General features: G+C 42.9%; 2 protein-coding genes across 3 annotated transcripts; one reads left to right on the forward strand and one right to left on the reverse strand.

The window, feature by feature from the left end:
* The first annotated feature begins 9,250 nt into the window (after positions 1 to 9,250).
* Positions 9,251 to 115,526, forward strand: DPYSL3 (dihydropyrimidinase like 3). 2 transcript variants are annotated; one of them, XM_004586534.3, is made up of 14 exons: positions 9,251 to 9,984; positions 89,597 to 89,685; positions 91,940 to 92,124; positions 95,282 to 95,446; positions 97,686 to 97,747; positions 98,593 to 98,673; positions 103,039 to 103,107; positions 106,230 to 106,350; positions 109,430 to 109,586; positions 110,254 to 110,395; positions 111,745 to 111,915; positions 113,322 to 113,501; positions 114,296 to 114,458; positions 115,408 to 115,526. In XM_004586534.3, exons 1-14 carry the CDS (start codon positions 9,598 to 9,600, stop codon positions 115,494 to 115,496), a joined length of 2,061 nt encoding a protein of 686 aa, XP_004586591.2. In that variant the 5' UTR covers positions 9,251 to 9,597; the 3' UTR covers positions 115,497 to 115,526. The 2 variants fall into 2 exon arrangements, with proteins under 2 accessions (XP_004586591.2, XP_004586592.1); XM_004586535.3 differs by lacking the exon at positions 9,251 to 9,984 and adding an exon at positions 60,893 to 61,307.
* Positions 115,527 to 123,723: 8,197 nt separating this feature from the next.
* STK32A (serine/threonine kinase 32A) lies at positions 123,724 to 223,650 on the reverse strand. Its single transcript, XM_004586533.2, has 13 exons — positions 223,574 to 223,650; positions 219,096 to 219,243; positions 194,742 to 194,797; positions 191,482 to 191,633; positions 174,250 to 174,423; positions 155,035 to 155,072; positions 148,561 to 148,650; positions 141,802 to 141,899; positions 135,660 to 135,776; positions 135,106 to 135,231; positions 133,684 to 133,812; positions 125,326 to 125,390; positions 123,724 to 124,691 (listed from the first exon to the last, which is right to left on the reverse strand). The coding sequence occupies exons 2-13, from the start codon at positions 219,145 to 219,147 to the stop codon at positions 124,598 to 124,600; spliced, it is 1,191 nt and encodes a 396-aa protein (XP_004586590.1). The 5' UTR covers positions 219,148 to 219,243; positions 223,574 to 223,650; the 3' UTR covers positions 123,724 to 124,597.
* Positions 223,651 to 288,358: the final 64,708 nt, after the last annotated feature.

The raw sequence follows: 288,358 nt of genomic DNA on the forward strand, positions 1-288,358 counted from the left end.
TTACATTTATGTCTTTTCCTCAGTTAAAGAATTCTCAGGATCCAGATGTAAAAATTACTGTTTGTAAGAAGCCAAATGGTGAAATTAATCATCATTATATGATTTATGATTATATTTTAAGAGCTGATTATTGAATTTCTACATAAATAAAAATGAACTTGCAAGCAATGTCAAGAATTATATCCATAACAATGAATAACTCAGATAACAATATTATATCTTTATTTCATTTGTAAAATGGTAATTGCCAAGATCTACCTTCACCAGCCTTACCATATTATTCACATTTTAGAAATTCTATCCATCTCTTAAGTCACTCTTTTTTTTCAGTATGAGAATTTGTTTTTAGTAAAAGGTAAAATGAAGAAATTATCTTATTTAAAATAAAAAAACTACCCCAGATAAACCAGTACAACTTTTTATGTGGTATTTGACATCATATTTTGTATTGGAAATTTTCTTAACCTCCATCAAGTACATGTGTAATATTAAACATTTTAGATTAGTCGATCCATCTTAATATGCTCCATTAGGTCCTAAAAACAACCTATCTTATGGAAAAAGACTGCAATATGCATGTTTGTGAATGAAAATTTAAAAAAAAATGGCAATACAATAAGCTGTATTGTTTGCATAGAAGATAATCTGATCTGATTTCACAAAATTTTCTTTTTATTTTGGCGATGCCTAAGACTAATTAGTAGTTATCAGATACATATGACAAATAGTTCTACTATTAAAAAACAAAAAATTCCAATATCCTTGGTACAACATGGGTTTTTATTTCTCTACTACACAACAGAAGTTGAGGCCACTTACTGAAGAAAATAAAACAATAACATTTGTAGGAAGCAATTGCATCTCTGCATAAAACCTCTAATTTTTTTCAGCCCCAAACATTTTTATTGCTAGTTTATGGATGAAAGGACATAGCTTTTGTAATTTCTCCAAATTTACTCAGCCAGTGGTAAACCCAGAATTGTGGTCTAGAGTGTATAACTTCGAATCTTATGCTTTCTTTTTCAGTCATATCTGCATAAATATTCTGATCTTACTTAAACAGACATGGATGTTAGGGTAATGTGATTGGACTAATTGTCAGCAGATATTTTTCCTCATGTTCCAATATAAATTATTCTGAAATCTTGGCAACATGGGATCCTGATTCCTACCCATTCATCTTAATTATAAAAGATATAGAGGAATACAGGATTCCAGGGAGCTGCAGACACGTGCATTTGCTTACTAATAGATACAAGAAATGACAAAAGCACTGGGTAGGAAGGCAATAGCCAGGCATTTATGTATCCTAATCTCTATACAACCATAACATTCTCAGTGAAAAAAATCACCATTTTCCCTCCATTTTTTCTGCTCTGTATTTTAATATCTGTCATTCGTATTTCTGCCTGCTGGCTGTTTCTGTTGGATCCAGGATGTCCTCTTGTCGTCTTGTTGTTGTTATCATTTTAAGAGTTTTACTTTATTTGAAAGGCAGAATGGCAGAGAGAAAGGACAAGAGAGAGGGAGAGAGGCGGGGGATTGGAGAGAGAGAGAGAGAGAGATAGAGAGAGAGAGAGAGAGAGAGCGAGCTTTTATCTCTGGTTCCTACCCACATGGCTGCAACAGCTGGGGCTGGGCAAAATCAAAGCCGTTAGTCAACTCCATCAAATCTCCCATGTAAATGGCAAGGTCCAACAAGATGGGCCAACCTCTGCTGTCTCCCAGCCGGTCATCAGTGAGCTTGACAGGAAACAGAGCTGTCAAAACTGGAGCCGGCAGGCACTAACTCTATAGCCACAACCCTGGCCCTGCGCTCTAGGCTCATAGAGACAGTACAGCCCTTTCTGGACTGAAAGAATCTTTTTTTTTTTCACACTGTTATCTCCTATCTTCTTTGTGCATTACTTAGTTTAGGCTTAAATGAATACTAAAATAAACGTTACCTTTGAGACATTAAGTATAATGTTCATGTCAGGTTTCTTTTTTTTTTTTTTTAAGGTTTATTTATTTTTATTGGAAAGGCAGATATACAGAGAAGAGGATAGACAGGGAGGAAGATCTTCCATCCAATGGTTTACTCCCCAAGTGGCCGCAACGGTTGGAGCTGAGCCAATATGAAGCCATGAGCCAAGAGCTCTTCTGGGTCTCCCACATGCTGCAGGGTCCCAAGGCCGTCCTCAACTGCTTTCTCAGGCCACAAGCAGGGAGCTGGATGGGAAGCGGTGCTGCCTGGGTTAGAACCAGCGCCTATATTGCATCGTGGTGCGTGCAAGACGAGGACTTTAACCACTATGCTACTGCGCCAGGCCCCATGTCAGGTTTCTTAAACACTGTAGCTGTCGTAAAAATAAAAATATTCACATTAAGAGGAAAATAGATGCTTTTTGAGTTTGATTCAGTCAATGTGAGTTGATTCTGAAATGTGAACAGCTTTTCCTTAAAGTTTTGGTGGGAAAATTTTTGTTCTCTTTATTTTAGCATAAGAAAAAATCTGACTATTTCAAGTCTTAGCTTTAGAGGTATGAAGGACTTCTCTAAATCATCCCAGGACAAGGGTAATTTTTAAAAAGAAAATAATTTAAAAAATAATAATTTAACAGTAAGATAGTAATTTATTTAATAAGGAAAACAGGTTTAAAATTCCAATGGAAGGGCCAGCTTCCAATAGATGGCAGACTGTAGAAGAATACAAGTGATTAATGAAGATGAGTGATTTTAAAGATTTATTTATTTTACACAGAGTTACACAGAGGGAGAGACAGATCTTCCATCCACCGGTTCACTCCCCAAGTGGCCTCAATGGTCAGAACCAGGCCAGTCCAATGGTGGGAGCCAGGAACTTCTTCTGAGGATCTCACCTAGCTTCAGGAGCCCAAGATTTGAGCCATCTGCTGCTTTCCCAACAGCATAAGCAGGGAGGTGGATCAAAAGTGGAGTAGTAGGAACCAGAACTAGAGCCCATATGAGATACCAGAGTAGCAGGTGGAGGATTAGTGTGCTAAGGCAAAGAACTGGTACCGATTGGTGGTTCTTTTTAAGAGTTTAAAAAAAAAAAGGTAGAGGGCCTGGCATGGTAGCCTAGCGGCTAAAGTCCTCGCCTTGCATATGCCAGGATCTCATATGGATGCTGGCTTTAATCCTGGCGGCCCTGCTTCCCATCTAACCCCCTGCTTGTGGCCTGGGAAAGCAGTCAAGGACAGCCCAAACCTTGGAACCCTGAACCCGCGTGGGAGACCTGGAAGAGGCTCCTGGCTCATGGCTTCAGATTGGCTCAGCTCTGGCCATTGCAACTAGTTGGGGAATGAATCAGCACAGAGAAGATCTTCCTCTCTGTCTCTCCTCTCCTTCTATCTGACTTTCCAATAAAAATAAAGAAAAATCTGTAAAACAATAAAAATAAAAATTTTTAAAAAGGCAGCACAGGGACTTTAATTCCATGTTTTATGACTAAAAAGCATGAAAAATTATGGTGGAAGGTTAAAATTTATAAATTTCAAAGTGAGTATGTGCATGCTTGCTTGCTAAATTACCCTCTGCTTTTCTGTGCTTTGAGATTTTCATGTACCAGGAAGGACGGAAGGGAGGGAGAGAGGATGAGAGGGAGAGATAAACAAGGAATCCATCATTGCTATTTTTATCCTGGATAGTGAAAGCTGGTGAGAATCATTGTGTTTTACATAATCAGCAATATGAAGTTACAGCAGTAATGTAAAAGCAAGGAGATTCTTAAATGGGTAGAAGTCATAGCATGAAAAGTACCTGGAAAAATAACAAAATAAGTATATTTTAAAAATAAACTTGTGAACCTTTGTGTCTGGCAAAGATATTTGTGAAGTCAGAGGTTTGTTGTTGCTTTTTTTGTTGCAGTCTATAACTTGCGTTATCGTCTGGCCTTTACTTAGACGTTTCCATTTAGGAGAATTGCACCAGCGAGTCTGTATCTGGGACACTAGAGCAACACAGCATGGGAATTGAGCATTTTATCATGTTGGTCAGCAACTACTTTAAACTTTTTCTGCTTTACGTTTAGGGGTCATGGATATTCTGTGTTTGGCTCTGGCTTTTGAATATTTGAGCATGATAAACATAAAGAGACTCAGTGTGTCCAATTAGGAAGGAAACACCAATAGCTCCTCATCAGGAAGGGGATTATGTCATGTCCTATTAACTAATCCCATGGTGGGAAGGCTGTAACTGGAGGGCATATGTAAGCCTTCATTTCTCACTGTCACCTTAACAGTCCTTTTCCCACTCAACCTTCCAAAGCCTGAGATGCTGTGTGTGAGGGGATGATTTGACTCTGAGGGAAGTCTAATTTTATTTTACTTTGAACTTCCATGTTAGATTATTCTAATAGAGCAGGGAGATAGCAGCTTGGTTCAGTAATTTTCCATGAACGATTTTTTTCCCATGTTCAACGCACATATTTTTATCTAAAATAATGTCCTGGGAGCCAGCACTGTGGTGTGTCAGGGGAAGCTTCCACTTGCAACACCAGGATCCCATGTGGGCACTAGTTGGAGTGCCGGCTGCTTCACTTATGATCCAGTTCCCTGCTGATGCACCTGGGAACGCAGTGGCAGTTGACTCCTGCCAAGCTCCTGGCAAACTCAGGAGAGGCTTCAGGCCCCAGAGTTAGACTTCGCTCAGCCCTGGCTAGAGCAGGCATTTTGCAAATGAGTCAGCAGATATAGGCTCTCTTTCTAACTTTGCCTTTCAAATAAGCAAATTAAATTTTTAAATAAATAAATAAATCGTGCACACACATATATGAAAATAATGTTCATTTAATAACAAAAGGGATTCATACTTATAGCAGTTTTGGAAACTATAGACATTCAAGAAATAAGTATTTCCTATAGGTCTTTCCACTTACCTACGCCTATTCACGTAAGAGTGGGAAGTTTATTTACCTAAGAGAGAGACATGCAGAAAGAAAGCTCGCTTGTGCTGATTTATTCTCCAGAGCCTGTGGTGGGTGGTGCTGCGGCAGGGTTGGAACCACAAGTAGAGAACAGTTTGGGTCTTCCACCACGGGTTGCCAGGACCCACCCACTTGAGCCTTCACGTCATCCCCAGGCTTCGTATTGGCAGGAAGTTGAAGTCAGAAGCTGGAGCCCAGAGACAAATGTGGGCACTCTGCCGTGGCACTAGAGTGTTCCAACTGGCATCTTCACCACTGGGGCTTTCCCCCATGCATGCAGTTAGGATTATTGAAAAATATTTATCCTAACACATGTTTTAAAAATCTATTTGCTTTCAGATTTCTGACACTTTTGTCATCACATATTGAGCTGAGACTCAATAGTCGCTTGTCAGGAAAATACATGGGGTGATAAGGAAAGTATTATTAATGGGCTCCATAAAACACCACAATGTTAAGTCAGAGGACTTAGTCAAACTCGAGTGATATTACTAATGTGGCTGTACTGCATTGCTTTCTGTGTGTTAGGCAGAGTGGTGCGCCTTTTACAAATATGGCCTTATTCATATGAGGCATCTGTGGGTGAACAATGAGATTTTATATTTAGTGTCAATAACATGGGAAAAAATAGAGATGATGTAGGCTCTCAGACTTGCAGCTCAAGCAAGGAAAAGCCAGTCAGAGAGCAGGTTTTGATTAACTATTTAAATTCACATTTTGAGTCTAGATAAAGTGTATAATTCCTTATAAATAAACAAAATATAAACAAAGTATTATAATGTTATTTCTGTTGAGATTTTTGATGTAGAAGAATTCAGCGCAACCTCTTTTTGCGTAAAATGCAATCTACGTGTTCCCGTACCCCGAGTGCTCCGTGTGTGCCTCTGTTTGCTGTCAGGAGTCCCTGCCTTCTGCTAAGGGACACATTTTCCTACTGGCATAATCAGATACGCTCTGGGATCACATCACAAATCACCTCAATGCAAAGTGACCTGTGATTGACTGCAGAGTCTCAGGAAATGGAAATGTGATCTAGCATGTGACAAGTAGGTCCAACGTCATATCTCGTTGCTCTTGTTGTAGAGATAACTTGTTGTTCTGGATAAACCCTCCTCGCGGTAGCCTAATTTATTAAAGCATCTATAGATGTGGCAACACATAATATGTCTTCTACCTTAATACAAAGAGGGAAAAGTCACCTGCCTTTGTTAGGAGAAGAGTGATAGGACATACCTTATACTTCTCTTAGTTAACATTAATGTTTGCCCCAAACAACTTAGCACTTTGAATCATTTTGTTCACTAACAGATTGCTCTCTGTCTTCCATTTTATGATTTCCATAGACCCTAAAGCTTGTCATGCAGGTGTCTGAGTCAGAGCATGGAAGGTTGAATTCCAGCTTGAATCCTGCCAGTGAGGAGCCTGCGTTGGGCTGCAGTGGGTTAAACAGCCTATTGTTTGTGAGGTCAGTATCCCCCATAGGAATGCTGGTTGGAATCTCAGTTATTCCACTTCAGGTCCAGCTTACTACTGATGTGCCTGGGCAGGCAGCAGATGATGATCTAAGTACTTAAGTCCCTGCATGGGACTCTGATGGGAGTTTCATTTTGATCGAGTTCCTGGCTCCTGCTTCAGCCTGACTCAGTCCTGGCTGTTGTAGCTGTTTGGGGAGTGAACCAGTGGATCGAAGATCTCTTTCACCCTGTCCCTCTCTCTCCCTTCTCTCTGTGCTGTGCTGCCTTTCAAACAAGTAAGTCTTTCTTTTAAAAGTGGAGTCCTAGCTGTGATCCCTTAGGTAAGGAACCTAACTTCTCTAGGCCTCATATTCTCTATTGCTGAAAATGAGAATAATAATCATATGAGATTTATGGGGCCTTAAGTTTAAGGCTTTACAAATAAGATTCTTAACACAATGTCTCGCTTAAGGAATGGAGTCCTTAATAATCCCGTTAGGTGAGAGAGGGAAACCTTAAAGGAAACAAAGTCTGACACGTGCCCCAGACCACACAGCTGCGGTTCTGGAGTCTGATTAGCTAGCCTAATTTTTAGTCATTTGTTACATGGGTTGCTGTGCTTTCTTAATTAAACACATATGTATATATGCAGCTGTCAACTATTAAAAGTGATGTGTGTGAACAAATGTAATTATTGGGCATATCAACCAACATAATGTAACAATGAAATTTACTTATGACTAGAAAATCACCCATGTGCCCACACATGTGAGCTCATACAAGCATACATCCACACCCACGTTGTGTCCTTTCTCAAAGCGAACTTTAGACTGTTGGCATGTATCTTGCTTCAAGTTTTGTCAGAAGTTGGGCACATTCTCAGAGCCCCAGTGTCTTCATTAGCAAAAATGAAAATAATAACAGTACCTGACTTGCAGGTTTATCAAGATACATTAAGATTTTTCCACGAATGGTCCTTTTCACAGACCCTAGCCTTAATAAATCCTTACTAAACATTAGATAATCATCTTAATTTCTTACTAACTTCATATCCCCACGATTCTCTACTTTGATGTTTCTTACTTAGTGTTTGCTTCCCACTACTCTAACTGTGTTCTACAGACTGGGGGAACCTGGGCTGGTGCTGGATACACAGCACACGTTCCCTAGGTGGCTGTGAATAACAGTGAATGGAGATGAGATGCAGAGCCTTGGGAAAGATGAAAGAAACAATCTGAAGTGTGGGATGGATTACTGATTTCTTACTCAAAAGCTCAGGCTCAGTACCACTCAGCATATGTTAATAAGGAGTTAAAATGGAGCACAGTTTGGCATATATGTTGTTCCTCACCAGGGGCAGGTATGACTTATGTTAACAAGCATTAGTGTCTTTGCCCTGAATGGTTTAGGTCAATTTCCATTCCCAGACTAGGGTGGCCATCACAGGCCTGCCCCCATGAACTCAGCGTCCAGTACCATTGTTCCACTCTAAAACTGGGGCAGAGTTTGTTTGTCAAATGTTGCACCAATGCCTTCAGAGTGTGTCTGCATGCACCAAGACACAGCCACATGCTTATGGACACTGAAGACATGAGACTCCACTAGACAATGCCAGTAATGCCTGGCATGGGGCAACAGCTCCATAAATGCTTGCTGCCACCAGAATTTCTGTCATCCGTTTATTGGAAAAGGACTTCTTGAGTATCTACTACGTGCTTGTAGATGTTTTGGGCACAAGCCATAAAAGATGACCTGGGTAGACCAGATCTCTGTCTCCCTGGAGCTTACCAGCGGAGGGAGACTCAGCAAACTAATCAAATTCCATTTGTAAAGAACAGTGAATGGCTGTGCTACTTAGGTGGGTAGCTAGAAAAAAACCTCTTAGTGAGGACAAGCCCTTGGGCATTGTTTAACACCATTGCCTGGCAGCTGTTTGATTTGCATTGGTTGAATTCCCAAGAGAAAGTTGGGGGTCATTCTGGGTTTAAGCTCCATGTTAGGATGCAGTGTCACTCCTGTATTGTGTGGACTCTGTTTATAAGGTAAAGTCTGGGTCAGGGTTCATGAAGGTGGGTGAGAGGTGTGAAGAGGATGAAGCAAGGAGTACATGTGTACACACAAGAAAAGTGTGTGCCCGAGTGAGCTCTCTGGGCTTGTGTGTTACCCTTCAGTAGGATTGGACTGGAGTAAATCTGGGTGTGAGTGAGGGTGTGAGGCCTGTGCCTGAAAAAACAGGGCCTGAAGCACACGTCTCAAGGCAGAGTCTAGAGGTGTGTGCGCATCTGTGATCCGTAGTCTGTGCCTGAGGCAAATTAAGGGCTGGTTAACAGCAACGTTTAGAACACTGTATATGAAGTGAGTCCATGCGAGTCAGTTCGAGGCTATTGGGAAAAGCTTTTGTGATGGCTAACGAAGTGGTTACCTCTGTGCGTGTATGAAAGCTAATTCTGGAATCTGTTTTATGAGGATGCGGGATTCTGAGGCAAATGGTAGTGGTGTAGATTCATTCTGAGACCACAAAGTCCAGCACGAGCCAGCCTGGGTCTATGACTGGGCTTGCGAGGATGTGTTAAGTCTGAATTTGTATGTTAGTTGTAAATCAGGACTTGGGTTTGAGATGGACATGCCTGGGTCAATTGTGTGTGCGTATGTGTCTGTGTGTGCGCGCGCACTTCTGAGTGAGGTCAAAGAGATGGGTGTTTGTGAGAACTTGGGAGTTACAGTGGGTAGCGCAGGGCTCGCGTCCGTGTGAGAGTCAAGTTCTCCACCGTGACGGTTTCTAAGACACGTGAATCGCATCTAAGTGTGCGAAACAAGGCAAAGCGGTGGCAGGAGCCGGACGCGTGCGTGAGTGTGCGCGCGCGCCAAGTTTGGATTTGGCCCTGTGGTGGCCGCGGACACCCCCGCCGCGTCAGCCTGGGACTGTGGGTGCGTGAGGAGGTGCGGCCAGCGCTTTCTTACCGGCAGGAGTGCCACGCGAGGTCCCGAGAACGAACGGAGCGCTCCGCTACCCCCGGGAACCCGTGAGCCACGCACACTGGCTGGCTGGCTGGCTGGCTACGGACAGGCAGCAATCGGAGCAGCACTGCCGCCTCTGGCGCGAAGGCTCAGGCGCCTCCTCCCGCCCTAGTCACTGTAGCTCGGCGCACGCTGCCGGCGGCTGCCCTTTCTGCCTCCGGAGAAGAAAACCCTCCTGCTGCCCCTTGCGCTAGAACCATGGCCTCGGGTAGAAGGGGCTGGGATAGTTCCCACGAGGATGACCTGCCCGTGTACTTGGCCCGGCCGGGCACTACCGACCAGGTCCCGCGGCAGAAGTACGGCGGCATGTTCTGCAATGTGGAGGGTGCCTTCGAGAGCAAGACGCTGGATTTTGATGCTTTGAGCGTGGGGCAGAGGGGCGCCAAGACGCCCCGGAGCGGCCAGGGCAGCAGCCGCGGCTCGGGGAACCGGCCCGCAGTGGAGGTGGACACCCCGCGCAGGGGCCAAGGCCGGGAGGAGAACCGGGAGTCCGCCCCCGCGCCTGCCTCACCCGCGCCCACTGGGGTGGAGATCCGGAGCGCCACCGGCAAGGAGGTGTTGCAGAACCTTGGTTCCAAGGACAAGGTAAGGGGACCCGGGTCTCTTCTTTGCCTGCCCTAGTTTCCTCCTTCAGTCCTGACCGCCATGGCCGGGCGCAACTTTTCTCCTGCTCACTTTGCAAGGGGGTGGGGGAGTAGAAGGAGGAAAAAGGCATCCGCAGCTAGGACAGCTTGACCTCCTAGCGGGGACCTCAGACTCGCACTTGTCCCAGTTGCAGCATCTTGGGCACAGCGCAAGGGTGCATGCTCCCCACCCCCACCCCCCTCAGCCTCGGGCCCCCACGTCCCTACCCCTGCCTCTCTGTCTCACGCCTGGGCCATCTCTCTGAGTGGGTGTGTCAGCCCAGCCCGGGAAGGCTGAGGTGATTTCCAGGCTTGCTCTGTCTTGGCCCTGCTTTGGCCCTAGATGAAAACCCTGTCACCAGGGCAGAGGGCAGGCACATGCCAGGAAAATGGGGTCATCTGCATAGCGTTGGGATGAAAAGAACAGGATGGGTGGTCTCTCTTCTCACTCCTCAAACTTTTGGGTGTGGAGCCATTGGACTGAACGCTCAAATCTCCGTTCCTCGCTTGGGTACTAGCTCGGCGTTTCACATCTGTGTTTGCAAAGAGTGTATTTGTGTGCATGGCTTGGCACGAGACTGGGTATCACAGGAATCCAGCTGTTCCACAAGAATATTGTTCGTTGTTTTTTTTTTTTTTTTTAAATAGACGAGGGTATTAAGGGTGCACATTAAACTAGCAGGAGCTGCCAGTTCCCTGCTGTTTTTACCGTGTGCCAAAGCCAGTGTTTTGTGAATATGTATTTTTAAGGCAGTCATGTCACACTGCAGTTACTACAGGGATGGCACTGAAATCCGGCTTGCCCTGAGTTATGTGCTTATTTTGTAGAAAATCAGACCCACAGTTCAAAAGACCCAGGGCCTGGGCAGGGCTGGATGATTCAAAATTCCCACTGGGCTGTTGGGTTGAGGAACAATAGTCATTAGCTGCCCTCACCCTTGCCTAGGTCATGGCTGCCGAATCCATTGGCATGTATTATTCTGTCCTTAATACCATCATGAGTAATAACCTGAAGTGGAAATGTCTGCCTCGGAACAATTACAATTGATGCTTATCCAGGGTTTGGTTGTTTTTCCATGAACACGCAGTGAGCCGGTGAAAGGACAGCCCTTCTCTCCTCTTCTGGTTTGATTTCTTAAAGTTTGAAATGAACTTTGAACAAACTACCCACGCCAGCAGGAACCGCGGGTCCTGAAGTGAGCGCTGTTTAAGGCTTTATTCACAAAGGCACACCAGTGACCCTGGCAATCATTCATCTCATTGAGATTATCACACCATCCTGGTCCCATACGGTCCCTCCCGGTCTTTGGATCTGAGCTGATTAGTATGGAAATGTTCCCTTCCTGAGAGCAGTGATGGAAAAGGTCAGTAACCATTGCTATGAGTCAGTGCTGTTCCCTGTAGTGAAACACCCCTGATGTAAGCCAGATAATATGCCTGGTTTGCAAAATCGAAGGATGGTAACTGAAGAAACGGAGAATGTTCCTCTTTAAAACCCAGCAATTCTTCTATTTTCTTCCCTTTTGCAAACCCTATACTTTCGGGTCCTAATTGAAAAATAATAATACAGCTTAAGCATCAGCAAGATTCCTAGGGCTACATGATTGTAAGTTGGAGCTTGCTGTCAGCCTCATCTGTGCTATGGTATTATCTCTAATTGGGTTGAATCACATTGCTAGAGGAGTTCACAGGGGTTATCTAGAGCCATATTTGATGGCCAGTTCCTTGAGACTAAGATTGTGTGGACTTTGTGGCTGGCGTGCTGGGCCCATGGGAGGTGGTCAGTAAGAGTTTGAGGCCTTAAGCCCCCTTAATTAAGCCATCTGTCTTGCTGTAGAGGTTCAGCCAGATCATTTGGCCTTTCGCTAATATACTGCCATTGTCAGTGAGTTCACTACCTCATGAAGCAAGTTTGGGACAACTTCAAACCATATCTTGTAGCTTCCCCAAATTACTCTTGGGTCTAAGCTCCAAAGAGAGAAGAGTAAATATGTTTATTTTGTTTTTAGATATTCGAATGCTTTTAAATATATGGCTCCTATATCTGCCAGGAAATGCTGATTTCTGCCATAGTAACAAACAGCTCCCACATCTCAGTGGCTAATTCAAACAACAGTTTATTTCTTGTTCCTGTAACTTGCCCAACATGTGTCGGGAAGGGCACCCTGGTTCTCATTGCCCCTCAGAGGCCTAACCTGATGAAGGCTCCTTCAGTCCATAAGAGTATTGGGAAAAGTTATGTGGCAAGTTGTATGCAGATTCTTCAGCTCGGTCGCTGACATGATGAGTGTGGTGTGTGCTTGTGTCTCATTGGCCAAAGCGAGTCACAAGCCTGTGCTTCATTTCATTGGGGAGGTACAGTCCTGCCATGATCTTGTCAGGCAACATATATTTGAGTAATACCTCTAACATCTCTTTCAGAGCTGCTGGGGAGAAACTAGGCCCCATCCTTACTTCTCTGTTAGCCTATAACTCAGCCTCTTTGTGCCTCAGTTTCCTTTTCTGCCAAGTGAGATTAGTGGTGAGTATTTTGCATATAATAAGTACTAAGAACACAATAATAACTCTTCAATTTTTGCTGCCTTTTACATGTTTGAGAGTAATTGTCACATTCTCCCCAACTCCTTTATTCTTGCCGTTCTGACTGACTTTTCAGAGTATTACTGTTTTGTAAATATTCTTCTAGAAATGGTGCTCCAGATGGGATATGGCTGCAAAGTGCATTAGGCTACTTAATTTTCTGGATTTATGCACAACATATGCTTATGTAGTGCGAGATTATACCTGCTATCATGGCCTTCTGTTATCCTTATAGTAAATGCCCTGTCGCTCAAGCTTTAAGGAACTTTTCCATATAAGCTGTTCAGGTCTGGGTGTCCTCATTCTATGTTGGTACAATGTTGGTACAATGTTGAATGTAACGTGCAATTAAAGATAATAAAACTTCACTGCAACATTTAATTTCTCTTCTCTTTACAATATCCATCAGTCTGTTAGCTCATCTTTCTATTGTATCATATAAGAGCTTTAAAGCTTAATTCTGAGGTACAGCACTCCCACCTCCAGTTTTAAACCATCTATATCTGCATAGTTTATTGTAAATACTAGTCTTTTCCTTTGTGTCTCTAAGAAACATTCTTTTCCTACACAGAGAAGGATTCTACAGACAGTGTTTAGCCACAAGACACATGGATAATAGAAGGGAGAAGCCAGAACCCTGACTGATTTTTCTGATCCAGAATCTACAACTTTCCAGATTGGGAGGTTGCTTCCTTATGTTAGTTAAGCCAACCTGACCATTGTTTCGCCTCCGATGTTAATAGAAGGTGGGGACGGACCAATCTTCTCTGCCTTACATGCAAACTCCCTCCTTTGTCTGGCCATCCCATTTTCTAGGGAAACTTTGAGTTCTGCTGTTCAACCTTTGAGAACATTTGCTCTAAAAATAGGACCCTTCCAAGTTGAATGTGACACCATCGAAAGAGATTTTCTTGTGAAAAATGTCTTGAAAAGATCAAAAGGTGCATTGTCTCCAGGACACCTGATTTGTTTAACCTCTTGTCTTAAGGAAATGGATTTAATGAAGAGGTTACGTAAGTGGATGGCAGAACACATGTGGGAAAATGTCTTGGGTTGTATGCTAAATGCCAAGTTCCAGGTTTGAGGTATTACTGGGACTAATATTGTGGTTTTGGACAAATTGTTAAATGAAGTGTTTAGTCTTCTTATGATAGGGATTCATACTTCCAGAACTTTCCACGGTGGACTCACACAATGTTTTGTTTATAATTTTTGACCCAAAGTGCCCAGAGGAGCCATAATAACTGAAAAGTAAATATTTGTTCACCATTTCCTAAGATGCTTTTCCATGCACACCAAATTTTGCTAGCGGTGGAGAGCTCTGTAGGAGGAGGGTACTGATAACATTTGGTTGGCCAAGAGCAAAGAACATTGTAAGGACTTCATCCAAAGAAAACTTAAAAACTGACATGCAATTGATGTGGGTTTATGGACATCTCACTAGGAGCATTTCTTGTGGAATATATTTTGTTTGTAAAATGGACAGGGTATCTGGGTGGAGAGGGAGAGAATTCAAAAGCAATAAGATGTGACTTGTAACTTCTTACTTTTTTTTTTCTTGGTCCTAGGCTAAAATTTCCTAAGTTACTACAAGAAGTCAGCATGGTTTTTCTTACACTTACAATGAAACACAGCTGGGAATAAAAGTCTGGGGTTAGAAAGGCCTCTCTGAGTTATGAGAACCCAAAACCTGAAGTGTAAATACGTTTTATAAGACCTCGCTGACAAATGTTTGTACATAGACTAGGAAAAAAAGACCTCTGCTTACCTGGCTTGCAGACCACACTTGAATCAGAGCGTGTATTTCCTTACCCAAACTTGGAAGTGTTTGAAATCACAGAGCTTTGGTTTAATTTGACAGTCATCATGCAAGGAACATAAAAATGTGCCTTGTAAGTAATGGTGGGATTGGCAGAGTTCCCTCAAAGTAATGGTCCCCAGAGACTGGGTGGTGCTGACAGTTCTTGGAAGTAATGTTTGAAGCAGCCAGAGCCCTGCCCGGGATGACTTCTGTCGGGCCTCCTGTAGCCGGTGCTCTGGGTGATTAATTTCCACTGGGCATGATTCCTCCAAGCGTGTTCCGGTGAGACTAGGGATGAAGCTCCCTAAGAATAGGAAATTGCACTACGTCACTGCAGACTCAGCCCTCCGTTGCTCTGGAGAAAGCAGAAGGTCCTTTTAGGTGTGTAAGCACTTTTTAAATTAAGCTTCTAAGAAAAAGTAATGTTTAAATATATCTGAACTCTTACTGTGCCATCGAAGTACAATGAGAAGAGTCAGAAAAAGCTGAACAGTTGGATAAAGTATGAGCCATCTCAGTTACCCGACCCAACTCTTTCACCTGCTGTGTAGCCTGGGAAAGTCACTGACTTCTCTTTGAGTTTCCTCCTTTTTGGTCACTGTGGTCATGGTCTATAAACGCTCTTGGTTGTGCGTCTCTATTCCAACTTTTTTAAAGATTTATTTATTTATTATTTGAAAGTTAGACATACAGAGAGGAGGAGAGGCAGAGAAGAAGATCTTCTGTCTGCTGATTCACTCCCCAAGTGGCCACATCAGCCAGAGCTGCGCCAATATGAAGCCAGGAGCCTGGAGCCTCTTCCGGGTCTCCCATGAAAGTGCAGGGTCCTAAGGCTCTGGGCCATCCTGAACTGCTTTCCCAGGCCACAAGCAGGGAGCTGGATGGGAAGTGGGGCTGCTGGGACATGAACAGGCACCCATATAGGATACTGGTGTGTGCAAGGCGAGGACTTTCGCCACTAGGCTACCGTGCTGGGCCACCCAAATTTTTGAACGTCTCATATTCCATATGTGTGTGTTTATCTGTGCATACATTATATATATATAAAACACACTAACAAGCACTGTTACTGTGTACTTCTAAGTAAAAAAAAAAGTCAAGTATAAATATGTGTGTCCTAAAAATTGTACTATAAATGCTACTCTTCCCTCTCTTGATCCCAGTGGCTTGTCTTGCTTAGCAACTGGATGAGTGTTTGGACTTTTGTGGGTTTCTGTGTAACCAAAGAGAGAAGAGTATGTTGTTCTGATAATATACTGATTGATAAGATCAGCATCAGTTTGAGTTCTTCAGGGATATATGCTCTTTATTGTCAGCACTTTCTAGGAGAAAGGTTCAGAATTGTTGGAGGTTTGAGATGCTGCTTTAGGCTTGGTCATGCTTGATGCCCCAACTGCTCATTTTATAAGCAAATGTTTTGGGTAAAGTCACTGGAGCATGCTGAAAGAATATCGTAAAATAATAATGAGTCTTTAAATCTCCCTTCACACCTAATTTTTCTTTATTCATTTATTATAAGTTTTTTATTGAACTTCAGGTATGTAGGTGCACAATCAAAAGCAAGTGTCAGGAAAAAAAAAGACAAACCATGCAGATAAACAACAGAAAAACAAACTCCAGCTCCTCATAATCTCTCAGGAAGAATCACCACTAACCTGATAATGTGTTTATTTCTTCTCTTTGTGCGTCTGTGTGGTATGTTGTGTGTATGTATTTGTTACACAATGCACTTAAAAAAACAGTCAACAGAAAGATGCAGTAATCCTGTCTTTGAGCTTTTTTCTCACTTCAGTGGTCTGAATGTTTATGACCTTCCCAATGATGGGGTCAGGAGGTGGGACTTTCTGGGCTGAGTAGGTAGAGACCTCAGAAATGGAACTTCACAAAAAGTAGTTTGCTACTCTCCCATGTGAGAAACACACCAGTGGTGCTCTCCAGCCAGCAAGTGGGCCTTCACCCACGCTCAACCCACCCTAGTATCAGACTTCTCAGCTTTCAGAACGGTAAGACACAAATTCCTATTGTTGATAAGTCAGCTAATGTGGGATATTTTGTTATAAGCCCCCCAAACAGTAAGATAGCATTTGAAAAAGAGTGATAAATGTTATTGTTTAGGGCAGTTTTAAGCTTATAGCAAAGTTAAATAAGAAATTCGGAGCATCCCCATACATCCTGTGCCCCATATGTGTCCAACATCCCTCACTACCATCATCTCGTATCAGTGTGGTACATACACTACATTGATTCAAGTGTCGCTGACATGTAACCATCACCCAGAATGTTAGGGGTCATTCTTTGGGCTAATGCCGATGCTATGTGTCACTGTTGAAGTGTCCTGCAGCAGAGTTCACTGTCCTAGGGAATGGTCTGGCTGCTCCTATTCAGCCCTCCCTCCCCACCCATGCCCTGTCAAACCGCAGAGTTTTATTGCCTTTTCTGGGTCACTATATAACTGGAGTCGTACGGTGTTATGCTTTTTCACATTTGCTTCTTTCACTTACAAATATACATTTCAGATTTTACAGAGAGGTGAGCCATTATATCTCATTGTCACTTTTATTTGTGTTTCCATTGACATAAGAAAGAAAAGATTTTTGCATGCTTACATCACACCTGAATGCATTCTTTGGTAAATTGTGTTTTTCTGGGCCTGGTGCGATACCCTAGTAGCTAAACTAAATGATAAATGATAAATTAGAGTATCAAAGCTAAAAATTCATGCTCTGTGAAGACAATATATATAAGCCAAGATGAAAGGGGAAAAATATACAAATATACAAATTTGATGAAGGGCAATTATCTAAAATGCATAAAAAATTTTAAAATTCAGCAATATAGAAAAACACGTTTAAAAAATTACTTATTTATTATTGGAAAGGCAGATATACAAAGAGAAGGCGATACAGAGAGAAAGATCTTCCATCTGTTGGTTCACTCCCCAAGTGGCCACAGCAGCCAGAGCTGAGCTGTGGCTAATTTATCATTTAGTTTTTCAAGAATTGTGTCTTTTTTTTGAAAGACTTATTTTATTTTTGTTTGAAAGGCATATTTTTACAGAGAAGGAGAGACAAAGAGAGGTCTTCCATCCATTAGTTTACTGCCCAAATGGCCACAATTACAGAGCTGAGCTGATCCAAAACTGGGAGCCAGGAGTTTCTTCCCAGCCTCCCAAGGGGATGCAGGGGCCTGTCCGCTGCCTTGCCAGGCTGTAAGCAGGGAGCTGGATCAGAAGTGGTGTAGCTAGGACAGGAACGGGTGCCTGTATGGGATGCTGGTGCTTGCGGGGGGAGGATCAGAGTGCTGTGCCACTGTGCCAGCCCTGGATTGTGCTTTGGATGTTGTATTTTAAAAATTTATCATCATGGGGCCCGGCGGCGTGGCCTAGCGGCTAAAGTCCTCGCCTTGAACGCCCTGGGATCCCATATGGGCGCCGGTTCTAATCCCGGCAGCTCCACTTCCCATCCAGCTCCCTGCTTGTGGCCTGGGAAAGCAGTCGAGGACGGCCCAATGCATTGGGACCCTGCACCCGCGTGGGAGACCCGGAAGAGGTTCCAGGTTCCCGGCATTGGATCGGCCCATTGCGGCTCACTTGGGGAGTGAATCATTGGACGGAAGATCTTCCTCTCTGTCTCTCCTCCTCTGTGTATATCTGGCTGTAATAAAATGAATACATCTTTAAAAAAAAAATTTATCATCATGCAATTTTACCAACATTATCTCTTAGATGACCTCTTACGAGTTTTGTGATTTCACATTTTGTCTACATAACCTATTTCAAGATAATTTTTGAGGCGGGTGTGTTTTCTGAATTAGGTTTATTTTTTGTGTGTAACCGTTTGGCATGGAAAATATTTTGGAAAGACTCTCTTTGCTCCATTATATTGCCTTTGCAGCAGTCAGCTGAATATCTTCTGTGAGTCCGTCTCTGTTCCCTGGTCTGTCCCGCTCACAGAGTTGCCTTTTCTTCTTTTCAGTACCACACTGTCTTGGCTACTATAGCTTTATAGCAAGTCCTGAGGTTGGATAGTGTCAGTTCTTGAACTCAGTTCTTTTCCTTCAATATTGAGTTAGCTGTTCTTGCTCTTTTGCCTTTCATATAAACTTTAGAATCAGTTTGTTAATATCCACAAAGTAGCTTTGTGAGATTTTGATTGGAATTTTGTTGGTTTTCTTTCCTTCTTTCCTTATTTTCAATTTCACTGATGTTTGCTTTCATTTTTTTAAAGATACATTTTTCTCAGAAAGTCAGATTTACAGAGAGAAGAGGTAGAGAAAGATCTTCCATCTGCTGGTTCACTCCCCAAGTGGCCACAGCAACCAGAGCTGAGCTGGCCTGAAGCCAGGAGCCAGGAGCTTTTTCCAGGTCTCCCATGTGGGTACTGGGTCCCAAGGTTCTGGGCCATCCTTGACTGCTTTGGCAAGCCACAAGCAGGGAGCTGGATGGGAAGTGGGGCAGCTGGGATTAGAACCGGCGCCCATACGGGATCCTGGCGCATGCTACCAAGCTAGTCCTGCTCTCATTTTTTTATTGTTACAAATAATTGTATTTATTAATAATACAATTAACAATTGTATTATTAAGATCAGAAAACTTTCCTTCTGTTCTCTTTGGATTTAATTTACTGTTTTCATTCTAAGCTACCTGAAGTAGAAGTTTAGATTACTGATTTTAGGTCTTCCTTTCAATCTATAGATTATATTTGGAGAAAATGTTATCTTGACAATATTTAATTTTCCTAGCCACAAAGTTAGACTTTGTCTCTCTAGATTTGGTTCTTCTTAGCTGTCAGAGATTTTACTTTGCTATAATTTAGATATCATATGTACTTTGTTGGGTTTATTGAATTAAATACCTAAGGTTTTAATTTTTAGAGTGCCAGGGAAAATGTTAATGTACTTTAATGTCAAATTCAAGTTGTTTAATTCTGGTAAAATGAGAAATAATAGACTTTTGCATATTAATCCTGTATTCTGCAACCTAGCTGTTATCTATTACTAGTTTCAGAAGGAGTTTTTTCCTTTCAGATTTTTCTACAAAGATGATCATTTCATTTGCTAAAACAAACAAGCAAATGCTCATTTCTCCCTTCACAATCTGTGTACCTTTTAGTTCCTTTTCTTGTGTAATTGTGCTAAGGTTTCCAGTATGACACTTAGAAGCATGTTACAAGGGTATATCTTTAGCAGGAAAAGCCTCCATATTTTCACCTGTAAGTATAATGGGCTTTAACTGTAGTTTTATTGGTTTCGTCCCTTATCGGGTTGAGGGTGTTTCCATCCAACCCTAGACTGCCGAGTTTTTGTTATGAAGGTGAGTTTGACTTCTCTCCGTATTGTTGCTGCTCATGTGGTGGTCTGACTTTTCTTTTTGTTGATGTGATGGAGTAGATTAATTGAACCACCCTTGCACCCTCGGGATCAGTCCCAGTTAGTTGTGATATCTAATACTTCATATGCATTGTTGGATTTGATATGCTAATACTTTAATGAGGATTTCCGTATCCATGCTCTTGAGAAATATTGTTGGGTGATTTGCTTTTCTGGTAATACTTTGTAATAGGTATAAATGTTTGGTAGAGTTCACGGTAAACCCATTTAGGCCTGGTGTTTTCTATTTTGGAAGAAATTATGAATTACTGACTAAATTTCTTTAATAGATAAAGACCTATCTATTTTTATTTTCTGTTTCTGCTTGGGTGAGTTCTGGCAATGTTTGCATTTCCAAGCATTGTTACATTTCTTGTATAATATCAAATGTGTAGGTATAGAGTGGATTATAATACTCCTTTATTATTTTTAATAACCATGGGGGTGTGTAATTAAGCTTTTCTTCTATTTCTGATACTAGTAATTTGCATTTTTCTTTTTTTCTATTAGCCTGGTTATATATTGGCTTATCAATTTTATTGATCTTTTGAAAGAACTGAATTTTTGCTTTGTTGATTTTTTTCTATTTCTTGTTTTCAGTGTCATTTATTTCTACTCTAATTTTATTGTTAAAAATATATTATTTTTTAAAAAGATTTATTTATTTCTATTGAAAGGTGGATATACAGAGAGGAGGAGAGACAGAGAGGAAGATCTTCTGTCCGATGGTTCACTCCGCAAGTGACCGCAAGGGCTGGAGCTGAGCCAATCCAAAGCCAGGAGCCAGGAGCTCTTCAGGGTCTCCCACACAGGTGCAGGGTCCCAAGGCTTTGTACCATCCTGAACTGCTTTCCTAGGCCACAAGCAGGGAGCTGGATGGGAAGTGGTGCTGTTGGGATTAGAACCGGCGCCCATATGGGATCCCGGGCATGCAAGGCAAGGACTTTAGCCACTACACTATCGCACCAGGCCCAAATATGTTTATTATTAACATAAGAAATTATTGCTTCTACTCAGTTCGGTTTTAATTTGCTGATTTTATCTGAAGCAGTTTAGGCTACTGATTTTTAGATCTTTGTTTTTTCCAAATATATACTATGAGCGATCATATCCTCTTAAAACACTGCTTTAACTTGATTACAAAGATTCTGTTAAGTTTTATTTTCATTTCAATTATGTTAAAAAGATTTTTTCAAAAACATTTTTGGAATTTATTCCCTGGTTCATACGCTCTTGAAAATTGTTTATTGGAACAGATTTGAACTACTAAGAGCCAGTTGGGATGCGTGACTCCTGTATTGGGAGCCTGAGTTTGCCTGCTGGCTTCACTCTAGATTCCGTTTTCCTGCCAGTGCACACCTTCAGGGGCAGTTGTTTTCTCATGACGCTGGGCCTCTGCCCTCATACCGAAGGTCTAAATTGCTTCCTGCCTCCTGACCTTCACCCAGCCCAGCCACAGCTCTTGCAAGCATCTTGGAAGTGAACCAGTGGCTGTCTCTCGGTCCGTCTCTTGGTCTCTCAAATCAGAAACAAATTGCATTGCTTAATCTCCAAGAATTTGGGGATTTCCTAGGTTTTATTCTATGATTGATTTCTGGTATAATTCCTTTCTTCTGACAGTAGGCACTGCATGATTTCTGTTTTGTTAAATCTTGTAGGATGTGTTTGATGGTCCAGCACATGGCCTCTCTTGGTGAGTCTTCCTTATGAGCCTCAGAGGAATATGTAACCGGATGTTGCTGGATGGTGTTATCTGTACAGGCCCATTGTATCTCATTGATTTATAGTGCCGTTCAGTTCAGTTATGTCCTTACTGCTTTTCTGTCTGCTGAATATGCCCATTTCTAATAGAAAGATGTTAAAGTCTCCGTCTGTGATGGTGGTTTGATTTCTCGGTGGAGTTCTAGCGGTTTTCACTTCATGTTTTTTGATGCTTCTGTTAGGCACATGAACAGCAAAGATAATTACGACTTCTTGGAATATTGACCTTTTTGTCATTATGTGATTCCCTACTTATCTCCCAATAACTTCCCTTGCTTAGACATCTGTTCTGCATGGAATTAACATAGCCACTTGTAATTTTTTTTGGTTCTGATTGCAGACTGTATCTTCCTTCATCCCTTTACTTTGACCTTTACATGTCTTTATATTTAAAGTGGATTCCTGTTGTCGACATACATTTGGATCTTGCTTTTTGATCCCACTCTAATACATACTATGTTGATATTTTTTACAACAGCAACATTTAATTTTATTGTAGTTGCATTAATTTTCTTGTTTTCTTTATTTGTTATCTTTGCATTTGTTCCTGTTTTGTCTTCCATATGTTTTTTGTCTTTTGATATTTTTGAATTTAGCATTTTACATGATTTCACTTGCTCTTCTTTCTTGGCATATCGATCACACTTGAGTTTTTACTTTTTCAGTGGTTGTCCTAATATTTACAATATATGTTTAAAGCTGATTAAAGCTCACATTCAAAGAACAGTTAACCACTTCATGGTTAGTACAATACCACGTAACAACAGAATATTCTTAATTCCTTCCTTCCATTCTTTGTATCATTGTTTTCATCATTTCAATTACACCGCCCGCCCACACATACATAATCAAATACATGGCTACCATTATAATTTGTGCAAATTCTTTCTTTCTTTTTTTTTAAGATATATATTTTTTGCAAAGACAGATATACAGACAGAAGGAGAAACATAGAGAAATTTCTTCCATCCGTTGGTTCACTGCTCAAATGACTGCAATGGCCAGAGCTTAGCCCGTCCGGAGCCAGGAGCCAGGAGTCAGGAGCTTTTCTAGGTCTCCCATGCAGGTGCAGGGTCCCAAGGCCATTCTCTACTGCTTTCCTAGGCCACAAGCAGGGAGCTGGCAGGGAAATGGAGTGACTGGGATGCAAACTGGCACCCATGCGGGGTCCTGGAAGATGCAAGGCAAGGATTAAGCCACTAAGCTACGCGCCAAACCCAAGTTACTATTTCTTAGATATACTATGAAGACAAATAATTTTGAAAATTTCATCCTTGCTTGCTCGTTTTCTAATATCTCTTGTTTCTTCATTTCGATGTGAATTGGTGATCCATGTAATTTTCCATCTTTTCAGAGAACTTTTTTCTTGTAAAGCTGTTTTACTGGGAATAAGTCCTGTCAGTTTTGCTTGAGCAAGTAATTATGTCTCCTTCACCTTTGAAAGATACTTTTTAAGATATATCACTCCTCTCTTCTGGTTTCAGAGAGGAAGTCTGCCGCAGTTCTGACGATGTTTTCCTTTAGGTGAGGTATGTCTTTCCTCTGGATTCTGTCAAGGTGGTTTTCTTTATTTTTGATGTTCAGAAGCTTGCATGTGATATGCCTAAGTATTTTGGCCTGTATCCTGCTTGCAGTTCTCTGGGCAGCTGTTCTTCTGGATCTGTGGTTTGATGTCTGACACTGATTTGAGGAAATTCTCACTTATTATTCCTCCAAATGTAGTGTTTGTTCCTTTCCTTGCTCTCTCCTTGGTATTTCCATTATGTACAGATTATACCTTTAGTAGCCGTCCCACCATTCTGGGGGCATTCTGAAACTTTATTCTTTTAATTTTTAGCTTTCCAAGGTTTTACAGTATGTTTATTTTTAAGACAGAGAGACATCTTTCACCCTTTGGTTCACTTCTCAAATGCTCGCAGCAGATGGGGCTGGGCCTGCCTGACATTGGGAGCCAGGACTCAGCCTCATGTGGGGAGAGCAGGGATCAAGTGCTTGGGCATTACCTGCTGCCTGCTGGGATGTGCATTTGGAGGAAGCTGGAACTGGAAGCAGAGATGGGTCATGAACTTGTGGCATGGAATTACGGCATCCCAGATGTTGTGATAGCTTTTGTGCTGAATACCTACCCTCTCTGTGTTTTTGGTTTCCTCCTTGCTTTTCAGTATTGGGATTTTTTAAATTGATATATTTGGGATCAGACACTTTCCTCAACCATGTCTAGTCTACTGATGAGCTCACCAAAAGCTTTCTGCAAGTTTTCGTGCAGGACTTTTGATCTCCAGTATTCCTCGTGGGTTCGTAGAATTTCTGTCGGATTACTTTAGCGGCAAAGCCTAGAAAAGAAACTGAGTCTTGGATATCTGATTCAGGTGCCTGTAAGTGATACAAAACAAGACATGAACAAAATTCAGATTTTGGCTGAGGGACTCTCTTGCTTTCTGTCACTACCCTAGTTTCTGATGAAGTGGCGGTTAATCCATGATGCTGGAGGGGAACCAGAATCTGGAATTGATTCGATAAAGAAAATTACCCAAAGTGAAATTTCTCATAGCAGAAATTTTTGCAAAGTGAGAACATAAAACTCACGGACGAAAAATAGGAAAGCAGAATGGGACTCGAGGAGCTGAAATAGAAAGCATGAGAAATTAGGAGACCCAGAAAGAGACTGGAGATGAAAGAGGGGAAGACAGGGGTGTGGAGGGACCCAGACAGTTGTCACAGTGTGCCCTGCCTGCCTTACGAATATTTTGTTTTGACTACTATGTCCGGCTGGTAAGTCAGGCTGGTTCAAAGGCGTCTGCTAAGAGCAGATAGTATTCGAAGGATAGTGGTAGGATAGGGATCAGATCCACGTGACACTGGAGCGCACATCACTATGCTGCATGATCTCCATCAAAGGCAGAACCGCTTGGTTTGTTTCCAAGACTAAATGATGTCTAAAGAGAAAAGATGCAATACTTAGGGGAGTTGGAAGAGGGTTTAGAGAGGGGCTTTATTGCTCTATTATTTCCACATCCTGCCATTTAGAAATAAATAAAACAGTTAAATGGAAAATTACGTGAGAAACGGATATTAGCGGGAAGGAAAAAATACATTGTTGATGAATGATAATACTTCACAGAATTGGTAGGCAGGAAAGACTATGAAGAGATATGTTTTTCTCCTATACATCACCTGGGGAAGTCAGGAGCAATATAGTTTTTTTGTGGTCAGGCAAAATAGGAAATTCAAAATAGGTGTGAGGTGTTTGAAACGAAGGTGATTTATCTAGAGACGAGTTTCAGTGATCTAGAATGGAAACCAAGTTTTCCATAGTGAGCTAGATAGTATTTTAGGCTTTGTAACTTATGGGTGTCTATTCTAACTACTCAACTCTGCACAGCAAAAGCAGATGCAGACAACAGGTCAATGGATGGGTGCTGCTGTGTGGTAATGCAGCTATATTTAGAAAAATGAGCGGCGTGCCGGATTTGGTTTGTGACATTGTTTGTCAGTCACTGGTCATGCAAACAACAAATGGGGAAAGGGGCAGGTGTTTGGTGCCATGGTTAAGATGTTACTTGGGATGCCCGTGTCCCAGAGGACCTCAGTTTGGGTCGCAGTGTTGACTCTGGCCAACTTCCTGCTGATGTGCATGTGGGGATACAGCAGAGAAAGGCCTGAGTCCCTGCGCCCCTGCCACCCATGTAGGAGACCTGACTAGAGTTTCAGGCTGCTGCCTGTGGCCTGGCTCAGTCCTGTCTGATGCAGGCATTTGGTGCACTGAATCAGCCCATGAAAGATCTCTGTTAGTCTCTCTTCCTTAAAGAAAACAAAACCAAAAACCAAAAAAGAACGCAATGCTTAAAGAAAAGAAAAGAAAAAAGAAAAGAGGCACAAGTTTGTGTGGAGAGTGTGTTCCAGAAGTCCGAGGTAGATAATAATGCTGGATAATCTGAAAAGCAGAGAGACACATTTTTCCCTTTCGGGATGACTGAGGTTGGAGGAGGAAATTAAAAATAAACACAAAGGCAACATTGAAAAGGAGAACAATGCAAGATATTTAGGGAATGTAAATTTATAAAGTGGAAGCAAGACTTATTGAAGAACAAAGATGGGGGTAGGGGAGAGGTTGAAGGGGATAACCTGGAAGTGACAGGGAGAAAGAAACAAATTAAGGAAGTCTGATTAGGAAGAAGGTCCGGCTGGAAATAAAAACTGGCTTGCTAGCCAAAGGAGAGACCGCATGCTGTATACAGACTGAGGCTGCCAAGAGGATCCCTAGCAGTGGCACGAGATCCTCCTGAAGCAGTGCACTGTGTGACTTTTTTAAGTGAAGCCATCTAAAGACTTGTTCACAGAGTAAACATGTGGAGTTCGGGGGTCTGAAAAACTGAGGATTTGTCCCGCATGAGAGGGTGACGAAGAATCGCGTGGAATGCCATGCGTTCACCTCGAGGGATGCTGATGTCAGGCCTTAGCCATGAGCATTCACTGAGAACCGGTGCCTCTCCATTCACACGTTCAGTCATTTCTTCTTCCACCTGACCCTGGATCCAACAGAGATGCCCTGAGTGCCCACCTGGGCCTCTTCATGGTCATCAGCACAGAGATCTGTCTGGGACTTGACGGTACCATGCTGGAAAAGGGATGGCAGCTTCAGAATTGAACAATCAGAAGAATCCTGGCCCCCTTCCAGCCAAGGAGAAGGCAGAAAATGGATATTCATGAATAGATCTTTCCATCACAGGGAAAATACAGCTTCCTAAGACTTGAGCTAGAAGCAGCATCACTCAATACGTAAGGAAGCAGAGGCCTTGAGAGGGGCAGAAAGAGGAACACTAAAAATTACCAAGTGCCTTCTTTGTGCCAGGAGCTTTGCTTTTTAATTGTGGTGATGGATACATAGACAGATATTATCACTCATAAAGTTACTCATAAAATTTACCTTTTAAATCACTTCAGAGCATAGTTTATTGGTATTAAATCTGTTAACAATACTGTTCTCCTACCACAACTCCTGAGTCCTAGAACTTTCTTTCCACTCCAAAAAACAATCCTGTACTCACTAACAGCCACTGCCTATTCTCCCTCTAGCCTCTGATGACCACTCATCTGTTTTGCGTCTCTGGAGTTACCCATTCTGAGTATGTTATATGAACTTCATCATGCGATATGGGGCGTCTGTGTTGTTTCTCTCAAACAACAGCCTGTTTCCAGGACTCATCCATGCTGTTCAATTGCCTTTCGTTTCTGAGTTCCATTGTATGGCTGTATCAGATGTTGATTCTCTTTGATGGTTTTCAGTTCTTGGTTTTTATAACCATGGGGTGCCAGGCATTTACGAAAACTCTTTACACTTAGTAAGTTGATGATCTCCACAGAAATCTTTGGGTTGAGGAGCTGTCATTTTACCCTTTTTACAGCTGGCAGGAGAAAGTTAGATGGCCTATGTAACTTATAGAGTTAGTTGAAGGGAAGTGTATGTGGGGGGTGTGGGGCCAAGACCCAATTTCCTGTTTCCCTTTGCGACGCTCTTTTCACTCTGATCAAGAACTGTTTTGTTAGGAAAGGACCAGCGACTCATTCCTCAGTGTTCCTCACTGCCCATGTCTAGGTGCCCTGGAAAGTTGGCGTAAATTTGTCAGATGAAGCTCCTCTGCCGAGTAATACCTCAGACACAACAGGAGGGATAGGAGACTAAGAATAAATCATCCCTCCTCATTTTAATAGTAAATATATCAGGTCTGAAAAAAAAAATCCATGAGAAATGCTAAGTAAACCACATAGATTTCAACAATGTTTGCACACAAATAAATTTACCTTTTATTATTATTGTTATTGTTATTGGAAGGACAGAGAGAGAGAAGGAGAGACGGGGAGGAAGATCCTTCATCCATTGATTCACTCCCCAAGTGGCCTCAACCGCCAGAGCTGTGCCGATTCGAAGCCAGAAACCTGGAGCCTCTTCTGGGTCTCCCACGCAGGTATAGGGTCCCAAGGCTTTGGACCATCCTGAACTGCTTTCCCAGGCCACAAGCAGGGAGCTGGATGGGAAGCGGGGCTGCTGGGATTAGAACCGGCGCCCATTTGGGATCCCGGCGCGAGCAAAGTGAGGACTTTAGCTGCTAGGCTACCATACTGGTCCCTAAACTTATCTTTTATTTTCATTTTTTTCCATGAAATTTTGCCAGGTACCCTCCTCTGTAAAATAACTGACACATTCAGGAGCAGAATGTTATAAATAAATTGGGGCATATTCATCTGTAGGCACACTACAGAGCTGTGAAAGAGGGTGCTGCACTGTTGGAACCAAGTATTCTTGGCTTATTTGGCTCCTCTTCAGTGGGGCATGGACAGCAAACTTGAGGATGGGGGTGGCGTGTGTCACATGACGGAATAACCTGCCTGAGCTGAAATATTTCCCATTGGCAGATTTCTATCTGCGACCCCAAACCCATACCCTCAGCCACAATAAAAAAAAAATTCAATGGAGATTTGACAAATTTAGCCAGTGGTGTAATTCTGAGCAAAGGGATGATGGGTACCTTGCTCTCTCCTGTTCCTTCAGCTGCACTTCCCACATCTCCCCCAATGTCTTGGTGTTGCTTTTGTAATTGAATAAAGACAATACCATTTCTCTTACAAACACGATTTTCTGCTCAAATTAACATCAAAACAGACTTGACCAAAAATGGGGATGAAACCTCTCTGGAGGCACAACAAACATGACAAATGTTAAGAAATATGGGCTATAGCATAAGCAGGGACCATTGCCAGTGAGAGACTCCACAGAGCCCATTGTGTGATTTTGTTCTTTAGCATCCCAACATGTGGGAACTATTAATGCGTAGGGACCACTTCTTTTCCCTAAATAAGCATTTCTCTCTCCCAGATTCCTTGCAAAATCCTCCTGATGTTTTGGGAGACCAGTTAACAAACCACGCCAAACCATATGCAGTGGAAGTCTGATCATGTGTGACACACAGTGGGGATTTGAAGAATTCAGATATTTGGTGATCCCCACCCGAAATGTTACTTCGCTTTTCTTGCTGAACATTGTCAGTAAGCAGTTGTTTTGGATCTGATTCTGTCTGCACAGTGTGAGCTTCAGAAAGGATTTGGGAAATAATCCTTCTTGGTATTGTTAATACAAAGCAATACTCTCTTGTTATTGTTTGTGAATTGCTAATAGCAAAATGACTCCGTGTAAATTAGTCATTGTCTCTAAGGACATAGGTTGTTGATGTTTGATTCCAAATTTCCCCTTTCAAGTCCTGTCTGCTCATTCAGTCACAATAGCTGTAATATTGTTCATATTTCCATAGAAACCATCTGTAAAGTCACAAACACAGGATTACACCCTCCCTGCAGGCTGAGGCAGGAAGGCCAGATGGGTTAGGAAGGGGAAGAGGCCCTTGTTGAGACATAAATCACTTGGTAAAGGGGGGAGACTGTGAGGGAGGAAACCACTTTAGGAGAGGAATTGTGTTCTGTGCAGTCTCTGCTTCAGGGTGAAATTCCCCAATGACGTGGTCAGCAGTGCAGGCTTATTTCCAAGGCTGGTGTCTGAGACCCTGATACCAGTGAGATTGGAGTCTATGATTTCTTGCTCTACAGACAGCTGATTTCTCAAAGCTTCGGCCCCAGACAGACGGATTTAAGGTTATGTGTGTTTGAAGATGGGTCAGAAAGTAAGGTCTAGCAGTCACCCTGGCGTGCCAGGCTGGACCTTTCACTCCCTCTTGCTAGTACCCTGGGGTTTCCTGTTTTACAGACTGGGTACCTAGCTGCTCTCACTCCTGTTCTTCAGGGCTCAGCTTCATCTGAAGTGTTCCTGGGGCCTTTCTTAGGCCCATACAGCTGGTTAACAGTGGAAATGTTCCCGAGGCTGTCTTTGGTTGTTAGTTAACCTTCTGTGTCATCAGTGCTTGCTAGCCCATCTCCCGCTAGCCTGAAAGCTCCTGGTAGCACTCCTACATGTTTTCAAAGATTTGTTTTATTTATTTGAAAGGGAGATTTACAGAGAGGGAAGGAAAGGGAAGGAGGCAGAGGGAAATGGAAAGAGAAAGAGGCGAGATCTACTATCCCTGAATAGCTACAACAGTCAGGATCAGGCCAGGCTGAGACCTGAGCCAGGAGATTGAGCCAGGTCCCTCACTTGGATGCAGGAACCCAAGGGCTTGGGCCGTTTTCCATGTCTTTCACGGTAGCATTAACAGGGAGCTGAATCAGAAGTGGAGCAGCTAGGACTCAATCCGGTGCCGATGTGGGATACCAGCATTGCAGGCAGTAGTTTAGCCCACAACCCTGGCCCCCATACATATATTTTTGAGTTAATGAATAAGAACTTAATTACTTCCTCAGAATCCACCTTTTTTGAGACGGGCTTTGTGTGACTTCCTGATGTGTTGGTTTGAACTGACTGATGTTCATGAATTTTCAGTTTTAATTCTGGTATTTGTTGAGGATCTGCATTTGTCAAACACTGTGCTAACTTCTAGGGAAACAACTATTTTTTTTTAAGATTTATTTATTTTTATTATAAAGTTGGATATATAGAGAGGAGGAGAGACAGAGAAGAAGATCTTCCATCCGATGATTCACTCCCCAAGTGAGCGCAATGGCCGGTACTGCGCGCCGATCCGGAGCCAGGAACCAGGAACCTCTTCCAGATCTCCCACGCGGGTGCAGGGAGATTGGGCTGTCCTTGACTGCTTTCCCAGGCCACAAGCAGGGAGCTGGATGGAAAGTGGAGCAGCCGGGATTAGAACCGGCGCCCATATGGGATCCCAGGGCATTCAAGGCGAGACCTTAGCCGCTAGGCCACGCCACCGGGCCCCAGAAACAACTATTTTTAAAAGATAGGTGTATGTGTATATATATATATATATATATATATATATTTTAAATGATTTATTTGTGCCAGACCATCCCAAAGGCACACCTTCCTGCTTGTGGCTTGGTACTATCACTTTTAGAAGTACATCTAAGAAGTAGATCACTCATACTTTTAGAAATACATCTCACTATAAAGCAGCTTGGAGATGTTCCTGAGACCATGCGCTGCCTGTTGGAAAGAAATTGGGTCTGAAAATCAGAAGAGCAGGAGGGAAATGTGCTTCTCTTACTGTGTAAATGTGGCCCAATGCCCTCACGTTTCTGAATCTTAGGCTTCTCAGTTTTTAAAATAAAATTTTAGTTGAGTTAAATATGAGATTTTCTAGCAACACCTCAGTTTTAAATACCATCCGAGATAATCCTATGTATAATTCTAGGAAACAGACAAACTGCTTGAATGCAGGTTTCCCAAGCTCTCTCTTCCAGTTCTCCTCGTAGCCTCTGTGGAAGATGAGTGGGAAGCACAGTTGGGAAGCCACTGGAATGGATTATTCGTGGTCCATCTTGCTCTGAAGTTCAAGAGTTCTAGAAATATAGGCACTCAGCCCCACACTAGATGTCCCATCACTTGCCAGGAGACATCATGGACATGTGTGGGACTCAGAGGCCTGATTTTGAACCCACAACCATCATTTCCCTTCTCAGCCGCTTTCCACATCTGTTATGTTGGAGAAAATATTCTTTCAGGATTGAGTTTATGAGATTCATCATAAAAGCTGCTATTCATCCTGCAATTACTGAGTTCTAAGGAAGTTGTGATGGGAAAGGCTGCACTGTGGGATTCGAGTATCCTCACAGGCTACTGCTACGTCAAAAGCACGAGGCCCCGACACTCTTCATCTAGGTCGTTTTTCCACTGAGCAGTCTTGAGGGGTGAGGTAATGTTTCTGAGCAGTCTTGAGGGGTGAGGCAGCATCGTCTTACTTCAGCTTAGCACAGTAGTGGGGAGCTCGCTGTCCTAACATACACTGTAACACAGCTCACATCCATGATGTGTGTACAACCATCCACAAAGGGATCTTTGTACATCCCTGTAAAGGTTGGGATGCACCAGTAAAAACTAACATCAATCTCTGGCTGAAGCTTTTGTGGGGATAAAGTGGTTTGTGTCTGACTCAGGAGTCTCTAGTCTTCTGTCAGCATGCATGAAAAAATAACAGGGTGACTTGTTAGATTGCAAAGGGGAAAAAAGAAAAAAATCGGGGTTCCATACTTTGGAAAAATTGTTTATCCTATTCATATAGAAGGTAGAGAGATAGAAAGGGAAATACAGAGAGAAGATGATGCATTGTGGCATAAGGGCTAAGCTGCTGCCTGAGACTCTAGCAAACCATTGGAGCACTGGTTTGAATCGCAGCTGTTTCACTTCTGATGCAGCTCCCTTGCAAATGTACCTGGGAAAGCAGCAACAGATGGCCCAAGTCCTTGGTTCCCTGCCATTCACATAACAGACCTGGCTCCTGGCTTTGCCTGGCTATTGCTACTTCTCTGGCTTTTTCTCTGTGTAATTCTGCCTTTCAAATAAATAAATCCTTTGAAAGAGAGGGAGGGAGGAAAGGAAAGAGAGGAGAGAGACAGAGAAAGAAGGGGAGAGAGAAAATGAGTACATCAATACATCTTCGGTTCACTAGTTCGCTCCCCAAATGGTTACATCAGCCAGTACTCGGCCAGCGCTGAAACCAGGAGTTTGGAACTCTGTTTGATTCTGCCGTATGGGTGGCAGGAACAAAGTACTTGGCCAGTTTCCACTGACTTCCCAGGTTCAATAGTAGGAAATTAGATCAGAAGCAGTCAGGACTGAAACTTGTCTCTGATATAGGGTGCTTGCATCGCAGGTGGCAGGAATACCTGTAGTTGCACAACCCCTGCCGTCTTGCACACTTCTTGATGTGTTCTGTGTAGCTGATATTATCCCTGTGAGGCAGGATCTGCACCAGGTCGTGACTGATACTCCTGAGAGGATGTGGCAATCCAGGAATGGGCGTGTCCATAAAAGTTGCAGGTCTCTACCTGAATTCTGGTTGCAGGAGTGATGTGAACAGGAAGGGGTTCTATTCCCTTTCTTTGGCTTTCTGTGCTGCATTTTCTGCTTCCTGTCTGTAACAACTAACATGAAGCTGTCAGATTAAAATCCCTGAATCATGTTGTTTGCAAAAGTTAGGGAGGTAAGAAGGATGGGCATAGAGGCAAATGACAGGCACAGCCAGTGTCCCCTTGTTGCATGCCCATAAAATGGGTCTCTGTCCAGTTTACCAGATTCGTCTGGGGAATTAAAGAAAAGTGTCCCTCAGTCGCTGGAGACCTACTGTGAGTGCCCAACAAATGTAAGCTTTTTATTCTTGTTGTGCTAAGCTTGCTTTGTGGATAAGCTGCTGTCTTTGTTTTCCAGTGGGGCTTGGGTGTCAGGCTTGCTTCAGGAATTATCAGGCCATCTGGGAAGCTGGCCTGGCAAAGCTGCATGTGGAAAACAGGCTTCAGGCCTCAGCATTTGCCCTTGTGAATAAGAAGGGAGCTCTCTCCCCAGAGAGAGCTAATGAGCTGATTGTCAGAACAGTGCTGATTGATGAAATGCTGGCCCTACATTGGATCTGTGGTTGCTCTGATGTGGGATTCTCAGTTTATTTCATTTGTCATACTGCTTCCTCTCTTGCTCAAAATAAAGCCCCCTCGTCTTTCCCTTCTCCCTTTTCATCCTCCTTTCTGTCTGAGGTCTGGAGTTTGATGCGGTGACACTCTCAAAATCTACAGCCAGACCCTGAAACCCGGGTTTCAGCAGCATAGCCGGGACCTTGGAGATGATCGTGAAGTAGACTCAGCCATAACCAGGGTTCAGGTCCCTTCCCAATATCTTATTAGCCCTCTTATGCTGGGCAAAGAAACTCTCTGACCCTCACTTTCATCATTTAAATTATGACTGTGATAATTGTATGTAAACTCTTAGGTGTCAGAAAAATGAAAGATTCCCTGTAACCTTGTCAACCAGCTTGTCTCACATTTTGTAACTTCCCCAGCAAATGATAGGTATCGTTCCTGTCTATCTAGACTATTGCTTTCCTTTCACTAACCTCTGATAGGCTGAGTAGAGTTTATTAACTCTGCATTGCATGAATGCCTGTTTCTCACCTATAGATGTCAGATACTGTGCAAGTAATTGGTGAAGAAGAATGAGTGAAATGCAAACCTGACCTGCTGAAGAAGACTGAAAGTCCTTGCACTTGATATGCTGAACTGTGTAGGGGTGAAGGGGGAAGGAAGACAATAATGCTCTTGGGGGTAACTGGTAACTTGGGGTGTGTGCAACAGCCTCTGGGACAGCTAACTTGGAGAATAGGGAAGGCTCCTCATGGCCTCAGTGCATATATGGGATATTCTGGAAATGTGATGTTATATGCGCTTGTGTAGCTGTGCGTGTCTGTGTTAATTGGGGCAGTTAAGTTAGAGGGTCTTTAAGATAAATCCTGCAAGACTCAGGATCTTTAAATTCTGAAGAGAGTGAGGCCATAACTCAGGGGCAAGAATCTAAGACAGATTGATCTCACAGGGCGTTTCATAGCAGTGCAGGGTCACAAATCTTGGGTGACTTCTTGGATTCTCTTGGCTGCCTTCTTTCTAAAGGTTCCATCTGCTTCTCAGAACACCTCCCTCAGATGTCATGCCATTTGTCTAACCAGTAATCAGTTGTCACCTTTCTTAAAAGGCCAACTCTGATTTTGCTGAGCGAGACAATGTGCCCACATTGAAAAATGGCATTTCTCAGTCTTCCTTACAGATATGGGTATGAACAAGGGATTGCAAGTCTCATGTGACGTTGATGAACATTGTCTGAAAATGAAGTAAAATGTGGAAAATCAGCGTGTCAGGGGCAGACGTTTGGCACAGTGGTTAATTAATATTGCCATTTGAGACAACCATATACCGTATTGTAGTGCCTGGTTCAAGCCCTAGCTCTTCCACTTTGATCCAGCTTCCTGCTACTGTGCATTCTGGGAGGCAGCAAGTGATGGTTTGGTAGTTAGGTTCCTACAGCCCTTGTGGAAAACTCAGAGTGAGTCCTGCACTTCTGGCTTTGGTCTAGCCAATCCTGGCTGGGGGAGCCTTTGTGAAAATGAACCATCAAATTTAAGATCTTTCCATATGTCTGTTTGGTGCTTTCTTTCTCTTCCAAATAAAATAAAAACAAATTAAAATATCAGACTATTAAGATACATGAACTACTTCTAACAAACCTATGAATACAAAGGAGATGCTTAGTACTCTGAGAAACTGAGAGCAAGGATTATATTATTCTTAGGTGGTGCTTAGCTGGGATAAATTGTTCAGTGAAAAATGTTTTTATAAGAGCAGTAACTAAAAATAGCTAAAAACGGCAGGATACAAGCCAGATGAATTGTGGACTTAGTTCTAAAAAGTTTAATTGTGATGCTATATGAGCTGTTCACTGTGGAATAAAAAAATTCATTTGTAAGGTGGAAACAAATAAAGCCTCTATTACAATGCCAATTTGAAGATCAGTTGAACTATAGGAATAATAGGAAAAAATTGATATTTTTGCGAAGCATTTCCAGTATTTCAGACTTTGTTTTGGGCATTGTACACATATTATTTTAACATTATGGTAATTTGTAATAGTTCTGTTACTTACGCATAAAGAGAAATGTGATAGAGAGATCAGTTATTTGCCCAAGGTTATGAAGCCTCTAACAATGTTAGTATACCTACTATTTGACACCAGAACCGAAGACCAAATTCTTTAGACTAAATTCATTGCAGAAAAGAAACTTGGAAAAACTGTAAACTATATGGAAAAGGAAGATAATTATTCATTTCATATGCTTGCATTAGTTACTTAGAATTAAAAGAAATAAGATATGCTACTACTGGCCTTGTTCTGGATGATGTTTGAAGTTCCCTAAAGATGCCAGTGATCTTTTAAAATCAGATACAGTTTCAGAATCATTATTCTTTTCTAGATTTCTTCCTTTTGTCGGCTTACTTTTATTTCTTATCTCTGTCTTTACAGTTATACAGGGATCTGATCAATTTAAACATACTGAATTTAATTTTATGTATTATATTGTTTCATGAAGTTTTATGTGAATTTTGTGTAATTATTGTGTCTGCTAAATTTTGCTCAAGATAGAATTTTGCTATGTGCCTTATAGTTTTTGTTCATTTTTGAATTGTTTAGTTGAGAAAGAGAGAGACAAGGACAGAGAGATGAGCAAGAGAGAGGCATCCTTTGTCCATTAATTTGCTCTGCAAATGACTACAACAGCCTGGGCTGGGCCAGGCTGAAGCTAGAAGTCAGAAACTCCATACAGGTCTAGCATATGGGTCGCAAGAACTCAAATGCTTGAGACACTGGCCTCTCAAGTCCTTAGGGAGCTGGGCTGGAGGCAGAGGCAGAGGCAGGGCTTGAGACCAGACAATCCTATATGTGATGCAGGCATTGCCAGTGGTGGCTTACTGTGCCAAATGATGATGCCCACACCCTCACTTTACAATTTTTAATTGTGAGCTTATGTTAGATTGTATGTTTGCTGAAAAAGATCTAGTGAACCCAGATCCACACTTTGTGTGTATGTGTGTGTGTGTGTGTGTGTGATTTTGCCTTTTGCCAGATAACTTTGTGATAACTTTGCCAGGACCATTGCTAATGTTAATATTTCACTTTTGGAAGTCCTAGGGGTTTAAAGCAATGGTCCTACCCTGTGTCAATATCTTCTCATTGTTACAGATTTTAAGGAAACTGCCCCTAGAATACTTCATCAGAAACATGGGCCATAGGACTCATATTGTGGCTCAGGAGTTAAGTCATTGCTTGTGACACCAGTATCTCATATCGGAACGTTAGTTCAAGTTCTGGGCTGTCTGCTTCAGATCCAGTTCCTGTTAATGTGGCTGGAAAGCATCAGAAGATGGCCCAAGTACAGAACCCCTGCCACCCATATGGGAGGAGATGTGGATGGATATCCAGGCCCGTGGCTTAGAACTGGCCTATCCTGGCCATTGCAGCCATTTGGGGTAATGAATCAGCAGATGGACGTTTTCTCTCTCTCTGCTCTTCTCCTTTCTGTCACTCTGCCTTTCAAAGAGGTAAAATACATTTTTTCTAAAAAATAAAAACTCACTTATTTTTAACAAATTCATTTATTTATACATTTATTTGCTACTGAAAATTGAAACAGCACATCAAAATATTCTTTTAATGCAACTCAAACATTTGAAAATCAAAACAAATTACTGGTGCTAATTCTTATTCTATAGCCCAAATATCCTGTTTTCTCTACATTCCTTCCCCAAAAGGTATGTTACACATCATTGCTTGGTGCTGGATTTCACTGGCTTTAGGCTTCTGAAGCACATGGGAATAGCTCAAACTTATTGGTGCCTCCTCTTTGGGTCAAATTGAAAAGAATTATACTGGAAGTCATTCAAATACAGATTTCATGTAAATTACTGGTAACAGCATAGTAAGGGAAAGATGTGACAGAACCTGTATAATAGAATATCGAAATTGCTAGACAAGTCTATCATAGTATCAAATAGCTTTCTGTAACTGCTACATAAGATTACCACCAAGAACCAAGTGCACGAATAGGCTTATGCCTAAGCTGACTCTTTGCCATGATCAGTTCCTACCCTAACATTTTCAGGAAGATCCCATCCACAATGCAGGCAGTAACTATAGCAACATTTGAATGGCTCGCTTCTTGAATCATTGTGTAGGTTCCTTTTTTCTTTTCCCTGAAGATTTATTTATTTTACTTGAAAGTCAGTTACAAAGAGAGAAAGAGGAAGAGACAGAAAGATCTTCCATCTGCTGGTTCACTTCCCGGATGATGGCAACGGCCAGAGTTGAGTTGATCCGAAGCCAGGATACAGAAGCTTCTTCCGGGTCTCCCACACAGGTGTGGGGTCCCAAGGCTTTGGACCATCCTCTGCTGCTTTCCCAGGCAATAGGCAGGGAGCTGGATGGGGAATGGAACAGCGAGGACTCAAACCATGCCGATGTAGGATGCTGGCGACACAGATGGACTGGTCTGCCCTACCATTGCGCCAGCCCCGATCCTGTGCTCTCTTAAGACCAGTGCTTCTTTGTTCTTTTTTTAAGCCGAGAGTATCTGTTCACTCAAAGTTACCTCAGTTTGAGCAGCCATTCTTTCTTCTCAGAGAGCCATGTTCTTATGCCTCGCCTCCTGCTGGGCTTCTGGAACATGGTCTGATTTCTGCCAGGCTGTTGAGGTAGACCTTTTGCTTGGCTCATTTCTTCACCTCTCTGCATTGGAGACTAGGTTTTCAGGATCTTTCTGGATTAATTAGTTCTTTTCAGACTGCACTGGAGTTACTTGAGAGTTCACCACACCTGTGTAGGTTCCCTGCGATCCAAACACCTAAGTGATAAGACTCAACTGCTATGGACCCACCAGTCAAGTTTAGCACAAGCTTGAATTCTGAGTCATTTTGGATGCACCTTGAAGGAAATCCTCAAGATTCAGTCTCTCATTCTGTCTGCCCCCAAGTGCTAGCAAATGATCTCTGTGACTTGACTCTCAACCTTATGACCGAATTTCCTTCCCTTGTAAAAACTCTTCAAAAAAGGGAAAAAAAGAACATGAGCCAAGGTAAATACACTACAAGCCATCACCTCATATTCTTGAGATTTTCCTTTTCCACTTATTTCACTGAGAGACCAAAGTTTTTATTAAGTCTTTGTTCCAATTCCATGTCCTTTAATATGAGTCAAAGAACTTCATCTTGAGTTCTCTCTGGAATATTTAATCCCAAGCCTTTTGTTACCAAGGTGAGCAAATCTCCTGAAATGTCAGCTGTCCTGTTTCCATTTAACTTCTGTTCCCCAGTCTTGCGCTTAATTGGGCATGTACATATTTTGACTTGAAAGGGCTGGACTATCTAACTCATGCCGTTGTTTCATACATCATTATGAACATCAATTATTTTCTAGTCATAAAAACAGTCTTGGACTCTGTGTAACTGAAACTTTATGTTAAGTCAAGTAAAATCAGTTTGTTGCTTCTTTAACTAGGTGGTTGAAGAGATACTTAGCATAAAGTCTCAGTTTTTCAAGGTGAAACTACAGATCAATTCACATCCTTTATTTAGCTTTAAATTTTAAAACATGTGTGCCTGGATCAGTTTAGTGCCTCAACTGGCTTGCGATAGGAGCTTTGTTAAATCATGAAATCATGCTACCCCAGCTTCCTCATTTGTAAAAATGACTGTAGTAATAGTGAAAACCTTAGTGTATTATCATGAGATTCAAATAATGTAATACATGCGAAATATTTTTAAAAGTTTCTGGGCACATAGTACCTTATTTTACTTCTTGTCCTTAATACTGCTGGCTGCTAACAATAGAAGCAATGTAATAGGCATACAGTCATTTTGAATATGTGTTCATTAATGCTGTTTTACGATTATGCTCTTAGATAAATTAATTCTGTTTTTTTTTTTTTAAGTTTTAATTTTCCCCTTTATGGATGTTTTCAAGAGTTCCACTCACCTTCCTCCTTGTGATGACATGTTCAGCCAGTCTTTCACATGAGATTATTTCCACAGTTTCTCATTTCAATATTTTTAAAAGGTGTAAATATATATTTATTTGTTTATTTGAAAGAGTTACAGAGAGAAGGAGAGAAACAGAGATGGAGGTAGAGCAAGTGAGAGATCTTCCATCTGCTGGTTTACTCCTGAAATGACCTCAAAGAACAGGAATGAGCCAGAAGCTTCTTCTAGGTCTCCCCTGTGGGTAGCAGGGGCCCAGACACTTAGGCCATCTCCCCCCACTTTCCCCAGGTCATTAGCAAGGAGTGTTTTGAACATGGAGCTGCTGGGACAGCAACTGGATGCTGGCACCACAGACTTTGGCTTTATCTGCTACTTTGCAATGCCAGCCCACATTTCTATTTTTTTATCTTGTTATTAAAAAAAAGCAAAACTCATGTTCTTTGAAAGTCAGAGAGAAACACACACACACACACACACACACACACACACACATTCCATTCATTGGTTCACTCTCCAGATTCTCACGATAGCCAGAGAGGCACGTGTGCCAACCCAGGAGCCCAGGTCTCCTGAGTGAGTGAGAAGAGCACATGTACTTGAGTCATCACGTACTGCGTCCCAGATTTGCTGGATTGGCAACAGAGTAATTGACACTACAACATGGGATGTTGACTTCCCAAGCTCTGGCCACTGTTCAAATGACAACCCTTAATTTTTCTGTTTTAAAATGGTAGTGTATTGGGCCCGACGGCGTAGCCTAGCGGCTAAAGTCCTCGCCTTGAAAGCCCCGGGATCCTATATGGGCGCCGGTTCTAATCCCGGCAGCTCCACTTCCCATCCAGCTCCCTGCTTGTGGCCGGGGAAAGCAGTCGAGGATGGCCCAAAGCTTTGGGACACTGCACCCGCGTGGGAGACCCGGAAGAGGTTCCTGGTCCTGACATCGGATTGGCGCGTACCGGCCCATTGCGGCTCACTTGGGGAGTGAAACATCGGATGGAAGATCTTCTCTGTCTCTCCTCCTCTCTGTATATCCGGCTTTCCAATGATAATAAAAAAATCTTTAAAAAAATGGTAGTATATTCATGGCAAGTTGTAAAAACAACAAATGCAAGCCTGTAAAGACTTCATCCAGATTTTCCCAATGGTTACCTCTTATATGCATTTTAATATCAAAATCAGGAAACTAACATTGGTATGGTACAATTAGCTATGTGGCAGGACCTTCTTTCTTTCTTTTTTTCTTTCAATTTTTTATGATGTTTACATAGTTGATCAGGGTGGGAAGGATTGAGGGTTAGGGGAAAATGGGTGAGACCATTGTTTCCACATTTTCTTTTTCTTCCTGTGTCTGGGGAAAGAGATAAGGAGAGAAGCCACACCCAGCCTCCCGATCACGTCAGGACCCAGGGATGGGCAACGGCCCCCTGGTGGAGCATTTTCCTAGGGCTTGCTTAAGTGGCTTCAGTGGTTCTGAAATGCTGTCGATCTCGCCAATTCAAGGATGAGGAAATCCTTCCAAGGTCCATGGGCTGACGTAGTCCACTTTAAATTTCCATTCACCAAGATATTTGTTGTCAACACTTGGCTGGGGAAGTTGTCCAATTTGTTCTGCCCTCCTTCCTCTGCTGTGGTACCAGATGTCCTCTGCAGGTTGTAGCGAGCTGCCTTATCTTCCCTGTGCATCTGAGCATGCCAGTTACTGCTCTGTCTTTTCCACTGAGGGGGCCCAGTTCTGACACATACACTGTATGGTCAGCCCACTGATTCTGCAATTCTCCCCATAGTTGGAGTTGTGAGTTTAGTGGTTCTATTGGGGGATCTTCAAAGAGACCTCATCTGAGGTGATCCCAGACCTGACTCTTGTGTGTGCTTGTCAGTATAGGATCTGGCTCTGTCCATCTCCCACACTGGCCTGTACACTGATAGTTTCAATTGCTGGGTCAGTTCTGTTTTCAGTCCCATCTCTTACACAAACCAATGGATGCTGTGGCCCATACCAACTTAGCCCATTACACACTTGGCGCTCACAGACAGCAGTGGGAGCTGCAGTCTAGTTGGAGCAACCCCCAGTAACCCCTACCGGGCGTACCCCCAGCCCTGGTTCCTGTGCTTGCCAGTATGTGCACAACATACTACATGGGATCCAACGCATACAAGGCGAGGATTTAACCACTAGCTATCGCACTAGGGCCCTTCATGTTGCCTTAATCGACACACATCATCTGTCTCTTGTTTCCTGGCAACCACAATTCATTTTCCATAGTTGTAATGATAGCACCTTAAAGATGTTATATAACTGAAATCATGCAGTACAGAAGGTTTTCAACAAGTTTATACATCATCAAAAGTTTAAGAAAACTATACATGGATTTTCCCAAAATTTTTGCACCAAATTAAGCTTATCTCTTAATTAAATTTTGGTAGCTTTCCGAAGTGCCATGATGTATAATTTTTTGAAGTTGCCTTTGTTCATTAAGGAAAATGTTCTTGAGATTCATCCAGTTGTTCATGCAGCACTTGTATTTTTCATTTTGTTGCTGAGTAGCATTATATTATGCAGATATATCAGGCTCTATTTGTCATTTCACCTTTTGAAGGTTTTAGTTATTTCTGGTGTTTGCTGTTATGAATAGAGCTGCCATAAGGGTTCTTGTAGGAAACTGAAATTTCATTTATTTGGGATAAATGACCCAAATTGCAACTGCCAGATTGTTAGTACTTATTTAGTCTATGAGAAATTTTCAAATAATCTTTGACATGGTTATATCATTTCATGTTTCCACCAGAAATATATAAAAAAAGAAATGTCAGTTTTCGGTATACACACGTACACACACACATACATACACACACACACCTTCTTTTTAAAAAATCTAATCTGTGAAAATCCAGGTGTTTAAAAAAGAATGGTTTGAGAAATGAAATGTGCTATACTTAGATTGTGGTAAAGGCTGTAGTATCATATTCTTAAATTCCTGGCTATGGAATAATGAAATCTGTTCTGTGTATATTGATACATTTAGAAGTATAAAATATACACTGCTAGACCCTTTAAATGAGTTAATTTTATGGTGTGTGAGTTTACTAAAGCTGTTTTTTTTTTTTTTTTTACTGATTACATTGCATTATGTGACACAGTTTTATAGGCACTGGGATTCCCCGCCCCCAATCCCTCCCCCCACGGTGGATTGCTCCACCTTGTTGCATTACCACAGTTCAAATTCAGTTGAGATTCTTTCATTGCCAACATTTACCAAGCATAAAGTCCAGCATCTTATTGTCCAGATAGGTTCAACGGTTTCTTGGGGAGACCATCTCTGGTCTGAAGGTAGAGCCAGAAGAGTATCATTGCGATCAATTAAAAGCCCCGACATAACATCAGTAACAATTTATAACTTTATGGAATTAATTGACATGGTATTGAGTAACCAATATGTTAAAAAAATGCAAGTTCTTAACCACATCCTGTGACGGCTTCTTCATTGACATTTCAATTTTAGTTTATATACAACCGGGTTCTATACACATTAAAATGGCTATAGATTACTATTCCGCTGTTTCGTGTCTATTTTAATTTTAGTATTTAGCAGTTTATAGCGTTAAAGCTGTTTTTGAAAGCAGATTTCCAAAGAGGATCTAATCATATTACCAAAAAAAAACCCTCACTGCTTCACTAAATTTTAATTCATTAGTAATTCGCCATGTGGCAGGCATTATTCTTTGTAATCCCCATATAATCATTATCTCCCATTCATAATAAACACAATTCTAACAGAAAATAGCACAAAGAAATGACTGAGGGTAAAGTTCTGGCATTGCCTTGCTAGAGTTCAAGTCCTGACCCATTCACTATGGAGCTCGTTATTTAACCATTGTCAATTTCCAAGTCCCTCTCTATAAAAGGGGAGAGTAAAGATACCTCCCTGAATGAGGAGTCCATAAAGTCATGCATATAAAAGCACTTAGAATGCAGCCTGCATAGCATCATCATCATCATCATTAAATTAATGCAGAGACATTTTGTACTGCATGATAATAGTGTTTTGAGAAAATTAACCATATGTATGAATAAAAGATGACAGAGTTTGTCGTTGTGTGCATACGAGAGCAAGAGAAGCAACTGATGTTTAGTGGTCCCTGACTATGCCCCAGAAACCACCTCACCATCATTTTGCCCATTTCATCCCAACAGTGCTGCCGAAGGAGAATATTATTTATCCTCATTTGATCGAAGAGGAAGCAAACTCTGAAAGGTGCAGAGTGTTTTCCAGTTTTGCAAAGCAAGTGTAGGGTATATGTGTAGTCAGAATGGAATATCTGGTTTTCCTGTGTCCATAATTAAGATTTTTTTCTCTTGAAAGGAGTTGATAAGTCAGACTTTTCTTCCAACCCTGTAATTAACTCAGGATATTAAGAGACTTGCAGCTTTTCTCTTTATCAAGGAACTGAAAATTAGCATACGTAATGTTGTTATATTTTAAATGTTTTTACAAAAAGTGTTTGGAGATCTGCATAATAGTTCACAAAGGGCCCCGCACCTTTTATTTAATCTGAATTTCCACTTGTTTAGACATTGATCACACTGTAACTGAAAAAAGCAAATCTTGGGGGAAATTCAATTGCCAGAAATGCTGAGAAAAAAATGAAAAATATATTTTAGAGATTAAAAGACGAAATACCCATAGTAAGCTCACTTTAAGAACAAAAGCTAAAGCAAATTCCAAACTCAGAAAAAAAGACAGTTGTTTGCAATAAATCATCCAATCCATTTTTTCAAGGTTATTTGGCCAGGGATTAGCCTTTTTGTTCTTTTCTTTCTTCTTCAAACTCCTTTCTCTTTAGAAACAGCCAAGCGTGTTGGAAGTAAAGAAGAAACTCTCTGGTCAGCCAGTTTATTGAGTAAAACAACAAAGAAATTTGTGTTTTTTGTAGTGAGCCTCAAAGATGATGCATCCCATTTCCCAGGTTTATTTAGAAAATTGTCTGCAGGTCCCTGCTGGAAAGAAACACAAAGCTTTGGAATTCCACTTGGAAAACTTGAGTCTTCCCGATTTCTGGTTCAACATCAGAGTCATGATCACGCTCGTGTTGAAAGGGGAGGACATCTTGTCTTGCAGTGTCCTGTTTCATGTGCTGGTATGCTGTAACTCGCTCTGTTTGACTTTATTTGCTTTATCGTGAGCAGGAGAAACAAGGTCTGGTTTCCATATGATTTTTTAAAACGCCAAAAAAAAAAAAAAAAAAAAAAGACATTGTTGGGTTGGGTTAGGAGATTCTCTGAACCTTGAGAAATGACTTCAACATTGGCTGAAAGGCCTAACAATAATGAAAAGAGACTGCAGGTTCCATGAGATGCTACAGAGAGCAGCCACCGATCTGTTTCCTTCTGCATTGCTATCCATGGCCTGGAAGGAAGCCATAAGCCTATTACGGTAATTATATCTGTAGATGAGGGTAAATAGGATGGTGTTCTAGGCACTAGCAAGGGAGCGACATAGTGCAGAGCAACCCAGAGATCAAAAAGATGGACAGGAAATGAACAAATGAGATCAGCCGGGAAAAGTGGAAACATGCATCTGGAGAAACACATAATTGGAAAAACAGAGAAGTGCTTAAAGACAGGATCATACTTGGAACGCCACAATGGCAAATAGGCCTTTGGATGGGTCTTACTCCTGGATATGCTTACAACATGAGAGATAAATAAGAGTGGCTGTTCATATTGCCTTTGAAATCGTTTTATTCAAACAGAGGCTTTTCCATCTCATGCAATCATCAGCTAAAAGAGATTAGAAGAAAGAACTTTTTCCTCATTTAAGAAATAAGGGGATGTTGAATGAATTGCTTAAGGCCAAACCATTTGTTAAGAAAATAGATACAGCTAAAATGTGGTTCTCTTGACTTATTCTTTTTTCTCTTTTCACTGTGGCACCTGTCACTTTGTTTTGGATGTCAGGGCAGTAACTGTTTCAGACACAGCATTTACTCATCTCTCTCTCTCTCTCTGATATTGTGTGTAACAGGTTTTCATTTGAAACGGGATTTAACTATTATTGAACTTTTGAACAGGGGTGTAAGTGCTTTCCCTTCACCCCCCACTCCATCTTTCTAGGATGAACGAGGCAGTGTGTAGTATGTTACCAGTCAGAACCCTGTGCTAATGTCATCAACCGTGGGTTGGGAGTGGGCAGATCATATGCTTTTACTTGTCTTACACATACTTCAGCCATAGGGTTGAGGGGGTTGCTCTCAGTCTATGAGGGATCTTACAAAGCTAATCTTTTCGAAGATTTGAAAGAACAGAGGAGCTTGTGCAAACACAATCAGAGCCAGATCATGAGGTCTGAGAGAGGTGAGGGAAGAGGAGATACAGACAGACATGAGTCCTTGTGCTGAAAACATTTGTTAGCGTATGGTCAGTTTTAAGTTTTCAGAGATAACATTTGCAAAATTTATCTCAGTGTTTTCTCATGCTCTTGTTACAGAATTTGGATCTAAGGTTGACTCTGTCCATTTTCTGCCTTTCCTTGGTGATGATAGATGAACTCCTGTCCACCCTTATCTTTTCCTTTTGTGTGGATAGCAGATAAGAACTGGAGCACTGGATGTATTTTTGGGATTCTGACAATGTGAGAATGGTTCCCTTTCCTCCGAGGAATGTGTATCCAAAGGGGTGGGAACCTCACAGCCATGCTCACGGCTTGGGAGTCCTCCAGTGCTTCCCCATAGGCGATTAGTTGAAGCATGGTAACTGACCAAAAACGGAGCCAATTAGATTCTTTCCGAATGGAAATTAGAACCAAGAGATACTCACTCACTGCAATCTCTCCTTCTGATTAAAATGTAGAAACGTGGGGGGACCAGATGTGTGCAGCAAAACCTATCACTAATATAAATAGAGAAGCCGAGACATTGATGTGTGTGTGGCCTCAGAAGGGCTTACAAATACTTACACTTGAATCCTAATCACAGACTCCATTTTTAAAAAAATTATTACATTACTGAGACTATTATTACTAACTTTTTAACCAAGTGTTTTCATTAAACCGATAGAAAATCTAAGTAAAATGCTTAGGTTTTTACCAAGTGGGACCATCTGAAGTTTTCCCCCACCAGAACCCAGTACTGCTTCAGGATTCCGCCCTCCTTGTATGGCTAATGTTTGGTTTGAGTTTGTGTATGTGTGCCTTCATGTCGTATTTGTCTTTTCTGTATATATTCATCCAGGCAATTGCTCAATGTGTGCCAGGAGTGCCTTCCTCTGTGCTCCGGGCACTTTGCCGGGGACTGGGAATACAATGGTGAAAAAACAGGGCCCTGCTCTTAAGGAATCCAAGGGAATGGTGAACAAACTAAAGGATTAGACTTTTTACGGACAGTCCTGAAAGTCGGCAGAGGCCCTGAGGATACCAGGGGACTCTGAATAGATGTGAAAGTAACTGTCCTAAAAGGCTGTTTGGAATTTCCCAGGTCAGGGAGAGTTCTGATCATTGCAGACAAAGGTTATTCCCTGGGCAAGCACTCGGAAGCAAGACCACGGTGTGGAAAAGGATCTTCTAGCCTCTAGGATTACCGGAACATCAAGTGCAAGGATGAAGATACAAGCCAGGATCAAGTATGTAGAGCTTCCTATATCATGTGAAGAATCCAGGACTTCAGTCTGAGAGTACTGCGGGATGATTGGCAAATCGTATACAGATAAAGTATGAGGAAGTAGCATTTTAAGATCAATTCCAGGGCCAGCATTGTGGTGTAGTGGGTAAGCACCAGCATTCCATATGGACTCTTCTTTGAGCCCCGGCTTCTCCCTTTCTGATCCATGTCATTCTTAATGACCTGGAAAAAGCAGCAAAATGTAGCTCAAGTGTTTAGGCCCCTGTCACTCATGCAGGAAGGCTGGAAGAAGCTCGGTGTGGGCTTTACCCTGCCCCAGCCCCTGGAGTTGGCTGGAGTTTTATGTCAGTTGGGAGTTTCATGTTACTGGGAGGATTGCATGAATTTTTTGACATCACACCAATCGAAAAATCTAAAAAGAAAACTAAAGACCCTAGTCACAAGAAAAGGTGTGGGAGAAAAAAAATCCCTAGAATTTCTAGAAGTTCACCCTTGGATGCTTTTGATTGGATTCACTCAATAACACTCTGTACTATGGGTGTCATCATTTCATATTTTAATTGATTAGGCATTTCTGCTAGTTTCTTGGAGCATTCATAGAATGTCAGGAACTCTTTATCTTTTTACTATTTTTTGTACCATATTACTCCCATAGTACAGATGAGAAAACTGTATAAAGCCATCTCCCCACATATACGCACCACACACACACACACACACACACACACACACACACACAGAGGGATGCCACAGCCATTACACTGAAGAGCTAGAATTTAATACCTGTCTAGTCTTTGGGACCAAAAAGACGAAATTCCATTTCTGAGCTCCAATGTGGACCCTCTCAAGGCAGCACGTGGCTTCTTGCCAAGTAGGGAGGAAAGCAAAGGGTCTGGGCCCAGCACGAGGGTTATGACCACTCACCTTCTAGCAACCAGCAGTGGAGGCCGAGTGTTACGGAGGAAGAGGGCTGGCATGGGCATCAGGCAGACAGCCCCAGAGCTGGAGAGTAGCCAAGGCCACTAGGGTGTGACGTTAGCTTGAAGGTACCCAGGTTGCTGGAGTCCATGACTCTGTCCCTGGTTGTGACCAGCTGACTTGGGCGTTTTTGTCTTGTTGGTGTTATCATGAAAGAGAATCTCCATTGTATTCTCTGTGGAGAAGATAGTTTGAAAATAGTTCATTTGAAAAGAGCTATTTTCTATTGTATTTGAAAAATTGAATATAAATAGCATTAGTTCTGTTTACCAGCTCTTGCCATTTTTATGCCATAAAGAGAACTCAGCTAGTAAGGCTGTAGCAAAGCAATTGTAACTGAGTGGATCAGTGTTCTGTGGCATACAGACTTTATATCTTTATCGGACAAACGTCGTGGTAGTCTAGTTTCTTGTGCGTTGAACTTTTAGAGTTGCAAAGTATTAGGGCAGAAGAACTTAGACATATTAAAATATCAATATTACAAATAGTTCTGTGTGACTATGTATATATACCATTTATATGAAGTAGACAAATTTCACTTATACTGCAATATGGATTTAGAAGCTTGGTGGTATTTCCCCCTACCTCTCTCTTGCTTGCATTCCGTACCTGGCCTCCTTCTTTATTTCCTGGTTTTTTTTTTCTAGTTTTATAAACAGAATATGCTTTCATTTCACTTCTGACGGGTTTCACATCCCAGTAGGAAAATATATCAACACATGGCAAATTGTTTGTGGACTTTTTTTTTCTGGTGTGATTTTTAATTAAGGGAAATAGCTAGAAGACCCATTTGGTCGGGACAAAGTAGAGAATAAGAATAAATTCGACTTTGGTTGGGTAGTAAATATACGACTATTTGTTCATCTTTTTTCCCTTCAAAACGAGGCAAGTTGCTAGATCAGCGCTTGGCATTCTTGGAATTACTTGAAAAAATACTTTGTACAAACTGTCCTAGGACGGGCATTGTGGTGCAGTCATTCAGGGAATGACTTTGCCCTCTTCTGCACATCCTCTCTCTTCCTTGTAAATCTTTACAAGTTACGTCTCCAACTAATTGACTGCCTAGAAAAAGAATGTAGCCCTTAATTTTAATAGTAATTTTATTTAAGGCTGAATAAAAATAAGGGTGTTATTTTCCACAAGAAAAAGAATGTGGCCCTCAATTTTAATAGTAGTTTTAACTGAGGCTGAATTAAAATAAGTGGGTGTTATTTTCCACAGAAGCATCAGCTTAGCACCCTCGTTACCAAAGAATCATGCCAGCGGCATGTTTTGTGCACTGCCTGTGCAGTGGCATGTCCCTGCTGTGGCCTGAATATCAGTGTCCCTTCAAAGGGCACCTGTGGGAACCTGTTCCTGCGTGAGGCTTTCTTCGGAGCTCGTGCCTTTGATTGGATCCTGAGGGTTTCTCCTTCATGAATGGGATCAGTATTCTTCTCGGGGCGGAGATGAGCTGTTTGGTTTATTCCTCCGCGCAGGGTCACAGCAGGTGCTGTCTGTGAGCAAAGGGCTGTCACTGGACCCTGACTCAGTGGGTGTCTTGACATTGGACGTCTCTACCTCCAGAATTGTGAGAAACAAATTCCTGTTGTTTTAAAACTACACCATTTCTGATGTGTATACTAAGACAATTCCCATGAAAAATGTAAGGTTACCAAGTGTTGGTGACATAAGGTGGTTCATCTAGACTGCCGACAATGCCTGTTGGCTTTAGAAGGCCACGTAAATAATGTGTGGCTGGGAGGTTATGGAGATAGGACCTGATAACTTGCTAAAATATGCATTAATTAATTAATTGTAAATATCATGTCTTTCGGGAAGTTGTGTTGTAAGTCCAGGAAGTCTATTTGCATGTGATAATACTACTGAGAAAAGATTAGGACTTCAACAGGGCCTAGGCTGATCAATGGTCCCTCTTTTTCCAACTACTGTGCTGCAGGGACTCCAAAATCTATTCTTTTAATCATCTTATTCTATAATGATATGTGAGGGGGTCTTCAAAAAAATTCATGAAAAACACATATTCTAAAAAACTGCATGGATTTCAAAAGTTTTTACAAAAATTCAACGTACTTTTCATTCCATTTTTTCAACACACATTTTGAAATACCCTCATAGGCCAACTCCTTTTAAATGAGTCAACGTCTCTTTCTGTTTCTTCAAATGTTTCTGTTTCTTTCTCATGTTTGTGTCAGCATGCCCACTGAGATATTATTCTGACAGAGTTTGCAGATAAAGCCATAAGGCTTAGAAGATTTTTCAGATCATTGTCAAATAATCAGCAATGAATCATGAAAATCTATTTCAGTCTATGCTTTCTGCTTTTTAGGTTTAGGTCTTTAATGAAGACTCAGTGCCTGGACCTTCCAAACTATCTAAGAACTCTTTTAGCCAGGTAGATAACTATTTGATCCTGATCCTCCAGAGGTCAGAAGTGCATGGGGTCAGTGTATGGGGGTGACCGGTCGGACAAAGAACACTCTTTTGTTGACACATGAGTTAACATCCTGGAGGTTCCTGTTTTTCAGTTCATAGCTCCTTTGAGAATTTGCACAGTGAAGTTTGTGTCTGCACCCTCAGGCAAATGATTCTGCCATTCCTAATTCTCTGAAAAGTTGGGGACACAAAGGCTGATGTGGCCCGAAGACTCTGGCTGAGAACACAGAACCACAGAGAAAACACACACACAGAGCCAAAGTCACCTCCTGGAGACGGATGGGAAACCTGGAAAATACAAACTCGTGTTACAGCCTTGCATTTGGGGGTTGGCTGGCTATTCTGGCCTCCTGGAGTGTCTCAAAGCCTTCATCTGGGCGGAGTTGTTGCACAGTACTGGCAAACAGCTAATCCACCCACATGTGTTTCCATTCAACCAAGGTGAAATGGATTGCACTTCAGTAAAGTTGGATCCAGGGGCTCCCCAGTGCATGTTCTCAGACAGGCTTTTTACAGAGGGCCTGGTCATTCAGAGATTCCCTCTTGTGGTTCAAGGCTCAGGGTGAGTGAGGTGGGAGTGGGCTTGGAAAGAGGGAATGTGCTGGAAATAACTCACTATTCTCTCAGTACTGAGCAGGCACCAACACCTGCTTTGGAATAGGACACTTCTGTTTGAGATAGAGTCCCTACTCTCTAAATATCTAATAAGTCAGTCTCCAAACAGGATGAAACTTAAGTGTCCTTAAGCCAGACAGATGTAATAAATGAATGGGGCAAATCCAATATCAAGAAAGGAGACATGGCAAACTTTACAGCCCATTGATGAATATGTGTTCTGTCAGAAGGCAGCTGATATTTGATTCCAGCTCAATATGAGTGTGTGTCTTATAAGCCTAGATTCTCTAACTGGTAAATAAACCAAATTTCTACAAGTTTTAAAATATGAACTAAATAAAATACCTCCCCAAGTGAATATTTAGCATCAGTTGCTGGTTGGATTGGCTGGGAAGCAGATTCTGAGAAGAACTGGATGCAGGAAGTGTATTAGTGAGTGTGTATGTGCTCAGTGTCTGTTGAAGGGAAAGGAAAGGGAAACCTTGGTACTGGGACAGGCTCTACTGTGATATGGTCTTCACACATGGGGATGGCCCCTTAGACTTGTTAAGCTTAGAAGCTTTTACATGCTCACCTGAACCAGTAATAGGATCAGGCTTTCCGACGTCATGTTGCTGGGGATGCCTGAGATCAGGGGGCTATTCAGGAAGGGAAGATGATGAAGGCCTGGGACCACCTTGGAGAATAGGCCCTTCAGTCTTGAAGAGGGGCCTAGCTACAAACTGTTCTTCACACTGCTCAGGGTCACTTATGATGCAAGGTCAGAGAGCAACATGTCCACAGCGTGGAGTGCCTCTTCTCTTAGGAGCCTCAGCCCTGCAGTTGGCTTTCAGACTATGATAATACTCATCACTGTCCTCCTCTAATCATTCTGTAGTCCCCTCACTTTCATCACCTCTGGCAGTCTAAGTGGTTGACCTGTATTACCCGTTTTAATGGAAGGAGTTTGGAGCCCCTGGTCACCATTCCCTTTCCAGACTCAAGTACACGATGACTGATGTCCTTGTCCATGTTTCTAAGTTGGGCAAGATAGTACCTGAAGGAACCTATGTAGACCACAAGGTGGTCTCCTCCTTTACCTCCTGCATGTCTGTTTGGATTGTGAACACTAATCACCAAGAGTACCCAAATAGCCTCTAAAACTTATGGTTTGATCAGACTCTTCTCTGCCCTCTGGTGGAAGCACTAAATAATCTAGAATTTCAGGGAGCAAAAGCATGTATTACCCACTTGGGACCATGAAGACAGTGAAGGTTAAAGGAGTCACTTATTCCTATGTTTTCCCCTTATTTCCTTAGTTCTTATTTCCATGTATTCTTCCTCTAGGAGCCAGAACCATGTAAAGGGATTGATTTAAAATGTACACAGTATCCTGGAGGTTGGTGCCCCATGTCACACAGAAGCAACTTTGAGTTCGTGCTTCTGTTATGCCCTCATGGGGCCATTCCCCCCTTCTTAGCTTCTGGGCAGTATGATCTTTGATGTAACTTGTGGATCCCATGGTCACATGGTCTTCTTTGTGTAGTACTTATTATTAAGTGGGCCTCTTGGTCTAATGTGGTGCTCTGTGAGATTCCAAGCCAGTGCACTGAACACTCTTCCAGTCCCCAGACACTGGGTTTGCTGATACTAGCTGCGAAACAGGAAAAGTGAATGCCTAGAATATATTCATTTCTGACAATGGGATCCCCTTGCCTGTGGGGGCAGAGAAGGGGTTCAGGATGTTGAACTTGTTGCCAAGTGGCTGTATCTTTGTTGGGTGTGTCATATGGGGGAAACAGGCTTGCTCTCTGTTGCTGGCATAATGGACACTTATTGGCACTAGCTGCAGGACTGGCATTGGTGGGTGAACTTTGGTTTTTCCTCGTTATTCTCTAGCATTTCACTCTTCTCCGCTCATGGGCCCATTGCGATAGCAGTAGTGTGACCCATAAACAGAGTCTGCCCGTAGTCAGTTCTGTCTTTTGATACCATAATTGGATTAAGTTTCAGGCTTAATGCATGAACCATTATTCCATTAACTGCTAACATAAGACTTTGAGGTTAACCATGTATGTGAATTTGGAGATCCAAATGCTGCTTAAACTACAGCAAACGTACTAGTCATTCTTTGGTCATCTAGTCTCATTTGCATGATGTCATCAATAGAATATGCCACTGGGATAGAAGGCAAGGTATCCAGAAATTCTGGATTTTTTCAGACTACATTATGATGCAGGGAAGGATAATTAGCATAGTCTGTGACTAAGGCTGTTCGTGTGGACTGTTTATTCCAGGTGCGTACACATTGCTTTTAACTCCCTCTTTGGATGTAAAAGCTCTTATTTGCTAGGTCAATGGCTTTATACAATGTACTTGAAGCCTTGACAGCCTGCTTTAGAAAATTCTTATATAGGCTGAGGTTTCAGCTGTTTAATTCAAGTCATGCTCTGGGATTTGTCTAGTTTTTCTAGTATCCAGACAAGTGAATTCAGGGGACGACGAGCCCTGGATCCTTCGGCTGAGGCTTGTCTCTGCCATTCTCTTGGGATAAAGCTTTTTTTTTTTTGTCCTAAGGTGGGTGAGTTGTGGGTCAGGTTTAGAGCATTCTATTTGTTCTTCTCTACTTGGTCACATTTATTTGCAAGCTAAGAACTGTGCTAAAGGCCATATTTGTCTGTTCCAGCTTCCAGAAGCTGTCCATAGCCCTTCGCTAACAAACTGCATCTTGACATCCTTGGGTGTGACTCTGATATCCTTTATTACAAATTTCCCCTTCTTGGTCAGTTGGTCTCTTTCCCCTTCTCTCTCTTTTTCTAACTCTCCTATCTCCTGCTAATGAGTAATCTTGTGATTACATTGGGCTTCAGGGATTCTGAGAATTAAGACATGGACAATTGGTGGTGGGAGAGGAAGCATTATTCTGTCTACCATGACACATTTCTGGGTGACTTCCATTTATTTGGCTCCCAGGAACATTAGCCATCTACTAAGCACCTCAGAAACTCTGAGGTCGTGTCTTCTTGGCTGCCATCATGAGGCTGGCACTTACCACGATATTGTACACCCTGGCTTTTGACAGTTAAGTGTTGCCACCTGCCTCTGTTCAGGGGACAGTTTGTGAATCATTTCCTAATGTTATCCCTGCCCGAAAGAGGAATGAAACAATTTCTGCTGAATTTTTGCATACATCAATAAATATATGAAATACAAGTGTGAATTCTAGTCATGTTCCAAATTCAAGTCTTTTTGCAAGAATAATGAATACTTTTAGCCTCGTGTGTTTTTTAAAGTAGGATTTCAGCTGAATGGCATGGTACAAAACTGATTTCAGTAGGAAGGAAATTGCTTTTATGGGGGACTGAATATATACAAGCCTATACTCATAGCTGTGCCTAGATATTAAAAATCAAAGTGAAATTGACTGAGTTGCTTTCTTTCCCAGCCCCATGTGTATCCATTACTGAGAAATCTCTGATTTGTTGATGAAAAGGAACTCACAGAGGCAAATTCGGGAAAAGAGCCTGTAGACATTTTCTGAAGTTCAAACAAATCACTCAGACCATAATCTCTCTCACGGCTCCAAAAGCTGGTAGGACTTTTTCTAATAGTGTGAATATGACCCCACCTATAAATGAGGCACCTGTGCTGAGGCAGAAATGCAGATCAACATGCACTTCGAGAGGCGAATGGAGAGTCCAAATGGTCACAACAGTGGGGACTGGGCCAGGGCTAAAGTCAAAAGCAAGGAACTCCAGGTCTGCCATGTAGGTGGGATGAACCCAACCACTTGAGCCATCCCCGCTGCCTCTGATGGGAGGCTAGTACTCCTGGGTGTTAGCAGGCCTCTGGCAGGGCCATGAGCCTCATAATCATTATTCTAAACACTAGATGAAACACCTGCCTCAACATGACATGATGGATCCAGTGATGCCAAACTCAGCCAGTAATTCTAGCCTATATATCTAATAAATATCTAACTCATATATTATTAAATAATGCATTATTTAATAAATAATTATTATTTAATAAGTGTTCAATAATATATTATTAATAATATATATATAGTTTAATGAGCTGCCATCAAGCAAGTCAGAAACTTTTATAAATATCTGAAGAAAGGAAATAGAAATTCCATCTAGGGAGGAATAAAACGTTTGCACACTTTTGTTCAAGTAGTTACAAATTTCATTTTGAAATCAACCCATGGGACTATTTTGCTGTATCTATATTTTTTCATGACATGCATATCAAGGATTTGGTTGTTTGCCAGTTTTTTTAATATGTAAACATTTAAGAATAAATAATGGGTGAATCGCCACTTTGATTTTCATTCTGACCACTGGGATTATGAAACTAAGATTTCCTTTGTTTAAACTGTGGGTAATTAAAATTAATAAACGCAAATGACCATTTTAAGGTTAAATATTTATTATTTAGCTAATATGCATTTATTAATCATTTAACAATGCATATTTCACAAAGTTCCAGAATATAAATCTTTCTTCCATACCTTTGACACTCCCCTTCCATCATCTTTCAAAACAGAAAAATATATGTATGTGGTTTTAAAAAGTAGGAAATAATGGTCAAAGCTGTATAAATGAGTAAGCAATTATTTCAGATATTTTGGAAATTAAAAGGAAAACAGCAATATTCTGGACTTTCCTTGATCTATTCAGTTAGCCGCTGTTTCCCCATTTATTCTACTCTATTCTAAGCACTAGAAAATAGCTGGGGAATATAAAGATAAATAAGACATTGTTCCTGACATAAACAAGTTTAGAAAATAATCATCAAAGCATTAAACATAATGGTAGAAGTTATTACCATCTAATTAACTTACTTTGTGCTAAGAGCTTTACATGAATAATCTCATTTATTCTTCAGTATGTTCACTGTTCTTTATGCCCCTACTCACTTGTGCGCTCGCTTCGCTCTTAATCAGTTTAGATTCCTGCTCCATGCCCAGCTCCCTTGGGTTTCTCTTGCTCTCTCTTCTCAGAACTCATCTGGAAAATCCTTGTGAAACTGCATACCCTTGATCCTACATGCCTGTCCAGTGTGATAGTATTTGGTCTGGGGAATATCCACACCATGCTTACTTCTTTTTCCTTAAATTCATGGCCACTCTGAGTGACATTCCCGGAGTCCCTCTAATCTCCTGGAAAATGATTTCATACCAACTCCTGTCCCCTCTAATTTCCAGTATCTTAGCAGAGTGAAGAAAAAGTAGATGTTGTTAGAAGACAACACCCTCCATGACATTAGCCCAGCTACCTGGCTCTGCTACTATCCTGTTGTCATCTTTATTCTAGCCCAGGGCCAGCCCTACTGGACACCAGATATCCCCTAAGTTCTCTGTCCAAGGACTTCCATGTAGCAGTTGTTTCATTTTTCTCCTACTCATTAAGTTTTCTCTGTTGAGTCAGCACTGTTGGCATATAACCAAGCTGTTATTTCTCTTGACTTAAATTCTGCTGTCTTTGCTAGCTACTGCTTTATTTCTTTGTCCTGTTGACAACAGAATCCTTTGTAAGAGTTGTGCATTTTTGTTTTAATTTTTAAAAAGATTTTTTATGGGATCACTGCTGGCATAGCAGGTTATGCACCTAGAGTGAAGACATTCCATATGGTTTCCAGTTCGCGTCCGGGCTAGTCCACTTCTTGTGCATCTTAAAAAAAAAAAAAAAAAAAAAAGACAAAAGGTCTGTTTGTTTGCAAAGGGGGAAAGACAGGAAAAATGAAAGAGAAAGAGATAGGAGAAAATAATTTTCTGTTTTTTTGGCTCACTTCCCAACTAGTCACAACAGCAAGATCTAGGACAGAATGGAGCCAGGAGCTTGATATTGGTTTCTCACATGGGAGGCAGAGCCCCAAGGACTTGGCCTAACTCCTCTGCCTTATCAGGTACATTTACAGGAGTCTGGATTAGAAGAGAAACAGCACAGGTGGAAAGTGCTTGGAAACGATTGCTTGAATAAATAACACACAAAATCACGCATACACCAAACCCCAGAAAACACTGTGAGATGGGAATTAGGATTACATTTTGTAGCTGCTCGGGTCAAGATCCTCATGATCTCAGCTGCACTTCCATCTGTTGGTAAATTCTTGCTTCTTATTTCCCTTGACTCTGCAAAGGGAACACATTCTACACAAAGTCCATTTGTTTCCTGACCTGCAGAACCCCGTATACCATGTCACGGTGCTCTCTCTTACCTGTCTGCTCTTGAGTCCTCAGCTCTCCCAGCTTCTGTCCATGCACTTCCTGATCGTCTTGTCTAAGGTTGTTGCTTTGAAGTGCACGTCATGGTGGACAACTTCCAGATTTGGATCATGCATTCCTTTAGGTAGAGGAACCTTGCAGCAAGCCTCTCCCTGGGATGGGGTGGAGGCAGAAGCCGGGGAAGGCTGGCGGGACCTTCATTCTCAGCATGTCAAAGCACCAGTCTTTGGAATATCATTTTCTGAACCCCAGCAACACCTTTTCTTTCACTGAGTTGTTGAAGAAAAAAAAAAAATAGTGTGATCCTTGATCCTTCTTCTTATATCCTGGGAATATCTGTCAGCAAATATTATTGATTTTGCCTTGCAGTACGCCTAAAAATCTGGTTGTTGTTTACTACTCGCAGTGTTAACTTTTGGTTCAAGGTGCTCTCAGCTCAGCTGACCTTCTGCAACCACTGTATTTGAAATACTGAATACATATAAGTGAGGTTGAGAGGCTGTATGACCAGTGTACTTCCCAAAATTTCAGTACTATGGATTTTAACTCTTTTTTGTGTGTTATTGACTTCCTTGAGTTTCTGCAGTTTGTTCAGATATTCATATCCCTAATGTCTGGGTGTTCATAGCAGAATCTTAACAACTATTAGTTGAATGGATTAATGATTCATCACAAAATGCTATGAGGCAGGTAAGCATGCACCCATTTTCGACATGAAGAAACCAAGGTTCAGAAAGTTGAAGCCGAAATCAAAGCAGACAGTGAGTGTGTGTTAGAACACAGACAAGGTCCCTTTCACTTCCAAGTCCGGTGCCTTAAAGCAGTACACCATTTGGGTTTGGAGCCTAGCCCATGCTTCTCCTTTGCCACTCAGCCTCAATGATCATAATTTAAAGAATTTCTTTAACCAAAGCCTTCAATGTTCCCCACATGCTTTGAGGACAGTGCCCTGTCTAATCATGGCTTGGCTGTTCCACCAAGTCACTCCTGGGCCCACATAGTGCTGTGGAATCTCCAGGTTCGCAAAGTGTTTCTTCATCATCTTAAATTCACCTGTTCTGAAATATAGACTTGGTAAACTCTAAAAAGTCACAGAGATGCCAAAGTAGACACTTTAATATTCAGATTCTGATGTGTGTTCTTTAGTTACAGGAAAGCTCTTACTCCGCCTATTTAGTATTTCTTTAGACATAATTTTTTAATCTTGTCCCATTCACTCAGCTAATAATTATGAAACAATTTCTGTGGCTGAAGTTCTATTTCAGGCTCTAAGTGAATAAAGCAGACATATTCTTTGCCCTCAGAGGGCTTACATGCTAGTTAGGGGAAAAAAAACATAGCATCCAATAATAAATCAATGTATCGTATGACAAAAAGTACTGTGGAAATAAAGTTGGGAAGGTGACTGCCAAGTAATGAGTAGGGTTCTTGATTAAAGGTATAGAGTAAATTCCTGAGAATGGGCATTCACGATTACTATTGGCCTCTGTTACACTGGCACTTAGACATGTGGTGAGCCGAGGGTAAGCAATGTGTGACTACTGTGGGAATAAAGGAAGGAGTCAAGGTGAAGAAAAAAAGCCCAGTTTGGAGCTGACTGCTGTAATCAGGTGACAGCTGACCGTGGCTTGACAGGGAGATCTTGGCAGATGAGAGAAGAGATCCTAGTCTGGGTCCGTGTAAAGCATAGAGTAGCTGTGTGCAGAGCCTGGATGTGGTGTATGGGTGTGTGACTGAAGGGCAGCAGTCAGGATGGGGCCAAGTCTTTGGCTTGATCACCACGATTCGGAAGCTAGAGTGGCAGATTTGGGGGCCAAAGTTAAGTTTCCTTAGGACCTCAGTCAAGTCTGTGTGTCTCCTGCTGCCCGTCTCTGGTTTCCCAGAGCCCTGCAGGGCTGAGTTTCCAAGGAAAACCATGCAGAGTCAATGGACTGTGGCAAAAAGCGGCGCTGCTTCCCCTCCCTCCTGCTTCCTGGCCAGACAGAGGCCTGCAGTGTCCACCGGGGCCCCTCTTAGTCCTGGAATAATAGGAAGCATGACATGGCCTGGGAAAGCTTTTTGCATCAATTTCATGTGAGACACTTGAATTTAAGAAAGTGAAAGATGATTGAAGGCGGTAAAGCCAAATAATTGTTGTATATTTCTGATGATGACAACAGCTTGAAATGATTAACTGTCCAGGACGCATTTCTGTGCATGGTTTGTCACAGCAGTCAGATCCGGAGAGACGCATCCGTTGCTATTCTGCATGATCTCTTGCATGCAAACTTGACCACAGAAAAGCTTCACCAAGTCTTGTAATTTGAAACAGCACACAATCACCAAGTGATCAAAAATACGGAATAAACCTACTTAGAAAAGACTGTTGTGGGTTATAGTAGCAGTTAGAGGAGATAACTTAATGTAAGATAGAAAAAAAAATCCCTGGCATTAAAAAAAAAAGGCAGTGGCATTTCTTTAGCATTGTAAATGTTACACATTTCTGCTTTCTAAATCTGCAAGATTCTCTCAGCAAGTTTGGAAAAGCAATATCCATGGAAATGTTACATTTTTTAGGGTTTACAGTGTGTAGTTCATTCTCCTTTTACTCTTCTAAATATAATCCTGCTCATTTGCATGCTAATCCCCAGAATGCTTTGTAATTTCACAATGCCTGGCTAGAGGTTTCAGTTCTGTACTTCAAGAAGAAAAAAAAAGATGTTTAAGGTGTGCCTTTGGCACAGTCTTTCTTTTCCCCATGCTTTGCAGAAGGACAACAGGGAGGTGACCTTTTCTTGGCATTCCTGCTCCTTGCCTTACTTAGCATCACAGAAACGGAGACCGCTGTGGACCTAGACAGTGATGGCTGCATTCCCCCCATCCAGGGGAGTGTTGGAGTGTTGGGGTGTGTGTGTGGGGGGGATGACTCGTCAGTGTGCCCTTCGTGTGCCCAGGCAGCTTATGGAAAGACCACGCCAGAGTACAACGTACCCTCCTTCCACGCATGCCTTATATAGCTTTTCTACTGCAAGTGAGCCTCCAAGTTAATAATTAGATGTCCACAAGTGTGGTCAGAGCACTGCCTTATAGAATCCTAACAGACTCAGGCATTCCTAGTGGTAGATACAGAATTCTATTTTCTGGGGCATTAGGATTGACAATTGAGGAGTGCAGATGGCAGGGAATTAAAGGGAACTTACGAATTTTGCACAGCAAGGCATTTCTTTGTTATTTAAATGGTGCGTTTGGGATTGTTTTTCAGAAATCCTACCACCAACACCACCACCACCACCACCTTGACTCCACCCACATTGGGCTCTCCAAGTTGGTCTCTTGTCTGTTTGCTTTGCACATGTGCCTTGAAAGACTGTGTATTTCAGGGTTGAAAAGCCACGTGTTCGTTCTTGCAAATGTCTATTAGACATTTGTCTATAGACCTTTGTCTGTCAGTCTAGTGGAAACCCAGGATTCTGAGTAGCACAGGCGGTCGAAGCAGGCAGGAAGCTACTGCAGTGCCACCAAAAAAAGCCACGGCTGCACACTAACGCGCCCTTCCACCACAGATACTCTCTGTTTTACTCAGTGCAAATGCGCGTTCTCCGATTCTGACTGGTGGAGTTTCTTTGCACAATACTACTTGGAGAATATTGTAAAAATACAATCATGTTCGCTGATACCATGCCCTTGGCAGCCCTTGAAAAGCCAATGACGGCTTGACAGTTTCTAACACATCTTTTCACGATGGGGGACGCCGAGGAGGCGGGTCGGGATGCCGGTGGTCCCAGTAGCAAGGCGTACGCCACCCACAGCGCCTTCCTCCTTAACAAAGGCGGAGACCTCGGCTTTCGGCCCGCGCCATGGCGGAAGACAGCGGGCTCCCGGAGACAAGTCCCGAGTCCTCTCCTTGCTAAATCTTGGGTGCTGTGGGTGGGACAGCAGGTGGGGAACAGTCGGAGGCGCCGGCGGGTGGACTGTGGTCCTGGGGGTCGGGAGCGCGACGCGGGTCCGCGCCCAGCCCCGGCGCCGCAGCGTCCCCGCCCCGAGGAGCCTCCTCGCGCCCTCTGGTGGTCCTGGAGCAGGCTGGCCGCGCGGGCCTCGCCCGTCAGCCTTGAAAAAGGCAAGAAAAAGGCAAAGTGGGTGAGGCCGATGCAAAGAGGAAAATCAATAGGAATAAGAAGGGGAGGAGCCGCCGATCAGCCATTCTTGTCTGACGGGGTCCCAGCTGGCACAGCAAGAGAAAAACCACCCCGCGGCCCGGAGCGGGGCGTGAAGGCTGGCGGGCGGGGGCGAGGGCACGGCGGAGATTTACTATTGTCTGGCAGCCGCGGCGCGGGCCGCCACGGGGGCGGAGGCGCGGGGAGGCGGCGGCCGCGGCCAGCGCACCACTCGCTCCACCTGATCTCCGGCTCCGTGCGCTGAGGACGCAGCGCGCGAGCGGGCGGGCCCACGAGAAGCAGGCAGGGAGGCCGCCGCTGCAGCTGCCGCCGCCGCCGCCACCATGTCCTACCAAGGCAAGAAGAACATCCCGCGGATCACGGTGAGTCCCGGCGCCGCCGCTGCCCTCCCTTGCTGCCCGCCACGCCGCGCCGCGGACGCGGACCGCATGGATCCCTCCGGGCTTCCCTGGCTGAGTCGCCCGGAAAGGCTAGGGACCCGCCTTCTCAGCAAAAATAAGGGGAACAGTGGTTATTCTCGCCGGCGCGCCGGGCGCCACCCAAACCGAATGACCCTGGGGCTTGGGCGAAAGAAAACAAAGAAGAAACCCAGACCGTGGCGCCGAGAATTTGGGATGATTTGTCCTTTCCCACCGCCGGCAGCTCCACTAGCGCGCCCCGCTTGAATTCCCCTGCCCTGTCCGGGTGTCGGCGGGCGCTGCCTAGGCGGAGGTGTGCCCCTCTTTTTTTTTTTTCCAAGGATCCTTTCGGCCACACATGGTGTGACTAGGTGACACCTTTTTCCAGGGGTGCTTGTCTGCCCGACCGCGCCCCTCTCCTTGCCGGGCCCCGTGGCTGTGTCCCCAACACCGGGACGGGGTGATGGAGTGCATGGATCTCCCGTCCTCACCCTAAGTCCCCACCGCGTCCCAGCCTTGCCTGCATTCACTGGGTTCAGCCTTGGGACTGGACAGCTAATTTGGTTGCAACGGGAACTGGAACGATCAAGTCCCCCTACACCCCTACCCCGACATTTTCCGTGTCATTTCTCTGCCTCATTCCAAGACAAGACTGAGTTTTTTAATCCAGAATTTTGTTTGCCGTCAGAGGCACAAGCTGTGTGTAGTCCGCGCCCCCTGGTATTGTGTTGGAGACCCATCCCTGTACGGCTGGTAGTGTCAGGGGGACAGGGCGTGCTCCAGTGGCCGGGCAGAGACCCTGCCTTTATCGGCTCCAGAAGCTTCCTCTGCCCCGGGTCCAGCAAGGCGTTCACCCAGGCAAAGTATCCCGCCTCGATCTGGCGTCCCTCGGTGATGTACTGAAGGGATGCTCCTCAAATTGTAGCGATTCGGTACAGGCTGGAGTGAATATTAAAAAAAAAAAAAAAAAAGAAAGTCCAAATTGTTAGTCTAGCTGCACAGTCATGACAGTTGTGCTTTGTCTATGGAGAGTAGGGTGTGTGTGTGTGTGTAGTGTGTAGTGTGGGAATGGGTGGCTACTCCATCTTTGCAAGGCAAACAAAGGAAAGGATCAGCTGGCTCTGGGAGGCTCTGCAGTTGCCCTAGGGCAGAGCGATACCTGCCACCTTACCAGGACCCGCAGGTTTTACTGTGGGCATCGGTCTATTTGCACTTGTTCCTTATGCCTGGCACACCCTAGGCATTTGCAGTTGCCCAGAGGACCTTCTGCTGGCTCTTGCCGCCTGTGCACTTCATTGTCAAGTGTTTTCTTGTTGCAGAATCACACCTTTTTCATGTACCTGAGCATTCCATGCGAATGCGCCCAACCCCTACCAGCTGTCCAGCTGCTCCAGGATAACAAATGCTCCGTAAGAGACAGAGACAGAGTTGAGATTGTTAGGAATGCTTTGGAGGGAGAACTGTGAGGGCAGGTATAAAAGCTTTGAGAATTTAAACTGGTCCTTGCCTATCACTAGCTGATACCACTCGTTTCACATTATCAGAGATTTGCTGGTCTTTTACAATGTATGGTGTATTTCTGGTGCAAATTTTTCATGCAAAAAGCTGTGGAAGGTATCATTAAATAAATAGAAAAAGAAGAAGAAAGAAAGAAAGAAAGAAAAGGGCAAGTGGGACAAAAGCTCAGTTTGACACTTATTGCCCTGACCCGGGAGAATGAAGCCCAGCTCCTGGGCTATTACATGCCTATACAAGCCACTAGCTCCTGACTCCAGAATGTATCTGCTCAATGCTGCTGTTGGGGATAAACAGCACTGACATCACCCCCCACTCATGCTTAGGCTGCAAGGATGCTTCTTGCGGTTTCAGCCTGTGCCATGCATTGAGGGCCACACCCATTCTTCTAGATTTCATTGAACCCAACTTTAAGGATACATAGGGAAATCTAGCCTTGGCAACATGCTTTGGGAGCCCAGTTAGGGTGCTTGTGCTGTGGTCTCAGGCTTCACGGGAAGCCCCCTTTTGTTCAGGTGATCCCTCCTGGGGCACAGCCTTCATTTTCAGCGTGGCTTCCATCCTTTCTCTCAGTGCATGGGGCGTGGTGCTGCAGTGCCGCCTCAGCCACCAAGAGGGAGGCCGGGGTTCCAGCAGATGTCACGGGAGTGGGTAGTGATTGCAGATTTCTTCCAACCAGGCTGTCTCGCATTTAATGTCAAAAGCCAGGAGGTATGGCAGGAGGGAATGTTGGTCTTTGGGGATAAGGAATCCATGTGCAGATTTTTCTCATGGTTTGTGAATTTTTATGAATGAAGATTCCACTTTAGAATACAGTATTTTGGGGCATCTGCATCCTTACAGGTTGTTGAACTATCCCTAAATACAGTTGGGAATGTGAAAGGACACAGGAAGATGGGTACAGAAAATACTGCTGACAATCTAAATATAATGTATATCCCCTACTGTCAAAATTCTGGTGCATGTTTAAATGGTATTGTTAGGGAGCTTGAATTTAAATCCTTCTGCCTTCTCTAGGTTTCTTTCTGTGAAGGCTGCCCCACCCAGTAGCTGAAGTGTCACTATAGTCTGGTGACTGATGGGGGCAGTCTTTCATGGCCTTGTACCCTTTTCCTCCCTAGGCACCAGCCTCTGCCACTGTTTTGGGGCCAGAGTAGGCTTTTGACGACACCTTCCCCATGCCCACCCTGGCACCCACCCGTTTTGGCTTCTCTGCTGATTCTGAGACTGTGCCTGTCATTGTTCCTACTCAGGTCATCTTGTGAATCCACCTGTGTTGCCTTAACACTACAGCCCGCTTTAAACTTCAGAAGCTGGCTGCTCCGGATGGGTCAGCCAATGAGCAGAGGCCGCGGCATCTGCTCCTGGCACACACATACCCAGTAATATCAGTTAATGAATGAATTCCTGGTCATAACAGCTCATACCTGTTGAATGTTGATTGTGCATCGTGCTCTTATGCTACATGTTTCACATGCCTTGTCTTATTGAATCCTTGAGTCCTTGCCAGACAGATGCAAGGATGATCCCTGTTTATAGATTAAGTCCGTTGTGCTTGTGTCTGACGTCTGAGATGCAGTGTTAGAGGCAGAGCTCACAACTACACCCCTGACAGGAGTCACAGCGCATGCTCCGTGTCCCCCAGCCTCTGCTCTTGTTGTCACTGTTGGCCTTGGCAGACCCATGCCTTAGAGATGGCCTCCACTCTTTGTAGGACCTGTGAGGCAAGATTTTTTTCCCCCCTGTCCCTGTCAACAAATCCCATAAAGTGATTCCTCTTCCCTTTTAGATAAGCAGATGTAAGCATGGTTTTTGGAATGGTTGTGACCATGATTGGTGTTGAAGATAGAAAGCTTTGATAGTTATAACCCTTGCTTTCTTGTTGATATTAGCTACAACTTGAAGGTGGCCACAGGAGTGGGCAGCAGCCTGACATTCGGATTCTGGTGTGTGGCCTGTCTTTTCCTATTATAGTCCTGACACACGGGATTTCACAGTTCATTAAATTCAAACACTGGCGGGCAATGTCAGACTCACAGCGAGAATCTTGGAGCAGAGCTGTAGGTTAAACCCAGATCTTACCCAACTCCAAGCCTAGCTGCCCTGGCATAGCTGCTGCCTCCCTGAGGCACGTGCAAGCTGTGAAAGTTGTGGCGAAAGAGTTCCAGAATTCTCTTTAGGAGACACATTGCAGAGAACCACCAGTTGGGTTTCTGTGAATAGCGTCTTGCAGAGGATGCATTTCTGATGCATTGGAGGTTGGGAATTGCTGAAGATGCATCTTTAGGAATACAGCTTAGACAGCTCAGTCCCGGGCATGTTAGTCAGAGCTCTGGGATCTCAGGTGAAAGGATGGGATGCGAACATTATGGGTATCATGAGAAGCTGTTGTTGCTATCTGGGAAAGTGAAGGGACCTTGTGAATGGAAGACACAATGGCTTTGGGAACAGATCAGGTGGTCTAGAAGTATGCTAGGATCTGGGGAGGAGACCAGGGCAGCCCCTGCAGGGCTGTGCATACCACTTATAAGAGTCACTTCAGAGGGGAAATGTTAGGAGATGGAAGGTTGGAATTTGAGAGACCATAAGAAGGGGAGTCATCCCAAACCAGCCCTGTTGATAGAAGGCATCTCGGAAGGGAAATTCCAAAGTCAAAGACATCAGAAAAAAAATCAAACATTTAGGCATGGGCTTTTAGGTGAATCTCACTTGTTTCCTTCCAGTAAGCCAATGGGAAACAAATAAGAAAAACGCTAGACTGAGAACAGACTCCCCTGATTTTTTTTGACTCTCTCTCTCTCTCTCTCTCTCTCTCTCTCTCTCTCTCTCTCTCTCCCTCTCTCCCTCTCCTTCTCCCTCTTCCTCTCCCTCTCTCTCCCTCTCTTCCCCTCTCTCCCTCTCTCTCCCCCTCTCTCTCCCTCTCTTCCCATCTCTACCTCTCTCTCCCCTTCTCTCTCCCTCTCTCTTAACTCAAATTCTGATTTCATGTATGGAAATAGACTCCTCTACCAGAAAACAGATTAGTTAGAATACAGTCAGTCCCTCAGTGGGATTCTTTTGGGTCCCAGTCCCCATGTGAATATGTAAACTGTTTCTCTGGAGGAAAAGTTCTTTTGTTAATTGGTCTATAGGGATGCCAGAGTTAAGAAAGATGAGAACAGGTGGAGTGGAGCAGTCATGAATAATAGCTCAATGTTTTCAGTACTTCAACACAAGCTACACAAATTATCTTAACAACTCTTAAGGCTATGGTTATTGAAATGGAAGAGAGAGAGACAGAATCAATCTGCCATCCTCTTGTTCATCCCCAAATGCCCACAGCACCCAGGACTAAATCAGGATGAAATCAGGAACCCAGAACTCAGTGTGAGTCTCCCATTTGGATGGGTGAAGCCTAAGTCCTTGGGCTGTCACCTGCCACCTCCCTGGGTATACATTTTAGCAGGAATATCTATGGAAAGTGAGTGGATGGAACTCCAGTAGGGGTTATGGGCATCCCAAGCAGTGCCGTAATACCCACCCCCTTGCCGTAATGAATCACCATTTTGCCTTAGGGAGAGAGGTTCAGGGGGGCGTAAGAGACTTGACTGAAGAACTAAAGGCTCAGAAAGAATAAAGTTCTTGACAGCTAATCAAGTCAGATTCTGGGATGCACAGTAGATTCATGTGTGCAGGTGTCTGTCCCCTTCAGCTGTCCACACTTCTTAGTTCACTCATGTGGGTCATTGCTCCCAAGGAGTGGAGGTGGTCTGGCCAAACCTCCCATATCCCTGCTGGACAACTGAGTGCATGTCCTGCTAACAGTTAGTCATGCATTGCTCCTGCCAGCCATTTGAGTTAATTTTTCTGGCTTCTGCCCAGAATGTGTGAATGCAGGGCAGAAAACTAGAAGCTGTTCTGCCTTAAGTTTAGATCTGGATCCACAACCATTTCTGACTCTGTCCTCACCCTTTTCCCAGAAACTAGGTGTCAGGCCCCCTCTTAACAGTCAGCCAAGCAGAGAAGCATTTACAGGACATACCCAGTACCCTAAGCCAGTTGGGAAAATTGTTTGCACAGCTGAAATTTGAGGACACATTGCTCCCTTGCCCGTGGAAGTGTTGGACAGGAGATCTGAGGGATCAATCGATGCACGATTCTTAAAGAAAGGAGTTCTTCTGATGAATACGCCAAAGGAACTTGCATGTGTTTTATCATGCAGTGTGAGAGAGAACCCTGGAGGGAGCACCAACACGTTGTGGTCCAGGCCTATCCTTACCTCTCATTTATTTACTCGAGATCCTGGGCAAGCTGTTATGATCCCTCTCATACTCACATCAGTAAAATAAAGATGTTGTACTAGATGATTCCCAAAGTGGCTGCAAGTGCCTGGAAGCCCGTTCTGAGCTGTTCTTCCAAGGCAGAGAGAGCTGGAAGAAAGGGGTGCAGCAGCACATGCTGCGTACAGCGCAGCAGGAACGACCAACATCTGTGTTGGGAAGAAGAGATTTACATTGCTTGTTACCCTAAAACCTCCAGCCTTGTTCTCATTCTCAGAATGGGTTTTGTGAATAGGGTTTTGTGCAGAAGAGAAATGAAATACTGTTGATTGATAAGTCTTTTCCTTAGCAAAGCTTTAGTGCTAATTAAAGTGGATATTAGTTAAAGTGATACCATGATTCACTTGCTGTCATATACAGTCGCTGTTTTGGATGGGGCTAACTTTGACAAGGGCCCAGAAACAGCAATTGTCCTAAACCTAGACCGCTCGGACAACCAAACAAAGACACAGGAAACAACTCCATGTCTCTGTGTGCTCACCAAGTTCTCGTCAACTCTTCCTGCCAGTGTTACATGTGATGGCTGACATCCAACGGAAATAACGATGTACCCCCTGAGGCCCAACAATGCTATGGCTATTCCATGAGGATAAAACTGGTCTTTGTTTTGTTACCACTGAATCTCCAGCACTTGGGCTAGCACATATTAGGCCCTCTGTAAATATTTGTTGAATGGTTGGGCATATTTAACAATTATTTACAGGCTGTTTTCAAGAGAGATGATCTAAAAGTATGCAAATTTATTTTGTTTATCTTCTTCTCATCCACTTGCAACTTTTTAGAACATTAATTTCTAGGACTTAAAAGCCTGTCTCTAAGACACTGGCATAGGATCCCTGGGCCAAGAGAAGCATGGCAGTACATTAGCAAAACAAGGAAGTTACTGTTTTCCGGGACTTGACCTAGGCAAATGTGCCAGCGTGCTCATCTATCATTTCTACTGCTTTCTTCTCTGGCCACCCTGCATCTGGGGCTCGTTCTAAGCCTATTTCAGAGGCCTTCGTGTTTGCCTGCAAGCAGACACATCAGTTCTTTTACTGCAAATGGTTTAAGAGGATGAATGCAGGATTATGTCTTCTTCCAAACAGAGGAAATTACCATTCTCACTGTTTGAACCAGGATGCAACATAGATCTTCACAGAAGCTTCTTTCTGCCTTTGCACAGAAACCACAGAGTCATTAAAGTTATTAGCAGCAATTAGATAGGACAGTCTTCATTTGTGCAGCAAATTCAGCGTTCTAGGAATGGGGGTTAGGGAGCAGCTCATAACTCTGTTTCCCGTTGAGGACTGGCCATTTAGATGGAATGTTTTTATACTGATGTGTGTATTCTCTCAGAAGATGTTCAGTGTGTCACTCTGCCGTACTCGTCAACTTTCGCAGGATTTGTATTTTGTTCTATTCTCTTTTTAAAAATAATTATAAATTTACTTAAGAGGCAAAGAGACAGGAAAAAAAAACCTCCTACTTTCCAATTTTCACTTCAAACACCCATAATGACTGAGGCAGAACTATGGTCAAATGGGAGCCAGTCAATCCATTCAGGTCTGCCCTGTGGGTGCCAGGGTCCCGTTGTCTGAGCCATCATTGCTGCCTGTAGGATCGGCATTGGCAGGAAGCAGGAGCCAAGAGCCTGACCCACGACTTGAATCCGGGTACTCTGATGTAGTGTGCATCTTCAACCACTAGGCTGGATGCCTGCTCCTGCAGCTGTTGTTTTTATTAGATCTTATTCTAATATTCTAATATTCTAGTATTCTTATTCTTATTCTAATATTCATTCTTTGGTCAGTTAGAGCAGATTGCATCAAGCTCTTCTCTGGGTAGAAATGGTACAGGTTGTGGCCTTGGTGGGTCTGCATGGAAAAGTTTTTAGTTTCTTTTAAATGGAGCCACTCTAAGAGAAAGCAAAAGGAGAGAATTAAAGTACATTGCTAGAACCTAAAACCTTTGTTTCGACAGCATTTGAAATACTATGTGTATGCTAATGGTGTTTTACACACACACACACACACAATTGGGCTTAATCAAAGCATTTTACTGTTTTTTTCAATGGCTAAGAAGTATTTATTTACCATCAGCTGTGGACCTGACAATGTGAAGACAGCGTCTAATCTTGCTTATGTGTAGGAGACATTGTAACCCGTATTAAATATTAGAATTCATTATCTGAAGCTTCAAAACAACTCAGTTAGTTAGATGAGTCTCCAATGAGGTCTTCGCATTTTATTGATAAGGAAATTTAGAGACATTAAGTAATTTGCCTGACTGAGCAGTGTCTTAAATTGGTGAAATTAAAACTCATACTAAAGTTTATCTTAAAGTCTCCTTTCTTAGCCCATCACACAGTATTTTCTTAAATTCTGTCACTTCCAGAGTCACAGCAAGACAGTTGCTCAATGCTCAGGGTTAATTCCCCTGTACCTGCTTGCACAAGGCCTGAATGGTACAGGCTATGCTCTGGAGATGGACAGCCAGCCACATGGTGCCTTTTGCAGAGGGATTGGGCTCATCAGCTCCGCTTGGCGTTAGAAAGTTCTTTGGCCTTCCCCCCACAGGAATGGCTCTGCCTCCTAGCATGCCACGCAATGGGGTACACAGCTTGCCAGGATGGTGCCCACCACACTCAACACCAAACCTACTTTGTATCAAATTGGGAAGAATTTTTGACATAAATGTCATTTTCTCTTTCCATTTCCAACAGTGCTCACTCATACTCTGAACTAAATCCCAAGCATAATTCGGTAAGGGTTGGCTGGGTGTGGTTCTGCAGAGTTTAAGCTCATTATCCTGAGAGAGCTCTGTGTTGAAGGCACACCTCCCCCTTCAGATGAGAAAAACGAGACCCACCCATCACCAAATGAATGTGGCTTCTTGTGTGTAATTTATTGTAATGCACTGAGGTTTTAAAGTTAACATTTTTTCTATTACTAAAAGGAAAAAAATACAATAATAACAGAAAGATTGACACAAAATGTGGTAATAATGGCAATAAAAAACCCTAGAAGCTACAGTCAGGTTGCTCAGGAATAGTATTGTGTGTTTCATCAGTATTCCGTCTAGGATGTTTTCCTTCAGTCTGTATAGCTATTTATTAAAATGGTACCACTTGTTATTTATGCTGTTTCATGTCTTGATTTTCATCCCAGAGTGTACTATGACACTTTTCTGTATTTTAAAGATTCTTCCATAGCGTCATTTTAACTAGCTGTGTATTATCCCTTTGCTTAAGGAATCTATTTAAATGGATCCCATGGAGGGAGGATATTTTTGGTTGTTTCTAAGTTCTTTATAGTAACAAAAAATTAAGTTATGGATTCATTTTTCAGTTGCAGTTATCTATTTATTTTAATGATGCATCTTTTTGTCCAAAAGCCAGAAAGATCAGGTGATACAGAAAAAGAAATCACCGTCTACTGAGTCTACTGGTTCGCCTCCCCAGATGGCTGCAATGGCCAGGGCTGGGCCAGACCAAAGCTGGGGGACAGGAGCTTCTTCCGTCTGCCACGTGGCCCAGTGCAGGGGCCCAAGAAGCTGGGCCATCTTTCACTGCTTTTCCCAGATCATTAGCAGGGAGCTGGATTGGAAGTGGAGCAGCTGGAATTTGAACACATCCATGTGGGATACTGGCGTTGCAGGCAGTGTGTTTGCTGTGCCATAGTGCTGCCCCCTCTCCGCTTCCCATTGCAGGTTTGTTTTCTTATGAAAATCAAATCAAAATCTACCCTGAGGTGAAATGTTCAGTAACTTGCGCAGATTCACTCAGCTGACAAGTATCAGACTGAAGATGATTTATTTATTTTTATTTACTTAAAAGGCAGAGAGTTGAGGAGAAACAGAGAGATCAAGATCTTCCATGCACTGACTTATTCCCCAAATCCTCACAGCAGCTGCAGCTGGATCAGACCAACACCCAGAGCCCCGATTTCAATAATGGTCTCCCATGTGGGTGAGAAGGACCGCAGTACTTGGGCTGCCATTCTTCCCAGGGTATGTGTTAATAGGAAACTCGAATCTGGAGCAGTGCTGTGCACTGGCACTCTGCTAAGAGAGGAGGGCACCCTTAGAGGCTTCTTAACTTGGGAGCCAAATGCCTGCCCCAGACTGAAGAGTAAATTTCCAAGGTTTTCACTCTTAGCCCTGTGTGCTTGTCACTACCTCAACTCCTTTGTCAGCCGTGCCGTTTTCCATGACACACTGATTTTTCTCTTGTGTTTGCTTACCACGGCTTTGTTGCCTTCCTGTCTTGGGCAGGCCGTTGACTTTTGTGGAGGTGCAGTGTCTTGGGAACTTGGGACCTGAAGCCATGCAGCTGGAGAGGAAACATGGCCAGTTCTTTCCCCCTACCCCCTCTCTCCTTAATGGCTTAACCTATAAGCCTGGAACTGGTTTTAATTTTATGTTTTCTGTGTGTGTCTGCGTTTGTTTTTAAAACTCCCCGCTCCCCTTAATTCTTCCAAGGAGACCTTTATTTGAAATCATGCACTCTTTCCCTCAAATCTAATCTGTGCCCCAGATCTTGATGAGATTACTTTGTTTGGGGATATTGATCAGTTCAGAGCAGGGTCTCTAATTTATCCAACTAAATTGGTTTAAATTACAGCCTTACAGAGAGAAAGGGCTTTTTAGGAACTTAAAAGGTTTTTAGGCAATTGGGCAAAAATCCTCTCTTTCTAAGAGATTTTATCCTGGGTTGATTCCACAAAGAGGATATGTTTTGTCTTGTTTTTATGGCAGACTCTTCAATGCATGCTCCATCCAGATCCCCTTTGCTATGGGAACTCATGGAAAAAACTTAACTTGCCTTGGTTTAAGGACAGGAAGGGAAATGAGGGGTCTGTTATTCCAACCCCTTCATTAAGACAGTGCGGGTTAGAGAGGGGCAATCCTGTTAGAGTTCATACAAGAAAGCTCAATTTTTATTTTAAAAATACAGCATAGAGACCAAGCAAGGGGTGAAGTGGGAAGCTGCCTGGGGCAACTGCATCACATGTGGGGATGCCTGGCTTTGAGTCTCTACTCCACTTCTCATCCAGCTTCCAGCTAATGCACGACTTGGGAGGTAGCAAAAAGGGGATGGCTCAGGTGCTTTGGTTCTTGCCACTCACATCACAGACCCAAACTGAGTCCCCACCTCCTAGCTTCAGCCTACTTCAGGTATACTGGCTGTTGCAAGTATTTGGGGCATTGAATTAGCAGGTGGAAGATCTCTTTCTCTCCCTCTCTTGCTCTCACTCTGCTTTTCAGATTAATTTTAAAAAAAAGTGATTATAGGACTTGTTTCCCTGTGCTCTAGTTCAGTGAGTTTTTGTTTCGTTTTTTAGTCGTATTTTTGGGGTAGGTGAAGAGGGGGTTTTCTAGGCTAGAGGACCCCCCCCCTCAGGTGTTTCCTATTGCAGTTCTAATCTCTTAGCTCCCGGGAATGTGACTGTGTTCAGAGATGATTCGATTAGATGGGGTCTCAGTGGATCCTACTCCAGGATGACTCATATCCAACAAGTAGACATTAGAACACAGGCACACACAAAAGGAAGACCAAGCGAAGGCACAGGCCAGAGGGGAGAGCCATCTGCCCTGGATAGAGTAGCCCCAGAAGAAACCTGTGCTTCAGTACCACCCCTGCCCTGAGACCTCAAATATCCAGCCCCTAGAGTGTAAGAAGATTATTGACATTATTGACACCACCAAGTCTGTGGTATTTGTTAGCAAAATCTTATGAAAGAATGCTAAGAATTAAGACTTAAAATTTTCCAAACTCTAAATTTGAGAAGTTGTTAACAAACAGAAAAGGGAAATTTAGATAATTAGTGCTTATAATTATGCCGTGCCAGAGCCCATGCTCATTGAGTTTCAATCAAAATTTTGTATGTGACATCTCCTTTCATTCCAAGTCTTGACTAGATTATATTTACCATGAACCTCACTGAACAGACTCAGAAAGTTGGCTCACATCAGGTCACATAGTTAGTAACGCTGGCCCAAATTCACCTTCTTGATTTTAAAACCCTTACTACTCAGTGCTACTTCCAAACGAAGAATTTAATCCTAGCTGTTTAGAAACCATTGCTTGTTATATTGTTTAAAGCTGTGAGGAACAGTGTAGAGGAGAGAGTGCTGGATGGCAGGTCATGGTGCACACAGAGGCATGGCAGTCCATTGGGGTCTGCAGAGGACATCTAGTACCAGAGCAGAGAATGGAGAACGGAACATGTGGACAACTACTCCAGCCAAACGGTGACAGCAAATATCTGGGTGAATGGAGACTATAAGGTTGACTGTGTCATCCAATAGACATAGGGAGGGATTCCTCATCCATACATCAGTGAGATAGACAGCATTTCAGAACTATTGCATTCACCTGGACAGAACCCTTGGAGTGGACACCACATTGTGACCCTGGGTTGATATTGAGTGGCCTTTCCTCATGCTTGGGTGTGGCCTGTCTGCTTGTCTCCTCTTCCCCCAGAAATGGGAAGAAGAAATAGAAAGTTTGGAGACAATGATCACATCCACTTCTCCCTAGATCCTTCCCACCCTGATCAACTATGTAAACATCATCTAAAACAAACAAACAAACAAACAAACAGAAAAAACAAATATCCTCCAAAATCTTTAAGGCCTGGAATCCAGTTAATTAATTAGATGGGAAATATTGAAATGATTCTGTTAGTAGCTTATTTGTCCTTTGCCTTTTCAGTGTCTGAAGTGGCAGGGAATGCATTTTGTTCACCATTAAGTCACTGTTATGTGATGAGCAGAGATTTGCAAACGTTAAATGGAAGAATGGATGGATAAATAAATGAATGGAAAGTAACATTGCTGCTTTACTCTGAAGTGCTTCTCCTGGGTTGTGCGGTTTGGGAGAGTGGATGTTAAGGAACAAGGTTATCAGAAAGCTGCCAGCCTATCAGCTCCGTAGCACAAGGGGCCACGTTTGTAACCATCCCCACACTGTGTCACCAAGGCCGGGCTCAGACTGCCCCTGGCTGAGTGCAATGACAGATGAAAGTTGATATAAGATAAAGAGAAGAGGAAGCATGTGTGAGTGAAAACCGTGCTGTGTCCGATGTGGCTGGCAAAGGCTCTCAATCAGTTTCTCCATGTTGCAACCCACGACTTCCATCTGCAGCTGCGTGCTGCCATTTCTGAGTAGAGCTGTGTCACCAAGAGCAGTCTGCTTCACAGCTAGCTCCTGGGAAGTGCCTGCCATGTGTAAAATTTTAGATCTTTGTTGAAGGTGAAGAAACCTTTTGTTAGGGGATTAACTTCCCATTTGACACTATTTTTGAGGTGTGGTAGTTGTAAAGTGGTGACTATTTGTATTTAGTTCAAGCATTCGCTTAAGCCAGCGTCTGCCTGGCTCACAGCACCTGCACTCTTCCCTGTCCCTGTAAATTTGGGGAATATTGGTGCTGAACAGTCAAAAGCAGCCACTGCTGTGATAATCACGGCCAAATGGAAGCAAAGCTGTGGATATATAAACTTCCCAGGCAGATGAAAAAGTGATGGAGACTCGGTCATCAGCATCATCTGCTTCTTCGCTGAAGAAACAACCAGACAAAAGGAAAGCAAACTCTTGCTTCCTGCCCTCTAAAATACACTTTTAGGCAGTGTGTGTCCTTGTAGTAGGGAGGCACTGAAGTCATAGATAAGTGAACTGAACCGAACCAAACAGTAATGAAAAGTCCGACTGCTTTTCAGGGACAGAGGAAGGAGGTGGAGGTAACCAGGAGCCAGGCTGTGACCGGTGAAGCTTTGGACTCTACCCTGTAGGAATCTGCATTGTTTGAGCACCTGCTGTATAGGAAAATCCGAACTTAATCCTCATAACAATTCTTTCAGGACAAGAGCATTTTCCTCATATTCCAGGCAGGATGCAATGTCTCTTCTCTGTTTCACCATTCCATCAGTTAACATGATAGTGACTCAGCACTGAACTTTTGGGGCTGCAAAGGGAGTGATGAAAATTCACCTTCGCTTATCTGTATGCTAGACCCTAACCCTGTTGTAGGGACCCCAAGCAAACTGATTCTGGTCTTTGAAACAGCCCCTTCCTGCCACATTCCCTCTCCATTGGCCGCTACTGTGGCAGTGCAGCAGGAGCTGGTGGAAGTCCCTTGACGCGTGTCCATTCTGGGATGGTTTTAGGAAGTTGCCTAAGTCAGTGGTTGTGTGCTTAAAACCGCAAGCCCCAAGTAAGCTCCGCCAGCTCGAAAAGTACTTGAGGAAGAGTCCCTGTGTCTCCCACAGATTGATGGGAGCCATTGCTTGTCATTTGAGGGTGCCACTCAACACATTCCGAGGCCTGAGCCCACATTCCTCTTCTGGGAATTGCATTTTGGCTGGCTTTCAAATTGAGTGAAAAGGTTTCTTGTTTCTGAGAAGCAACAGGCTGGAAATTAACTAGGCTTCCCTGTCACTGTTAAGGCTTAGATAAAGCCAACCGTCACTCAGACATGATCAGCGAGAACTGCTTTCCCAGAGGGAGGTGAGTGCATCAGGCTCACAGCAGCCGACAGAAGCCATGTGACTTGCTGAGGGTCACAGAATGGCCAGCACCCAGAGCTCCCAGCTCCCATGCTGGGATAGTTCTGGTGTCCTGTGTTGCCTTTCAATTGGCATAAACATTTTAAATTGTGGTATCAATCAAATTTATCTTAGCACCTGACTCTCGGGGGTCCCTCTAGTGGGGACTGGGACTTGAGGTGTGACTTCCGTGCCAAGAAGAAATTTGGGACACAGGGAATGCAAAGGCGAGATGAACCAGTGTACACTTTATTGAATTTTTCTGGAGCAACTTACACCAGTTTTTTGCAGGGCAAGCATGTAGGTGAAAGTTACTAGTTAACTAAACAAGAGCATACAAGCTATTCTAGTGATAGATCACAAAAGATTTGGAAAACAATCACCAGGTCAGGTCTCAGGCAACAGAATAAGTAACATGAGTTACAGGAACCAATACCGGTCAACCAACAGATATAACCTGAAAAAGAATCTAACAGAACTTTGAACTCAGATATGTTCAGGCCGCACTAGGAAGAGGAAGATGATAATGAAGACACCTTCACACCTGTTCAGGCACAGTTTGTCAGCAAGGTGACCCTCAATCTCAGCAGGAAGTTTGCTTCCTGCAACATTCTCAATCTGCCAAGAGAGTTTGAGATTCAGGCTGTTGGACATTTGGTGGTCTGACTGATTCTGGGAATGGGGACTGGGTCTGTCCTTCAACACCTGACTCTTCTAAATTCCAAGCTAGTCGTCCAAGTAGCATGGTTGTACCATTCACCATACCTCCAGTGCACCTTGGTTTTCCTGTTCTGTCTTTACTCCTTTTCTGTCAGTGGCTCTTTCTGAGGTATCTTGCTCTGAGGTTTTAGTAGACTTTGGCCAGCATAGCTTCAGTTGCTTAGTTAACTCAAGCTTTCCTCTGCTGTTGCCATGCGTTTTCTAATCCATGTTCTTGATGCCACACTGAACTGTGGCAATCTACCTTTCCCTTTAAATACTTTTCTTTATTATCTTTTTTAAAGATGTATTTTATTTTTATTGCCAAGTCAGATATACAGAGAGGAGAGAGGAAGATTTCCCGTCCATTGATTTACTCCCTAAGCGGCCACCGTGGTCAGAGCTGCACTGATCTGAAACCAGGAGCCTGGAGCCTTTTTTGGGTCTTCCATGCAGGTGCAGGGTCCCAAGGCTTTGGGCCATGCTTGACTGCTCTGCCAAGCCACAAGCAGGGAGCTGGATGGGAAGCAGGGCTGCCAGGACACAAATCGATGCCCATATGGGATCCCAGCATGTGCAAGGTGAGGACTTAAGTCGCTAGGCTACCTCCCTATTAATTATCTTTACAAACATATAGAATACCATATGCATTCTGCAACGAGAGAAATGATGTAAATCAGTAAATAGAAGAAGGGGAAGAATAAAGTGGAAAGAGTTCACCGTGGGTGGGCAGTTGAACGTCTGGTTGAGGTGCTCACATTCCGTACAGAGAACCTGAGTTCAAGTTTACCTCCTTCCCAGTCCCAGCTTCCTGCTAATGTGTGCCTTGTGCGGCAGCTGGTGTTAATTCAAGTAGGTAGGGCCCTGCCACCCATATGGGAGAGTCTGATTGAGTTCCAGTGGTGCATTTGGGGAATAAGCAGGCAGATGAGGGGTTTTTCTGTGTGTCTATTATTTATTCCTCTCCCTTTGTTTTCTCAGATCAAACATAATGCATGTGTGCACACACTTACTCATGTATAATATAAACTATACATATATGTAAAATTATCTTTGAAAGATCATTCCCATGGCTCTTCCTCCTTCATCTCTTCCTCCTACCATACCCAATGTTAATTAATTTGATATACATCCTTTCAGAGCCTTCTGCTCACACACACACAAAAGTCATAATAGGCATGTTTACCTGCAGTGTTTTGTTCTGTTTGGCAGAAAATCAGATCATATTTTACATGTTGGTCTACAACTTACTTAGATGCTTCTTCAGTTCCAGATTCGGGTTTAACCCATGTCAACAGTCGTCATCGTAGTCATCCGGAATGCGGCTGCACCACATGCTGCTCAACCATGCCCTGTGGTTGGAGATGCAGGGACAGGGCAGGATGCTTACTGGTAGTCTCCCAAATCCCCTCTCCTACGTCTGTCCATGCCCTCAACCTGTGTGTGCTCCATCAGTGGAGTCTTGAGCCCCTGGGATTCTGCTTGCTTTTAATCAGGTGGCACCGGTGAGACTAACCCCAGTATGATCAGTGAAGTGAGAGTATTTGTTTCCGTTTCCTTCCTTCCTGCCAGGTTGCTGAGGGATAGCAGATCATGGCCCACCTGCTAGTCCTCCTGATAACTGCTCTTCCAAGTTCCTGGACCGTGTCTCCTGTAGGGCCCTGTGGCAATGGCTCCCTTCTGTTGGAAAGGCTTGCAGGCTACTTATTCATTGGATTTCCAAAACCCTGCCCACCTTGGTCAAATAACCCCTCTTACAAACCCTCTTTGATAATGCAGTCTGAGTGGTCCATCTGTTTCCAGCTGGCATCCAGAGTACTAAAGTTTGTTGCTGTGGGGGGTGTGTGTGTATGCGTGTGTGTATCCCCTGGCACTTGCTGTTAGCTTTCTTTTCTTTTCTTTTTTTTTTTTTTAAAGATTTATTCATTTTATTACAGCCAGATATACACAGAGGAGGAGAGACAGAGAGGAAGATCTTTCATCCGATGATTCACTCCCCAAGTGAGCCACAACGGGCCGGTGTGTGCCGATCCGATGCCGGGAACCTGGAACCTCCTCCGGGTCTCCCACGGGTGCAGTGTCCCAATGCATTGGGCCGTCCTCAACTGCTTTCCCAGGCCACAAGCAGGGAGCTGGATGGGAAGTGGAGCTGCCGGGATTAGAACCGGCGCCCATATGGGATCCCGGGGCTTTCAAGGTGAGGACTTTAGCCACTAGGCTACGCCACCGGGCTTGTTAGTTTTCAACACTGTTCTTCCTTTATCTACATCCTGCCCTTTTGGGCAATTTAATTTTTTTTCTGACTCTGAGACTGAGTTTCATTAATTTTCTCCAAGTGCTGGCACTCCTTAGTCCCCCAAAGAACAAAGGTGAAACTCCCCAAGCTCTGCTTCTTGTGCCCCTCATTGCAGTATCCCAAACATCTGGGCTTCCTCAGCTCCTCCATGTCCTGCTGAAATGCATTTCTTGTGGTGGTATCATTGGCTCTCCAGGAGAATGGGTGTGAAGTTGGACCACAAGCCACCTTCCCTAAGATTCTGTTTCTATCAGCTCAACAGGGCTGATCACAACAGATCATTCAAAGCAATGTATGAGGATTAATTGAGCTGCTGACAGTTTGTGCACTTAGGTTGAGTGAATGCTAGTTATGAATTATTGTTCTCTGCTGTCAGAATGAACTTTGGTTACATCTGTGGCCCAGGTCAGCCTCGTTCCCAGTGCCTACATCAGGCAAGGACTGTGTGGACCTAGAAATCATTTAAGGAATGAACCAGTAAATGAAAATATCCCCCTCTCCCTCTTCCCCTACCCTCTCCCACCTTCTCCCTTCTCTATTCCATCCTTCCTCCTCCTGACCTGCCTCTTCCTTCTCCCTCCCTCCCGTTCCCCCTGCCCTCTTCCTCCCTGTGCCTCGTCCCTCTTCTTCCCTCTCCCCTTCCCTTCTCTTCTCTCTCTTTCTCTCTCCTCTCTCCCTCCCTCCCTGCCTTTCTCTGTTTCACCTTTTCCCTCTTCTCTACTCCCTCTTTCCAGTCTGGCCTGCTCTCTCTGTCAGTTAGTGGTCTTTGATTCTTGGAAAAGTTCTAACTTTGCAGAAAAGCTGGTCAGAATGCACACTGAAAGCTCCAGTATACCGAGAGGGGCTTCTTCCATCTGTTGGTTCACTGCCCTTATAGCCATGGCTGCCAGTTTAGGTGGGTCCAAAGCTGGGATCCAGGACTTCTTCTGGGTCTCCAACATGAGTACAGGGGACCAGGTACTTGACCCATATCTTCTGCTGCTTACTGAAGCCATTAGCAGGGAGCTGGATCAGAAGTGGCACATTCAGGACACAAACTACCCATATGGGATGCTGGCATTGCAAGCGAGGGCTTTACCAACACCACCACAGTGCTGTTCCCTGGTCTGTGGTTTCCACAAACGTAATGTCATGTGTCTACCGTTATGGTTTTTGTCTGCATAGTTGCACTGTCCTAAAACCCCTCAGTGCTCACCCTGGTCCTCCTCACTCCTGCCCGGCTACCCACTCTCTCATCATTTTACTCCTTCTGATGTCTTTCCCCTTTGTCGTCTTTTTACTTCATGTTCTTATGTGTGTTCCTAGCTTTTCTTGTTGTTTCATTTTTGCTTCTCTGGACAGACATCTGACCTAGAACTCCACAGCCATTAGCTGTACTGTGTGTGTTTCAGGAGTGAACTATTAAAGCGGTTTATCCTTAGAATCAAGGCCTGGGTTGAAATTTCAGGCACGCTGTTCTGCTGAAATAAGCAGTGACTTCTGCAGAAGCTGGAGGGCTCCCGGGACAGAGGATGCTCTTTGATCATGGTTGATGGAAACTGGATCCCAGTTCTCTAGTCTGCCTAAATACAGAGAGGATATACCCATGGCACACAGAGTTGAAGTCTGAAAGGAAACACTGCAAAACAAAGTAAAACATCAATAAAACACAAAATGGTCATTTAAATCCAGACCAAAGATGGGCATGATTCAGCTCTCTGAAGCCCTGACCTTCCTTTAGCCCATACTCAGCTTTCTATTCTGGTCCTAAGTACCTTGCTTCTCAGGCAGCTCATGTAAAATAATAATAGCTGCCTCGCATTTGTGCCATAATTGGGATTTGACCTTCATTGTACATCTGTGTAATAAGAACAATAAAACAGGAGTTGTAGCCCAGAAATTGTCAACATATTTGTAATGTCTGCTACTTAGGAGCCTTTTGCAAGTTTCTGGTTCATGACATGAATTCTCACAGTAGTAGTGGTATGAAATACGTAGGCCTTTCGAAAATTTTTTCTTTGTTCTACTTTAAAGGAAGAGGGAGAGAAAGAGAGAAAGAGAGATTAAGAGATTGATTCCATCTACTGGTTGGCTCCCCACATGCCTGTAGTAGCAGCAGCGGGCTGGACCAGTCTGCCTAGAACTCCATTTCAAAGCTCCCCCAGGCAGGAACCGAAGCCTCACCAGCATTAGCAGATGCATTAGCAGGAAGCTGGGTGGAAAGCAAAGTAGTTGGGACTTCAGCCCAACTTGTGGAATGTGAAGCAGGCATCCCCAGCAGCAGCTTAGCTCCCTGCACCATAGACCTATCCCATAAGAGGGCCTTTCTTTAGTGAGGTATAACCTCACTCGTCCGAGGAAGCTGAGGCCTAGAGAGGGATCAAGTGCCTTGCCTAAGCTCACAGGGCTTGCAGCAGATTTGCTCTTCAGCCCTGGTTTCCTACTTGGTTGAGAGCTCCTTGAGGTTCTGCAAACTGCTCGCAGTGGTGCTTTCTGTCCCAAACAGCGGCTTTGCCATTTCTACCAACCGAAAACTCGGGTGAAGATAAGCCACACTTCCTCCCTTCCCCTGATCTGGTATACCCTATTTTCTGATGAGGCATGCTTGCTCCCATACCTGACACTTCTACCCTTTCTTCTGACTCTGGGCCAGATCCTTAGTTGTCTCCTGGTCTGTTGTGCTGCCCCTATCTTGGAGGTCCCTGGCACTCCACTTTGGGTCTTACTCGTGCTTCTGGCAGGGCCCTCGTCTCACCAGCTGCTGTAGTTACCTTAGATTATTTTAGGCAATTCCAGAAGACAGCATTAAATAATGTTGAATCATGTAATAAGAAATTTTATCGCCTCATTCTTTTTCAAATATTTGGAGTAGTTCAAGGAAGAAGTCTTGGTTGATGTCAGACTCTCATTAATACCTGCCTGGATGCTTGATGATCTTCCTTTACAAAGCAGCAAATTTGAGCTTGTCCTTTAGAACCCTTTTGAAGGCAGCAGAAAGGAGTCAAACATTAGTGATGTTTTTATTGTATTCATTCCAAACTTTACTGTCTTTTTTTGGCAAGTGGTGCTGGCTTAGAATTTATGGGCATCAGACTCTGCTTAATTTTACGATACACTTATTTAAGGATAATGTTAGGCAAATAACAACAGCTTGCACCAGGATTTGTTGGATACCATGAAATTGAGATACAGCTGCCTGAGCTGTGAGCTGCACGCATCTTGCTTGAGATCTGCACCTCCCTGCTTGACAAAGCAGTGAGCCTGTGGTTTCTGTTGTCCAGTGCTGGGCTGCTTCCCCACCCCATCATCATCGTGCTTCTAGCTGGGCTGACCACTCGGGCTTATCTGTGTCTGGAACCCTGTCAACAAGAGAGAGACTTATCAGGGCCTGGGAGGAAGGTGCCATCCACAGTTCATTACCCCATCTGTTGTGACCCAAGGCAGGCTCCCTCCCGTGTCAGACCCTGTGATAATTACATCCTTGAAACGGACAAGGAGGGCTTCTGCCCGAGGGAAGAATGTGGACCTCTGGCTTTGATGTTCCCATTCAGAACACCCGGCAGTTGCCCTTGGCCACTGTGTCCTCTTGTCTGGTGTTTTCCCGTTTTCAGGGCCAAAGCAGACACAACAAAACAAGAAGCATCCCATTTAACAGGCTATTTTTGAAGGAAGCAGCACAAATTATCCTTAATCTAGCACCTCTGGGTTGTAGTTAATGTGTTGGAGTGATGAGAAATAGAACAAGAATTTCTCTGAGTCTTTAGTCTGTAGCAGTTGAGGGGTTTGTAGCAGCTGTTCAAATTCTGCCCTGTTTCAATAAAGACCGAAGGCCAAGAAACTGCATTAGTTCTTCAGATGTATGTCTTTTCCAGGACCTTGTACTTTCTCTTTGTCTGAGTGGCACACTTAACATGAAAGTCCTAGCAAACGATGGGTGGCTGTCCTGTGATTGGGGGAAGGGAGGTTTAAGACCCCACCACCCACTTTGCATTCTCCATGCCAGAGAACAGATTGCTATCTCCTCAAGTGGCTTTATATTCAGAGGAGGAATGACCTGGAGAGGCCATGGGAACTTGACCTGAGGGGGTGAATTTCAAAGGGAAGGTCTTGGCTGAGCCTGGCCACTGGTGGCAAAAGCTGAGCTGCTGCTGAGGGTTCCCTTTATAGCAAGGCCTGCCGGAGTTTGATGAACAAAGTGTTAGTTCAGTTCTTATTTGTAAGAGGAGTTTTACAGTGGCTGCTGCTTATAATGGTGAGAAATTAAAAAAAAAAAATGAGGGCGGGTCACATGTGTAGGGGGCACATACAACAGGTCAAGCCGAATTCAACTCTTTATGCACGGTGTGCCCATCATCCTCATCGTTGTCCCCAGAGAGGTGACATCCTTATCTGAACACAGGTAGTATCGATACTGGGATCTAAACTTGGTTCTGTATGTTCTGTCCAATATTGCATAATAAATAGCAAAGCTGAGATGAGAATTCTGGTCGACTCAGGGCTTACTTGGAACCCTTGTCTGAATATTTGGTCAGTTTGACTGCCATAGCCTGATTTTCTCTGACACTGCTTGGGAGAGGAAACTCACACTTTCACCCTTGCAGTCCACCCATGCCAATGCATTCCTAACGGTGAGAGTGTGTTTGGAAAGTCAGAAGTAATTACCCAAGTGAGAATTTATTTTTTCTCTCCACCTGTGCCTTTCTCTGGATTTTGGGCTCTGTGACTGGAATGAAGGCAAAGGAACATTGGATGCTGGGAAACTCGTTTTCCACTTTATAGCTTTTGTCTCTTCCTGGGAGACATGGCATTGATTCTGAGTGTGGAGCTCAGAACGAATGTGTCTCAAGGCCTGTTCTCAAGCTGATTTGATTGCCTAAGAAGAGGTCCACAGAGAGCCCTGGTTTCTCTTGCAGGATATTCTCATTCCTTCGGATGGATGGGGTTGGCAATTTACACTCTCCAAGTTGAAGACAAGGAGAGAAAAACTGAGAACCATCCGCCCCTCCCCCCATAGGTTTGAGTTCAAGATTCTGCCTTTTCATCCCCCATTCTAGTTGGAATCAGTCACTGTAACAACATCCTTTGTTAATGTGGTTTACTGCTTCCTCTCTTTGCAGAGTCTCCCGCTTTATTCCCGTTCTCTTTTTCTCATTCCCTTCCTTTCTTCTTTTCTTTGCTCCTCTCTTCCTCTCCTCTGTCCTGAACTGAACTCTGTGTGGTTGATTTTCCTAATCATTAGGTTCCAGGTGAAGGAGGAAAGGTATAGACATTTATCGTACTAACAGGCTTGTCCTAACTAGGGTTGTAAATTAGGACCTTGTGTACGCACATTGAATACAGTTCAAGCCATAAGGGGCAGAGTTAACACACTGATTTTTGCAGGTTATTGGATTCCTAAAATTACCTCTTTGACATGGAACAGCTAGATTCAGTCTGGATCAGAGCAGAGGGCTCTGTCAGGAGCAGCCCTTTTCACAAGGTTTCAGGGCGCTTGATACAGTGGCCAAGGGCAGATCGGGATGGTACCAAGAGGTGGGAGACCTGGGTTACTTCTGCCTGGAGCCACTCGTCTCTGCTTGGGGTAGTCACTCACCTCTTTGTAGAAACCTACCCTTTCGGAAATGAGGACAGGCTGCTGTCTCCAACATGCTTTTTAAGGCTTTATGAAACGTTTCAGAGTACTATAAGTAACATGATTGGAGTAAATGCACCATTATTTTTAGGTGCTAAGTATTTTATATCTATACATACACACACATGTGCACACACACCCTCATTCCTGGCAGCCATGCTGCATGAGGTAAGCTAGGTTTTGGTGTCTACTTTAGGCTAATGAAAAACTTAAGATTGTGAGAGGTTAAGTTCTACTGTCTCACCTCTAGGTAAGTGATCCGTCTGATTCTCTCAGGTGAGGGAAAATCCAGGTAGACCCTAGGTTGCCAGCTGACATGTTTGGCCCCTCAGGGGCTAGGTGACCCATTTAGTCTCCATTAGCTTTGTGAGGTCTAAGGCAGATTCACTGCCTGCTCACTCAGGCTCTGAATCATTTATTCTGGATTCCAGAACTCTCTAGATTACCCTTATGTGCTCTGGATCTGTCATCACTATTTAAATATTTGGTTAAACGAGAAAGACAGGTTAGCTAAAAGCTGGCTGTTTGACCTTCTTGGGTCATGGATGCCTGGCAGCTTCAGCTGTCAGGAACATAATGAGTGCCCCTACCCCATTCTATTTATCATTTAGGGTGACAGTGCAGTCACAGAAGTGGGGTAGCTTTTGTTCTTACTGTTTGTGACCCTAACAGGTGTTCATCTATGAGAGTGGCCCATGACTTCATAGACATGTCTTTTCTGTGGGCATTGAGGTTGGGTTTTATGTGACCTGGGATTGGTCCTACCTAAACTACTATCCTCAGAGTCAGGCCCAGGAACTGCCTTTCACGCTTCCCTGTGTCCCATGAGTGAGCTGCATTCCTGCCCTCTGAAATGAATCCTCCATGCAAGGAAAGAGTTAAAAATGTATAAGTGACTTGGTGGGGAGTGGGTAATAAGCTGAGGATTCCGGTGTGGAAGCATTTGTTTGAGTTCTGAGAATTGAGATTTTGATATTTCTGCCTTGCATGCTGGAAACAAGTAACAATAATATTAATTTCTGTTAACCCATGGGGCAGAGGCCTTGTTGCTGCTGCCGCTGAAACCTGTAATAGGCCTGTCATTTATCTGTGCACTCCGTTTAGATTCCTGATCAAGGAGCCAAAAGATTTATTTAATTACCATCTGATGAGTTTCCAGCAACAGCATCTCATAGTGTTAATTCCGCTTGGATCAGCTCCTGCTATCTCCCTGAAGGATTTAGAGGCTAGAGATAGCATTTGCTTCTTTGCTGACTTTGGGTGCTTACTGAAGGAGGTGGTGATCACGGCCTGTTTGCAGGATGAGTGGCCTTTATGCTGGTCGTAATTCATAACTGGCCCCCTCCCAAACACCAGTGTGGATAATCTCTTTGTTGGAAAGATTGAGAACACCATAGTAGCCCTGAACTATTAGAGGGAACTCTTGCAGTTACCGAAATATCGTAATGAAGCTTCTGTTGAAGATGTGCTTTAGCACTCAGAATGCTGTATGGTGCATTTGTTTCCTGGGTTGGTCTGTGACTGGTTGCTCTGCTGGCTTGATGGCTGTGTAAGAGTTATCCAATGAACTAATTCCTACAGAGTTGAAGGACTAAAGCAGGGCTTCAGACTATGTCTTTTCCTAGGGTGAGCACCAATCGAGGAGCACACACTAAGGATTGCCTTAAATAACTCCACAGTCCTATTAGAACTGTACATTTCAATGGTATTCCTTTTCTTTCCCTTAAAAGCCTAACTTGTTTTTTTAAAAATTTTATTTAGGCGTTTATTTATTTATTTGAAAGGCAGAGTGGCAGAATGGAGAGAGAGAGAGAGAGAGAGAGAGCACTTCCATTCATTGAGACATTTTCTAAATGCCTGTGAGAGTGTGGACTGGGCCAAACCAAAGTTGGGTGTTAGGAGCTTCATCCAGGTTTGCACAAAATCAGCAGCAACCCAAGCACTTGGGTCACCCTCTGCTGCACCTCAAGTATGTCAGGAATCCAGAACAGAAGTAGAGAATCCAGGGGCAGCCTTGTAGTACAGTGTTAAGTTGTTGTCTGCAACACCAAATCCCATATCAGAATGATGCTTTGGATCCCACCTGCTCCATTTATGATGTAAGTCCCTGCTAATGTGCAGGGAAAAGCGGCAGAAGATAGCCCACTGCTACCCATGTCAGGATCCGGATGGAGTACCATTCTCCTGGCTTTTGCCCCGGACTTCCCAGCTGCTGTGGCTGCTTGGGGAGTTAACCAGAAAATGTAAGCCCTCTCTCCTTCTTTCTTTGTAAGTGTGCCATTAAGGGTTGCCTCACCCTTGGATTGGTGAAATGGACAGCATTTCAGAACTATCCAAAGCTCTTGATCAGATCCCTCAGAACAAGCACAAAGTGGGACCCTGGGTTGGTATTGGGTGGCGGTTCCCCATTCCTGGGTACTGGGATATTTGGAAGGCTGGGTGTGACTTCCCTCTTTATCTCTCCTCTTCCCCCAGAGACAAGAAGAAATGGAGAATTAGGAAACAATGGTTTCACCCACTTTTTCCTGTTCCTCGATCCTTCCCACCATGGTCACCCTGTAATCACCATCAAATAAATTAATTAAAAGCAAATTATAAAAGAAGAAAGTAGTGGAGGAGCCAAAATTCAAAACAGATCTCCTTTATATGTTCCAGTCGTCCTAAGAGCTTAACCCACTGTGCCGCAATACCCACCCCGAAAGTCCAATTTTGTGGCCACTGTACATAATTTTCTGACAGATGCCTTCCTGTCATCTTGGTATAATATAGCTTCTATGTCCTATCCTACACAGCCCTGTTTAGAATTTGCTTCAGGAAGTAAGAAACAGTCAAAAAGAAAATCATTCCAAGGCTAAAGGAGTCAGGTGTACTCCAGGGAAAAGTGACCTGGAGCTATTGTAGAACGCTCTAATCTTAGTGGGAGCTGGTGCTATTTACTGGGCAGTCTAGTAGTGCATCCTGAGAGAGAAACGCTTTGTTAGGAGGGAGGCTTGACAAAGGAGAAGATAGTTTGATGCCAGACCAGCACGTGAGAAGGCGGAGAGAATGCTGTCAGAAAGGCTCAGCCTCCAGACCCTGATATGGGGAAGCAGTACCTCTGTGTGTGAGATCCAGGATTACATGTGGGAGACTTCAGCGTGCACGCACTGACCCACACTAGCTGTGCAGGGCTGTGGATGATGTGCGGCAGGAATTTGTATTTGACCTCAGTAGCAAATCTTCCTGGCCACATAGGTAGTATTTTTGTAAACACCTCACAGAGCTGTGTCTTTTAAAAAATCCTTTTCCCTGATAATAGGACATGATGAAATTTCCTGTTCTCCTGTGATACCTTACAAACAAGAGAAGCTAGGCGGTAATTTTCTATGTTCCACAGGGGACTCCACCCTCTACCCTGATTTTCTGGCTTTGGTCACATGCTTTAATTTCTGAGGACAAATGTTGACTGTCCTGTGGGGCTTCCTCCCCCAGGAAACCTATAATCTCTTGGGAAGCTGGTGTTCCCAAACCGAGTCCACAGAATCAGCACCATGGGGAAATGGAGCGTGTTAACCTGGCCTTAGACTTTTTGATAAATGACCCTAATCTCCACAGTCAAGTGGCCATATGGAACATTCTAGAACTGTCTTTGCTGTGCAGGCTTTCACTCCCCTTCCGTGTGTGTCAGGATATTGCCATTCAAACCTGAACTCTCACCTATCCCAACATGATTACCCTGCCCACTCCATCTCCTCGTCCGATACTACTTTCTTCGTTGTTTTTGAAAATGAAACTCAGTCCTGCCTCAGAATGTCTTTTCCAATTCTTAAGGCAGACGGTACCTTTTCTTCCATGTACACTGTAAAATGCTTCTCACTGAGGAGTCCCCTTCCCAGTCTCCAAAGAGCCCCCCTTCTCTGTATTCTCTAATGCCTGATGCAATTTTACATTGTTTATGTGTTTCATTGATTTTCTAGGTTTCTTTTATTGCCAGACTTCTCTTTAAGAAAGAATGGCCTGGGTACCCTGCTCACACCTGTATCCTCTCTACCTTTGTAATAATGATAATGTAGCAGTTATTTGCTCAGTGAGTAGAGCAATGACGGATGGTTGGGTGGATGGACAGATTGATGGGTGAATAGACGGATTCTCTAAGCGTGGTTGGTGTTCCACAAGCCAGCCTACCACTATCTTATTCACGCTGTGACTCTTAGACTTCTGTAAATTATTTTCTCCCCTGTGAATCCAACAAAGTGGCCATCCTCTCTCAAACTCCAATCTAAGCCCTGTTCATTTACTGAATTCTGACTCTGGAGTTGACACTGATTTGTTCCACTGACATATATGTAATATATGTTTACTTTGTAATTAACCTTGGAGTATATTTTCATTCATTACAGTTGGATTGGTTTCAGATTTCATCTAAGCTATAATTTTTTTTTTTTAAAAAAAAGGCTTTATCTTTCTCATAATTAAAGCAGAAAAGAAAGAACACTTGGGAAATGTGAGAAGCAGTGAGTTAATGAATCACATATAAATCCACACAATTTCTTTAGCCTGAGTTAAATTCTGAATACACTGCATCTTTCTGTCATCTGGTATTTTTTTCCTTATGCAAGGGCATTTCTGGAAGTTCATGGGAAATGGAGTTAAATTATTTTGGTGTAAAAAGAATTGGAAAGTGATGCATATGAGGGCTCTTTAGAAAGTTTGAGGAAATGCTTGTTATGAAAAAAACTCCTGGATTTTTAAATTTTCAACCTAAAATAAACATCTTGTCATCCCATTTCCCATGACCTTTTTGCCTTACCTGTACAAATTTCCCAACTGTGTGTGTATGCAACCGTTAAATGGCCTGAATTTTAAACAGCATGATCCCTGCCTTATGTCACTTTAAAAGCCTATCTCACCGTGTGCTTAATCTAAATTCCATTTTCAAGAGTCATCTTTGAGTGTCAACGAAACACCAGGCAGTACACTGGACACTGAGGCGTCTGTATCTCACTTTAGAAGTTTAGTGTTTACCCACCAGAGAGGATCGTTGCAAAGCTCTGCTCAACAGTTATGTAATTCTGAGTGACTCTGGAGAAGTTACAGAAGCAAGTGGTAAAATTGTGTTTGTATTAGGGGAAAACAAGAGAACCAAATGTGCAACACATACGCCCAGTTCAAGTTCTGAGCCCGTAGATGTGTTTGCAAATGTTCTCCTATCAGCTTGCCGAAACTGTGAATCGGGAAGGGAAGCTTCAGCAGACTGCTCTCTGAAATCGTGGTGGTGAAAGTGACTCTTGTTTTCCTCCTTTTCTAGAGTGATCGTCTCCTCATCAAGGGAGGCAGAATCGTCAACGATGACCAGTCCTTCTATGCTGACATTTACATGGAGGATGGCTTAATAAAGTACGTATACAGCGCCCTGCTTTCTGCTTTGTCTTTTCATCTAGACACTCCTGAAGCAGCATGGACGATGTAATGGAACTGAAAAATCTTCAAGCATGCAGTCAATCCGTTGATTATTTAAATCAATAAAATCATGCTAAGGGCCTTTGCGATAAGCTGTATTGAGGGGCATTCTATGAATTATGGGAGAATTGGAAAATATACTCAGTAGGACCAGCTTGGTGGTGCAGCTGGATAAGCCACCACTTATAACGCAGGCATCACATGACTGTTGGGTCTAGACCCAGCCATCCGGATTCAGATGCAGTATTTCTGCTGGTGAACCTGGGGTGGCAGAGAAAGAGGGTACAATTTTGTGGACTCCTGTCATCCACGTGGGACCAAGAATGGAGTCCTTGGCTCCTGGCCTTGACTTGGCTGTTGCAGCCATGTGGGGAGTGAACTAGTAGATGGAAAATCTTTCTCCCCTCACTCTCTCTCCTGCTCTCACTTTGTTTCTCATTTCCTTTCATTCTGGCTTTCCAGTTATGTCTTTTCTGACTTTCAAACAAGCAAACAGATTTTTAAAAATTTATTTGTTTTTATTGGAAAGGCAGACTTAACAAACAGAAAGAGAGACAGAGAGAAAGATCTTCCATCTACTGATTCTCTCCCCAAGTAGCCAAAATGTCCAGAGCTGAGCTGATTGGAAGCCAGAAGCTTCTTCTGGGTCTTGCACGCGGACACAGGGTCCCAAGGTTTTAGGCTGTCTGTTGTTTCCCAGGCCACAAGCAGGGAGCTAGATGATAAGTGGAGCAGCTGGAACATGAACCGTCACCCATACAGGATCCCAGTATGTGCAAGGCAAGGATTTAGCCACAGAGCCCTTACACCAGGCCCTGAAAAAAATTTTAACAACATTGTGACCACAGTTCTTATGGATACTAAAAAAAGATGGGTACACATTATAGCACTGTAAAAATAAAAAAAACCTTGTACAATATGAAGCAAAGAAGTTAGGATCAGGATGAACTATTTAGAAGTATACACACAAAGGAAATCCACTGAGAGATAAGGTTTGGGGGTAAAGAGGGCATTTCAACTGGTTCTTTACAAATGGATAGGACTTGGATTGTCAAGGCACAGACAGGACATGAATTTCCAGCAAGATTCCCAAATGTGTTCACTTGGGATGTTTACAATAGCCTGGTTTGCTATTGGGTGATGTGTGTAAGCTGCCCAGCCAGGTCATGTGTGTGGCTTCCTCGCACAGTGAACTTTCCAGGAGGATTTGCCTGCACATTGTTGGTCCTCCTTTTAAGCGAAGTACACTGACACACTGGCAAGAGGGTGTGGAAAACTGTTGTTGAGAGTCACGCATCTGCAAGTAGCAGGGAATTCACACGCGGGAGTAACGTTGGGTGCAAGAGACTGCTGATGTCTTCTTCAAAACCTGCTTTCTTCCTCCGTGGTCTAAGGTCTACACTTCGGGCCTCACCTTATTTACCAAGCTCTTCTTTCACGTATTCATTTCTGTTAACAAATATTCAATCTACAACATTTTTTTTTTAAAAAAGATGCTCTGTTCAGCTCTGTTCAATCCATCCTATTAGCTATCTCTGGCCTCATGCAGTTTTGTTTTCCTATTGTGCAACCGTTACAGCTAGTACAGCTGCTTTATGATGCTGGCTATAAGAGCGCCCTTATCTTTGAAAACTCAGCGCAGACATAGTTTTTTTGTTTGTTTGTTTTATGTTTTAATTTGCACTGTTCCAGTTACTCAACAATTAGATGTAACCTCATGGCCTTTTTTTTTTTAAATTGGAAAGTCAGATATACAGAGAGGAGGAGAGACAGAGAGGAAGATCTTCCATCCGATGATTCACTCCCTAAGTGGCCACAATGGCTGAAGCTGTGCAGATCTGAAGCCAGGAGCCAGGAGCTTCCTCCAGGTGTCCCATGCGGGTGCAGGGTCCCAAGGCTTTGGGTTGTTCTTGACTGCTTTCCCAGACCTCGAGCAGGGAGCTGGATGGGAAGTGGGGCTGCCGGGATTAGAACCGGCGCCCATATGGGATCCCGGTGCGTTCAAGGCGAGGACTTTAGCCACTAGGCCACTGCGCTGGGCCCCCAAGTCAAGATTCTTGTCAAGTGTTCTTGAGCAAATGTCTCGACTACCTCCCTGTGCCTCAGTTTCCCCTTTTGCCAAGTGCAGGTGTACTATACTTGTCTTAGAAATTTCCCTTTTAAACAGCCAGTTGTCCTACTGTCTCCCCAGGCAAATTGGAGACAATCTGATTGTCCCTGGGGGAGTGAAGACCATTGAAGCCAATGGGAAGATGGTGATTCCTGGAGGCATCGATGTCCACACTCACTTCCAGATGCCATACAAGGGGATGACCACCGTGGATGACTTCTTCCAAGGCACAAAGGCAGCCTTAGCTGGTGGCACCACCATGATCAGTGAGTACTGGCTTTCACACATTCCTGTTCCCCAGAGGCACATGTATAATGAACATAGCAAGTGCTGCACTATTTCCTAGCTTTTGCACTTGCCGTAGTTCAGTCTGCAGACTTTGTGCCTGGTGGAAGCTGAGCCAAGAAGGCTGTCCCGAGGGAATGGGACTAGCTTGACTACAAGGAGAAGAGTCATGGGGCTTAAGGCCACAGAGGACCCACCCTGTCACATCTGCCTGAGTAGCCGGGGTGGGCTCCTGCAATGGGTGGAGAATTCAGAAAGTCATTTCTGGGCCAGGCGCTGGTAAAAGGGGCTGGTGGTCACAAAGCAATTTCAGAAATCCGAGTTGACTGTGAGGGGGATGGGAAGAGAGGGCACCAGCAGAATAGTATGGGTGTCACTAAGAAGTGTCATAGAATGATAGAGAATGCCAGCTCGCAGTTCTCTGGGAATTAGTGAGCCTGGTTTCCTTTAGTGCCTGCTGGTCTCTATTCTGACCAGTCCATAGCTTTAACAATAGGCAAGCGCTGGGAGTGGTTTCCATTGCTTATTATGATTGTTTTGTTTTGTTTTGTTTCTGGTTTGCGATTCTAAAAAAACCTAGGGAGTTGCCTGCCATTGGATTCCTGAACCCATAGCATTCCAGGGCAGTCCCTCCTGTACCAAAGGCAGCCTGATGGATCAGTTTCCATTCCAACCCTGGTCCCAAACTTGGTCAGCCAGCACACTGTTTATCTTAACACCGTATACGTCCACCAGAGAGCATGGAGCAGGCAGAGAGTTATCCACTACCCTTTACATCTTTGGATGGGAGTGCTTTCAGCAGGGTTCAGCTTTAGCTGGCTGGGAGTGGAAGCCCAGGAAAGTAGCATCAAGACCTTAAAAGGTGCAATGTAGGGAGACCAAAGCCTTTTTCTGGAGGAAGGGAGGAATCCAGCTGACTTCTCAGCAATCGCCTGCTCACAAAAGCCCTGGTGTCATTCCAGACATTAGTAATGTAACTGTGTGTTTAATTTCCGATAAGTGCACTTGAGCTGTGTTGGAGAGAAGGCTGAGGAAATGGGTGATCTTGGCTTGGCTGTCTGCCATCTGGGTGAGCAGTTGGAAGTGCTTAGCATCTTGGAGATGCACATGTTGCTTGATCTGCCTCAGTAAGACCCAGGAAGGTCAGAGTTGCATGTGACATGAGAGGCGAGCACACTGAATACCACAGAAGCATTTGTGTCCTTTGTGGATCATTTTGATACTCTAGATTTGCAAGACACAAAAAAAAGACACCTCATAATTCCATTATCATTGTTAAATTTTAGCTATACTCAGTTTCTTCAAAAAGTCTGTGGGAAATAGAATTTAAAAAAATGTGATGCAAAAATCTTTGAAGCTCCATACATAAGGAGAAGTCTTCAAGAAGTTCACGAGAAATGTGTGCTATAAAAAAACTATCCCTGGATTTCAAATTATTTTTTTGCATCAAGACAAAGTTATGTTTTAATTGCATTTCCATAAACTTTTTGAAATGTTCTCATGTATTTTATACATGCTTTTCCTATTTAATAAAAATAGTGTCATAATATATGCACAGTAGCCTACTGTGTAATTTTTGTAAAGGATAACTTTATTCTACAAAACATTTAAAATGGGTGCCTAGGCATCTGTTTTATGAGGACATCAGGATTTATGTATTCAGCCAAACTTCCCTGCTGTTAAAGGCTTCACTTGTTTTGTTCATTGGTGTGTGTTAAGACCTAAACTTTGCATGCAGCCACATGTATCTCCCTCGGAGGGATTCTTAGATGTGAGAAAAATGATTGAGTTAAGGTATGAAAAATGCTCAGTATTTCATATGTATGATGAGTTATAGAAAGTAGAATTTAAAGATATGCTTACTTCATGCAAATATATTTGTAAAAGCTATTCCTACTTTTCTTACAATGCATCTTTTCACGATTTTTAAATCTGATCTTGCATTCTAATTTATATTTAAGCAGCCATGGTTGTGTAAAAACAAAACATATTGGCCATCTGAAAAGCATTTCATTATGTAATTTCTACAGACCATTGAAAGTCCTATCATTTTATGAATGCTTCTCTGAGGTTTCTACAGGAAGTAAAGAATATTCCATCCTGAGCCATCTAGGGCCTGTCTTTTCCAGCATCTATTTGTTTAACAAATACTGAGAACCTGCAGTGTGCAAGTGCACAGTGGGACCAACAATCCTGCCATTACTTTTGGCCTGTTTGTAAGTGAGGGCGCACAACAGGGAAGGGTTCTTGGCATGACCTTCTTGAAGGTCTCTTGTACACACGATTTCAAAAAGTTTGTGTGCCAAGCCACACTTACTGTGATTGCATTTTTCACATGCTTTTCGAAATATCCTCATATTTTGAAATCATTGTCAGAAAAGTTCAACCTGCTTTTGCTTTAGCTCTCCACTTGGCCTTGGATCCTCTTAAAAAGTATGACTTTTGCCTTCTTCTCACTAGATGTTGTTGCTATATCATTTTAAAAAAATACTTCTATTCTTATGATTGCACATGAAGTAGTAAGTAGGTTTGGAGCTAAAACTAACCAGATTTTTAACAGAGCTTATATGGAAATAAAAACTATAGACTTAGTGTTATATCTGCTTAATGTTAGGGCCAACTCTTCCCAGATGTAGTAATGTTGGGGGGCGAGGAGGGGGCCGCTTCATCTCTTGTGCCTGACACAATGTTAGAATCCTTCTTTCTGCCCTTGGATGAAAATCTGACTTTCCCTAGCAATGTCTTCCCCACAGCCTAGTAATAACAGTGTAATGCAGGCATTCATTGATAACTAGCATTTATTGAACCTTTCTCTGTAACAGGAACTAGATGAAGTACTTTATATGTATTTTCCTGTTTAATGTTACAACAATTTCAGAAGGAAGGCACTCATTTTAAAGAAAGTAAATGGAGGTTTAGAGAAGCTAATCACTTTACCCCAAATCCCCAAATCCTGTACCTAAGTAAAACTTAAATCCCCAAAACTACCAATCAACATTTTCTAAGGTGAGTTCCATGATCAGGAAACGGAGGCTGTGCAGCCATAGCTGAGCAAGTAGAGGCAGGCAAGAGAAGAGGAGAACAAAACTGCCCAGTGAGTCAACCCCTTTTGGGGTGGGGGGGTGATCTTTTGTTCAGTTGACCACGTGGTGCCTGAGCCGGAGTCCAGCCTGACCGAGGCCTATGAGAAGTGGCGTGAGTGGGCTGACGGGAAGAGCTGCTGTGACTATGCCTTGCACGTGGACATCACCCACTGGAATGACAGTGTCAAGCAGGAGGTGCAGAGCCTCATCAAGGACAAAGGTGAGCCAAGCAAATCCTCCTGCTTCTTTCCGCAGCTTCCCTTGCATATCCTTCCATCTGAGTTCCTTCTTCTGGTCTAGAGCCTGTGCACTGGAGCTAGCGGTATGGCTGCTGCTGAGCCCCAGGCACTGTGTGCATCCTCACACACTCCTCAGAGGGTCCCGCCAGATGGGGAGACTGAGTCTCAGTCCAGGTGGCCCGGGACCATGGAATGCGTGGGCAGCCGAGTATCCACACACAGAAGTTTGGAGTTCACAGGGAGACTATGTGCCTTGGGCTGAAGGGCGAAGATGGCCTCTTAAGAGATGAGCTTTTGCTTCTGTCCCTGTCCTCACCCCACAAGCCCTGCCCACACAGAATGTGAGATGGACCCCTGCCCTGGGATCTGTTTCTTTGGAGACTGGGCTTGCTAACTGGGATAGAAAATTGAATGGCCTTTGCCAAAGGGCCTTGGTCAATCCTGAGACTTTTGGGAATGGTAGTGTTAGAAAGGACTACCCTGAGTTGAACCACTCTCTGGGCAAGCAAGTTCTCAAATTATAACCCACTTTTGGCCTGGAATAGTATGGGCTGAGATGGCCCTAATGGTTGCAGACCACAATTATCCTTTCCTGAAAATGATTCTGTTCCCTGTCCCACTTGTGTTTCTGTAGATAGATGCATTAATAATTTCTTTTGGTTGAAAATTAGATATCTCTTTCCTTATACTCTTTACAACTTAAGATAGGTATGCACAAGGTATAACTTGATTTTTGGCTGTTAGCTCTGTTAGTTACCTAAGAATAGAGTTCATGTATTTTTTTTTTAGCATTTGAAATTTAAAATGACACACAGTTCTTTTCTTTTTCTTTCGTTTTTTTTTTTTAAAGATTTATTTAGAGCCTGGCACGGTAGCCTAGTGGCTAAAGTCCTCGCCTTGAAGGCGCCAGGATCTCTTATGGGTGCCAGTTCTAATCCTGGAGGCCCTGCTTCCCATTCAACTCCCTGCTTGTGGCCTGGGAAAGCAGTCGAGGATGACCCAAAGTCTTGGGATCCTGCACCTGTATGGGAGACCCAGAAGAGGCTCCAGGCCCCTGGCTCCTGGCTTCAGATCGGCTCAGCTCTGGCCATTGCGGCCACTTGGGGAGTGAATCAACAGATGGAAGATCTTTCTCTCTGTCTCTCCTCCTCTCTGTATATCTGACTTTCCAATAAAACTAAAATAATTCTTTAAAAAGAGATTTATTTCATTTATTTGAAAGAGTGGCAGAGAGGGACAGAGAGCAAGCAAGAGAGAGAGGAAAAGAATGAGAGATATCTTCCGTCCACCCATTCAGTCCCCAAGTAGCTGCAAAGGCCAGAGCTGGGCCTCTCTGGGGCCAAGAGTTTCCTCCAGCTCACTTTTGGGGTACAGGGTCCCAAGAGCTTGCACCATCCTCTGCTGCTTTCCCAGGCACATCAGCATGGCGCTAGATTAGATGTAGAGCAGCTGGGGCTTGAACTGGTGCCCATATGTGATGCAGGCATCACGGGCAAAAGCTTAGTGTGCTAGCCCACAGCTCTGGCCCTGATACACCATTCTTAAAACTCTATGTAGAGTCAAGACACTTTTGTTGTCAAAGTCATAATGAGTATCAAAGTCAAAATGAGGCAGAACCATGTCTAGGCTGTTAAAGCCAGATTTGACTTTGGACTTCATTCTTTAAACAAATTGTAGAGATTGGAAGTGGGAAGAATTGGTTATTTGCTAGTTCCCTTCTCAGGTCCAGCACTCTGTGCAGTCTGGGGTAGAACAGAAGTTCTTCAAAGAGTGAAATAGAGTGAAATAAACTGACACCAGGAGTTTCATTAGTGGAGATGGAGTGTGTGCTAAGCCTGGTGCTTACAACTAGGCTGGAGGAGTGTCAGCTCAGGAAGGTTGAGAGCTCCCAGATCAGTGGCTTTAGCAGAAGGTAGATTCCAGGTAATGTATGGGGGCCCTCACCACCTCAGGCATGATCACTCCATGCTGGGTGATGCTGCAGAGAGGAAGTGAGAAACAGGTGCCTAAGAAGAGGCCATCCTGCTATGACGTCACTCAGGACTTGTTGAATCCCCAGGGCAAAGGGGGAATAGAAAAACCATCTTGGAGAATGTGAAGTCTTAGTCGTCTTATTGGACAGAAGTCTGAGTGATACAGTCACGTTCCAAAGGCTACGCAACTGGAGACAAAGGATAAAGGGTGGTCATGACCATGTCTTCTTTGTTTCCTCTCCTGCAGGGGTTAACTCCTTCATGGTTTACATGGCCTATAAGGATTTGTATCAAGTGTCCAACACAGAGGTAATGACCCATTTGTTGTGTGGTTTGGGGAGCTGGATGGTTTTCCTGCTGCTGATGATCTTGGCTCTTGTAACATGAGTCCCTGCATTCACTGCGGGAAACCGCTGGGCCAGAGTCCTTCTTGAAACCCTGTTGTCAACACTAGCTTTTAAATAAGGTAATGGGCAGGGTGCCCATAGCAGGCTGACTGGGAGCTGTTTCCCTGGCAGCATCTTTCTCAGGTGAGAGGAAGGGCATGTCGATGTCTGTGCCTACCAACGTGCAAAACCCCGTGGCAGTTCAGTGGAAGCACGAGGGTTTCTCTTACGGGATCCAGGGTGCCCTCAGCTTTGTGGACCTGTCAGACTGTCCTGCCCCTGGTGCCCTGAGATGCACACAGCATGTGTTTGTGTCAGAGAAATCTCAAGATTTCAGAGGAACTACATGGAACTATCTCCTATGCCTCTTAGTTAGGAGGCTTTCGGTTTCTGTGCTAGCTTCTGGCTGGGTTTTTCCAGCTTTCTGGAGCACTCATGAAGAAGGATTCCTAAATCACATCTGTCGTCTGCAAAGGGAATAATTTCATTAAAAATTTGTGCTATAGGCTGTGGAGAGGAGTTGGTAGCACTCTCGTATGTATTTGCCCTGACTGCCTGGGAGCCGTGATGGGGACTTTCTGCAGACAGATGCTGTTTCTTTGACTCACACTCCTGTTTGGCTTTGCACGTTTAAGTCTCTGTTTCTGCCCTGTCCCCTCCTTTCCTCTGGCTTATTCTGTTCTTTCCACTCTTGTGCTGTAATTGACCAGTAAGTAGGATAGCTGAAAGTGCTGTTATCTCATTAACAGAGATTGGCTTCTCTTTCAGCTCTATGAGATCTTCACCTGCCTCGGAGAACTGGGGGCCATTGCTCAAGTCCATGCTGAGAATGGGGATATCATTGCCCAGGTAACAGGTGCCCTCCAGGAGTGTGCTCCCTGCTTGGGTTTGGGTCTGTCTCCCATTTGTGGTTTGAGCTCTTGGTCTGTATAGGCTCTGTCGTAAGTGCTGAGGACAGAACCTCTTAGAGGGAATAAAGGGTGAGGAAAACAAAGACAAGCTAGGGGCCATGAGAAGTGAGAAGATGCTGTAGAATGGGCCAAGGCATTCTGGGGACTCAGACAAGGTGAGAAGAGGTTAAAGCTTGGGCCGTTTCATGGGAGGGCAGTGCTAAGTTTCTTCTGGAAATTAATCAAAGCAACGTGCCATCCACTGTTCTCAAGAAAAACCCTAAAGCAGCGTTTCTCAGAAGCCAGGCTTTGGGAGCAAGTTTGCAGAAGCCACGGCCTTAGATAATAAAGAATGCGGGCCCCGGGGGATCGGACATCTTACTGGCTTCCTAGAAATCACATTGAGAAACTCCAGGCAAGAGTGATGAAAGCAAGGGCTCCAAGGCCCAGAGGCATCATTTGCTGGGAAGCAGAGAGCAGTGCTCTTTGTCTGTCTCCTGGGCTCCCTAATGGAAGAGTTGCACAGCTGCGTCTTCCAGAAGGCTTTTGTTTATCTCAGGGATACTGAGGACTAGACCTCTGCTGGGAAGAGACGGGTGGAGAAGAAAAGGCAGTTTGCCTGGTCCATTTGATAATGTTAACAGTTAGCACCACGATTCGTGCTTCCAAGGCATATTCCCTGATCAGGTACTGCGTGCTGGATGCTAGGCTAGAGCATCAGATGCATCATGTGGCTCGCAAGTGCCTACACCCTGCTTCATTGTCCGGGCCTTGGTCAGTGTGCCTGACAGGCGTGGGAACTCTGGAGAGACCGGCAGCCCTCACCCCAGACTCTTGAGATGGTCAGCAGCAGGTGTCACTTGGCAAACACCTGCTACTGTGTGCCGGTGTATTCTCATGCAGTTGTCTCTGAGCTGTTTGGAGAGGCTACCGCCATCCCTGTTTCGTAGGCAAGAATCGAGGCTATGAAGCCTCGTGTCACTGGCCATGAGCAACCATATCTCGGTCCCTCAAAGATTATGCCTCAGGGCTCATCTTTTTAAAAAAGGTTTATTTATTTATTATTATTTTTTTATCATATAGTTCCATAGACTCTGGGATTTCCCCTCCCATCCTCTTCAGCTACCTTCTCCCCACCCCTACTGATTTCCCCTATATTATTAAAACAGTATAGTCCTTCAACACAGTCATAAGTCCATCATTCTGCTATTAAAGTGTATCCTGACATTATAGGTATAGACAATGGTGGAAGGCCCAGCATCCACTTGTCAAGCTTTAACAGTTTCATTGGGAGTCCATCTCTGATTTGGGAGTAAAGATGCATACTGCACTGTATCCTGACTTCTTCACCCTGGATTGGTGGATCCGGGAGCAAGCCACAGTGCCCTGGGGAGGCAGCCCTCCCAGTGCTGCAGGGGTCTCAGCTGTTGAGACTTCGGAATCTGTTGTCTCACTGGTGGAAGAGAGGTGGGAGGAAGCACGCATTTTCTTCCTGGGAAGCCAATCAGGCCACTGATGTTGCCTTACCCATGTCTCCCACACACCTACAGAACATGAAGTCATTCTCCACGGAGGGCCCACATGCCCTGCTCCGACTGGGACACCCCAGGTGCCTGTAAACTGTCACTCCCCCTCCCCCAGGTTCTCAGTGCAGCAGCCTGAGGCCCCAGCCCTCCACGCGGCTGCCTGCAAGTCAGGCTGTGCTTTGGGGCTCCAGTCTCTGGAGAGGCAGATGGGTTCCGACTGGAGCCCCTGTGAGCAGCTCCCTTCCCCTTGCTCAGCACCGTTTCTCTGTTTCCTCTCTACACTTTCCCCGCTTGAAGAAGATCTGTTCCCAGGCAGGACAAGAATAAGGGTATTTTTCCACTTAGACGAGTGTCTTGTGTTTGTTAGGTTCAGCCTGAGCTGAGAGATTTTTATCACCTTGTCTGAATGAGGGCAGCTGCTGTCCTGAGTTTCTTTCTAGATTGATTACAAAACCTGCTGAAGAGAGAGAAGAAATCCTGTCCTTTAGGTTCAATCAAGATCTATTTTCCAAACTTTTCAAGTTGGCAAGCCAGTCTGACAGAAGAGCATCCTCAGCCAGTCATTTAACAGACTCCCTGAGCACCTGTGCAAGCCTTGGCGAGGAGAGATGAAAAGGGCTGGAGCCAAGTGTACTGATGCCGTGGTCCAGCCTGGGACGTTGTCACTGCCGCGACGAGGGCCTCAGAGTGCCCACCGCCCTCTGGGTCAGGAAGGCAGTGCCTGGGATCCTTCTGAGCCGTTCTTAATCTTCAGCTGTAGGAACTCGGTGGATTTCAGGTTAGGACTTGTCATCCTGGCCTGATTTTCCTCAGTCCTGATTGACTAGGTCTGTCATAGAGTTCAGGCAAGTGTGTTTAGAGAAGCTGCCTTGGAGAGTTGAATGTGATCCGAAACCACGGAGGGATTCGTCCCGGCACAGTTGATGCACATGTAGATGTTTTCATGGAGCCCTTAACTTGGGTGACTTCAGGCAGCCTAGCATGGATACTCACGGCAGTTGGGAAAAAAGTTCAAATGATTAAACTTTGAATGCATGGGCACAGTAGGATGTGGAGGTGCTTTGCTGGAACAATCAGTCTCTGACGTTTTCCTGAACCTTTGTAGAGTTGGGAACACTGACCATTTTACCCTGTGTGGCTGCATATAATGTGTGCACTTCCCTTCTTAGTCTTTGTGGTTTTTAAAGTGCATTATTAGAGATGGTATAGATGATGATACTGTTTTGTTTCTTGATATTTCTTAGTGGGTGGTTGGTGCAGCTGCTAAGCTGGCACTTGCGATGCCACATCGCCTATCAGAGCACCTGGCTTGATTCCGGGCTCCTCCCATTTTGATTCAGTTTCCTACCAGTGCGCATCCTGGAAAGCAGCAGTCTTCATGGAATGCCCTCCACATGGAAACCCCGGATGGAGTACTGGGCTCACAGCTTTGGCTTGGCCCAGCCCTGGTGGTTGGGAGTGTCTGGAGGGGAAACACAGTAGATGATTTCCTCTGTCTCTCAAATTGAGTGTCAATACATTCACAATTTAAGAACTTTTATAGCTTAGAGTGGGGCTCATTATCAGAGTCCTGCCAAGCCATTAGACTGGGCTTAATGGGTATAAACATTTATAGGGACTGGTCTTCGCACTGTAGAGGTGCTAGCCAAGTTTTAAACACAGTGCTTTAGGATTTCTACCAGTCTCAGTTAGTCCACGTGTGTCCTGGCCCAGCCACTTGCTTCTTCTGGAAAGCTGACCAAACATCTGAAGAATTTAGCCACCATCCAGGAGAGACCAACAGTTCTGCCATGTCCACATGGATAAATGAAATTTGATGAAATGCTAATTCAGGTCTAAATAAACTCTGAATCTCTTCATCGAAGCCATGGGTTTACAGCCTAAAACCCCAGAGGAGGTTATTGGAAGGTTATTGAAATTCAGAGTCCTGGGATTTCATCTCATACCTTCTGATATGGTAGGCTAGGATGGGGGCCAGCAATCTGCATTTCTGCAAAAATAGCTCATGTGATTCTGATATAGGCAGTGGATGGACCAGACTTCGGGGAACATAGCACCGAAATTATAGGCTCTGAGATCAGGGGCCACATTGCTTTAAGTCAAGTACTTAATCCAGAGGCTTACATGAAACAAATACCCATATTTTGAGTTAAATGAAAGTGTTAAAAAATACTTGAGTGAACGTGCAAATGAATTAAGCTATTTGTACTTTCAGAAGCAGCTGAATATGAAAGAGAAAAATAAGTGGCATGGCCTGGCTTTTGATGGATGCTATAGACCAAAGAATGAACTGTCTTCTTTTGAATATGAGCAAACCACTCTTGAATGTTTTTATCCCTCCTTGTAGTTCAGATCTTACTCTACAGTACAACTGCAAATACAAAATTACCATATTTTTTTCAACATCCACATTTAATAAAATGTTGTTACTTTATTTCAGTTGAGAAACAAAACTTCCACTTGCTAGGGTTCTGGGCAGAGCCAGGCTTTACCAAAACACCCAGTCTGGGTTTCCCACATGAGAGGCAGAGACGAACTATTTATCACCTGCTGGCCCTAGGGTGCACATTACCAGCAGGAAGCTGGAGGCAGGAGTGAGTGGGGTTTTAGACTCAGCCACACCGTATGAAATGTGGGTGTCCCAGCTTCTTAACCACCAGATCAAACACCTGCCCCAGAATAAACATCTTTTTTTTTCTCCCTTGAACACATGTTTGGAACACAGCATACCAGTGTCACCTTCCCAGATCTCAGCCGAGCTTACCCAACAATTCTTTCCTCCTCTTTTCTCATTCTAGGAGCAAGCCCGGATGTTGGAAATGGGAATAACTGGCCCAGAAGGCCATGTACTGAGCAGACCAGAGGAGGTGAGTTGCAGGGCAGGGAGAGGCAAGCAGAAGCAGTGGGGGGTTTTCCTCACCAGAACTTTCCAGAAGGCTCCTGTTAATACAGGCTCAGCAGGGGCACTGTGGCATGCTGCTCATTCACACATGGGGTACTTGGGTCTGGCCTGGGTTACCAAGCTTTGTATACACAGTATAGACATATAAATAAACCTCGCTGAAAGGTAGTGAGAATCCATGCGTTTCAGATAGCGGAACTGGGTCATTTCTTTCAAGGACTATTTCTGACTGACCCTGGCTCAAGGGCCCGTGAGAAAAATCCAAAAGGAATGTAAGGTACATGCTCACCTTTGACTTCTAGTCTCTCTGAAGATAACACACTTTAGAGTGCACTTAGTGGTTTGGTAGGAGTGTGAACATTCCTCATTCCTTTCTTAATCTGTGCTTCTTGGAGACATTTCCACTTACTCCCTCATGTCATCCAGTGTGTTGAATCCCACAGACATAATCCATTTCCATGGGAGGATGATTGTGTTTTACATAGGTGTTATGTCCCTCAGTGTGGGTTCTTTCCTGGTATGGAAGTTTCCTATGTGTAAAATGAAGAACAAATATGCCACTGGACTTAGCAACATGATGAAAAAGTGGCTGGTGGCTATCCCAGGTCTCTGGGATATCAGTAGCTTCACCTGGGGCACAGAGCTGGACACTGCCTGCCCATGGAGCTGAGAACAGGGTTGGCTTTAGGGGAGCAGCTTGGGTCTGGCAGCTGAAGCAAGTTTTCAGCCTTTGGTGGCAGTGAAGTAGCGCCTGTGAGTATGTGCTGCGACATTCTACCCTCTACCAACAGGTAGAAGACCACATTAGAATCGAAAAAGTTACATTCTTGTTGCCCATCCTTTAGAGGTAGGTTAACAATGAAAATGCAAAAGACATGGGAAAAGGTGTTACTGTCTGAATTGTTACAAGCTGAACACACAGGGACCTAATTAGCACCTACTTACAGGAACACCTCATTTTGTGTCAAGTGATGATATCTTGGTTGTCATTTGCAATAGTTAGCAATTTTGGGATGGGGTTCTGGTTACACAGTACATTCCTGAAATGTCCATCTCTTGAATGATGCCAGGCGCCCTTCTGTGTAAAGCTTCTACCTAACCCTACGCCAACCGACAGCATGCGTTATCCAGCTCATCCCAGCCGCTGCTGCTTGGGGTGAACAGCGTTTGCTGCCAGGTGGGGCCGCTGCTGATTGTATTGCATGATGGGGGAAAACCGTTCTCACAGTGAGAGCCAGCCAGGATGATCAGCCCTGTTTACAAAATGTCTTAAATGCTGCACACTGGAAAGATGTGCTGGCAGGAGCCAGGGCTTCAGTAGCAGCCAGGGGATTTCAGAGCAAAGTCTATTTTTGTTCCTTGGTTTGTTTTTTCATCCCCGCTCCCCTACCCATAACCACCACAGCCTCTAGTCCTTGTTCCTGTCTCCTTTTTAGTTAAAATAATAATAATGATAAAGCTGCAGACTGCCACAATCCTGGAAGCCCTTCTGGGTGAGGCTAGAGGCTGACACAACCTACTAAACATAGTTACATTGTCCAAGGGCTGAAAAACCTGTAGTGCTGGGTGCGAGGGAGGGAGGCAGAGCATTGGGGTTATGGGGAAACTGAAGTGGCCAGTGTAGGTGTGAAGGGGGAGGTGAGTGTGGGAGCAGCCAGCTCCTCTTCAGTTCAAAGCTTCCCCGGGTACCACTCAAGCGATGCTGTGTAGAGATATGGCAGCCCAGGCTCAGGGTCAGGAGAGCCTGTCCAGGGCTCACAGGTGTGGGGGTGACAGGCACACAGCTGCCTTCCCCTCCAGGGCCACCCCCCTCAGAACAAAGGGCTGCACACTCAGCCAGCCAAGTTCTTAGATTCAGTGTGCTGAGCTGCACTGCCACAGGCAGTGACTGTGTTATACAACCTTCGGGCATCTGCAAGCTATTTGTGCTGTTTTTTCAAGTGTCGGGCTGCAAAGACTAACCAGAGAGTCAGAGCTACACAAAACAGAACCATTGTTGAATGAGTGGAAATGTGCCAGGATCTCTGAGCTACACTGGGCTGGTTCTGCCCTGGGTTAGGAACACAGGCTCTCCAGGGTCTGTGCTGTCAAACCTGAACAATAAGAGCAGGGCCCACCCTTCAGGGAAGGCTTGGGGCTGACTGCTTTAGGAGGATTAACTGATTTCATGCCCACAAGAGCCCAAGGTGTCAGATCTTGTTAGTGTCAGCTCCACTTCACAGGCAAAGCCGCAGGAGGTTGGGGGCAGTTATATAACGTGCCTGAGGTCATGGAGCTTGTAAGGGTGGGACCAAGAATCAGATCTAGGGCATCTGAAAGGGCTTGGGGTTCCTCACCCTACACTGTGCTACTAAAATAAGGGAAAACACAGTCCTTGTTTAATAAATGCAATGGCGTTGGTTAGCATTATTTTTAAAATAGGCATTCTATATTAGGATGGGATGGAAAAGATCAATAGCATAAGAAGTCATTGTACTGAAAAGCCTGGGAATTACAAGGATGACACCTCCTGGCATTAGGAGGTCATCTGTTGTTAGTCACCTGTCACTCCAGGAAAGCATTATGGGATTGTGATGCCTACCTGTCAGAGCTGCCTTAGACAAGGTCGTGCTGTGACTGGGCTTCCCCTGAGAAGACTGGGGCACAAAGTCCTCGGGGAAGGCTGGGGTGACCTGTAGCCGTCAGTGTTTAAGGACGTGTGCTGACTATGGCTCTCAGACATGGCTCTCTTCTTATGTCCATCTTGTGGGTGAGGGATAGCAAACTGAGAAGCCAACAATGCAGGTCAAAACCCATGGATCTCGGATGTAGACTCAGACTATCTGATTTTACACCACCTAGGTCATTGGGTCTGATGCTGCCGGGGCAACCACAGCAAGGACTTGTAATTGGATAAGTCTATTGTAAGCCAATGTTTAGGTTGATAATTTTATATGGCTTATGAATGTGGTGAGTACCCAAATGACCCTCAGCGGTAAAAATGGTTTACCAACCCTGATGTAGCCTTTGGACCAGATTGTGTAGCGAGGGAATGATGGGTGTGAGAGGCTCGTGTACCTAATGTTTCCTGGGAACTCTTTCTTGCAGCTGGAAGCCGAGGCCGTGTTCCGTGCCATCACCATTGCCAGTCAAACCAACTGCCCGCTCTACATCACAAAGGTCATGAGCAAGAGTGCAGCTGACCTCATCTCACAAGCCAGGAAAAAAGGTGATTCGTGTTGACAAGGTCTCAGTGCCCCCAATGGGCTATGTGGCTCTTTTCCTCCCTGGATATCCTAGAAAGTACAGACGGTGCCTATTTCACTCCTTGCCTTGGTCTCCAGGAAGCCCCTTTCAACACTCAGGATCTTGGAACTTTCTCCCACTTATTAGAACTGAGGCTTATGAAGGATAGGTGCTTTGCCCAGTCTGGCACAGCTTGATTCACTCTTCTGAGTTTTGGTGCCCGTCTTCCTTGCTCCCTTTGACCTGTTGCTCTCAGCTCACATCATCTGAGTGATAATAAGCATACATATTAAGTGAGTAATAAGTGAACATATTAGTCCAGATTATTGTCAGTGGAAAAAGCCCAAGCAAACAAAAATAGATGATGAGTTGTGGGTATTTCAAGTATGGCTGGATCAGGAGTTTCAACAATGTTATTCCTTTCTTGCCTCTTCTCCTCTCTGGTGCCTTATATTTCATTTTGATATGGACAACAATAAATGCCAGGAGGGTGCCATTGTCCATAGTTCTTAGGAGCACCATTGGGCTATAGAAGATGTCTTCACAAGAACTCCAGCAGCAGCAGTTCCCAGGAGCACTGTCATTGGTGGGTCAGGTGCTCATCCTTGTGCCTGACCTGCAATGGGCAGGATGGAGGACAGGAAGCAGGTTATGGCCACAGCAGCCAGACTGCAAACGTAAGTGCAAGTGTTTTTAGAAAGGGCTGTGTAGGTCCCCAAAGTGTGTGCGCCGATCTGGTAAGGGACGCTGCACAGGGCACACGCCCTGCCGTCTTCTCCTGTTGCTTTTGATGGGCTTCGTTCACTTGCCTCGTGCTTAGCTGATGTTGACTCCTATTTCCATCTTGGCTCTAGTCCCCAAAGGCAGACCCGTCGGCTCAGTTGTGAGGTTGCTTTGAAGAGCAGAGTGTTCTTGAGAAACTGGGCTCTGGGAATAGCCATAAAAGAAGATTTATGAGACCCGGCTGTACCATTGCTACCAGGAGCCTCCTGTTGGGGAGAGACCCACAATGGATGATTCATTTACCCAACTGGTCTGTGAAATACCGCAAGAATGACTTGTGTGGCTACGAATAGTCACAGGCGAGTCTGCTGACCTGAGGGTACAGCTGCCTGGCCTAGTGACCAGTGGTGACCCTGTGTTTGCAGAAGAGTTCTCTTAGTTGTCTATGCAGAGCCTTCCTGGCTGCGTGGGCTCAGGAGCATCTCCCACCTCAGCTTTTTTTTTTTTTTTTTTTAAGATTTATTCATTTTATTACAGCCAGATATACACAGAGGAGGAGAGACAGAGAGGAAGATCTTCCATCCGATGATTCACTCCCCAAGTGAGCCACAACAGGCCGATGCGCGCCAATCCGATGCCGGGAACCTGGAACCTCTTCCGGGTCTCCCACACGGGTGCAGGGTCCCAATGCATTGGGCCGTCCTCAACTGCTTTCCCAGGCCACAAGCAGGGAGCTGGATGGGAAGTGGAGCTTCCGGGATTAGAACCGGCGCCCATATGGGATCCCGGGGCGTGTTCAAGGCAAGGACTTTAGCCGCTAGGCCACGCCGCCGGGCCCCCACCTCATCTTTTCAAACAAGCCCACTGTCCGTACCTTGGGTGAAGGAGTAGCAAACAAAATACTGGAGCATCCCTGAAATTGTCATCAGTTACATGTGGATCCCTTCTGTTGCCACCTCAAAAAATCAAGCCTATCTTGCATGGATCATTGCCTTCTTTGGTTCATCACATACATTGCTAATAAGTGATGAGTCTTTTCTAGTGAGGTGAGAACGTGGTTAGAATTGTCTTCTACATGGAATGCTAGGTTACCATTGGCAGTGAACTGTGTTTGAAACAAGGCAAAACCTATTGATCTATCCTGCTTCAGGGAACTTTCAGTGTGGAAGATAGAAGACAAAACTCAAGAAGCCCAGAGCAGAACAGAGTACCTTCAGCCCAAGTTGCTGCCACTTAGAAACTTGGTGCAAACTGATTTTTGGGGGGACCGCACTTCCCTTTTAGATGTCACTCTTTTTGTCTTTTAGAAGTGCAACAGGAGCTTAAGTATTTTCCAGTATCATTCGCACTTCTTTGTGTTTTGGGCAGTTAAGCTCACAATTCCTGACACAGCCTAGATGTGGGGACAGATGTATCCTAGGTCACCCACTGGGTTTCCTTGGGCAAGTCACTTCTTGCATTGGGTTAAGAAGTAACAAGCATAGCGAAGAACTCAAAAGGAGCTGATCTGTGGCACTGCTAATGCAACTGTGTACAGCCTTCCCGACCTAGCATCTCATATCAGAGGGCAGGTGGGGGTCCCAGCTCTTCTGCTTCCGATCCAACTTCCTGCTGATGCACCTGGGAGGGCCATGGAAGATGTGGGAGACCAGGATGGAGTTCCTAGTTCCTATTTTTGGCCTTGCTAAAACCTGGCCATTGCAAGCATTTGCAGAGTAAACTAGCATGGGGAAGATCTCTTTTTCTTTCTCCTACTCTCTTGTACTTGTCTCTTGGTTGCTCTGCTCTTTAGGTAAATAAATAAAACTTAAAAGAGGGAAAACCCCACAAGTACCTCAGATCTGCAGGAATAGATTTTGCTTTGTGGGAGCAAAGCATGCCCTCTAAGGGCTGCATCTCACGTCCATGTAATGAGAAACTACTGTTTCTAAGTTTTTACTAAGCACCTGCTGTGTGCCAGATCTTTTCACTTCTCACAAGCCTAGGAAGTAGCATCCTTTTGTCTCAGCAATTCTGGGAGGGGGATATTTCACAGTTGAATCTTTCTGAAATGAGGATGCATCCTGGAATAAACAGGTATTTTTCTTTTGCTTAAAGTTTTACCTTGCCTCTGAATTTGAGAATGAATACTGCATCTTGCAACTGTTTCTTCTATGGAATTGTTCATAGGTAGCATATAGAAAAAGCAGACTTAGAAAAAATGTCAACATGGACTTGAACCCGGATCTGCCTGGTTTCAGAGCCATAGTTCTGGAGAACCTTAGGAACTGTGACTGAACATACGGGACATAGCACAGCACATGTTACACAGACTTGTCACCTGTTCCTACCCTTTCCAGGAAATGTGGTCTTTGGCGAGCCCATCACTGCCAGTCTTGGCATAGATGGAACCCATTACTGGAGCAAGAACTGGGCCAAGGCAGCTGCATTTGTGACATCCCCACCTCTGAGCCCTGATCCAACCACTCCTGACTACATCAACTCCTTGCTGGCCAGGTTGGTGCTGGAATGCCGAGCAGCAAGCAGGTGTTTGCGGGAGACCTATTGGAGCCAGCATCCCAGAGGGCTGGGGCAGTCCTATTCACCAACTAGACCAGGGTGCAGAGAACACAGTGGGGATCTTCCTGTAGTTCTGAACACAGAAAACAGGCTCTTTCCATTGTCTTTTAAGTGATAATACAGTAAGAATATTCATGATAGTAATAACAGTTGAGACCTATTACGTGTCAAGCTCCATGGTGAGACTGCATGCCCAATCTCGACTTTATGAATGAGGCACTATTATCACCATTTTACAGATTAAGAAACAGAGTGCAAGAGAGGCCAAATCATTTACCTGAGTTCAAAGAACTGGTCACGATGACGTGACTCATTGTCACTTCCCTCTGCAGACATGCAGTATCATGTCTTCCCTCTCTTGAACCCCTTTGATTTCGCTACACAAGGTCTGGTCTAATCCCAGCTCCTCAACTGTCCAGGTACAATAACTGAGCCCAGAGGGGCAAGAACTCTCTCAAGTTCATACATAGTGTTTAGAAGAGGGAGAGGAAAGTTTTGCACCAAGGAGTCCAACTCCAGAGCCTCACTCTAGACCTGGGCTTGGGGCTCCCATGGACCTGCAGCCGCCTCCCCAGATCACACGGTGCCTTTTCTCCTTTGCCAGTGGGGATCTGCAACTCTCAGGCAGTGCCCACTGCACCTTCAGCACTGCCCAGAAGGCCATCGGGAAAGACAACTTCACAGCTATTCCAGAGGGCACCAATGGCGTGGAGGAGCGGATGTCCGTCATCTGGGACAAGGCCGTGGTAAAGGATTGAGGACATGGGGGTGTGGGGTGGGTGGTCGGGGCCCAAGGGTCCTTGGAAGCAGATCAAAGCTCTCGCTCCTGCCGACTCAGGACCCTGATGTCTGATTTTCCAGAGGCAACCTCATGTGGGCTGCGAGGACTGGGCTCCACACCGACAGCTCCCTCATCTCGGAGGGCAAGAATGACCCACTCTTAAAATAACAGTGAACTAGTCTTCTTGGTTGGAGAGTTAAGTGATTTGTCTCGAAGGGCCCAGATGGAACCCTTGGAAATGACGCACAGTCCGCAGTCAGCTTGCCCCTCTGGGATGCCCGACATGGAGGGAGTGTGTTTGTCTTAGTGGTGCTTCTGTCACTGTCTTCTGGCAGAGACACCTGGTTTTATTTTCCTGGTTTTCATGGGATCACATGAAAGGAAAATAACAATAGAAAAAATATAGCCATGTACACATTCTCCCAAAGATTTTAGTAAAATTAGTAGTAAACTCATTATTAAGTTTATTACTTCCTTGGGTTTCATCTTAAAAACTTTAGAGACATTCACATTAGAGCCAAAAAGAATGTATATGAATCAATTCTTTATTCAAATATGCACTGTAATCTTCTGTTTTTCTTGTTTTTCTCGGCTCCCAGGGAACTCAAAGCTACAATTTAAACTTAGTGATTTTTCTTTCTTTTGACTTTAAAAAGAAGGAAAGTATAAAATGATGTTTTAGTCTGTGCTATCACATGGTTAGCATTTGTCCTTTTTTATACCACTCCATATTTATGAATGTGTTATATATTTATACTGACACTATCTGAAATTACTTAAAAATCTAAATTATCAATGTGATACAATCTCCCTAAACAATACTTAAAAACCACAGACAAGCACATATATGAAAGAAAGTAAAAAATATCTTATAATTCCACAGCCCAAGGATAACCACTGTTACCATTTGGGTGAAGCTTTCACGTAATTTAACCATGTATGTGGACAGACAGACACCTGTCTAAAGAATGGGATCATGATAAATACATCTGTATTTATTATAAACTTGTGATCATCCTTTGGAATTAGAAGGGGTAGATGAGTAGCTATGTGGTTATCCAGGGAGAAGTGCCATAGGACCCGACAGCAGCGTTGTCTGAGGGGCATGCCTTTAACCAGTGCCTGGGTACCCAGGATAGCTCAGCGATTGCCCTGTTTACCCAGCAAGGTGCGTGTCTTTACTCACCACCACTTCCTAGGTCCCTCTCTGTATTTATGACCCTTCTGAGCTCAGAAGTCCTACTTTGATCAATATTGCTGAAAGTAAATTTAAAGATACAGTTACAGATTTTGTGTGTGTGTGTGTGTTAATAGGCCACTGGGAAAATGGATGAAAACCAGTTTGTGGCTGTAACAAGCACGAACGCTGCCAAGATCTTCAACCTGTATCCCCGCAAAGGAAGAATATCTGTGGGTTCTGACAGCGACCTGGTCATCTGGGATCCAGATGCTGTGAAGATCGTCTCTGCCAAGAACCACCAGTCGGTAAGGCTCGCGCTGGTGCCAGTGGGGTCGGGTGGAGAACATAGGCAGGGTGCTGGGGCGGGAGAGCTGTGTTCAGCTGGCGAGCCAGGGTAGTTAGACTAGGATGGATTGTAGTAACAGTTCATCGCCCACTGTCAGTGGTTGTTTCTCTCTCTCACTTTCTCGAGTGGGTGGGACAGTGGGCAGGCTCTGTCCATCCTGGTTCTCGAAGGTCTGGAGGCTGGAGGAGGCACCACCTGTGCTCATGGTTTCCGGGCTTTCTGCACAGGACAGCTGAGGCTCAGGGGATAGGACATGACACGTGATGTCCTTGCTCTGGAAGCTTCCCTGGCACTTCCTGTCCAGTCAGTCCTGCAGCCATGCCTGACGTTGAGGGGCAAGAGGCACAATAATAACCTTGTGCTTAGAAAGAACTAGAACAGGAAATAACTGGGGAACAGCACTGCCCATTTCTTTATGAGGAGTTTCACATGGAGAATGAGCACCCAAGCCCAGAACCTACACAAAGGAGCTTCATCCTTGCCAGTAAGAATAGTGAGTGTTCTTAACACGTTGGTGTTTTAGGCACTGTGCCTTTAATGCACTGACTCTAAGGGCAGGCTTCCCAAGGTAACTACACTCATGATTGCAATTTTTTTTAAAGATTTATTTATTTTATTACAAAGTCAGATATACAGAGAGGAGAAGAGACAGAGAGGAAGATGTTCCATCCGATGATTCACTCCCCAAGTGACCGCAACGGCTGGTGCTGTACCAATCTGAAGTCGGGAACCAGGAACCTCTTCCGGGTCTCCCACATGGGTGCAGGGTCCCAAGGCTTTGGGCCATCCTCGACTGCTTTCCCAGGCCACAAGCAGGGAGCTGGATGGGAAGTGGAGCTGCCGGGATTAGAACCGGCGCCCATATGGGATCCCGGGGCGTTCAAGGTGAGGACTTTAGCCGCTAGGCCACACCGCCGGGCCCATGATTGCAATTTTATAGATAAGGAAATGGAAGAGCAGAAAAAGTTAAGAATTCTCGTAGCAGGTGAAGCAACCTGTCTGCTTACTGATGTTCTTAAGCACTTTGCATTCATGCCTTTTGCATATTCAGTAAGGGAGGTGGGGCAGAATTCCATTTCTGCGTGTAATGGCCTTTACTTATGCATAGAGATCTCACATTATTTAATTTTGAGCTAGTAGAGACTCCAGAGACCTCCCACCCACTCTTAACAAGATTACCATGTACCCCCTCATAGCTGGCCAGCTTCGCCATGAATACTGCCAGTCACACAACTGCCTCTCACTTGAAGAGCTCTGTAAGCACTTCGTGGACACAGCTCTTTGCTGGGAGGTCCAGGCTTTCCTGAGTAGGCAGAGCGGCCTCCCTGCCCAACTCTGATGACTCTGCTCCCACCCTGTCTCTAGGCGGCGGAGTATAACATCTTTGAAGGGATGGAGCTGCGTGGGGCTCCTCTGGTCGTCATCTGCCAGGGCAAGATCATGCTGGAAGACGGGAATCTGCACGTGACCCAGGGGGCCGGCCGCTTCATCCCCTGCGGCCCGTTCTCTGACTACGTCTACAAGCGCATCAAAGCCAGGAGGAAGGTGAGCAGCCAGGTGGCAAGGGGCATTCAGGTTCCACCCAGACTCAGGAGGGGCTGGGTTCTCTGGACCCTCACAGAGAAATTTGCAGCAGCACTCATGCCCCGGCAGACAGCACTGTGGACTGCATATGCCATGCAAGGGGAGTTTGAAAACTTTGCAGCCAAAGCCAGCTTTCTTTTTTTTTTTTTTCAAATGATTTTTTTTCTTACTAGCCCAACTGATTTTATTTTATTTTTAAATTTTATTATTATTGCTATCATTTTATGATACAGCTCCATATTCCCTTACCCCTTTCCCAATTCCCTCCCCCCCACCACCAAGTTTCTCTGTATCATTACTAACATATAGTTCTTCATACTCATGTCCATCATTGCGGGCATGGACAATGGCAGAGAGTCCAGAATCCTATTGTCAAGATATACTAAACAGTTTCATTGTAAGTCCATGTTTGTCTGGAAACAGAAATGCATACCACCCTGAATCCTCACATCTGGATGTTAGTCTGCATTTGACAGCCATTCGTGCCGCTGGATCTGCTGCCATCCACACCACTGCTCTGCTTTCCCATGCTCTTTCTCTCCCCACTCAACCCCATAATAGGGTCCCTCAGTTCTTGCAAAGCAAGCTCAGGTTTCGAGGGGCCTTCACGGACCACCTCCATTCTTGCCATCTTGACATCCACCTTGTCTTGAAGTAGCTTCATTTTTATTTCCTGACTCCCTGTTCACGCAGTCATGTGCTACCTTGATGAATGCCACATTGATGAATGAATGAACCTGTTTCTCTGGCTACAGATGGCAGACCTGCATGCGGTCCCGAGGGGCATGTATGATGGGCCCGTGTTTGACCTGACCACCACCCCCAAGGGGGGCACCCCTGCAGGCTCTACCCGCGGCTCTCCCACGCGGCCGACCCCACCTGTGAGGAATCTCCATCAGTCAGGATTTAGCCTGTCCGGTGAGTGGGGTGAGCTCCTGCAGTGAGCGAATAAGAGGAAAGATCAGACTGAGGCTGTGAATTCGGGTACTCCGGCTGCTGAACCAGAACGTGTTTTGCAGCCCATCCTGACTGCATCTTGGGGGGGGGTGGTCCCTGGGCAAGTGGGAAGCCTTGCTGAATCAACAAGGGGTCCTAATGATCAAGTAAGGCAAGGCTGTCAGGATGCATGATCAGGAATGATCAGGCTTAAGTTACAGATCAGACCTGCTTGGCAAAAGAGGGCGGGAGGTAGGTTGCATTGCCCTGGTGGCAGGACATTCTGTTGGTGTTTTGCTGCTTTTTTTGCTGTTCCCTGGGTACCTTCATGATTAAGCTCTGTGGTTGCTTTCTGCCAGCCACGGGCACAGAGCAGCCAACGGCTCTGACATCAGCACTTGGAATTATGATGCCTGGGGCAAATGACCTCAGAACAGAGAAGTTAAGATACTGCCTCATAGTTGGCACACAGGAGTGGGGAAACCGCTGTCCTGCAGGCTCTATAAAGCCCACCAAATCATGTGGTCTGGCCCAGCCAAGGCAACTGCAGGCAGGACATGAACTTCACTACATCTGTAGGCTAATGTTTAAGCTGGTTATTTAGCATGGCCCACCAATGATGCTATACATATCCAGATGGCCCTAGACAGAAAAAAGTTTCCCTACCCCTACATGGCCTGTCACAGTGAACGTAAGATACCACGTCATCATCGTGCCAAGGGTCAGGTGAACTCCAGGTGGGAACTTGGTTCTTCCTGTTAGCGGGTGGTTTTGGAGATTGTGGGGTATGAACAATCTAAAAGACCTGAACGGAATGGGAGTTACTTGGGAGAGGAGGCCAGGAAGGCGCTTGACTTCTCACAGTGTTAAAACCCATCTCTCCCCTCACCCCCTCTTTTTCTCTCCCTGGGACTTTGTGTCCAAACCTCAGGCACTCAAGTGGATGAGGGGGTCCGCTCTGCCAGCAAGCGCATCGTGGCGCCCCCTGGAGGCCGTTCTAATATCACATCCCTGAGTTAAGCCACCTCTGGCCAACCAGGGGGGCTGAAGCAAGAAGAGATTTTTTCCGAAGCCAAAATGGTACATCGATATTTAAGAAGGAAAGCGAATCCAAACAGTTGCGACCTAAAGAATCAATAAGCCTCAAGCCTTATGTTTCTCCAATGTTAAGCTCGCTTGCCTAGCTTTACGCATATTGCTTTGTTTTCTGTTTAAGCATAACCCTCATTCATTTGATCCCCTCTCCCCATTTACATGCATGCAGTCAGGCAGGCCGCTGAGGTAACGGGGTCTGCTATATTATAGTGTTGAGAGCGTGTGTAGTGCCGCATCGTACGACAAGGGGACTGACAAGCTGGGATGTCAGGGAAATAAATGAACATAGGTTACTTGGGGCGAGTGGGGTGGTGGGCACCCAGAGCAAGGTGGAGGGTAAAAAGGGACTGGGGTGGGGCCTGTGCAAGGGAGGCGGGTGGGTGGGATGAGCAAAAAGGGATGTTGTGTCTTGTGTATGTCCACGGAGGACGGCCACTTACTTGGGGGTCACTGTCTCTTCACCATGGCCCCCCTTTTCTGCAGAGAAAGCAGGCAGTTTCTGGGTCTTGGCCCTTGTCATGTCTCCCACTAGTGGATTTTGTTTCTCAGAACACTTGTTAAAATGCCAAACCCAACCGTGTCTTTCTACTTGCACGGTGGTACCACTTCTACTGGGGCGGCTTACTCAGCCAGCGTTGCTTTCCAATCGTTCTCTTTCTGGGGCTGGAAAGGCTGACCCGTGGAGGGAGGAGACACGCTTCTCTCTACCAACCCACCCCCACCCCCACGCCTTGTCCAGCCTGGGCCCGTGGTGCTCTTAAAAGGCAACAGCTGAGAGCACAGCTCAAGGCCCTGAGGTGGGGGCGGTCCAGGCTTCAATACACCCTCCTGTAATCAGGGACGCCAGCTGCATCCTCTCGGCTACAAAGCAAGAGGCGCAGACATGCCGGGCGTCCCGCGTTGGGATTTTAGCTGTGGTAGAACCCAACGGAAGGCTTCTTACCAGAGGTGAGTGTCGCCCCTCTTGATCTCTGGTGATCTGGGCATGTACAGGATCAACTGGATCTCTCTTGTTGGGAACATTGGCTCGGTTGAGTGTTGTCTAACTTGTAGCACTAAAAGGCAATCTTGGCTCATCTAGGAGAGACAGGGCTTGGGGAAAGCCGGGGAGCAGAGAGAGCAGGTTGTGTGTGTCTGGTTATTTTTTTTTTCAGTTGAAACCATCAGTTTCCATGTCCATAGCAGACCCTCGGGGAGAGTTCTTTGAGTACGGTGCAGCCTTCCTGCGGGAATGCGCAGAGGAAGGTAGCGTGGAGTGTCTGTGTCCCTCATGTCCTCCATCTGTGCCAGATGAGTGTCCCTATGCCTATCACGCAACCTCTGGAGATCCTATCGGGAGCCAGGTTTGTAAGCTCAGATTCAGGAAAAGATTCATCTTAGGACTGGGCTTCTGGGCTCCTTAGAACTCAGCTGGTAGAACCCTTCGCCCTGTAGACTAAGTACTTTCAAGAGAAGAGCAGGTCTCAGACACCTTTTAAGTGCTTAGTAGAAATCATAATTTCTGACTGCGGGTTATTAGCAACTTTCTGTTTTACTCATGTAGAAAAAAGACTTTCCCCTCCTAGTAGGGACGGTCGCTAATTTTAAGGCTCTCATGGTGCTCTCTCTTAAGGAAAACTTAAGAAAAAGGGAAAATTGTAGCTCCTAATGCAAATTTTCCGGGGCTTCTCATAGAACTCAAAATGACAGTTTGATAGGCAGAGTGAGTTTGCCAGATTGGAAACATATACCTCATTGGCTGGGCTGGGCTTTGGATCGGCTGCAGTCCCAGCCACAGCCACCAGGTGGAAGACAAGACACATAAATTAGTGTGACCATCCACTTTTACACCATCTGCTCTGGGTTCCCCAGCCACTGGGGCCAGTTAATGCTTCCGTGCCCTCTCCGTGCCATGAAAATAAATCTTCTGCGACAAAATTTTTCAGTGGCCCTGCACTTGGGTCCTTCAAACTGAAGCATTCAACCATAGAACTGTGTATTCTGCCCTGTTGTGTTAACAATCCCTTAATACCTTCAGGATGAGCGATAACATTTAAGGCTTTATTCTAACATCAATAGCTCTCCCAGAACTCCTCCCTAGAGAACTCCCAATTTCTTATCGTAGGGACTGGAGAATATGTTACCTAACTCACACTCAGACATGTCCTGTTCCATAAGACACATCAAAGTTAGGCAGAGAAATTGACAATGAGCCCCATGTCCCCTCACCCACCCCGTGAACTCACGGAACACGGCGTTGGAGGATGGGAAGGTCGCGTCTCTCCGTTGGCCCTGCTCTGTTCTCAGAACTGTTTCTGGAGCCAGGTGCAGACAGTTGGAGCTCACGCGGAGGTTGCACAGGTGCGCTGGTCGAGTAGGCATTCAGGGAGCTGCTAGATGGGCCACCTTTCTTTTACTTCTGAGCTTCTAAGACTGAACATCGGGGTGACCCCTCAAGGGGCTTCTTTCAATGCCCAGTGCTCTTTCGGGGACCGTTGTCTTCCTGACTAGCTCCATTCTCTTTCGCGAAGGCCTACAGCCCCAACCTGCCCCCCTGACTCCTCCAGGCAGCCCTTTCCAACAGGACGAACCATTCCCAACTTTGGATCTTGCCCCAGTTACCCTGACCTTCTCCTCTGGAAACCTCCAGCTTGAGTCTCTGATGCACTGCTGGGCCGCCCTGGGCCGCCGGCATTCCTTGTTAATTATCCCCCTTCCCCCCTGAAAACTGGTGTGTGGGTGTTCAGTTCTGTGTCTGGTGGATATGGAGACAGTGAGTCTCCTGTGATCTGTGCTAGCTGTGAGGCAGCTCTGCGGTACCAAGAGCTGTCTGGTTCGAACCATGCAGAAAACTGTGTTTTGAGTTTAGCTAAGGTTAAAGACAACAAAAAAATTCATCAAGTGACTGTTACTGTAAACATGATTATTAAAATGAAAAAAATGACCAACACAGTGCTTCAGTTTTCTATGTCTGTGGTGCTCCTTTTCACTTACTCTAATAAAATTGTGTATTAAAGTTGAAATGGTTAGACGGGTCTGTTGATAATGGGTTTCTGGGGGAAAAAAAACTTGGCGTGGGGGAGTGTGGTCCCTTTCCATAGGGGCTGAGTTCATTTTGGTCAGAGTTGGATAAGCAAAGTTCTCATGGCATTGAGGGATGCTGAAGGCCTGTGCAGGGATGGCCATGTGGAGTGCTTGTGCAGAGGCGTTACCATTGGACGTGGAGTTTGCCGAATCCAGAAGGCAGCCTGTGTTTTCATTTGGCTTTTTAACAGTCCTTTCCATAAGTCTTGCTGTTGGGTTGTCTTATAAGCATTTTTTTTTTTGCCTTCTTCCTAAAAGTCTGGAGCTGGAACTAACTCTAAATAAGAACGTGCCAAAGTGTATTCCATAACAAACTGATCCCAAGGAACCAAAATACATCCTAAAGTGATGGTGTGCTGTGCCCATTCTGAGAGCTGCAAGGTACATACTAACACCTTGGAGACTCAGAGAAACCCTTTATCCAAGGATTCTAAGGCCTTTTCCAACATAGGGTTCTTAAGCTTTGAGGACTGGGGACTGAACCCCACTGCCCTGTGTCGTCTTTAGAACATCCCGCCATACCTACTTTGCTAAACCCTTTGGAGGAAGCACTTCTGAACCTAGTTCTAATTTGACAAATCATTTTCTACAGCAAAGGCTGAACTAGTTTAATGTGGTTGAGAGTAAGAGAATGTTCAAGTCGGCTGCAACTGAAAACTTTTAGGGAAAAGTTTGCTCAGACTTTAGCCTGGCTGGATGGAAGTGCTGAACTCTGGCTCAGCAGGCCTCTGTTTCCTCTCTACTCTCCAGGCTTGCCTCTGCAAGGTCTTCCTTCTCAGGAAAGCTCCTGGTGTGTGGAAGCAGTTCAGATCACCAGCACCTCCAGGTTTTCCTTTGGCCTGTGTTGTAACCTCAGTGGAAGGAGAGAGTCTCTCCCTGTAGGCCACGCCAAAGTGACTGATGATTCTGTGGTCTGGCTGGGGTCATGTGTTCACCATTAGACTTGTGAGCATGGCTGAAAGTGAGCAGGGGACTGCTTGACCACCCCTGGCCATGCACCCACCCACTGAGTCCCCTGAGCCAAGTGGATCTTGGCAAGTCCAAAGAGCAAATGTGTGCAGCCCAGAAAGGGGAGATAATGCTGAGCGGACAGCAAGAGCGATTGCCATTCATAGGCCTGCAGGTTGTATGCATTTTGCTGAGAGAGAGAGAGACGGAGAGACAGAGATTTGGGACATGTGAACGAGGAACTGGGAGCCAGAGGGTGGCTGTTTCTGCTGAGTTGCTTCTGGGTGTGATGAGCCCTTTGCCTTTGATACCACAGCACTTTGATACTTTCAACACAGGCACTCAGATGTCCATCAGGAGCTTCTCTGAGCAGTGATATTTTACAGTTCAGGGTTGAAGACTTGATGTGTAATAAGCTGGAGTTCATAGTCTGCCTTTAGGGGTCAAAGTTGAGCTTGGAGAAAGCTTCTGTGCTCATAATGAGGGCTTGGATTTAAGTGGTGAAATGGGAAGAGTTAAAACTTAAAGTGACTCAGGGTGCAGGTATTTTACCATAGATGGTGGGGAAGGCCTTTGGCACAGAGGCTTTGGCACAGATGCCCCTTGGGATGCCTGCATCCCATGAGGATGTGTGTGCTTCAAGTCTCGGCTCCGCTTTCTCTTCTGCTACCTTCTATAGCACAGCTTTGGAGGCAGTGGCTGATGGCCCAAAAATTGGGTTCCTGCCACCATCTTGAGGGACATAGATTGGGTTCTAGATTTGGGGTTCATGGCTGTAGTCTGGCCCAGCTGCAACTGTTGGGAGCATTTGGGAGAAGGAGTCAGTGAACAGGAGATGTCTCCTTTCGAATAAAATGGAAGCCAATGTATTAAGAGTGAAGACATGTTGTCAGAGCTGCACATTGACCTTCTCACCTTGTAGACAGGGTTGGCAGTGACTGAGTCACAACTAGCCAAAAGGGGCATGAGAACACTGAGCTGCAATACAAGGGCCTTCCAGTTCCAAAGAACATTCTGCTGGAATCAGTTCTCTCTCCTACCATGAGCTAGAGATGGGGACTGAAAGGGTTCAAGCAGCCTGAGAAGATGAGCAGGTTATAGTTAAGCAGATGGAATGTTCCAGAATCTCAGATTGTTCCTCCTCCCCTTAGCTTGGTTGGCTGCTGAAAAGACCAGGAAACATTTAACTTCTCCACAAAATGCCATGCAGGACTTGACAACTTGATGATTTGATGTACATTCTTTATTTAAACTGGCAGCTGAGCTATTATGGGTTGGAGAGGTTGTTGAAAAGGACCCTTATCCTAAGGAGGAGGATGCTTCAAGCTGCTTGTTGTCTCCTGCCTTGGATTATGGGCCTGGAACATCTCCCTGATGTAATGGACTGTGGCAAGAATAAAGGGGTGAAGGACTGAGAAGAAGATACAGGGCTGTCCCTGGAGACAAGGTCATGGTTAAGGGCAGAGATGAACCCTGCAATATGTTCCCTGATGTATGAATGCTACAGGGTCAGCTTTTCCAGTTTCTATGCATATGTACCAGCTCAGTGATGTCACATTGTGGGTTCCAGATCACCATCTCTAAAACAGCTTATCTCTGACAAGGGACAGGCTTCACAACAGGAAATGAAAGTAGGAGCAGGTAACTGAGCAACCCAACACTCCGCTTTGGGAGTACAGTTACACACACACACACACACACACACACACACACACGGGGCTGACAAGGAAGCTTGGGGACTTCTATCCATACAAGACATGCACGGTAATACACGCTCCAGCTCAGCCAGCTTGGGGCTACTAAATAGCTGCCTGTTATAAGAGCATGGACTGCTGCTATTGGGATTGTTTAATATCAATGTTTAATAACACACACTGAATTTGCGACACAAACAGTGATCACGGGCAAACAGCAGAGGCAGGATTTTGTGTGGGCAGCATACAGGAGTAATTGGGTGCGGAACACGCAATGCTTTTCATGCTCCTGCATCCAGCTTCGGAAGTATGAAAGCCTTAGCAGGACTACGATAGCCATGAGCAGCACTGGCCCCTGCTAGCTCTGTTATGACACTTTCTTCTTACTTGTTTATCCATCCAATTTGGAAAAGCTGTGATGATGCAAAGTGTGGTTAACATTTTTCCTGTGAGATGCAAGCTAACCACTCACTCACCGGATAACTGTGACTAACTCGGAAGTGCTGTAAGGTGTTCAAGTTCCTTCCAGCCAAATCTAGTACTGCCATGGGGGTATGTGAACTACTAGCGGAGGACTTACCCCCTACAGATTAGGGTTGTGGACAAAATTGTAGGGTTCAGCTGTCTCCCCCACTCCCTGGAATGCACAAGGACAGCTCCTGGAGAGGGCAGGCCTACCGCAGGGGGAGGGTGGGACCACCGCCATGCAGCAGCTGGTCTTCCAGACCTGCTGGTATTTCCGGTACTCTGTACAAGCAAGCCATTGGGAGGAAAGGATGTGGGGCACAGCAGCCGGAAGGATGCAGTTGTCTCACCATTTTCTGAAGGTCTCAGCCCTGAGCCTAGTTGTCAAACTTACAGGAGACTTGTTCCACCCAGTGGGGTGTTAACTTTTAGCCCAAGGTGTTGTCTGACCAAAGGACCTAATTTCAACAACTAACGATTACCATAAGGATTTAGGAATTTTCTTTTTCACTTTGGGAGGATGTTTTGTCCTTGTGTTTACATGTACAATGCTGTTTGAGCTGTCAGATGCTGTAGTGTTTCCTCTCTAACTTGACACACACTGGGTCACCCCTCTGGGACTGGAGGCCTCCTGGACACCTGCCTGCTCATTCCTGGGCCTGTAGCTCCAGAAACCCAACAGAGCCGCCTCAGGCAAGGAGTAGTTCCCAGGGAGTAAATCTTAGATTCAAAATGGAAATTGTGTGTCATTCCTGTCCCATTTTAAATTGTGTAGGTGTGAAGTTCTCATCATGATGGAGCTCTTTAGGAGGTCAAGGTCAGAGGAAGGGGAGGAGCCAGGGTTGGAAGGTTAGCCCACAACACAGCAGGACTTGACTCAAAACAAAAGATAGAAGTGAAATACACAAAGGCCCCTGACTCCTGGGGGTCCCGGCTAGCAACCTGTCCTCCACTGGAATAGTGAGTCTGGACAGGTGCTGTCAGTTTTGTAGTATTTGGAGAAAAACACATTGGAACAGACAAATAATGTGTAGGAACTTCTGTTGATCATGGTGTTAACAAAAAAAAAAAAAAAAAAAAAAAAAATCGGGGAACCCAACAGAACAGGCACTGGATTTTAATTTGCTAACAAAACTATGGCTCCATTTAAAGTAGAGAGGTACTGCTTCACAGCGCTACGGGCAACTCTGCACCTGCTAACTCCGTGAGCAGAAATTGGTAAAGCTGACCTCCAGTTCAGCTTGGACTCTTACCCAGGCCTAAGCTGGCCTGCTGTGGCTTCTATCCTGGGTATGTCCGGGCTAGCAAGTGGCCATTTCTGTTGTGTCTTTTGATCCCATCTGAGCACTTTCACAGGGCTGCTCTCCTCTGTTGCCAGCCCCCTGCCTCTTCTCCTTTGAAAACAGGCTTAAGTGACCTCAGGAGCCAATGGCTCAGAATTATCCCCTGCAAAGCCTGTCATCATCTTGATCCTCTACTCAGTGGCCAAAAAAAAAAAAAAAAAAAAAATGGTTCTACAAAAATCTACTGGATCAGAGCCGGAGAGTCACATTACATGAGCCTCTCCCTTAGGAGAAATGGACTTTATACTTGGCAAGTAAATCAGATAGAAAAACAGCCAGTAAGGCATCAGTATTGAAACTGGACAATTCTGCTTACTGTTCTTGTAAGTAAGCACCAAGGAACAGGGAGAGACATGATTCCACTCTGTGTTTAGTCTCCACTGATTTAGACTTCTCAGATGTGTGGGCACCTCACTGGTGCAATTCTAGTCTGTAAGCATAAATCTGTTGAATGTTTTAGTTAATTATTTTAGTATTAGACAAAAAGAGGCGAAAAAATGAAGAAAAATAGAAGCAAAACAATTTGTTTCATTATCGAAGCACTGCACTTAGGGACTTCATTGGGGAAAAAAAGAATGCTTTCTTAATAGTCATTAAGAGATTCTAAAAGAGTAAGTTGTACTGTCTTTTCAAATAACATTTAGTTTAAAACATACCCCTCCTAATGATGCAGCTTCATTAAATTATGAAGGAACCATGCATTCCCTGTGACAATATCCTCTTCTGATTCTCCCCAGAGACAGGTCCCTGCTAATCATCAGAGGACAACTAGGCCGCAAGCAACATGCTTATTGCAAAGAAAGCAATAAACAGGCTTGTTGGCAGGGGAAGGGAATGCCCTGGTTTGTAACATTTGCTAATTTCCATGGTGAATCCTCTCATGACTAATTTCAAGGGAGTACGTTCACGTCACTAAGGAGCAGAAGGAAGGTCATGGGCACAGCGGGCTCTTGCTGGTCATGTAGCCAACGTGATGTTGACCGCAGCACAGTGTAGGGAGGTGCTAGGGACCTCTGCTACCTGCCGTCTGATCCCACCCATCTCCTTCTGGTGAAATCCTTTACTCCCAGTCAGGCTTGAGAATTCTGACCTCTTTATGAAGTGTTCTAGTACTGAAGAGTCACATGGAATCCAGTGTCCATATGTCCATAGGTCATAGTGCCATGAGAAGGAAAAGGTGTTTACATCCAAACATTCCTTTTTCAAAACAAGAATAAGGGTGTTTTGGCTAATGGTTGCAGCACTAGAAAGGAAGGACACAGCTCATCTGCTTGTAACTCTGGGTGGTGAAGTGCTCGCTACAGGTCACACAGTTAGTGCACAAACGAGATCCCAGGAGTCAGGCCCAGGATGCTTCCCTGCATTGTGCCTCCTCCTCCAAAAATCCGCATCCATATGTTCTGAGTCAGAGGTGTGGAGTGGCGAGAACTACTGTCAGCTTTGTCGGATGCCTACAATCGAAGTTCCTGACCCAGGTGCCGAGAAGTGTCCTGAGAAGATGACGCTGGGAGCTCTACAGGTTGTTGTTCTGGCCATCTTCTTCTTGGGGGTCTTTGGTTTGTTCCAAGGCTAGGTTGGCTTGCCTTTTATTAAAGTCCTTTTTTACTCTTAAAAGGAAAAGAGAGAGAGGTGGGGGGTGCTTTATGCTTTGGAAAGTATTTTGAAAGGATGGCATTATTTTAGAATTTTGAACGGTAGGAACAGAGAGGTCTTTCATCTGTTGGTCACTTGTGAAGTATTCAGAACAGCTGGAGCAGGTGGGCCAGCATGAAGTCGGGACCTTTCAATTCAATCCACATCTCCCAAAGGCATAGCCAAGTACGTGGGCCATCACTGCTACCTCGAAAGGTGAACATGGCAGAAGGCTTGAATTGAAAGTGGAGCTGGGACACTCCGTTAGCATTAGAACCATTGCCCCAAACATCTACCTCAAAATGATGGCATCAAACTAAACAATCTATGAAGAGCTATGACTCAAGGAAACCTTAAATGCCACATTGATTTCAAGTATTTAAATATATATTCCTCATAAAATCTTAATGCTAGGCCAATTTGTCTATCAAAAATGTTTTAATAGTTTGGAGAAAAAAGTTTCTGAATATTTCTGAATATATCGTGCATTTACATTACTTTTATAATTAGAAAACTATTTAATGTTAAAAACATTAAGCCTGCACAAGTAATGTCTGGTTAAAATACTCCATTATTTCCTGGGCTGCTGTTTTCCCAGTAGTGACTTACTTTTCTCTGTTGAAAATAATGAACTCCTTCTGGACAGATTCAAGATGCTCTTGAAGAAGACATGTCTTCCAGATGCATGTTGAAAAAACAGAAGTGTGGTTAGCGGACAAATCTGGATCCTCAAATCATTGGTAACCTATAGAGTGCCCACTAAATGAAGAGCCCCCGTCTAGGAAACATCAAAGTAGCCTCAAAAGGGTTGCTTGGTGAAGGAGGTTCTGGGAAGAGGTTGGAGTAGAAATGATCAAAACCTGACTCCCTGCATCAGCACTTTCTACACTGGCGGAAGCTGTCTGCTGTAGCTGCTTTTGAAGCAGTCTGGATCCTATCAAAGGCTTGCAACTTCCAAGAGAAGCAGTGGGCTGTAAAGTGCAGTTATTTATGATTTATTAAGCTCTATAACACAGCAGCAACTGCTCACCCTGGGCTCTCTAGCCCTGTGGTAGGAAGCTGTGCTCCTTTTCTGGCACGTAGCTTTCATGAGCAAGTATGGAAGGGAAGGACCTTGGGTCTGGTCTCTGTTGACCATTTCCAATCCCAGAGGTGAAAAGAAGCTACTGGACATTCTTGCTGCACCTGTCCATTGCCACCAGCCCCTCCCTCTTAGCCTGAAGCTCCTTCCAGGAAACGTAAGGCGATAGCATCCTTTCCTTTCTGCCTTTATTTTTGTGTTCTCTCTTTTTGGGAGCCAGATATATCTACATTTAGGGGAGAAGTTAGAAGGTGGCCACCCATGTCCAGGGAAAGGTACAAGCTCAGAAAAGAACCTAGAAAGATCTTAAGCTTCCACCTCAGGCTGGTCCTTGGTACATAGACGTTCCATAATAACAAGACATGCTAAACAATAACAGCAGCAAAATCAGAAGATTCTGGGGAAGGTGGAGAATCTGATTTCCTGAGTTGTCACTTTATCAGATTCCAATATATAGGGAAAGAGATCTGGTAGTAGAAATACTAGACAAAGATTTTAAAGTACCTTTCTTAAAGATACCAAAAGATGTAATGTTGTAGAGAAGGTAAAGAAAGAAAGGCATTATGGAGTTGAAAACTATAATAGAGGGCCAGTGTTCACCCACATGGGAGACCTGGATGTGGCTCCTGGCTCCTGGCTTTGGCCCAGCTCAGTCCCAAGAAAGCCAACAAACCCGAAGTGAGATAAAGTCAGAGACGCTCATATGGGGACATTATAATCCAACTTTCTAAAGCCCAAGGAATATGTGGAGAGCAGCAAGAGCGAAGCTACTTGTCACATACAGGGGGTCTTCAATAAGATGAGTATTGCTCTTCAGAAACTTCTGTGGCGAGCGCGAGTGTATTTATACTGCTAAAGAAATGAAAACCCAGTTAACCAAGAATCTTATATTTGGCAAATTTGTCCTTCAAAAATGCGAAATAAAGATACCCCCAAAGAAATAAAAGCTGCACCAGTTCATTACACTTGGTCTGTAAGAAATGTTGGAAGGAGACCTGCAAGGTGAAATGAAGGGAAATTGAGCAATAACTTGAAACCATATGAAGAAATAAAAGTCTCAGTAAAGGTCAACATTTTGGGCAGTTGTAAAAAGAATTGTTACAACAACAATCTGTGGCTTATTTTCTCTTGTTACGTAATGTACGAGACTAATACATTAGATTTTATTAGTCCAAAGTCTAGCATGACTGCAACTTTGGTTTGAATGTTCTACGTGGACTTTATGAATAGCCAAAAAGTTTCTCCTATCAATTTATTCTAAATAGCATGTTCTTCTCAATAACTATACTGGGATTCATTAAATACACCTTCCTGCCAGTTAGCAGAGCCTGGTTAATTTGTTAATTTCTCATAGCATGCAAAGCCTTTGCTTAACACTGTACTGTCTCAGTTTGAAAATACTTCCATCAGACTGAGAAAATGTAACCCTATAATAAGGATGATTGTTAGTCCCAGAATAGTGTCATATGCACATCAAAACTGTTTAAAATCTGTGACAATGTGCTTCCAAGTTACTTCTGATGAAAGCTATCTTTAAAAAAATCACATTAGCTCATTTTAATTATTCTGTGTCTAACAATTAGAATATTTGAAATCCTAAGCACTGGAGAATTTTCTTTCCTCCATGAGTGCATAGGTGATAGGGCAGGAAGCCGTCAAATGCATAGAAGTTGGGTTGTGGGGAGAATGAAAGAGGAAACCACTGAGCTGTATCCGACACATTCGGAGACCCGGGTCTTTCCAGTGTCAGTCACAGGGGTATAAAGGACAGGATCCTGGAAGCATGAAGTTCCATGGAGCAATGCCTTACCTTGAGATTTCAGGAAGTACACTTATTTTTTAATATCTATAATAAAAATCAAGGCCATCATGAAGGTGCAAACATCTGCATGGATTCCTCCACCCCATGATAAATATTTAAACACAGATATGAAATGCATGCTTGCAGGTGAGTTTGCGGTGTGACATTTTAGACCCCTGAGCCCCACCCTGGATCTCTAGGGGCTTGTGTTCAGCATGTTCTCCTTCCATTGCTTTAAAGGGGGGAAGCCTGAGAAGCACAAGTGAGTAGATAAGTCAATGGGAAAAGCCAAATAGAAAAGAAGAAGGGAGGAGAGAAGCAGAAAGAATGCAGGGACAAGAGGTTGCACATGACTGGAAGGGGAACTCTGGTTGGTAACCCAGGATCTCCTCAAAGGCAAGCAGAGCAAACGGGCTGAACTCTCTTGGATGGAGGTGACAACAGGGATACCTGGAGGATTCACCCCAGGAAGACAAAGAGGACTCCAGTAGGGGGACAACTTGGCTCTTTTTAAATCTATACTTTGAAGACATTGAGCAGAAAGGAAAATGGTAAAAAAAAAAAAAAAAAACAAAAAACATTCTGGAATAAGCAAGACAGCCATCTAACCAGGAGCTTGAGAGTAAGCACAGAGCAGAAGTTAGGAACCAAGAAGAACGATGGAAATATGAAGCATGGCAAACAGCTTTTTTCCAAGTGTGCTAACTCACTCAGAATAAGTCTATGAAGTGATACAAACATGGATTTCCTTTACAAATGCAATAAACAAACTTGGCGGGGGGAAGAGGTTCAGTATTCATTCTGGATTCTCTAGCAGTGACACTTCACCACTGGCACACATTCAGCAGCACCTGAAGATACCTTAACATGCTCATGTGTGTGCCACAACCAGGTTCCAAAGTAACTGGGATTGCACGGGGCGCAGGCATTAAGGACACAGGCATTAGCATGTTTTCAGAGTTGTACAAATGGTTCAAGTGGGACACCAATATCAAGAAATCCCTTGTTGTGTCAAAGTGTCCTATCATAATGAGCTTCAGCATCACACAGACCAAAACTTGGTACGTGGGCACAAGCCATTAGCCTGTTGGTTAAAACACCAAGGCTCATACTGGAGTATTGGTTTGGGTTCCAGTTCTGACTCCTGATTCCAGACAACTCCCAATGCAAGCCCCAAGAGGCCGTGGACATAGCTCAAGGACTTGGGTTGCTGCTACACACTCACGAGACCTGGATTATGTTACCAGCCTGGCTCCAGCCCTGGCCCAGTCCTGGCTGTTCGTGACATTTGGGGGAGTGAATCAGTGAATAGGAGCTTGCTTTCTGTCTCTCAGCCTTCCCACTAATTAGCTAATTCAATAAATAAACATGAATTATCACAGTTTACAGTGAATATGCATGGAGTACTGTTTTAAATGCTTGCTTTTTTTTTTAAGATTTATTTATTTTATTACAGTCAGATATACAGAGAGAAGGAGAGACAGAGGAAGGTCTTTCATCCGATAATTCACTCCCCAAGTGAGCCACAACGGCCGGTGCGTGCCGATCCGAAGCCGGGAAACTGGAACCTCCTCCAGGTCTCCCACGCGGGTGCAGGGTCCCAATGCATTGGGCCGTCCTCAACTGCTTTCCCAGGCCACAAGCAGGGAGCTGGATGGGAAGTGGAGCTGCCGGGATTAGAACCGGCGCCCATATGGGATCCCGGGGCTTTCAAGGTGAGGACTTTTAGCCGCTAGGCTATGCCGCCGGGCCCTAAATGCTTTCTTTACCTAACTGTGTTCTAGGGTATTGACACAATGTCATTCCTAAAACACTTCCTATTTGATATACACAGGAGCTAATGCCTGGAGAGATGATATATGTGATTGAACATCTATTTCAATCATTGCATGTTCACCATTTGCATGACTATTTAGTAGGTCAACACTGCACACTAGGCTGCAATTAGCCCCTTATGGCAGAGAGCATTCAAATGTGATAACTCCCAATGGAGGAAAGGGACGTGCGCTCTGACAGATTTTATAGAAGTCTGATGAAAGACTAGCCCTTTGGCACTGTGCCAGCAGTGCTAGCTTTGCCTGTGCATTGGACACATGACGGCCAGCACTGCACATCTTTCCCCAGACTCCATCTCTTAATAAGATAATGCCACCCTTTGCTGCTAATCCCTATTATAAAGTTAGCTTTTCAAGGTTACCTCTTTCTTCTCAGTACTCACTAATTCTAGCTCTTAGCTCTGAGACACTGCAGGCCCTACTAATTGCATTGAGGTGAAAGAAGTCCATAAAATTACAAGAAGAAAATGACATTTCATTTTTCTTATTTATGTAGGTAAAAGCATGTAGTGGTCTGCATAATTTTAAAAAGTCAGCTTCATGCAAATATTCCTAATAAAGGCTCTTATAAGACTCCTGAACTTCAGGGACTGGTGCTGAGCTCTGTGGAAACACACACTGCCCTCCAGCAAGTCTAGCAGGCTGAACAGATTTCTTATTAAAAAATATGTCTGCCTGGTAATATAATATGTACATTATATCTCTTTTCCTCAATGTTATAAATATCTACAAATTTTCATTACTGGTTCATAAAGGCCCTCACCTCCTTCCTATATGAAAAGAGAAAAAAGCAAAAATCTGAGCTAGGCTTTATCATTTCAACAAATAATTGGTGTTATTTAAGATAACATTGGGAGGGTTTGGGGAGGGGTGGGAGGAATCCCAGTACCTATAAAACTGTCACATAATGCAATGTAATTAATAAAAATGTAATGTTTAGAAAAAAAAGATAGCATTGATGAGCACCTCCTATATGCTTGGTCCTATGGAATCATATAATTATCTGTATAAAAAATGTCTGATTTCTCAGTCCCTGCTTGCAGGAGTTGGGCAGCATGGTGAGCATGGTCCCGGCGTGGCACTGTCTCCTGCGTCCTGGCTGGGAGAAAGCATTCACAATGAACCTGTCGAGTTCAATGACCCCTCCTCTCTGGCTCCACTTCCAATGTCATTAACATGGACATTTCCAAATCAATTATTACATATCAGGTAAATTGCGATAAAACCATCATTTCTGTCTTACGACGAAAGACATGTCCCGATCAGCCTTAATATCCTAAGAAGGCAACGTTACACCTGCTAAGACGGCTGTAACTTAAACTAAACCGAAACAAAGTCCTGAACATTGGGGAGGATATGGGAAAATTGGAATCTTTGTAAATCAAAGATGGAATTGTAAAATAGTTTCAAAGCTGTGAAAAATAGTTAGGTAATTCCACAAAAAGTGGGATATAGGATGCCATTTAGTCCAGCAATTCCACACCTAGGTATATACCTCAAATAAGTGAAAACATTTTTGTGGCCAATATTCACTGAAGGATTATTAAAAAAAAAAAACCCAAATCATACCAAATTTCCATCGATAGGGAGGATAGATACAATAAGATTTTCATATATAAGAATATGATTCATCCATAAAAAGGAATGAAGTTGCAACATAAGCTACATAAACATTTTAGCCTTCCATTTTATATGGAATATCTGGTATAGGCAAATTCATAGAGAAAGAAGCACATTGGTGAACAAAGCATGACGAGAGGAAGCAAAGGGGAGTTATTGCTTGATGGGAATAGGACTTACGTTTGGCTCATGAAAAATGATTGGAAATAGTGACAATGTACAATTTTGTAAATATATTTAATATTCCATTTTATAGATTTTAAACTGGTTTAAATGGCCCAAATTGTAACCTCTACATATTTTACAACAGCAAAAAGAAGTTTAAAACAAATTAAATGTGGAAGACTAGCTTATCCTCTCAGGTTCATGATGTAAAATCTAATCTCAGGCAGAGTCACTTCTTAGCAAAGGATTCTGAAGTTGACGTTGCGATCTGGGAGAAAAAAAAATGTTGCCTCTTTTTATGATTGATATAGTTCTTAAAAATCAAAATGCTCTCTCTCTGACCCCTCTCTTCTATCTGCTCATCCCATCTCCATACACCTGCAAAGGCCATTGTTGGGTCAGACTGAAGCCAGAAGTTAGGAACTTCATCCAGGTCTCCCACTTGGGTGCAGGGCCTCAAGTCCGTGGGCCATCTTCTGCTGCTTTCTCGGGCATCTGAGCAGGGAGCTGGATTAAAAGTGGAACTATTGCGACATGGGCCAGTTCCCATAAGGGATGTTACCACTGCAGGTGGCAACTTCACTTGCTAGGCTACAATGCCACCTACAGTAAACTGCCTCTTCCATTTCTCTTCGTCTTAGGAAACATAAGGAGGTACTGTTCCATGACCTTAGCCTTTCCCAAATGGGAAGGAAAAAGACCACAGCAACATGCACTGTGGGTGGACTTTGACTTTTAACTGTAAGAGAAAATCCAGTTTTCACTGTTCACTTTAAAATCTTTCCTTCCTTGTTGCAACACGTTGAGAAAATACTTTTTTGTGCCTCTACTGTTACAGGCACTGTTGGTGTAACCTAAAGGCGGTGGTATGTAAGATTGACCTGATCCTCACCCAGAAAACCTTTCACTATAAAGGAGTGAAAAAGAAGAAAAGCAGATAAACTGATATAGAAGACATTTATTAAACATATTGATATGGTAAAGGAGATAAAATAATGGAAGCTAAGATAGAAAGTGACAGCGAGGTGATCACAGCTTAACCAAAGTCATGTTGAGGGTGTGAAGGAGGAGAGAAAGCCCTGATGTGAATATTCCAGGGAAGAACATTCCAAGGAAAGCCACAAGCATGGTCAAAGGCCCTGCAGAGCCAAACTTGCAGGCCTGTGTGCTTGGAGGGGCTGGAGCTAGGGTGAGGGCAACGTAGTGTGAGGACAGCCGGGAATGGGAAACAGCATGTTGACCAAGGTAGCAAGAACATACATCCCTCAGCTACTTCTGAAACTTTGGAAGACTTAGATAAAGGACGATAGCTTGATCTTCCCTACTTTTTTTGGGCCTGTTAACACATTGGCTGTTATCTAATAGCTTGAGCCAAACTCTGTGGAGTCATAGAAAAGAGAAAGTCTAGAGAAGTGAGTTGGTTATAACATAAAGAATGAATCATTGGGAGGAAGTGACAAGCAATGAACAAGATATCTTTGTAGCACAGCTAAGAGTTCCAGGAAAATACCAGGAAATACTTTAGAATAGGAATCTGCCAAAGATCTGATTATCTGAATGGACATGTGAGCTTTAACTAAATGGCCATTAAAGGCAATAATGGGTATTTACTTGTTTCAAGAGCTAATGTCAGTACAAGACTACATAGCCCTTATCACTGAATGCAGGAATCGTGTCTCATTCATTTCTAACTCAAGAGTTTAGCATAGGAACTGGGTAGATGATAGGTATTTGATGACAGTGCCCCAAATGGATGGATAGATGTTTGACTGAGTGAGCATTTGAGTGGGTAGATGGACAAGTGGCTGGCTGGCTGGTTGGATGCATGACTTTAGAGGGTTATAGCTGTTTGTTGCTTCACTGTCAGAACCACATGTGAGTACAAAAACCTAGTGAGTCCCTATAAGTTACTGAAATCTGAGTTCAGACAAAATCATATACTTAGTCCTCAAATGAATTTTAAGCCAACCTCAGTTACAGTAACAATGTTCAGCTAAATAAGAATTCCTGTTAGTAAGAATGTCCCTGTTGATAGACACTCTGAGAGCCTTGCTGCCAGAAAACTCTGCCTATACAAAGAGCAGACACCACTTCCAGGGATGGCAGATCCCACAACCTCTTCCTGGCAGAAACGGGGCCACAAACAGCCAGGCGTGCACCTGTTAGCTGCAGTCACCTGAGATAGGCTTGGCCGAGTAGAGCTTAGCTCCCAAGAAATTGATCAGGTCTGAGTTGAGGACAAGGAGAGGGTGATGACTAAGTAGCAGCAGAAATGCACAGGAAAAGTTCACCTGTGTAACGTTGCTGCTGGGATGCCCAGATGGGTGCACCCTTTGGGAAACCTGGGTGCTCACTAGTTCTTGGCATCCCATAGGGCTGAGGAGTGGGGTGCCAAACTGACCTTACAGTAGGAGCTCTCCCACAAAGTGCAACCATCAGGGTCCTGCGTTTGGGGACCTGCTCACCTGAGAAGAATCACATTTCCTCATCTCCTTCTCCTTCTTCGCCAGACGCTTCTTTTTCTTGTGAAGAGGTTTGGACTCCAGAATCATTTCTTCAAGTTCAAAGGTAGGGTCACAGTTCAGTCGGCCTTTCTGTGGGAAGAGTTGCTGACTCTGATTCCTGTGCCATTTGACAAACTTATCAGACTTGGGCCTAACAAGGCAGTGCAATAAGCAGCAGCTAGGCATCCCATGCTAGCGTTTATAATCATTGGTTACCAGCACCGATTTTCACAGTCTTTGACTATGTATTCTGTAGCCGAAGCTACAGTTACCCTGTCAATCTTTAGTCTTTGGGTTGTTTCTTAAAAGTCCCAATGGCCACGTAGACCAGAATCACTAAAGTCACTAGCCCTGCATCCCAGGTCTCCCAACAGATTTCTCCAACCAGGATTTCTGAATAAAAGGCTCAAGAATCTGCCCTTTAGTCAACTCCTCAGAGGATTCAGGTTCACAATAAAGTCACCGTAAGGCAGTGTTTCTTCTTGGGCAACTTTGCTGCTGAGAAGGAGGCAGGGAAGTGATGGTGGATGATGCTCATCTCTAGTGTCTTGCAGGAACTGGGCTACCTGTTGTTTCCCGGCACCCAAAGAGTGGTCAGGAAAAAGCCTGACGTCATCCTTCTACTGCTTTCTAAGTCAGGCATCTGGAATGCTGGAATCCCATCATGCTATTCCTTCCCAACTCTCATCCTGCACTTCCGCCCAGCACACTCATTGGAATACCTCCCTCCACTGCCCCAGGCAAGTGCCTCAGGTGGTCTTAAGAACAGCCAACTTTGTGTTACTTTTAAGAGGCCCCTAAAGAGCACATTAGTCAGCAATACACCTACAACTGAATCTGCTACCCAGGCCCTGGCTGCCCAGAAGGGGCCCGAAGCCTGACTGGAGCCCATATTTTCATTAATATTCTAGATTCTACAGATGCCCTGGATCCTATACCCACCCAGTGGAAATGATTTCTCATTGGCTCTTATTATTATAGATTCCTGAGGTAAAACTAGCAAAGGAAGAAGGATGAATGATAAAAATAAATTCCTTATTCCAATTGCAGCAATTTTTAATGTTCTCTTGTAGTGTGTACATCTTAGGAATGAGAAGAAATTTTTTCCATTACCAAGTTCATGGAAATGTTTATTTTGGGGGTGGGACTAGACCTTCTGGTTGGAAGTGAAAATTTCAACATAATGAACAGGGAATCCCAGCTTGGCCACTGAGTAGTTGTGTATTGTTTGATGAGTAAATTACCCTGTGTGTGCTTAAGTTTTCCCATCTGTGCAATGGGAATTTTGTGGCACTGTTGTCTTGTGGGGCAATGGGTGGGTCTGGCACATGGGGTCAAGTGCACAGGATGAGAGTTGTTTCCCCTGTGTCTGGATTTACTCACATTAGGAATGAAGCCCGGAATGAGCCTCTTCTGCAGAACCGCATCCCAGTTCACATCGTTCATGTACGGGAAGTTCTGAATGTCAGACAAGTGAGAGAACCGCTGGTCGGGGTTAGGCTCCAGGAGCTGTCAACCAGATGACACACAGCAGGGTTACAAGGAAGGTTAGCAGCCACAAAAACCAAACAAGACAATACAAATTCCCTCTAAATGTTTTCAAGTATAGAACTGAAGGAAATACGACAGTGCTCTCTTTGCAAACCTCCCTGTGCATGTTGGGTTTGAGATGGCTTTGGGACTCCAAGGGGACTAGTGAGTTGACTTAATGAAGCCATAGATTTCAATTAGCTATAAAAAACACTCTAGTAATGATTGTGGTTGTGTTAGTAATGTATGTTGGTAGAAACACCCTAGTAAAGTATGTTCACAGGTTAATAATGTGTTATGTTCTATATGTTAAAGCACTCTAGTCATGTATGACCACGCCCAACAGTCTATGCTAACTTATAACTTGGCAGGCAGCATTCATTCTTACTTTTGGTATACAGTCTTACCTTTTTAAGAAGTGACACCATTTCCTGTGACCAGGCCGAAGGGTAAGTCACAATGGCCGTCTCAAACATGTTCACAATTTCCTTGCTGGAAGTATTGGAGCGAATATGATATGGTCTCTTAAAAGAAGGAAGAAATGAGTCTTTATTTTTATAGGGAAAAATAAAAACCTTTTATTGTGCAAATGTTCCAAGCTAAACTTTTAACCAATAAAATGTCAATCTCAACTTCTAATTGTTTTTAGGCAGTGAGTGTGAAACCAAATGTGTGAGTTGTCTCATGTTGCCAGATAACCTTAAAGAGAGAGAGAGGGAGAGAGATGGAGATGACAGAGCCAGTGCAGTAGCTTAGTGGCTAAAGTTCTTGCCTTGCATGCACCGGGATCCCAGATGGATGCTGGTTCATGTTCCGGCTGCTCCACTTCCCATCCAGCTCCCTGCTTGTGGCCTGGGAAAGCAGCGGAGAACGGCCCAAGGCCTTGGGACCCTGCACCCGCGTGGGAGACCTGGAAGAAGCTCTTGGCTCAACTCTGGCCATTGCGGACACTTGGGGAATGAAGGAGCAATGCAAAATCTTTCCATTTCTTCTTCTCTCTGTAAATCTGACTTTCTAACAAAAATAAATAAATCTTTTAAAAAAGAGATGACAGACACCTATAATTTCCTATGAAATAGAATTTTTAAAAGTTGGTAATTTCACTGAGTCAAGAAAAATAATTCAGTGAGCTGAATCATCCTCTAAGAAGAGAATTTAAAACTATTTTGCAAGGTAATTTTCATAGGTATTTACACAAAAAACTGAGCAAGCACCTAAGAAATGGAAGTTTAAAAAAACTACTATGTGAATGTTGATGATCAAGAGATCCAGAAAGTTTTCATATCCTGTTTTTTTGCTGTTTGAAAGATAAGAAGAAAGTTCAAGACAAAGAAGTCCTCAGAAAACTTCAAATCTATTCCTTATTACCAGGAGTCCCTGGCTCCCTTTAAAAAGGGGTTGAAAATTTTATGATAAGGCAAATGCTTTTTAAGAACTGTTTTTTTATTTTTATTAATATTTAGCATTATGTGACAGTTTCATAGGCTCCTGGAATCTCCCCACCCCTCCTCTCCCCTCCCCCCTGGTGGATTCCTCCACCTTGATGCAGTATTACAGTTCAAATTCAATCAAGATTCTTTCCTTGCAAACATATACTAAGCATAGAGTCCAGCTACTTATTGTCCAGATGGGTTGAACAGTTTCTTGGGGAGACCATTTCTGGTCTGAAGTCAGAGCTGGTATAATATCATCACAGTCAATTAAGAGTCCCAATATAACATCAACAGCAATTTGCAATATTATGGAGTTGACATGGTTTTGAGTAACCAGTATGTTAAAACAAACAAACAAACAAACAAACAAAAAGCCAAAAACAAGTCCTAACCACAACCTATGATTAGCTCATTGACATCTCAATTTTAGTTTATATACAGGACCGGACCGCCTGCTATATACCTTAAAATGGCTATAAGGTACCATTCAGCTGTCTCGTGTCTATTTCATTTTAGTATTTAGCCATTTGTTGTGTTGATGTATAATTTTGTTGATCTTGGCAGATTTTGGGATAATCTAGACTGGCTTGTAACTCTAACAAGATATATGTCAACATTTAAGGTGCAGAACATTTTTTTTGGGGGGGGTGTGCAGGAAAATCCTCAACACCATGGTGAGGAGTGACTAATCTTTGTGTCCCACCCAGCAAGGCATGAGCCAATCCATGCCAGCTCAATTCATAGACAACAGACTCAAAGCCGCACTAAACAACAATAAAATTACTATACCAATGCATGAGGGGGGAATCAGGTGCGATCCTGACAACTCTCAACAGGAGGTCATGTGCGTGGAGCAGGGGGGCACTCCAGAGTGGAGCAGGTGGTAAGGAGGAAGCTTGGATCCCAACCACGAAGACTCCCAGACCTTCACCACAAACTACTAATACGAGCAACAAGGACTATACCCCAACTGCCAAAGAGGCCACAGGGAATTGGATGCCCTCGGAGGCTGAGTACTCTGAGGTCACCCACCCCCAACCGGAGCTTCCGCAGGGGATGGAAGAAGTCCAAACACTACCGGGCAGAAACCAACGTCATCGGAAAGACAACCAGAAGCCCTGAGCGGTCCGCAGACACAGAAGAACAATAAATGTCCTTCGGGACCAGGGAGGAGAGCTTTCTCTGGTCCGAGCCTGGCTCCACCTCTGGACCCCCGCCCTCCCTCGCAGTGACCATCGGGATCGCTTCGAAAACCCCTCACAGCAAACAAACAATCATACAAACTAAAAAAAAAAAAACCTAAAATAAATAGACAAACAACAGAAAGTAGAGCTTGAAATCTGACAGGAAAGAACTGTTTTTGAAGAGCTGGACAGAACTAGTTTTAACTTGCAGGGGGAAATAAATTGATGTCCACTAGAGGGCAGCCATTAATAATATTAATATATTTTGTAGTGAGAGTCTGGAAGTATGTGTTTTATGTGAACTGTAGATTATGTAAAGCTAGAGACAGGACAGTTCTAAGATACATTACAAATGAAAATATAGAAAATGAACAATATGGACAAGTAAAATGTGAAATGAGAACAATCCATGTGTTAGTCTAGTCATATTTCAGGAATCCGAATACGAAGGCTGAAGAGTTGCCTCTAAGGACATTCAAAGGATATAAACTGTATATTCCCTATGTTAAGATAAGGGTCATAGATGATGCACAGCTATCAAGAATGGGGACCTTTGTTTCTGATTTTTTTCAATATTTATTTTTATTTGAAAGGCAGATTTATAGGAAGGAGAGATACAGAGAGAGAAATCTTTCATCCACTATTCACTCCTCAAAAGGCCGCCATAGCCAGAGCCAGAGCCGAGCAGATCTGAAGTCAGGAGCAGGGCTCTCCTCCAGGTCTCCCACAGGAGGAGATGAGTGGTCCTCTGCTGCTTTCCTAGTCCATCAGCAGGGAGCTAGATGGGAAGTGGGGCAGCCAGGACATGAACTGGTGCCCCTATGGGATGCTGGTGCTTGCAGGCAGACAACTAGCCAATTGAGCCATTGCACCAGCCCCAGGGACCGTTGTTTTAGGATGGCAATGGGAGAATGAGGTGACAGAGATAACTGTCCTGGACATAGTCATCGGCATTGCGACCAGTTGAGAAGCTGTTAGGGGTGTTTTGAAGTGCATTTTTCTCATTGAGACATAGTTTTCTGTCAACAAGAATGTGAAGGAAATTGTGTAGCAGGTCCCTCTGTGACATAGTTGTACTAATACTTGTAATTAAATGTTAGTATATAATTTTCCTCAGATTAGCTGCATTTTGAGATGTAATTGCATACTGCCTAGTGGCTGATTCTTCTGCAGTTGTCAAAATTGATTTGTAGTGATTTGTTCCTCGGTTCACGTGATATACATTTATTACATATCCATTGAAAGTTCAATGTTACGGAAAATACTGAACCCCACAGGATAAGGTCTCACCTTTACTGAAGTGATACACACGGGAGAAATGGAAAACTTAAGAGCAGCATACTTGATAACAGTAAAAATTATTGAGGGCAATTTAGTCTTTAAGAAGAAAATAAATTTAGGTGTTTTCTCATTTAGTGAAAAACAAGTCTAATAGAAAGATGCATGCTCCTATTTTTGCAAGAGAAGCAACATATTATGTCTATATCTGAAGATAGATTATCCATATGAGAACACAAAAGATTTTCATTTCCATACTATGCAATACTCATTCTTGAAGGTGAAATTCAGATGTCAGAGGGAGTTTGTTTTCTTTTTTATGACTTTAAAAATTATTCTTCTTATTAAAAAATTTTTGTGTGTATTTTATTTCCTAATTGGGAGTCTTCATTGCCTCAAGGACTAATTGACTGATTTTTATTGAGTAACCAATATGTTAAAGGAGAAAAAAAAAGAATGCAAGTTCTGAACCACATCCTGTGACTTCTACATTGACATTTCAGTTATTAGTTTATATACAACCGGGTGCTATACACCTTAAAATGGCTATAGAATGGGGCCCGGCGGCGTGGCCTAGCGGCTAAAGTCCTCACCTTGAACACGCCCCGGGATCCCATATGGGCGCCGGTTCTTATCCCGGCAGCTCCACTTCCCATCCAGCTCCCTGCTTGTGGCCTGGGAAAGCAGTCGAGGACGGCCCAAAGCTTTGGGACCCTGTACCCGCTTGGGAGACCTGGAGGAGGTTCCAGGTTCCTGGCATTGGATCAGTGCAGCACCGGCCCGCTGTGGCTCACTTAGGGAGTGAATCATCGGATGGAAGATCTTCCTCTCTGTCTGTCCTCCTCTCTGTATATCCAGCTTTCCAATTAAAAAAAAATGGCTATAGATTACTATTCAGCTGTCTCATGTCTATTTTAATTTTAGTATTTAGCAGTTCATAGCATTGAAGCATAATTTTGCTGAACCTGGCTGTTTTTCGGGTAGTCTAACTCTATAACTCTAACAAGACATATGTCAACAGTTTAGGCGAACAGTTTTAGGAGGGGTGTGCAGAGAAATCTTCAATACCCCAATGAGGAGTAACTGATCTTTGTGTCCTATCCAGTGAGTTATAAGTATATCCCTGCTGACTGTTTCCTGTCTGTTTCTAAGCTTTCCTTGTTGTCCTCTATCTATTCTAGTTTGTTTGTTTGTTTTGAGGGGTTTCTGGAGCGATCCTGATAGTCATTACAAGAGAAGGTGGGGACCCAAAGTCGGAACCAGGCAAGGACCCGAGAAAGCTCCTACCCCTAGCCCCCAAGGCTCTTGCTGAACATTACATAAGTGAATCCCGTGGCCCCCACTCTCGGGCGTGGGAGTGACACAGCTATCCCGGAGACAGGCAAGTGAACCAAAGGTGATTATTCTGAAGCCTTCACAGGTATTCATGGATTCTCTCTTGTGGTTTAGACTGCTTGGACCTGAGGGATTTTTCTTTCCTGTTGTTTTTCACTTGGAACTGGATTGGCCACCCTGTACATATTGTCTTTTAGAATCAGATAACCTGTCTGGTTTTATAGGTTCCCAGCAAGAAAGGAATTTTGCCTCAGGAAGGATCCTAAGTGCTGTCTCATCCACATTTGACTTAGATGACACTCAATGAGACTTTTGGCTCAGACCTTAGTGTTGATGCTAGAATAAGTTAAGACTTTGGGGCTGTTGGAATGAATTGAATGTATTTGACATATGAGTGGGGCATACATTCCAGAGGTTCATGAATGGAATGCTATGGACTAGATATTTGTGACCCATCCAAGTTCCTGTGCTGAAACCCTGACCCTCAGTGTGATGGTATCTAGGTACGGTCTCTGGCAGGCAATTAGAGCTAGGGTAGGCCTAATAAGATCAGAGATTTAGAGGATTTTTGTCTCCCCACTCTTTCTGCTCCCTCATATCCACCCCTACCATGTGTAAACACAATAAAAAGCTAGTGTCTGTAAGCTGAGAAAACAGGCCTCTGTAGAGTCAGCCTTCCTGGTACCCTGAACCAAAACCTACTGTGAGCAGATAACTGTTGTTTGAACCACGCGATCCTTCGTGTTAGGGTAAGCCAAGCTGTGACACCCATTAGGCAGACATTCACATCATGCAATAGCTTGCAAAAATTGTCTAAAATACACGTTTTATCAGATTTGTTTTTTATCTTTATTGTTTGAGAAAAGATTTTTTGGTTTAAGAAATGTTTCCTTTCAAAGAAGGCCAGTCTAAGTTTTCACTAAGCCCAGCACGTACAAGCCAAATGACAAGTAGGAATCCAGCAAGACAGGACATGAATTCTGTTGCATTAATAATTCACACTTGCCTTGGCAAGTTCTTCATGAATTAGAGTCAACTACTATAACTGCAAAACAAACATGCATGCTTCATTCATTTCCCTCATTTGGGATTTTATAATATACGTATTGTTCATTTATTTTTTAACCATACAATTTAATGTTTTCTCACATAGTTGGCCCCATATGTAGGATGAAGAATTAATCTGTACATTTGGCAATGCATGACATAGCTGTTTCCAGTTCTCAAACTGCTTGATTCTTACAAAACAACATACCTTTTCAATCTGAAATAGAACTTTCTAGAAAAATAACCAAAGAAAAAATGCAATCCCACCGTACCCGGCCTCTTAACAGCTCATATGCTGTCACTCCTAGGGACCACCAATCAACAGCAAAGGAATAACCTGCTTCTTTCTTGGAGTTGAACATTTCAGGTGCTGAAAAATACAAAGTTAGGCTGGTTTTATTCCCTGAGATACAACAATTCAAGTTTCCCAAGATGTTCTCCCAAAAGAGAGTCGCAAGCATGAAAAGCATGAACATTTGCGCTGCTATTATCAAACCTGGTTACATTGCTCTCAAGGGCAAGAATTTGTAATTTTCCATTTCCCCCTTTAGCCTCATTCATCACCTCACATACGCAGGCAAGACCAAGCTTTCATGGCTACATCCCTCTATTTTAGATCATGCACCTGTTAAGAGTTGGGTCCTTTCAAGACTCAAATATGCAATTGGCCCTAAAATCAAAAAGATTTAGAAGATGTTATTGTTGTCTTGATTTGGCAGGTTTATGCTAAAGGCTCTAAATCTGCTTTGCAGTTGCAAACCAGGCTTACAATCTGGTGTCACAAACAATATGGGAAGTATTTACCGCTTCCTACCTGGATGAAAGAAGCAGGGAAGAGGGAGTGAACATTCTGGAAAAGTATCCTATGAGATTTTTGCCACAGCTGTGAGTCATATACTCTTTGTAATCTGAATTCTTTGAATTGATTCCAATGGAATGCAAATCCTCTTGAGGGGGTGAAATAGGGAGAACAAAGCATGAAACACGAGCAGATATTGCTTTGTAATTCACTGCCACTTTTCTAGGGTCTAGTATAGACCCGAGTAGTCCAAATCACTGGACAGAAATCTGTCGAGTGAATGAAGGGCATGGGCCATTTTCTGTTACTTTCTTCAGGCCATTAGCAAGGAGCTGGATTAGAAGTAGAGCAGTTGGGAATTAAACCAGTGCCCGTATGGGATGACAGAACTACAGGTGGTGGCTTAACTTGTTGTACCACAGTGCCAGCCTCAAGTCAGTCTCTATTATTATTTTTATGAGGTTTATTTATAAATTTTGAAAGAGAGATGGAGAGACAGAGACAGGGAGAGAACTTGCATTTGGTGGTTCACTACCCAGATGGTTGCAGTGGCCAGTGTTAGGCTAGGCTGAGGTGAGAGCCAGGAGTTTCATCTGGTTCTCCCAGGTGGGTGGCAAGTGTTCCAAGACTTGAATATTTGCTGCTTTTCCCAGGCCCTTAGTAGGGAGTTGGGTCAGAAGTGGACCATCTGAGCCATGAAACTGGCACCCAGATGGCATGCCAGCATCACGGGCAGCAGCTTATCCATCCTGCCATCATGCTGACCCCAAGGCAGCCTTTGTAGAGTTAGAAATTAAATGAACTAAATCATGTTAAAATATCTGCACAGAACCTGACACAAAGTACTCAAAGTTGGCAGGTACTCTTCCAGAGTCAAATACCCACAATCCTCAAAATGCATGCATAGTAGATACTAATCCTCACATTATGAGGGACTGACTCTGCCTAATGGAAATAAGTATGCCATGGAAGTGCACCCAAAGGGCTTGCCAAACCCAGTGCACTCACATTCTAAGCAAAAGTTTGCACACAGCAAAATCAGTTAGAGATGCATAGTGTCAACATCCCAACCCAGGACTGACCCTGATGCTAAGAGCTTGATGTAGCAAGACTAAGTAGGGCTCACATCCTTCTGAATTCACTTCTCATACACCACTGCATTCTTGCTGCGAACTGCAACTCCCAATGCAATTTGGGAGATAATGGCTCTGACTCCCTGGTCCCCCCACTAGCTGGATGGACAGGCCTGTTCCCCCATTTCTGCCTTTTCAGCATCTCACAGCAGTCATCTCAGCTAGTCCCCAAGGTGATAACTGACAGCTATCTCACTTAGAGAAGCTGCAGAGAATTCGGCAGGATAATCACACCCACTGTGCTAAGAAACCGCCACACAAGATCATCGTTACTCCACAAAAGTTGTACTCTCTATCATACCGGATCATCTTTGCAGTTTACGGGAGTGTTCTTTTTCTTCCACCCACTGCAGTTTTGTGGAATGACTATTCTTTTTGCTTCTCTTCTATTAATTTTCAATCACGAAGGCATTGAGGTATGCATTCATTCCTTGAACAGACATTCACAGCATTTGATGCACTGAGAAATGTTGGTAGAACATTCAGACAAAACACCATGCCAACATGTGAGAGGGTAAAAAGCAAATAAGCCTTTGAGACCTCAACTAGGTGAAAGAAAAAAGAAAAAGAGGAGCAAGAGGCTGGAAGGCCACCTGCTCCTGTCAAGAAACACAAAGGGGTGGAGAGGAACCAGTTTGGCTTTAAAATGTCAGTCCTTTGTTCAATATTTTTTTTTAAAAATATTTATACATACATTCAGAAAAAGTAAATAAAGCATTAAAGGAACATTGAACAAATCACACAAGGAATTGTTTGCACGACCACTGCAAAAGATAAGGAGACTCTTGCCCACACCACTATGTTCTGTTCACAACTTCAGATTTTACTGTCTCAAATTTTTAGATTAACAATTTTCTTGCTTTGCTCCATAGATTTACTCCCTACATAGGCATTTCTAAGCAATGGTTTTGCTTCTGATTATTTGCTGTGTAGCTTAGCTCCCAAGGACTGTGCAAGAGTGAGGTGAAGGACCACTCAGCCTCCCACCTGCTCCCTGCCACTCTTCCCTCAGTGCTTTAGAATAAAGGAAACACAAAAAGGAAAAATTCTACTTTTTATATTCTATTAAATTCTGCGACATGAAATCCACATTTCTGTATTCTTTGGTGCCTTGCTTTCCTTAAACAACAATGTGTGTACAAGATTTAACTCCCGTGGATGCACGTAGTTATTGTCTGTACATGCTTGGTGTTAGGTGAACATACTTTGGCCCAACTATCACTACTATTGCTGATAGTTATTAAGTTATTTACATTCCAAGGAAAGTGAACAATGCTCTCATGGACATTTCTGTGCATGTAGGACCCTTGTAAGTGCATACAGATTGAGGGCATGTTCTCAGTACGTATGTATTTGGAACAGAGGGACTCCTGGTAATGGAGATGTGTATATTCACTTACACTAAGGATTGCAGAGTATTTACCTGTTTGTGCCAAATAACATATCAGAGTTCCTTTTCATCCACATCCTTATGCATCCTTGGTATTAACTGACCCCTTGGTTTTTGCCAGTTGGTGAGTGTGGCTTAAACTGGCATTCTCTCAATGACTAATGAACGAGACCACAACTGAGTGTCTTTAGTGAGTCCTGGGATTTTCACCACTTGATTGACAGATTTCTAAATACTTGGTCATTAGATTTGGTCTGGATATAAAGAAAGGGTTCTAAACTACTCAGTAAGAATAAAGTACTAGAAATTATTCAGGGACTTGATCAGAATGATTCTTGTGTACAATAAATGTTAAAAAGGAGATTTGCATTCCATGTAATATTCTACATTATAAGGTCCAGTAATTTAGAATTGGAAGCAACAGAATACAGAATAGAATTTTTAGTGTCCTTCAGTGTCACTGTAAAACGAGTGCTGGTAAATCCCTGTTAGCTTTTATCAGACCAATAGGAACATGATTTTTTAAAAATACAAAGTGAACTCTTACATATACTTCCTCTTGGGAAGATTTCTATAAGCATGGACGGCCTCTCGATAAATTGATAAGCTATGCAAGTCAGATATTTATTTCAGAATAAAATAACATGTTGACCTTGACTTAGAGGCATTTCAGAACCCACGCAAAAATACAAGGTTATCTATCTATTTATCTTTCTATGGAGAAATATGTTCGTATTTCTCTCCTCATCTCCCTGTCAGAAAAAATCTTGACTTCTAGATTCAAACAGAATTTGGCTTAATGCTAAGCCTTTTTTTTAAAATTATTGCCATGTAATCTTGGGTAAATTACTCAGCTTGTGATTTCCTCATTGTAAATTGGTGAGAAGTATTGCCTATTTCATGGGGCTATTGAGAAAAAAAAATAAATGAGTAAATGAATGTAAAACATTTTACACATTGTTTGTTCCACAGAAAGACTTCAGTATGTATTAGTCACTGTTAATTACAAGCGTGAAAGCAGGGAGCTTTCATAGAATCTCTCCCCGACCCTAATTTCCTAGCTCTGTCTTGTGACCAGACCAGAAACGTCAATTTTGAAAAAGAATTAAATTATACAGATATTGTACTTAAAATCACCGGGGAGAGAAAAGGAAGGTGGCCTCCCTGCACTTCGCTCACCATGGAAACCAGCGTTGAAACCCCAGATGCACATTTTCTGATTTGGCTCCAAGAAAATAGCCCTTCGTATGGAGACCCAGGACACCTGGGGATGAACTCATCAGAGCAGCAGCTTGGATATTTCTTTTCATCATTTGAGCACCATGGGTTTTAGACAGAAAATAAGCTGAGTTTTATGTATTCTGTAATTTTAGAAGGGGACAAAAGAGATTTATTCCTCTCACCGGTAATTGGAAGCCAGGAAATTTGTCAATTGTTCAAATATCATATAAAATAAGTCTAATTTTTTTCCTCTACAGATTTCTCTCTTTTGGAAAGTGAGGTGGCTCTGCAAGAATGAGGTCTTTCTCTTTCTCTCTCCCCATCTCAATCTCTCTCCCCACCGCACTGCCAACGTAAAAAATAGAATGAAATATTAAAAGAAAGTGGTATCGCGCCTACCCTTTTATTTGCCTATGAATTCCTCTATGCCTATGAATATGACCACACAGTCAGTACAATTCGTTCCTCCTGGCTTAATCCCACCAGTTTAAAGAGAGGCATCACCCACTTTAAGTCTCTTAATTGGGGGTAGAAGCATGAGTAATTTTATTCTCCCATCCACCAGCAACTGTACAATGTCTAATCTGTATTTTTTTTTAATTGGACAGGAGGCTCTGCTAATGATAGCTTAGACTGTTGCCTAATACATCTTAATCCCTATTGCTTCTTATAATGTTTACTTCAAATACTTAAAAATCTGATTCAGAGCTGCTCCCCTTGACCCACAAAGATGACTGGGCCACTTGCTCTTCCTTTGTCCCAGGAAGCACTGTTTGTTTTAGGACACAGAGCGGAGATAGCAGAGATGCGAATGCTGCAGGAAGGGCTCTCTTAGTTGCTGTGAATGGCTGACACAGCTCGTGGTGTGTGGCGCAGACTGTAGCCTTTCCTGAAGAGCTTCACAATGCTCAGGTGTCTGGGCTCCGCCCTCAGCGATTCTGGTAGCGTTGGAGTCTCTTGAGAGTCTCTTGTACTGCCATCTACAGTAAGGCAGGCTAACAGGAGCCCCCTGCCCTCCTCCAGGCTGTACCCACCCCTGGGCAGGTGAGGGCCCTTGGGAAGTTGGACCACATCCTTGAACGAAGCTACTCTCCCCACACCCACTGTCCTTGCAAACCTCTCTCTCTGATTCCCAGCCAGACTTGCCCTCAGAGTCATCATTCTTGCAAGCCAACCTATGCTGTGTTGGCTCAGGGACCAGCCAGCAAATCCAGTGACTAAACAGATATTTAGTCTAGAATGGGATGCCAGGCACCTCTTCCCAGTCACCCAATAATTTCCAGATATTTAAGATCTGATTTAGCTGCCTTCAGACAAGTAGGAGATGGGAATATGCCCTTCTTTATTAATATGGTAAGCTCCATAAAGGGTGGCAGGAAAGGATTGTCAGGTCCAACTAGCTTTAGTTAATTTTAGTTTTGTTAAAATACCCATATAAACGGGGCAGACATTTGACCTAGAAGCTAAGTCACCTTCATCCTATTTTAGAGTGCTTGGGTTCAAGTTCGGCTTTATTCCTGATTCTAGTTTCCTACTGACACACACCATGCATGATGGTTCAAGTCGTTGGGTCCCTGCCATCTACATGGGAGACCTGAACTGAGTTCCCACCTCCTGATTTTGGGCTGTACCTACCTGGCCCCTCTCTTTCTATTTCTGTTTCCCTCACAAATAAATAAAATACATTTCAAAGTTTTTAAGGATTTTAATTATTATATATGTAAAAGCAATATAAGTATCATGAATCCTTGCAGAAATTATTGCTCCAATGAATCTATAGGGATGATTTTTCCAACAACTGGAGTTAGAACACACAACTGAGCTGTTAGCACAATTAACACAAGTTTCAGCAATTCTGTTCTTCAGTTTATCTCCTTAATTACCCCTTGGTAAATTCTCAATCTTCAGGGCAGAACCCAGTTGTGATTATCACTCTAAGCAGCATAACACAAAGTAATTCACCCTTCCCAAAACGCAGGGTCTCCTTGTCTTTAAGAACCCATGAAATTGTTGGGTTGTTAAACCTAAGACTAATATTACCAATATCAAGGCATGTTGTGGACCTTACAGTCCTATGTAAGCGATGGCTCAAATAATACTTCTGTTACTTATTACCATTCTACTAATGACCGTGTCTTCCCTCTCCAACCCTATGTGGTTTCTTCTCTTCAGTATGTAAGATGCACAAGCTGGGTGCCTGTGTTGCTCACAGCTGGGTCACCAGCCCCTAAAGCAGTGACCCGCACCCAGAGACTCTTATTTATCTATGGAAGTAGCCAGTACTTTCTTGTTAGGAGGTGGGTACACACTGTCCTAATGTGATCCTGGCCTTCGTAAGCTAAGATCTGATGGGGTGCTTGCAAAGAGAGAATCCTGTACTGCATCAGCCCCATGCATTGGGAGCTACAAGTCCCTACAGATAATGCGACATTTAACAAATGAAAGAAGTTCGCTTTCTAGGAGCTCCAGCCACTTGCGAGGCCCGTACCCATGTAAGGCTTGGTGCCAGCCATCGTGGTGATCCGCATCTCCTTGGGCAGCATTGCAGCGATGTTGAAATCGGTGATGTGCACATGTCCTGGTGAGACAGAAGGAGCACCGAGAACGTTAAGTCCCATTCAGCCCAGGGGCACAGCCATCCCTCTAATCAAAAGCATCTGGAAGCTAGGTCTGTTCTTATGTGCTAGTTGGCATCAGAGATAGGCAATAAATGCTTAATTATTCTGTTGTCAACACTAATGTGGTCTCAAACCAGCAACCCTCCAGCAGCCAAACCATGATAGGAAATCATTAGTCTCTGATGGCAAATTTATACCTCCGGCTCAGAAAGTTTTACGCTAGTTGTTAAGAATTTGTGTTCTACTTATCTTACTTTTGCAGTTTTAGGAAGCTTTTGTTGGTAGGCAGCATTTTAAATTGGTTTAGCCTATACGTATTATAAAGGAGACAGTCAAGAACTGTTCAAATATCCAATTTCCAAGCATATATCTGGGATTTTTAAAGGAACACACACTGTTACTCCAAGTCTGGCAAGAGTGTGGACACCTATAGTTATTTCTTTTCCAAAAGAGAGCTCCTTTGTTTTCCTGAAATAGTATTTACATACATTTTTTTCATCTAATAGTTCAAGTTGTCCCCAGTGACCCCCAATGGAATAACTATCCAGGGAAAGTATGAGGGAAAAGTCAGTTTCTTAAAGGGACTTTATGAAGAGCACTTTCGACTGAGAGCCAGGACACATGAGCGCTCCCTGGGCCTTAATGTCTAACTCACAGTAGACCTCAGTCCCTCTCTCCTAGGATGCAGAGAGCAGAAATTGGGCTGGGTGATGACTGTGGCTTCCCTCACCTCCAGCACTCCCTGGAAAGTGCTATCAGCATCCCTTCCTTCAGAGTTGGGAGGAGGAGAATGGCTACAACTGCAGCTCAGACAGGCCTGAGACGTGATGTGTGTCCAGGGGCCTTTGGAGTGTTGGCATTTCCATTTGCATGTGTCTGTGGTTTTGAAAAAGATAGCTGTATTTGAAGAGGTGTCATCTCATTCTTCCTCATGTCCCACAGAAAACATCATGGTTTACTCTCTGAGAGCATACAGTCTGCTGCCAATCCAACTTTACCCAAAGCATCAGGGCAGTGGCTAACACAGTTTGATCCAAACTAGGTGAGCCTGGGGCTGGGGTGGTGAACAGCTTCTTCTCTAGAATCAGACGGCCTGCCTTCATGTTCAGTTTCTACCACAATCTATTTGTGTGATGTGGAAAAAGTTGCTTATCTTCCCCAGACAGTTGGAATGATCATAGTGGTTTTCTCATGAAGTTACTAGGAATATCAAATGGATTGATGAGAATGGGAGACTTAGCAGAAACTTTGGTAGGAAATGCTAATATTTTGCCAAAAAATGTTCATACACATACTAAAGCTTCTCTCTCCTAGGATTCCAATTCAGTGGGACTGATAGAACATGGCACTGATAGGGAGTTCAAAAGGGCAAACTCTACAGGCATTTTCAGATGAGCAGCCAGGCATGTGGCTCCACTGTGACGCAACAAGGTGTTCTTAGCTCAAAACAAGGGAAAGCTGTGGGATGTCTTAAAACTACTTGGTTGCCAAAGTATCCAGACCAATGCTGCCAGTTTGGCTTGGATACCCATTAAACGCACAAATTCTTGGCCCTCCCCCTCAGGTTTCAGAATCAGACCTTCCGGGGTTGAGTCCCTGTGCTTAACCATGCCCTTCAGGTGCTTCTACTAAGGTTTTAAATAAAGTTTGAGATTCCTCTGTTGGAGAAAGATTGCTTAGTGGAAGGTTGCTGCCATAGTAAGTATTAACAACATATCTGTTGAATTCAGTTGAAAGAATATTGGACATTTATCTTTTCAGTGCTATTTACATGCATGTGATTAATGTGGCTTTCAAAAAGTATTGTTTCATAAAGTTTCCTTTAACTCCATGAGATAGTTCCTTGTTTTATCAGTGAGTTGTTCACTGGTAAAACTGCAGGCTCAGAATGAGGAGAGTTGGGGTGATGATTCAGAATGTGCTGGGGTATGAGGCTCTAAAAGAGCTTGTGTTACTATCTTAAAACCAAAGAACCAAATAACCTAAAGGAACTACAAGTCCTGTTTTTCATTGTTTCCATTGTTTTCCTCAGCCCAGATGCCCAGCAAAGGAGTTCCTTGAGGGACAGGACATGCTAGAAGTTCCAGCCTGGTGCTCTTGAGCTCAGTCCTGGAAGTGGGGCTGACTTCACATGGCCTTGGCATTGACGGTAAGTCTGAAGCCCAGGCCCACATGCTGCTATGCTTTGCTTCTACTCAACACAGTGAGCTGTCTGCCATGTTCCCGTCTGTGCTAAGAAAATGAATTTGAGCACGCTAAGACAATGGAGATGGTTCTGTCTCTGGCTGATTGAAAGTCACAGGAATGCTTTGGGAATTAAGGGTCATTCTGGGAATGCGGACTTCAGGTCATTTCCCCAGGGTCAGCACTAGATTTCTGGTCTCTTTGTGATGAACGCTGTCCTGTGTGTTGCAGGGCATTTAGCAGTATCCTAGGCCTCTCTATATGCTAGATGCCAACGACACGTCCTAGCCCTAACTAGGATCCTGATGAAAATACCTCCAGATATGGCCACGTGCCCTCTGCAGTGACAGGCCATAAAGCAAAACTAACCCGAGCTGAGGATCACTACCTCAAAGATGAGCAAAGTAGGAGAGGAATTCAACCTCTCCTTTTTCCTTTCCCTTGAGACAGAAGATCACATTAAAAATCTGATTTCATCTTATGAAGTCATTGAATTCAGCATCCTTACTCTGCTGTTTCTACTCTTCCTGCCTAAGCCTCTGTTTAGTTTCAGACTCTGTCACAGCTACACCATCTGCCAGAGCCCATGGCCAATTGGTTGATAGCACTGCCTCTTTCAAAACTTTACTGTATTCGCAAGTATTTAAAGAGCATGTGTACCAGTTTGTTTGTTTGTTTTCCTGGGATGCTTGTTAAAAATGCAAGCCTTTAGGAACCTAGCACAGTATTCCTATATTATATTATATTGTATTCTATTATGAAGAGTGTGTGCACCTGTGTGTTAGGAGCATTTGGGAGCGAGGGAAGCTGTGACGGAAGCATGCTCTGCTCCTCTTATCCCTCCATACTGAGTTTTTGCTCTGCTTCTTGTGTGTAGGAATGATATTAAGAAATCTAAATTATAGATGATGCCACAATTATCCTTGTCTCTGATATGCCAAGCAGGCATTATTGTTCCTCTGGATGCAGCCTTTATTTCCTGAATAATTTAAGGAAAAGACACAAATGCTAGACACTATGGAATTGATAGAATTGGATGGGGCATTTAAATTGGTGGGGTATGAAAGTGTCTATCAGGACAGTTTGTTATGAGCCATCCAAACCTAATGTTATCTTGGCTCTGAACTAGTAAATGAGATGTCTGGGGAGAACTGTAACAGGTATGCTCTAAATTAAAAACATTTTTTAAATGTCAAATTCCTATATACAAGAAATACTCATTTACATCATGGAAAACTAAGCCGTTTCAGAACCAACTCCTTTAACCATCAGTCTTTTCAGATGAATGTCAACAATTAGAATCAACTAGAGTCAGTTTCTGCCTGCTACTGAAAAGTTGAGTTAAAATATAAGCCAAGTGGTATGCCACGCAACTCTGTTGGGGTGATGGGAGTCCAAGGCACATTAAAGAGATGAGTGGTTATGCTTGTTCAGTTGCAAAAATGCCCACACCAGAGGCCCATGCCCTGGCTCATCAGGGTTGAAATATCACAGATGCAAGAGGAGAAGACAAACCAAGGCTTCACCAACAGCACCACCAAGAAAGTCACACCTCCAGGCACTCCAAAGGGCGGCCATTGTTTGGTGGCTCAGGCAAGTCCCTAATGAAGTGGGAGAGGTAGGCAGCAGGGATGCGTTCATCTGGCAGTGTCTGAGAAAGTATTTAAACTGTATTTTCTCCATAGAGGGATCCCTTGGATAATGTTTGAAGAACGGTTTTTCATTTTTTAAAATGTACTTCTATCTTCATGTACAATCCTTGCAATGAATTTTCTCTTTTATTATTGGCAATGATTCTCAAGTTGGGTTACAGAAGACTGCCCTTTTAAGTCAGTAGTCAAGCCAAAAAAAAAAATTCTCAAGAGTAAGAGGTTCTTTTTATAAACACAAAATGAGATGCAGGTACAGACTGGGTTATCTCTAAGGCAACTTAGGACAAACAGCTCACACTCCTTCACCAACAGAATCCCAGTCACATTGTGAATAAAATGCCATCAACTGTGGCCTCCATGAAAGAAGGCACAATGGGGTAACATGAAGTTCAGGATAACATGGAATTGTTTAAACACAAGATTCAAGAAAAAATGTCTGTAAAAGACAGAAAAATGACAGCTTTTACTGACTGCAGAGATCTGATGCCTACAAGGTGTGCACTGGCATAGACAGAGTCATGTAAAGCAAGCTGCCGTATCAGATGCTTCCTTCCCCAGACGCCAACTGCTGCCTCCTGGGACTCACACGCAGGTTTGACTTCTGTTGAGTGATTCTTTGCGACAGACACTGCACCTAACATGTTCTAAGTGTTCTGTCAGTCTTTACAATAACCCTAAGAAGTAAAAACTTTCTTTGTTGCTGAAGAACCTAAGATACAGAGAGAGTTCAAATGACTTGTCAACTCTAAGTGGAAGAGTGAGCGAATTCGGTTTCGAATTCAAGAAGTCTGACTGCAGAACGCACACCCTTACCCATAGCACAGTTACTCTTTCACAAGGGTAGTCCTAAAGCATTGTCACATTTAGAAATTAATTGACTGCTTTGCTTTTTCCCTGATCTATATTTTGACAATCTGTTCTGAATGACATAACAAGAAGGAAGAAGTTGAATAAAAGGGGAACAGGATAACCTCATGGTAGAAATAAGATAACAACCATGCCTCAGAATCAAGGGTAAAACTCTATTTTCTGAATGACAATTAATCATGATTTTTTTTTTGGCTGGGGGAGGTGGAGAGAGGGCTTGACAAGCCGTGTGTCTCTACCCAAGGCCTTTGCAGATGGTACAGCCGTGGGTGTACGCAAGGGCACCAACTGAGGGGGCAAGCAAGCACCAGGCTCCCACTGGGTTCTGCCGGGTCAGCCCTGTGTGTCAGAAAGCCGTGGCGGATGAGGGGAGCACTTGTTTCTAAGATGTACAGAATTCTCTGTGCAGGGTTAGATGAGTCAGGCTGAGAGCGGGTCCTGCTTTCACTTCAAGCAGGGGTGCTGTCTGAAAGCCACCTTCACGCTGAGTGTCACCTTTCTGAGAGCTGCCGGATCTGTTCTGAATGTCAGAAGCAGTAAAGGTACAGAAGAAACCAGGCATTGGAAGAAAGTGGAAAAAATTCTTTTAGACAGTCTATAAATAAATAATGACCCCGAGCTTTGAGATTAGAGGTCATACAAGAGAGTGTTTCTAAGCAGAGGTGGGGTCTGCCAAGTCAGGTTTAAAACTCAACAAGGTAAATAAATGATGAGCGATGGCTGGTAGATGGAGCCGCAGTTCCTTGGTTCCATGTGCAAAGCCTTTTTGCAAAGACTGAATGAATATGAAACTCTACAGAGAGAAAATCTTCTCATTGGCAACTCTCCAAGCAACAAAGCAAGGGCCTGATATTTACGACATGATATTTATGTACCCTACAGGTCATTTCTGATGTGGTACCAATAAACCCACATGCACATGAAAATGGATACCAGGAAGACATTATCACCATTTATTCACAGTTGGCAAAAGCTTGTTCCTGAGAGCCTCTGCCATCGGTGAGTTTGAACCTCAGCAATTCACTGACTTCACAGTCATTGTTATAAACCTGCATCACTTCACATTCATATAAATATACACACACAAACATGTAAGCATTTTATACACATGATAGTTTTCTTTAAACATACTTATGTTTTGTTACATTCAGAAAACGTGTACCCTACAAATCTAAAAACAAGTTGCCAATGTGAGAAGCGAAGTACAAAAACAGATTAAATGAGGGTAAACTAATGTTACCATTTGGCGGGTACTATTATTGTCTGCCAAATTCTAAGCTTGAGGATTGCCTGGAATTCATAGGAGAGATTATTGCATGTTATAAGATATTAAGGCAAACTATTACCAAAAAAATACAAACAGAAAAATCCAAAATCCTGAGATTTTCCTTGAAGGAAAGTAGTAGAAGAAAATTAAGAAACAATGAGTAAACTCAGTGTTTAGGGAGTATTGCTGTACTATGCCACAAGCTGAAACGGTCCCCAATATTATCCCTTGTACTCCAAAACAGAGCTTGTGTGTAGAACTTAACTGAATCCAACAAATCACCTTTTTGTGTGTGTGATATTCCTTTGTTGGAGATCATCAATTTGTTCTACATGCATACCTTTTCATTGATTGCAATGAAAGCTTTTACTTACCATGTTCATCAAGTAAAATATTGTCAGGCTTCATGTCCCTAGGGAGATAAAAAAAAAGTTGTTCTCAATCAGACAAACAGAACTGTAAGGTAAGGGCAGAAATGCTCAAGAATGCTATCGCATTGAAGCTGTGTACTCGCATGTCATTATCCACAATGTCCTTTAGTTCGCCAAGTGAGAGATCAAGTTCCCTGTAATAGCCCAATGTCTAGATTTGAAAACTGAGGCTTCACCTAAGACCACAGTTAGTCAAGGGAAGAACTAGTTTCCAAATTTGGGTCTTTCATTCAAAAGCATAATTTTTAAAAGCATACTGTATCTAAACATGTAAGCATTGAGCTATATGATAAAATGTGGCATTTCTATTAAAATATTATAGCATTAATAGTATTAATTAATTTCTGAGTAGCTCTGTAATTACATAGGTATGTGAACTTACGAATTGGGATGAATGTAGTCCCTGATATGGCTGCCTTTGGCACCTGCAGGCGTTAGGGTTTTAGTATACTGCAATGTCTCTAGTTACTGAATCATCGTTTCTGTGTCATTTCATAAAGGGCAAATCATCCACGCACTGATACACAGGGTAGTGATTACAGCTGATCACACTGATTACTATGCTGGAGAGTTGCCAAAAAGTAAATTTCAGTTGCTCTCAATTCATAGAAATAAAGCCAGTTTTGTAAGAAGGCGAAAACTCTAGAATTCCTAATAACAGCATTCACTTTGCTGTGAATGAAAACATTGTTGCACGACTTAGTTATACACAATGTTTATCTCAACATACTTGAAAATTAAGAAATTAACACGTTACCATAAAGGACAAAATCCACTCTCTTCCAGTGCTGAGAGTAAATGGATAGCAAAGAGGAAAAGTGATGGCCAGTAGTCTTCCATGTCCTCCCGAATAAGGATTCCTGTCAGTAGTGCTTCTCAATCAGGGAAGGCAGGACAGTTTATAACAGCCTCCAGGTCTCTGAGATTATCCCTGCCTTTCTCTAATGTACCATCAAAGCCCTTCAGACTGACTTCACAGAAACCATTAGGGAAGGAATTCTGAAAAAGTTTTTGTGAATGTGTTTTTTAATCCTGGTCAAGTGGCTTTTATGTTGCTGTGATAAAGTGACCTTGTCTTGGACACATCAGATGCTCAGCATCCTCTTTTCTTGAAAATATTGAGTAGCAGGTCTCTTCCCTACAAACGGAACTAAGTGAATGCCATATCCCAACGTACAGGTGCATAGCTTACCTTACGGATTTCAAAGATGTTTCTCACTCAGTATGTGAGGTTGTTAAAATTGTGACTGCAGAGAGAAATCACCTATACCGCTGGCACACTCCTCTCTCATGTAACGTATAATTGGGTTAGAAGATGCTACCCAGGGGTTTCAAATTGCATATCTCTGTGACTAAACTCTCATGTTGCAGATCTCACCACAGATACCTGGATTAATTTCATTATCAAGTAAAATTCACTCCTATGGCACAGAGTCCCATTCATAGCCTGCTTCCTGTCACACAGAGCACAGAAGGTCCCCCTAATGTCTGTGAGTCCCCCAACTGCTCCTGTCTGCACCTGCTACTCTTTGTCTGAACCAGGGCCTTGTGATTCGTCTGCTCGGACCTTAATTCAGATTCCATCCGTGCCTCCTGGATATTCCAGCACTGGCTCCAGTGCCCCAGTCATGTGTGGACTTCATGGTATATTTCTTCCACTGTCACATGTATCCCATTTACAGTTTTTGTTCTTCAACTAGACCATGAGCTCCTTGATATCAGGGATGGTTTCTTGGTTAACATCTCTTTGTATCACACACAATCCTGGGGCCTAGTGATCAGCACATGTGTGACTCAGCCACACGTGGAGAATTCCTAATGCATGTAAGATGATTGATCTTCACGGTGCCTAACAGGGTGCCATTGCACACTCTCAAACATACGCTACAGCTTGAAGCCAGACATGAACTGGAAGCTGGGTTCTTTCACCCTCTTAGATCTGCATCCTGTGAGCATCAGTCAGTGTTAGGTAAGAAAGAGGTCCAGAACAACCCTGAGAAAGAAGCAACGTTTGTGTGGCAAGATCAGTACAAAGCTCTCGGCCTACATTACGGAGAGGTTGATGGCAGAGTGAATTCCTTTGGTGTCTGACATTTTCCTAGCTTTCTATTAAATACTCGAGTATCATTTTTTCTTATTTATTGAATCTCCAGATTATTATGTCTACTACTTTTCCCAGAAACTCACAAAATAATAGAGATCAGTGGTATAACAATTAGGTTCCTGTACTGTTTCTAACTTTACTCTTATATTCATTTGTATATCAAATATTTATCTACTTTTGTAAGCTACCGAACTAGGATGTAGGAAACATAGAAACAGAAGAGGCACAGTCCGCATGGGGCTAGAGAGGACAGGGAAGATTCGGAAGGAACCGGACCCCAGAGGAATCAGGTAGTCGCAGGGTAGGTCCACCGCAAATTCGGAGAAAGCATATGAGCAGATCTCAGAAAAAAAATGCAAAAAGATAAAATAATTACTAAATATAAAAATAAACTATATAAGTTCAGCTTGTAGCTATACTTTCTCCATTTCTAAGTCACTACAGAGTAGATTTCAGTATGTTAAGACTGTTTACTCTGTGCTAAGAGAAAGAAAATGAAAAATGCAATCGACTGTATAAAAATTGCTGGAACGAGTTGAGATTTTCTTCTGAATTTCGAAAGCATCACTTCCTTATTTCCCCAGTCTTCTCAAGTCAACCAATATTTGAAATGACTTATTTGGAATACTGCTTTCATTTAAGGTATTCTAATATAATGTAATTTAGTGGTTACTAAGCAAGGATACCCTTCAGGATCACCGAGGGAACATTGAGCAGTGTAATTTCTCTGACTCATCTCAGTCCTAACACATATACTCTCTGGAGACAGGCCTAGGCATCTGTCCAAACCAGTTACCTGTAGGACATTTGGGAAGGCAGTGATGCAATTATGTTCAGAAATACCAGCTAGCCATTGTCCAAATCCAAAAAAGCTGTGAGTCTTACTGTAAAATATGAACCTCATAGAAGCTTATCTGTGGCCAAAAAAGCATTGGAAATGAATAAAACTACCATTCATCAACAAATTCTTTCGAGGCCTTTTACCACCTCCATGTCACTAGCAGAAAGCTAATCAGACATCCTTCTCACTTGCTATTGAACTTTTTTAGTGAATTCAGTGGCTGTGTGGATGTTCCATCTAGTATCTTGGCTTCTCAGTGTCTTGACTTTCCTCCCATAATTTATCTTATCCCATTCTCCAGTCCCCCCATCTCCTTAATTACCACCTTGTCATCCTTGGAGCTCATGACTTATCCCTGATCAGAGTAACTTTTGATCTGGTAGTTTCTTAGTTTGTATACCTACCACACAGACCAACAGTTACTGGCCTTGTAACTTTTTTTCTTATTGTAAATGATTTTAGACAGAGTGACAAGGAGAGGGAGCGGTGAAGGGAAATGAGATCTAGAGACATCTTCCATCTGCTTCCATATGGAATCCCAGTGCATGTAAGGTGAGGATTTTAGACACTAAGCTACTGTGCTGGGCCCCCTGCCTTCTTTTCCCTGAACATCTGTTGTCCACATGCGGCCCGAGATGATGCTATTCATTACACATAACTAAAAATCTCTACTGGATTCCAGCTCACAGGGTACAGCATCCACACCATTGGCTGAGTCTGTATGCCTCATGTGTGCTGTAGCTCTGCCTAACCTTGAGCTATACCACACTCTACACTCCAGTTGTGTGCCACATTCCAGCCTCACTGGCCTTACTGGTTCCCTTTAGTTTCCATTCTTTTGTCTCCTGCCTGACTCCCTCACTTGGCTTGTTGCTTCCTGTCATTCCGTCCTTACCACATGGCCTCCAGCGCCTTCTCAGTCATTCTTAGTACACCACTGATTGTTAAATACTATAGTCCCAGGAGCTAATAAGAGTGCACAGAATAAAGTAGGTATTTAAGCAAACATTTATTGTAAGAATTAGTGGATCCTGTCCTTGGTTTCTGAATGTCCAGATAACTGTCTGGTAAATAAGAAGAACCAACAAACAAAATGACATCTCAATGTGACGTGCACTGTCTTTATGATTGGCCAATGAGAAAGTTGATCATTTTCAGTAAGTCCATGAACACGTGTTACAGTAGCCATAAAGAAGCGACCTATGCAGTTTGGGCCTAGGACTTCACAGATGGGCTTTGATGTTTTAGAGACAGTAAAGTCCAGTTCTAGGAACAAAAGTTTCTCTGGAAATGCTTGACAGTGTCTTGATCTGACACAAAAGGCCATGTCCTGCTGAGTCAGTTGACTGCCATGGTGAAAACCAATGCATTGCAGGGTAGAAATTCAATGCTACCTGTGGTAGGGTCCAAGGTGGAACTGATATATCCACCCTCCTCACTTGAGTGACTTTACAAGATATTAATGGAGCTTAATGACCTAATTACATCCCTTGGCTACATCAACTCTGGCATCAAGTTACTTACCCCGCTATCCAATGTGAGCTGCCTGAAAAGACAATGAGCACATCCAAATCTAAGCGAACCCTTTCATTGTCCCAAGGCTTTGTTATTGATTCACAGTTTGGATTTTAACCCTTTTATTCAACATTGTGTTCAATTGTATCATTTTTGGATTTTTCAAAGAGTAAAATCATTTATACAAAATATTTACATATCTGACTCTATAACCTATGATTATTTATTACTTAGAGCGTTACGCACAGGTTATTGGTCGTAAAGAGAAGAGCAGGTAGAATAGGAGGATTGAGAGATATTGTTTGAAGCACAAGGCAGAAGTGAAAAGCCACCAGGATTAGACTATGATGAACCATGTACTGTCTTTGTAAATTGTGCCTCTGAATCTGTTTATGATCCAAGCTGTGTGTTAGTTATGTACTCTTGGAGAATCCACTTATGTTTTTATTTTATTGGAGAGACAGATAAACAGGGAAAGACAGAGTCTGAGGCCAAGACAGAGTTTCCATCCATTGGTTCACTACTAAAATCTGCAATGGCCAGAGCTGAGCAAAGCCAAAGCCAAAAGCTGGTAACACAGTTCAGGTCTCCCATGTAAGTGGCAGAAGCCTGATTACTTGATCCGTCACTCCACTGCCTCCCAGCATTTGCAATGGCAGCGCGTTGGAATCAGAAGTTAGAACTGAGAATTAACCAGCTGCTCCAGTGAATGATGCAGGTGCGTAACTGCTAGGCTACCCTCATGCTCTCTCTGGGCAGTCTGCTTCCACTCTCTTCATCACCCACACCATTCTTCCTCCCTAAGATAAAGTCTTCTCTAATTAAAAAAAAAAAGCCTGCTAAGCTAACTGCTCATTCTTTCCCATAAGTAATTAAAGCCCTTTGAACTAGCCAGCCCTTCTTCATGTATAAAAATGGGAGTGATGTCTACATCACAGAGCTGTGTGACAGTTCTCAGACTTGTTGTCAACAAATGTCTGTTATGTGATCTCTTTCTTACCAACTGATTGTGACTGTTGCTAAACTTCAGCACATCCCAGTTTGTTCATGGGAATCTGGTTATAGTGGCTATATGAGATCATCAAGTATGTCAAAGGAATATTACCAATGCTTAGAAAAAATGTATTGGACATATTTGCATATTAGTTTGCTTTAGGCACAACCAGCTTTTTCATTAATAGCACTGCTTTATATGCCATCCTAATAAGCAGATCCAATTTCATTATATAGTAATTTAATATGGTAGACATAAAGTAACAAGGGTAGGAGTTTCATTCTCCATGAAGGTTGTCTTTTGCATTACATAATGAGTGTTTGTGCTTCTTCCTTCCAAGTGTCACTCAAGATATCAGCACATTCACTCTGACTTCCCTGTCACAACATTATAGCATCTAAATTTCTTCCCAACTTTCTTTGATAATAAATTTGTTCAGCAAGACAAAAGGTCAGTTACTACACTCCTGTCTCAGAATCTCATTCTTCTTCAAATTCCTCAACACCTAAACATCTTACGTCACAGTGTGCACCCAACAGAGTGTAAGGAGGGTAGCAGGGTGTCAGTGCTGAAAGACCATCTGGTAAAAATTGGACTTCTTTCTTTTATGCCACTTGAATCACAAAAGATCTTCAAGAGATGAGAGAGAACATGTTAACATTCATAGACTTCCAAAGTTGGTGTGAACTATCTCACAGTATGACATGAACATTGTCAATGGCTAGACAAGCACGTGTCAGCAATAGTTGCAAGTGAGGGAAATGGCAGAGGGCCAGTCCAATCAGCTGACTTTCAAAAGTCTTTGGGTCTTGACTCTGTGTTTTACCCAACTCATTTCCCAAGGAGCCTCCCTAAAAACCATTGGCTCATCACTTGAGTAATTTTAAACAAGTAATTTAAGTTTTCTGGACTATCTCTCTCTCTTTCTTTTTTAACCTGAAAATGAGATATAAAATCTATGACTTATGGTCATTGTAAGGAATGGAAGATAGCTGTTCATATCACATGCCAACCACAGCACGGGCAACAAGCTATGACTACAACCATTCTCATTAACCTGTTTTCAGGTTAAATAAAAGAGAGATAGCTCAGAGAACTTAAATTACTTGTTTAAAATTATATGACAAGCACTTGATAGGGCTTGGATTAGAACCAAAGACTAAAAGGATTAATCTTCACCTATATTTCAAACGTTTTTATCTTACTTGTTTTAATGAGAGAAAAGAATATTCTTACAGTCTGAGGTATATGGGTCAGATTTTTCTTGCAGAAAGTTTAGTTTTTTTCTCATAGTTTTCTCATATCTAAAAATCACAGTTTATATTCTAGAGCCAATTACTATGGCTTGAATATGATTTGAGTATGTACCACAAGAGTTCATGAATTGGGAACTAGATTCCCAGTGTATACACTGTGAATACACTGTGAATGCACAGTGGTATACAAGACTAGCCTTTTTCCCTCATTCTAGTTTCCCATATCTGCATGTAATCTTTCTTTTTCTCACACTTCTGCTGTTGGTGGTACTCTCTTTCACGATGCTTCACATCCAAAGGGGTCTTGTTTAGAGCTAGTACTACTATGGCTTTTGGACTTTCAACCTCCAAACTTATGAGCTAAGTCTCTTTGTAAGTACCCAGCCTCAGGTATGTCATTATAGTTACCAAAATCGACACACACTATGACTCTTCAATGTTAGTTCCAAACTTAAGATGGTGGAGTAGATCTGTTATTCTAGAAGGGTGAATTATGACAAGTCCCCAGCAGTTCAACAGTAAGAAACTTGTTTGAGAACTATGTCAGTATATTAGAAGCCCCATAATTTGATATATTTTAATCATCTTGCAGTCTTTGGAGGCAAAGTGTTTATTTGACAAGATTTCCTCCTTATGATTCAGTATTAGTCAAGATGCATTTATGACTATTATCTCCTTTGATTTGGATTCACACAGATGGAAACCTGGGTCACATTAATGCATTTTACCATTCAGGAAGCAAGGACACACAGTATTAGAGACCTATTACAAATCACATAGCCACAGAGAGCAGGTTGAACTTAAGTCTCCTGAGTCTTTCTCTCAACACCAGAAGGGTTGAAAAAAGTGCCCTAGTTAGAGGAAAGAAGAGTCTAAAAATTAGGATGAACCAAAAAGGAACAAACTCAAATGAACTCTATTGATCAGACGAGCTATTTGAGCTATTTCATGACGGAATCCTAACAAATGAAGCAGAAAAGTATTCAATTACAAAGTGTAAGAACTCAAAGTACCTTCACTAACAGGAGGGAAAACAAACTTATCATTTGAAAATGAAGCAAAATCAACTCTCCTGGCAGCGAGAAAATTTTAAAAGTGAAAATGAAAACAAACCTGGGTTTTTCCAATGCTTATTGTGAGTCTTTTAGAAGGTTCTAGAGGGAAGAAGACTTGAGAAATCAGCCAAGTTGTAGAATAAAATCAATTAATACATACACTAAAGTGTTTTTGCTAAACAGTGCCAATGTTAACTAGGCGCCGTACGCCAGAAAGCACACTCAGCATTTTGTACTTATATTATGCACCTCCCACTGCCCCCTCTTAAAGGAAAACACTTAGAGTTAGGTTTTGTTATTCTCCCAGTTTTACAGGTAAAGGAACAGCCCAAGAGAGACCGGAGAACCTTCTAGGTTGTATAATTAATAAATGGTGAATCTTGGGTCGAAGCATGCACTGTGAAAATCCAGACCCTTATGTTTCCTGGAGAAGGAAACACGGGAAAGGAGACTGCAGGTGGATCAGTTACACGCCAGAAAGTGTGTAAGTTGCTGGAGGAAAGGGGTCAGACAGGGGAGAGCTGTTGATAGGGACAACCCCACCACAGGCGGAAAAATAGAAGCTGGATATGGGAAAGAAATTAAAGGTGAAAAATAAGTTGTCTTGGCAGATGCTGTTGCAAAGCAAGGCTGAGGAAGGAAAAGTGCTAGGACCAACTGCTTAAATGAGCAAAATTGCAGCTTGGCGATGGTTAGTTAGGCTGTGTATTAGTTAGAGTGTTGGTTAGGGATGAGCATTGTGGTAAGTGGCAGAAAACCTGACTCCCATTGGCTTCCACAAAGAGTGTGGGGATGCATGCACACCTCAAGGTTGCCAGCTGCCAGCGGGGAGCTGCTGGTTGCAAAGAACAAGGATGTGTGGTCTCCTGTTGAACACAGCTCTGGAAAGCTGCTCTCTGACAATGACCCAAGAGGTAGGTCTGAGCTCAAAAACCAGAAAGCTGTGTAGACTATAAAACTGATGACACCACTACTACCCAGGAGTGACTGTTGTATCCCTAACGGGGACAGCTTTGGCCTACTCTATTCTCCCGCTAAGTAGAACCCGTTAAGATCCCAACCATAGAACTGAACCTCTCTCATAGCACTGGATTCTAAGGAAAACCATGCTGTTTTGAGTCTTCCTAAAATGTACCTCAAATGGTCCAAATCCAATCCAATCCCTTCGTAACACCCTGTCTGGGAGGCTCCATGGTTCTCTGTTTGCAGTCTATCAATTAAAGGCCAACAATATCAACTTGGTTGGACTGTAGATGTGTTCCTGCAGGTCTCTGACAGGTGGAAATCAACAAGCAACACACTTGAATCATAAACAAAAGTCTGTGGGAGAAACACAATCCAGGTCTCATGTGAAGGTTCACTCTGTAACCAAAGATCCAGCTCCATTATGTTGTGCCATGCTGTCAGCATAACAGGTTGGCTTGTTGCTGCCTGATTTCAGAGTGGTTGTTCCAACCTCCACTCTATTGTGCATTGATATATTGGGGAGCAGAGTGTAAGCGGCCAAAGGAAAGTCTAGTTCAGGCAAAGCAGCCTTCAGGGCAGGCTCCTTCCCTTTTTTAAGCTGCAGCAATGTGACTGCTGTAAAGGAGTCCCAGCCTGTCCTCAGTGCCTGGCATCACATGCACTTTCAGGGCAAGAAGAAGCGAAGTGTTATTTCTTAACACTTGACTTGTATTATAATATTACAATAGTAATTTGGTGAAGATATACTCCAGAGTCTGAGAAGGAAGAGGCTGTTTTTCCCAAAGTTTATGTAGGGGAAGTAACTGTAGGCAAAGACATGAGGGATGAACACAAATCAATAGCCATAACTTAGAGTCTTTCAGAATAGCCACTGTGCACACATTGGAATTTGTCATAATCCTGTGAAATATGTGAGGTTGCCTTCGCTTCACTGAGAAATGAGGTTCAGAGACTGAGTTCACTGTGTACGATCGCCTCTTGCGAGTGGCAAATCTGAAATGCGACCCTAACGACACCACTCATTGCTAGCGAAGAACATGAAGTAATTGACATCACAGCAACAACCGTACGGAAAGAAGTGTCTGTGTGAAATATGTGCTCCTATTATAATAGGCTTTAGAAGGATAGGAAACCATATTATTACGCATATAATTACATACATCTATCCTCACACAATAATTCTAAAACAGGATATCATAGTGTGAGGAATATTCAAAAACTTCATGTACAAATATTTGACAACTAAATAAACTGCTTTTTTAGTTCTATCTTTCCATCAAGTTTTTACAGCATCCTGGAATAGACATAATGCCAGCCAAAAAAGATTCGAGGTAAATAAAGCAAAATGGATTGCCCTAGGTATGCATTTTAGGCAATACATTTTTGTATTTTCCTCACTTTTTCTAAAGATGTGTATTATTTTTTAGCTGATACACAGACCTGAACTTTCTCTCCCAGATCCTGTTTATTTCCCACAAAGCACACTACCCATGGGTAGCTAACCTTGTTTCTTATGTATGTGGTCCTTTGCTCATAGTCCTATCTCTTCAACTAAACTCCATCCTCTAAGAAGACAAAACCCGTGCCTTCACTTTTCAAAGCTTCTCTCAGCCTGGCTCACAATTAAGTGAAAGGTAGGACGTGTTAAATAACTAAGCCTAACAGAATGAATCTCAACTTTCATATTGAAAGTTTACTGGGGAAAGTGCAGTTTGGCTTTGGGTAAGTCACAGGTTGCATATTAATGAAACTCTTAACCTTGCAGAAATAACTAAAAGCTCAGCCCAGTCTCATTAAATATTAACCTGTAAATAAGCAGCTCTTTGCCTTTTTTACACATGGGCTTTCACAAATGGGTGGTCTTGAGTGAGAAGCATGGTTTCAAAGACCTTTTGAAATTGCCTGATGCATAACAAAGAAGGCAGATTCTCCTGTTCTCACAATGTGTAATTCATGCTCATTCATTATTCGGTAGCTTGGGAGCAGGTGCTGAATAGAAAACATCAACTCAATACCCTCATTACTGCACTGCCATTTTGTTTTGGGGCTCAAGTGGCCCCTTTGTTTTGGGAGTTAGAACAAGAACACGGGTGAGGGACTGTGATCTGAAGAAGAGAAGATTGACTGAAACAAAAAGAGAGGGCATTTTCCTAACCATTTTTAGAAGATTGGTAGCCTGAAAATCTATTTCACTACAGTCAACAGAAAATATTTTGAATATACTAAAAGGAAAAAAAATCAAGTGAAACACATACAGTTTAAGTAATCTGATAAATTACCGTTAACCTTCAGCTTTTGTTTCTATCATAGTGAACGTGCTACTTTGGTAAACTGAAAATATTTGACTTTGTTTACTGAAATGCAAAAGTGAAAGAAAACACTGTGGGCCAGGAGGAACAGTAATAAAAAGCAATTCATATCTGAAATATCTCACCGAATCTGAATGTAGAAATAAGCAAAGACAGCCTCAGGGTGATATAAAATACATTACCAACCACTAAAGTCAGTGGACCTGACTTCCTAAACATTCTTTTGGGTTACTTCAGCCTTTGAAGTAAGTCTAGCAAGTTTTGTTACTTGCTCCTCCCCTTTGTATCATGTTGGAAGCAGCGTGTCAGGGGTGAGGCCAGAATCATTCTGAGTAGCTATAGAAATATAGATGGAAATCAACACAACACACTATAAAAACGTATCGTGTTGGTTTCCAGTGGCTGCCAGAACAAAATACCATGAAGCACATGGCTTGGAAAACCCAGAAAACTGTGTCTCACCATTCTGGAAGCTAGAAGTCTGGAATCACAGTGTCAGCAGGGCAGGAAGCTGTTGAAAACCTGCAAAGGGGGACCTTGCCTCTCCCAGCTCCTGCTGGCATGATGCAGCTGTTAGCATCCTTGGCATAGGTACTCATCTCTCCACTCCTCCATCTTCAGCGAGCATCTCCCTAAGCATCTCCACACCATCTTCCCTGGGGTGTGTACATCTCTGTGTCCACACTTCCTCTTCCTAAACCATTTATGTTAGGTTAGGGCTCACCCTAATGACTTTCTTTTGACTTGATGAACTGTAAAGAACCTACTTGCCTAAACAGTCACATTCTGAGGTACTGAAAGCTGAGATTCAATTTGTCTTTTCTGGCAAGCAGATCACCATTTAATACGCATCACATACCATCTGGAAACACATCTCCACATTTTGTTGCTATTGAGTGAACAATGTTGGAAAGCTCATGTGTTGTTGAGGCCAGCCTATAGTTAGATTAGAGCAAGACCTCTGAATCAGACAATACTGTATTTCAATCTGGCTTGCATGTGCTACCAGTTTTTGGTAAGCTAATTTCAGTGTGGTGTTACTGACCATTAGGCCAGGCAATCTATACAATGTGGTTTTAGCACAACACCTAGTTCTTGGTAAATGCATAATGAATGGTAGCCATTGTTCAATCACTAAGAAAATGATAGGTGAGGGCACTTTAAAAAGCTAATGGAAAATAGAATTAAATTATAAGCTTAAAATTTTAATCCATGCATAATTTTTCATAATATATACTTTCCTTGGATTTTTTAAGGAACCCATTCATATGTATTTTGTGGTATAAATTAAATGGCTAAAAGATATTGATGAGCTCAAAGAAGTAAACACCTTCAGGACTAGAAAAACATCTCTCCAGATGGCTCATTCCCACTGGCTTCCAGAGCTGGGGTGCATCTGGGTTGGCAAATTCATTCATTAAGACTTCATCTGTCATTCAATGATCATTGATTAAAATGATGAGCTGCAGAAAGCTGTTTTTCCCCCCATAAATTATCATCTCAAAAAAAAAAATAAGATCTGACTCTTGAAACTACAGTGTGTATAAATCAAACATCAAGTTGAAATCTGAAGCATAGACTGGGCCTGTAATAAGCAAAAATCTTAGCTAAAACAAACTTAAACTTTTCCTTTGCATCTGAATTGCAAACAAGATCTTGATTGGCAAATGTGCAAAGAACTGTTTATCACTCCTTGATATCACCTGCCCCTCAGCTCCCTCAGTCACACACAGCCTTCCTGCAGGGCACGAGGTGGGTGGCAGAGAGCAGAGAAATAACACGGAGGTGGTACTTTGGAGCAGATCCTACCAGAACTAAAGGGTGATTATCCTAGTGTCTTCCAGGATATAGGAATTGTTTCTGATCACTTGGACAAGCTTCCTGACTTCTTCTCTCGCAGAGACCCTCGGGCAATGTTCAGCATCCTGGAGGATTTCACAAGAGGGCCTTTAGAGACCTGTGTGGAACAGACTTAGTGGTGATCCTCAGGACCCTCATCTCTTGATATTCCTGCTTTTGTATAATTTGAGCCAGTTCTGTGGCCTATCTCTTGCTATAGCAAATACTGAAGTATTGTCATGCATATATACTCTGACTCAGAAACCAACTCATTCAGAATATTGCACTCCTGGTTAAATTAGAAGAAATAAGGCAGGCATTTGACACAGCTGGATAATCTGCAACTTGGGATGTCCATACCTTATATAGGAATGCCTGGTTTGAGTCCTGGCTACTCTGCTTCAGATCTAATGTCCTTCTAATGCACCTGCTGGCAGGCAGTGGGGATACTGGTTCAAGTACTTGTGTCCCTACCACCCACATGGGGGATCCAAATCGAGTTCTGGGTTCCCATCTCAACCCGGCTCAATCCTGGCTGTGTTGGCATTTGGGGAATGCACTGTCTCTACTGCTTCTCTCTCTCTCTCCCTCCCTCTTTCCCTTCCTTACCCACTTATCTCTTGAATGCATGTATTTACATGCTTGCCTTGTGTCGGGTGAGTATGTTTCATTTTATTTGGAAGGCAAACACAAGGCAAGCATGCAAATACATGCTTTCAAGAGAAAGGTGGGGATATAGATAAATATATATTTTTAAAAGTATGAGACATAAGCTACCATGAGTTTTCAATTACAAGAAAATTTATTCTGCCAACATGCCAGCTTGGAAGTGGACCTTAGCCCAGTGTAGCCTTCAGAAAAAGAACCCAGTACTAGTTGATTTCTTGATGACAGTTTAGCAAAGAACCCAGCTAATCTCTGCTGGGACTCCTGACCCGGAAAAGCTAGAATCTCATAAACATGTTATTTTGGGTCCCGACATTTTTTGTCATCTATGTTAGCATGGATATTATTATTATACAGCATAGTGGACAAGCAGCACAGAGCCCCTACAAACTGTGGACATACAATATGATTGTGTGCTGTAAGCCAAGAACTGGCAGCCAAAAACATCCACAGCAACTTTGTCTTCTGCACTTACCCAAGGGTCCCATGCATACCTCATTCATTTATTCAGCATGGAATTACCCAGTAATATACCCTAGGTCAGCAATTGTGCTCCATGCAGAGAATTCAGACTTGCCTGTGGTGCAGTCTCTAGCCATGAAGGCCTAGCTTTACGAAAAGGAGTCAGATTTTTACAAAGAATATTATAGTCCAGAGTCTATGACAAGAAGCTAACCATGTGTGAGAAGACAACTGAATGAGAATGCAACTGAATATGAGTGACGTGTGTAGTTCAGGACAGACACACTTTAGCTGCTGCTCTTCAATGTCCACATCATAAAATGTTAAAAGCATTCTCATTTTAGGGTTGAAGTGTTAACAACCTTTCACACTAAGACATTATCAACTGCATGTGATAGGTTGTCTAACCTATTCACCATTGGAGCCCCAACACTGAGAGTATTGTTTGGAAAAGAGCTGCTGAATAAAGAGTTCTGAATGAATTTTTAGGTTTTCCTTCACTACAAAGGATGAATGATAGAAACCTCTTGCATGTGGCTTCTTAGCACCAAGAAGTGATGTGTGAGGATTAACTTCTATTTGCATCTTCCACAGGCTCCAAGATGGGTCTGGATGTCGCGACTCACTCCAATGATTACAGCAAAGAAGAATAAGGTGAGTCATAAAATGTTTCGCTGCGATTTGCTTGACAATCAAATTTTATTCCCTCTTCAACATTTCTGTGATCAGTGAGAGATGAGATTGTGATAGCTCTCTGTAGCACCACAGTTATTTACACAAATTGCTTAGTTGGATTTGTAGCCCTCTCACGTGGGAATTTAGAAAAATAGTCGTACTTCATTAGTGTGGGGACAGCTTTTACAAAGAAGGTAGAACAGTCAGCCATCCACTCAAAGGATATTTTGATCCAAGATGGCTTCTAGGTAAGTGTTCCTTATAATTGATCTCATTTGCTTAAATTCATAATAGGGTTTTCTAACATCTAACAAGGGAATGACACAAATTGTTTTTGTGCTATAATAATTAGGTTCCATTGGCTTATTCATTGGAAAGACTGTGGCAATCAGCAATTCAAACAGTACTATCCTCATAGGAAGGATTTAAAGAGTTTTATTTATCTTGTATTTTTAATAAAAGCAAATAGTCACTTCACTTTGTCCATATTTTAAAACTTTCATTCACTGATTTAAAGTAAGTACAGGGGCATATTAACCTGGAAGCTGGCCAGGCTGGGAAGCAAAAGCTGGTTTTCAAGGCGTACTCACAGCAAAACATTTGACCTCTTGGCTCACAAAAACATTTTTAATTGTAAAAGTTAAGACTAATAGTGATTATGCAACCTTGTCTCTTTAAGAACTATAGAAAAGAAGTTGAAATTTTGCTGAGTACTTCATATGATTATATTTAGGCAATTATCAAAAAATTCAAGTCTATAAACTGAAAACATCTACAAAGTAAAATGAAACCTCCTGCATATCTCATTTTAAATTTATGGCAGACTCAGGATCTGGAATTTTTTTTTTTAAAAAACTATCCAATGCTAGACATTGCTGCCAGGAAGGCTATTGGGCAAACACACTGAAGACACAGTCCATCCCACATCCCTGAGGAGGCAAGTGAGTTCCTTTATTCACACAGCCCCTTGATGTGACCTTTGCTTTCTTTTCTGCTTTGGCTAATAAAATCCTTTTGAAACTCTCTGAGCTCTGCTGAAGCTCTGGTTTGTTACCCAAAACATTCTTCTCTGAAGTCCTTCAGTCATTCTCATTTGATTTCTTCGGCTGTTCCTTCACAGAGCACATACGCCTGGGCAGTCCGGCTGTGGGTGTTTAAAGCAGGTGTACCCATCTTTCTGGCTCTATGCCCTCTTTAGGCTTTTAGCTGTGCTGAGCGTTAGCAGGGTGCAAAGGAGCTTAGACTTCCATTCCCTTAAGGTGATGCCTCCCCAACTCTGTAGCTAAGCAGCTAAGCCCAGGGACTTCTTTTTTCTGAATCAAAGTGTCGCCGACTGTTAATTGGGGTCAGCTATACCATCAGCCACCTAGAGCTATGGGAGGTGGAGTGAAAGAATGCACGAGTGTTTGGTAGACTGCCTTGTTTGTCTGCAGGAAGCCCCCCCATCAAGAGCAGGCCCAGGAAGCCCTGGCTGCACAGGTGCCTGCTGACACACATCTGCTACCTTGTCCAAAGGCGAGGGCTGTTCCTGGGGAATCTGCCATAGTTCGTTCACATTTGTTTTCTGTCATTCACGCTTTTAATATCTTGGAATTCAGGATGTATTTTATAATATAAACTTCTTAGTAATCTAAAATTGTTTTTGTTATTACATTTATCAAATACAACATAACATTTTTGAGAATTCCTTCTAATTTGTGATTTTTTTCTTTAAGTGTTTTAGTATATATCCTAAGCATTTTAGTACATATCTTGGGAAAACTTAGCTGCTAACATAAATAAATGTCAATGGTAACAAATGCAGAAAGAAGTTTGAAAAAAGAAACAGAATTCTGAAACCTATATCTCCTCATTTTCTGTTCTGCTTCTGGAGCCCCCAGTCTCAGCAAGCTACCATTATTATTTAAATTTCTTAGACAAAGGAGCACTGCCCAGTTTACTGTGTGGTTTCTTTAGCTGTTTTGAAGGTGTTTCTGACCACTAGCACATCAAAGTGACATCTGGTGCTCCAAGGGCAGAAAATCTTCCTTATGGCAACTCTATGACAGTTAACATGTCTTTCTGGTCACCCTTGTCTTGGAAAGCCTCAATAATGATGCTATGAAACCTGAATTGCTGTCGACTTTGTCTTTCTAGCATTATTATCTTTATTATATTATTACATTGTCTTTAACTGTTCGCTTTGGATGATAAATTGATCCAGGTCATTCTGAAACCTTTTGAACTTTTTCTTTATCATTAGTAATTCGAAACTTCTAAATGATCAGTAATTCATTTTGCTCAGCCAGATTCTATTCTTTCATACTTCTATCACCTATTGTTTAGACAATGAAAAGGCATGTGTGACCCTCACAAAATTTTCAATTTAATACAGAAGACAGAAATGAAGTAATTGATTATGCAACCCAATGTGGTATAACTCGTCAGGAGAGGTGTGTGTTATCAGGATGACCTATGCAACCTCCTACACAGGAGATGAGATGGACATATGGGCAATAGAAAAGGACCCCGTTAGGTCATGACCCAATTTACACAGCATTCAAAATATTGTTAGCCTTCTATTTATTTTAGCTAATAAAAGGAAACATTTCAGGGCAGAGGGCCTTGGAAGGCGGGCACTAAACACTGCACGTGGAATGGGTAAGCAACAAAAAGTTAATCCTTAACAGGTGATTGAAATAACAAACCAGGATGAGAACAGCAAGCGTGAGGGAAAGAAAGAAAGGAGAGTTGGCATGAGTTCCTGGAAGATAAATTGTACCAGTTTTCTTTCTCCACCCCGCCTTCTGCTTGGAATACTGTCCTAAGCACAGCACAGGAATGCTCAGAGCATCTCGCCTTGTGATAACAGAGAAAGCGAGATCCCCCAGAAAGGAGGCACAGCAGGAACACGTGGGCAGATGGGAGGGATCTGACAGGCACTCCTGGGCCTGGCTGCTTTCTCTAGAACTCTCCTTCCTAATGCTGCTGCCGCCAGCAACCAAACTGGATGTGCTTGACTTTTCTGGAGGAGGACACAAGAGGGTGAAGGTTCTGACTGCAACAAGGAAGCCTTGATCTTCAGAAAGAACTGCAAAGAACCAGCTCAGGAGGAAGAACACTTGAAAACAGGATTTCCGCTTGACAACACACCAGATGTGCAAATTTAATTCTGAGATTGGACATGATTCACTGATCTGCTTTTCAATTGTCTGTTACCTGAATAGCACATTTCCAATACAAATAGACTGTTCCAAAGATGGAAAATTAAACAATTACTTAAGTGTACAGGGCCAGGGCTTAAAAAAAAAGATTAATGTGTGGTGCCTGCATACAGCTTCTAAACTGTATTACTACGTCTTTATCCACAGACTCTAAATTAACTGATAAATTACATAAATGGCAACAAGTAGTGGTCAAACATTTTGTCTACAGGCATAATTGAACTTGAAAGTTCTGCTAAATAAGACATACTATGACAATAAACCTTGTGATTTCTTCAATGATTAGACATGGAACTATTATACAAATGATGTATAATTAATTAATACATATATGAATGGTTAATGCGAGTTGATAGAGCTGTGACATTGGGGTCAGAGTGATCTAGGCTTAAATCCCGGCAGTGCCATTTGCCAGGTGTTAATCTTTGCAAATCTTTGAGCCGTGATTCCTTGTTCTATGAAAGGGAGGTTCTGGGAAAAACAGCAGAGTTCTGCTTGGGGTAGAGAGTTTGATGGAGCAGTGAATGTACCATACCTAGCAGGGCTGGGCATGCTGTAAGCCATCAGCTTATGAGAGCTACTCTGATGGCAGTTAGCTTTCCTACTCGATATATAAACCTGGTTGATAATTAAATGTCTCCAAATCAGAGTTTCCTCAGATTTAATGCTTATCTATGCTAGAGATCAAATGAGACAAAATATATGACAGCATTATTAAACTACATACTTCTTTACAAGTGTAGAATATTACCCTCTTCTCTCTTCTAAGCTATGGGCTTAGAGCTGTTTGTGTTGTCGGTATGTCCTTATTTACTGAAAGTGCTCCAAGTGCAGGAGGCCCATTGCCTTTGCTGCTTTTATTTTTAGCACACATTACAGATTCACTTCATATAAATGGCCTAACAGGCAGATGTCTTACAAAAAACTTTTCTTCCCAACTTTCTTTCTTCCCATCCTTCTTCTTCCCTTCATTCTTACTAAATCCCAACGTGTCATCATTTATTTGTCTCCTTCATCTAGGCTTTACCATAAAATAGTACCAGTGGTCACTGAATCTGGCTTTGTTGTTTACTTAATGTGATCTTGGGCAAATGAAGCTCTGTGTTCAGTTCTGTTTCCAATCTGCAAAGTCAGGACAAGCAGCCCACCTAGGGACCGTTGCAAGAATCGAGAGAGGACTCGGTGTCACGTTCAACTGGGATTTGCTGAATGTGTCGGGGAGTGGATGCTCCTGCTCCTTCAATTCTAGGCTGTGTCCTGTGAGGTGACTGACCTGTGAATGATGCGCTGACTCTGCAAGTAGTCCAGGGCCATGGCCAGCTCGCAGATGAAGAGCTTCACAGTGTCTTCCTGAAAGCGTACGTTCTGTTGCAGGTGGTAGCGCAGGTCCCCACCCAGCAGGAGGTCTACCACCATGAACATGTCTTCCTCATCTTGGAAGGAGTACCTGGAAGAGGATAAGAAAAGGAAACTTAATGGAGATATTTACCTGCTAAACAATCCTAGTGGGAAATGTGAGATGTGTGGAAGCTAACACCCCAGGCTTTGGGTGTACGTGGCCCATGATACGAGGGTCTAAGTTTTCCTGTGTGTAAGATGGGAGTAATGCCACATTTAAACATAAAAAGAAAGCATATGTTGTTTATTATCATGCTTGACATATCTAAAGCACATGTTTACTGTTCATAAAAAGCCCAGGAAATAAGCAGAATGCCACTAATCTACTAGACATTAGTGATGATTTCCTTACCATAAAATGACTCATAAAATGAGTCACGAGGCCTCCATGAAACAGTCTCTTGACTATTTTTCTACACTAATAACTTCATTGTCTAGCAACACACAACACATTCTGTCCCGCCTGATTAAGAAAAAGATATGCAAAGGTCAGTGAAGAAATTAGGTCGCAATATGAAGTTTACCCATTCATTCTTTAGGGTGGCAAGGTAGCTGAAAGCTAGAACCTGAGCTAAATTTGGGAGGATAACAGATGCTAATAATTATTAGCATTCCTAATAAATAAGGCCAGTGACTAAAACGGGGCTGCCTCTGAAGTATTCTGGAATTCCTGGGTCTACCTGCAAAGCTGCTCTCCTGCTCCCAGGCTTTCATGCTAAGTCACAGCGGCAACCCCACAGAACTACAAACTGGCAGAGAAAGGTATGAATTCCAGCACAGCTGTGGAAAACAGCCTCGTGTGAGTGACCAAGGGAAACTGGTTTGGATTTGCTGGAAAACCAGTTAGGATAGGGAAGCTGGAGTTTGGAGAAGAGGGAAGAGTCCATATTCCATGCCAGACACTTGGTCATGAGTCAGTAAGTAGCAGGATTCCAGTCAGGATGTGAGATGAAATGTGGGTTTCACTCTCAAACCAGCATGGGGTGAGACAGTGGATGAGGAAATGAGACAGGGTGCAGAGCTGGCCTCAGCCATGCGGGGCGTGTCCCATAAGCACGCACTCCTATCACTCTGATTTGTTACATTCCTTCAAAGCACTGACCCAATTTCAAGTCACCATAGAGTTCTCTGTGTCTTTCTGTTTTGACACTGGGATCACATTTTAGAGTCATAATAAAGTCAAATAATGAAGTGGTGGTGAGCAGTGCTGAGGATACACACCAATTTCTGGTGACAAACCCTTTGGTTAGAGGACACATGGAGAATAACAACTGTGGGAGAACTGAGTAAATTTTCTGCTTTATGATTATCACTGTGCTAAAAGCGAAATGGAAGACTCATTAAAAAAAAAGGAAAGGAGAAATTCAACAAAGCATAACGTGAGGTGGCAACATTCTAATGAAGCCTCAGGGTTCCCTTGTTTACTTGTTCAGTAAGTGAATGCATCTGTTTACCACTAGACATGGATTCATTTCACAAAGAAGATGCCAGAAATTCAACTGTTGGGAGCATTTGCTTGAAGCACAGGAAATGCCTTGTAAAAATCAGAAGTGCATGCCTGGTGCTGTCTTTCAGGAAGTGATTCTTCATCTTAGTGCAGTCAACGGTCATTGGATTGTCATCTCAGCCATGGCTGTAATGGATACCAAAAGAGATCCCTGCATCTAGGCACTTCGCTTTACAATCCTTCCAACTGTGATCTTCCCTGTGTTCTATGGGGCTTCAGTAGGCAACGTGGCAAAGTACAAATGTGATCATGCCTGGGATCTGCTGAACCTCAGGCTATCCTAGGGAACATCACAGGTAGGTTCATTCATGAGATGCGAGCAAAGATTTTCAGGAAGGTGTGGTAGATGGGATGAGGACAGTGAAGGACAAATGGAGAGTGCTAACCATGAACATAGCCAGATGCAGTGGGAACAAGTTACTCGGACTGAGTTAGCACACCCAGCATATCCAATACGTTCCCTGCTATGGTAAGCTGTGGTAAGCTCCCAGAATGGGTCACAAAGCTGGTGACAAGAGCAGAAGGGTCCTCACCCAACTACACACAACTCTAAAAGGAACAGTGGTCTTATTAAATTCGGCCTGAATGAATAAACCTTTTTACTAGTACTTGAATCAACCTATTTTTATTCACAGAACTGATCAAGATGCTGGTAGTAGCAAGTTAGCAATAGTTTTGGAACATACAGGAGAGTATCAAAGAAACAAGAGGACCAGACAAGAGACAACATATTTCCCTTGCTCAGTACAAATATGAATTTGTGTAGACATGGATTCAAAACTGAATGTTAAAAATGGTCGCTCTCCTTTAGCACACCAGCTCTGAGCCACCCTCTCACCTTTTCAACTCTCAGTGGAAAGGAAGATAAGGATTTTCTTTCCTAAAACTACCCAAGAAAAAACAATTTGTGAGCATAATACGATACGGTGATACCTAGAATATTTAAATTCATGTTATAATCTGATTTTTATTTAAATAAAAAAGAGTGACCTTGTTCTTTAGCCTTTCATGATATAAACAAATTGTGTTTTTCTAACTTGTTTCTGATGAACCATATTTATTTCTTGGTTGCATGTAAAATTCATTACGAAACGTAAGAAAGGAGATAACAAAAGGCTACCCACCCATTTCCCTCTGTCCTGTCATATCTGCCCTAGAACACTGCAGCAAACTGTTCATCCCTCAATGATCTTAGACCTCTCCAATCCATTCATTATAGTCCAGTTACGCTATTCAGCCTCAAGAGGTGCTCACCTCTTTTTACGATCTACAGAAATGCATGTGGCCAAGCTGTGTTCATTTTTCAAGCCTTATCATCAAGATCTTTTCTTTCCATTTGCAATCATTAGCTAATGCTACCTCTAGCATTTGAGGTTTGTCATGTGACGTGGCCTATATCTGCGGTTATCATCCTGCCCATTGCTTACATTCTGTTCATCTTTCTAGTCTTAGCTCAAATGTCTTGAATTTCTCACATGAGACTTTTCTCATATTCCATACAGAATTATGTCTGCTTACAAAGCAATGCCATCTTCTTGTTTACGGGATTCATCATAACTTGAAAATTCATTCTTGCAGCTTTTGGCTTGCTTGCATTTGTTCACAATGTGCCATCAGGATGCAGATCTTCTTTTATGCACCACTGATGCTTCAGTCCTTTATGCTGTCTGCAACCTTGGTTCTGGTGATAGTCACAGAGAAAGGTATTACACCAACAAGTGAATGAAGGAGACTGAGAAGCAAGGCTTCTGGCCAGCAGAGGAATAGACCAGTGGGTGGATGATGTCTCTCCCTGTCTCTTGCTCTTCCTTTACAACTCTACTTTTCAAATAAATACATAGTGATTTAAAAATACAGGCTCTGAAGGGATCTGGTATAAATGCTGAGGGTTTCTATTTCGAGAAATCAGCATGAGTACCATGTAAGTCACAAGGAAATCATTCATGTATTTGAAATCTTGTGAAAGTCACATTGAGATATTTCTGAATCTGAAGAATATGGAGATCTGAAACATTAGCCAGTGCAGTGTTTTTAAAATTGTGAATCAAAAGTTAGTTTGGTTAATTGTGGCTGCAATTAAGAAAAAAAGAAAATAGATTGCTGATATCATAGAATAGGTGCTAGTACAATAGAAGGCCTACACATTCTTTATGAAATTTTGGTTTGGTGAATAGAGTGAGGGCCTGTCAGTGTCCCTACTGGGTTTTGATGAAAAATATGGCTCTTTCCATAGATTGTAATTGCAAACATTTGTAGCGGTTGATATTTGGTATAATCTGGATTTGAGACCTGGCTCCACTTCCAGTCCCAGCTTCCTGCTAGTGTGTGACCTGTGGGCAGGCAGACAAGGTGCTAGTGGGCAGGACCCTCTCACCCACGTGGGATACTTGGTTTGAGAGCCTTGCTCCTGCCTTCAGCCTGGCAAAGCCCTAGCAGTTGCAGGAGTTTTGGAAGTAAACCATTAGATAGAAGATCTCTGTTTCTTTTTCCCTGTCTGCTTTTCCACTCTCTCCTGCCCTTCCTCACTCAACCTTTAAAAGAAACACAATTAGTAAATAAACAATTTTTATTAAGCAGCAAAGCAATAACACTTGGAAAATATACATCCTGTTGTACAACTGCTATTCCTAATACTCATTTGGACTAGACTTGAGCAGGTCATTTCTGGTATTCAAATCTAGCAAAGGAGAGGAAAAGGCATAACTAATTTTATGTATTCCCTCTTACAGCTCTTAGACTTTGTGAAAAAAATCGATTCATCGAAGATATTATCAATATAAAAATGTATAGAAGTGAAAAATACATAAACAACAGATAGATCTGGGTTTAGTTTATATTTTATATAATATATCATTATTCATATATTTATTCATATATCACATTTGTGAATTTGGATTAAATCTCGTAATGTGAGTGAAAGTTCAGGAAGGACATACGTACATTGGGGATCCTTTTTTCATACATGACAAAGAAGAGATGAAGTGTCTGTAAGGTGACTGGCATAAAGCATGCCAAGAAGTGAACTGTGGAAGAACTTGGCCCTGGACTAAGCCTGCATGTGTTCAAATCCCAGCTCTGTTTCTTTAACCTCCTTATGACTTAGAGCAAGTTGAATCAGCCCCCAGCATCCTCATGCATAACGGCACATAGCTCATAAAATGACTGAAAAGGCCAACATAGAGTACATGAGATGGTTACAATAATGCCTGGAGCTAATGTGCCATATTATTATAATCATTATCTTTCTTCTGCCTTTTAATGTAATATACCTATGGTTTTGAACAGATCAGTTCATTTTATGCCATTGTCTTTTTATTCCATAAGTTAATGAAATAGATTAAGATCACTCTGAATGCTAGGATGGGAAGAGATGTAAAATATTCTCTAATGCAGTTTTTTCAAAATGTGGGTCATAACCTATTAATGGATTATAAAATGAGTTTGATGCATTATGAAAAGCACTTTTTTTTAAGAAGAAATAAAATATAAAGAACAGAATTAAGAATACAGAAATAAATCTTTATAGCCAACTGAGCTTAACAAATTTGCTAGGAAAGGATAGTTAATATATTTACCCTTTGACAATTAAATATCCATATGTAATAAGATGAGTTTAGACTTTTATACCATTTGAAACAATTAACTCAAGCAGTTTTTAAGCTCCAAAGTATAAACACAATAAAGCATTTAGACCAATACTTTGAGGCCTTGGGTTAGGCAAAAGATTTTTTAATGCAACAGAAAATCATAGTCCATCAGCTATTCATGAATTAGACTATCAAATTTAGAAACTTTGACATTTCAAAAGACATTTCTAAGAAATGAAAAGGTAAGCCACAATAAAGGAGAAAATACTTTCGAATATCTGATAAAGATTATGTCCAGAATTCACAAAGAACTGTGCTAATTTAGTAGAGCAAAGAGCTCAAGTTTTTGAAAAAGCAAAACAGGGCCCGGCATAGTGCCATAGCATGCTAAGCCTCTGCCTTTGGACAAGCATCCCATATGGATACTGATTCCTGTCCAGCTGCTCCACTTCCAATCTAGCTTCCTTGTTTTTGCCTGGGAAAGCAGCAGAGGATGGCCCCAAGCCCTTGAGCCCCTGCATCCATATAGGAGACCTGGAGGAATCTTTCATTTCCCTGCTTCCGACCAGCCCAGCTCTGACCACTGCAACCATTGGATGAGTGAGCCTGTGGATTCTCTTTGTCTCTTTCTCTCCTTCTCTCTGTGTAACTCTGCCTTTCAAATAAAAATAAATAGATCTGTTTTTAAAAATCAGCAAAACCCATGAACATGCATTTCACTAAAGAACATATACATGAAAAGATGTTGGATACCACTAGATACTAGATAAATGAATACTAAAATCACAAATATCACCACCATCTGAATAACTCATGCATGTGACAGGCAATAACAAATGTTGGCAAGGAGGTGGAGATGGAGCAGCCCGTGTGTGTTACTGATAGGAACGCAAATGGCACCGTGACTTCGGAAGACTGTTGAAATGTATAGCATGAAATTATTACATCTCCCCGCAACTCTGCCTCTGGGCATTTGCCTCCAAACAAATGAAAACATTATTCTATGAAAACACTTGGACATAAATGACACAGCATTATCCATCAGTGGCAAAAATTAGGGAAACACCAAATACTTTTTCAATGAGTGAATGGAAAGACAAATCTTTTCCTTACAATAAAATACTATTCGGCACTAGAAAAGGATAAACACATACTACAACATGTATGAACCCCACAGACCTCGTGCTGTGTGGAAGCCAGACATAAGACTACATTTTACAATTCCATTTGCATGAAATTGGCATAAAGGGCCACTTTAGAGGCAAAATAGATGCAATGGCTACCTGGGGCTCAAAATGGAAATGACAGTTAACAATAAGTAGGCACAGGGATCTTCAGGGAAGGAAAAACAGGTTCTAACATTGATTTATGACGACAGTTGCATCACTTGAGACACTAAAAGTTACTTCGTTGTATACTTAAATTTGGAGGATTTTACGGTCTCTAAAATATACCCCAACAGAGTTGTTTTAAATAAAAGATACGGAGTCAGAGAAAAAACAGATTATAGTACAGACAGACTAAACACCTGCTCAGGACTCTTGGTAGGAGACTGTAGAGCCAGGACTGCCTCCGAAATATTGCATTTACTGGGCGTGCTGTGCACACCGTGGCCACCGCAGTTTAGAATACAACATCTATCAGAAAATCCTGTCAGGGAAACGGATGATTATTTAAATACCTTTCAATTCAATTCTCAGAATTCAATTTGTCTGCCTTCCGAGTGATCTCATTCCACTGGTGGGATATATCTGATCTTCAGGCAGTGGTCTCCATAGGAGAGTTTTTAAGACTCAGTGCTGCCCTGGGGACTAGAGTGAAGGCACAGTTAATCTGTTTCCTCAGACTCTGACAGGGAGCGCTCACAGCAGGCTTTTCACGGCTTAGGGGAAGCATTAGCCCTCTGAGAGGAGGTCGCTGGGGATTGGGCATACAGGATGTTTGATGCCACATTCAATTAGTGTGACACCAAGTTCAATGTTCAAGTCTCTGTTTAGGCATAATGGTCCAGCACAGGTTTCTTTTATGTGGCTTTTTCATTGAAAAGCGTTGTTGGTTCACCTGATCCATTCATCAAAAAAACAATACAGCAAATCCAGGGCTCACAAAGTCATGTGTTAATAGTCAAAAGAAACACTATCCAGTTTTTCTGCTTTTGTAATGTAACTGAAATAGCACAATACGACAATTGAGGTACAAGAAAAGTTGATGGCTTGGATAATTCTGGAAACCAGTTGAAGCAACAATCTAAATTCTCTCTGTTATAGTGGAAGTAATTTACAATCTCAGCAAGTATGTCATGTCTTACTCATGTATCAGAGGAAGAACGTTTCCGTGTAGGCTTAGGGAAGCCCCTGCTGGTGAGAATACAAGCAAATGGGTATCTTTCATATATACGCTGTGAATGCAGGGCAATTCAGTGAAACTTCCTTTGAGGGCAATTTGGAAATAACTCTTTAAAAAAACATGGCTTTTGACCATGTGATTTTTTTGCAAGAACTCTCATTGTGTATATAAATGCAAAGTACCCAAGATGTACTTAGAATACTCATCAGATCATATAAAATCCCAAGCAATCCACATTTTCAGTAATAGGGGAACATGCAAATACATGATGGTGAATTCATGCTAAATATCACACAGCAAATTTTCTAAATTGTCAGACCTATAGTTTGATATAGAAAATTTCCAGTACATTATATAATGAAAACAAAGGAAGAGATAGAAAGTATTATACTATAGTATGTGATATACTACAAAAATTGCTTAATGTACATGAAAGGGTATATTAAAAAATACACACAACACCAAAATGAAAAGAGACATATTACATATTACATACATATGCAATTCTATGCATAGTATTTTTTGCTGGAGAAAAAAATAATCAATAATCCAGATGTTTAGATCATAAGTCATTTTTTTGATTCAGATTTTTACATTTAAAATGTCAAATATAAGGAAATGATTTCGTTTGACTTTGTTATAACTGATATGTTAGCTCATCAAGAAAAGATCTAACCAAGAAGGTCAAGTTTATATAAATCTAAACTTTTGCCAAATACTAGCCAATATTCATATTTCCCTGAGAACTTCACATTTTTTTTTCTAAAACAAATTTAAAATATGCTTGAGTCATATAAATTGGTGCAAGTGGTCCCGGCGCGGTGGCCTAGTGGCTAAAGTCCTCGCCTTGAAAGCCCCGGGATCCCATATGGGTGCCAGTTCTAACCCTGGCAGCTCCACTTCCCATCCAACTCCCTGCTTGTGGCCTGGGAAAGCAGTTGAGGACGGCCCAATGCTTTGGGATCCTGCACCCGTGTGGCTCCTGGCTCCGGATTGGCACAGCACCGGACGTTGAGCTCACTTGGGAAGTGAATCTTCGGACGAAAGATCTTCCTCTCTGTCTCTCCTCCTCTCTGTATATCTGACTTTGTAATAAAAAAAAATAAATCTTTAAAAAAAATAAATTGGTGCAAGCAACATATATGAAATGCCACTGGTTTGTGGGCTTTTAGATCTCCTTTTATTTTTCAACTTCCTTGACCTATTCTTCATTTATTGCCGATACTTTTCAGTTGAGAAAGTTGAGTCATTTTTGCTGGTAGCATTTTCTCAGGCTGCATTTTCCGGTGTCATTCATGTCATGTCTTACTCCATGCTCCACAGCTCCTCAAAGTCTGTAAAAATCGCTAGTTAGAGCTCGGGGCTTGCTCAGAGTCAAGCTCCGTTTTTATTTATTTATTTATTTTGTATGATGGGTACAATCACTTCAGAGATGATAGTCTGTTTTATTAGGAGCTGTGTAATTAGTATGTCTATATTGTGGTATTACCAACCCTTACCCGTATAAAAGACTCCTTAGGAATATGGTGAGCTGTATCCTTTCCCGTTTGTGCTTTAGCTATAATTCTTTCATAAAGAGAAGGTTGCTTTGGATTCTTGATTTTCTATATGGATTGACTAACTTTGGCCTTTTCTTGCTAAATTTAAATTGGATATTGCCCCTTGGTATTTCCCTCTTATACTTCTAAGGCATTCAGAGATTTCTCTACTATACAGCATTCATTGTATCGCCACTTATTTTTTTAAAACCCCAAATTTCGATTTGATGGCAAGTTGAAGGCTTTCTCTTCTCTATCAGCAACGCTGGTACATGGCTTGGTACATAATGGGCACCTGTTTGTTCAACGACTACTTTATAAATCACTATTATGCATCTCTTCCTGCAAGGTGATGAGGATAAAGAGATAAAGGGTAAGATTCCTCTCTTGTTGAAGCTAACCACTGTTAAACACCTGTAGTTAGGGATGGGCAGTTAAAGGTTAAAGTGTTAAGACATTTCTCTGAAAACCCACATCTCAGAAGGAAATGTGGGGCTCTGCTTGCCACTCCAGTCTCCTGCTAAACAGAACCACATAATCAGCAGGTGATGGATGCAGTGTTTGAATCTCTGCCTTCCTCCTGGTGGACCAGGAATATGTTCTAGGTTCATAACCTCAGCCAGTCCAGCCCTGGTTGTGGCAGGTACCTGGGGGAGGGTAATAGCACAGGGAAGATTTTTCCTCAGCCTTTAAAATAAATAAAACATGGGCCCAGCATGATGGCTTAGTGGCTAAACCTTTGCCTTTCAACTAGCTGCTGGGATCCCATGTGGGCACTGGTTCGTGTCCTGGCTGCTCCACTTCCCATTCAACTCCCTGCTTGTGTGCTTGGGAAAGCAGTGGATGGCTCCAGGCTTGGGAACCTGTACCAACGTGGGAGACCCAAAAGAAGCTACTGGCTCCAAACTGTAGATGGCTTAGCTCTGGCCACTGGGGCCACTTGAGCAATGAACCAGCAGATGGAAGATCTTTGTGTCTCCTTCTCTAGATAGATCTGTTTTTCTAATAAAGAGAAAATAAATCTTTAAATAAATAAATACATGAAACAGAAGTAAATTTTCAAGACATCTGTATTCATACACATAAATATGTAGTTACACAAATGGCAGTGCTGGGAACTGTGATTGGCAGAGTCATAGAAATTTCATAGAAAGTAATTTATATACTTGTGTGACTCAATTATAAATTATGACCTCAAATAAGCTGCTCAAAAATGTACAAGTTACCCAATGAGAAAAACTATAGATGATTTTTAAAAAAATTATGTAAGCTGTTTCAGATAATTTTCCTCATGTTCTGATAGAGCAGCTGATCTTTCTGAAGCTCTGACCTTTCTCTGGACAGACCTTTGAATAATATTTTGTGAGCTGTCATCTTGTGTACTGCCTCTGAAGATGTTATTGATGAGGATTCTCTGGGGGAAGTGTGGCTGTTATTATTTTCTTCAGAATCACTTGAGACAACTACCTCAGAGACTAGCATAACTGGTAAACAGGCACAGGGGAATTGCAGCATCTTGTTCCTTGGGTATAAAGAAAGGCCAAGGCACGTATGCAAGTGATAATGAAGAAGCATTAAATTAGACTTCTCTAATTAATCTGAGGTCCAGAAAAAAAAAAACACAACGTTAGAAGCCTTTTGTGTTCCCTGACAATCACAGACTAAGGCTGGCAGACTAAGTTGGTGAATTGGGATGCCTGATGGAATTAGAACCACTTGTGATTCAGAGTGTGGCTGAGCGAGCTCAGGCAGGGCAGAGGGAGGTACAGGACCCGCTGGGTCTGACTCTGTGACTGGCCTTTCTCTGGGGTCAAGAAACAGCAACCTGATCTGGCACAGTGTGTTGTCTACATGTCAGACTTTCTAGCCAAAAAGGCAATTTATATTCTTACTGACCATCCTAGGCCCTGCTCAGGATTCTCAGGCAGTGGGAGGACATCCTGACATTTGCTACCGGCTACAGACATTCTGCATGGCCTTAACACGCTCATCCTAGTCACTTTGGGTTTAATTCACCTGAAATCCCTCCCTATCTAGAACCTGTAGCCCAAGCAGGCTGCTGGTGTCTTCAGAAACATTTCAGTCACTTTGGCTTCTGCTCTTGTCTCTCCGGCCCCAGTATCCAATTCTATTGGTGATATTCAACAGTTGAAACTCTTCAGCAGGAAAGCAGCAACACAGGCCAGAGGCTGCTGGAGCAGAAGCAGGGATTCGGTTTCACTCTAGTATTAAAATTGAGCATATTGAATGGTTGCTTGAAATTTTCAAATAGATTTTGTAGTTGTACTTAATTTTTAAATGTATGGCGTTAGAGATATAATACTGATACATATCTATTATGTAAGTGATGATAAGTCTATAAAGTAATTAAAGTGTAATTTAATCCTGAGAGTCTTAGAAAATTTGGGAATTGGGAATTACTGTGACTTCCTGGTTCTGTGGTTTTGGCAAGAATGGAACCAGTCATTTACCCACTTAATCACTTTTATCAGAGAAAAATATGAAGTCCCTTAAAGGGACCACGGTAGAAAGATATGAGAGTATGCAAATAACATTTTAGCCAAGCATGTGCAAATAACAAATTATCTAAAATGTTAGTTGTGACTTCATGTAATACAGTTTCTCATATTCCCCTGAGAATCTACTTCTTTATACCTACTTCCGACATCTCACCAATTCATCAAACCTGGCTGTAGTGTGGGAGGGATGGGTGAGAGAGAGAGAAACAGAGAATGCAATCTTATTATATTAAAGAACTGTATCTACAAACTACATTGATTCTTTTAAAAACTAATGAATTTTTTTTTAAAAAAAAACCTGACCATAGTGTGGATACCTCACCAATTAAACTTCAGTTCCAGGTAAACCCACATATGTGCTTTAAGACAGCAACAAAAAACAAACTAACATTTATTAAATGTAATCTATGGAGAATCGGACAAAACTGTACTGGTTGGAATTATCTAAATTCCTAGGCACGATCTCAAGTGGATATTTTTCTTCTAATTGGATTCATTTCATGACTTCTGTTTTACTTGCTTCATAGAATGACTTTTCAAGACACCTGAATCCTCCCACGCCTTGTTGTTAGTTTGTGGCTTCACACATTGTAGGGAAACTCCGCTCTAATGGTTAGCAGCTTTACCACCTCCATCGCAGGGAGCTGATGTGTTGTGACAGCAAGGAGCAGCACATGACTCCCTTGGCCCATTTCTGCCGTTCACCACAGCCCCCCCATGAACTTAGGAGGGAAAACTGAAACAAATTTTATCCACCCCACCAACACAACCCCCCCAACAACCCCAACAAACACAAGCCTCCATTCTAAAAGCAGAATCAGAAGCCCTTACCTATTTGATAAGGGAGCCACACACATTGTCTGTAGGAGATGAGGAAGAGCGTGGGCTTTGGTGTTAGCATTCCTAGGCTGGATCCTGCTCTGCCACTGGGCTTCAGTTTCCTTCGATATAGAATGGGAATAGCATTCCCTATCACCAGGAGGTTGCTATAATGAGCAAGTGAGGTAACAGGCGCAAAACCCTCAGCAATGGGGTATCACTACCAAGAAAGTGGTTAGGGCTGACATCATGGCTCTGCAGGTCCTCTTGGTCTCACAGCCTAGGATCCCAGTCACAGATTAGCATGGTTCCTTCTAGCCAACACATCTACTGGGTTGGGTTTATTGCCCCAAAAGGCTACTTGTCATACTCCCTTCCACTTAAAAGACAGGTGCTGGGCCTGGCATGGTAGCCTAGAGGTTAAAGTCTTCGCCTTACATGTGCTGGGATCCCATATGGGTGCCAGTTCATGTCCTGATGGTGCCACTTCCTATCCTGCTCCCTGCTGTGGCCTGGGAAAGCAGTCAAGGACAGCCCAAAGCCTTGGGACTCTGCACCCACGCGGGAGACCCAGAAGAGGCTCCCAACTCCTGGCTTCAGATGGGCTCAGCTCTGGCTGTTGCAGCCTCTTAGGGAGTGAATCAGTGGATCGAAGATCTTCCTCTCTGTCTCTCTTCTCCTCTCTGTATATCTTACTTTCCAATAAAAAATAAAATAAATCTTAAAAAAACACGGGTGCTCTGGTGACCCAAGTTCTTGAAGCCATGTATGGCCCTTGTCTGTTCACAGGGACAAAGTTGGGGTGGGGGAGGTGGTGGTGCTGAGGAGAACCACAAAGCAGGAGGTTTCATATCAATTCACAACAGCCTTCCGAGGAGCTGGCTGTGCTGAGCATGACTGGGGCCTGTTTGCTCTCAAGCTTTGGGTTGCTAGGGCATTGTTAAGAGCCCTCTGGAAAGACGGCTAGCAGGATTTGATTTACACATCCTGGATGCCAGGCCTGTCTGGCAGCCTTTACTTGATAAGGTGGCCCGCAGCAGACGCCTGCTCCAGAGTAGGGTCAGGTTCTGGGAGCCGGACAAGGTTGACTTTCTAGTCTGTCTGTGTTTCCCTCTTCACAGCTCAGGTCCCAGACAGGCCGACTGCCTTACTGGAAACACACGTACCCAGCACACTGCACATGCGGCTCCTCATACCGATGGCTTTGTGTGCATCTCATGGTTTCCATGTTCACATGCCCTGTAATGAATGCCAGTCTCTCCCAGTTATGGGTAACATCTGGCACATCAGATTGTCATTTCGTTTGAAAAGCAAAGAGAATGCCATTGACAGTTGTGGAGAGAGAGAGAGAATTTCTGGGGCATCCAGGGCTGAGCCTCTCTGCCTTCTGGGACACAAATAAGCAGGAAGCTGGAATAAGCAGCAGAAATCAGGGGCCAGCATGGTGGCTCAATATGCTAACACTTGCCTGCGAGCACCAGCATCCCATATGAGCACTATTGTGTTTCCTGGTTCCTCTGGAGCAGTTTGTGGCCTAAGAAAGCAATGGAGAATAGCTCAAGTCCTTAGCTCCTGTACCACATGGGAGATCAGGAAAACGCTCCTGTCTCCTGTCTTGTGGCTTTGGATTGGCCTAGCTCTGGCCATCGAGGCTATTTGGAAAGTGAATCAGTAGAAAGAAGAGCTCTTTCTGTCTCTCCTCCTCTCTCTATAGTTCTACCTTCCTTTCAAGTGAAAAAAGAAAGAAAACAACATCCCAAACCTCAAAGACACAGAGCCTAGGCTCCAGTGGGGAATTCTGATAGAAGACGGGGGTGTGTGTGTGTTTCCAAACGACATCTTAGCCCCTGTGCCAAATACTTGCCCCAGTTGGTTACATTTGAAATTAGGATAGATAATTAATCATTTTTAGTAAAAATATGTCCCCTCCAATACTTTGGAGTTATGCCCCAAATGAATAGATATTTATCTGAAATTCTACTATACACCCTATATTTATCTGGCAACCTGAATTTAACTATAAGCTATTTATGCTGCTCAATGAACATATATGTGAATGAAAGAAGGAATGGGACTAATGCAGGATCAAATCCAGAAAGGCAAATATAGACATTTTGCTAGATAGCATCCATCTGCACGTCAGGACTGATGGTTTCATGGTAGGAAAACTGAAAACTCATTTTATCTGTATAATTCTTGTTTCTTAAGTTGACCACAATAAAGTTTTGAGATGTCATATGTATTTACCTGCACACACGTTAGTTCAAAGCCTAGGGTTTTTTTTTAATTTTGTTTTTTGTTTTTTTCAATAAAGGATATCCAAGATGTCTGAATAGGAGAAAAGATGTGCTGGTTTGGACAATGGGGAGATGTTAGAATAGTGAAGGAATGGAAGGAGATATTCCATGCAACCAGAAATAAAATTGAGTATGTGTAGTCATCCTAATACCAAAGTAGGTTTTAAGACAATAATAAATCATAATCACACTTTCAGAAGCTCATAGTAGCTGTAGAAGGATTCATTTACATTTGATCATGCTGTATTTATTAAGGCAAAATATATTTATTAACAAGAATAACAAGGATTTACAAATGCTCTAGCTAAGGATTTGAAAGATGAAAATATTTTATATTGTGCATTTAAGAACGTTTCCCTTCGGTTTCCGTTATGTAGGTGAAGACAGAATCTTTGGGGTGGGAGTCATCCCTCCACTGTCCTCTGTCAATCTTAATCATGCCCAATGCATCACGTGCATGTCAATGTGAGAAGCTAGAAGGAAAAATTACAGTATTATGTTCTCCCCAAGTTAGTATGCATGGAGAACAGCTATCTGGCATGACATCTAGTTATCAAATAGGAAAATTTCCAAACCTGGGTTCAGTCTAACAACTCATAAGTCCATGATTTAAAAACATAAGACTAGGGGGCCAGCGTAAAATCAGGAGAAGAACTGCCCAGTACTTGGGTCCCTTCTACCCACAGACTAACCAGGATAAAGCTCTCAGCTTTGGCTTGACCCAGCCGGGGCCATTGTGGCCATCTTGAGAGTGAATAGGGGTTAGAATATATTCTCTCTCTATATATATATGTATGGATACATATTATATAATTATGACATCTATAATATGATAATACATAACTGTATATATATATTTCTGATTTAAAAAAATTTATTTGAAAGTGAGACTGATAGAAGTAAGAGACAGAGATAGATCTTCCATCTGCTGGTTTACTCCCAAAATGGCCACACTGGTCTCTTCCAGGTCCTCCATATGGGTGCAGGGTCCAAAGATCTTGGGTCATCTTCTGCTGCTTTCCCAGGCCATAAGCAGGGAGCTGGATGGGAAGTGGAGCAGCTGCGACACAAACAGGCACCCATATGAGATGCTGGAGCCACAGGTGAAAGATTAGCCTTTTGCGCCACGGTACTGGCCCCTGAAACTCCACCTTTTAAATAAATTAATTAGCAGAAAACCTAAGAGTAGGATGATATCAACTTTGCCTGCAACAATAATAGGTAAATATTAAAAAGCAATATGCTCTGTGTGCCTGTAGGAAAAGTCTCCTTGCTGTAAGAAGATTCCCAGACTGAACTTTTGAAGAAAGAAAATGTGACTTTGAATAAAGCAAGGCTCTGAAGTGGCACTACCTTGTTATCCTTAGGGTGCAATGACAGAGGAATAAAGGCAATCTGATGATTGCTAAGGAAAAGAGAACCACATTCATTGTAACTTTTGATGTAGCAGCATTTTGAATAAGCCACTCTAACATACTGATTAAATACACGGAGGCTGAGCTAAAATTACACGACCACGTCTAAGTAGTGCAGACACTATAATAGATCTATTTCCAAGTCACATAGAGCCATCTTCCTTTCAACTGCGGTCCAGAACCTTGGCACGAACTGGATAGGAAGTGAACTGTATTAATGAAAGATGGTGGGGGTTAATTTTATGCACTGATTCTTCCAAAAGATGTCACTAAACACATAGCGAAATCTCAATTACTTTTCCATTAGCATCCTTTAGACAAAGACATTGCGTGTCTTTGCTGGTAAGAACTGCTTGGTATGCATATTTAAAAAACAGTCATCCTGAGTTAACTTTAAGAACTGGCTCTTAACATAATGGATGCATTAAGATGTAGAGCAAGAGACATGAAAACTTTAACGCACAAGAACAAGAGGTAATAGATACTGCAATCTTCTTTGCCGATTTCTGAGCTTTGAATTATGGTAATGGCCTTGACAGCAGGTCACAGTCATTCAATGTCTAGTCACTAGCCTAAGTTAACTCCAGCCCTGTTAAAAAAAAATCCACTTTGATGAAAAGCAGCACCTTCCCTTTCTCACTGCACAGGTATATAAGTGGCTGCTTAAAAAGTGTGCCACAAGGAACCCAACTTACTGCCAGTTATTTTAAGGAGCAAGTGCTTTGTACAATTCTGGAAATCAAACTCACACCAATCAGTAAAGGTATAGTTGGCTCCCAAAATAGCCTCTGCCCCTCAGTTTGTAGGCAAAAACTATATAATTAATCACCCACTGCCAGAACTCATTGCCTGTTCATGACAATGATTTCTTCAAATATACTGACCTCAGGGAGAAGGAAAACTGTGATGATCAACCCAGCCAAGAAGCATGTATTGGTGAAAATAAAATAAATAATGTATTGCATCACAAAGTCCACAAACCTGGGACGACCAGAAGCCCTTGGATGGTCCTCCCAAGGCACCATTCCCATGGCTGAGACAATGATGATGAAGGTGGGAGGGCCCAGGGAAACGCTTACCACAGGTTAACCAGGAAGGGATGCTCCAGGCCCTGCATGATCTGCAGCTCCTTGAAGACATTTCTCACTTCGTTGCGTTCCACACACTTCTGTTTGTTCATGTACTTCATGGCATACATTTTCTTGGTGTCATTCTTCTGGACGATGCAGACCTAACCGCACAATGCAAGCGAGAAGTGATTAAGGAGACAAGAAACAATCACAGGGCCAGGAGGTAGAGCACCCACAGCTGGGAGGCCTTAACCATTGCACATTCCCTGCGGCTGGAGGTTTGCCTTTTGCTCTGATTTCAGAGCACACATTTGATTAGCTTCCCCATGCACTACATCAATTCTTGATTCACTGCTGTTTGCCTGTTTTTGTTTTGGGGTGGGGGTGATTCTTTAGACAGTATTTTGAAGAAAATAGATGCCTCTTTGTCAGGACTCTTCCAATAACAAACAACATCTAACAAACAATCCTGCTTTGAGTGACTAGAATGGACATGACTAAACTGCCAAGTTGAACAACATTGTGTGAAGAATTGCTGTTTATAACCACACACTGTAGAATTGAAAAGGACTTGAATCCTTGGGAAAGCATTACCTATCATTAGTTTGTGGCCTCAAAAAATGTTATCCTTTGAAGGCCCCTATGAAACCTGATAAAATACATCGCAGATAATTTAAAAATGAAATTTAATGGAAATAGGAAATAGTATTTTCCCTTAAAGTATATCTCCACAGAGAAACTAATATGAAGGTTTGAATCTAGATGTTTTTTTTCCAAAACGTTAGAGTAAATATGTATTTTTCATGATAGGTTTTGAAGATAAGAACACAGTTCCACTATGTAAAAGAGCATAAACAGTTGGGTGGCTTATTTCCCACATGAAAAGGATGAAGTCATATTTGACAACTACTACTGGAGGTACAATTAGTATAATTTGGAAAAAATTCTGAAAACTCTTTCCTAAGTGGATAAGACTTTGTTTTAGAACAGACAGAATAGGGGACAAACAAAGCGGGTGGTGTTGGTCCAGGAGTCTGTTCGGAGAGAATGCAGGGAAGTTGGCAATGGGGCTTCACTCAGACTGAGTACCAGACAGAGTCCCTTGGGGGAGATGCACAGTGCCACAGGGACCCCAGGAAAGTGGTTGGAGGATACGTAGAAAGGATCCTGGGTGGAGTTCACAGTGCATTGCCTAAGCAGTTTGGCATGTGCCCAGATGCAGGGCTGTCAGGAGCAATGAACATTCCACTAGCCTTTAGGTTAACTACACCAACTTTCCTCAGACCTAGGGGTTCATGCCCAGAGTTCCAACAAACCCAGCATTTGAACATGTTCACAGAAGGAAGCAAAAACTTCTGGTGTTACATAGACAAGAGCTGTGGGTGAGGAAGAAACGGAGAATGGAGATGCTAACAGTCTCCATGGCAACTTCCTGCCAAGAAGGGAAATAGATGGGAGTGGATTCTCTCTCTCCCATAGCATCCCTGGAACACGGGAGCAGTGACTGGAATTGAGTACCTTTTGAGTTCTGAAGTGGTAAATGAAAGAGCCATTCCAATAACTGAAGGGTGCCTGGCCCAAGGTAAACAAGGAGAAAATTGGCTAGGAGGGGTGTAAAGGGACACAAGCCAAGGTATCTAGGGGTCTTCAGGAACCAGCTGTTTTAAGAGTCAGATATTCATCATTGACTTCTGGTCACGTCAGCCTTCAAGCAGCACCATGAACAAGTCTAGAAAAATATCACATGAAAGTAGTATTCTTCCTTGGGTTCATTCTTCCAAATGCTGAAGAGTTCCTGCCATTGTAGTACCTGGGAAAGGTTGTGAGGGACTGCTAGGGTTAACCTGGGTTGCTTCCGATGATTTATAAGACAACCTACATAGAACTGAGTTAAGCACAGAGTCTGGTACAGAGAGGGTCGGGTTGCTGCTGAGCTGACTGATTTAAAGGGCCAGTAATCTTGATCATTATTCCACATAGCTCAGAAGAGCTATCTCTCAGGGGATGTTGCTCTGGACAGGAATCCTGGAAAAGGGGCCTTGGCTAGGAACAGTGTGTTCATAGTAAACTGAGCCAAGAAAGGGGTTTTTGAGTGGTCAGGAACAAGATTGTGCAACTGACCAAGATCAGACATGGAAGCAGGCAGCTTCGTGCTTTTGTGGTCATCTTTTCAGCATCTTCTGAAACACAGTGACGTGCAGAGACATGGCGGGTTATCGTGATCTGTAATAGCCACCTCTTCATGGACCCACCCCAGCAGTCTTCCTGAGTTTTAACCTTGAGAAATGAATTTGCAAGGAAAAGCCTGACTGTTCAGCAGCCAGGGTAGCTAAAGTGACCCAATCAACCCATCGCAGCTGAATTGGAGCTGCTTCAGATTGAGCTTTGAAGCAACAGAGATCCTATGTGGACCCTGTGTGGAACACTGCTGGGCAGAAGGCTTCCTGTCTGTAGAATCTGAAATCTCTCCCAGGATTTTACAGTGGACTTCATAGTCCCCTTAATACATGGCAAAGGAGATTTCCATGGGCTCCCCACAGGGAGAGGACTCGAACCCACTTTGGAAATGTTATGAATAAGGGCAAGACTTCTGATCATTTAAGCCACACAGATTTTCCCATAGTTGCACGCAGAGGCTCATATCTACCTGGTTAGTTATAGGAGGCTATAGGCATTTACAGCTTGACCTGTCATGACAGCAGGACTGCAGGCTGTCCCCTCAGTAGCTGTGCCAGGCTCAGTGAAGAGCTTCAGTGATGGGCCAATGGACTTGGTGATTCTGATCCAGAGGTCCTTCAATTCTGGGGACAGTCTTCTTTGCAAAGGTCATGTCTTTTTGGCACAGTGGGTGGGGCTTCCTTGGAAGCCAGCCTCTATAGTGGCAAGTGTCCCTGTTGACTGCCCTGGATTTTTGCACCAAATCCAGGTTCTATTTTTTTTGGGGGGGGGATGTAGACCAGCCTACTTGGTTTTAATTCTGAAATATTAATCTCCTCTAGAGTTTGAGAAAAGTCTTAAGTTTCGTTAATGTAACAGAGTTTTACTTTTTGACTTTATTGAGATAATTCTGATAATAGTAATTGTTCCCCCATGTAACTGGGTGTCATGCACTTTCGTCAAATTGTAGTAACAATTTCATAAAACTTCATTATACAAACGCCTTTTCTGAACTATCTCTCTTGGTGATCTGGGAACTCAATTTCAGCACTGTAAGACCCTCTAATACTGAGCTCCCTAACCCTGCTGGTTTTTAATCATTTGGTTCTTACCTTTCCAAAACTGCCTTTTCCGATGGCTCGCAAAATTTCAAAGTGGTCAAAGTTGACTGTAAAACAACAAAAACAGAAGTATCATGAGTGATCATAATTTGTTCTTCAGTAGCTAACAGATAATAAAGACTGGACTAAACAGAAGTACCTTGTTTAAAAACACCATGCCAAAATATCTTCAAATGTTAATTTACTTATCCAGAAAAGCTTTGTTGAACACTGATTATGAATTAATCATTAGCACTTAGTACTGGGGAGAGAGTGAGCATGGTTAAAAAAAAAACAAAGATTGTTGAGCTTTATAAAGTTGACAGCTTAGTGAAGGCTCTCTGTAGAGATGGACTATTGGGGCTGGCACTGTGGCTCCACAGATCAATCCTCTACTTTCAAATGCCAGGATCCTATTTGGGTATCAGTTCATGTCCCAGCTGCTTCACCTCCAATCTAGCTTCCTGGTTATCACCTGGGAAAGCAAAGGAGGATGGTTCAAGTCTTTGGGACCCTGTACCCACATGAAAGACTTGTAAGACCTCCTGGCTCCTAGCTTCACATTGGCTCAGCTCTGGCACTACGGCCATTTGGGGAATGTACTAGCAGACAGAATTAATTTATTTTCTTTCTTTCTTTCTTTTTCTTTCTTTCTTTCTCTCTTTCTTTCTTTCTTTCTTTCTTTCTTTCTTTCTTTCTTTCTTTCTTTCTTTCTTTCTTTCTTTTTCTTTCTTTCTTTCTTTCTTTCTTTCTTTCTTTCTTTCTTTCTTTCTTTCTTTCTTTCTTCCTTTCTTTCCTTTCTTTCCTTTCTTTCTTTCTTTCTTTCTTTCTGCAGATCTGTCTTTCCATAAAAAATAATAAAATGAAAGACAGAGAGATGGCCTCATGGATTAGAACATAAATGGAAAATTAATGCTTTTGCTCATGAGAAGGGAAGAGGCATGAGGTTCTAAGAACACACAACAGGAGGCTGGGCAGCAAGGTCTTAACACGAATGATTATTGCAAGATCTGGCCCTAGGCACACACAGCAGGGCTGAGGATTGGCACGTAAATGTCTTCTTCCTTGCTTATTTTCTTCTAACTACAACCACTCTTCAGTTTATGTGTTGAAACCTATTCCACCCATGCATATGAGATGGAAGTCCACTGAGAAGGGGATCTTTCACTGGAAGGTTTTTGTCTTAGACGTAAGAAGCAGGTGGTGTGGGGCTTATACACAGCATGGTCTCATGGAGGTATGCCCATGCTGAGAAGGATGAAGTTCAGCTTTCCTCAGAGAGGTGACAGTTATGACTGCCTTTCATAAGGAAGCTCTTTGACTGTATTTGTTTCCCAGTGTTTGAAATAAGGATTTGAATGAGTAAAATTCTAAATAATGATTTTTGGAAATTTGAATAAATAAAATTGTAAATGGCTAGGAGTTACCATTCATGTCTGTAACAGACCCATTCCACCTCTTTTGTCAACTGCGATTAGATTAGCTCACCCTAAAGGAAAGACAGGGAATTCTGACATAGTCTTTCCAAATTTCCTGAAGGTCAAGTGTTTTTTATCACATGAATACATGATGAATATTCCTCTCCAGAAGTCCCAAATTATTTTATTTTAGCACAAAACCCACTCAATTGCTTGAGGCTGTTTTTAAATCAGTTCTACTTACTGAAACTAATCTCAAAACTTAAGGATCCTACAACTCTCCCCTTGTCTAAAAAATAAAACCGATCTTTCATGGTAAACAAAACAAAACAAAACAAACACAAACACGTTCTGGCGTGGGTTCTTGCTAGTGCTACTCTGCCACAGAGCCTAGCACTGTGGTTAAAAGTGAATAAATCAAAATGAGCTCTAAGGTTAACAAGGACCCCTATAATTGTGTAGCATTTGGACCCACGGTGGCATTGTTTTTCAAACAGTGAGTCAGGAACCATTAGTGAATTATAAAATGCAATAAATTCAGCAATCACAAGAAACAGTAGCAATTTAAGTGAAACGTGACAGAAAAGAAAAATTCCAGAAATGCCTTTACAATAGTGAAAGAAATATTATTCCCAAACTTTTATATCTATTCTATATGTTTATAAATATGTACTGGATCAGCATGTAAAATCTGGTCTGTTTTTAACCTAGGTATGGTCAAAATAATTAGACAAACATTTTTATAAGATGTTGCTTGTGTTACCTAGTGAAATATGGAAAACAATCAATCCCAACATTCGTTATTTGAGTTTGAATAATATATCATGTGCAACAGGAATGTTAAAAAAAATAACAGGAGGATATATTTGCAAGTCCAAGGTCTTATCTTGAGCAAATTCAATAACACACTGTGATTTCCCCACCAGCAGCCCAGCCTAGATTGCTAATGACATTCTGAATCTCTGAGCAAACAGTGGGTACCTAGAAAGCATCATTGCTAATCTTTGCATGGACCATATCCTTTCATAAATCGTTCTAAGCTTGATGAAAGAGACAAAAAATTACAGGTTGGATTCCTGGTAAGTTTATACTAGCTGAGCTGCCTAAGTTAATGTGACCTTGCAAGTGTCAGTTCACAGAACAGTGACAGGCCCACACCCTGAGAGATAATGCATTTTCTTTATGCCTTTAAATCTAGTCCATCAGAGAAAGAACACATTCTAGTCCAATATCACAATTCACTTCCAGGTGTGAAAATAAAATCTAGGAATAAAGCAAGTGACAGATTAAAGGTAATTGGAAGACAGAAGCTTTCAATTCAGTCCTGACAGTCTCTTTATAAATGTCCAGCAGTCAGGAGAAGTCTGATCCAGAAATGCAACCAGTCAGTTGGAGACAGAAGAACAGGAAGATGAAGTCATAATTGAGGATTGTTTTTGTTGGTGTTATTTCTTTTTACTTTTTCTTATTTAAGAAATTGAGATCTTTCATTCTTCCACTGGATGGTTCACTCCCCAAAGGTGCCACAGAATCAGGCAAAATCCAGGAGATGGAAACTCAATCTTGGTTTCATGTGGGTATCAGGGACCCAAGTTCTTAAGCCTGTTGCGTCCCAGGATGTGTATCAGTGGGAAGCTGGAAGGAAAGCAGAGGCACTGGGATGCAAAACCAGACATTCTGGTATTGGCTGCAAGTGTCCAGGTGTGTGGCAGATGCCTGCTCAGGAATTGTGGATTGATTTGTCAACAAGAATCCACTGTATGTCGGCACATCAGATTGGCACATGGAATACCCACTATGTTCTTAAGCTTTGATCAAAGTAAATAGCAAAATGGGCCTGCAGTCTGCTTTGGAATAGACCACCAGCTAATACTTTTTACATTCTTAGGTGATTGTTTTAAAAGTGAGCATGCAGTAGCAACCAGCACCTTGGGATAGCAGGTTAAACCTATTCCTGCAGCAGACCCAGCGTCCCATAATGTGCCAGTTTAAATTCCCAGCTTTTCTACTGCCATTGCAGCACCCTGCTTATGGCCTGGGGAAGCAGTAGAGAATAACTCAAGTTATGGGACTCCTGCACCCACATGGGAGACCCAGAAGGAGCTTTTAGCTCACAGCTTCAGATCAACTCAGCTCCGGCCACTGTGGCTGGTTTTGGGGAGTGAATCAGCAAATGGAAGACCTCTGTCTGTATGTCTCTCCTTCTCTCTCTCTGTAACTGTCTTTCAAATGAAAGTTAAAAAATAAATCCTAAAAAAATTGAGTATGCATCACAGGATTATGAAAATCCACAGTATGCCAGCTGGACCTTCAAAGAAATGCTTGTCAGCCTCTGAGATTAAAAACGCAGGCCCTGATATGGCTATCTCAGTCCAGAGCCAGCTCCAACACCTAGTAGCTCTGAGATCTTATTTCTATTTCTGTATCTACACAATGGGGTTGAAGGAGACATGTGTTGATGCAATGACTAAGCTGCAACTTCAGATGTCTGTATCCCCTAGGAGTGTCTGAGTTTGGGTCCAGGCTCCATTGCTCCCAATCCCAGCTTCCTGTTAATACAGATGCTTGGTGGCAGCAGTGGATAGTGTAACTACATGGGTCCCTGTCCCCCAACATGGGAGGTGCAGCTGGAGTTATTGACTCCTGGCCCAGCTCCACTGCTTTGGGTGTTTGGGGAGTAAACCAGCAATGGAAGACCTTTCTCCCTGCTTCCCCTCCTCCCTCACTGTTACTCTGCCTTTCAAATTAATTCACTTTAAAAACACAGAAGTTAAGAAAAAGTGAGTATGAAACTAATATTATATCACATCAGGGTTTGTAAGAAGATGAGCTGACTGTGTGGCACCAACTGCTGTATTAGAACTGCCACTGCTTCTTCTTAGGGCAATGTCACAGCTAGGAGTTCCCATAGGAGCTCCAGTGGTGCAATTGGTCAGCGTGTAACACTTGTACTGCAGAATAGCTCCCATCAAGAGCACCAAAGCTATCCTAGTACCTGGCCATGTGCAGCTACATGGAGACCACAAGTGTCATTTCAATACATTTGCAGATTCCAGGGTGTTAGGGTGCTGTTCCCATGTTTCCTCTTATCTCTAACACAAAGTAGCCTTTGTTGTGTATACTTCTTGTGTTCTGTGCTTGGATCCTATTCCTGTTGGAAACTTCTCTTCTGACTTACAGAGAAGCCAGGGAGCCAAGAAAATGGGAAGGCCCTCTGGAGACACTGTTAGGCTGCATGTGTTTGGGGCCCTCAATAGTAGGATGCAGTGTGGGTAAAGGCAGAGCCTGGTTCTAATGTGCATTGACAATCTGAGCCAAGGTGGATGGCCTACAGAGCAAACTGCTGACCAAGAGGTGCACTCTTCAAGGTCTTTCCTGTGCCTTCAGTGCTCAGGGGATCTTTTCATCCTAGTTTTAGCAGCTGTCTTCTCAGCATGGTGCTTTGTGGTTGCCTAAAGATGTAACCGGTTAACAGACAAAGCTGAAGGGATCCTAATGTTTTACTATCACCTGGAATATTTTTACAATCAATATCTGACAATATCATTGAAGTTTGAACATACATTCTACCAGGAGTCAATGAAGATGCAAATTCGTTTTTCAGGGTCTGTTTAAGTCGGCGTTGATAGGCATTTCCTTTTTTATACCACTTTTTATCATCACAACAACCTTACAATGTATCTAGATAAGGGTGCTTAGGTCCAGAGTAATCAAACAATTGGCCATGGCCACATCTTGTGTACTAGCTCATTCATGTTACAGTCAATTTTCTAAGACAGAAAGAAATCTGGTTAAATGAAAACTCCAAGCAAAGCTCCTTTAAAATCTTTGAAAAAGTCCGACACAGTCATCTCTCTCTTCCCTACTGCAACACCTGGATCCAAGCCCAGCTGTGCTCCTCACTCCTGTTGTCTGCTCACGCACAGCCCTTACAGTCTGTGTGGATTGTTCAGAAGGCTGGGTCCCCGCCGCTCACGTGGGGGACTCAGACTGGATTCCTGACTCCAGTGTGTGTGTGTGTGTGTGTGTGTGTGTGTGTGGCACAGCCTCAGCTATTGTGGTCATTTGGGGAGCGAGCCAGTCCATAGAAACTCTGTCTCTTTATCTCTGTCTCCACCCACCCCACAAAGGAAAAATATAAAGTAAATCATGATTCAATGATATTTTAAAGTTTGCAAATAGCCCTTTTGCTCCTCCTTAAATGAAAAACCATGAGCTTGTTAGTAAGTGAATCTTTTGTAGGAATATCATTTTAGCGGAAGCCCTCTGCACCTGGCTGATACTGGTTATGTATGTCATTCATGGTTTGCTAATATCGCACAATGTGAAATTCCAAAGCTATGTGGTCCCCATTGTTAGCAAGTTAAGACAGAATAGTCTGAATAAATTCAAGTGTACCAAAATAAAATGCACTCCCCAGGATGGAGGGGAAAAGACATGTGACAAGTCCTGCCCGGGAAGGGGCTGTTTGGCAGAACAGTTAAGTTACTGCTTGGACGTCCATATCCCCTAGTGCAGTGCCTGATGGGGGTCCCGGCTGTCCTACTTTCAATCCAGCTTCGTGCTATTGTGAGCTCCAGGAGGGAGAGAGTAGAGGCTCAAGTCCTTGGGTCACTGTCTCCCCCAATGGGAGACCAAGACTGAGTTCTAGGCTATTGGCTATAGCCTGACTCAACCTTGACTGTTGTAGGCATTTGGGGAATGAAAAAAGATCTCTCTCTCTCTCTCTCTTTCTCTCTCTCTCTCTCTTTCCCATTCAAATAAAATTAAAATGAGTCAATAAAAATATAAAGGTCTTGCCTACCTTTTTGTGTCAATTTGCTTGCTCAAACATGACACCACTTAGGACTAAGTTTCTCCAAAGGTCAAGTCAATTCACTATGTCAACAGTGCGTGTGTAGTTGGTCAGAGACACTGCTCATTGAACTCAGTCTGTGTTCACTGACTCTATCACTGATTGCCCACTCAGTAACAGCCAGACATTTCGCTAGGTCCTGGGAGTGAAAAAGCCAAGGTTACCTCTTTCATGGCTTACAGTCTGGTGGAACAACAGGATAATTCATCGTTGCTACAATCCAGTAGCTTTGCAAGTAATACTCATTATATGTCATCTCAGTTCTCCAACAACTCTATGAAATATTCCTACTACTGTTGCCATTTAAACAAATAAAGACAAACGCCAGAACAATGAAGTCATTTTCCCAAGGCCACAGAGTGGGTAAGCAAGAGTGGTAGGGTTCTTCTCTTCAAGGGGACTCTGGCTGCTCTTCATTCTGTTCTCTGCTGAGTCCTTTGAACAAAATAATGAGTCATGCACCACAAAGCAGCGTATGAAGCGCAGTGTCAGGTAGATGCGGCTCCAATAAAGCCCCTATTCTTGCCTCTACTCCTCTCAGTTAGGGCCTCACATTTCTACTGTCCTTTTCCCACTTGTCCAGATTCCATCAACAACTTGAGCTCTCAGGTGTCTGTCATGCACCACATCCTATACCTCTAACCTGAAGTCTTATTCTGGTTATGACATTGTGGCCCAAGCCATTGCAATCTACATTTTTATCCTGGATTTTCTGATCTGGAAGTACATGTCACAAAGCTTCCAGAAAATGAGAACTGAATTGGCTGGATATAAAGCAGAGCAAAGGTCAAGAGAATAATGCCAATACAAGGAATAAAGTAGAATCATAAGTTAGAGGGCAAGTTCTGATGACATCACCATGTCTGCCTCTATGTGTGTATGGGCACTATTTTGATTACTCTGTCAGCATCTCCAGAAACCTTCCAATAATTTAAAATTTCCCTTTATTCTTTTAGAAACATTGATGAATTTCAACTAGGAAGGTGACAATCAGGGTATAATGGGAACATATAGCAGAAAAAGCTGACCTTGTCCAGGAAAATCCAGCAAAGCATCCTATGGAAAATTATTAAAACCTGTGGAAAGTGTTGCAAAAGAGTCAATACTTCCTTATTTCTTGTAGGTTTTCTTCATTTTATCCCCGCACTGAAATTATCAGAAAGACAACTTCCAAGGAAATGAGATGAAACATAATATCATGTTGTAATATAGCCTAAGATCTATAACAGTAATTCAAGCATTTCTCTGTAGGCATTAGATTTACAGCTTGAAAAATTGACTTGCTCATTCTTTGAGCTCAGAAATTGTGAGGACTGTCACTCTCCACATTACCTGCCTTACAACCACTGACTCCTTGGAGTGAGGACGCAGATGAAAGCCCTGTGGCAACTCAGGGGTAATTAACAGTGAGAGCCAAGGGGTATTTGCATTGTTGGAGCTGCTGCGTGCTCTTTGAACAGAAGGGAATCTATCTCTCTATGGCAACAGAAAGGCATTGCCATTCAGTTGTGGTCTGTCATGTACGTTGTCACACTGAAGACAAACAACTGACCTCTTTTGTAACTCCTATACTTTCTAAAGTATCGACTTTGCTTGGTTTGTCCAGCAAAAAAGTTTTTCAGATGGATGTCACTGTTTTGATTAAGTTAAGTGCATGTGTCATATGTCATGTTATATTTCCATAAAGAATCATTTATAAAGAAAGGCTCATTTCAAGCTTGCATTTTGGCACAAGAGGTTAAGTCATTGCCTGTCAGCATCCTATATCAGAATTCTAATTTGGGTCCCCACTGTTCCACTTCCCATCAGTTCCCTGCTAAGGCACCTGCGAAAAGAGTGGAAGATGGCCCAGGCACTTAGGTCCCTGCCACCCATGTGAGAGACACGTGGAGTTCTGTGCTCCTGGCCCTCTTCTCTTTCCTCTCTTCCTCCTTCCCCATCTCTCTGGCTGACTCTCTTTCTATAAAAGGAATAAATCTTAAAACAAAAGAAAAACGAGATGGCCTGCTGCAGTAGTCTAGTAGCTAAAGTCCTTGCCTTGCATGCCCGAGTTCCTATATAGGTACTGGTTCTAATCCTGGCAGCCCCACTTCCTATCCAGCTCCCTGCTTGTGGCCTAGGAAAGCAGTAGAGCATGGCCTCAAAGCCTTGGGACCGTGCACCTGCATGGGAGACCTGGAAGAAGCTCCTGTCTCCTGGCTTTGGATCAATTCAGATCTGGCTGTTGTGACCACTTAGGGAGTGAACCAGCAGATGGAAGATCTTTCTCTCTCCTCTCGGTAAATCTGAATTTCCAGGGAAAAGAGAGAAAGAAAGATTGCTTAAACTCTTCTGAAACAGTCACAGCAACATAGGAACAAGGCTGAGATCACATCCCCAGAAGCCACATCCATTTTTCCTGACAAGTCAAACCAGAAACCTCTCTCTGAGTACTTGTGTGCCCAGGACCCTGTGGGGCACTGTTGGGCTGGCTCAAGGAACGTGGGCTCAGTTATATCCTCCGGAAATGATACTGTCTGAAGGGAGAGGGAAGACTGAGTGTGCTTCACTCAGCATTCTGAGAACATGAAAGCTAGGTGAGCCAATGTTCTTCCATAATGTTACTGTGTCACAGTGTGTTTGTCTTGGAACCCAGTTTCTCACCTTTCAGGAATTAGGCAGATATAAACAAATAGATGGCGGAGGAAGTAGACATATAAATTTAAAAAAATCAAGTGTTAGCTAGTATGTTACGCAAAGTCATGATCATCCAGAGATGGGAAAGAAGGGTGAGGTATGGCAGATGACTCCACAGAATTTAACAAAGCTGGGATGCTTAACAAAAGAGAGCTCCACTGCAATTCTTGTACTACTCCTTACAATATACATTGCTATTAGAAAATCCACCTTATGTATGGGTTTCAACTTTGTGTTTGCAATAAGGGTTATTTTTGCATAAGTTGGTATGTTTTATTATAGCAAATCATTAAAATATAGAAAGAAGAAGCAACATGAAACCATCTAAGGATTCCTATTTTGATCTATTTCAGTCTTTTTAGTGTTTTTCTTTTTATGCAAAATTATATACCTATTTACATACACAATTGAAAGATTCAATATTTTTTAGAAGTTTGCTATTATAAATCCAAATGCTCTGTGTTGCAAGTGGCATCTAAGCAACTGTGCCAAAATTCTACCCCGTATAAAAATCCTTTAATAATTGAATTTTTAAGGATTTTCTTTGAGCTTTACATCTACCCCTTAAAGAACAGCAAGCAGGCACTAAAACCATGACTTATACAACAGTGTTCATGGCAGTCCCAAGGTAGAAACAACCCACACCCTCAGCAGCAGATAAATGGGTAAACAACATATTTTGCGTAGAATGTATGCCTGATTCAATATTATCCAGTCATAAAAGAAAATGAAGTTCTGATCCTTGTTAGCAGAAATGAACCTTGAAGACATGCTTAGTGAAACAAGCCAGACGCAGTCAATTACTGCATGATGCCATTTCCATGGGCAGGGAGAGTCATCAAAGGTCATCGAAATCAGAGACAGAGAGTCGGAGAGAGTTCATGGAGACAGATGGGACAGGGAAGGGTTATGCTTTAATAACCTTCTTCCATGTTGCAGAGGAAAGAAACATTCTAGAAATAGATTGTGGTGCTAGTTGGACTTTATAAATATACTTAATGCCATGAGCTTTTTCACTTAAAATAATTAAAATGGCAAGTTTTCTATTGCGCATATTGTTTTCATCATAAAAATGCCAGGAAAGACCCAGTTGGGAGAAAAAGATACAAAAACGTAAACAACTCTTTCAAGTGGTTGTATTTTTAATAATAACACTTAAAATTAAATATATTTAAGTAAACCAACCAATCTGTTTCAATATTTGTTTACTGTAGAGATGATTTACCTAGTTTAAAAGAAGGAATATATATATATATATCTTTGTCTACTACAACAAAAATATATTTCAGAATCAAAGAACTATTAAAAGTCACAAAATTACAATATGGGAGAACTCAACTGTATTTCAATACTCAAGTGTGTTTTCAACCAAATATATGCCTAAGTAAAATACAGTATGTTCATCTTACAGAATTGGACATTTGCTAAGGTATACTTTCAGCAAACCGAAAAATTATAAGACATTGAGATAAGCTACTCATGATATGAGAAGACAAAATGTATGGTATGAGTCTGTATAGTACATACACACAATTTAATTTTTTAAAAAAGATTATTCATTCAATGATTGATCGACTCATTTATATGAAAGGCAGAGTGACAGAGAGAGGTGGGAAGAGAGAGCTTCCTTCTGCTGGTTGACTTTGCAAATGGCTGCAGCAGCCAAGGCTGGTCCCGACTGGTCACCAGTGAAGAAGTGTACAACCAGGATCACCACCAGCACTGGAATAACTCACCATGCACGATGCTCGCCCCACCACACACTGATTTGAAAGAGGTTTAGGGGTAAGCATGTAACCTAGCAGTTAAAATTCCTGAATCCTACATCAGAATACCTTGGTTTGATTCCTGGCCCCGAAATCTTGCTCTGATTTTCTGTCATCATTGAGCTTGGTAATGACTTGAGTAAATGAACTCTTGCCATCCATTTGAGAGACCAAAATTGAGTTTCTGAATCTTGGATTCAGCTTGGTCTGGCCCCAGCAGATAACAGGCATTTGGAGAGTGAACCAATGGGTGGGAACCAAGGAGATAAAAGCAAACAAAACATGTAAAAACCCCAGTATTTATAAATTTTATTTTCTATTGATAGGAAAAGCACAATTAATGTTTGATAAATAAACATAAATAAGAAATGTGGATCAAAATACAGCAGCTGTGAAGGATGAAAGATAACACAATGGAGAGCGAGGTTGCAAAAGGGAACACCCCAAAACATCAATAGTGGTCATGTATCTGACACAGCCTAGGTCATTTTTTACACTGAATTTTATTTATTTATTTATTTTGAAAGATTTGTATTTTTATTATTGGAAAGGCAGATCAGATCTGCAAAGAGAAGCAGTGACAAAAAGATGTTCCATAGCTGGTTCACTGGCCAAACAGTTGCAATAGGCGGTGCTGAGCCCGTCTGAAGCCAGCAGCTTCTTCTGGTTCTCCCACACGGGTGCAGGGTTCCAAGGCTTTGGGCCATGCTCGACTGCTTTCCCAGGCCACAAGCAGGGAGCTGGATGGGAAGTAGAGCAGCCAGGACACAAACTGGGATCCTGACAAGGTGAGAATTTAGCCACTGAGCCATTGTGCTGAGCCCTGAATTTTATTTTCTAAGCTTCCTAGAGCTCACATGCATTACTGTATAATTACAAAGTTTACTTTTCAAGATACTTGAGGTGCACATTTTCCAAGAATGACTGCCGTGAGTTACCACTCCATTAGCCAGCCCTGCACATGTTAGATTTAGATTAGTGAGACTATGTCTTCAGTGAGAACTGACTGGGATCATTTCTACTTGTTGATTAGGAACATAAGATTCAAACAGATACCCTTTAATACCACAAATCAAGCCTTCATCCTGAGGTTTTTATGTGTTTTTTTTTGTTGTTGTTGGTTGGTTGGTTTGTATTCTGGTATGTTATACCCTGGGGCAACAAGGAAGTGTTCAAGTGGCAATGAGTTTCCTATTTTATAAAAGAAAGTAATAATCATCCCACAAACTGTAATAGTAATTGAGCTAACCTAAAATAAGTGAAGAAATGGTGATAATGAATATGAGTATGAAGATAATGACAGATAGTGATGATGAAATTAGCAGTGACAGACATGGATGGAAGCTATTGAAATTATCCTTGGGGTCCAAATGAGCAGAAAAACACAAGCAGAACGTAAGAGCTGGGCTGAACTGGTTGATGAACTCCAGGGGGGAAAAAGGTGTTCTTTGCAGAGCCGCCAGCGAAGTAATAATGCTGTGGGAGAGACACTCCTAGGAGCTGCAGCAGAAGTGAAGATGCTTGTCATTGTGAAATGAGATGACTCAGCTACCTGAGCCCTGGATCCGGTGCTTGGCGCATCATAGGTGTTAGGTACTTTTTGTTGAAGAGCAATTCCTGATGCTTATTTAATACTGTGAATTCATTCTGACCAGCCATCCTGTGAGGACATCTATACCACAAATAAATGGTATGACTTTAAATAAAAGATTCAGGATCCAGCCATGGGGTCATCAGATGTCAGTTCAATGGCTTAATCTTTCTATGCCTCAGGCCCAGTCCCCTCACGTTTAGATTGCATACTAACCTGGAGCATCGTTCTTCGCATCATTTCCTTCCAAATCAACCCTGTTGTGCTTCTCAGATCCGAGTGTGAAGGTAGGAGGAAGTAAGAGACTGATCCAACTCCACCTACCTAAGGGCCAGCCTTGAGGTGATGAGCCATGCACACATCCACACAAAATCATCCTTGAATCAGCATCCAAATCTCTAGTGGGGAATGAGGGCGGGCAGCAGTTTGGGGCTCTAGCAACAGCAAATGAGGCCAGAAGGGGCCCAGACACTGCAGAGAGCAGCCACTCCAGAAGCCTCTGCCATGAGAATTCACAGCATGCAAGACCAGGAATCAATTGCCCACAGCTTCATTCACAAACACAAATTGGAAGCTTAGGGTAGTAAAAATATGGCAAGAGCAACCAGAAGGAATGAAGACTCAAGTGTGGTGCTCTTCTATAGCTACACTAGTCTCCCGGTCCCCCTCCATGACGAAGCCAGCCCTGCTTCCTGTTCACCTGATGTAATGGTTTCTCCTTTACATTGGCTAATTCCCATCAGTATCAACAAACTCTAGTATCTCCTTAAAAAAAATACTGTAAGGCATTTACAGATTTCTGATGAATGTTTATCCTGTCTTCCTTAATGCTCGTAACACCAACAGGGTGTTAGGATACCTTTCCTCTACACCCTCACCAACATTTGTAACTTAGTGATTTGGGGATGATAACTGTTGCTCCTGGGGTGAAGTAAAGCCTTACTGTGTGGTGTTTTTATTCCATTTCCCTGATGGCTCGTGGTCCTGAGCATCTGTTCATGTGTTCATCGGCCATTTGTATTTCCTCCTGTAAAAAATGTTTACATCCATAACCCATTTCTTAAAGGGATTATTTTGTCGAGTCTCTTAAGCTCCTCGATATTAGTCCTTTATCACTTACAGTTCAAAAATGTGTTCTGCCATTCTTCTAGTGTCTTCTTCGCTTTACTCAGTGTTTCCTTTGCCGTGCAGAACTTTCTTGGCTTGACATAATTCCATTTGTCCAATTTTGCTGTTACGGCCAGTGATTGTGCAGGCTTATCCAAGAAGTCCTTGGCTGTCCCATTGTCTTGCAGTGTTCTGCCTGTGTTTTCCTTTAGTAATTTGATGACTTCAGCTCTTCGGGATAGATCCTCAATCCACACTGAGTTCATCTTTGTAAACATTGTGAGGTAGACATCTTGTTGCTTACTTCTGTATATGGAGATCAAATTTTCCCAACACTAGTTTTGGAAGACTCTGGCCTTCCTCCAGGAAAAGATTTTCAGCATGTTTACCCAATATTCATTAATTACATGAATTAATTTCTGGCATTTATAATCTGTTCCATTGGTCCACATGTATTGACAATGGCCAGGAAATGGAAGCGACTGTCACTGGATGAATAAATACAGAAACTGTGGCACATATATTCCATAGAATGCTATGAAACCATAGAAAGGATGCGGTCCTGTGATTAGTGACAACAAGGATAGAACTGGAAGTCACAGTGTTAAGTGAAATAATCCAAACTCAGAAGCACAGGATCACACGATCTCAGTCATATGTAAAATCCAAAAATTCAATCTCATGGAGGTTAAGAATACAATGGCCATTAACAGAGGCTACAGATTATAAAGAAAACAGTGGATTGGAGAAAGACTGGTCAAAAGCTGCTGGGATACAATTAGGTAGGAGAAAGTAGCTTTCTTATACTGTACAAAAGGGCGACTATAGATGATAATGTATTCTAAATAAGTAAAAGCTAGATTTAAGAAAGGTTTTGGATGTCTTCACTACAAAGAACTTACGTTTAAAGAGTTATATACATCTACCCTGCTCTGAACAATGTATGATGTGTTCATGTATCAAAACAAGACATAGTATCCCATAAATACATACACATTATGTGCGTGTGTGTATATATATATATATTATGTGTGTATATATATATATATATATATGTATACACACACACACACACACACACATCTATGTATATATGAAAATTTAAGACAAATAAAACCCAGGCATTTATATTTCTATGTCAAATATTTTCACTATTACCGGAACACTCAGTGCCAACCTCCTACATGATACAACCATGTACGTGTGCCACAGTCATTAGACACATCCAAGAGAGAACTCTTGCTCAAGCCTCAACACATCCCGAGCCCCTGAGTACTCATTCCCTCTCAGAAAGATGCCTTTGGTGGCAACCTGACAACTGAAGCAAAAACCCAAGGTTTTCCTCTACTTGAGTCCATTCCCTCTCAACTCACATCCAAGCCATCAGTAGCACCTGCTTTATACTGAGAGTAAATGCCAAATAAACTCTCAGCTTTCCATTTCCACTGTGGCTCTGTGAATATGATAGTGTTAATTAAAATAATTTTTAATTTTTCCAGTATAAATATTTATTTTTTCTAGTATAGATAGCTAAACAAACTCTACATAGTGTTTATTTTAAATTATAATAAAATTAGGATTTCATGGATTAGAAAGAAGGAAGGAAAAAGGAAATTAACATTGGAAGGCTTTTATTTTTATACACCAAGTAAAGGAATTGAAAACTATGGTGATTTTAATAATGATAATAGCAGATAACAGTTACTGATCAATTACTATATGCCAGACACTAAGACCTGCACACAGATTATAATCTCTCTTTATTCCAACAGAAACTAAAAGAGGTTAGCCCCACTTTACATATGAGAAGATGGGATTACAGAAGAAAGTCACACAGTTCTAGCTTTAAAAAGTTATTTGCACAATTCCTAACTACAACACACACACACACAAGAGACATTGTCTTAGAACTAAAAAATTTAAGACTTTGTGGGAAATTTACTAATTATCCTGGTTTTCTCTACTACCACTAAGAAAAACATCCTTTGTTGGCATTCACCTACAAAGAGTGCCTGGGAACCATTTCTGGGATTTTATCACTTTTGATCCACTAAGGACAAAGTATTTAGCTGCCTCACTAGTGGCTTGTCATCCTAAATAGCTGACGTTAGTGGTTGCCGCTAGCACATGGGGAGCTTGGCGAGCCCTTTAAGAGGATAGCTGGAACTGCTCCAGAGCCATGGCCTCTGAGGGCAGCTGATGGCAGCTGTCCACACTGTCAGCACTTGCCCCGGGAGCAATGGCCACCAGCATTTACGGACATCCATCCACGGTGCCAAGACTAAGCAACAGACAACAACTGGCATTCTTTTCTTGTTGCCCAGACCCCCGTTCCTGAAGTTGCTCAGAAAGTCAGAAACACACCAACAATTTCTTTGGAATAAATTATAAAGTAGAAGAGTGGAGAGGGAATCAACAGCCAGCAATAGTTGCTGGGCACCCTTCAGTTGAGTAAATGCCCTTCACAGGAAGCAAATTCTGATTAGTCACACTGTAAATGATTGTTTATGGTAATCATTTAACTGAATCCAGGTTATATGCCACCGAGTCATATTACAACAATTATATACTTTACCCTTCGAAACATGAATTCCATTGGCTAATAATCAAAAGAAAGTAAAGAATGAGAGTATTAAGCAATTAGAGAGAAAAAATGCTAGTCTCTTTGCCAAGGATTTCTGGTTTCAGGCTAGAGAAGTATTAATGGGTATTAGAAGGGCTCCCAGCACGTGCAGATAAATGTTTGCAAGGCACTTCAAAGCAAAATTCAACATGATATGGCTCCTGGACCACATCTAACCCACCATCTATCTGTTGTAGTTTATGAACCAAGAATTTGTTTTTTCATTTTTAAGTGATTGGAAAATAGTTATATGATTACTATAGGATAAGTGAAAAGTTTCTGAAATTTAATTTTTAATTCTTTTTTTTAAGATTTATTTATTTTGATTGGAAAGTCAGATATACAGAGAGGAGGAGAGACAGAGAGGAAGGTCTTCCATCCATTTATTCATTCCCTAAGTAGCCACAAAGGCTGGAACCACACCAATCTGAAGCCGGGAGCCCAGAGCCTCTTCCAGGTCTCCCTCTCGGGCGCAGGGAACCAAGGCTGTCCTCCACTGTTTTTCCAGGCCACAAACAGGGAGCTGGATGGGAAGTGGGGCTTTTGCGATTAGAACTGGCATCCGTATGGGATAGCAGTGTGTGCAAGGCAAGGACTTCAGTCTCTAGGCTACTGCTCTGGGCCCTGAAATTTAATTCTCAATGCCCATAAATAAAATTGCATTGGAGCACAACCATAGTCCTCTATTTCTGTGCTGGTTATGGCAGAGTAGAAATATCATGATTCATACTGTTCATATTGCCCAAAAAGTAATGAGACCCTATTATCTGGCTCATCACAGAAAAAAAGCTTGTGAATGTCCTAGTTTTTAAAAATATTTATTTATTTGAAAGATGAGTTAAAGAGGTAGGGACAAATAGAAAGAGGTAGGGAGAGAGACAGACAGAGACTGAAGGAGAGATCTCCCAACTGCTGGTTCAGTTCTCAAATGGATGTAAAGACTGGAGCTCGGCCAGTCTGAAGCTGAGGACCAAGAGCTCCATACCCGTCTTTCCCATGGGTACAGGGCCACTAGGACTTGAGCCATCCTCTGCTGCGTCCCCATACCATTACCAGGGAGCTGGATTGCAAGTAGGGCAGCTGCGGCTTGAACCAGCGCCCTTGTGAAATGTCAGTGCTGCAGACAACAGGTTTACTTGCTGTGCCACAGCACCAGCTCCTGTGAATATCTATTTTTTAAAAATTCTCACAAAATTGGGGTTGACGGTGGCACGGTGTGTTAACATGCCTTCTGTATTGCTGGCATCCCATTCGGGAACTTATTTGAGTCCCAGCTGCTCCACTTCGATCCAGCTCTCTGCTAATATGTCCAGGGAAGCAGAGGAGATGGCCCAAGTCTTTGTACCCCTGCACCATTTAGGAGATCTGGATGATGCTCCTGGCTCCTGGCTCCAGGATCCTGGCTTCAGCCTAGTCCAGAATTGGCCATTGAGGCCATTTGGGGATTGAAGCAACAGATGGAAGATTTCTCTCTCTCTCTTTCTTTCTCTCTCTCTCTCTGTGCCTCTCCATCTCTGTAACTTCCTTTCAAGTAACTAAATAAGTATATATGTTTAAAAATCAGACAAACAACCCAAGACACCAACTACTACAAACCTCCAGAAGGGACAGAAGAAATAGCTGCGGAACAGGAAGCAAAGCCTGTGCAAAGCTGCCGATTTCAAATGCAGAATCATCAGCTTCTCAGTCCTCTCGCATGCATGTCCTATCCTTGCAAGAACATTACTCTATCATTGGCCTTTCAGTGTCTGTGTTTGCAAATATAGCTGTCATGAATCATCATAAAAGTTGAAATCTCTATTTAATTCACAGGGCCTGAATTCATGAACTGAGGCCATTAGAATGAAGTTTACATCCATTAGGATATACAGTTGGCTCCCTGAAGGCCACCGCATCCATTCTCATTGACGACAGGTAGGTTGCAGTGATAATTTAACTGTATGAATATTGAAACTGATTACAGGTTTAGCTTTTCAGCACTGGAAGTATCAGGCTTTGGATACAACAAAATAATGCAGCTTAAGTATTATATAATAATTAATAACTGCTTTATTAGTTTCTAATTTATTCATGATCCTCCTTGACTTAAAATGATTCTCTTTAAAAAAAAAAACAATAATAAAGGATGCAGTAAACTTTCACCAAATCTAACTCTTCCTTAACTAGAAACATCCAGCCTCCCAGAATTAAATTCATCTATGTGGTGTCTTACTCATTATCTTGAGTAAACATGTATTGTGCTATATAATAACTTTTTAGGGAACTTCATAGAAAATAATAAACCACTATCATGTAATAAAGTTACATTATTATAGATTACACATGAATCACATTGCAAGTGTTTCCAACATAAAAGTATGTTGTCATTAAACAGGGAAAATATGTAAGAAAAAGAAGCATCTGGGACCAGGGCTGTGGTGTAGTGAGTAAAGCCTCCACTTGTGGTGTCAGCATCTCTTATGGGTGCTGGTTTGATTCCCGGCTGCTCCACATCTGATCCACTTCCCTGCTAATGTAACTGAGAAAGCAGTAGAGGATGGCCCAAGTCCATCAGCCCTGCACTCGTGTGGGACACCTGGGGGAAGCTCCAGGCTCCCAGCCTCAGGTGGACGCAGCTCTGGCAGCTATAGCCGGAAGTGAACCAGCAGTCGGAAGATCTCTTTCTCTCTCTGTGTATCTCCCCTCCTTTCTTTCTCTGGACTCTGCCTTTCAGATAGATAATTAAAAAGACATTTCAAATAGAAAAATAATGGAAAAAAATCATATCTTCCATTTTCCAAGTTGAGATCCACAGAATTATGTACAAAAAGGTGTACAATTTTTTTTAACAAGAATTCTTTCCTTTTGCAATAAGCATCAAAAATGAGTCAGAGCTCAATGTTATAGATCATGTCAGAGGCTTAAACATGCTAACGAGCACGGAGCATCTCTCAAGACAACATATAACTTTTCTAGATTTGTTTGAATAGCTCTCCTAAACATATGTTAGAACCACTAGCTCAGTCTTGGCGGGCTGTTATTTTGGCTTTAACTCGGCTTACCCCTGAATGTTTCACTTGTTTTACCAGAGAAATGAAGCCCTTATGACGTAAAACATTGGCCACAGTAATTGGACTTCAGGTTGTTTATGCTGCCACCTAAATAATGCTGGACTGTCCAGGAAGACCTACAGTCCTGACAAGCCAATTGCAATCAGAGAATTATTTCTTTAATGTTTTAAATCATTCAACCGAAAAAATAATATAAGACCATGTAAGTCTGATAGGAAAAAGTCAGAAATTCATTTGCCTATGGATTAGGTACAGATATTCAAAGCCTGGACATTAAAATAAAAACAGTGTGTGTATTCTCAAAGTCTGGAATCACTTTGGTAACCTCCCATTTCTTTTGGATTGAAAATCTGTCGCCAATTTCCCTGGTGCTTCATTCCGAAGGACCCCATGCCTTCTGTCACCAAAGATGTTCAAAGCTAGAAACAGCTTTCCAATAAAACAGAACTTCAGATTTTCACCAACTTCAAAGAAATATGCAGTAATGGAGCTCTTTCTACAAACTTGGGGCATTGATGAACTCTGTAGAGCAGCTTTTTAACCTGAGCCAACTTGCCCTTGGTGCAATAATCTCAAAGAAGGCTATATGCTGACTTCCTGGAGTGAACCGTACCATCCTTTGCATTTGCATGGAGACTTCTGTTTACTCATAATGATTGAAGGCTCTCTCCTGTGGCCTAGATCCCGAAGTTGTACAGCAGTCTACTGGTTATCAAAGGTTGCTTTGTTTTGTTTTGTTTTCCCAAAAATAACCCTGGGATCCCAATTGTTGGACTTTTAAAATATTGATTTCTTAAAATGTAAAAAAAAAAAAAAGAAAAGAAAACAGCATTACTTTTTGATGGATTAAATCAGTAGTAAGGGGCCAGCGCAGTAGCCTAGTGGCTAAAGTCCTTTGCCTTGCATGCTCTGGGATCCCATATGTGCACCTGTTCATGTCCCGGCAGCCCGGCTTCCCATCCAGCTCCCTGCTTGTAGCCTGGGAAAGCAGTCAAGGATGGCCCAAAGCCTTGGGACCCTGCACCCATGTCAGAGACCCAGAAAAACCTCCAGGCTCCTGGCTCAGCTCATAATCAACTTTGTTTCTTTCAGAAACTGAAGTACAGCTGTGCACCACATGATGACGTTTCAAACATCAGACTGTCCATCCAACAGACTGCACGTAGAGGGTGGTCCCATAAGACTGCGTCATCCAGTGCTGTTGTAAGTGTGCTTTTTGATAGTTACCCAGTGATGAAATTGCCTAATTAGTTAAACTAACTCTCGTGTCTGAGAAAGGCTGACTGGCCTATGTCTGCTTTCTTGATTCCATAGAGACACAGGTCGTCAGTATGTGGTACAGTTGATATTTGAACCTGTGCATGACTTTCCAATACGGAGGCTCATGTTCTTAGCCCATCATCCTCCCGTCACTGAAACACATAATGTAATTAGACAGGACACAGTCTATAGCACCTCAGAAAGTCAGACAAAAAGTTACCATGTGATTCAGAAATTCCAGATCCTGCTATGTATCCGAAGAATTGAAAAGCAGAATTTGAACAGTAATGTGTAAAGTGATGTTTTTATCAGCATTTTTGCAGAATAATAAAAAAATAGAAATAATCAAATATCCACGATTAAGGAAAGAATAAAGAATTTGTGGGACAGACATACAATGAATTTTTATGCAGTGTTTATAAATGGGTGGAATTAAGACACATGCTACACAACATGGGTGCAACTTCGGGACATCACGCTAAATGACATATGCTGGACAGAAAAGGGTAAGTTTTACATGATTTCACTTCCACTTTTGTAAATTACTTAGAATAGTCAAATTCCTAAAAGAGAAGTCAAATCATATATTGGTTATTAGGAAATGATAGCAGTAGGAAATTAGAAAATTGTGATTTATTGGGTTTGAGGTTTCAGTTTGGGAAGATGAAAAAGTTGAAGTTATGGAGATGCATGTTGGTGATAGGTTCTCATCATTATGGGTGATGGGCCTGGTAATGTGAATGTACTTAATAACACTGAACTATACACGCAAAGGTCAATGGCAGAACACAGTACATCCTGCTATATATATTCTAAAGCAATAAAGAAACAATTAGAATTTAGATATACACTAAAACAGCCAAAATCACAAAATAAAATGAAATCACATCACTTCAGATGCAATTTGCAAAAGATCATTTGGTGATCAAATAAGCAAATTTTATTCTATTCACCAACACAATTCTACTTATAATTTATTTGATTAAGTAAAGATCAAAATAACTAACAGTTTGACCATTCAAAATCAGTTGTCAGATGGCACATCATGCAATACAAGTATCAGGACAAATTCTAGAAAAAGTAGCTTATCTAAGAGGATAGTCAGTAATGCCTTATCTTCATCTTTAATTACTTTCAAAATTAAAAAAAGTTTATGAGAAAAAATCTCTAATATTTTTGCAAAAGTTAAAGTTCTTCTCCAAGTTGCATATTCCAAATATTAAACAATTTGAAGAAAATATTAAATGCTTTTTTTATTACATGTTGGGATCCTTTTCAGCAATATTTTTAAAATAATTAAATTGGCTCATTTTTGTGCCCTACATTTTGTCCCAGTTTATTTATACAAAAATATGAACATCAAAAATTATACAGGAACTATTGCTTTTTGATTAGTCAGTACTTTTTGTTGTGTTTTTCTTCATCAGAAGATTTACAGCAATTAAATAGAATTTTATTTTGTGCTTAATCCAGAACTAGGCAAGGAGCCACCTAAATTCTACAGTGCAGCTGAAGGTTTTTTTTTTAATGAACTTTCCACGTAGTTTTCCTTCCCCAAATCAATATCCTCATAAAAATAAGCTAATATTTGTTATTGTTAGAGAACATTATAATATTTGGAACTATTTATTCTTCATTTTGTCATAATTTAGACTTGAATTTCCTATTTGGCACTCTTCATATGTCACTGCATTGATTGTTTCTCATCTTTCGGGTCTCAACTCCAAAGTTTTCTCATTGAAAAGAGAAAGCCAACCTTACTCCATCAAAATAGCCTTCCCACATTGACACAATCTCATTTCCTTGGTGACACTGGAAGTGTATTTACTGTCTTGCATTTTGCTCCATTTGCTCAAGGGATTGATTCACAAGGACAGAACAGGGACCATCGTTTTTCCTCTGTTCCTTAGGTGCAGCAGAGAGAGAGACTCATAGTCAGAGGACTTGCCCTTGGACTTCTAACTCCATGTAGGAGTGAATTCAGAGTCCAGCTTGTCTGGAAAGCATGGGCATGTCCATGCTCAACTCTTCCCAAGGGTTGTCTCAATGTACTGGGGCTCTGGACAACAAAAATGTAATGGCTTTCAGGCTGTTAGGGAAGAGTTGCCTAGTCCTGAAGACTAAGTCTTCAACCTAGCTTTCCAGAGTCCCTTGTGGGAGATTAGGAAGTGGTTGGTGCTTGATTTCCTCTTATCCAAACCCTTGGGTATGTAGGTTTCTTGGGCACCTATGAGATGAAGAACTGGTTGAATCAGAAATGGTTTAAGCCTATCTAATGCCACCCTAGTAACTTGAAATGACACACATCTGTAGCAGGTTGCACCCTCGAAGCACCTACATGCCTCTCCTTTCTAGTTTGTCCTCCAAAGGCCAGCCTCCCGTACAGACATTAGCTCTGAATCCAGACGGTGAAAACCAAGCCCACTTGTCTTTCCTCTTTAGAGAAGGAAAAATCAAGTCACACCACTGATTTCCAGATCCTTGCTCCTATGGCTGTATGCAACAAAGCAAGGTAACAAAACAGCAACAGAACACAAAGTTTTCTTGAAATACTTCCCCAGCAAGATAATTTCAAGTTTCCTATATATACATTAAATACAAAGTAAGAGTTTGAAACAAAACATCCTGATCAATCATGTAACTTACTCTTGAAAGTATCTCTGTGCAAAGACTGAAAACTAAGATTGTGTCCTCCAACAACAGCAAACACAGTTACCCCCAACATATTGCTAATTTCCCTCTTTGATTGCAATAGAGTGCCTTGTGTTTAGAAAAATCATTGCCACACAAGATAAGAAAATTTCCCTGAGCCATTGGTAACTAGGTAAGTACACGTGAATCAAAATGATAAGTCAGGTTAAATCCTTAAAAGAAATGGGCACAGCCTGCTGTATTTCTTCTCCCTTCTCATTGGCTGGCATGTGGATGAGCCAGCAAGCCATGCTCAGAAGGAACGGCAAGGATCGCACTCTAGAAAAAGCAAGCTAGTGGGAACCAGGATGCCCAGCGCTTCAGAAGCACATCCCACCTGACTTCTTATGCTTAGGTTATGCCATTGGAAAGAAAATACATCACCTTGCTTAAACCACAGTCATTTCATTTGTGTTTCAGTAATCAAACTCACATTCTAAGACAATCAACTCTCCTTGATGATTTAGAAGCTGTTTTACAATTTTTCAAAGTAGTTGTAGATTTCAAAATGTTTAGACTGAGCAGCAAGAGTCCTTTAGAGTTGATCTTTCTTCTCGTCCTATTGGGGAGGGGACTGATGATAGGCGAGTGAATGATTTCTCGAATATCACAGGTGGCTGGTAATGGGAGTGTGGTTAGAGCTCCTGTGTTTCAGTCCATTCTTTTTCTTTGCAGTCCAATTAGCAGAAATCTCTGGAAGTTCCTCTGGGGAGTCCCTCCCAGAGGCCAGGGCAATTTGCTCTCTGGGACTTAAGGCCTTCTTGTCCCCAGACAACTGTAAAGGGCTGCCAGCCTTTGTATACCAACAAGGCAGCTTACAGCAAGCAAGCATGACCCAGCAGGCTCAGGCCCAGCTCCAGCATGCCTCATGCGTGAATGGGGACCCATCTTGCTGAACCTGGCCTTGAAACACTTTCTTTTCTCTAATGAAACAGATCCCTTTTCAATGACCTTATCATTTGCCTAGGAAACAGCAGCATAGCAACTGGAAGTTCAGAAAGGCACCTAGGCTGCCTAACTCCATTCTCAAACCTTATGCTTACTGGTTATCATTTACATACAATCTGGCAGTGTATGGAATTTTATGTAACAACTAGCAATGGGAATAGCTTCAACTGTCAAGGCAACGATATTTAGAACAAAAGAATCATTTAATTTTCTACCATGTTCCCAAGATTAAGAACACTGCCAGGGGTCCTACAGAAACTAAAAGGTTTGCTTGAGGTGTCAGATCAGATGGATCAGGCTTACAGCTTCCTTAGAAACTAGGATGTTACATTTGAATTGCACAAAATTCCATTTTGACATACCCTATCCTACATGTCTTACCGTCTTCATTTTCATCAAACACTGGTGCTTTGCTTGAAGTATTGGCTCCCATGGTCGAATGTGCTCAGGCCTAGATCTTCCAGTTACATTATCTCGGCAGAAACACTCATCTTCACTTGGAACAGTTTGTGAAGCCTCTCCTGTTTGCCTATGAAAGAAGAAGAAATGATTTTCTTACATGTCTAGATGTCCTAAGCACAGAACGTGATCGAAACACTAACCCATTCTTTTCAAGATCAAAGGTTTTCATTGCTATGATAAAGAATGATTTCAGAGGCAATAAAGCATCAGGAGGTATGGCTATTGTGTGCAGTGTTCCAGCTTCCCGCTGGGATAACTGCATCCCACACTGGAGTGCTAAGATTAGGATCACGTCTATGTGGATTGCCCAGGATGGAGTTCCAGGCTCCTGGTTGCAGTCTGCTCAGGCTCTGGCTGTTGCTGGCATTCTGGGAGTAACTCAGTCAATGAGAGGTTCTCTCTCCCACCACTGCCCTCCGTCTTTCCATCCTTTCTTACTCCATCACTCTGCCTTTCAAATAGAGTAAATAAAAAATTACAAAAAAAATAACACATTATATGGCTTGTCAGACTTCTATTTATCACAGATTTGTACTTACAAAGCCACAGTAAAACATAATATTTTGGGGCTCAGTGTGGTAGACTAACGGCTAAAGTGCTCATTTTGCATGCACTGGGATCCCATCTGGATGCTGGTTCTAATCCCGGCAGCCCCACTTCCCATCCAGCTTCCTGCTTATAGCCTAGGAAAGCAGTAAAGGAAAGCCCAAAGCTTTGGGACCCTGTATCCACAGGGGAGACCCAGAAGAAGTTCCAGGCTGCTGGCTACTCACTGGTGTGGCTCCAGCCATTGCGGCCACTTGGACAGTGAAGCAATGGATGGAAAAATCCTTCTCTCTCTCTTCCTCTCTGTATATCTGATTTTCCAATTATATGTATTTTTTCCAAGTATGAAAAGCTTAAAATGAGGTCAGTACTTCAAAACTGTAAAACAAAATCTTATTTATTTTCAAATCTATATCCTTGAGAATATATGCTGATTTTAAACTTAGTTTTTGGATGACTAAGAAGAGTTTTAATATCTTTTAGTTATAAAAATGTACGTGCTATGTCACTACTGCTATCAATTGAAGAAAGTTTTAGGTTGAGTTTTCCACACCACAAAGTGGCTCAATTTCTCTAAACTCATTTCCCTTTTTTCCTGTTTTTTTTTTTTTTTTTAATGTAGTAGTAAAGAATTTAGCTTTTCCTGAAATTGATAAGAAGCAGCATTCTGGGCTCCAAATTAAAACTGACACTGATAATGTCAGTTTTAACTTGCCCTTAAGCAAGTTACTTAAACTTGGGCATTTGGAATGGCAACATAGCAGTGCCTCTCTCAGGAACCAAGCGTTGTTGTTGTTGTTGTTGTTTTCCCAAACAAGTACACCAAAGCAGGCACATGACGTCACTGTGTGATGAGGAGAGTGATGACAGGAGTGTAAGCTAGACGAGGAAGTGGCTCTCAGGTCAAGAGGTTGGCACCATGTAGAAACATGGAACCTGGGCATCAGATCCTCAGGTTTGCCGAAAACAAAACAAAACACAAAAAACAAGCAAACAGAACCATAATGGTCTAGATGTCATACATCATGGTATTCTGACGTTTGGCTCTAAGGCTTGAGGAAAGTTCATGATTCAGACACCTAATTGAATCCTCACATATGTATGTAACACAATTAGCATAATGTCTGACACCTATATGCAAAGAATGAATGTAACAGCCTATACTTTTGATTCTTTATTAAAATGTCCTTATCTTGTATTATTTTCTAATAGTTGATAGTTACAGATGAGTTATTGAAAATGAACTTGGGAAGTCCCTAAGCAAGTGCAGAGAAGTTTATTTTTCCTGTTAGGAAAAAAACTAAGTGAAACCTTCAGTTGGAAGGCAGATGCATTAAGAAAATGCTACTTCTCATACTAAAAGCTAACTGTTGGCAAAGTGCCTTGTGGACTTTGACAAGGCTCATTAAATGGAGAGTAAAAAGTCAGCAATTAGGAAGCAGCAATTAAATGAGAGGTAAGGGGCAGGAGCAGGTGGTAACAGGTGGCTAAAGGAAGCTCAGTGGGATTATTGAGACCCAAGAAGATGGAAAGATCTCTACCCTCTTTCAAAATAATCAAAATAATCAGAATGGCTTCTAAGTCCTGTTGAAAGGGAATTAAGAAGTCAACGGGATGTGCATTGTGTTTTATTGTTGGTTAGAGGAAAGTAAGTGGAGAGTACTTTGTGTGTTATCAACGCATTAGAATCCAGAACAAGGAAGGAATCAATATCACCAGCAGTGATAACCCTAGGGAGAGGATGGGGCAGTTGCAAATGCTAACACTGCAGCTGCAGCCTCCTGTTCTATGCTTAAAATCTGAATACATGTAGTCCTGCCATTCTTCTATTTCTCTTCACACCTCTGGCTTTTCTCAAGTAGCCCATGTTTCTGCACCATGAGACATATTAAGCATGACCTTGCAACTTGTCATATCAAATAAAAAGGCAGGAATATTATCACTGTTCAGGTTTCAGAGTTCCAGCCTCATGCACAGTTTTATTCACTGCAGAGCTGGTCATTTTTAGGAAGAAGAAAATAATGCCCACAGGGAAACCGCTATTGTGTATGTTTGAGGGGGGCAGGCAGAGGGATCCATTACACGGTGGTTTTTCCACTGCCCTTAACATTCAACCCAGTTTGGAATTCTTTCTCCTATCCTCTCTCCATGAGAATAACCAACTTAAAAATCCCTCCCTTGCACCCTGAAAGAAATCACTTAGGGAAACAGTGGATATATCCTTTCCCTTCTGCTGAAGAGACCCCCGCCCCCGGGAAGTGTGGGGCTCTCCTGTGAAGGAGCCCACTGCCTATCTGACATGCACTAAGTCCACAGAACCAAATTCACAGCATGTTGAAATGCCAGGAGGACAGTAAACACCCATGGAAATGGAAAGCCTGAGCACCAAGGTTCTGCCTCACATAGCCACTTATTGAAACACTAGTTAGAGAACTAGTTCCCTGATGTCAACATTTCATCTTTGGTCATTACCCTGAAAGTGGTCAACAGGCACGTTTAGTTTCCCCGGGTGAAGAGTTGCCAACTCCCAGAGTACAGTATACAGGGAATAATGGAACTACCAGAAGATGCAATTTCCAGTCGAACCATTCAAATGCTATTGTCCAGCATGTGCATAGACATGACCTGCTATTTTGCATTGGCAATCAGAGCTTATTGAATTGCAAACTCAGAACATGGGAAAGAAAGAAAACAAGGGCTGGGGCTGAAGTGTAACAGGTTAAGCTGCCGCTTCCCGTGTCAGTATCTCAGATGGGCATTGGTTGAGTTCTGGCTGCTCCACCTCCGATCCAACTCCTTGCTAATGTACCTGGGAAAGCAGCAGAGGTTGGCCCAAGTATTTAGAACCCCACACCCATTTGAAAACTCAGATGAGGCTGCTGGCTCTTGGCTTCAGCTTGACCAAGCCCCTGGCTATTGTTGCCTTCTGGGGGAGCAAACCAGTGGATGGAAGATTTTCTCTCTCTCTCTCTCTCTCTCTCTTTCTTTCTCATTCTCTTTCCCTCCCTTTCTCTCTCTCTCTTGCTCTCTCCCTCTCCCTTTCTCCCTCTTTCTCTCTGTAATCCCAGATTTCAAATAAGTAATTTTTTAAAAAGAGCGTGACAAATACACTAAATGGGTAACACTTTGTATTCTGTCAGCTTTGCCTCGTTTCCCTGTTACAAATCCTGCCAAAAGCACTCTGCCTTTGACACTTCCCCAGGATAGTTGAATCATGAATCTGCTGTCCATTTCCAGGTTACAATTTTACACACTCAGCAAGCATTTTGAAGTCACCCCTAAGTGGCTTCACAGAGCTGGTCTGTTCTGCATCTTGCTGCCTTCACTTCTTGTGCGATGGGGCAGAGGCACGCTGATCTCCTCAGCGTTGCTTTCTGCTTTTTAGTGCTTCCTAGCAATCCGTTGTATGACTACACCACCTTTTGTCTTTCTGCGCAAAAATGTGCAAACCTTTCGCCTTAGTAGGAAAATCTTGTACCAAAAGCAGTCTTCGTTTGTGTCCCAGCTGGATGAGAGAAACGAAGAGAGGCACGTCCATTCACTTCTCTCCACCCAGAAAATATTTACTGAAGTCTGTCTGTGTCCCAGCCAAGCCAGTGGGGGGATGCGGGACAGCTAGGATCGGTTCTAACCAGCCTCTGGTGGTATGAGTTAGCTTGACCCACTGCCTTTGTTTCCTGGCTTCCCAACAGTGCCTTTCCGATGCATTTTTATTAAAAAAAAAAAAAAGTCTAAACCACCACTCACCCAGCAGAGCTCTTCTTCCGTTCTCTGACGAAGCTCAGATAGATGCTTCCATCCGGGAAGCAGGGGCTAACAACTGCAAGAACACAGCAAGGAAAGGCTCCTACCTGCCTGGGCGAGGCGGCGGCGGCGGCAAGCGCGGACTGGGCTGGGCTGGGCTGGGCTGGGGCAGCAGGGCACCTGCAGCTGCCAAGGGGCCCGAGCTCCGCCCTAGAATGCAGCTCTCCCAGGAGGGGTGGCTACTGGGTCCGGAAAGAAGGCTGGGCAGCAATTTGCCAGCGGGTGTCCCCGGTTCACGCCCTCCCCGGAAAGGACTGGGCAGACTCTTGGGCCACGGCCAGTCTCCTGTGGTCCATGCGTCGCCGCCACTGCCGGCGGGGAGAGCTACAGGGGCAGTTCCGAGCCCCAGCAGGCGCGGACCCTGCGGTGTCTTGGCTGAGTCTGAAGCCTCTGGGCGCGTGGTGCGCCCCGACTTCCCGGACTGGGGCGGGATTCCCCTGAAGTGACCCCAGAAGAGGCTCCAGGCAGTGGTGCTCGCCAAGGATGGGGTGGGAGAGGCGGGTAGCAGGTGTGCGTCTATAGATTTTTAGCTGGAGAAGCTCTGCTGGGAGACTTCTTCCAGATGCTGGCGGCACAGCCTGGAAGACCGACAATTTCAGGAGTCCCGACTGGAAAGAACACTGGAGGCCGACTGCAGGGTGGATTTCCTCGCTTTGTTGCTGGAGGAAGTGAGCCCCAGGGACAGACAGCAGATACTTGTCCGGGGAACCCAACAGCGCTGGGGAGAACGTGCGTGTTCAGTGCGATTGCCTTTGAGTTAGGCTCAGTGTTGCAAGTGGGAGTGGACTCCCGTGCGAGTCTCTTTGTGACTGGTCTTGGCAGCTCCAGGTTTCAATCAGTACCACTGAAATAACTTCTTGTTTTTCCTCTAACTCTAGAATCATATAAACTGTAGCCAATAGACTTGGCACATATGTGGCTTAGGCAAGCAGAAGGTTGCAGGCGGTGGGCAGTCCATTTGCAGAGAGTAATGAATGGACTCTGAGGGTCTAGTCGTGTTGGTGGGGGGTAGCAGGGTGAGTTAAGATGACATGAAGTCAGTGCCAGGTTTCTCAAACATGTGGACATGCCCGATCAGTATTGCCAAGTATTTGGATTCCTAAAGAGAAGCGGATAGGGACGTTTTATCTTATAGCTCCCATAACTTTTTGAATATTGACAAAAAAAAATTTTTTTGAAATGTTAAAAAGTCTGTGGTCAAGCGCAACGTGGCTGTGTCTGAACTGTCTTGTTGCCACCGACTGTAAGCTTCCTGGACCTGTCCTCTGCCTGCATGAAACATGGTTGCTTGGTTCACTGTTTTTAGTACCAGATCCTACAGGGATCCTGATGTGTCCTTAAAATCTGTTACAAATATTGAAGTATTGGTGATCACCTTAAGGTTGGGAGCCCTGTAGCAGCTTCCTTAAACAAGTAGGTCAGGAAAACTTCGATGTCATCTGCCCCTTTCTCCCTCTTTCTCTCAGCCCTGGGCTACATTCTTCCCTAACATAGTGTAACATGGAGTAATCTTTAATTTCAGCGAATCCACTTGTTCTTTTGTATTTGAGGTCTCTAGGGAGAGACTTGCTCAAGGCTGGGCAATGAGTTCATAGCGGAGCTGGGTAGAAACCTACATCCCTATCGTGACACTTTCTCCCACCTGTGTTTCCAACTCATTAAGAGGAACCTGAGATAAGTATAAGTGCAACGTATCACCATTCCATTAGGAAGTTGGAATAAATTGCAAAATAAGCCAAAAAGTAACCAAATTCTGGAGGGAAAAAAATAGATCTTTTAAAGTACTTCATTTTGGGAGAGAGTCATCTTTTTAAGACAGAAATCAGGCAACGGGTGAAAAGGACATTATATGGCACTTGGCAGTTTTCAGAACACCCCTGGCACTGGACGTGCACTGCAGATGTGCCAACACTGTGTGGTTGCTTGTTTGCTTCCCCCAAGGAGCCACCTCGCTGGTCACCTGCAGACTGGAAGTGTCGGAGCACAGGCTGAGACTGGGGCTCGAGTCTTTGGAAACCCTCTCAGCCGGCTGTTCTTCCTGGAGAGCTGTGGGCTTGGAAGTCTCACTCAGATGCCAACACTGCCGCTTGCTAGCTCTGAGAGGCTGGTCAAGCCACTTGAAGACCTTGAGCTTCTGTCGTTCAGTCTGAACAGAAGGACACTGGTCATCCCTACTGGCTGTGATATTATGGAGAATTAGGCTCATAAATGGGATTATATTCCCATTTATATATACAAATATATATAGTATATACAATATTTAATATAGAATATTTACCCATGTATGTATATATATATATGTATTTCTCACGGGGCATCAGACTAGGCATTCAATGGCAGTTATGTGTACTAGACATTGTGATGTTGCAGGTTAAGCTGCACTAAGCTGTCCATTGGGATTCCCAGGTCCTGTGTCATAGTGTTAATACAGTCTTAGGCAACTAGTTTAGCATCACGAGGTTGGAAGCTACACCCCACCCCATCCCCTGTGAAATACCTTTTGCCCATGTGTGTGTCAAAGAACACATAGCCATCATTCCCTGGGCCAAGGGCCAGGGTGTGTGTTCGTGTACGTGGGATTGTTGCGTTGTTGCTTCGAAGCTGCCTAAGAGCCTGCACTGGGGAGAAGGTTGGTCTCTCGGTTGCGCACTTGCTCGCGCGTGCTCCAGCTCTTGGTGTGCACCTGCTTGTTCTCTTGCTTCCTGTGGACAGGCTGTGGGGACAGTTAGCTCCTGAGCATGGCATACAGATGTCTGCATTTTCCTCACACTTATTCAGCAAAGATGCAAATGCTAAGATGTTTTATATTTCGAATGTGTATGTTTTCAAGAGTTCCAGGAGCAGTGAAGTCTAGCAGTAATGGAATGTGGGCAGAGAAGCCAGGAAGAAGTGAATGTTTGCAGGTTTGTAAGTGGGTCCAGGTTGCTTGCTGCAACCTTAGGATGATTTATATTGCTGGGGAAGCTGGGACATGGGTCTGCAGTTTAACAGATGATTTCCTCACAAAGGCTGTTTCTTTACTCCAGGGTTTCAATCATTTGCTAATTTCTGTTATCCTCAGATGAACGGTTGCCTAGGAACTGCAGCTAGTATTAAAAAGGCATGGCTCCAGACATGGTGACGGTTCCTAGAGTAGCAGCTGCCATCACCAAGTTGGACTGATAAAGACTCCTGTGTTCATCCTACACTCGTATCTGTCGTGATCGCTCTTGCTCTCAGGAGCAGTGTCTCAGAGTTCTTCCGTTCCCAATCGAGCTTCATGCTGGTGTATACCCTGCAGAGTGGCAGGCAGGTGATTGCTTGTGTACGCAAGACCAGGACTGAGTCCCTGGTTTTCTGGCTTTGACCTAGCCCAGCTCCAGCTGTTTTGGCCATTTGGGGCATAAGCCAGCAGATGGAAGATATCTCTTTCAGCCACTTTGCTTTTCAAATAAATAAAAGCACCGCTGGTTACCTATGACGAGTGGTGTATACACAGGGTGAACAAAGCTGAGAGAGAGTGGCCCTACAATTAAGGAAAGGGAAGAGTCAGACAAGGTTAAAAGGAAATGGCAGCAGAGGATTCCTCCCCACTGTCTGTCAGGCAGCTTTTATCCTCAAGAGGAGAGAGATTGGATGTGTCTCCTGGGTATGCAGTTCTTTGTGGCCTGACACCTCAGGAGTGGGACTTTCCAGGCATGTGCCTCTTGGACGTGGCTTTTCTTCACTTGACCTTAGCATTTACTGCTCCAATTCCATTCTGAGAAATTCAGCTCAAGTCCTTCTCATTCTAGCTTGACCTGCATAAATTAAAAAAAAAAACCACCTGGTGATTGTTAAAGTTGTCATTTCAATAAGCATGCTACCAGGTTATACCTCAGTATTTCTCAGGTATGTTACATGAATCTTTTGATGAGAAAGTCACTTTTGCTTAGAATAAAAATATTGATCAATTCTAATGTTCTTGCGGGTGCAAAAACAACATGCTATAGGTTGTCTCACTTTCATTTAAAAAAAAAAAGTGATGATTAGGGAGCAGGTCTAGACTGAAGATGCCCATGTCCCTCATCAGAGTACCTGGATCCGATGCCAGGCTCTGGCTTCTGTTTCCATCTGCCTGCTAATGAACTGCCCTGGGAGGCAGCGATGGTGACCTTAATGACTGGGTTCTTGTCATCCATGTGGAGACCCAGACTGAGTTCCAAGCTCCTGGCTACAGCCTGGCCTAGTCCCAGCCATTGTAGCTACTTGGGACGTGACCGGTGCATGGGGTTCTCCATCTCTTTCTGTCTGGCTGTGAGGTGCTTGTTAGTTGCCACATGCAGGCCTGTTTCAAAGAGCTGATGGTGGTTTAATGTTTTATTAATTCAGTTGCTCATAGTCCCTTGGTAGTGTCCTGTTCTAACAGATGTTGGAGCAAACAGGCTGCACAAGGAAGCAGCGTGGAAGACTAGGCTACATTCTTATGGTAATCTCTGGAGCCCCCAAGTGGAGAGGAAAATGAAGTCAAGAAGAAACCAGGGAAGCTGTCCACAGAGAAATACAACCAACCATTGTTGAAAGTTTAAAAAGTAAATCGTGGTTTACAACATACACTTCAACACTAGATGAATTCAGTAGTATCATTTTTGGCTTGAAACTTCACACCAGCACCACTGTGTTAGGAACAAATGACCCATTACTCGGTAGACCAGGCCTTACACTGTCCACTCTTGTCTCTCTGACCAACTTCAGAGTGTGAGTGTGAGTGTGAGTATGAGTGTGAGTATGAATGTGAGTATGAGTGTGAGTGTGAGTGTAAGTATGAGTGTGAGCGTGAGTGTGAATATGAGTGTGAGGGTCAGTGTGAGTATGAGTGTGAGTGTGAGTATGAGTGTGAGTGTATGAGTGTGAGTGTGAGTATGACTGAGTGAGTGAGTGTATGAGTGTGAGTGTATGAGTGTGAGTATGAGTGTGAGTGTGAGTATGAGTGTGAGTGTGTGACTGTGAGTATGAGTGTGAGTATGAGTGTGAGTGTGAGTATGAGTGTGAGTGTGAGTATGAGTGTGAGTGTGGTTATGAGTATGAGTTTGAGTGTGAGTGTGAGTGTTCTCTTGTTCCCTTCACTTCAGCCCAGCAGCCTTGGGCTCCTTGTGAATCATGCTGAACTGTCCCTTCGTTGGGACACTGAATGCCTTTTCTTTATTCATGGATGTGGTTCCAGACCCCTTACATTTCTCCTTGATCACCATTTCTCTTCAGGTTTTGTCCTTTCCCCTCCACTCTCCATTGCTTATCCTAATTCCTCCCATCTCCTCCCTTCCCACAGGCTGTTGGATTTTTGCTTGTATAACTTCTTTGCTGCATACGTCCCCCATGAAATAAAGTTTCCAAGAAAATAAAAGTGACATGGTGCTGTCCACCCCTTCATCCACAGCCCTGCACCCAGTTTTTGGCATAGACAAATGTTCCATAAATCAAATAAATGTTTCTTTCCAGCATTGTGTTCATCGAACAGTGCAGGAGAAACGTATAGACACATCTCCAAGCGTTGATCACTCATGAATAAATTCCCCATACAGTGCTATTGGAAAGCGTACACAAGCAAATGACCAAAAAAGGTGACTGTGTCTGAGGGTTTTGAGTTTGGTTAGGAGCAGTAACAACAGCCTGAGACTGAGAGGTGCCCCGTGGGAGCCCGTCCCCAGGGCGTTGACCAGATCAGGCACTGCCGATGAAGCTGGGGGTGGGGGTGACAGGGGAAAGACAAGGAGGAAGATTTTTCAGGACTAGAAAACAGAAACATAAATGAGACACAGTAGTTTGGGTACATTTTTAAAAGCGTAGTGTGGGGCCCGGCACGGTGGGCTTCCAGCTAAAGTCGTGGCCTAGCAGCTCAAGTCCTCACCTTGAACATGCCGGGATCCCATATGGGTGCCAGTAATAATCCCAGAGGCCCTGCTTCCCATCCAGCTCCCCTCTTGTGGCCTGGGAAAGCAGTCGACGACAGGCCAAAGCCTTGAGACCCTGCACCGACGTGGCAAACCTGGGAGAGCTCCTGGCTCCTGGCTTCAGATCGGCGCAGCTCTGGCTGTTGTGGTCACTTGGGGAATGAATCATTGGATAGAAGTTCTTCCTCTCTGTCTCTCCTCCTCTCTATATCTGCCTTTCCAATATAAAAGCATAAATAAATCTTTCTTAAAAAAAGCTTCGTGTGATCAGAATATAAAGAACATAGCATATAATATAGTATAGGAGAATGATATTGAAGAAGCAAATACATTATGAAGAACCATTTGAGGCTTAAAGCATGTTATAGAGAAAGCACAGTGTCCCCTGTCTAGTAAGTTCTCTAATATTTGTTGAATCCAGTTCGTTGTTCAGGTTTGCCTGGTGTGCTCACTTCTGCAATTGCTTTGAGAAGCTGCGTGCAACAACCTCCTGAAAAATCTCCGTCGTTCAGATACTTCTGTGACAAAGATCCTCTGTTGAATTTTCCAATTGCATTGAATGGTTGAAGTTTGCAATTTCTAAACAGCCTTTACAAATTCTGGAGCTTATTCATTACCTGTTTAATCACCCATTGCTACAGTGTCAGTCGTGTGTCTGCAGTGGGGATGGTGCTGTTCCAGGAGAGGGAGGGACCAAGCTAAACCAATCCCTGCTCTCGGGAAGGACCCAGTCCCGGGAATGCACAGCTCCCCTGCCGTCTCCAGTACTTACCCTGGGAGTTTGGCTTTATTTGAGAGGCAAATCATTCAGGCAAGAAGGAGAGACATTTAATTAGTGGTGCTCAAAATAAAAGGTATATGTGATATCAAAATGTTCCCTGATACATGCTTGTTAGAAAACATGTAACTGAAAAGGAGAGAAAGAAAAGGAAAAGGAATATGAGTTAAAGCCATGAAAAAAAAATACACACACACACACACGTGTGGTCATTAGCTGTCCGTCTACGTGCACACAGATGCAGAAACACATACTGACCTTTTTTTTCATGGCTATGAATGATCTAACTGCTCCCTAGAAAACCAGCACAGGACAGCCTCACTGTTGAACAAAACTACGGTTTAACACCGTGGGTGTTTGGTGTCGAGGCTCTCTGCTTAGCACACCTTCATGCTGTATCCGGGCTCCATGTTCCAGCTCTGCCTCTTTGCTGCTGTAACATGTTCTTGCACACCCTGGGAGACAAAAGAGCATGTGTGTTCTAAATACTTAGGTTCTTGTGACCCATGTTGGAGACCAGGACTGAGCCCTGAAATTCCAGCTCTGGCTGCTGAAGGCATTCCGGGAGTGAAATAGCAGATGGAAAATCTCTCTCTCTCTCTCTCTCTCTCTCTCTCTCTCCTTTTCAAATAAAATGGAAAAAAATTGGTGTGTGTGTGTGGTTAGCATCGGACTTGAGCTTGTTTTCTATCCATTAATGTTATAATGTCATTCAGACTCCTAGAAATTTTGCTTTTTGATCAATTTGATATGGATGCTATCCTGAGAACTGTTGAGATGATTAAATGAGATCATGTATAGCCAATGTTGTATATATGGTTCCTAGCAACAATCTTTCAAAGCAGTCAATACGGATGATTGTAACAATCTTTCAAACTTTTTGTGCAAGAGAGTCATTTAGTACAACAATAATACACTAAGGAGCCACACTGCACAGGCATTGCAGCAAGCATGGCTGTACATGATCTCATTTAATGTTCAGTGTGCATGCATACAGACATGTGTGTGATATAATTTTAATCCTTTATTCTGTATTATCAATGTGATGATAAGCATGCCAGAAAAAGAGAACACTTTCATGAAGTTATTTTAAAACCAGGAAATTTAAGCCTGGTCTGTTTCATAGCAGTTCCTCATAATATTGCACCAAACATTTTAAAAGACTTTTTTCTTTTCTTTTTTAAATTATAAAGTCAGCTATACAGAGAGGAGAAGAGACAGAGAGAAAGATCTTCCATCTGTTGATTCACTCCCAAAGCAGCCACAATGGCTGGGGCTGAGCTGAGCTGATCTGAAGCCAGGAGCCAGGAGCCTCTTCCAGGTCTCCCATGTGGGTGCAAGGTCCCAAGGTTTGGACTATCCTCCACTGCTTTCCCAGGCCACAAGCAGGGAGCTAGATGGAAAGCAGGGCTGTTGGGATTAGAACCAGTGCCCATATGGGATCCTGGCATATGCAAGGTGAAGACTTTAGCCACTAGGCTACTGTGCCGGGCCCCCATCAAACTTTCTTTAAAAAAAAAAATATATATATATATATATATATACATATGTATATATATATATAATTTATTTTTTTGTTTGAAAGGCAGACAAATGGAGAGACAGAGAGACTTTCTATCTGCTGGTTAACTCCCCAGATGCCCTTGACCACCAGCGGTGGGCCAGACTTAAGCCTGGAACTCAGTCTAGGTCTTCCATGTGAGTGGGAGGAACCGAAGTACCTGCTCCCTCCCAGGGTCTGCATTAGCTTGAAGCTGCATCAGAAGCAGAGAAGCTGTGACTTAAACCAACAGGAGATGTGGGCAGCCCCAGGAGGTCTTAGCCATCTGGTTTATGAATAACAGTTGAAAAGATACAAAGATTTAGTTTCTTATACAAAGTTTGTATTATAAAGAGAAAGCGTATGCACTCATGTCTTGGCTTTGTTTGCTACATCTGTTCATATCCTCACTCTTAAAAGAGATCAAATAATGTGGTACAGAAAGCAGGAACAGAAGTGATTACATTCAGGAGGAAAAAATTAATTGACTTCCTAGTTCAGCAGTTCTACCCTAAGCCTTCATCTCCCTCTCTCTCTCACTCTCTCTCTCTCTCCTTCTCCCTTCCTTCAGAACCCAGCAAACACATGTGTACAATCTGAGACCCAACAGGATGTTGGAACAGGTGCTGACATAACAAACTAATAAGCTTTCTATGTCTTCCGTTTTCTTTTTTCCCAGTCTTTTATTACGCATTTATTTGTAAATAAAAAAATTCTTATAATGAGCTAACCCTAAACACGCTGTGAAAATAGAGAAAATAAAAAGAGATTGTACCCTCACAATCAAAAAGACATGTGATGATACCCTATTCCTTTCCTTTAGAGAGCTGTATAGATATCTAGTTTCATGTTTAGGTTGAACATTTCATGGGATGAATGTTTGAACTTTGTGTAAGAGTCTTGTCTCTAGAGTTACGGGGCCCACTGGTTCATGCTTTTTCTCTAAAATAAATTGTTCTGTTTGGACACATCTCATTTTCTCAGTCTGGCCTATCTATGCTGTAATTAGACATGTTTTCTTCTCGAGTTGTTAAAGTTTTCTATTTTTGGAGGCTATTTCATTGAGTAGCTTAGGGGGGAAAAAAAGCAAATACAGAGCAATCTAGGATACCAGGCAAGCCACAGAACTGTAAAATATCTCAAAGCGTCTATCAATTAAATGCAAAAGGCTGTCTTTGGTTTCTCAGAATACATCTCCATTTGACACACATCCACAAAGGGTGCTATAATTCTCGGAGGCATCGTTCCTTGCTTTTCTGAATATTGAAGTGTTTTACATTTTTAAGGCACAGTCTTGAACAAATCGCAACAGTGGAGGCAAGAATGCAAGAAAAAGAAACGTTACCTTTTCCTTTGTCTTATCCCACAAGGAGGCCTAATCCACTGAGCACTGGGTATGCCCCAGGAGCGTTACCTCCTAAAGTCTTGTTCTGCAAACCCTGTCATTATATCCTTTGTATATCTTATTTTGAATGAACTGTGTATTTTAGGATGGCCATCCTCTGGCAAGTGTTTTTGTTTTTGTTTTGTTTTGTTTTTAAGTATTTATTTATTTTCTTGGAAAGGTAGATTTACAGAGAGAGAAAGATCTTCAATCTGCTGGTTCACTCTCCAAGTAGCCACAATGGCCAGAGCTGAGATAATCTGAAACCAGGAGCCAGGACCTTCTTCTGGGTCTCCCAAGCTCAAGGCTTTTGGGCCATCCTCCACTACTTTCCCAGGCCACAAGCAGGGAGTTGAATGGGAAACAGGGCACCGGGATATGAACCGGCATCCATATGGGATCCTAACGTGTGCAAGGTGAGGACTTTAGCCACTAGGCTACTGTGCCAGACCCTCAACAGTTTATTCTAAGTACTCTATTCTAGGTACCCTAATGGAAAGAATGGCATAAAGATCAAGAGGAGTTTAACCAATGAACCTTAACTCTAGCAGCCTAGGCTCTGACCTTTATCCAGAGCTAAGCTCAGTTTACATCTGTTTGGCAGTCCAGGACCACACAGCTCATCACAGGCATGATCCTCAGCTACACCTGCTCTGTTTTTCCATGCTCAGCATCCTATCTCTTTTAAGGGATGATGTTAACCAAGCAGATTGGAGAACTACACAGAGGCAGAATAGGCCTCATTCCTTCTTGCCAATTTCAAGTATTTCTCTGTCTGACAAATTCAGAAGTGGCACATTCAAAGTAAAAAAGAAAAATATATTAATCAGGGATGAAAGATCTGGTTTCTATTTTGGGTTCTGCCTTTTTCTGCCAGTTATATTCAGTATCTCCTTTGTCCAAGCATAAAGAGAGGATTGTGTCTGCTTTCTTTTAGCACAAGGAAGCTACAAGGATAAGAGATACACTGTGCATTGGTCCAACTCCTTAGTTTATCACAATGTTATGATCGTCAACATCATTGCTCTAACATAATGATTATCAGTGATTTGTGACAGATGGGCTTATTTTTCTCAATTCATCCTAATTTTATAGCAGTCACCCTTTTCTTCTAGAAGTTTAGAAGTATCTGCTAAGTATGCCCGAGCTATTGGATGCGTATAAATGAAAACCCTTTGCCTTCACTATATATGAACTTGACAATATGACACAAGCAATCCTTGTGTTACAAACAGTTCCCTTTCATCCCAGATGCAACTAGAAAGTCAAAGGCTCGAATGCTGTCAATGAATAGAAGGCTTCTTCCCCTCCTGGCAGGAGCACAGTGGCGCCCGTGTTCACACTGGCTTTTCTTTCTCATGACTCCCACTGACACAGCCTAATTGTACAGCCCTGATAATTTTCCATGAGAAGCTTGCCAACAATGCACGGTCATAATTTTTTTCTAGTGGTTAAGAGGAATAATAGTTCTTTTTTACAACCTGAAAATTCAATACATCTTATTTTTGTTTCTTGAAAAGTTAATGCTATTGGTCAAGGTAAATGCCCATCTGAAAATCTTAGCTTTAAATTTATGTTATAAAAATGTTTTTATGAATTTGTAAAGCCATGCTATTAGAAAACACAAAAATTTCACATATGTATAGTACGATTGAGTTTCACTTTTTGATCTTTTTTTTTTTTTTGCAAATGCTATGCTGCTTTCTGGTTTTTTTTTTTTACAATATGCATTTAAAATTATTTTACAACTTGACATCTTGAAATTTTAGGTAAATAGGAAAATGCGCCCTGAATTTCACTTTAGATTGAGATTTTATTTATTTGAAAGGCAGAAAGAGCAGGGAGGTTGTGTGCACTCACACAACAGAAAGAGAGGGAGGGAGAGAGGAAGGGAGGGAGTGGAAGAGAGAAAGAGAGAGACAGAGAGAGAGACAGAGAGAGAGAGAGAGAGAGAGAGAGACTAGCTTTCTTTTTCTCTGGCTCACCCTGTGGGTGTCTGTAATGACCAGGGCTCCACAGCTGAAGCTGGGAACCAAGAACCCAATACAAGCCTCATCACTGCCACCTCGCCAGTTGTGCGTTAGCAGAAGCTGGAGTCGAGGTAGGGATGGGAGTCAAACCAGATGTGCTCCAATAGGATGTGTGTGCGTTGACTGCCATGCTAAATGTCTACTTCCTGCCCTTTAATTTTAAATATATGTATATAATTGGGAAGAGTTTAGGTCAATATGTTTATAGCAGTCGTTGTATTTTTGTGAAACTAAGCTGATAGGCTTTGTTAAAGAAAGAAAAAGTATCCTGTTACACCCAAACTGTCTTCAATGAACGTACGTACTTTTATGATCAGAAAATAGTGAATCCCACCGCTCACCCAATTATGTTTGTGCTGATCTTTGGGTAGAATTGAATATTTCCAAATTGCACAAATTTTTCTGAACCTGTTAAAATCCTTTCCTCATAGTTCTATAATTATTACTATATCCAGCTGGGTTATCCATGGAACATAATCCAGAAATTGAATCACACGAACATTCTTCATTGAATTTAGCTTTATAGTAGTATTTCTGTTTATATAGGGATAAACTAGGCAGTGTTTTGCCATAGTTACGTGTTGTAATTATCTTCTATAGCATGTTGTTATCCCACCATGTCCAGAATGTTTTGAAGATGGGAGGTATTTAATAATAAATCCTTATTGAATGAATTACTAAGTAAGTGCTGTGCCGTGTAGCTACTCTGAGTGAAGAATGGAGTTACTGAAATCCATAGGGTACATTAAACCTTCCCCTTGGGGACTACAAAGACAAAGCTACTTTATTTCCTCTTTTAATTAAAAATATTCCATTTCTTCTTTACGTCTTCATAAGGGCTGTACTGATGGAGGGGACAATTTAGTGTCTTTCATACTGATGTCTGATTTGGGAGACGTTGCTTAACCCCTCTGTTCCTGCGTTTCTACAACTTGTGAAATGATGTTAGTCCCAATACCTGCCTCATGGGACCTTAATGAGAACCATAGAAACAACTTGGCAAATAGATACATTGCCACAAAACGAATGAAGCTATTGATAGTAATGCTAGCATTGTTTGGGCAGGAGATAAGCGTGTGCATGTCTCACAGCTCCTGGCCTCATGAGCACATGCAATGAGAGACGATATTGAGACAAGTTAACAGCTGTCTGACCTGAGCATTCAACAAGAAGAGAGGTTCCTGGTCCCCAGCATCACTGTGGCACATAGCCATGTATCACGTGTGCAAGAATGTGAGCACACAATCCTTTCAGAACTAGCCCCAAACACAGAAATGGTGCTGACTACAATGAGGGGGAGCCTTCAGCCACCACTCTTAAGCACTGCTGGCAGTTGAGGGCAGCTGTGCTACCGGGAAGACCTCAGTCTCTTGGTCCGCTGGCACTAGAAAAGCCACCTAAAGTTAACCTGCCAGTTGTGCTTCTCACTTACCTCCATGGCACCGGCAGGCACACGGAGCAAGCCATCAGGTCTGTGTGGCTATCAGCTAAAAGAAACATGCTCTTTTCATTCATGTTAAGGAACAAGCGTTTGTATCCCTCTCCACCTATTTCTGATGTTGAAATCCTGTCCTCACAGTGAAGGTATTGGGAGCGGAAGGAACTTGGGACGGTGGGACCTCCACAGTAGAATTAGTGTCCTTACGTAGGACAAAGCCCCTCTGCCCCTCTGCCCCTCTGCCCCTCTGCCCCTCTGCCCCTCTGCTCTGCCCTGTGAGGTAAGATGAGCTGTCAGGTGTCTGTAACCACGAGTGGCCTCGTTAGAAGTAGATGGTAAGGACACTTCTCACTTCCCAGACTGTCCTCATTTGGTTACTCATCAGCCAGTCAAGCTAACTGTGGACAGCTTGGACAAAAATGAAAGTTATAGACACCTGGTTTCTGAAGAGTGGCCCTGAAAGGGTAGGTGGAGGTTTCTGGAAGCAGAGTGGGGAGATTTTGCATAATCTTTTGGCATTGTATCATTTTCCTAGAAATGAAAACAGCTGGTCCATCGTAGATGGTTCACTTTAAGCTTTTTGAGCAAGAACCCCTGTTTCCCAGATCCTAAGCAGCATACAGCATTCATCCCCTAACCGGTCTCCCTCTTCTAAGCTTGAAGGTTTGCATTGCACTCAGAATTCATGCTGAAAGTTACTGTCCAATGTGGCGGCGGTAGGAGATGCGGTCATCTGAAAGCGAATTAGATCACAAGAACGCCAAGCTGGCTGGGTTTAATGACTCTGAACTGTGGGCTCCTTGTACTGTTTCCTGCTCTTTCTTATCCTCCTCCCTCTCTTCATCCTGCTCCTCCTCTTCCTCCTCTTCCCCCTCCTCTTCTTCTCCTTTTGATTCTCCCCATTCAAATCTAAGACCTATCTCTAAGATGCATGTTTTGGTCCCCAGTGGACAGCATTGGCCACATGGACGGTTTTCTTTCACTTACAGTATTTCCTGGCAGTTTGTATTACTCTATGATTATTTAAAATGTCAACACATTTCAATTGCATATTCATGTTGTATGGGAATTGTATTCACTCTCAAAAGTACCACATTTTCCTTTCTCTGAAATCATTCCAAGTGATTTGCCAAACTATGGGTCAATGGGATGTTTACTCCATTAATGCAATAAGGCAATACATGTAAATTTCTCATATTCTGGGCCACAAAGGCAGGCAAAGAGGAGATTTTTTAAAAAATATATATTTAGTTGGAAATCAGGCAATAATTCTGGGAAACCAATCTAATTGCCTGATTGGAAGCTATCCCAGATTTCTGAAAGTTACTTATTAAATAAGAGGGAGATACTCTAACAAATTAAATGGCTAACCATAAACCACAATAATGTCATCTCTCATGTTCGGCATGATGCTCACTCTTCTCTGAGATGGATCTAGTGTGTTTTCAATTCAGAATCACAGCCAGGCATGTCACATAGCAAAGCCTGCAGAGGAGTACACTTGCTCACTGGACAAGAATTGTCTTCAAGTGTCCTGTCGTCCACATGATCAGCTCTAGTTGGTCCTGTTGTGCCGAGTACATAGCCAACACTTGTTACAGTAGCTCATTCTGTTCTCATGGAAATCCTGCCTCTCTCATGTCATTACTCATGAAACCAAATCCTAGAGAAGTTACTTGCCCAAGGTCACCCAGCTAGCAGGTGTTGAGTAGAAATTCTTAAACCCACGTTGTGTAACTTTAGAACCCGTACTAACCCAAATTCCCATTGCATTCCCCGTCTGAGGAGGGCCTTAGTGGGAGGTCATGCTGTCACAGTTGTAGGATGTGTTTTCTCTGTGAAAAAAAAAAAGTTGCATCATCAGCCAGTTTACGTTTATTAGAATGTCGCTTCTTATAAGTAAAAGCATGGATGCATTTATTTGACATTTCTTGCACTTACATCTCAGATGAAGTTAAAAATTCAAAATGTATCTATAAGTTAGATATAAGCACAACAATATCAACAAAATTCAAATGAACATGGTTTTAGTGGAGGAAATGATTCTGCTTTTATTGAAACTAGCCTGTCCTTCGGAGCAGCTAGTTCATGGTAGTTATCCGTGGTTAGTCACTGTCATTCATGCAGTGAGGCTGTGGTGTAAAAGCCGTTGGATTGAGCATGCCTCTGGCGTTGCGGGTCACGATGACTCAAAGCTGTGGTCACTCCCTCCATCAGAAACACTAACAAGCTTTTGTGTTAGCGATGATGCGCTGGGCCTTTCCATGGCTTGTGCACGATGGTGATATTTTGGCTCTCATCCTCGCTTCCTTTGTCATTAGCTTGAGATAATTAAAATAATGCCACCAAGTGCCAATGTAAACGTAAGCATGTATCTGAAGATGGGCACTGAAATTGTGCAGCGGGACCCACCTGGAAAGTCAGATTTGCAGAGACAAGCAGAGACAGTGCTGGTTCACTCCCCAAGTGGTCACTCCCATGTGAGCGCAGGGTCCCAAGGCTTTGGGCCATCCTAGACTGCTTTTCCAGGACACAAGAAGGGAGCTGGATGGGAAGTGGAGCAGCCGGGACACAAACCGTCACCCAAATGGGATCCCAGGCATGCCAAGCAAGCATCCAGGCAGTAGGTTGTCACACTGGGCCCAGAATCCTACCATTCTAATATCATTCTTTTATGACCTCCCCGCTTACCAAGACTTCATCCATGTGTCTGCAAAGGATTTTTGTTTTAAAGATTTATTTTATTTTTTATCACAAAGGCAGATATACAGAGAACAGGAGAGACAGAGAGGAAGATCTTCTATCTTCTGATTCACTCCCCAAGTGACTGCAACGATCTGAAGCCAGGAGCCAGGAGCTTTTTCCAGGTCTCCCATGTGGGTGCAGGGTCCCAAGGCTTTGGACTATCCTCGACTGTTTTCCCAGGCTACAAGCAGGGAGCCGGATGTGAAGCGGGACTGCTGGGATTAGAACCGGCGCCCATGTGGGATCCTGGCACATGCAAGGTGAAGACTTTAGCTGCTAGATTACCATGCTTGGCACAGGGTTTTGTTTTTGCAAAGCTTATCAGAATGACAATAAACAAGAAGAATGGTTTTTTTCTTGGCCCCTGATATATCCACTCTTTTCCTAAAGAATTCAAATGTAGAGTTTCTTCTATAATCCTCATAAGACCCATCTAAAAGCTCTGCGCTTTACAATTTGTTTTCCTAACACGGTCATTAGCCGGTTTAAATCTACAGTTTCCAAGAGATAACCTGAATGTGAACCTTTGTTCAGGAGCATGGAGGGTGCTTTGGGTTTAGCCTGGCCTCGGTAAGCAGAGACATTTTCATCTGTGCCCACCAGAGGGCAGTCTGAGTCTGAGTTGGCTGCTGGAATCAAGTTGGTTCCAGGCTTAGCTGCCTTAGCTGGGGGCGCTCCACTCGGGTTCTCCCTGTTATTTCTAGAGATGTGTTCCTTTGCTTTGTATTTCATGTTAAAATGCTTGACGATGTCCCAGCTTCTCCTGACGCTGTTCTTTCCCATCTTCAGCATGACACTGCAGCAACAGTGATCGGGGAACTACAGGGGTGTACAGCGAGCCTGCTTTCTTGAGTCATCGACCTTCGCTAATGCCTCAGCTCTCTGGATCAGATCCAGACCTCTCTGGGCTGAGATGATGAAGCGGGACCCGTTTTAAGGATCGCTCCCACTCGCGCCTTCTGTGATTTGTATTGTAGGAAGTGGCAAGCAGTCTCCCCATTTGCACACACAAGGGTGTGGAAAGAAATGTCACAGCCACAGTTTGTGAGTTAAATAGCCTGAGTGAGAAAAGGGACCTTCCATTGTCAGGGCCCACACACCTCTTCCTACCCTGGGTTACCTAACAGCCCCTTGCGGCTTGGAGGGTACCCCAGGGCTCAAGCAGGAGCTTGCTCTTGGAGCGTCTGTCCATGCTGGTTGCCACAGAGACACCCATGTCCAAGCCTGTCGGATGAGCTGTACCAAGTATGGTGGCAATGCTCCTTACCTAGGCTGGACCACAAGGTCCTGTTTCCAAGGTGTGGCTCAAATTCAGGTGGCTCTTACCAACAATAGGGAGGATGTGCTTGAAGAGGAAGCCTTTGTCCGGCAGCTTGCAAAGCAGTCTGCTTACCCCGTTACAACTCTTGCCCCACCGTGCCCCACAGTGGCTCTGGTGAGTTCAAATGGTCAAACAGAATGAGCAGGGCAAAATCAGGATGGGAAGGGTGAGAAAAAGAAGTGAGCTGGGCCCGGCGCAGTAGCCTACCAGTGAAGTCCTCGCCTTGCACGTGCCAGGATCCCATATGGGTACCAGTTCTTGTCCTCCCCGCTTCCCATCCAGCCCCCTGACTGTGGCCTGGGAAAGCAGTCAAGGGCGACTGCTTGGGACCCTGTACCTACGTGGGTGACCCTGAAGAGACTCCTGGCTTTGGACCCATGCAGCCACTTGGGGAGTGAATCATTCCTCTTTTTCTCTCCTTTTCTCTATATATCTGACTTTACAAAAAATTTTTTAAAAAAGTGAGCTGTCCTCCAACAGCATCTACTTCTTACCCAGGGCCCAGCAAAAGGAAGGAGCAGAGCTTAGCTGTGATGATGCGAAGAAGTGAGGGGAGCTATCAATCCAGGCATACACACGCTCGGCGAGGGAGTGTCCCCACTCCACAGGGCAAGGCCCTTGCTGATCTAACAAGCAGAGTCTGGGGCTGGTAATCTCTACAGCGTGGCTCAGTGAATGGCGGGCAGCGAATTGTTTTTCTTGGGATTGAAATGGGCAGGATTCGTTTTTGAGAAAAGGAAATGATCAGTTTTGTAGTCTTGCGTGCAGCATGGCTGTGAATACTAGCACCAGAGCTTCCTGGAGAACGCTGACTAAAGCTCTCCCATAAAGGGGTTTGTGCCCTGCAAAGAGTTTAAAGGAGTTGCAGTAGCTGGAGTGGGCTCAGTGGGCTAGCTCCTCCCACTCCTGGGGTGTGCTGCGCTGGAGGTAGAGGAGCCTGCAGCCAAGCTGCTGAGGGCCTGGGCAGCTCTACCCTTCCCTCACCAGGATCCTTCCTGCTGGGCCCCGCTGACTGTGCCTTGGTGGCTGGCCCTGCCTGGAGGCCCGGTAGTCTGATATGGTGTGCAGACAGGTGTTTTTACTTGGGGACCCCTGTTTTTCTCTTGCTGACTCTTTTGTGCTGGTTTTTTGTTTGTTTGTTTGTTTGTTTGTTTTCTGCAAGCTGAGATCTGGCTCCAGGTTTGAACAGCATAAGTCACACTTTCAGCCCCAAGGTCCACAAAAATTCATCAGCTATCACAAACATTTCTTCTACCAAAATAGCTCTACCCTAGGAACTGGCATTGTGGCATGGAGGGTTAGGCTACTGCCCAAGACACTGGCATCTCATAGAAGTGCCAGTGGGCATCCCATAGGAGTGCCAGTGTGCATCCCAGCTGCTCTATGTTCTGATCCAGCTCCGTGCTAATGTGCCTGACCAAGCAGTGGAAGATGGCCCAAGTACTTAGCCCCCTGCCCACAGTGTGGAAGTCCCAGGTGGAGTTCCAGGTTGTTGGCTTTGACCTGGCTCAACCCTGTCTGTTCCACCTGTTCTGCTCTGAGAGGTGAACCAGAGAATGGAAGATTGTGTGTGTGTGTGTGTGTGTGTGTGTGTGTGTTCCCTTCTCTGTAGCTCTCTGCCTTTCAGATAAACTCATCTTAAGAAATAAGGTAGCTCTAACTATGTACAACCCTCCTTCACCAGCAGCCCTTGGTGTCCACAGAGCCCACTGTGCCATACTTGGTGGGACAGTGTTGTGTTCCGTGACATTTTTGTGTCTGTGTGGCAAACCACAGCATGCGTTCTGGGCTCTTAGCCCTGCTCACTGTGCATTGTGCTTTGGACACTCATCCTACTGATCGAGAAATTGATGTTTGTAAAATTGGTTTTGCAGGGTTCCTCTTCAGGGTTCAGCCTGCTCAAAAACCTTTGCCTGTACTTTTTTCCTGTCTGGTTTTGGGAGGGTTGACTGGCCCATGTGTGTTTTGTGCATTTGTGTTCTACAGATTATCTCTTTGTCAAATATACAAGTGCACACGCCACAGATTCACTTCCGATCCAGAGTTCATCTTTTTATTTTGTTGGTTAGAGCCTGCTGATGATGTATGCTAAACATCATATCTGTTTTTATTGGATTCTCTGAGGCTTACTTAAAAATCTTTCCTTCACTGAAAAATGGGTACAAAAAGATTTCAAAGAGACTTGTGTATATCTCCTCCCCAAAACCTTTTCTTACATCACTTTTAGCTTTAAAATTCCCAGAAATGGCATGTGGATGTTAAAGATGTTTGCTGGTTAAACGAGACTAGGACGCTAGCTGTGCAGGATAAAGACAAGAAAGTTAGATTCCTGGGTCATGGGGCCAGTGAGATGGCTAGCAGGCTAATCTACCTGCAGCACCAGTATTCCCTTTGGGTGCTGGTTCGTGCCGCAGCTACTCCACTTCCCATCCAGCTCTGTGCTTTTGGCCTGGAACTTCTGCAATGATGGAAAATCAGGAATTCGTGGCTACAGCCTTATCCACAGCACAAGATGGCAGATTTGGGCATTTAGCATTGTTCACCCTTAGGTGAATTGTGGGTACAATTATGAAGACTTTATATGAAGTTCTCTTTTGCTGGGCCTCATCATTGAGGTTTTCAAGAGAAAAGATGATTTAGTTTGCATATTTAGAAACAGAGGGCAAAGAGAATCATTCTCACCTGACTGACATCTGGGAAAGGAACGTGGCCTTGGGCTCACTGTACATTTTTTGTAGTTAAAGAGCTCTGTTTGGGGGCAAGTTATTTGATCTCTCAGACTTCAGTTGCTTCATTGGAAAATGGATGAAAGTCTGCGTCACCGGCGGCTGAAAGAGGAGACTTTTAAAAAGGTGGTACAAGGGATCCAGCACTGTGACATAACTGGTCAGGTGGCTGCCTGTGGGACTAGCATCCTATGTAGGCACTAGTTCGAGTCCCAGCTGCACCACTTCTGTTTCAGCTGCCTTCTAATATGCCTAGGAAAATAAAAGAGGACAGCCCAAGTTTTTGGGCCCCTGCAGCCACACGGGAGACCTGGAAGAAGACCCTGGCTCTTCATACCGTCCTAGCTCCTGTTGTTGTAGCCATTGAGGAGTAAACCATTGGTTGAAAGATCTTTTTCTCTATATATATCTCTGGATTTCAAATAAACAAGTCATTAAAAAAAAGTGCAGGTGAAGGCACAGAGCTCATTACCACCTGAGGCTAAGAGTCAATCCAATAGCGTTTCCTGGAGGTTTGAGGGAGCCGTGAAATGTAGAGTGTGCAATGCATCCAGCATGCAGGTGAACACACAATATGGAGGTGTTGTGCACTGAGACCCCGTTGACAAGACCCTTGGTACAGGTGGCGTGAATTAGCTAGCGTTCTGTTTCTCTGAAGCTGTTGGTCCTGTGCGCCCAGGCTAACAGCTCATCCCTTTTGCCTTGATTTCTTACTCGACCTGGGATACGCCGCATCTCATTTCCTTTCCTTTTTGGTGGGAGTAAAGATCCTGAAGGAAGACAGCACAGCATTTTTGGCTGTTTCGGTTCTGTCATGAGCTAGGCTGGATGTCAGGTTATGGCCGCGCCACACTCCTGGAGCACACTTGCTGTCCTGAGGCGAGGGGGCATTGTCAATGACGAGGTGAGTGAGAAACCAAAGCTCTGTTCAAAACACGCTTCAGTTTCTTCGTTGTTGCCTATGTGGGGGTGGGGAGTGGGGAAGCCTGCCGTGCCATCTTCCTTGCTGCAGGAAAAGAGAAGAAAGCATGTGGTGTGAAAAAGGCAGTGGCAGAAAAGGCATGTTTGGACAGATCCTTCACACCCCTGTTAGAAGCACTGGCTGCTCTGAGTCCAAAAGGCAGCGTGGGGCCCAGCCTCACGTCCAAATGTCAGAGCATTTTTAATGCTCAATTTATAGACTTGCTTCACTTTTTTTTGTCTTTTTGTTTGTAATTAGAGAGCTTGCAGATGATTGGGTCAATGGAATGTTTTAAAATAATAACCTAGGTCACATAAAATATTTTTTTAGAGAAATTAAATTCTGAATATTTTTCTTTCTGCTTGTATTTGCTCCTTAAAAATAGTGTTAGCACAAATGGGTTGAGAGATACTATTTATCACAACCATGATATTAGATGTAGTGACTCCATTTATTTTGCCCATGAGCTCAGAACTCCTTCCGGGTCTCCTATGTAGGTAGAGAAGGACCTGAGAAGCAGGGTTGACTGACTTCCATGGCTTTCCAAGGCCCATTAGCACAGAGCTGCATCACAATTTTAGCAGCAAGGACTGGAACCATCCCTCGAACATGGGGCGCTGGCTATAGTGCAAATGTTTCAATTCATGGCCCACAGTGCCACCCCCTCCATACTTTATGCTTTTTTGGTAATAATCATGCTAAATAAAGTGAGACAATACCTTTTGGTGGTACTATACCATTAGGTATACCTAATGGCTATGATATTCAGCACTTTTTTCCTATATAGGTTGGCCATCTATGTATCTTATTCTAAGGAATAGCCATTCAAACCCATCATCCATTTCTTGATTGGTTGCTGTTTTGTTTCTGAGTTCCTTAAGGATTCTGTATTTAGTTCCTGGTTGCATGATTAATTCACTGTTTAGCTCTCTGATCCTGGATTTCTCTTTATTAAGAAGTATTACTGATTCAGTCTCGTTACTAATTACTCAACTTCAGATTTTCAATATCTTCTGGGCTCAATTTTGGTAAATTACATGTATCGAAAAATTTCTCCATTTTTTTCAGGTCTTCAATTTGCACGTGATTGTTTGATAATCTCTAGTGATCCTTTCTGTTTCTGTGATGTCAGCGAGAACATCTTTTTTTTTTCATCTTTCATTAATTCAAGTCTTCTCTGTTTATTATCCTGGCCAAAGGTTTTGCAATTATTTTTACCTTTTCAGAAAACTGATTTTGTGTTTCACTAATTTTGTGTGGTTTCCCTACCTTTATTTAGTTCTGTTTAATTTTTATTATAGTGTGTTTTACTGACTTTGAGTTTGGTTTTTGTTTTTCTAGGTCTTTTGAGATGCGTTCTTAAGTTGGTTAATCTTTTTTTTTTTAAATGTGTATGCTTATTGGAGAAAGTTTTTAGTTCTGCTTTTGCCATCTCCGATTCAATTATCAAGACATTTTTAAATTTCCCTTTCGATTTATGGACTACCCACATTTTATTGTAGAATGTGTCGTTTGCATAGTTTCTAGTGATTCTTTTTGTTGATTTCTGATTGTGTCCTTTGTGAAATGAAGAGGTAAATGTCATCACCCCAGCTTGTTTAAATCATTGAGACCTGCTCTCCCCGTGCCACTGTTAGACTGCGTGCTGCCGAGAGGCGTGGGCACTGCAGCTTCTGGATCGGATCATCCACTAATGTTTATGAAGGCTGTTTAATCTCTCAGAACAGCTGGACTCTGACTTTGTTGCTGTGGATTGTCTTGTGTGGATGACCTGTCCCTTCCTAACATGGGGTCCTGGAGTTCCCTGTTCCTGTTGCAGTGGATGTACCATTGCTGTGGTGGAGTTTATCTCTCCCTTCAGATTTACTCACACTCGTATTCTAAAACTGGCTGCCCTAGTGTTAGAGGTGATTAGGTTTAAAATCAATTTTTTAAGCTAATCCTTGAATATTACTTTTCTGGTAAAGTCTACCTGATGAAAGAACAGCTGCTCCGGGCTGGTTTTGTTGTTGTTGTTGTTGCTTTGGTTTCTATTTGCATGGAATATGTTTCTCAAGTTTTCACTTGTCTTGGAAAAATCTATCTTGCTTCTTCATTCTTGAGAGATAGCCTGGCTGGGCAGCGTGCTCTGGGTTGGCAATTCTTTTCCTCCAGACCCCCTCCATTCTTCCTGGCGTGGATGGATTCTGATGAAAGACCTGTTGTTAATATAACCAAAGTTTCCTGTAAAATGACCAGGTATTTTTATTTTGCAGGTCTTAGTGTTCTCTGTTCATGTTGTACCTTTGAGACTTTGGCCGTCATTTATCACACAAATGACTTCCTCTAGTCATATTGGATCGGTCCTGTGGATCTCCTTTATCTTGATGTCCACGTATCTTTCTTAACACTAGAGAACTTTTGACTTTTACTGCATCCAGGTATGCTTTGTGTGCCTTATTCTTCTCTGACTCTTTCTATTTCAAGACTTCAAATTATGCAAGTGTTAGTTCATTTAAAGGCGTTGCAGGGGCTGATGTTATGGTGAAGCACATAAAGCAACCACGTGCGATGACAGCATCCCAGATGGGTGCCGGTTCAAGTGCTGGCTGCTCCACTTCCGATCCAGCTTCCATGCACATGGGAAAGTAGCAGGGGATACCTTGAGTGCTTGGGCCCCTGCGCACATGGGGAGACCTGGCAGAAGCTCCAGGTTCCGACACTGGCATGGCCCAGCCTTGGTCACAGACATTCGATGGAAGATCTCTCCCTCTCTCTCATTCTCTGTAACTCAGCCTTTCAAATACATACATACAAACATATATATATATATACACACACACACATCTTTTTAAAAAGTACTCCAAATATACCACAGCATGTCTTTATTCTTCTTAACTTTTTTTTTTGCTTTCTTGTCTGACTCGTATATTACAAAAGACTTGCATTCCAGTCCAGATAAATTTTTCAGTTTTCTTTCCTCCACTTGAGCCATACTATCGATGGGGCTTTTAATTTAACTCCTTTTCATTTTTTTCTTTTAAAATCACGAAAAAACAGAGATATAGACACAGGAAAACCTTTCATCCTCTGGGTCATCCCCCTAAATGCCCACAACAACTGAGGGTGGGCCATCTGAAGCTAGGAGCCTAGAGTTCCATCTAACTCTCTCGCATGGATGGTAAGGACCCAACTACTCAAGCCATCACTTTTTTCCTCCTGGATATGCGTTAGCAGAAGATGAAAACCACAGTGCAGCAGGAACTCCAGCCTAGACAGTGTGAGATGGGTTGCAGCTGCCAAAGCAGTCTCATAGCCACTAGGCCAGATGCTTGCCCCAGTTCTTCTGCTCTAAGGTGTGTTTGCTTTCTTTGTCCCCCAATACCTCTATGTTGCTGCTAAGTTTCTCATTCATAGCATTCATCGATTTACTAATTTCATTTAACTGCCTGTCTTTATTCTGTTATATCTCTTTGAGTATCCTTATAATCATTCTTTTGAATGCTGTAACAACCATTTCATCAATCTCCCTTCCTGTGGAGTATGGCATTACAGAGTTATTGAATTCCTTTTGGGGCATAATGTTGTCTTTTTTGGTTAAATTCCCAGGATCACTACATTGATTCTGTGCATCCGCTGGATCCATTGTCCCTGCTGTTTGGAAGGCTGTGTCCTCCAGCAGCTGGCTGGGTTGGCTGCTTGACGTATAGTCTCCCTGTATCTCCAGCCTAGCTAATAATGGCATCGACAGCATGATTATGTGTGTATGTGTGTGTGGTGTTGCAGGAGCAGTCCTTTCATTCCCAGAATGTGTATACATATCTGGTAGGGACTATGATCACGGAAGTGCCCAGCCCAACTCCAGGTTGCTGTGCTCTGCTACCTGTGTCTACTAAGGCAGGCATAGGCTTGGTGGCCGTGGTGGGATCAGGTTCTTAGTATTTAGCAAGGTCAAGGTGAACTGGAGAAGGGGGCCTTTGCAGCCTTAGCCTCAGCTTTGTAGCCAGCCACAGCCACCAGGGTAGAGGCAGGCCTGCTATAATGATGTTAGAGTCTCAATCACTCACCCAAGCCGACATGTGTTAGAGAAACAGGATGAAGAGTCCTAAGCATGTGTGGGTGACTAATCACATCTGCCCAAACTGTGGCAGGCTGGAGTTTGGGGTGACAAGCAAAGCAGAATCCTGCTGGGGAAGGAAACTGAACTGTCCTCGTGGGTGTAAACAATTAAATCAACTACCAAATTTACGGTAGGCTCAGGCTGCCTTGGGACTAGAATCCAGGACACCCCCTAGAACTAAGGCATATTGGGCAAAGAAGCTGCCTGCTTTGTGAACCTGTGTGTATGTGCATGTGTGTATATGCACACACATGTGTGCACACTCACAATCTCTAGAGCTGGGGCAAACTCAAGTTGGGGAAGAAAACTGTGGCGTTGCAGGAGAGGCCCTGATGGATAGCATGTATTGCCTTGGAAAGAAAGAGGTAATGCTGTATAACAGCCTCAGATCTACAGAAGCAGTGCCTTGAATTCCAAAGGTCCTCAACTCAGGATGCTTTTAACTATCCACCTGTGCAGAACCTCGCTTGGGCTGTGGTGCTGGGGCCACTGTTGCTGTTGGATCAGGCTGTGTTTGTGAGGCTGCGGTTCTTTCTACTGTGGCGGTAGAATGCCCATCTGTGAGGGCTCAAGGCAGGGGATCTACAGGAACTTCTGTCTGCTGGAGTGGTGTGGACTGTGATAGTGCCTCCTTGCTCAAGAGCATCTCAATGGTGCTGCCAGGGGTTGGGGGTGCTGTGGGAGAGATCCCATGAGTTCTTGATTGTGCACAAAGCTACCAAGGAAGCTCCATGCATCTCCCCATGGTGGGGTTCAAGATTTTACGATTGTTATGGATTCCTGCTGTAGCTAAGGTTGTAGATGTTAAACGTCCCTGAAGATTGGGTCTGCTGGGGTTTAAATTATATTGATTAGCTAGTTCCAATGGGGTTCAAGGGTATATGGTGGAGGGGAGGCCTCTCTTTTCCAAATTGCTCATGATTTATAAGATTTACTTTGATTGAGCCATGTGCTACCACTTGGTCATGTGTAAGCCAAACTGGGACACATAATTCATCCTGCATTGTTCAATGACCACAGGACCAGCTATGTCAGGCCTGCTTAGACTAAAGTTGCATGTTCATGCAATATCATCTCAAAAACAAAAGGAAAGTGTCCTCTTATTAGTAGAAGTGGCAGTGAAGCTAGTTATGCAGAATTTATCACTGCTCATTAAAAGAGATTCTGCCTACAACATGTTTTGGATCCTCTCAGCAACTTTCTGGGCAGAAATGTGCAATCTTATTTGAGAAATACTATCTTTGGTGAATAGTCAGCTGCCCAATTACAGATTCTGGAGTCTAATATTTGAAAAAGAAAATGGTGTGACCAAATGTTTACCTAGAAGCTTTAGACACATTTTTCTGTCTTGTAGTTGACATAACGAGACTTTGACTATTGCCCATTGTGTTTGACACACCTGTTCTTTGTATCTTCTAGCCTGTGCCCAGGCTGCTCTCTTGCATTGAAATAGCATATTTGTTACTAGTCTGGCCATGACTCCTCTTGATAAACGGTTTGGCGTTTCTGCCACGGAGGAAACCAGGCAGGGTCAGGCCCACTCCTCTCTACAGGCCCCTGGCTTGGCATTTATCAGGTTCTGCTGCCATCTCTCTCCAGGCGACCCTGAATTAAGTCGGTTGTGTTCCAGCTGTTCACAACATTTTCAGATTCACAACAATGCCTGGTACAGGGTGGACCCTCAGATCCTCAGCAAGTATGTAGCGAGTAAATCCAGGATAAATCAAACAGAAGAAGCAGTGGTCCAGGAAAAATAAAATACAAATCAGAAAGGGTGTGGAGAAGAATTGTCTTGGTAAAAAGAAACTCAGAGAGAGATGGTTTGTTGTAAAAATCTGGTGAACAGTGATTCAAATGACACAAGAAAAAATTTTTTTGAATAATGTTTTAATGTTTTCTTTTCCTCACTAACAGCTAAATGGATTATTCATTTAGAATTTGTCAGGCAGAAAGCTATCACCAGAAGCTATTACCTTTTCTTCAGTAAAAGCCTCACTTATCTTATAAATAATGGAAGCCTTTGCTAGAATAACACTTTAACATTTGCAAAACTCTCTGGCTAGGTAGTCTGATGCTATCATTTGGTAAATGTGCACTGAGGATTTACATGTGTTGGTTAACAAACAAAGAGGGAAACGAGCCTTTGTCTCTGTCTTCAAGGGGCTTATAACGTAGTGATACAGCCAGAGGAAGAAAGTTTAACTGCCTGCCATGGAAAGGTGCTACAAAGAGCCATCACTTAGAGTGTGGACCAAAGCAGGTGATAAATGCTGCTCTGTGGAGCAAAGCTTCACAACAGAAGTGTGTCTTGTAGGGGAAGGAGAGCCTGATAGGCAAGAAAAAGGATGTTCTAGACAAAGAGAAGTGCATCAATAAACATAAAAGTTGTGAAAAGTTGGAATGCATTCAGAGGATAACTAGAAAACAGTTGTAAGTGCAATCATGTTTTTCTCCAAGCACGCAGTCTATGTCTCCACCACCCTTTGTGGCTGACAATCCTTGTGGCAAAGAAGTGCAGGAAACTGACATTGCACGGCATAGGAGTCCAGGTCAGAAAAGATGCTTCTGAGTTTTACCTCCAGTTAGAATGGCAATGTATGGAGTCCTGAGCGAACATGCGAGAGGGCCATCTCCTCAAAGACCCTTATGCTGAGGAAGCTACAGATAGCAATCAGTTCACAGCCCAGCCGAGTGCCCATCAGCTCATACCGATGGTCATTCTCATGCTCATTGCAGATACCCAACTTTGTCAGGCCTTCAGATGTCCACAGCTCTAGCTGACATTGTCTCTGCAATCACATGGCGACCCTAACCAAGAACTGTCTGGCCGAGCCCTTTATTAGTCCTTAAAACACAATAGATGTTTTAAGCCATCAATTTTTGGAACCTATGGCAAAAGAGAAATTGTGTTAGGTGGGAATAATAAAATAGATTTTTGCTTTTACCACCCTGGCATTCCTTTGCTCTTATCTTGGCGATATTGGTCTGAGTTTTTATGTACCTATGATTGGATAACCCTATTCTTTAGCCACGGAATTTGTCCCTGCCCCTTGTCTCCAGTATGTCTTTAGCTGCCCACTCCAGGGCTTCCAATGCATGGTTTTGGTAAAGAATTCAACACATGACCCAGGACAGATCCCTGAGTTTTTGCCTCATGACTTTTGTTGAAATTGGTAAGAAAAAGATACTGTGCACGACTAGCGCTACACAGGAGCTAGGGGAGCCTGAGGCTGCTAGCGGCAAGTTTGTTCCTGAGTGAGAAGAATGTAATCAAAATGAGAGCCACTGCTGTGTAAAGCTCAGTAAAGGATGGGGAAAGACAGCCTCCTAATGAGACAATCCGAGCCTCAGGACCCAGTTGTGCCTGTGCCCGCTATGCTCCAGGCATGCTCAGTTTCATAACCCAGTGTGCACTCCTTTTGGATTAAACCTGTTTGAGAAATGCTTTTGTCTTTTACATTTGTGAATGTCGTAGGTTATTGTGGCTAGGTAATGGGCAGCTTTGTACCCTAAGCTGATGAATTTGTGCTTTATTCTGTAAATGGTGGAGAGTTCTATAATAATTTTCATCAGATGTATCAGAACAAGATGTGCATCTTAGCAGGATAGCTGTCTTCAGTGAGAATGAAAAGGACTGGATTTAGTGTTAGACTAGGGACGGAGAGGTCAGAGCTAGGAGGGTGCAGCGCAGAGTCTAGTGAGGACATGACATCACAGAACCTCAACTGTCCCATGGCTGGGAGAATGAACATAACAAGAACTGGAAAATCCCAAAGATATAAAATCAACAGAATTCCAAGCGATGTTAGGTTTAATGATAGGTAAGAGTGAAGACATAAGCGTGGCTCTTACACTTGCAGACTGCTAGAGAAGATAACAGTTTTATAGGTGATGATGCTGAGACTCAGAGGCACTAGGGGATGCATGCTAGGTCATGCGCATGGTGAAGATAAAGCCAACCAGATCTATGCTCCCTGTCTTCTCTGTCATCACAGCAGATGTTTGCTGTGTTCAGGGTGCCAAGGGCATCGTGTTTCTTTGAAACTAACAATCTGTGTGAACTGCTTGTTTTTCAGCTCACGCAAAAGGTGTGAGGAAGGAGGGAAAGTTTTGGTCTCTTGTTTGTCTTGCTACCAAACCAATGCTCTGCAGCAGGGTCCCTTATGGCATCCTGGCTTTGCAGCCGATGTATCAGGGCAGGGATCATTCTGCTCCTAGTCTGTCTGCATTCCAGCCTCGGATGTCGATTACAGACCCAGATGCCTAAAGGCAGAAGAAATCTATTTCTCAAAATGGGCTATTGATTTGTACCTAAGATCAAAAGGGAGCAGCTTTTCAATACATAAAACAAGGTCTGGGAGTTTCTGCACAGTGTAGAAGGAGAATGGCAAGTAGCAAGGGGGAATAAAGACCTTGTTAGGAAGAAAAGTAAACAGGAGAACTTGATTTAGGAGCAGGTATTGAGAGGTTTCATAGGTTTTGTTTTTACATTATATTTAAAAAATTTATTTCAGGGGCAGAGGTGGGGACAAGAGACCAGAGAACTCCCCACTTACAGATTTACTTCTCAAATGCCCACGATGGTTGGGATAGAGCCTAAGCCAAACCTGGTAGACAAGAATTCATTCCACATCTTCTCTGTGGATGGCAGGAAACTAATTCCTTGAGCTGTCATTGCTGCCTCTTTGTGCCCATTAGCAAGAAGTTGGAATCAGGAGCTACAAGTGCTAATTGAATCAAGGCACTCCATGTGGGATATGGGTGTCTTACTCGCTGGGACAATCTTCTCCTCACGAGGGCTTTGAACTTAGGCAAAACAAAGAAGAGAAAAGGAGAGGGCAACCCAGGTGGTGGAACTGGCTTCAGTTTCTTGCCTTCAGTTTACATTTCTTGGCTTCATGCTTCACAATTTAAAAAATTGTACTGCCTGTTTTATGTACAGTTAAGAAGCACCTGCTCCTTCCTGTGTAGCTTTTAAGTTTTCTGTCATCTTTGAGTCACTGCCATCTCCCCTGTGAAAGGAGTTTGGTAGTACACTGAAGCCTAAGATAGTTGTTGATGATGAGTTAGATGACGGCATCAGTGTGCAGTGCCTGGTGCTGATGCATGGAATTGGTATGTGGATGCTTCTTGCCCTCCTGTGGAAGCATTTCTTTACACGAATCAGAAGCTTCAGCCAGAAGTATTAGGATGTGTTTAGTAGATATTAAATGGGGAAGCAGCCTTATGTCCCTTTGGATAAGAAATCATTGTGATGCTCCATGATCTTGCAGGTTTACCGGTTATGGAAGGATGATAGGCGGGGAACATTCTCAAGGGGACCTTGGGAACAATTCAGAGATGTTACCCAGTTGCAGCAGCAGTGTTTGGTATTCTACATCAGACACAGGGGCACTTTATTCGATAAGAGATCTGAAGTTGAGGAAGTGCTATCCAAGGCAGGTCCATCACACAGAGGAAGAGAGAGGCCCCATGTAAAGGGGGGAAAGGTGCATGTGTGAGGCCATGGCTCACTGGAGAATCACGAGCAGATGGAGGAGCTTTCTCTCTGCTTCTCCTTCTCTCTATAGATCTGATTTTACAATAAAAATGAAATAAGTATTTTTTTATGGAATGGGCAGAGCACTTGTGAGCCAAGTGGAGAGTTCTGAAGGTTTTCATGAGGTGAATTTGTGTTCCAGTTCTACCAGTGTGACTTCATACAAGTTGACAAACCTCTATTTACTTATTCTTAAACTCTAAAACGAAGATACACTACCTTATTTGAGAGAAGGATTTTGGAAAAGCAGTTAATACTTTTAGTTTTATGAGATCAATACTTTTATGGGATGTAATTGCAATTACATCCCATACTGCACTGTGTCCAGTCCCAGCTCTAGCCCTGATTACAGTTGCCCGCTCCCGTGCAGCCTAGGGGGCAGGCGTGATTGGATCCCTGCTGCCTAGATCAGCGATCTGTATCCACCAGCCCTGACTTGAGCCTGCTCTAGGCTCAGCTATTAAAAGCATCTGGGGAATCAACCAGAGCATGAGAAATCTTTCTTTGTTTCTTCTTGGAAAGCATTTACTAATTTATTTGAAAGGAAGAATTACAGAGAGGGAGAGAGATAGAGAGAAATCTTCCATCTTCTGGTTCACTCCTCAAATGTCCATGACTGTTGGGACTGGGCCATGCGGGAGGAGCCAAGAACTCCAACTGAGTTTTCCACATAGGTGGAAGGGTTTCAAGTACTTGGGCCATCCTCTGTTGCCTTTCCAGGCGCATTAGTAGGAAGTTGGAACATGAATTAGAGCCACAGGATTTGAGCTGATACTCCAACATAGGGTGTCCTTGAACACGCTTGAACTAAGATTTTTTTCAAGATGTCACCCAACTGATGGGAGGGGTGTTTTCAAAAGCAGTTATGAAATCAGGGATGGTTTGATAAAGCTTTCAGATGCGTCCACCCACTGTATGGCTCCTTTGGCTGAGAATGTGTTCTCAAAGCTCTGTCTCTTTCTTGCTGCTGTCCTGAACTGGCAGTCAGGCTTGAAGTGTGAAGTAGCAACAGGGTTCTTGGTCCCTGAGGCTTGGAGATGGATGGAGGTCAGAAGCGACTGCTGCAAACTGGTGAAAAACAATTAAGGGTCTGTAACATTGTACATTTGCAATGTGAAGCAGCTGTGTCCTGACTGATCTGGAAGGGCTTAGATGTAGCATCATTGGAGGAAAGAAAACAACAGCACAGCTTGCTGTGTAGACGGGCAGGGGGGAGTGTGTATTTGCCAATTCTCATTCTTTGTGTGTCCTGGATGAGAAACAGTTTGGGTCAGTTTAGCCACAAAATGAAATTACTCCATGAGGTTCTCAGAGGTACTTGGCATGGAGTGGCTGTCTGAAAACATCATCTCAGAGAGAGGACCGAGCTTGTAAAATTCCCTGTTGATGCTTTTGCTTAGCTGTTTTTTGCTTCCCTGCCAGACATTTAAAATGAAAGACATGAGTGATGGAGCGCCTTGTTTGTGAGGCCGCAAGGAGGGAAAAGCTGATGCCAATGCAGTCTTTGCTGGATCAGACTTCACAGCAGAGGGCTCAGGGGGAGTGCTGGCCAACAGGCTGGGCTGGGCAGGGGCAGTGGGCACTCCAAGGATATAGAGTCTGCCATCTTCCCCTTCTGCTGTGTGAGCAGCTACTCAGACCATCCCAGCCAAGATTCATCCTAGGCTCTTCTGCCCATTGATGGAAACCTTTGTCTATTCTTTTTCTTTTTAAAGATTTATTTATTTTTATTGGAAAGGCAGATTCACAGAGAACAGGAGAAATGGAGAGAAATAACTTTCATCCACTGGGTCACTCCCTGAATGGCCACAGCATTAGCATTCTACACTCACTGGGCCAGGAACTAGTTCTCTCATGTGGGTGGCCAGGCCCAAACACTTAGCCTGTCTCCCATTGCTTCTCCAGTCCGTTAGCAGGGAGCTGGACTGCAAGAAGAGCAGCCAGGACTTGAACTGGCATTTACAGCATCATAGTAGTGGCTTTACCAGCTATGTAAGGAAACCAAATCCCAAATTGCTTCTTTGAAAAGAAGTTACTATGTGTAGGCCACATGTAAAGGATAGGACAATGCATTTTGCAGTAAGATGGTACCAATATTAAGAATAACAATATTTGTGCATATGCATTGTAGGCTTGTTATATTTCTGGTGTGTTCCCCTTCTTACGTTTTAACTCCTTTAATTCTCCCTACATCCATGAGAAGAAAGCCAAGGCTTAGGGTTACCTGGCCAGCAATTACAGATCTCTCTGATGGTCTGCCCAACTCCCGTCAGTACTGTTCTAAGTGCTTTGCTTTGATCCTCACATCTGATACTGTTTCTACCTGATATATCAGAGTATCATGTATTCTCAAAATCCAATATTGCTTCTGGATGAACTTCAACAAAGTGGCAAGGCATAATACTTTTAAAAAGACTTCTCAAATGTGCCAGGGTGAGCTTGGCTTCTGTTACCCCAAACCTGTGGACATGACTCAATCCAACATAACCTTGACCCCCCATCCATGGTGTTCACAGTGACCATCATTCCATAAACACATAATTTGTTTTTTTTTTAAGATTTATTATTATTGGAAAGCCGGATATACAGAGAGGAGGAGAGACAGAGAGGAAAATCTTCCATCCGATGGTTCACTCCCCAAGTGAGCCACAACGGGCCGGTGCTGCACTGATCCGAAGCTGGGAACCAGGAACCTCTTTCAGGTCTCCCACACGGGTGCAGGGTCCCAGTGCATTGGGCCGTCCTCGACTGCTTTCCCAGGCCACAAGCAGGGAGCTGGATGGGAAGTGGAGCTGCCGGGATTAGAACCAGCGCCCATATGGGATCCCGGGGCTTTCAAGGCGAGGACTTTAGCCGCTAGGCCACGCCGCCGGGCCCTAAACACATAATTTGTAATAGTGCCATCTTTTCTCTGCCTTTACCTTTTTTATTTCTCTGGCACAAGTAAGGTATATTCTAGAGCTTTTTAAAGAAAGACTAGCTGGCTTTCTTCAAGAAATGTTTTATTCTATTTAGTTCTGTGATCCTTTTGGAAAAAAAGAGATAAGCTGTTCCTTATGAAAATGACACAGTGACTATTCCTTGGAGACAAATCTTTGTACACTATTAATGACTCTCTGATTACCCTGGGCTTTTAGTCTGTTTCCCTCAATTTACATGAATAAGTCAGGATGTACAACAGCCTCGCAGAGAGAATGATAATCTCTCCCTGAAGAACAATGATTCAGCCTGACCCAGGTAGAGATGGCAAGTTCTTCATCTTTCTAAGCCTCCAATGACTCACAAGCTAAAAAATCCTCATGTGTTTTTGTTGTAAAATATGAAGTAGTGATGATAATAGAGATTGTCAGGTATGGAATGGAGAGAGAACACAGCTTGGGCTGGTTCTTTAATAATTAGACTTCTATTCTCAGTGCAGCCATTGGCTCACACTGTGGCTGGAGTGAAGTCATCTCTCCGTTTTCGCACCTGTCCGGTGGGACACTTCATTCCTTTCTGAAAGGCAGCTGGCCACTAAGAATGAAGTCACATTCCTAAGATATGATGTGGCTCTTTTGAGGACAAAAAACAGTATAAAGATGGGAGTGTCACATGTTGCTATGCCTCATACTATCATTTATAGGTAGAGATGGGTCCCCTCAAAAATCATGATCACATGTCCAAAGGTAAGAAGATGCTACGTTATAGATGGTAAACATAGGGCTTAATCAATATTGATGGCTTCCTTGTGACAATTATAATTTGTTTGCTACTAGAAATATATTCACGGGTCTGACATGGGTCACTGCATAGGAGCAAGATTTATCTTGCATTTCCCAGAAAAATCCCAAGGCTTGTGAGTGAAGTAAGAGCTGAGGAAAAGCCACAGAGCTCTCAGAGACCTGCTGGGAAGTCAGAGCTACCCAGCCAAAACTGCCCTTAATTGCAACAGCTACAAGTGAAAGCTTCAGTTTCTAGGGAAATTCATGTTTAATGATAGGCAAAGTACTTGAAAGAGTACAGGAGGCAGTGAATATACCACTGAAGCATAGCTTCCAACTGCCTGGTTTTCACTTCTCTTTCACAGAGATCCCTTGAAGTCAGTTGAAATGTATTTTGTGTTCCTTTGTTTTCTCCAGAGGCTTCTTTCATTTCCAAACTTGACAATGCAGAGGCCTTCTGAATTAGATACCTTCAGCTGGTTATTCCATTTGGGCCGGATCACGCATTGCATTGTGTAAATGGACCATTGCATGCTGCTCCTATATAATAGCAGCTGTGCTACACATGACAACTTCAGACTGGGTCAGCACACAGGCTTCCCATGTCTTGATGACCACTGCCCCTGCCCCTCATATCCAGGTAGCCTCAAGGGAAAATGTACAGGGCAGCAGAGCAAGAACATGGAGTTAGAAGGGAAAAGAAAAAGAGGAATGAAAATGGCTTGTGGTATAGGAATTAAGTTTTGGATCACAACCTTCGGAGAGGTTTAAACCACATATTGTAAATTTGGGTTTCTTTTTTGAAGATTTTAATTTATTTTTTGTTGGAAAGTCAGATAAACACAGATGAGGAGAGACAGAGAAAAGGATCTTCAGTTCACTGACTCACTGCCTAAGTGACCACAATTGGCGGAGCTCAGCTGATCCGAAGCCAGGAGCCAGGAGCTTCTTCCGAGTCTCCCTCACACTGGTTCAGGATCCAAAGGCATTGGGTCATCCTCTATTGCTTTCCCAGGCCACAAGCAGGGAGCTGGATGGGAAGCAGGGCTGCCGGGATATGAACCGGCATCCATAAGGAATTCTGGTGTGTGCAAGGCAAGGACTTTAGCCACTAGGCTACTGTACTAGGCCCCACAGTTTGCTTTTAAGCAGTGTAACCATTAGTGTTGCACATTTCTGCATAATCCACTTGATAACTTACAAAAGATCTGAATCAATGGTCAGATCCTAGAACAGAAAATCCATGGTCTCCAGAGTAGGTGTGAATGGAGTGACCTGTAAATGAATGACTCTGGGAAAGGGAGCTTGTCCTCTGAGATGGATTATGTCCAATGCAAGAAACACCAACACAAGAGCAAGGAAGATGTGCATTAAAATCCTAGCTGAGGGCCCGGCGGCATGGCCTAGCGGCTAAAGTCCTTGCCTTGAAAGCCCCGGGATCCCATATGGGCGCCGGTTCTAATCCCAGCAGTTCCACTTCCCATCCAGCTCCCTGCCTGTGGCCTGGGAAAGCAGTCGAGGACGGCCCAATGTATTGGGACACTGCACCCGTGTGGGAGACCTGGAAGAGGTTCCTGGTTCCTGGCATAGGATCAGTGCAGCACCGGCCCGTTGTGGCTCACTTGGGGAGTGAATCATCGGACGGAAGATTTTCCTCTCTGTCTCTCCTCCTCTCTGTATATCTGACTTTGTAATAAAAATAAATCTTAAAAAAAAAAATCCTAGCTCAGCCACTTTCTAACAGTGACCAGCATCATGCTGACACACTCTAAAATTCTGGTCTTTGAGACCAGCTATGCAAGGATACTGCACATGGACCATTATCAATCATGATCTATAAAGACAATCATGTAGATCAGTGGTGGGATTTTGCTTTGGTTAACTTGAGTATGAGATCTGAAGGGAACATTTAGATTGCTTGGGCAGGCAAAACAAATATTAGAGAGAGTGCAGAGGAATGCATTAGAGGGGAAGCCTAGCACCAGGGAAAGCAACTAGAGAAGATTGAGAGAGGGCTGAACTGGGCAATGGTGGATTTAGTTTAAACTACTGCTGCACTGAATGGGCTGTAGCATTCCTCTTTGTTTCGTATGAAACATTCAATAAACACCTCATTAACTACTAATGCTTTTGAAGTGTGTGTGTGTATGTGTGTGTGTGTGTGATGGTAAGGGAAGCTGTGATGTTTGGAGGCAAGAAAGCAAAGAGGGGTCAGGACATAGGAAGTTCATGCATGTGGAAAATATATGCTAAGCCCTTGGCGCACAGGAAGGTACCTCAAAAAGTTTATAGAGATGTAATTCAAATATAAATTTATGCTGCTACAAAAAGGTTGAGATTCTTGCACATGAGGCATCTTCTTAATAGTTCATGGAAAACTTACATTATGAAAAATGCTTAGATTTCAGCATTTGTATCACAATGAAGTTAACTTTTAATTACGTTTTCTAGAGACTTTATAAAGTCCCCTGGTAGGAAACACTCAGAAAACATTATTGATATTACTAACAAACTCAAAGACCCTTCCAATTCCGAGAAAGAAGAGAGTGTTTGTTCTTAAGTCAGGACTACTTAACAACTGCAGAAATTGCCTAGTTAACTTTTAACGGATTTATTTAATGGTCAGTGCAAGAGTCAATCAAATATTTATCAAGTACGGCACGGTTATGTCATGTGTTAGGTACAGTAGTGGAAAGGAATCAGCAACTGCTAGTTTATGCATCTCTCTATCGCTGTTCTCTTACACGTGTACCTCAATTACCTTCAAAGCATCCAAAGCCTAAACAGAGCCTCACACAGCAAAGAAGGGGTGCAAGGATCCAACGAAGCCTGCCAGACTCCCTAACACCCCCCACAGAAAGCTGTCCAGATACACCACATTTCTCCTTCATGTAGGACCGTCTTCCAAAGCTGCCTCATCTCCCACAACAAAGTCAAGATCTTTCACAGGAAAGGCACAGGCCTCCATGACCTGCCCCAGGTGTCAGACTCTACCTGTTCCCGCCCCGTTCCTCCTCCACTTCAGGCACGCTGGCCTCTTCCTGTTCTGTCTTCATCCACAGCAGTTGCAGAGGTGACTCTATGTCCCCTTACCACACTGTCTTTGCCCTTGTGGTTTGGGGCCTTGAACACCTTTCCCTCCACACCTGCCCGATGGTCTATCTCACTTCTCTCAAAAATCTGCTCAAATAGCAGCAGGTCAGAGAGCCCTTTCCTGAGCACTATGTAAAACATGACTCTGACCCCATCAGGCTGTGTGTTGTGATCTTTCTTCGCACTTTTATGCCTCCTCAAGATCATTTGCTTGTTTTTCTGCCTAGCTAGGATGAAAGTGCTAGGTCAAGTGACCCTTCTTCATTACTGCTGAATCCTCAGCTCTCTGGATAGTACCACAGAAATGTTTGATCACATGCAACACAACATCCTAAACTTACATAGAGAGTTGGAAAGGACCCAATGTGGTGACCTAGTGGCTGAAGTCCTCGCCTTGCAGGCGCCAGGATGCAAAATGGCTGTTGGTTTGTGTCCTAGCAGCCCCACTTTCCCTTCATCTCCCTGCTTGTGCCCTGGGAAAGCAATTTAAGATGGTCCAAAGGCTTGGGACCCACTACCCACGTGGGAGACCTGGAAGAAGTTCCTGGCTCCTGGCTTCAGATCGGTTCAACTCTGGCCGGTACGACCACTTGGGGAGTGAATCGTCAGATGAAAGATCCTCCTCTCTGTCTTTCCTCTTCTCTACCTATCTGCCTTTCCAATAAAAATAAATAAATCTTTAAAAAAAAGAAAGTTGGAAAAGATTCCTAAAATGTTGAATTTCCTACTTATGATATGTCCTATTTCTTTTTTAAAAAGTGGTAGTCATGACCCTCTATAGGTTTACAGATAATAGGCCGAAGAAAAGTCCTAGACTCTAGGCTGTAAGGCATTAGATGCTGTAGATGTGTATCGGGGATTAGATGTGGCTAACTCTGAGAGGGGAATCCTTTCCTCAGAGTACAGAGGCGTGGCAGGTGGTTGGCAAAGCTTAGGTGAATTGCAAGGACCCAAGTGTGATAGGCACTGGGAGTTCTTTTGTCTTAAAGAGTATTTATTCACATAATGATATATTAATGCATTTATTTGAAAAAAGTGACTGAGAGAGAGGAAGGGATGGAGAGAGAAGGCAATCTTCCAGCTGCTGCTTCATTCCCCAAATGCTCACAGCAGCCAGGGCTGGGTCAGGCCTGTGCCAGGAGCAGGGAACTCCTTCCGGGTCTCCCACATGAGCAGCAGGGACACAGGTGCCCAAGCTGTGATTTTGCTGCTTTCCCAAGCACATTAGCAGGAAGCTGGATTAGAAGTAGATTAGCTGGGATGAGAACCAGGAATTCTGTAATGAAATGGAGACAGCTTGCCTAATAGATTAACCGCTGTGCTACAGTGCCCTCTCCTGAGAGATCTCTTAGGGGAAGTCCCACATATGTTGGAGAAATAGTTCATACTGCCAAACATCAGACATACTAAAAGATCTCTTATTAATTCCCACATTGGCAATGCCTGGTTTTTATATAAAAGGCTTAAATTCACAAACCTTGAAGGGTTTACTTCTTTTTACATATCTTTATAACCATTTCCACAATAATTGCACAGAATGCCTTTTGGGGAAAAAAAGTACCTTTATAAGCTTAGTTTTGGTAAGCTGACTGGTATGAAGTGAATATTAATTTTATAATCAAATCATGGTAGCATATAAATCAGTTTTTAAATGTCCTATTATTAAAACATTAATATCATCTTTGCATCCTATCTTAAAAATTATACCATTTTAACTATTTACCTTAATTGTAAGACTTATTCCCTTTCAGACATTTAAATGTGAAAAGTGCCTCTTAGTATGGAGAAATATGTTAATGAACATTTCTTAAACAAATATCAGGCAATTCACCATATTTTTGAGCTTTTTAAGAAGTTGAGAGGAAACATAATTACAATTTATTTACTTGGGTGCGAAACAATTTTGGAATGCCTGTAGCTTTTCATAACTTGCTTCTCCCTAAACCTTTTGAAGATGGTCCATATATGCATGAATATCTTTAAGAGACAAAGAATTAATGATGCTTTAGCTGGAAATACTGATTTGAATCACTGAAGACGGCCATGCTTGCAAGTTTAAATACTTCAATGTTGACAATTTCATATGATTGTATCCAATGACTCCACTATCCTAAGTATAGTTCCCCTTTTAAAAACTTAAGAGATAAATGGCCATTGATAACGACTTCCTGTTTTACTGTTTGAGCTTTTCCTGCTCCTGTCCATTCATTAAGGAGCTTAAAGATAATGAGAATTACAGAGCTGGGTATGTAGTGAGAGAAAACAGTGAAATCCTACATGGTGGGAGGAGGGAGAAGCAGGCGACTGTGTGTCCTAAGGTCAACTGCTAGCACATGAAGCAGCACTTGTCCAGGATCATCTGCAAGCCCAGAAGCCAAGAACTCCAGTTTCTTCTCTTTACATAGTGTCATGGCAATGGTCCTTCTGCTCCACGCAGAGGTTAGCAGGAGACATCCTTAAGTAAGCAGTGTATCTCATCTCACAGCTTGCTGGCATCTGGGGCTGGAGTAGCACCAAGTTGCTGACAATTGCTACTCACTAGAACTCTATTGTAATAGACCTTCCTTCAACAGCCACAGCTTGTCCAGGCAGGGAAAACATTGATTAATAAAAAGAGACCTGGAGCAAAATGTTACAGGAATGCCCCAGTCTCAGGCACTAAGACCTGAAAGTAACCAACAACATAAGCTTTCCGCCCACCCCACCACTCCCACCCCTGACTCCAGTTGCATCCTCTATAAAACAATGGAGTTAGGATAGATTATAGTAAAAAATGATTTCAGCACTTGCAGTCAACACAGATTTTCTTTTTTTTTTCTTTGCCTTCAGGTAACATTAAATGTAGAAAATTAAATGAAGAGGAAGTTGAAGACACATACTTTGAAAAAGACGAAAGTCACAAGGCTTTGGCCATCTGGGTGCGGGCAGGTGTCTACAGCAATCAGCCGGCCTATTTCCAGGTGTTGGGTAAGTGTCCAGCAAGTAGGCATCAGATAAACTCATGTATGTTTCCTTGAGACTTCTCAGGAGGGGAAGGATGAAGAACTGGATGGGCAGCCTCATAAGAGACACCCTCCCAAATATAATTGTTAAGAGATCAACAGTAGCAGAAGGAATCTGCCCTGAGCAGATAAAAGCAACTGATGATTAAGGATGCAATCTGGTTCATTCATTGCTAAGACTAGAAGTTTCCATTTCTTGGCTCCCTCATTTTATAGGCTATACAAAATCTACCTTACTTTTCACCGTTTGCTGTCTACATTTTCAGAGGAACTAGGGGGTTAATTGACATGCAGATATTTGTGTGAAATCTATTAAGAAGTCATGTGTTGGCAGCTCTGAACTTCCCACTGCGCCTGTGTCTCCCACCCCTCTTCCCGTGTGCTCTTCTTTAAACTGTTGGAGAACTTTGCTGTTGTACAAGTAGAATGTCAGGCTAGCCTTTCTTGGTGAAACTGACAACATTATTTTCTGGAGGAAATGAAGCCATCAACACTACCTCTATTGCTTCTTTGTTCTCTCACTGTCTCACCTATTTCTAAAAACTGTCATTGTGTATTTGTGCAGACATATTACCATTCTGGTCGCCACACCATGTAATTCAATAAATGTAACAATAGCAGCTCTGTGATGGAAGGGATGACTAGACATTTTATTATTTAATCCTAAAGTAAAGGCTCATTAACACAAAAATTCAGTCAATTGACATTCAAATGTGATAAGTTAGCACGGCATTTTAATAATTTACACCAAGTCTTCAGGTGCTTTGTCCATGAGAATAATTAACATCCCCCACATCTGTGCACTTGGCATTCCTCTCCCACAGCCTTCCCTTGGTGGTTTTCTGGTCTCTTGTTGAGTATTGGATGGCTGTACATGTGTGGGCTCATTCTGGTGTTTCTCTTCTGCTCCATTGATCTTCCTCTGTTTCTGTACCAGTACAGGGTTATTTTGATTACCACCACTTGATAATTTATCCTAAGGTCTGGAATTGTGATCTCTTCAACTAAATGCTTATTCTTCAGGATAGTTTTGGCTATTTGCGGTTTCTTGCATTTCCAAATGAATTTTTGTATCATTTTTTCCAGCTCTGAAAAGAATGTTCTTGGTATGTTGATTGGGATCACATTGAATCTGTGTATTACTTTTGGTAATATGGACATTTTGGTGATGTTGCTTCTGACTATCCAGAAATATAGTATGTTTCTCCACTTTTTAAAGTCTTTTTCTATTGCTTTTCTTAATGTTTTGTAATTTTCCTCACAGAGATCTTCCACATCTTTAGTTATATTTTTCCAAAAGTATTTAAGTGTCCCTGTTGTTTTGAAATGGACTTTACTGACTAGTTCTTCAGCTTTGGAATTGTTTGTATACACTAAAGCATTCATTTGCATTCATTTATTTTGTATCCTGCCATTGTACCAAACTCTCCTATTACTTCTAGTAGTCTTTTGGTTCTCCTATTTATAGAATCTTCAAGTATAGATAGTTTGGCTCCCTCTTTACCTATTTTAATTTCTTTAATTTATTTTGCTTGCCTAATAGTTCTAGAACAGACTTCCAGAACTTTTTAAAATAGCAGTGGCAATAATGAGCATCCTTGTGTAGTTTCAGATCATAGTGGGAAAGCTTCAAGTCTTTCCCATTCAGTATGATGCTGGCTTTGGGTTTTCATAAATTGCTTTGATTATGTTGTAGGATGTTCCTTCTATGCCTATCTTGCTTGGAGATTTTAGCATGAAGTGGCTTGGGATTTTATCAAATGCTTGCTCTGCAACTATTGAAACTATCATGGTTTTTGGTTTTCAGTTTTTTGATGTGGTATATCACATTTATAGATTTGCATATATTAAACCATGCCTGCAGGAGAATGATCTGTCCGATGCATTGTTGTATTCAGTTGGCTATTATCTTGTTGCCTGTTCGCATCAATGTTCATCAGATACATCAGTCTATCAGCTTGCTTTCTTTATTGCGTCTCTGTCTAGTTTTGTATTATGGTGATATTGTTGGCTGAATGAAAAAAAGAACTGCTTCTGTAAGACAGATAATCAAAATGAAACATCTCAGGGCTGTTAGAGGCACAGTTAATTCTGTCTTCCCAGCAACAGTCAGTTGGCAAGAAGCAACATGGTACTCCTGGAAGTTACTGGGTTAGGAATCCTACAGAGCCTGGTAGGGCAGTTCTCCCTGCAAGGATGCTACCTTCACAACATTAAACATGTAAGGGAAGTTCTGAAGAATCTAGTCTTCTCATTAGCTCTGGGAACACATCTAAATCTCTTTCTCAAAATATGTGTTTCATGTGTGATTTTGCTATACACAAATATAGAATTCAATCAGAAACTGTACAGACATGACCCACTGTACAAGTATCAACAGGAGGCCTCACAGGATTCTTACAAGATGTGAATAAATCACAACAAATGCATTTACAATAAGGCCGGTTTTAGTCATTTTTCTATCCAGCCTCTGCTAGTTAGCATTTGTATGATGTTGGCTAATGGTTAGACTTTTCTCGTCATCTCTTAGTAATTGTAAGATAGGAAGACAAACTGGCAATGTTTCAGATTTGTGAAGATTAAGTGAGTTATAAAAAGGGATGTGCCTAGAACATTGATGAGCTTTCATTATATATTTTGTCAAGGCAATTTTCATTCATGCATTTCACCTATCGAAAGGCCTGGCATATATAGTGTTGGGGTTCAAAGAAATTGATCGAGTCTCCAAGGCAAGTGAAATGGTTTTATTCTTTAGTTGGGTGGCCACCTCTTGCCATGAACAACAGCAAAGTAAATGGGGGAAGCGGTTATAGCAAGTATCTACATGAGAATCAATAGCTACATGACATTGGACAAATATGTAATGAGGGGCTATTTTGTGACATAGACTAGAAAGCAGGCAATAAAAATTTACAGTACAGAGGCTCAGGATTTCAATCCTATCACTTCAATGCAGACAGGAGTAACACAGCATGCCTAGAAGGTAGCTGTCCTTTCCGTAAATCCTAACAACTCTAAGATTCCTACCTATTGCCTGTTTGCCTCTTGGTGTTTCAACAAGCAGAGTTTTCTCATAACAGGGTACAGGTGTCTCTTTGGAGATTCCAGACTTCCAGAAATTCAGTCACCTTTACAATTAATCCTTTCAATACAGATGAGATTGTATCTCTAAATCCATTTTTAAAAAATGATTAGTTAGAAAACTAAGGTGGCATTTGACACATGATAAGTTCAATAAACTCCTTTTGAATGATACAGTAAATCAAGTCAGTATTTGGCAGATGGTTGATGCGTGAAAACCTTAGGCGGGTGGGCATTTGGTACAGTGTGTAAGACATGGCTTGAACTGGATTCATCCCACCTGGACTGCCTGGACTTGAGTCGCTGCTCCGCTTCACATGCCACCTTCCTGATAATGTGCACCGTGGGAAGCAACAGATGATGGCTCACGTGGTTGGGTTCCTGTCACCCATGTGAGAGACCCAGGTGGAGTTCAGGCTGCTGACTTTGACCCAGCTTTGGTTATTGCAGATGTTTGGGATGTGAGCCAGTGGATGGAAGAGCTCTCTCTCTCTCTCTCTCTCTGTCTCTTTCTCTCTTTCTCTTGTGTATGTGTTTGTGTCTGCCTTTCAAATAAATAAATAATTACAAGCATCCTTTAGACGTGTCTGAATCAGGCAGAGGTTTTAAGGACACTGCCTCCTCCTTGTCCTCTCTCTGTACTGTAATCCTCCCTGAGAGTAACCAGGGACAGAACAGGCGTCTAGAAATATCAGGGCAGCTCTTCTGCCAGCCCTGCTTTAACCAGTGAGAAAACTTCTTGCAAAATGAAAAGGGCACTGCTGCTGGAAATAGAGAAGGGGAGTGGGCTATGTGATCCCGGAGAGAAAAGGGAAAATAGCCGTTTCGTGTGAGCTGTTGAAGACCTGGAATCACGAACATTGGTCAACTTCCTCCACAGGCATAGGCAGACAGCCTTGGACTCCCAGGGAGTTTCTGGAGACTGAAGGCAGAGGGACCCTTTGTTCATTTTTAAAAGATTTATCTGGAAGGTGGCATTAGAGAGAAGAAGAGACAGACACAGAAAGAGATCATCCATTTGCTAGTTCACTCCCAAAATGGCTGTAAAACCTGGAGTTACACCAGTTCAATGCCAGGAGCCGAGAGCCAAGAGCTTCTTCCAGATCTCCCATATGGGCTTAACGGACCAAGTACTTGAGCCATTTCTTGCTGCTTTCCTCGGCACATTAGCAGGGAACTGTATTGAAAGTGGAGCAGCTGGGACTGACACAGTTGCCTCTTATGGCAGTAGTGCTGCAAGTAGGGGCTTTCCATGCTGTGCCACAGCTCTGGTGCCCAGAGGGGCCCTTTGTAAAGCACAGGATTTCACCAATTCTGTATCTCTGGTGACTGGGAAGAGTTTACTGATACCCTGACAATCAACAGCCTCACTTGGTAATTATGTAAACTTGGGCAGGTTGCTTTAATATCTGTGTATTTTATTCCTCCCTAAACTGGAAATAGAAATTGTGCTTGTTTCATGGCATTATTGAGGTTATGTGTTAGCACACATAATGAACGATAGTCTGCTTGCAATGCTAGCAACAATGAGTACTACTTATACCAAATCACTGTTCTACTTAGGATCGAAGATTTTTGAGCACAGTTTGGGACTGTAAGAATTCAATCTCTTACCAAATACAGAATGATTAGACCTTCTAGTTTAAAAGTTCCAGGTTCAATTCCTGGCAATTTTACTTGCCAGGACCTAGCTTTGATTCCTTGTCTGAGTTTCAGGTTCAACGTCATATATTAGATATCACACATGCTTCCTGTCCTCTCAGGATGCTTGCGAGGACTAAATGAGACAGTGTGTGCAGAGGTGCTTTCTGAAATCTCTGGGGATGGGAGTGGGAGGGGTAGGCTGGGACTAATGGCATCACCCAAAGTTAGGATTTTTTCCAAAGATCTCTCTATTTCTTCCAGTGGAGATACTGAGATGGTGAGCCTGATAAGGACCTCCAGGGTCCCCACAAGCCCTGAGTCAGAAGGATGCCCTCAGCTCTGAGCTTGGGATCTGTTCTCGGCAGTCAGCACTAGGTCACCTTGGACTGCAGTAAGAAGCTGACTTTAGAGAGGCAGATTCTATTCCTTTGAGGGTCACTCTTTCAGTCTTATGGGAATGGCTTCTTGGATACTCGTGGAATGAAGTCTGTGTAGCACAGGGCAGCGTCTTCTTAACTCTTCTAATTTAGCCAACTCTGATTTCTTCGGCCCCTGCTGTGTGTCAGGCACTGCTGGAGGTCCTGAGCATTCAGCAGTGCCTGCCTTCAGGAATTTCAGCTTCTCTTTGGAACCCTTTAATATCAATGTAAAAAAAAAGTAGGCCTGGACCTCAAAGATGAAGGGTCTAATAGGCATCACTTCTTGATGTTGCAAGGGAGTTGGTTCCACAACCCAGATTTGCACTCCTTGTCCAGAATGAGAAAATGTGTTCTCATTTTCATCCCCCTGAAGTTACCTGTCAGCATCCAGACTCGGTGGAATACAGTATATACAAGGAGTGTAAAGAATCAAAAGCCTGTAGGGGAAGAATGGAATCATTATTTGGCACTGAGCTTGCTTCCCTCTATGTTTTGCTGATAGCCGATTTTTGCCCTGCAGCTTATTAGCAAGAGAAAAGCTGCTGGGGCGAAATGGATGAGATTCCTGGAAACTTGCTCAGCACTAGGAACAACTTCACAGTCCCTTGGGTCTTCTCCTTTGCTATTTTCAGCCACACACCTTTCTCTGGCTTATTGCAGTGTGGGAGATTTGCTAAACATTCTGGAGTTTTGTGGACTTGCCTCTGCTGCTTTCCTTGGCAGGGGTTATGGACAGGCACTGGTCAATTAGAGGAAATGAGATTCCCCATTACAGATCTCAGGTGCCCCCTTTTACTCTTCCTTAAGAACTTCAAATGCCCTCAACAACACATAGAATTAATAGAAAAAAAAAAGCTCACATTGGATGCTTTCCTCTTTCAACTTTAATAGGTAACCATTGAGTGCTTATTTATTAGGCACTTGTTTCATCCTCACTAGCCTCTGAGATATAAACACTGTTAACCTCAGTGATTTTTCAGAGCAGGAAATGGAGGCTTGGAGAAATCAAACTCTTTGCCAAGGTTGTACATTCAGTAAGTGTCAGGCCTGGAAAAAGGCGCACAGACCTTCCTGACTCCCAAGTGGGGACTCTTCAGCAGCAGCTGGGCCTGCCACTGGCTGGAAGTGCTCCGTGACCTTCTCAAAAAATGAGCCTCTCCCTGCTGTCCGTACATTGTTAATCAACCTTCTATCTGGGTATTTCTGTTTGGCCCTGAGTCTGGAGTTGTTTCTCTAATGAAATGAATGTCTACTTCAGCGAGACTTCATGAAGCCCTAAATTATTTCATAGGTAGTCCATGCTGCCTTAATGAAATGTGAGTCGCCAAATGTGAGACTGTCATAGAAGGACTAGACAGTCTCTCATCCTTTATTCCTCCCTACTTCAAAAGGGTCCCTCTGTATGCACAGAGTCTAGCAATGTCTTTGGAAGAACCAGTAGAATTGGACAGGTTAACACTCAAGGCAGACTCATTGGTAGTTAGCAACTAAGGAATCAAATACTCCACACTTTAGTAAAAGTGAATTCAGGGGGTGATGTAACAGGTAAAGCAACTGTCTAAGGTGCCGGCATCCCACCTGAGCTCTGGTATGCATCCTAGCTGCCCCATTTCTGATACAGTGCCCTGCTAAAGGCCTGAGAAAAGCTGTGGAAGGTGGCCCAAGGGCATTGATCCCTGCCACCAGGGAGGAGACCTGGAGAAGCTCCTGGCTTCTGCCTGTCCCAGTGCTGATAGTTTGTGCTTACATGAGGAGTATACAAATGAATGCAAGATCTCTCTCAGTTTCCCTGTCTGGAACTCTGACATTCAAAAGAAGTAAATGACTCTCAGTAAAGAAAGGGAAATGAATTCAAATCATGACTTGCCAATGTGGTATGGACCATGAACAAGAGATTAATTTCTCTGAGCTTCAGTTTCTTGAACTATAAAATGGACATTAATAATAAACATTTGAGGGATTATTTAAGGAACTAATAAATGATGCACAGACATTGTAGAATTTTCAGTATCATGCTTGCAAATAATAGGCAGTCAACAAATTTTGGCTGCTAATGCAATCTACTTGATATTATTCATATTGCACATTTTTATATTCAGTGATTATGAAGTATTAGATTCTTCAGGCGCTCTGTAATCCCCACATTTAGTTTATCCCTATGTGCTTAATTATAATTATAATATGCAATCACTAGATTTATATTTTAAAATAACAACAGCAATAACGAGAATATATTATGTATTCAGAAGTTGCTAATCTAAATACTTGTGCATAATTTTAGCAAACTGCAGATTCTAAATTATAAGATACTGTGAATAATTATCATTATAAATAACATTTACTGAGCCTCTACTTGGTTGAGGCGTTTAATTAACAATTGTAAACATAATAGCTCATCAATCTTCACAATATAGTCATTATTTTCCATTGACGAGTGAATTAAAGTTCAGAAAGGTTATGTAACTGGTCTGAAGTTGCAGTTGGTAAGCAGCCAAGCCAAACCTTAGATGTCAAAGCTTCTGTACTACCAATTACCAATTACTGTGGCTCCTGGAGCCTTTGGGAGTAGGAGGCACCGGTCACTTGTTTGTTTTTCCTTAGCAAGGAGAGAAGATCAAGGAGTGATACTGCCCAGTTACTGGTTAGCATACGCTAGTGTTTCTTTATCCATCAATGGCACTCATGTTGATTTCGGTGTCTTGGTTGTTGTAAATCATGCAGTACACATAGCTAGGGGAAGTTCTGGTTTCATTTATTTTGAGCATGTACTCCAGCAAAAGGATTTCTGGTTCAAAGGACAGCTCCATTTCTAGTTTTCCATAATGACTATACCAATTTACACCTCCAGCAAAGTGATCAAAGGATTTATTTTTCTCCATGTCTTCACTAGTACATAGTATGTCTTTTTTTATTATTATTATTGTTTATGTTTAAGGCAAAGCAGCAGAAAGAACACAACAGAGAAAGAACTTTTTCATGCACTGTTTCACTCTCCAAAAACATTGAAGAGCTGGAGCCAGGACAAAGACAGGAGATACGAACTCCACCCAGGTCTTCCCTTTGGGTGGCAGGGACCCACGTAGTGGAGCCATCATCTTCTGCCTCCCAGGGTGTACCCTGACAGGAAGCTGGATGGAAATGAAGCTGTGACTTGATCCTGGGCACAGAGATGGGAGATGTGGGTGTCCCAAGTCTATGTCCCAAACATAGTTTGCTATTCTGCAATACCCATCCCTTATCTTTTGGATAACGTCCATTTTTACCAATACATGGTAACATTATGTTGGTGTTTTGTTTATATTTGAGAGGCAGAGAGACAGGGACATAGAACTGCTACCCAGTTGCTTCACTTTCTACTTGCCAGGGAGCAAAGGAACCCAGCCAGACTTCCACTGAGTGGCAAGCACCCAGTTTCTTGACCCATCACATGCTGCCTCCCAGGGCATGCTGGGAGCCAGGAGGCTGCATTCAGAACAGAACTAGTCCTGAAGCACTCCACTATGAAATGGGGAGCATTGTGTTGTCTCACTTGCTGCACCAAATATTTACCTCTTTGTTGTGGTTTTCCATTTTCCTGATGATTACTGCTGTTGAGAATCTTTTAATATACATGTTGACTATTTAGATGACTTTGGAAAAACAAATATGTTTCCAGGTTCTTTGCCTGTTTTTAACTGATTTTTGGCTTTGCTGATGTTAAATCTTCTTCATATATTTTGGATATTAATCCCTTAACAGATATATTCCTCCAATTCTTTGGCTATCTTTTCATCTTGTTGATACTCTCCCTTTCATTTTGTTGATACTCTCCTGGTGTTCAAAAGCACTTCAAGTCTGTTCTGTATACATTATTTATCTGATTTCATCCCCTTAATCGCTATCTTATTGGCAGATTAAGAAAATTTCGTGGTACATCAATGCTTTGATTCATGTTTAAATCAAATCTCAATCATGGAATACTAATCCCACCTTTTAAAAATAAAGATTTATTTGTTTATGTCAAAAAGGCAGGTTTACAGAGAGAAGGAGAGACAGAGTGAAAGATATTCCACCTGCTGGTCAGTTCGCCAAACAGCTGCAATGGCCAAAGCTGAGCTGATCCGAAGCCAGGAGCCAGGAGCTTCTTCCAGATCTTCCACATGGGCACAGGGTCCCAAGGGTTTGGGCCATCCTTCACCACCCTCCCAGGCCACAAGCAAAAAGCTAAAAGGGAAGTGGAACAGTTGGGATGCGAACCAGCACCCACATGGGATACTGGCATTTGCAGGGATTAGCTAGTTGAGCCATCCTCTTAGCCCCAGTCCAGTCCTCAAAATATCAAAAACACTTTGTCTTGTGTTCAGTCATCTGAACCATTGACAAGTACTTTTTTATATCATTCCTCTTTATTTCAATGATATCCAAGGAGAGAACACTGCCTTTGGCAGTGGTATTTCAGAACCCATCTCAGCCCTGGTTTTCAGTATGTGGGTTTTAGGCTTGTTTTCTTTATGGGACCAGGCACAAATTGTCCGAAGCTGAAGAGATGAGCCCATAAACTATCAGAGGAGTAGTGATGTTTGCCTCAAACTTGAAACACAAAGGAGCTGAGAAATATCACTCTTGATGGGCTATGAATTATTTGACTTATTAATGACCCCATATATAAATCATCTGCATTTTTAAGCATATTTTGAAAATAATCTTTTTATGTATCTCTTTTCGAGAGCTGTATAGGTAATTTCAAGAAATGAAGTGTGGGGCCCAGCATAGTAGCCTAGTGGCCAAAGTCCTCACCTTGTACATGCCAGGATCCCTTATGGTCACTAGTTCTAATCCCAACAACCCCACTTCCCATCCAGCTCCCTGTTTGTGGCCTGGGAAAACAGTCCAGGATGGCCAAAAGTCTTGGGACCCTGTACCCATGTGGGAGACCTGGAAGAGGCTCCTGGCTGCTGGCTTCAGATTGATTGAGCTCCAGCCATTGTAGCCGCTTGGGGAGTAAATCAACAGAGGGAAGACCTCCTCTCTGTCTCTCCTTTCTGTATAGCTGTCTTTCCAATAAAAATTTAAAAATTAGGAAAGAAATGAAGCAGGTGCAGTCAAGGCACCGGGATGAAAGCCTACCATGTCCTATCTCCACTACTTTCTATTCACTTGGTTTGGACAACTATCCATCACTAAGTTTGCTGTAGGTATTCAAATGGAAAGCATACAGAGCTTGGCTCACAGGACCACTCAGTGTTTTAAATGCTATTGTTATGATTATTATAAAAAGGAAGATACTTTTGTAAAGCAGCAGATCAAAGTATTCCATTTTATATAGCCTCACTTTTCCTTTTCCATTTTCTTTTTTTTCTTGATCGCTAAAAGCTAAGGAAGGCAGAAAATGAGCACCATCAAAATGGGGAAGATGGGATTTTGAGTAGATTTAAATGCCTAAAATACATCACGTTACTCTTGCTTTTCCGCAATGCAGGCTTTCTTGGCTGAAGCAATTCTGTATTCATGTTTAGTCTCACTCAGACTAAATTTATTTCCACTGTGAATAGAATGAAATGACATGTGAAAATTCTCTCTATTTTTCCTTATTAGTTATATAACGTGACATTTCTAAAGAGTGCTGTGGCTTTTCTGCATCCATTTGGCGCATCTCAGAAAGTTAAACAAACAGAATGTGGATGCTTGCCTCAATTATAACTGCTTTAATGGCTCACAGTATGTCAGAAATTTTGTAAGGATGTCATTTGTTCCTCAATAGAATTTTTAAGTTCCATAAGGAAAGGTTCAGTACTCCCTCCTTTCTTTATCCAGAAAGACCAAAACAGTTTTTTTCTTCTGCATTTTAGAGACATGATAAATGTATAAATGTAGGTTTTTTTTAGTTGAATAACTGACTAAATAAAAGACCATAGCTTAATATACAATGATGATATCTTGGTGCCTAGTGAGGTGATGCTAAACAATTGCACACTTAATATGATTCGCTGGAGAGCCTGAACAGCATAGGCACTATAGGAGCGTGCTGATTTCTTACTGTTTTCAGTCACAAACAGAAGGGCCAATAGCTTTGATATCACATGAATTACTTATTGCCTATCAGATATGATGCTGTAAACAATACGTACATGATTTCATTAGGTCTCTTCCTTTTCCCAATGACATTGCTATTATCCTAGCCATTTGACAAGGGACCAAATTGAGGCTCCGGAGAAGCGTTACTCAAAGTGGCGAGAACTCGATTTGACATTCTGCGTCCGGTCCAGTAGCATTGGAACCCCAGGCTCCTTCCAGGAATGCCGCAGCTCTCCTGCCTATGCTGGCTGGACTCCGTCTACATCTGCCCAGCATCCAGAACTAGAACATCTGGAGGAATGTAGGAATTCTAGAAATGCTGAATTCTTTCTGCTGTTTGGCCTTCCTGAGAACTGTCGTCAGGAATCTCAGCTAGGAATGAGTGCCAAAAAACCTGAAAGCCTCATCAGTCCCCCGGAACAGGCAAGTACTCAGGCGTATTGGATGTTTGAACAGATGCGAACGGAAAGGCATTTAATTCGCAAGCCCAGGGCAGTTATGGGAGATCAAAGGAAAAGGGAGCTTCCTGACGGGTCTGAAGATGCATCAGATGGATCTGAGCCAAACGTAGCTTCATCCTCTTCACCTTGCTTTTTGGGTCAATGATAGGTTTTGCAGGCAAATATTCTGGAAGCTCAACTAGGAAGGCAGTATGGTCCAGGAAAGGCCTGTAAAAGTCCTCATCTTAATTGGCAGTTTTGGAGCTTCTGACCATCATGCCTCATGTTGGATTCCTCACAGTTAAAGTTAATTTGGTCCGCTCCTCACCGGAGGCTTAGTTCCCACTGCCTAGAGGTGGGAATTGGCCTGTGCCCAAGACCCCAGGGTTGACAGAGTCATTGCGTTGTATTCTCCAATAGGGCGTACAGTCTCTGGAAAAATGTGCCGTTGTTGGTACAATTTTCTGCTGAGGAGACTGTAACTGGGCAGTCACAGTAATCCTTCACTCTGGCCTGCCGCGGAATGTGATCAGCACTGGATGAGGTATTCTGTCTTCGTTTCATTACTAGGGATCCACATAGCTATGCTACAAGTAATGAAATGGTGTGTGCGGAACATTTAGTTCATACCAGGCAGTGTTTGACCTATGAAGGAACTCATACAGTTAACTCATTTCTTGAGAAAATGAAGTGCAGAGAAGCTAGTTCTTGGCGTGGGAGGACTGTGGAAGCACAGCTAGTGAGATCTCTCTGTAGTGACCAACTTTCTATCAGTATCCCAGGCTACAGTACACAGTCAGAAACCCAAACCAGACCATCTCTCTGTCTGCTTCACTAGTAGCCTATCCAAAGTAAACAACAACAACAACAAAACATTTTAAAAAGCAAATCAGGAGGGATGTTTTTGCACTATCCCTTCAAATATTTAATTATTTAGCGGAGAGCTACTCAACTCCTATGTGGTAGACCACTGTAGCATGTTCATCCAAAATAAATATGCTACTTAAAATTGTCTAGTAGTCACACTTCAAAAAGTATTTACTTTTAATAATGTATTTCATTCGAACCAACAGATCCAAAATATTGAAAAGGGAAACAGTATTGAAATAAGGACACCATGTGTTGGGTTGAAAATCATTTGAGTAAAGAACCCAAATTTTCCTCCAAATGTCCCCTTGTTTACTGATATTTGTAAAGACTCAAGGAAAGCCAAAGCTTGGCTCTGGTGACAGTTGAGATCAATGACTCCTGGAAACAGTGAGCTAACCGGGGTTAATGCTAAGGACAACTCCTGTGAGTAATTGCCAGGTTCCCTACTTGATAGAAGTATTCTGGCCCTGGGAATCTAACAAACTCAGTTTAGAAAGCTGGTCCTATCACTGGTCCTATAATTTCAGCTGTGATAGGTGACCTCAAAAATGGCAATCCTCAATCTTCTCACTCCCTGGATACTCATGAGAATCCAGCTTATAAGCAGTTGTCTATTTCTTTTTCTCTTGAGTGTGGGCTGTCCTTTGTGGGGCAGATGATGCTCTATTCTATCTAGGCCAGGCTTCAAGGAACCTGAAATCTGATTTTGCTTGGGGAGAAGCCAGCCACCAGGACTACAGTGAAATTTGAGCTGTTCACATGTAACTCTTGAAAGACAAATCAAGGGACTCTGCCAACTGCAAGAGTTAAAGTCCTTGACATTTGGCTCCAGTTGAGCCCCTAGTCAACCATCAGCCATCCCAGCTTAGGCTCATGAAGTAGAAACAAAGGAATCTACCCTGCGTCCTACCCTGGCTCCTGATTCAGAGTCAAGAGCAAATACAATGGTGAACGTGCTAAGCCATTACGTTAGGGATGACTGGTTCCACAGCAACAGATAACCAATATTAGATAGATGACCGTAGGCGAGCCATTTAAAAGTCTTTGAAATTTGATTTTCTTGTCTTTAAAACCAGAAATGGCAGTACTCAGTTCAAAGGATGTTTGAGAATTTTCACTTTAAAATAATTAGGGGTGAAGTAAAGTATTCTTTTATTCATTTCTGCTTTGAAGAAGCCCTTTAAAATTGGGTATATCTTCTTCACTGAAGCAAATGACTATATAGATTCACATATAAATTTCAAGATGATAATGTCCCTATTAACTAAACAATCAATGTTCAAATTCTAAGTTTGTTTATCGAAATTCACTCTCTTTGCCTGAGAAAACCCCAAATGTTTTGACCCTCAGATAACTCTAAATCCTGAACCAAATCCCAAAAGAGTCACAGAAAGGCCCTGGAAGAAAGACCCAAAGCAGTGAGATTCCAGAGGAGACCCATGTCTTCAAAAGAAGGACTATTTTTAGATCTCTGAGCAATCTCCTCACTGTTCTCCACTATGGATGCACTGGTTATATTCCCATCAAGAGTAGACTGGAATACATTTTCCCCACATCCTCACCAGCATGTATTGGTTTTTTGATTGTTGAATGATAACCTGCTCTAACTGGGGTGAGGTGAGAACTCCTTGTGGTTTCTGTTTTCAGTCCCAGCAGGCTAGTGATCCTGGACATTTTTTCATGTGCCTGTTGGTCATTGATATCTCACCCTAGGAAAATTGCCTGTTGAGATTTTTTCTTACAAGAAAAATCTTTCTTGAAAAGCACTTACTTGCAAGCTATTTATCAGTTTTATTTGATTAAACTTCATGGCAGCAGATATTTCAGTCTCTTAGATTACCAACAAGTGTAGAATCCCAAAATATCCTAAGACTCTAAGGCTAAACATGCTTGCTCCTCTTAATGATATTGCCTTAAAGCATCAGTTGTATGAAGCTAACTTCACAAGTGTTTATTAAATCCCATCCTTCTGTTTTAATTTTGTTAAGGGCCTTATAATGCAAGAACAAAAATCAAAGGTAGTTTTCTCATTGCTGTTTTAAGGTCTGCGAATAACAATTCGAAAAGACTTCAGAAAGTTCATGGAACTAACTACTGTGCTAGTCACAATACAGAATGTCTATGCATTGACCTCATTTTAAATTCTACACTTCATCACTGAATTCACAAACTCTTTCACTTATTCACCCATTTAGCTATTGATTTTTGCAAACAATCATTGAGCACACAGTGCATTAAAGTACCATAGAGATTTTTCAACATTCATAAGGTATAATCCCTTTTTCCAGGGAGCTCATTTCCCAATGGGGGTATGACACATACATAGTTAAAAACATTACAGTGTGATATTCATATATTTCATGTGGAATCTTATATTTTTCCAAATGAAAAACAGCCCAATGAAGGAATCATTAGTCCCATTTCATAGATGTATAGCACAGGGAAGCCCAGGGATGTGGCTTCCAAAAGTTACCCAGCTAGTCAGAAGCTAAAACTGGAAGTGGAACTGAAGCCTTTTCTCTGCTAAGCTAGGCTTTTTCTGCCAAAACCCACTTATCTATATTTAGTGATTATGCCTATTGCTTTAGTTATCTTGGAATATCTACTTTATGCTTAAAAAAAGAATCCAAATCACTTTTGCTTCAAGAAAAAAAGCTGACTTTCCTAATTGCAAGCTTAACTAAGCACTAGAGTACATATGCTTTGTGCATAGCTCATTACTAATTAAAGTTTGTGGAAGCAGCTGATGTGGCTAATCTTGCAGGAAGTTCAATGGTGAGACTGCTACATGGCATCAGGAGTTCACATACATGCCTAACGAGGTAGCCAGGTTTCCTACATGTTGTTCCTCATATCGGTAACATTCTTAGTTCATCTCCTGAGTGACAACACTTTGTTCCAATCTCCAAATCTATAGCTAAATCCTACAGGCCAAATCTAGCCTGCCTCAGATCATTTTAAATAAATATATATTTATTAGAAATGGCTATGACCATTTTTTGGTACTACAGTAGCACCGTTGAATAGCTGTGATGAAAACTGGTCCACACATTCTAATATATTTATTGTTTCACCAAGCCTAGCTGTTGTGTAAAGCTTTTTCAGCCTTTAACAATGCACCAATGAGCATACTTTCTGGAAAGCAACTACACGTAGTCTTTAACGTAGTGCTGCTTCTGTATGACACGGCTCCAGATAACCAGTGATGTAGGAGAGGGATTATCGCCAAGTTCTTGCTACAACCCCGGCATGATTCTAAAGACTTTTCTGGTGCTAATCTCGTTATAGTGTCATCATTCTTAAGGAATATTATTTATTTTCCAAAAAGGAACACCATGTTGAAGAATTTAATTTCTTCCAATTATACACTAATAAATGACCATTTTGATATCCTAATTCTAAAGTCGAGTGATTGATAACACTGTGCTGTACTAAGACAAAAAGGTGGGAATTTCAATGGTTATCAATCAGCTCTGCAACAAACAACCCTACACTTAGGCATAGGCATTTTATTGTACACACGATTGTCTGATTTGAAATTTTAACATGGTTACTGTACATGGTGACTCAGGCTTCAGGTAGGTTCTCTGGGAAGGCTTCAGTGGTGTGAGGTATCAGTCTGAGGGGATGATTGGTTTTACTCCTGGTTGGCTAAATGTCCAAGATGGCGTCATTCACATGTTTATTGCCTGAAATGCCTGGAATGTGGTTGCTGGGACAGTGGGGTTGCCTAAGCAAGGTATTTGGAACACTAATGACTGCTGGTTGTCCCCAGAGGAAGTGTTTCCAGCGACAGCAAAGGGTTGGGCTGGCATTGTGGCATAGGGGGTGAAGTCACTACCCACAGTGTTGGCTTCTCATGTGGGTGCCAGTTCATGTCATAGCTACTCCATTTCTGATCAAGTTCCCTGCTAATAGCCTGTGGAAATCAGAGGAAGATCAACCAAAGCTAATGGCTGCTGGCTTTGTTCTGGACCAGTCTTGGCCCTGTGGCCATTTGGGGAGTGAACCGTCAGACAAAAGAGTGTGTGTGTGGGTGTGTTTATCTGGCTGCCTGGCTGGCTCTCTCCCTGTAGCTCTGACTTTCAAATAAAGAAGTCAGAGAGAGAGTAGAGAAAGAGAGGGAGAGAAAAGAAAAGAAAGATATAGTGAGGAAGGGAAGGTTAGGAGAGGAATCTTCTATACAAATATTATCCTGGCCCAACTCTACTTAGCTTCAAAGTTCAGAAGAGCACTGGCAAGTTTAGGGTGATTTGGCTGTAGATGAAGAATCTCTTGGTTTCTTAAAATTTATGCCCAGCAACTGATACTTTCCCTCCCACAGTAGTCAGTTGGTCACGTCCGTCGTACAGCCCACCAAAATGTGGGCAGTGGGAAAATCAAGTCCAAGAATGATCTGTCCTGTGATTTCCCAGGGAATGGAAATTTTTAAATCATTGATTATATGTCACCTGAGTCATTCATCATGTGCATTTGACTGAAAATTCCCAGAAGAAACAAAACTGTCTCCTAAATATACTTAATTACATAATTTTATATTCACAATATAACTTACTATGCTACAACTTTCACTTTATGAAATATTGTTTAAGGAAATACTGTTAAACAAAGTCCAGTTTTATGCACAGATGACTTTTTTACTCTATTTGTAGTCTGTTATCATTGCATTTATCTCAATGTTAAATATCTAGTGTTAGAGAAATGATTAAGTAAACAGAATTTCGAAAGTAAGACATTATATAGGCATTGCAATTCTGTTTACAGAGAGTTTTCTCATTGAATATGTTTACATGGTAAAATATTCATCTTATTTTCTGTTTGCATTGCCTGGCTTGTCTTACCTTTCTCTTTTAAGAAAATTTTTGATACGTAATTGTAACAAATAGTACAGAGAATTGCTGCATACACTCCACTTAGCTCACCCAATGACATCATTCTGGAGCATGGCAGTTTCATACGTGTAACCGAGAAATTGACCTTGATGTAAGCCATTGTCCTTTATTTGAAATTCTTGCTTTACCTGTGTTCATACGTATGTGTATTTATTTCCAAACACCATTAAAATATACATACATTCATGAAACCCCCACTGTAGACGAAGTACATAGCAGCTGCATCACTAGAGTCTATCTTGGTGATCTCTCCTGCTCCATTTCTCTTGCCAACCACCGATCCATCCACATAATTTTATCATTTAATGAGTGTTACATGAATTCATACAAGAGGCAACATTTTAAGATTGGGCAATGCAACACAGTCTAATTCTCTTGAGGGTCCAACTCATTTTTGTATGTATCGATGGTTCTGCCTTTATATTGATGAGTAGTGTGTTGTGGCATGGATGTACCATGGTTGGTTGGTTTTTTCCATCTTCTGACTGCTACAAATATTAACTTATGGGAATTTTCGTGCAGAGTTGTGTGTGAAAATTAGTTTTCACTTCTCTGGGGAAAATGGCCATGAGTGGACTTTCTGAGTCGCATGATTAGCATTTCAAAAGGGAAAGAATGGCAGGATTGTGTTTGAAAATGTTGAAAAATATACACTGATGTGATGAAAGCAGATATATTCCAAATATTAACAGTGGTCACTGATTATTGACAAAAGTATGAATAATTTTAAATTCTTTGATGTTTTTCTAATTTTTCATTTTTTCCTAAAGGCTTAGAAGAAGAGATTTGTTTTTCTTTTTTTTATTTATTCATTTTATTACAGCCAGATATACACAGAGGAGGAGAGACAGAGAGGAAGATCTTCCATCCGATGATTCACTCCCCAAGTGAGCCGCAATGGGCCGATGCGCGCCGATCCGAAGCCAGGAACCAGGAACCCCTTCCAGGTCTCCCACGCGGGTGCAGGGTCCCAAAGCATTGGGCCGTCCTCAACTGCTTTCCCAGGCCACAAGCAGGGAGCTGGATGGGAGGTGGAGCTGCCGGGATTAGAACCGGTGCCCATATGGGCTCCCGGGGCTTTCAAGGTGAGGACTTTAGCCGCTAGGCCACACCACCGGGCCCGAGGGTTTTTTTAAAGAAGAAAATTTTTAGATGCAGTTAAGAATGGGTAGGAAAATACTGAAACATTTAAAATAATTCTGAGTAATGAGACTGGGTAATTTTAATCTTTAAAATTTAAAGAATTTTCTAAAATTTAGTTAATCAGCATTTCTTACTCTGAAAATAAAAAGAGTGTTATTGCTTTAAATGCTAGGTTTTACACCGTGTCCATATGCTAGTCTCCATTTTTCAGTGGATCATAGCTCTTGGGAATAGTTTTCAAAATCTGATGTCTGGAAAAATATTTATTTTACTTCCTATTGCACAATGAAACCATATTTTGTGCAAAATGTATTATTTTTTTTCTGTCTCAGTAGCTATCTCATGGTACCCATTACTCTTCTTAGAAATTCCATCAAGCTCAGAAATAAACTTTGAATCTTTGGTAATTAAATATGATCACTTAGACTAAGCTTTTGTCCCTTAGCATTGATGAATAATTTTGAATATTTCCAGAAACTATAGCAGCAGATGATATTTTAACAGAGTTATGACCTGTGTCTAACAGAGTCAAGTAACTAAAGAATAAATTATCAACAAAAATGACCTTCAGTCGTCTTTCCGGTCATTCTCCACTTTGCACCTTTTTCCTTTGTGGTGCTACATAAACAAGTTGACCTCTTTATCTAGGATCCTGTCATTAAGCCATGTAGTGACTTTGACCAATTTAATATTTTCCAGAAAATAAGAATCCATAGAGCCTCATAGCTGAGTTACTATAAATTTTTACCACACAAATAGAATGATTTTCCTGCTAGTGATGTCAAATTCAGAAGTACATCTTTGTTGCCTTTTTAACAATGTAGCTTTCCTAACTTCTAATTTTATGGAGAAGACAGAATTTAATCAAAATAATTTGAAATGATGGTATATTGAACATGCACAATTTTCAGAAAGTTGAACCCAAGAGAATTAAGGTTTTTTTTTTTAAAGATTTTATTTTTATTACAAAGTCAGATATACAGAGAGGAGGAGAGACAGAGAGGAAGATCTTCCATCCAATGGTTCACTCCCCAAGTGAGCCACAACGGCCGGTGCTGTGCCGATCCGAAGCCGGGAACCAGGAACCTCTTCCGGGTCTCCCATGCGGGTGCAGGGTCCCAAGGCTTTGGGCCGTCCTCAACTGCTTTCCCAGGCCACAAGCAGGGAGCTGGATGGGAAGTGGAGCTGCCGGGATTAGAACCGGCGCCTATATGGGATCCCGGGGCTTTCAAGGCGAGGACTTTAGCCACTAGGCCACGCCGCCGGGCTCTGAGAATTAAGTTTTGAAGGAGTATGTTACCATTGGTTCATTAATCCTTTTTAGAGAGCCCTAAGCTTACCTCTCCATTGTATCTAATGGACAGCATGAGCAAGGCAGAAAGAACCAAGCAGTGAGTGATTTGTAATATCTAGTTTCTGTGATTGTGTTGTTTATATAAGGTGAAACATCATGAACTTTGTATTGCTCAATGACATCTGTTCAGAAGCAACAACCCAAGAACCTGGTTTACTTTCTATTTTCTTTTTTTTAATATTTATTTATTTTTATTGCAAAGTCAGATACAGAGAGGAAGACAGACAGAGAGGAAGATCTTCTGCCCGATGGTTCACTCTACATGTGGCTGCAACTGCTGGAGCTGAGCCAATCTGAAGTCAAGAGCCTGTAGCATTCTCCAGGTCTCCCACGTGGGTGCAGGGTCCCAAGGCTTTGGTCTGTCCTTGACTGCTTTCCCAGGCCACAAGCAGGGAACTGGATGGGAAGCAGGGCTGCCAGGATTAGAACCAGCGCCCATATGGGATCCTGGCATGTGCAGGCCAAGGACTTTAGCCACTAGGCTACTGCACCAGGCCCTCACATTATTCTTTTTTCTTAAAAGATTTATTTACTTTTATTTCTGTTTTTTTGGAGAGATCATTATGCTCAGTGAAATAAGCCAATCCCCAAAAGACAAGTACCATATGTTTTCTGTAATATAAGGCAGCCATCATGCAAATTGGAATGTATAGTGATGGAGCAATGGAGACTACCATATCCAGATGTGAAGACATATTTTATTTTGTCATTTCATTTGTAGTCAGCAACTGAACTGAAAATGGAATAAATGTTAATGATGCAGTCAAAAGACCAAGACCTGGTCTGCTCATTCATATGAACCTTGAATCAAACCACTTATGATAGATAAGTGTTCATTATTCACAAGATAATTCTTTTTCATGTGTTTTTATTTTGTCAAAACTTTTTTGAGTTGGGATTTCTAATCTTTAACCAAGAAACTTGAATAATATGCACAAGAACAGAGAGGCCATATGGCAAGTGCCAAAGCAGACTTGCAGGCTAAATAAAGGAAAAGTTCAAGAAATGGAAAAGTTGTTTCCATCTGGGGACTGGGGGAAAGGGGGCAGCAGCTAAGAGGACAGGATGACGATGGTCCTCCTGGACCTGCCGCCTATGAATTAATCTAAACTTTAAAACGATGTTAATTTTGAGTGAACAATTTCCATATTTTTAGGATCTGGTCACAGAGTAGCAATCATGTGGAAGACAAAGCCATGGAGATTTAGATTAGCCGTCAGATGCACAAAAATCTATTGATCTCAACATTTACCAAGAGAATCCACTCGGCTCTCTCTTTCCCCTTCCCTCTGTCCCGCCTTCCCCTCCTTCCCTCTATCCTTTGTTATAGAGCTGAAGAAGTTTCAAAGGAGGAGAAGCAAATTTTCTGTAAAAGCTTTCCCCCTAGCCAAAGGATGTTTGTCCTTTTCCACACTTCCTTTTGGGACTCTTTCTCTCCCCTCCACTTAGTTCGGGGATGGGGCTGACAAATGACTACAGGCTGCTTAATGCAATGCTGCTTACCCTGGGACACATGGAAAGCAAGAGAAAGGGGGCACTCCCCTCCGGACCTTGCATTGTGAGTATATGGGCACAGATCTTGAATGCAAAGGTCGAATCTGCATCAGCCAGTGGAGAAGGCGGTAGATCTAAGAGAGGGAGTGAGGTTGTACCCTAATGGCATCGGATGAGTTGTCACACCAGCTGTGTACGACCTGACCCTGGAAACCAGGTTACCTGCAGAATTGAATGTTTTGATAATTGTTTCTGGAATATTTATTGTTTTTGGCTCTAAAATTGTCTACAGGTAGTAATTGAGGAGATAACTTTCACAAGCATGGAAGAAGCAGGGATCAGCAGCACGGCTGTTTCACAGGAAGGACACACTAGCATGGACCAAAGGCCTTGAAAAGGAAGTGGGACTTGAGCTGAAATGTGAATTTATGTAGATCCCATAGTTCATTTTTTTTTGCATGAAACATGTCAGCACAGCATATTGGGACCTTTTATTCAGAGCAACACTGACACACATCTGCTCAAATAAATTAATGTTCCCATCTCTGGCGACTCATTTGGCAGAAAAAAATAATTCCGCTCCACATTATAAATAGGAGTAAAAGGACACGAGAGGAAATAGAGATGGGAACAACAACATTTTCAAACATGTATTAGGATGCAGTGTTCACAGTAACACTTCAGTAGGGAGGTCAGTGGGGACGGTGGTCCCAGGGGAGTGGTCATGGTAGCATTGGTGACAGTGTTGACAATAGCAATAGTGATGAGAGCGATGATGTTGGCATTTGCTCATGTCAGTTATTCAGCTCTCACTGTTGGGTGGCTTTGCTAAATGACATTTTCTTACAGAATCCTCCCGGTGCTAGCAAGCAGATATCACTAATACCTTCTTTACGTATATGAGGTCCAAGACTGAAAAGTGACATGCTGGGCTCAGAGTGAAATGCACACACATCTAATCTAAGAATGCATGTACTGAATCATCCCACTGTGTTGCTTACCCAATAGGTATATAGGCACCTATAAAAGGTATATGAAATATTTCAGGCTTCAACCTAAAGCCACATGTTCTGGTTTCTAATTGCTGTCCCCAAGACAACAAGGTCCCAGGGTCCTAGGGAACAGTCCTTTGAGTGGAAGAAAAGGCACTGCCCTTTGTAGAGTGGCTCTCAGTTTTAATTCCTGCATTTTAATATATACACTCAGTACTTCTTGAAAATTGTTCATGAAAATGGCATTTGAAAACTAGTAATAGAGAGATAATACATTATCATCTTCCTGTTAAATGTGAATATGTTCTGACATGAAATGTAAGGGATTTCTTTGCCAACTAAACATTGGACAGGAAAAAGGTGTTTTGAAAATATTTCTTTCAGAGCCGAGTTTATAAAATAATTGAATTGTATCTGATTAATGTTATTTTGACCTCTTGCTTATTTAGTTTTTTCCAATTTAACAGTGACATGTAGGTTCTGAATTCAGGTCCACTATATGACAAGTAAAATCAGGATTTATTGGATTGGATTTGTAATTACTCAGCTGTCCCAGTAACTGTCTCTTGGAATCTGTTTAAATGTTAAATGCAGTAAGAGACGTGAGTATAGAACTCTGTTTCAATCTATTGAATCTCTATACTGAAGATGATTGTGTTTTGTTTGTTAACTGATACCCGCTCTCTATCCTGTACATATTTATACCATCTCCATGATGTAGAAAACTTCGCCAAGGAAATAGCCTATTTCTAAGCAAAGCCATCAGAGGAATGCAGAGGAGCAACAGTTCAGGGGATGGAAATGATCCATGGGGAAGCAGACACAGCGAGTCCATGGGCCCTTGGTTCCCAGGTTTATTGGCTTGCACAACACACACAACCTCTCTAAGAAACCATTTCCACTTCTGCAGGAAGGGAGAGATGATAGAACCCATTTCAAAAGGTTGCTGTAAGAGTTACCTTGAGGTTGTGCCCAGCACTCGGTGAATGGATAGTGAAGCTTGCTTACTGTCATCATCATGTGCATCATGTTTTATTTCTACCATAGGGATGTGATGTGTCAAGATCACTACTTTTGACAAAGGAGGCGTCTTTTCTTTTTGCTGAGGCGCCTGAAGGCCAGAGCCAACTGATGATTCGGCCACCTCCAAATTTTGGAGGGCATAGAGAAATTAGAGAAATGAAAGGTTGTTCGGACAGATGTGAGAATGATAACAACAACAACTAGGAAAACTGTCCCTTGGTCTACAACATGCAAAAGGAGGTGGGCATATCAATGTCACCTGGGAGTGTTTCTAAGTCCCAGAGGTATTTTTTTAAAGTAGACCAAGTATGAAAAATAAGTTAATAGTTATCTGGGTACAATGCCCAACACACAAATCTCCGGGAAATATCTTAATTTAAAATATATATACATATATACTATTGCTGTTAAAGTAGAATAGAAAGAGAGAGTATCTCAAATTCATTAGGAAGCTGGTAGGAACTAAATTGTGTTCCTCTACCATTTGCATGTTAAGTTGTAACTCCCAAATGTGACACTATCTACAGATTGCAGGCTTTGGGACATAATAAAATTTAGATTAGGTCATGAGCATAGAGCACTCAAGATAGGTTGACAGCCCTTGTGAGAAGGGATCTTTCCCACCGTCATAGCCTCACTGACAACTAACCATGCTGGCACCTTGGCACTGGATGTACAGCTTGGAGAACCACAAGAAAATGAATTCCTGCTTCAGTCACCTGTTCTACGATTTTTTCTTATAGCAACCTGGGCTGCAGTCATTGGTAACAGACACACTCCTTTGTATGGGACAAGGTAGATGGGACCCAAACAGTGAGTGACTAGAAAAAATCCAAGCAGTATATCCCAATCTGGCCTTGCCCAAGACAAGTTTTACTGAAATGAAGTCTCTTGAGATGAGGTAAAGTCTGGATTTTGCACAGGTTGTTCAGTTGTTCCTGATGTGGCCAGGTGTGAAACTCATGGGTCAGAAGGAAAGAGTTCCTGACTTTGGGGTGAAACTGACCTGGATTTCACAAATGGATTTGGCTAGGCTTTAGGTCTTGTCTTCTCTACCTTCTTTGAGAGACTCTGTTGCTTCGTCTTGTAGGAAAGGAATAAGAGTGCTAATGAAATTTATTGGGTTTTGCTAATTTTAAGGCAGAATGTGTATTAAACAT

Source organism: Ochotona princeps, chromosome 19 (genome assembly GCF_030435755.1).
Source record: "Ochotona princeps isolate mOchPri1 chromosome 19, mOchPri1.hap1, whole genome shotgun sequence".
NCBI classification, from domain to species: Eukaryota; Metazoa; Chordata; class Mammalia; order Lagomorpha; family Ochotonidae; genus Ochotona; species Ochotona princeps.

What these genes read in the sequence shown, in the direction of transcription:
- DPYSL3 (XM_004586534.3), top strand. Translation starts at nt 9,598, where the DNA reads ATGGCCTCGGGTAGAAGGGGCTGGGATAGTTCCCACGAGGATGACCTG. An exon ending in ATCAAGTGTCCAACACAGAG is followed by an intron (nt 97,748 to 98,592) that starts GTAATGACCCAT and finishes CTTCTCTTTCAG; the next exon opens with CTCTATGAGATCTTCACCTG. An exon ending in ATGGGGATATCATTGCCCAG is followed by an intron (nt 98,674 to 103,038) that starts GTAACAGGTGCC and finishes TTCTCATTCTAG; the next exon opens with GAGCAAGCCCGGATGTTGGA.
- STK32A (XM_004586533.2), bottom strand. Translation starts at nt 219,147, where the DNA reads ATGGGAGCCAATACTTCAAGCAAAGCACCAGTGTTTGATGAAAATGAA. An exon ending in GTTTGATGAAAATGAAGACG is followed by an intron (nt 194,798 to 219,095) that starts GTAAGACATGTA and finishes GTTGTTTTACAG; the next exon opens with TCAACTTTGACCACTTTGAA. An exon ending in TGGCACCAAGCCTTACATGG is followed by an intron (nt 141,900 to 148,560) that starts GTACGGGCCTCG and finishes TGTATTTTTCAG; the next exon opens with CACCTGAAATGTTCAACTCC.